General features: G+C 34.4%; 2 protein-coding genes, 1 long non-coding RNA gene and 1 pseudogene across 5 annotated transcripts; 1 reads left to right on the top strand and 3 right to left on the bottom strand.

Moving 5' to 3' along the window:
- Positions 1–158622: 158622 nt before the first annotated feature.
- On the bottom strand, positions 158623–228128 carry TRMT11 (tRNA methyltransferase 11 homolog). 3 transcript variants are annotated; one of them, XR_007953627.1, is made up of 14 exons: positions 228015–228128; positions 211594–211659; positions 205133–205206; positions 199187–199268; positions 199006–199098; positions 198768–198902; positions 195837–195993; positions 190530–190610; positions 188036–188200; positions 186353–186425; positions 186072–186203; positions 177533–177653; positions 169260–169398; positions 160141–160238 (listed from the first exon to the last, which is right to left on the bottom strand). XR_007953627.1 is itself a non-coding variant. In XM_051997700.1 (13 exons), exons 1-13 carry the CDS (start codon positions 228084–228086, stop codon positions 160107–160109), a joined length of 1383 nt encoding a protein of 460 aa, XP_051853660.1. In that variant the 5' UTR covers positions 228087–228128; the 3' UTR covers positions 158623–160106. The 3 variants fall into 3 exon arrangements, 2 of the variants coding, with proteins under 2 accessions (XP_051853660.1, XP_051853661.1); XM_051997700.1 differs by lacking the exon at positions 169260–169398 and having other exon boundaries at positions 158623–160238; XM_051997701.1 differs by lacking the exons at positions 169260–169398; positions 211594–211659; positions 228015–228128 and having other exon boundaries at positions 158623–160238; positions 205115–205200.
- A 3395-nt stretch (positions 228129–231523) lies between these two features.
- Positions 231524–235461, top strand: LOC127562184 (uncharacterized). The gene is made up of 2 exons (XR_007953626.1): positions 231524–231619; positions 233521–235461. It is a non-coding gene; the product is annotated as an uncharacterized LOC127562184 (long non-coding RNA).
- Positions 235462–244571: 9110 nt separating this feature from the next.
- HINT3 (histidine triad nucleotide binding protein 3) lies at positions 244572–267837 on the bottom strand. The gene is made up of 5 exons (XM_051997699.1): positions 267563–267837; positions 254497–254614; positions 251257–251326; positions 248792–248918; positions 244572–247171 (listed from the first exon to the last, which is right to left on the bottom strand). The coding sequence occupies exons 1-5, from the start codon at positions 267740–267742 to the stop codon at positions 247124–247126; spliced, it is 543 nt and encodes a 180-aa protein (XP_051853659.1). The 5' UTR covers positions 267743–267837; the 3' UTR covers positions 244572–247123.
- Positions 267838–276403: 8566 nt separating this feature from the next.
- LOC127559552 (pre-mRNA-splicing factor SPF27-like) lies at positions 276404–277496 on the bottom strand (annotated as a pseudogene).
- Between the last annotated feature and the right edge of the window lie 10862 nt (positions 277497–288358).

Below are 288358 nucleotides of genomic sequence, written 5' to 3'. Positions count from 1 at the left end.
AAACAGAATTATAAATATTAGCTGCCAAATTGTGGGAATGATGATGATCCCACTTGTAACCAAATGAGACTGACTCATTAACAGGAATCCATCACTGGGATGCGATATGAAAAGCATTTTGGATAGGACTTTGCAGCCACACCTAAGCACACATGATTCATAATCATCGTCAGTAGCATCATATATGGCACAACACTGTGTAATTACTAAGTCATTTAGAATCATAGAATCTTAAGACTAGAAGGGAGTTTAGAAATTATATAGTTAAAGCCTCTTACTTTACAGATAAGGAAAGAGAAGCCCAGGTATATGAGGTATTCAAACAAGTAGGTCACAATTTGCCAAAGTTGGACACCTTCATTAGTTTATAAGTATAATATCTGTTGTATTGAAATGTATGAACCTGCCTAATGCCTGCATCATTCATGTCATGAGATGAGTGGCCACTTTTTTATTATGGTAAAAAGAGTAATAAAGATCACTTAAGATGTGATAAGACTCAGGTTATATTAACAGTATATTGTAGCACTTTGGTTTTTTTCTCCCTCTATCCTTAGAAGAATTTTTTTTCTTCCTTTTGAGAACTCCTGTTGATGAAGGCTTCCAAGGGGTCAAAGCTGCAAGCTCATATCCTTCCTCCAGTCCTGGAGATCTGGAAACCTCGGGAGATGTTGAGAAAGAAACTGATACATGAGTTAAGACTCACCATAAGCTACTATGGCATTTGAGAAGGAAATCACTACAAGAGATGCAAATAGATTTAAATTAAAGATGTCTACTTCTTTCCCCAAGTAACCTTGAAACTGAGATGCTGAAAGTACTTTCCAAAAAAAAAAAAAAAAAAAAAGCCTCTGGTGTACTTGTGGAAAATTGGTTGCTGTCCTTCATTCTCAAAGACGAAATGACTTCACTCTGTTAAAATCAAATTACAATGTCTGACTATGGCTGATCAGACCAACATGAGCTCAGAATGTTCTGCCATAAATTGGGCACAAATAATCCATGTGAACATTTAGGGTGATTCTCCAAGTTTTCACATTTATTTTTGAGCTATTTCAATCCTACTTTGCTCAAAAGCATAGTACCTTCTTTGATAAGGTCATGACATGCTGAGCAGACCTGTGCCAGTGTCTCCTATGCCATAAAATCAATTCCAATGTTCTTAAGACAGACTTGGAAAGTGTCTTTGTATTACTTTTTCTGACTGCCATATGGGTATGCATTTTTCTATGTGAGTTGTCCATAAAAGTCTCTTAGACAAGTGTACAGAAAGCATTCAAACAAGGCCAACCCATTAGACTGCAATGGAGTTTGGGTGTTGAGCAATTTAGTTTGAGAAAGGACTTCAGTGTCTAGTATCTTAGCCTATCAGATTATCTTCAGAATCTTCCTAAAACATTCAAATGGAAGCAATTTTGAGTTAAGCACTTAAACAAAGGATGAAGGAAGGTAGAATTTTAGATCTTAGGAGAAAGGAATGGAATGCTGACTCAAAAGCTTTAAAACAAATCTTGTTCATTTTGGTTTTGCTTGAATTTAATTGGTTAATTTTATTTATCTAATGTGTCAGTAAAGTTCTTAATCTGCTGAAAAGGGAAAGGCCTAAGAGCTAAATAGGTTCTACCCATGCATACTCAGTTACCCAAAATGGTAGCTCAGAGATTAGAGTATTACCTAGTCTTTTGCCCAAACATAGCTCACCAAAAAAAACTACTACACTGCCAATGTAGGACATGTCTTTTCCAAAAAAATACTTTCCCCCCATTTTTATAAAACAACATAAACTTGATCTATTAGAATAATAGAGGAATCACTGGTAGAGTTAATGATCAGTTTCACTCTATGTTTTTTCTTTCCTTCTATAATATTTACATATTCAAAGCAACAATAATGATAATTGAGTCACCATGTTTTTGTGAAAAACATGGCAGAAAAAATTTACAATTGAACAGTTATCTTCACATGTGCAATTTTAATTACTTTCCTAATAAGACTTAAGTTCATATATTAGGCAACTCTGGTTTAGAATAATAAGTTATATCAAAAAAGGTAGACTATAAGTAGAAAGAATATATTTTCAATACATAGCTGTCTGCTCCTATCTACTTCTTTTATAGGTATTTCCTTCTCAAACTCTGAAGTGGATCCTGACTCATGTTGGCTTGTTTCTCAGTCTCTCCCAGTGATACTAAACCATCAGAAATACAAATGCAGCTCAAGTATTTCCAACTCTGATCCATTGGAAGCCCTTAGAAGCCATAAAAAGTCTCTGTTAGAGAGAAAGAAGTTCAATAATTGTCTTCAGTAATTATACTTCAATAGATATAGTAAAAAGATGGATTTAGAGTTAATGTGTTTCTTCTCAAATATTTACCATGTGACCTTGGGCATATCATTTAGCTTCAAAAAAAAAAGTGTTTCCCTATCTGCAAAATGAAGCATAACCACTCTGATTCCGGAACTTCATTGACTTCTATCTTGACCATCAGGAAGGAACAAAGACTAGATGTCATCCTACCCTACTTCCTCTCTCTTGCCTCCTTGACCACCAGTCCAGAACAAAGACTTCCAGTTCTGAAGAACAACACTTTTTCAACAATAAAGTCCTAGACAGATTTGTTACGGCTGAGGGTAAAACGTAAAACATCGCTCATCCTTCTATAAACTACATCCACCATCAGGTAGAACCAGTATTTAGACATCTCTCTTTCCCTTGGACAAAGACACCTCACCTTCCACCACTTCCTGAGTAATTGTTAATTAAACTAGCATTACCTTTGATGTGAAGGGCATGACAAATATTGTGTTCATCATGGCTAAACTCAGATATACATGGATGCTGCTATGGATCCCCTAGGCCAAAACTCCTTTTTTTTTTAAAACACTATTTCCTTCTTTCATACCCATTTAAGCCAGCACTATGCCTTTAGTATCCTTATTTTACTTTTTTTTTTCCCTTCCTTTGTGCTCTCTAGAGATCTGTTCTACTGCTAACAAACTTTTTTCATATTAAACCTATATTCCCCCTCAAAAATTTACTTTGCTTATATTTGAGATTTACACACATATGATATATATATATGTGTATACATTTCCTCCCAACAGAATGTAGTTTCCTTAAAAGAAAATAGAATAAAAAGGAGGGAAATACAGCTAGCAATAATAATTATGGAAAAAAATTGAAGCAAGTTTCTTTGATGAAGGCCTCATTTCTCATATGTATAGGGAACTGAATCAAATTTTAAAAAAATAAGAGCCATTCATCAATTGATAAATTATCACAAAATATGATTTATGCCTAAAGTTATAACATCATGCATATTTTTTGATTTAACAATACAACAATTAGACATGAATCCCAAAAGAGATTTTTTTTTAAAAGAACCTACATGTAGCTCTTTTCTAAGAGCAAAAAAATGGAAATTAAGGAGATGCTGCTCATCAATTGGGAATGACCAAGTGGTATGGGATTATAAATGAATATTATTGTTCTATAGGAAAAGATGAGTAGGATGCGACAAGAAAAACCTAGAAAGTTCTCTCTGACTCAAGCAAAATGAAAAATATTATGTACATGGTAATAGCAAAGTTGTGGGATGATCAGCCATGAATGATTTTTTTTTAATTCTCAACAATACAATAATCCAAGATTATTCTGAAGACTTATGATAAAAAAAATAATACCCATATCCAGAGAAAGAATTGATTATATCTGAATATAGATTGAAGCATACTTATTTTTTTGAAAGGGTTTTTTTTTGAGAGGGTTCTTTTGCAACATGAGAAATGTTTTGTATAACTTCATATGAGCCTTCTCAATGCAAGGGAAAGAAGGGAGAGAATTTGGATCACAAAATTTTAAAAAACAAATGTTAAAAAAATGCTCTACATGTAACTGGAGAAAATAAAAATATTTTTAAAAATTTTAAAGAAAATAAAGAATAACTTCCTTGAGGGCAAGCCTTTATTTATTTTATCTTTGTATTATTTTTGTTGTTGAATCATGTATGACTTCATGACACCACTGGGGATTTTCTTGGCAAAGATGTTGAACTGGTTTGCCATTTCCTTCTCAAGCTCTTAAAAATGAAGAAACTAAAATAAACAGGGTTGATTGACTTGTTCAGGATCACACAACTAGTAAGTGTCAGATTTGAACTAAGGTCTTCCCAAATCCAGATGTGACACTCTATTCATAACTCCACTTAAATGTCTTTATCTTTATATTCCTTATCCCTAGTTCAGCACAATAATAAATGATTAAAAATGTTTATTAAATTGAATTGAATTGATGGACTTGGTGTCCTATAAATTCTCTTCTAGATTAAACTCTACAGTCTAATCATACTATGATCTTAGTAGCCAAACCCACATTAGAACACAAGTTTTTTGACTCCCAGTCAGGTAAATCACATAGGAATTAGACCAATGTAGTGGATAGATACAAATTGATAAAATAAGAGGTCTTTCCACATTTTATTATTTTATTACCTATGATGAGCTTTTGTGCAGATTTTGTTTAACACTTTTGTAAACAAATCAATTTGCCTTTGTCAAGAGAGAGATTACTCTAGTTAAATGAGAGATGTAAAAACCAGTAGAAATATTTAGTAGTATTTTTTTAAATGTTCAAAGTCACATTGAATATTTTAAATAGCATTTAAACAAGAAATTCTATTAATTAAAAATAAATGATCAGATCAAAGAACATTTTCACTTCTATGCCATTGTCTTAACTTGGCAGCTCATTTATTGAAGAGTTAAATAGTAAAAGATTCAACTTTATTTTAGCTGGCTTTATATCAAATCAACTTTGCTTTTTAATTCCCATGAATTAGGAATGTTTAGATTAAAATTTATTATAAGAAAAGTTTTTTGTGTTATTTTCTTTTACTTTAAAATCATTTTGATTAGTCTTGAATTAAGAGCTATCAATAAGAATCCCTAATAGTTATTACTTAGAAGTTATTTTTAAATCAGAATTGTGGTCTCATATCACCAGTATATGCAATAATATTATTAATTTTTATATCTGCTTCAAATGAAACATTCCCAAACAAAGTCAAATATATATATATATATATATATAATTTATTTTGGTTACCAGTATTATTGAGCAACTCTTCCTACATGAATAGTTTTAATATTTGAAAATCATCTACAATAAATACTTTTGCAACATTAGCAACATTATGTCTAACCATAAAATGGTTAGTTATAAAAGGAACCTTAAAGAACATGGAGTCATGTAGGTAGCCTCTAGGTAGCATGGTAGATATAGCATTAGCGTCAGGAAGGCCTCAATTCAAATTCTACCTCAGATATTATTTGTATAGCACTTAGCAAGTCATTAACCTAACTGTGCCTCAGTTTTCTCATCTGTTAAAAAAAAAAATTTAGATTCAATGGCCTCATGTCTCTTCTAGCACTACATCTATCATATTAGTCTAACCCTTTCACTATACAAATAAGGAAACTGAGTCCCTAACATATTAACCAAGATTAAGTGTCTTACCCAATATCACATAGCTAATAGCAGAGATAGGACTTCAACCAGCTTTCTTAGTTTCTCTTCCAATACAGTCTTCTTTCCACAATGCCATCTATCTCCCATGTTCTTGACTCCCCCAAAACTCCCATGTGCTACCTAATACCTGTGTGACCTTGTCAGAACAGAGACTAGTGAGCAAAGTATTAAGGCAGCAGCTCCATTCTTATCTAATGTCTCTGCAGCAGGTGACATCCTAGATAGGTCTACTTAGCCAAAAGTATTTGGGGCCAAATTTGGCATTCAAAAGGGAACCTAACCCTTTAAGGCAGAAAAATATTTATTTTTGCTTCTTTTGTGAAAATAATCTACCTTGTTAGGGAGGCTGAGAAAGTACCACTCACTATAAATCTCTTAATCCTCATAGCCTTCCTGCATGTTTGAGCCATGCAGCTACCAGGAATCTCTCTATTTAATAGCCCTAATCTGTAATTTCTCCTTGTAATGTCAATAGTCTTTTGATTCTATTTAGAGAACAGTTTAGTCCCTCCCCTTGTGTTTTGTTCTGCTTCTTTAATCACTTCTATACCCAAGAAAATTTCCTTGGCATAACCATGAATATTTAAGCATAACTATGACTTTAATCAAAGTATTCATTATAAACATTCTTAAAAGGGTTTTTTAAATGTTACTTTTTTAATGTTTTAAATTGTTTATGGAATTTTCTATATTTTATGAAATCATATTACATAAATAATTAATAAACTAATCACATTGTGTCTTTCTCAGATGAGTTAAAACATATCATGTCCTTCATACATTTATTTTCATTTAGTTGAATATAAATTCCTTGAGGTAGGATACTGTTTCATTTTTGTCTATGTGTTTTTAGAACATAGCACAGTTCCTGGAAAACAGTCAGCAATTAATAAAGACTGAGTTGAATTGAATATTCATAGGATTGAAAATTTAGAGCTGTAACAGACCTCAGTGGCCATTTAGTCCAACTCCTTTATTTTACATTTGAGGACACTGACTCCCAAAGAGATTAAATGACCTGCTCAAGTTTTATATGGAAGATAAATTGGCTTTGGAAACAAGGAATCTAAGAAGAAATTTTGTCTCAACTTTTATTAGCTATATGAACACAAGCAAGTCACTCTTTATATCTCAATTTTTTCAATTGCAAAATGAGAAGGTTGGATTAAATAGCTTCTGAGGTTCCTTCCATATTTATATCTATGACTTATACGGGTAAAAGTGAGATTTGAACCCTAGGACTCTGATTCTAAATCCATTTTTCCTTCCATCATATTGCGATGACTTTAACTACAACAAACATTTATCATATATTCAGTTCATCTAATGTTTTAGAACCCTCATTATGAAAAGGTCACAGGAATAGTTGCTGTTAAACACACACACAAGTTATGGTCTCTTCCTTCTGGGAGCTTGCCATCAAATAGGTCAACTAAGATAGACACACAATTAACCATAACACATATGATTATATTATAAGAAAAGGACACTAGGCATTTCAAAAGAGCACCATTGTCAATTTCTTCTAACTTGCTACTTATATAGGGTAAAGTTGATAATTCTTGTAGAGTTCCTGATTTCTCCCTATTTATCACTTTGGTCCAAATAAGAAATATTATGGCTAAGGAAAATTACCAGGCCAGCATTTTTCTAGGAAAGAAATCAATGTATAGCAATTTTCATTCCCAATGCCCATATCCAGAGTTGGCACTCAATAAATTTGTTATCCAAACTGCCTTTTCTCCCAATATATATTCTCCAAATAATCATAAGCACAAAAGTTAACACAATTATTTCCTTTTAGTAGGTGCATCCTGAGATAGCTGTGCATCACAAAACAGAGGAGTATATATGTAAAAATATCATTAGGGAAATAAATCTTAAACCCATTTAAAGGATAAAAAGAAAAAAAAGTGAGGGGATTGAAATGAGATTGTTTAATGTTTGTAGTGATAAGAATATTTATTGAAATGATCTCATGTGTTCTTCTTACCAGTCAACCAGCCAACAGAATCATATTCTGCATGATGACTACATAACATGACCAACCAAAGAACTTTGGAGACTAAGAATAAACAAATTATTATAAGTCACTAGCGAGTCAAAGAAACCTGAAAAAACCCATGAGCCACTTTTTGTCTTGGAAAATTATGAGGGGAAAGTAAAAAATGAAGCATTTTCAACCAGTATGAATGGATCGTGGAATTAAGGGGGAAAGTCTATATCTAATCCAAGCTGAAATATTTAATTCTACTTATTATCTACCAATAAGTATAAGCAAATCTACCATTTTGAGTTTTACTCTGCACTTTACAGATGGAATAACAATTCCTAAGTTTCTCTGAATGAGTCTAAGTTTAAAAAAATTAAAAAATATTTGTCAGTTAATGTTTAATCTAGACATCAAGGATCTTGTCAACATAGCTTTGTCTTCATTATCATATACTAGAATCAAAAAAGACTCCTCTCAGATGTTATCTATGTATGTATATATGTCTTTCTTCAGTAAGCATTTCATTTAACCAACAGATACTTATTATTACAGAATATAATATGCAGAATATAAAAATAAACAACAGATAATTATTATTAGTTAAGTGGGGCATCTAGGCAGTGCAGTAGACAGAATGTCAAGCTTGGAATTAGAAAGTCTTATCTTGCAAAAGAAAATATTTATTGGGGGAAAAAAGGAAGATCAAGGAAGTAAAGAAAATAAAGAAAATAATAATAATTAAATGACTAACATTTATATGTGCTTTTAAAATGTAACCTAGTGATATGAAATATGCCTAAAGGATTATTGACCTAACAATACCACTACTAAGCATGAATCCCAAAAGAGATTTTAAAAACAAAGGAAAAGGACCTATATGTGCAGGAATACCTGTAGCAGCTCTCTTCTCAGAGATAAAAAAAAAAAGGAAATTGAGGGGATGTCCATCAATTGGGGAATGGCTGAATAAATTTATATAGAAATTATGATGGAATATTATTGTTCATGGGAAATAATGATCAGGATATTCTCCTAAAAACTTGGAAAGTCCTCCATGAAAGCAAACAAAATGAAATGTACTGTGTACAAAACAATAGCAATGTTCTGGGATAGTCAGCTAGGACTGACTTTGCTTATTCTCAACAGTACAATGATCTATGACTACTCTGAAGGACTTATGATGAAAAACCCTATCCAGACTTAGAGAAAGAACTGATTGTACATTCTCTGTCTTTCTGTCTCTCTGTCTTTGTCTATGACTCTGTCTCTCTCACTGTCTCCCTGTCTCTGCTCTCTCTCTCTCTCTCTCTCTCTCTCTCTCTCCTTTATTTGTCTTGAGGGGTTTTTTTTTGGGGGGGGAGATCTATGTTTTCTGTCACAACATGACTTTTATGGAAATGTTTTGCATAATTTCAAAAAATAACATGACTAATGTAGAAAAATGTTTAATATGATTGTACATGTATTACATATATCAGATTGCTTGCCATCTAGAGGAAAAGAGAAATGAAGGAGGGACGGAGAAAAATAGAAATCTTATAAAAGTTAATGTAGAAAACTGTAATGGGCTGAGGCTTGAGTTGATGCACTGAGGTTCCAAGCACGTGAGGCTAAATAGTAATTGGACCAAACTCTATTAATATATATGCTTGGAGAAAGAATGGCCCCCGCCCACTTTTTGTGCAAGTCCTGATGTGTTGTATAGGAAATGATGTTTTTGGTGGGAGGAGGCAAGGGAGTGGAAAGGGAAGTGGGAAGGAGAGACTGCTAACTGGTGTCTTGTCACAGCTACTCACATTGCTATCGTGACCGCCCTTCACCTCCAATCCCTCTCTGCTAGCTGGCTTCCTGTCTGCCCATATTGCTATTGCAATCCTTCTTCACCTCTTCACTTCAATAATGATTGAAGATTTTTCCCTTAACCTGAATTCCTGACTCCGGCTGGTTTTAAATATGCGGTCATCACAGAAAATTAATAAATAAATTTTAAAATAACAAAATATATAAAATAAAATGTTGCCTAGTGCAAAGAATGCCTTTGCCTTCTATTAACTGTGTGATACTGGATGGGTCATTTAACTATTGATAAAGTTTCTTTACAAAGGGAAAACTAGATGAATGCTAAATATCTTCCAGCTCTAAACCTATGATCTTACTTTATGCTACCTTTTTGAACTAAAGGAAGAAGGAAAGAGTATATGAAAAGGAAGAAAACAAGTAAGAAGGGAGAAAAAGGAAAATAGACACATATATGCAAAAAATAAGATTCAGATGGGGAAAGAGGAAGACAAATATTGGAAAAAATATAGCAAATATTCATTAGTTTTATGTTCTCCAAAGCCTGCTGTATCTCCCTACTCGGGATTTTAGGACATACCTGAGATACTGGGGTATCAATTTTCTAATGCTATTTATTCAAACTTCCATTCCTATGTGTTTCCCTTACTTTTAGCTATGAGTGACTAATGTTCCAATTCCATTTAACCAATTAATATCATTTACTTTTTAAAATGTATATTTGTTTCAAAGACATTTCCAGAACAGAAGTATTATGTCTGACCTATAGTAGAGCTTTCCAAATTCACGTTGGTCCAATCAGTTACAGTCTGACATACTACATCTTTGACCCCACCAGAGTGATGTCATTTTGGTTCTCCTTCACAACAAAGGGCAACAACAAACTAAACTGGAGCCTATTCAGGTCATTCCTTACTCGTGTGTGTGTGTGTGTGTGTGTGTGTGTGTGTGTGTATGTAAATCTATATGTGTATGTATATATGTATTGATATATGTTGTTGTTGAGTTGTTTCAGCATGACCAATACTCTGTGACCTCATTCTGGTTTTTCTTGGCAAAGATATTAGAGTGTTTAGCAATTTTCTTACAGATGAGAAAACTGAAGCAAATATAGTCATTGACTTGCCCAAGATCACATGGTTAGTATCTGAGACCAGATTTGAATTCGAGTCCCCCTGACTCCAAGGCCAGCACTCTATCCATTATGTTATTTAACTGCCTTTTATATGTGTGTATATACAAATATGTAGATGGATAGATAGATAGACAGATAGGTAGGTAGATAGATGTATTTATATATTATGTAGATAGAGAAATAGATATAACATTCTATATAAGTGGTTTCCTTTGTAATCTTATGTATTGTCTTTTATGTTTTTAAATTTTTTCTTTAGAGAAATCCATAGGATTCACCAAATTATCAGAGGATTCTGTGACACAAAAACACCTAAGACCTCCTGCTCTAGAAGCTACCAACCTATTTGTGCCATTCTACCAGTTACTGGGGTTCATTACCTGAAAATCATAAGTCTACCACTTCTCTCTCACCACCTCTATAATTGTCAAAATCAGCTGCCAAGCCAAGCCCAATAAATCCTAGCCCCTTAAAGCGTCTGAATCCAGTTATTTGTTTCCAGTAAAACAGCCATTACCCTAATCCAGAGCTTCATAATCTTTGCCTGGAAGTGGATAATAGTTTCCTCTTTGGAATCTCTGCCTTTAGTCCTCCTCTACTTCCACCTTGTTCTGATCTCACTAAACTGGTAAAACAATCTTCCTAAAGTATCATTCTTCTACTTAAAAAACCCTTCAGAAGTTCCCTGTTGCCTCTAGGTTAAGATTTAAATTACTCAGCCTGGTATTTAAGAACTCCCACTGATCTTAACAGTTTTATTTCACATTGTACCCCTTCACAAACTCTTTGTTTGATGTACACAGAACTGTTGACTCTAAGCTGAACTCAACATTCTATCTATGCCCTACAACTGTGTATTCCTATAAGCCATTCTCCTTTCCTAGAAGGCATTTATTCTTTACCTCTACCTGTTATAATCTTTGAAATCCTTTTAGGCTCAAGTAAGTTGCTAACTTTTCTGTGATACTTTGCCAGATTTCTCCACTCAATATTTCTCATTCCTATCCCAAGCACCCAGCATAATTACTTTACTAAATTTTTTAAGTGAATTGAATTCCAAGCTTGCACACACAGTGTAAGTATGTGTTGAATTGAATTTAAGTTAATTTGTCACAAAACAAAAAGAAATAAACAATTTGTAATTTTAAATAGATATAATTAATAATGTAATTTAGAATTACATATAATTTAGAGTTATAATTTTACAATGTAGTTTTTTTTTTTCTTCTTCAGCCTTCATAATAGATGCTGGCATTTAAATCCCAATTATCTTCATGATCTATTTATTTACACTTATCATAAACACTGCAAGACAAGAAGACTAAGAACTATCACAAAATAATGTCTTTTGGTATTCAGTGTACAATAAAAGCAACTGACACCTTCTTCATTTGCCTCTTTGCATAGAACTGTGAATTAACTTTCTTAGCTACAAGTTATAGGGCTGTTTGGGCGGAGAGGATTGTTTTGTTTTGTTTTCCTCTTTAGTAAAATTGTCAAAATGGATATGTTTCATTTCCTTCAGTAATATATCAACTCGTTAATCATTAAATAAATATCTCACAGTGAGTAACAAAACTCAAATTGATGTTTGTAGATAAAAAGTGTGATTCTTAGCATAATATATGTTCACTAAAAGCAAGTGTCATTATCATGGGGCTTGTCCTGCACAACATCCACATGTATTAGGAATTCCTTCTGGGATGGTAAGATTGGTCAAATGTTTATAAATTAAATTTTTGTCATTGCCTCAAACCCTGAAATACTACAGGAATTCCTCAATGGAAATACTAATTATTCAAAACAAATCAGTCTAGCTATCAATTCAGGAAAAAAACAAGTGAATGAAAAATGTTTATTCTTTAGATAATGATGTGAAGTTGTAAAAGTAGCCTATCTAATTAATTCATTACTACATATATCATGAACAGATATTACAAAGAGAAAAAATGATGTCCAGAGTTTAATAGAAGATGGGGATCAGTCATAGAATGATGGAGATGAAAACAATTGTAGAGGTCTTCTAGTTCAAATCCTTTATTTTATGGATAAGAAAATCTTACCTCAATTTGAAAATAGGCCCAAAGATTATCAAACTGTGCATATACCTTTTGATCTAGCAGTGTCTCTGCTTGATCTATATCCCAAAGAAATAATTTAAAGGGAAAGAGACTCATATGTGCAAAAATGTTGGTAGCAGCCCTTTTTGCAGTGGCAAAGAACTGGAAAATGAGTGGATGTCCATCAGTTGGGGAATGGCTGAATAAATTATAGTATATGAATGTTATGGAATATTATTGTTCTATAAGAAACAATCAACAGGATGATTTCAAAAGGTTTCAAAAGTTCAAAAGCATGAATTGATGCTAAGTGAAATGAGTTGAAGCAAGAGAACATGGTACACAGCAATAACAAGATTATGTGATGACCAACTCTGATGGATGTGGCTCTTTCAACAATGGGGTGATTAAGGCCAATTCTAATAGATTAGTGATGGAGAGATTCATTTGCATCCAGAAAGAGGACTTAATGTAGATCACAACATAGTGTTTTCACCTTTTTGTAGTTGTTTGCTTGCTTTTTTCTCATTTTTTTCCTTTTTGATTTGATTTTTCTTGTGCAACATGATAAATGTGTAAATAAGTATAAAAGAATTGAACATGTTTAATATATATTGGTTTTATTTGCTTGGAGTGGGTGACGGAAAGGAAGGAGGAAAATTTGTAACACACAATTTTGCAAGGATAAATGTTGAAACTATCTTTGCATATAATTTGAAAATAACTAGAAAAGAAAATAAATTGGTCTTACACAACAACTAAGGCATTAACAGATAAACAAAGCTGGATTAGGGTCCATAAGATATGATTAATGGAAAGACCATTGCCAAAAATCATACAAAAAGAGATAAAATATTAGAAGTACCCAAACTGATGGACCCAATGAATTAACTGTAGATTTATTATTATTGCTAATAATAATAATGATAGTCATATAATGCTGTGTTCAAGCATGTCTACTTGCAAACAAAAAACAAAACCAAAGTAAATTATAAATAAGTGCCTTTTAAAGCCATTGTAAAATAACTTGAATACATAAAGATCCCCTTCTAATGTATTCATTGCTGCATTATAGTCTATAATTCAAATCAGAGCAAGTGGTCATTTATATTTACTAATTTGTATCAAAGACCTGGATCCTCCGTTATATTTTGGTCAAAACCAAATTTGATGGTATGCTGAGATGTTGATAAAGCTTACAATATATTCAAAGTACTTTTCCGCATTATACTGTATTTTTCCATATTTTTAGTGTTTACCTATCACACAGATCACTGAATCATTTTTTGTTTCAGACAAACCGAAACCTGGGAAAGACTTTAGCTTAAAAAGACCAAAATCTCCCACTGTCTCCAGGGCCATGTCCAGTTGTCTTGATCTCTGTCTTGCCACTGGACCCAGATGGCTCCAGAGGAACCATAAGGCTGGTGACTTTACACAGCTCTGCCTCACTTAAATTCAATTCACTTGCAAGTCAAGACTTCACCTTCCTGATGTCATTGCTCCTCTTTAAAAAAGACACACAAATAACAACATTCTGTGATCCTAATAGAAATGCTGTACCATATATTCCCACCTACTATCAGAGAACAATAAAACTTCTCAAAAGACCACTCAGCTCTTGTGGCAATGTCTCTCTCACCTTAAATTCTCATTTGTATATCATTGAGAGTAATTCTGTCTCAAGTCAGGAATCTGAAGTTCAAGACTATATGTGACTAATATATGGCTGCTGTCAAGGGCCCAAAGCAAGTACATTCAGTATCCAAGGGGCAGCTGGATAATATCTTTTCCCAAGTTTCCTAAAAACAAATATTTTTAACTCTGTATCTACAAATGAAACTCAATCAAAATCCAATTATTTTCTATACCTTCTTTGGAATATTCAGAGAGGACTAACACCTCTGGTATGAGAGCTCATCAAGTCTATTTCAGAAATGCTCATGTCCTCTGTGGGTCTACTTGGCACTCAGTTCTCATCTGGTTCTAAGAAGCTGTAGCATATGCAATGGTCATGCAGTTTCAGCAGACAGGTTGAGAATAATCAACAGGCTTCCAACCCATCAGTGAGTTAGAGAGTTATCTAGTCCAAGCATATGAAAACTTCTAAGAACAATTTGTTCCAGTGGCCATGAAGGTAGCTAAAGTAAGCACTAGGGAACCCTTAGAGCTTGCTCAGACATTAGAGATGCCAAGGTTATCCACAATATCCTAGGTCATGACCAGTTATCTTGATTTTGTCCTGCCACTGAATTTCAATGCCTCTGGAAGAAAGAGTGAAGCTGATGATGTTGTGAAAATCTGCCTCATTTAAATCCAATTTACTCATAAATCATTATCTTTCCTCTTCTATGTCATTGGTCTTCTAAAAACAAAGAACATCGAAAAACTACAATAAATGCAGTAAAATCATAGTATGTGATCACTTAAAATGAATTTTCTAAGTGGAAGTTTCTCAATGGACTAAAGAAATAGACTGAGTTAATTTTATATAATTTAATTAACCTTAATTTGATTGCCCTTTTTATGGCCATTTGAGAAATGGTAATTACAAAATATCATTTGGCAGTTTTGGAAGGGTGAACGTGTACATTTTTTAAAAGATTCTAATCAAAAAGGAGTTTCCTAACTATACAGAATTCAAGCCAATTCAAATAAAAAGGCCTAGAAAATGATAAGGGCTAAGCATGAGTCTGAAACAGGAGTTGGAATTCATTTAAGGTATTGGCCATGAATGCCTTTACTATCCTTTTCCCCTTGTGTCTTTATGATCCTATGCAATTCCTTCCTCAGGGAACAGAAAGGTCAGTATCAGCAGGAAACAGAGTGGTGAAGCCTGACTCTTGGATTAGGATAAATTATCTTTTCTTCATTGAGTGCTTAGTAATCAATATAAATACTTTAACTTTGCCCCCCACCCTTTTTCTTCTTTTATTGTCTTTTCATTACTTTCTCATCTTCCCAACCTTTGACTTGTCCTATTGTTCCTTCTTAACTACTATTCTTCTTACTTATTGCCTTTCCTTGCTCTTACCTTTTCTTATTTCCTTACTCTCTCCTGGGAAACGAGAAGGAAGTAAAAGAAGAAGAGGAAAGAAGAACAAGAAATAATCGAGACTTTCAGAATCCTGAGCAGGCAAGATCTCTGTGTCCCATCAGCACTGGAGCATTCAGCTTACAAACAAGCTAATTTGCTCTGAATGTTATGTTTTCTTACTATGTACACACAGTTAGTCTTCCTCAATGTTGTTGTAAATTCTTTAAAAGTAGATTATGTCATCTGGTTTCTTTGTCTTTCTACCATGTTATCTAAATTAATCCATTCTAAGAACATTTATTGCAAGCTTAAAAGTCTAAGAAAGAAATATTTGTATAAAAAATGAGATTTGTATGGGCAAGAGACAGAAGAAAAGAAGGATGAAAATTAATCTGACAGAAAACAAAAGCCAGCAAGTACTAGTTCTAGAAAACATAAGGTAGATACTGTTGTTGTTCCATGGATATGAGAGTAGAAGACCAAATGCTATTTGTCCTTGAGCCAACCATTTTGATCATAAAGACAATACCACCCACACAAACTGTTTGATGCCTTGCTGTCTCATTAGTGTGTCCTAAGTAAATCCCCACTCTGAAAAACTGATTTGGCCTAAAAAGGATGATATGGTTGCAATTACTTATCATGTGGACATGTCTTAAGATTGCTAATCAGAGGGATAGAGCCTGTTGTTCATGACAAAGAATTGGATAAGAACCTCAGATCTGGATGTTAGCCCTATGGAAGTGATAATGACTCAAATACCTACCCAAGAGGAAACATATCATAATAAAAGAAAAAAGTGCCAATCTGCACAGTGCAACACTGCTTACAGCTCAAGCACACAAAAACACTGAGTCCAGGCCATACAAAGGGAACAATAGGAAAGATAAAACCTAAACCAAGAGAGCACCAGACCGTGAAATATAGAAACAATACACATTGAAGCAGCATTCAGTGTTCAGTGGGATCAAAAGCAGCTGCTAATTCAAGCAAGATCAAAACAGACATCAGGCTATTCAATGTGGCTTCCACAAGATCATTGAAAACTAATTACTTTCTGTCTACCTCAATCCCTCTGTTGCTTTAACTGGTCAATTGTTCTCCCTCACTTTCTGGTCCGAAATTGTTATTCAGTAGAATTTTTTGAGTTCCACTCCCAGAAAATGAGCAGGAGGAAAGTAGCTTTGGTTTGATAGCTCATATGCTGATTTAAAATATTTTCAAGCATTCTTCAAACCCACCATTGCCTTTTTATGGATGATCAAGTGTCCTCAGAAGTCATAAAATAGTATTCGTTGTTCTAACTTCTAATAAAAGAGGGATTTGAAGAAGCATGTTTAAAATTCTCCAATTCATGCAAGACACATTCAAAGTTTTTTTAAGAACTTATTTCCCTCTCTGATCTAGCAGCCTTCTTTTGTGATCATTACATCAGTTCAATTTCTCAGAATGTGAGGCATTTTGACACAAAATTGAAAAACTAAATTGCCATAAAACCCCTGCAACCTTATGGAAGATGGTAATGATTATCTCTATTTCTTTTTGAAAGAAAATGTGTTTTGTAAAAATGTTTTCTGCAAGAATAAAACACACATTTTTGGACATGGGCAACATGGGAATTTGTTTTGCTTAACTATGTTTATATGTTACAAGGATTTTTTAAAATTATTTTTCTCTCTTATTGGGGGAAGAAGGGGAGAAAAAAATAAATTTGATAACTTAAAATAAATTAACTTTCTGTTAATTCTGTTAAATTTCTGTTAATTTGTTCTGTACAAATAATGCATCGTCCTTTTATTCTACCTGATATCACTAGGGATATTTTCTAAATGAGCATTTCCCTTTTAATATTCAAGCAGATCAGATGATAGCAACTGAGGAAAGGGGAAAAAAAGGCAAGGGAAGGAAAGGGAAGGGAATTTTCAGAGACTTTAAATTTCATCCTTGCCTCTTTATACCATAGCGGCTTTAGTGCCATTCATAACATCACTATCTCAAAAGTTGGGTCTCCTAAATCTCAGAGGCAGCTTGATCTCCTGTCTAGGTTGCTAAGACTTTCCACCTGATACTAGTTCATCAGTAAGCAATCTTCCTCAAAAAAGGCTTCCATTTATGGTTTCCTCACTGACTCCCACTATTTTCAGTAAAGAAACAACAATGCATTTTGTTTGAAACGTTGTTTTGTTTCATGCCATTTGTTAATCCGTTTGCATTTTTCTTGATGTTCAGATATGTATGTGGAAATCAGGGTTGACCAAGATGTATAGATTGATATAGAAACAAAGGTTGGAAGCTTTAAGAGAGAAACAACTAATACTATCTACATCCAAGCACCAGGACATGAAGCCCTTGATTTTGTGGACATGTCATAGTCTTTTAATCACAAGACAGAGATAATGATAAAGAGACTCAAAGATCCAAACAGGAAATCTTGGCTTGAGTAGTTTGGGGAAAGGAGGGGGGAGAGAGAGAGAAAGAGAGAAAAGGTTATAACCATAAATACTCAGAGTTAACCAAAGATTGCTAAGAAGGCAAATTAACGCTTTCTGATAAGCATGTGAAATGTTGCAGGAGTGTAGGACAGATAGATTGTAAGTGTTCAGCATCTGCTGGATAGTCATGTGAGTAAGAGGAAGTCAGTATTTAGATAGAGAGGGCTGGCAATGTTTGAGTTTAGTTTAGTAAAGGTATTTCTCTTGTATATGAATTCGCAGTACCTACTTCTTATTATTAATGTAATAAGTTTCCTGTGTTAGTCCTGCTTAAAAGGCAGCTTGGCTGAATGATCACTAGATTTAGAATTAAGAAAGCCTGAGTTTGAATCCTCACTTAAACACTTATTACACTTATTATTTGTTTAAGTTATTTCGATCAAAGAATTTTTTAACTGTAGTCTGTAAACAAGAGAAATACAGACAGAAATAGAGACAGAGAGATATTTCAATGTGATTGATTTTCTTTGTAGCCCTGTGTAGATACTGATTTAAGTTTTATATTGCACTGTCTTTTGGGATACCCCACATTTTATTTTATACATTTGAAAACATTCTTAAAAGGGGTCCATTGCCTTCACCAGACTGCCAAACAAGCCCCAAACACAAAACACATATACACACACACTCTAAGAGCCCCATACTTGTTAGCATCACATTCTAGTTCTGAGAGAAATTGATTCTGGGGATATCTTAAGCTTGGGAATTCTTAGCTGCAGAGGGCTATGGAAATTGAGTGTCCAACTAAATTCAGGTTCAAGATGGTAAGTTCCCAGAATTTGAGGGCTACAGGGTTATTTAAGGAGGGACAAAATGCCTCATGTCAGATTAAAGCTCCCATGCTAATCAGTAAGAGATTCAGACGCATGAGTAAGTAGACCCAGCACTTCCTGTCTGGGCAAAGATAAGAGAATCAGTCTTTAACAACAATAACAAAAAGAACCCCCATTTTACCCCCTCTACAAGGCAGTTTCCTCACCTATAAAGTGAAATAATTAGAGCTATAAGATCTAAATTATGGAGCTGTGACATAAAGCATTTAAAGTTCCATATTATATAAATCATTATACTAGTTTTGAGCTTTGCTTTTATGATTATGCCATAATCATAAGTGAAAATTAGATACTGATCAAAAAATATGCGGTGACCCATATACTGAATTAGCCTGTTAAGTACATATGTCTGAGAGAGCTACTACAATTGGGTAATGATCAGAATTAAATAAGAGGAAGAAGGAGAACTGGATTATATTTGGGAAATTAATGCAGTACCTTCAATGTCCAATCCTGTCATTACCCAACTCACCCAAGAAAACCCTAACACTGATATTCTTCATCATAGGATTTTACAATCTCTGAAGATTTAAACCTACAGTTGTCCAAAGAGCAATGGAAAGATATTTGCTGAGCATAAATAGGTTTCCAAATAGAATTAACATGAAGTTGCCTACAAAAAAAAAAAAAAAAACAACAACTAATGTAAAAGATCCCATCCAGGAAATACAGACTCTAATAAGAAAGTGGGCCAGTGGACCAGGAGATCATTATATACTTCAACAACAATACTATATGATGATCAATTCTGATGGACCTGGCCTTCTTCAGCAATGAGATGAACCAAATCAGTTCTAATGGAGCAGTAATGAACTGAACTAGCTACACCCAGCGAAAGAACTCTGACTAAGAACCATTACATTGAATTCCCAATCTCTCTACCCTTGTCTGATTGTATTTTTGATTTCCTTCACAAGCTAATAGTACACTATTTCAGAGTCTGATTCTTTTTGTACAACAAAATAACTGTTTGGACATGTATACTTATTTTGTATTTAATTTATACTTTAATATATTTAACATGTATTGGTCATCCTGCCATCTAGGGGAGGGGTGGGGGGAAGGAGGGGAAAAAATGGAACAAAAGGTTTGGCAATTGTCAATGCTGTAAAATTACCCATGCATATAACTTGTAAATAAAAAGCTATTTTAAAATTTTTTTAAAAGAAGATGGGCCAGTAACATAGGAAGAGCAAAGAATGGCAGACTGATAACCCTGGTGGTGCCTTTCTCCCCGTAAAATGTTTAAAATTCTAGAAGAAAACTTCTAACACATTAAATAAACATTTTATAGAAGGAGTTTGCAAGACCTGAACAAAAGCTACACAGGATAAAATATGGATGGGTTTTGATCTTTACTGTAGGAAGAAATTATCTATGTTAATGTCATTACAGATCTGTTGCTATACAATTACAAAGGTAATTTAATAACAACCTATATTTTTACAATATTCAAAAACTTTAACATTTATTCAGCAACTATGATGTGCATGAGACTTTGGTGCTAGAAATGAAAAACTAAGACAAAAATGTCCCAGCCCTCAAATACTTACTCTCTATTAAGAAGACATAGCAAATATACAAATTAAAAGAATATAAGGAAAATTTAGTTTGGAGGGGAATCTAGGAAAGCTTTACCAAAGAGGTGGCCCTTAATGGGAGACTTGAAGGAAGACTATGCTTCTGAGATGTAATGATAAGGAAATTGCACTCCAGGGAAGGAAGACAGCTTGCTCAAATCAATGGAATATTACCTGCTTGATAGTCCATTTTAGCTGGATAGAACTCTCAGGGAAGTAGAAAGAAAGAAATATGGAAAGGATAGTGGGAACCAGACGGTAGAAAGCCTTAAATGCCAGGATAAGAAAGGATTTTTTTTTTTGGGGGGAGGGGGTTGTCCTATGGAAAAGAGGGAGCCTCCAAAGGTTTTTGAGCTAGGTAACAACTACTTGTGCCTGAGGAGGATTATTTTGGCAATTGTATAGAAGATAGTTTAGAATGGTGAATAAATAATGTGCTATATATTTATTTTTTCTATAGCTATAAATCATCATCTATAATCTCATTAAGTAAGAAAGCATTAAAAAGTGAATACACAACTGACTTTCTAATCAGGAAAAACTGAGTTCAAATCCTATCTTTAACATTTACTATATGATCATAACCTCCTTGCACCTCATTTTCCTAATCTATAAAATGAGAGTCACACCGTAATCCATACATGCCTTCAAAAATCCTGACTCTGAGAATAATTTGTATGGTGGTAAGGTCTTAATCAGTCTTAAATTTGCATGATTTTCTACACCAAAATTAACAGATTATATCTAAAATCATATTCACCTACCTCAGCTTGACTTTGTGTTTTGTACACCCAAGGAGGGCCTCATCCAGTTAATTTCATACCAAACAGAAATACTTCACAATATCTCAAGTTAGCCCCATCCATCTATCCCGTTTTGTTTCTTGTTTGTGAAAACTATTTATGTTAATATTGTTTTTACTACCAAAAAAATAATTCTTATTAATTTGACTATGTTTGAAAAACAAACTGTTTTTTTAATATTCATTCATTCAAATGTTTTTTTTTTTCCCCCTAGGTAGAATAAGAACTGGAGAAAGAGAAGTCAGATTTGAATTTTTGTTCTGCTGTTTGTTTGAAAAAGTTACTCAGTTTCTCTGTTGGTTATTTCAGTTTCCTCAGTTGTAAAATAAGTAACTTTTATCAATCTATGAATACCCTTTGATGCAGCAGTATTACTACTGGGCTTATATCCCAAAGAGATACAAAAGAAGGGAAATGGACGTGTATGTGCCAAAATGTTTGTGGCAGCCCTGTTTGTAGTGGCTAGAAACTGGAAATTGAATGGATGCCCATCAATTGGAGAATGGTTGGGTAAATTGTGGTATATGAATGTTATGGAATATTATTGTCTGTAAGAAATGACCAGCAGGATGAATACAGAGAGACTTGGAAAGACTTACATGAACTGATGCTGAGTGAAATGAGCAGAACCAAGGATCATTATACACTTCAACAAGAATACTTTATGAGAATGTATTCTGAAGGAAGTGGATTTCTTTAACAAAGAGAAGATCTAATTCAGTTCCAATTGATCAATGATGGACAGAATCAGCTACACCCAGAGACAGAACACTAGGAAAAGAGTGTTAACTGTTTGCATTTTTGTTCTCCTTCTCAGGTTATTTTTACCTTCTAAATCCAATTCTCCCTGTGCAACAAGAGAACTGTTCGGTTCTGCACACATATATTGTATCTAGGATATACTATAATTGATTGAACATGTATAAGACTGCCTGCCATCTAGGGGAGGGGATGGAGGGAGGAAAAGGAAAAGTCGGAATAGAAGTGATTGTAAGGGATAATGCTGTAAAAAATTACCCATGCATATGTACTGTCAATAAAAAGTTATCAAAAAATAAAAATAAAAAAAAGTAACTTGGACTAGGAGATTTCTAAGGGTCTTTCCCATTCTAAATATTTTAGAACAATAAAAACAAGAAGAAATAAGTGAAATTTGGCTTTATTAAAGCAACATTGTTCCTCATTTGACTCTTTTATTGATATAAAGAAATTAAAAGCATTAAACTATACTTAGCTGATTCTGCAGGGGTCCTCAAACTATGACCCGCGGGCCAGATTCAGCAGCTGAGGACTTTTATCCCCCTCACCCAGGGCTATGAAGTTTCTTTATTTAGAGGCCCACAAAACAAAGTTTTTGTTTTTACTATAGTCCGGTCCTCCAACAGTCTGAGGGACAGTGAACTGGCTCCCTATTTAAAAAGTTTGAGGACCCCTGGACAGATTAGCATATTGCTCAAAAGAGGGTTATAGTTTGATTCAAGAAGCATTTATTAAGCACTTAATATGAGTAAAACACTGTACTAGGTCCTAAGAATATAAAGACAAATATAAAATTAGTCACCTTGAGAAGCTTACATTTTTCTATCAAAGTCAGAAGTCTCAGATTAATTTTCATCATACCAAAAAAAAAAAAAAAAAAAAAAAACTATTGACATATGGCTCTTTTACAATTGATTCCCCTTGGGAACATAATATATATTAGTGAGGCTCACAATTATTATTGGAAAAACAATTTAGCACCTATTTCTTTTTCAATTCAATTTTAAAAGCAGTTATTAAGCACCTACTGTGTATAAGGCATCTTGAAAGTAAATCAGTATGTTTATTTTATTTATTAAAACCTCCTCATGATGTCACACCTCATTTTTATTTTTCCACTTTACAAATGAGGAAATGGACATAGGGGGTTTAAATGAATTATGCATGACATCCAAAGCATCAGAGCTCCCTAGACCTTGCCTGAATTCTTCAGGTTATAAGAACACTACTGAACCACAATGTGGATTAAGGGTAGCCTACAATTATAGCTATACTTATGTATTTATAAATGACAATCATTATACTATTTGAGCCACAAACATATGTGGTAGATAGTACAAGTATCATTATTCTTATTTTGATAACTGAGTTCCAGAGAAGTTTTCACTTGTCCAAGGAATTTTCAGTTGGAAATCTTGTAGCTCTAAACAAGTCCAGCGTTCTATGGGATACCTAGGTTGTATCACGGCTAGAGCACTGTATTTGGATTCAGGAAGATCTAATTTCAAATCCTAACTTAGATATATAGCTATGTTACCTCAAGCTCCTTAGTTTCAGTTTTCTATTCTGCAAAATGTGGATAATAAAAACACCTACTTCATAGATTGTGAGGATCAAATGAGATAACATCTGTAAATCACTTTGCAGATGTTAAAGTATTATATAAATGCTAGCTATTCTTTTTCTTTAAGCACTATACACTTTTCTAATAGAAAAGCTTAACTCAGATTTTAAGCAATTATGTTATTTTAATCTATTAAAGGAAAAACATACCTGCTTCTAAGATCATCAGCTGAAAAAAAAATATTTCTCTAGTCTTTGAGGGGAGAACATGGACAGAAAGATCTTGCAAGCTCTGGTGATAGCATGAGCAAAAAGAACAAATTGCTAATCAGTACTTGCTATGGTAAAGAAATAGATTTAATTATTTCTTATCGCATCTGTATAACCTTCCATCTTTTCTCCCAAATTAAGCTAAAAATCCTGAGGGGAAAAAAAGGATATGAGAAAGCAAAGGAAATTAAAAAATAATGAGTCTCTTCAAGTTAATCTGTTTCTTAAATTTATTTTATTTATTATTTCTTTTGCCTAATATTTAAGAAATTCTACTTATGTGATTAATTTTAAGTTTCAAGAAATAGTCATTTTAAACTATTAAAGTTAGCAATTAAACCAAGGAGATTGATTTGCATGTGCTTACACATACACATAAATCTTTGCATATATAAGTATAGATATACATATATGTATATATGTATTTATATATGCGTATATGTGTACACATGCATACACATGTCACAATTTTGTAGCCTTAAATAATAAGAAAACAAGTAATTAATCTGATCATAAGTTTAGGTCAAAGAAATTGTTCTATGAGCAAAATATGTGGTTAATTTTCAAGAGTTTAACCAAGTTTTTAATGCTATCTTATGGGAGGAAGGAGAACAGATTACTCAATCATTGAATTAGTTGTTTGGGTTTGGGTGGTTTTTTCCCAAAAAAAATTAGGTCCCTTTTATGTCTCAGAAATGTTAAACATCTGGTAGCCAGGTTCTACTGCATACTTCTCAGTGCTGTCTGAACCTCTTCCTATTAAGGAAAACCTATTCTGCAATGTACAATTTACCTCAAAAAATAATAGTAAACTCTTCAAGTGTCAAAGTCTCATTGTTGTAAAACTATCTTGGTGTGTTCTTGTAGTGGCAAGTTTGATCTAGATATGAAGAAATGAAGCATTATACATTCTGAAAAGGGAAAAAATATTTTAAAATATCAGTGATAAATGTTTAAGCAGATTTGTTATCCTATGTATAGTGTGAATTAAAACTGAAACTTCCTCATACTTTATTATCAGTATTTGTTGAAATTATAGATTATAACCAACATTCTACTTATTTCAACAAATTTGGAATTCTTAGTTATATCATCTCATATTTGACCAAGTCATTATACATTATGTTATATAATCCTATTTATGTTACTACCTATGTGATCTTGAGTAAGTCATTTAACTTTAAATAACCTCAGGCTATAGGTTCATAATTTGTAAAATGAAGAGTTTAGACTCTAATTACTCTACTGTGAAAGATTCAAGTTGTTGCTTATTCCCAAATTTAAGGGAAGGATATCTCTACTGGTTTTCTTCTCAGAATATGATGAGGAAGAGGACTATCTAAAATTCTACTCACTCCCGAAAACCTGTGACTCATTACCAAACTTGGCAACATGAATTCTGGGACATGTGTTTGAATCTGGTTTCTGGAAGGGTATATGTTGAGGAAAAACTAAGCAAAGAAACTATTTCCATTGGTCATTGGTGGTAAAGTCGCTCATCTTGACTCACTTGTCACATTAGCTCAACCCTTCCCAGAAATAATGAGATTTAAAGTTCAACATATTGCTGTCTCTTTTTAAGTGCTCCACGTCTCTCCAAACTGTTAAAAGCTGAGACTGTGACTCTGATCATAAAGTCAAACACTCCATGAAGACTTTTCTGATTTATTTCTGAATAGAGATCTGAAGTTGGCCAAACTGACTAGGAAAATGCATCAGAATAATAACTCTCTCTCCCCACCCCCTCTCTCTCCACCTCTCTCTCTCTCTCTCTCTCTCTCTCTCTCTCTCTCTCTCTCTCTCTCTCTCTCTTTCTCTCTCTCTCTCTCTCTTTCTCTCTCTCTCTCTCTTTCTCCATCATTAGTAATAGTACTATGTAGAGTATCTGAGAATGTTGGAATGACTTGGGAGAAATATGTGGCCAGAAAGTTTGCTATTATTCCCTAAAGCACTGAACATTGGAAGGGGAAATAGAGAAAAAGGGAGGACAGAGGAGCAGGTGTGGAAGACCCTTGAAGAGAGAAAAATCAATCAATCATTTATTAAGTGCTTACTAACTGTGTTTAGTTCTATGAATACAAAAGTAAAAACAATACCTGCCCTTAAGGAGCTTACATTCTAATCAAGGCAAGGGTATTTATGCAAATATATCCATACAAAATATATTTTAAGTATATAAAACATATAAAAGACATATGAAACACATTCAATTATATCTCATCATTGATGTTAACGTGATTTTTTTTCATGTTCACAATTTCAAATCAGCATTCTTATACACTTTCCAATTCTACATATGATAGCTTGGGCAATCAGCGCTCAGACAATTAAAACTAAATAAGAGTTAGCTTAGCCCAAGCATCTTGCTACTTAAAGATAGGGACCAAAAATTACAAGAGAGAAAAAAGTTTTTTTCTAACTTTAGGAGGCACTCAAAATCTTGTACAGTTTCAGTTTTCATCCGATCTTAATTATTTTGTGGGTTCAAGTTCTGTTTCCAGCAAAATACAACTTCCTAGTACTGCGGAAGAAAAGACTTATAAAATGGGTTTCTTGGAGCTCAAATAGCTCTTTAAAACAATATCTTGATGAGTTTAGTGTAAATGAGCCAAAACATATGGATTAAATGTCCCTTTAAATACACATGGTTTTAAAAATTAAGAGAAAAAAGGTTTTGGCAAAATGTGTTTCAGATTTGGTTGAAAGAAAACATTTGAAAGAAATAGTTTGAGGGACTTGGCTAACCCAAAACATACCTGAGCTCTCTCATCCTTTCTATAGGCTACATAGCAATAAGGCATATGGATCATATACCAAGAACCCCGCCCCCCTCAAGTTTTCTGCATTCTGAGTCTTTCTTCTCATGTCTGAAGCCATTTAAAATAGTCATGGTGTCATTACCATATTGAAGAGCACAGTACTACTGGGATCAGTTTCAAGAAGATAGGATAAATGCACTAATGTTCATCAGTCTGTTGAAAGAAAACTAAGTTTGGTCTCAATAGAGTTCATGATGTCATGCCATTTAGTTCATACTAGCCAAAGCTAACATCCATATATCAAAAATGAGATCCACAGAAATGAAGTTCAATAATACAGAATCAGTCTGCAACATTGATGATGTTGAACTTGGACATATGTAAGAGCAAAGATGATAGAATAGCTAAATCCAAAGGAGGAGTGACTGCAAGCAATAGTCAAAGGGGAAAACTCATTAAGGAAGGGATAAAGCACAGCCTTCCATAATAGACATAACTGGGCAGCCAGATGATACAGTGAAGAATGCTAGGGCTGAAGTCAGGAAGATTATTCTTCCTGACTTCAAATCTGGCCTCAAACACTTACTAGAAGTGTTATTCTTAGGCAAGTCACTTAACTTGCCTCAGTTTCTTTATCTGTAAAATAAACTGGTGAAGGAAATAGAAAACCATGCCAGTATCTTCACCAAGAAAACCCCAAATGGAGTCACAAAAATGGACACAACTGAAAAAAATTTACTGAAAAACAACTGCTTAAAAAAAAAAAAAAAAAAAGACTAATAGTCTTCTCAGCCAGCACATATTATATAGAATCATAAAATTTTAGAATTGGAAAGAATATCAACAGTCATCTATTCTGACTCATATCTGGAAAGAAATCCCTTCTATAATATGCCAAACAAATGATATGTAGCCTCTTCATGAAGACCTCCCAGGAGAGAAAGCTCACTATCTTCAAGGGGGTCCATTCCACATTTAAATAGTTTTCATTGTTAGGAAACTTTTCTTGACATCATCTTAATTTTCCTCTTTGAAATTTCACTCACTTCTTGCATTTTTCCCAGTCTAGGGCACAAACAGAATAAATCTAATCCATCTTCTACATGACAGCATATCAAAAATTATAATACAGCTCTCATGTCCTGCCCCAAATCTTCTTTTCTCCAGGTTAAATACCTTTAGTTCCTTTAACAAATTCTCATATAATGTGGGCTTAAGGCAGTTCACTATCCTTCTTGCCCTTTTCTGGATTCTTTCCAGTTCATCAATGTTTCTCCTGCATTGTGAACACAATGGTCCAGATGTAGTTCAAGTGGGGCAGAGTACAGTGGGATGATCATCTTCTTATTCCTGGAAGTAGTGCCTCTTTCAAAGCAGACCAAAATTACATTATATTTTTGGCTGCCATAGCATATTGATGCTTTATAGTGAGCCCACAGTCCACTAAAATTCCCCGATTTTTTTTTCAAACAAATTTCTGTCTAACCATGTTTTTCTTTCCCATCTTCTACTTGTGAAAGTGTTGGGTTTTTTTTTTTTTAACTGAAGCATAAGATTTACATTTATTCCTATTAAATTTTGGTGATTATATCCATTGTTTTAGCCTGTCAAAATCTTTCTGGATACTGTTCATGTCATACAGTATATTACTATCCCTCTCCAAAGTGTTTCAACTACAAATTTGATTACTATTTCATCCATGACTTTATCCAAGTCATTGATTTTTTCAAATGTTAAACAACATACTACAACCACAGATCCCTGAGGTATTTCACTAGAATGGCTGGCATGTTAACCTCCTGCCAAGTTTACATTGAACCATTAATAACTACTCTTTTAATCCAGCCATTCAACCAGTTCCAAATCTGTTGTCCAGTCCGCATCTCTCCATCTTTTCCATAAGAATAATATTAAACAAAATAATTCAGTACCAATTAAAAATTAGAGGTTGATCAGTGGGACAGATCAGGTATACAACTAACAGAAAAAAATAATCCTAGTAGCCTCATCCAATAAATAGAAAGATCCCAGCTACTGAAGTCAGTTTTTTTATTTTTTTTTTAAAGGATTCAGCAAAACCTTTGGCAAAAATCTAAAGCATACTAGCAGAAAATAGATTTAGATCAATTATGCCCATTATCTAACAAGATTAGTGCCAAATGGTTACATGACTTCAATTTAAGAGATCCCATCTGAACAAATTAGAGAAGCAAGAAAGAAATTGACTTTCATGTCTATAGATAGATTCTTCGTGCTCAAAGGATAAAGAAGATCACAGAAAATAAAAATAACAAGAAGAGAAAGAGTTATGTAGAGAATATTTTTGAGGCAAGTTTCTCTGATAAAGGTCTCATTTCCAAGATATATAAAGAATTATTCAAATGTATTGAGTAAGAGCCATTTCCCAAATAACAAATGGTCAAAGGATATGAATAGACAATTGCCAAAGAAAGCTACCAACAACCATAAGAAAAAAATATCCAAAGAAACTAATACAAGTTATTATTTCATTTCTTGTATAATCAGCAATTATCACAGTGCCTGGCAAAGTAAGATCTTAATAAATTCTTATTGGAAGATTTATTTTGCTAATTAAAGCTTACAAGTTGTCCATAAGTTTCAATGTCAAACTTTACTTTTTTTTTTTTACTCTTTACTCTTTTACTCTTTTACTTTTACTCTTTACTCTTTATTCTTACCCAGTCAGTAGGACCTGCCCAACTTGGGTACTCAATTGAAACTGACCAATTAAGCAACTTGCAATTCTTTTCTTTTATCTCTTTTTCTTTTCTTTTCTTTCTTCTTTCCTTTCCCTTCCTTCTGTCTACATGGGGCATCACACTTTTACCTTCAAGTAGTCTGCCCAGAGGGATATAAAATTTAGTCCTTGAAATTTTTCAAGATATCTTGGGGTTTACAGGCTAGGACCCTGCCTTAAATGCAAATTATTCTGCTTTTCATTGATTGGCCAACATAGATCCCAGGCCAAGCCCTATTGGGTCACTATTTGGGCTCTGATAGGTTCAAAATGAATATAGATAGCAATTGTTTCTGTTTTTGCCAGAAACCCTGAGGGTCTTCCTATCACAAACTGATTTGTTTTTGACTTGATAAAGAGGACATTCTCTGCTTCATTTCTTATCTAGCCTTAATTACTGATTAGGCATTGTCTCAGTCAAATTGATTCCTATTAAAGACCATAGTTTAAAAAGGGCAAGGTCTCCCATTGCTTCTAGGGCCATCTTCATAAGTCATTCTAACCTATATCTTGCCACTGGATCCAGATGACCCCAGAGGAGAAAGTGAGTCAGGTGACCTTGCCCATCCCTCCCTCATGATTTAAGGGATTTTTAAGTTCCTTTGAATGTCATGACATGACCTCCTTTATGTTAGGATCCTCTTTGAGAACGAAGGACAAACTGTAAGTAGAGTTCATAAATCTGATTTTCAGTTTTGTTTTGGTTTTTAAAATAACATTCCAATAAAAGTGCTTTCCTTTGTAATTCTATGCATTTTGCTTTTTGCATTTCAAAACATTATTCTAAGAAGGAATTCATGGTCTTCAAAAGCATCTATGACACAAAAATTTTATTTTACCTTTGACCTTTATTTTAATTATTTTAACTTTGACCTTTACTCTAACTATCCAGTGCTTTGACTGTCTTGTGTGCACCCAAAAACTTTCTGTCTATGAAGATACAACCAATTTTATTTTTTGGTAGTAATCTTCAGAGTGATCACCAGTATGCCAGAAAAATTCTAACAAAGTTGTGGTTAAGGAGAATTAAAAAAAAAAAAAAAAAAAAAAACACTGGCATCAAGAAGAAATTAACAACAGAAATTCTCAAGACACATGGAAATACAACTCCAAATGATATTGTCTAACAATATAGTGTTGGCAAAACCTATTAGCTAAGTAACAAAACTGGCATGTTAACAAGCAACAATTTGAGAAGCAATAACTCATTTTAAGCAAAGACAACTAACAGTCAATGAGACAATAACAACAGAGAAAGAGGGGAAAGGTTTAGAAAAGAATTATAGGTTTTAAGAGGTCAAATAGACCTTGAGAGCTTCCCTCAGTCATAAAGACCTAATTTCAAGATCTGTCAGTGGCTCAGCATGTCCACTCATCCTCTCTTGAAAAGTGCCCTGGGCAATATTCTAAGACTAGAAGTTGCATAATAATTGTCTATTTGATTTACATTGATAGAGGGAGTCTCCTCCTTGGGAACTCTCTATGGAGCTGAAACATATGGGGGGAAAAGAGATATCATTTAATTAAACTCATTCCTAAATGATAAGGAAATTGAGACAGAGAAGTTAAATGATATAAATAATAGAGTTGTTCAATAATTGAAACAAAACTGGAACCCAGGCCTTCTTAGATCATTTCATTCTGATATATGGTAAAGGCGTGAGGAGGGAGGATTGTTTGCAAGCAATAAAGAAAGAATTACTGATGGCTTATAATTCCTTACACTTATCCATATGAAAACTATTGTCTAATCTTGAGTCATTATTTGGGTGCCACATAAGGGTTTAGAAATCATAAGATCATAAATTTAGCACTTAAAAGAGCCTTGGACGTTATCTTGTTCAATCCCTTAATTTAACAAAGAGGGGATCTAAGAGCTAGAAAATGGCAGAGTCAGGATTTTAGCCCAGTACTTGAGACTAAATTTATTGCTCTGTGCACTTGTACCCTATCTCGGTGTATCCACACCACATTGACTTCCAAAATTTTAGTGGTATTTCAAACCTTAAATTAAATTATATGATTGCATCTACAACTCTGCCAAATTTCAACTCTTCAGAACAAGATGGCTTCCCAGTTTGAGTTTATCTCCTCTAATATCAGCAACAAGCTACAAACTCAAGCCTTACCTGACACCACATCTCTCAGCCTTCCTTCGGATTGGAGGGCTAGAGGGTAGAGCATCAAACCCTTCCCAATTCTTCCCTTTATAAAGAGGGCAGAAACTTATCTCAGATGCTGCTTTGCCTGGTTTCTTCTCCAAGAAATAAGATGCCTATGTGCCAGGTACACCCTGGTATTCCTCCTCATCCAGCTTTTCTACCTCTTTGTTTATGTTGTCCCCTTTTCCTATCAGATTATGAGCTCCTTAAGGGCAAGAACTGCCATTATTAACTATTATTTATTAATTGCCTTTTGTACCCCAGTGCTTAGCATTGTGCTTGAACCCAGTTGGATCATTCAACCAATAAACATTTATGAAGTGCTTATTACACTAAAGGCCTCTGTCTGAGTGTGTGTGTGTATGTGTGCACGCGTGTGAGACATTACCCTGGTCCCCACTCCTCCCTTCTTAAAAAACAAGTATGTTGCATTTCTACTCTACCCCCCAGAGTTCTGTGATGTCTTTAAGAAGGAGGGGAGGTGGTGTCTTGCTATCTGTAAATGACTCTGTCCTTAACCATGTTTGTAGGCATCACAGTTCCATTAGCATTAATCAAGATACTATATAAAAATTTATATTTACACAGAAATATTTACTTCAAAAGGTATAACACCTCCAAAATGTGAGAGACAATCTCCTTCCCTCTTTATACCACTTTAGTTCTTTTCCATAACAATAACAAAAATGTTTTTTGAACTCTCTTAGTAATTTAATATACTACTTACAATATTCTTTTATATGTATTCATTAAATGTTTATAACTACAATGCTAACTTTTACCTCCTCCAAAAAACTCCAAATTAAAATGTATATTACATAATTGTAATTATATAATATAAAATTTTATTCCATGTGTAATTATGAAAACACTAAATATAACATTATTAAACTTTAATTATGAAACAATTATTAATATTCTCAGTGGGACATTCTGTTTGAATTAAAAGAAGTAATACAGTCATAAATCATATTTATTATCTGGAAAACTTCATATTAAATTTCTTTTATATTAAATGTTATGAACATAAATGAAATATTTATGAAATAAGTAACAACTTGGAAGATGTTTAACATAATACATAATAATGATATGTAAGCTTAATTTCTATATTGAATTGTTTTACTTAAATGAACTCAACACCAGCCAAATATAGTATTGAACCTGGTTATCCATTGAATTGATTTCTGTGCTTTGATTAAAACAAAAATAAAGTAAAAATGCTTGCTCAAAAAATTATGTGGTGAAAAGGGGTATAGGAATTTTATAAGTTCTCTTGTTAAGACACGTTAATTCATTTTTTTTTCACTTTTAGTCACCTAATCAATAAGCAAAGGTAAATAGTTACAACATAAAATATTTGGTTTTCTACTGGTTAATGAGAAGTATTGTATTAAGAGATAAATGTATTTTAAGTTCAATTACATATATTGTTGTTTTCAAACAATGTTTACATGTAGTCCATCTTTTATAAGGAAGGAAGCTCTTCAAAAGTAATTTTCTTCTCTACTACAACTGGATTTACCCTCAAGAAATTCTATTCAGTGACTAACCAGTTTTTCCAATAACTTTAATTTGAAAACCCACCAGACAAAAGAATAGTAACAGAAGCAGAGGAAAGTCAAAACACAGACTTAATACTAAACTAAGAAACAATATAAGATTGGTTCCTGTTTGTGATAGTCTTATATGGTTTCAAAATGACTTGTAATTTTTATACCCAGCAACTACTGTTTTCAAATAGCCTTATATTTTCACTGAAAGAATGCAATTTTCACAGCTGATGAGGTAAAATAACAACAGAGAACAAGAAAGCTACTCTGGTGCAGAGTACATAATGAAAATGAAGCTATGTGTGTGCATCTGACCATCTGTGGAGAATCATTTTGTGTTTGAATATCAAACTCTTTTGGAAACAATTTGATAATAGATTGAGAAACTGCAAGAACACGTTATGCTTAATCAGAAGTGTTCAGAGTTTGATGTAATCATAGTGTAGTTGCCAAAAATTATTGTGTATATGATTATGAGAGTTTCAAATCACTGAAGAAATAAATCTCTAGTGTTTCAAATCTGTACATGATTGTTGTCACTCAAGAAAAGTATATTTGTAACTTAATTGGGTATTTATTTACTGCTTAAGGCATCATTTAAAAAACTTTAGCATGAAACTCTTGGGCCATCATTACAAACTCCCAAAGGCTTCATGAATCTCTAAATGAAACCATTGATGTTGACAATGAGATACACCAGAAGTTCTTAAAGGAAGAGAATGACTTGTTCAGACTTGTGATTAAGAAGGTTACTCTGGCAGCAACATGAAAGAAATGTAGAGACTAGAGATAGAGAGAATAGTTAAGAGGTTACAACAATAGTCCAAGTGAAAAATATTGATAGTTTAAACTGAGGAGAACATTAGTGATAATGGAAAAGATATGTGATTGTTATAAATAAATCTATTCATTAAAAAAAATCTGTTTACTAGTTGACTGGGGAATTTTAAGAAAAATAACTTTTTTAAAGAGGGTGACAAACTTTAAAAAAAATTTTCATTGGCTATTACCCCTTGTAAAAAATAAAAAAGACAGTTAATGCTCCAATTATATAAAGCTAAAAGCTATTTGCATAAGTCCAATTACATACAGAACAAGCACTTTTTAAATTCCAAATAGGCAGATTTTTTTTCCTTTTGATTAGGCTGACTGAGAGAAACACAGATGATAAACACAGGTTCACACACGAACACAAATTGCTTTTCTAAATCAATCAAACTCCCATTCTCAGCCCCACTTTGGAATGGAAGTGAGAAAGGGAGTTCTGAAGCTGAAACTCTAGGACATGGCTGGCTGGATATTGAAGGCTCCTTTAATTTTACACACCACTCTTGGAGAATGGACAATTTCTTCAAAGAGTAGGGCACTTGCCCAAACAAAACAACATTTCCCTATTCATTTTGGTATTTCATCACAATTCTTTCCAAAGAGCTATCTTCCTGGGACATTAAATAGGTTTAGAGACAGCTACCAATATCTTGTGCAGAGGACTCGCTCGATCTTACCAAAGGAAAATGGGTGAATCTTTATGGACTTGAACCACTAGGATTTTCCCAATAGCAAAGGGAAATAGGAGGCTTTTACAGACTTTACCCATCTAAATTCTCCCAATCCCAATCCCAATCACCAGGCAGCTCACCAATTACTTGATAGAGGAAAATCCTATTATAAATAAAATCTCTTCCAGTTCCTTCCCCCCCACAAATAGGAAATATTTCGGAACAAACCCCCAGACTGTGTGGGACAGTAGCAAAAGCAATCAGACACACTCAGAGTAAGAAAAAAAAAAGTGAAAAGGGTTTTTTTACAATTCTGCATAACAGCAATATTCCATTTCAATCACATCCTATCTGAAAAAAGTCTATAAAAGTCCCCCCCCCCAAATTCTTTGCTTTCCTTGTATTCTTGGCTGCATAGGTTTTATTTATACAAGAAAATTTTAAATTAACATAATCAAAATTACCCATTTTACACCTCAACAATGCTCTCACATTATCATTCAGTTTTAAGTCTGATATGACTGAAATTGCTTTCTTTAAATTTTCCCCCTTGATTTCTTTGAAGTTCCTGATCTTTTGTTTTTCAAATGAACTTTGTTTTTGTTTTCTTCTAACTCAGTTAAGATAATTTTTTATTGGGATGGCTTAATAGATTAATTAGGTTATATTTTCATTTTTTAAATTATATTGGCTTTATCTATCCATAAACAATAATTTCAAATTTCAAAAATTTCAAAAACAAATTTCAAATATTTATATCTGATTTTATTTGTATAAAAATATTTTATGTTTATATTTACATAGTTGTGTCTGTATTAGCAGGTTATTTTAAGGGCTTAACAAAATATTGAATAATATGACTGACATAGTATAGTTTCCCTATTTTTTTCTTTTAATCAAATCTTTTTTCAGTTTTAACTTTGTCTAAGATCATGATTACAATCCCTGCTTTTTTTTATATATAATAATTCTACTCCTGACCTTAAGCTTATGTTTAAGTATAGCTCTCATTTTCATAGCATTTCCTGAAAACAACATATTGTTGAATTCAAATTTTTAATCTGCTAGCAGTTTCCCTTTTATGGGTAAATTCATCCCATTCACATTCTAAGGTATAATTACTTATTTGCATATTTTCCTTCTTTTTATTTTTCCTCACTCTCCTTCTCACTCTATTCCTATCCCCCCTCACTCCTCTGCTTTATTTCCAGCTGCTACCTTGCCATTCTTTTCTTTAACCTGCCCGTCCCTTGAAGAGACCCTCCTTTGTCTTCTGCCCCTACTCTTTCCCCTAGTCTTCTTATGCCTTTCTGAATTTAGAAGATGTTTATGCCCTTCTAGATATATGGTGTTGTCTTTGTAACCCATTCCTGATGAGAATAAGGTTTTAACCCTTAGCCTTCCCTCCATTAGCTTCTTCTGTACCAATTTTTCCTATTTTGCCACATTTGTCTAAGATAATTGCTATTTTTTCTCTCTCTCTCCCTACAGGTTTTTTTTTAGAATCATCCCATCATATTCAACTCAGCCCAAGCCTTTCTTTCAAACTACCTAAATAAAAATGGTAATCATAAAACAACTTAATATAATTTTCATATATGATGTAAATAATTTAATCTAATTGAGTCCCTTATAATTGGTCCTTAATGTTTATCTTATATTTATCCTGGATGTTATATGTCAAATTTTCCCTCAAGTTTTGCTGTTTTTGTCACAAATATCTGAAAGTCTTTCGTGTCTTTTTTTAAATTCAGGATTATACTTAGCTTTGCTGGATAAGTTATCCCTGATTATAATACTAACTCTTTTGCTCTATGATATAAAACATTCCAAGACCTACAGTCCTTCAACATAATAGCTGCTAGGTCTTGTGTAATACTTATTGTAGCTCTATAATATTAAAATTGTTGTTTTTTCTTGTTACTTCCAATAGTTTCCAGTAACCTGGGAGCTTTGAAACTTGACTCTGGTATTACTACAAGTTTTTCCCCTGAGATCTCTTTCAGATGGTGATTATTGGAATTTTTTTTTCTATTTCTGCTTTGCCTTTTTGTTCTGAAACTTCAGGACAATTTTTTGTGATAATGCCTTGAAAATATCAAGATACTTTTATTTATCATCATTTTCAGGTAATCCAAACATTCTTATATTATTTCTCCTTTATCTGGTCTCCAGATCAATTATTTTTCTAATGAGATGTTTCACATTCTCTTCTCTTTTTTTCCCCCTGAGGCAATTGGGCTTAAAGTGACTTGCCCAGGGTCACACAGCTAGGAAGTGTTAAGTGTCTGAGACTAGATTTGAACTCAAGTGCTCCTGATTTCAGGCCTGGTGCTCTATTTACTGCGCCACCTAGCTACCTTTCTCTTCTATTTTTTTTTAAATTTTCATTTAATTATTTCTTTGTGTCTTAGAATGCCACCAGCTTCCCTTTGCACAATTTGGGTTTTCAAAGAATTATTTTCTTCCTTAAATTTTTGTTTCTTTGTTTCAAATTGATTGACATTCTTTTTCATAATTTTCTTGATTTTTCTAGATAGTTCCTTTTTGTGTAATTTTTTTTTCCTCTTTTCTAAGCTCTTCCAAAAAATCTTTTTGAGCTTGAGGCCGTTTGATATTTCTCATTGAAAAAGGAGTGTCTTTTTTAGTTCCATTTTAGTTCTCTGAATATGAGCCTGAATTTTCTCTATCCCCATAGTAGCTATCAAGGGTTAGGTTCTTTCCTTTTTTGCCTACCTATTTTTATGCTTGTTTTTGTTTTGTTTTTAGCAATGTGATCAAGTTCTAGTCCTGAGGTATGTGGAATAATGCTCTAAGTCTCAGGTTCTTTTTCCTGCAATTTTCTGAGGTCTATTCTGGGTCTCAACTTTAGGATCTCCTCTCCACTATTAAGCCATGGATAGAGTACCCCTCTAACACCAGCATACTGTCCCCAGAAATGATCGCACTTTCCATGCAAATGATCTTGCTCTCTGTAGTCCCTCCAGTGACTGCAACCTACAGATGACATCTATATCCTGAAACTGAGAGCAGGGAGTGGGCTCTTCTGCAAGTATTACAACCAATAGAATCTCTGCCTCTCACTACTGAACTCCCCAGCTGTATCCTAGCTCCCTCTCCTAGCAGAGCCCCTGATGTACCTGGTCAGCACTTCTGTGCTTGTAATCCCTTGATAGTGGAAGGTCCTTCAATTTTCTTCTCAGCTGTCAAAACCCCATACTCTCCATAATATGAATATTTCTAAGGCCAAGGCTTCCTCCTAACCCCAGCTGCCTGCAGGGTTTGTTATTTGTTGATTCCAGAATTGGCTTGGAGTTGTTGATACTTCATTCAGACTGAAACTTTGCCCCAAGAGGTCAGGTCTTTCCTAGGGTCCACATAGGTTGTCTTAGAAGAACAAGTGTTTTGTTTTGTTTTTTTAATTAATAATAGCTTTTTATTTTTGAAATTTATACAAAGATAGTTTTCAACATTTACCTTTGCAAAACCTTGTGTTCCAAATTTTTCTCCCTCCCTCTCCACCTTCCCCCACCCCTAACTAACAAGCAACACAGTATTGGTTAAACAAGTACAATTTATAGCTTTCTCCATGACAAGTCTATTGGATTTGGCCTGAATTATCTCATTGTTGAAAAGAGTCAAGTCCATCATAGTTGATCATCACATAATTTTGTACAATGTTCTCTTTGTTCTACTCAATTCATTTAGCATCAGTTCATGTAAGCCTTTCCAAGCCTTTCTGAAGTCACCCTGTTGATTGTTTCTTATAGAACAATAATATTTCATTACACTCATGTACCATAACTTATTCAGGCATTCCCCAACTGATGGACATGCACTCAGTTTCCAGTTCCTTGTCATTACAAAAAGGGCTGCTACAAACATTTTTGCACATGTGGGTCCTTTACCCATATCTCTTTTATGATCTCTTAGATATACAGGCCCAGTAGAGACACTGCTGGATCAAAGAATCTGCACAATTTGATAGCCCTTTGAATGTAGTTCTCAATCGCTCTCCAGAATGGTTGGATCAGTTCACAGTTTCACCAGCAATGTAGTGGTGTCCCAGTTTTCCCACAAAAACTTATTATTATTTTTTGCTGTCACCTTAGCCAATGTGAGAAGTAGATAGTGGTACCTCAGAGTTGTTTTAATTTGCATTTCTATAATCAATAGTGATTTAAAGCATTTTTCATATGATTAGAAATGGCTTTAATGTCTTTGTTTGAAAATTAAATGTTGATATCCTTTGACCATTTATCAATTGGAGAATAGCTTATATTCCTATAAATTTGAATCAATTCTCTCTATATTTTAGAAATGAAGACTTTATGAGAACTCTTGAATGTAAAAAATTTCCCCCAGTTTTCTGCTTTCCTTCTAATCTTGGCTGCATTGCTTTTGTTTGTACAAAACCTTTGTAATTTAATGTAATCAAAATTACTCATTTTACATTTCATAATGTTCTCTAGTTCTTCTTTGGCCATAGATTCCTTCTTTTTCCACAGGTATGAGAGGTAGACTATCCCTGAGAACAACTACTTTACCCTAAATTTAGTTTATTTCTTCTGCTTTGCCTTCTCTCTGAGATAATGTCTGTCTTTTTCTGCAGAGGAAATTTGAAGAGCTAAAGGTTTTCTGACCTACTCTGACATCTTCCCAGAATCCTCTCCTTTTCTTTAATTTTGATATTAAATAATCTGGTTATTTTAGCTATTCTCCAAACTATACACTTTTATTTCTTTTGTAATATGAGGTTTGGCTTAGTATGTGTTTGAGGGACAGAAGGTTGCAGTGGAAAATCTATTTCCAGGAAGCACTAAAGTTTGTTTAAGCAGTCTCTGATGTCTGAAAGAAACTATTGTAGGGTCAAGGTTTAAGGACAAGATCCCTTAAGCAGAGAGTCATTAGTCCCCTTGAATGAGTATTTTCTGGGAGTGTTCCAGTCTGCAGTTACTCATGTAACACTCCTTATCTCATTTAGGGTCTGGCAACTTTGTCAGCACACTAGTGTTTCTTGACTAGGGCTGTTAACAAATCCAAACTATTGTATGGAGTACAAGTATACAGAGTTATACACCTAAACAATGAAGCCTTGGGCTTTCAAGGAGTATTTGTATAGTATATATCATTCAGTTATTATGATGTCATAGTCCAACTTGATAATTCCTTTATTTCAAGCATACATATAATTAAATATATTACTTCTTTATATTATACATATGTATAACGTAAATGCTCATATATGCCAAATATTAACAAATATGAGTGTGTATATATGCATATATATGTATGTATATATAAAATCTACATGGGTACCTAATATTGTGTAGGAAGAAGACAGTTTTCATCTTTTAAGCCCAAGAAGCTATTTATCTAGGAAAAAACATTTGTCAATTTAATCATTTCAAAGAGTATCAGAAAAGGCTTTATGAACAGATCGTAGTACTATAGATCTACAACTGGAAGACCATCTAATGAAACCCTTTAATTTTACAGATGGGGAGAATGAACCTAGAGAGATTCAGTGACTTTCCCAAATTCCTACAGCTAGTAAACATCAGAGGTAGAATTTGAATCCAGATCCTCTGATTTCTGAGTCAATGTTTTTCCACAAGCTGCCTCCTAGGGAGCACAAAGATTTTAAACACCTAACCTTTTAGCAGCCTGTAAAAGCAGTGTGAATTTGACTGATGAATTTTTTGAAGCTTCCTTTGTCACTTTCACAGGGGTTATTTGTTGAGAGCCAATGAGCAGGTAAAATAGCAAGAAGCATCAAAAATTGCATGAAGAGGAATTCAGGTTCACCTGCTATCAAACTTGCAGCAAATTCCCTTGATGAGAGTACAACAAATAATAAAAACTAAAACTGGGCAAATAATTTGGATCCATCTCATGTCTTATATGTCTTTCCTAGACTCCCTATTAGTAAACAAATGGTACTGATGCACATTTCCAGGACTGAGGGGAAGTTGGAAAATTCCTTCCAATCTAAATCTTTCCAACTTTTTGCTCACTCGAATTTGATAGCAACACACATGTGTACACAGTCACACATACGCACACACATACACACACACACACACACACTCATACACATATCTAAAGCTAAATTCAGGTGCAGTTCCATCCATTGGACAGCCTTATGCTGGAGTTCCAATCTTTCAACATAAAGGCACTATACATAAGAAAAAGTCTGCCAAGCATCTAATTATGTACTAAGCAATAACAGCTCTATAACCACAGGATTGGTCAACCTTCTCAATGTACACCCACACTTTCAGAATTATAACTTTGGCACAAGTGTTTGCTATAGGCTAAATCTCAGCCTAAGGTCCTTGGTACCAAAAAAAAAAAAAAAATCATTTTCTGGATACTCGTTAACAATAATAGTCCTGTCAAAAGAGGAGGTGTGTGGCCCAAGAGACTTTTATAACTAATTAGGTAATGGTATTTGAGTCAGAAGACCTGAATTTGAAATCCAGTTCTGCAGTTTACTGTGAAAGATTGGGTACTTATCAATAAAGAAAGGGAATTGAGACAGATCACCTTGGAAGTCCCTTCCCTCTGACCCATTTTCTTGTGCTTTACATCATAAAAATTCTTCCTCTAATTATTAGTTGTCATTGATGGAAAGTCATTTTAAAAACATAGAGCCTTTTTAAAAAAAAATTATGAGCTCTCCTCTCCCTTTCAATCTTTAACAATAGTAGTAATGTTCCCTTAAGGCACTTTTTTCCACCCCACTTAGCCAAACTGAGTGCCAGGATTTCCCTGCTGCCAGAATGTATCATAGTTTCTAGGAAAGGTTGAACAAGGAAGATTGACTTTGTGTATAATATATGTACATATATACATATGCACACATACATTGCTTTGAAAAGCGATATATAAATTAGTTTTCTTAGCAAGACAGTGTGAAGAGAAAGAGTTCATAGACAAAAAGGCTTGGATTTAAATTCTGTCAGTTTCTACATTTCTAAAAGGAAGATAATACCAATTCAATCATACTCAAAAGACAGTTTTTCAGGTCAAATGAGATAATGAATAGATAATTTGCAAACTATAAAAGCATTATAAAATTTTCAATCAGATTTAATCCTAGACTTGTCATTCACTAGGTATTTCATTCCAAATTATTTAATTTTTCTGACTTTTAGTTTCCTTATATGAAAAATTGAGATAATGTAGTTCCACAAGCATTTATTAAGTGCCTACTATGTAAAAGACACTGGGGAATTTCCCCTTTTTTTGGAGCAGTGCCCTAGAGAATCCATACCTATGATTTTATCAGTAGAAAACTCCTTGAATTCCATAAATAAAACATTCCTCTCTGTTCATGGCATTTTCTCTGATGGTACCCCACGCCTGGATTGCTCTCCCTTTTTATCTCCACCTTCTGACTTCCTTCAAATGCCAGCAAAAATCTCCCCTTTTACAGGAAACATTTCCCAACTTCTTTTAATTCTTGGACCCTCTTTTTGTTAATTATTTTCTATTAATCCTGTATGTGATCATTATTGTTTTTACTTGAAGTTCCTTGAAGTCAGTGACTGCCTTTTCTCTGTCTCTCTCTCTCTCTGTCTCTGTCTGTCTCTGTCTCTGTCTCTATGTGTCTCTCTCTTACTCTCTCTCTTTCTCTCTCTCTCTCTGTATTCCCAGTACCTACTATAGTGCCCATAGGTACTTAATAAATATTTATTGACCAATTAACATGTGCAACCAGCAATTTACTTGTAACTTACAGGCTCAGAGAGTTGTTCAGGCATCAAAAGGTTAAATAATTTGCTCATGCCCTGTCTCTGACACAACTAGATAGTTTGAATTCAGATCTTTCTGACTCTAGGGCCTGCTCCCTCTTCATTAGGCCACACTGCCTTAGTCACAAGGTGTGTGTGTGTGTGTGTGTGTGTGTGTGTGTGTGTGTGTGTGTGTGTGTGTAATCCGTTCAAGAAGTCTACATTCCACTTAGGTGGAGGCAGGGGGAGTGATGTGATTAAAGAACAGAATCAAATGATGAGATTGATGAAGGCACCAAATATTGAGGTTTGATTATGTGAAGAATTCACAATAACCATTCTCTTTGGCAAAAAGTAGATTTATTTAGGAGAAGAGTTACAGACAAAATGAAGAAATACAATAGACACCAGAAAAGATAAAAATGGAATAGATTCAGAAGAACATATAACAATTTAAAATGGAAAAGACAGATTCTCTAGTAAAACTCACAATTAACCAGGAGAAAGGGAATACATCATGAGATGTGAGTATGCCATTGACTGGCAGGCTAAATCCATGAGGAGTTTAGTATCCTAAAACATTTAGCTACACGAAGGAGAAAGACAATATGAGCCATGGTAGGGGAGAAGAGGAAAGATACCATGAGGCAACCATGATGGGCTAATTCCAAAAGAAATTCAGCAAAGATGGCATGGATCATAGGCAGATGTATAGGGAAAATTTAGTTTCAGGAGTTTGAGAGAACTTGGATTTCTGACTGGAAACAGCAAGGTGGGGCTACCCACATCCTCTATACAGGATAGAATTATAAGGATGAATTGATCCCCTTCGGTACTCTTCCCTGCTTGCCTCAGGGAGGACAGCTGAGAGAGTAAAGAATGGCTTAGAGTCTGAGGTGAAGCTTGAACTAATCTTGAAGGAGAGCAATTCTGAGAGACAGAAATGAAGATAGAGTGCATTCTCTGTGTGTGGAGAGAACAGACTTCATATAGGCACAGAGATGGGAGAGATTGGAGGTTGAGTTCAGGGAACTGCTCATAGGTCAGTTTGACAACAAAGGAGAATTCATGAGTGGAATACCATGAAATGTCTGCTATGCTGTTTCTTATTAGGTATGTGGGACTGATATTGTGAAGGGCTTTAAATGCTGCAAGGAGAAGTCCATTTTATCCTAGAGGTAAAAGACATTGAGAAAGTAAGTGACAAGATCATATGTATTTCAAAGATATTCTAATTTAACAACTACATAGAAAATGATTTGGAGAGGGAACATACTAGAAAGCAAGGGGGTCAACTAGGGGACTACTTTTGTAATAATCTAGATAAAAAATAATATGAACTTAAGAACAAATTTGAGACAATTTGTGGGAGAAGAATTAATATAGCTTGGCAACTAGTTGGAAATGGAAAGAAAGTAAGAAGAAAGGGCCAAAGATCAATCCAGGTTTACAAATCTGGATAACTGGGAGACAGAAATAGGAAAGTTAGATTGTAAAGACAAAAACTTAAGAACTCTGCTCATTGCAATGATCATCCGAAATTCTAGAGGATTAATGATGAAGCACACTATCCACCAATGGATAGAGGATGCAAGATTCAGGAAGCAGACTGAGACATTTTTAGATTTGGCCAATGTAGGAATTTGTTTTACTTAAGCATGGGTGTTTTTATAAGGGTTTCGTTTTACTTTTCCTCTCCAGGGAGGCAGTAGAAAGTGATGAGAGAGAGAAAAAAATAAAATTTTGTTCACCAAAAAAAAAAAAAAAGAGAGAGATTTTTTTAAAAAGAAATGAGGAATTTAATAAAATGAAAACATTTTACAAGATTGCATTGTGTAATCCATATCAGATTGTTTACCATCTCAGAGAAAGGAAAGATGGATAAAATTTGGAACTCAAAATTTAAAAATAATGAATGTTAAAAAAAATTTACATGTAATTGGGGAAAATAAAATACTATAAAAAAGATATAAAGAAGTTGGGGAAGAAATGGGTTTGGAATGGAATCAGAGATCCATTTTTAACATGTTGAGTTTGAAATACTAATGAAATCCATCCAAGTGGTGGTGTCCAGAAGGCTTGAAGTTCAAGAGCATATAGGTTTGTGAATCATATGCATAGAGGCAATAATTAAACCAGTGGGAGCTGATAGATTGTCAATGGAATATAAAGAGAGCCTTCAGTAATAGCTACACTTAATGGGCAAGAGATGTATAAATGACCCAGAAAAAGAGATTGTATACCCACCTCATAAGAGAAGAAAGAAAGTATTAAGAAAAGAAGGGGCAAATCTTGTTTGTGTGAAGGTCGATATACAATAATATCATTAATGTAATGTTAATATGATTTATCTGGAAGGGACATTAGAAGGTGTCTGGTCCTACCCCTTTTCAGACAAGAACCCAGAGAGGGTATGTAGCTCTTCTTGGATAATGGTCTTTGAGTACACATTGGGACAGCTCTGCTGCCAACAGTGCATGTAGATTCTGGGAACTGATTCTGATTTTCCCTCTTATCTCCCTCATTCACAATGGACACCTTGTATGTCAGTCAATAATTCAGCAACAGTAACTGAACACACACTGTGAGCCAGAGAATCCTGTCCTTATGTCCTTGCCCTCTGAGAACACAGGGAATTAGTTAAAGAGGAGAGTGTGGGTGAGGGATGATGAAAAGTGGAGATTGAAACCTGAGGATGATCATTTTTCAATTCCTTCATTTAAAAAAAAGTGAAAAAATGCCATTGTACTTACTTCAGTTCAGTTCTAGGCACAGCTTTAAAATGATTTTCTCTTTCTGCAAACCCTTCTCCACCCACCATCTTTCACCTTCTTCCCATTTCCCCTGGGGAAACATTTCTCTCTCCCTTGGCCAATCTTCTATTGCTCCCATTCTACACCATATCTCCCAAAGGGAGGAAAGTGTTCTTGCAAATTCCTTTAAAACATTACATGGATAATAAAAGAATAAAAAGTGATTCCAGAAAGAATAGTTGTGAGAAAATAAGATTTCCTTTAAGTATTTTTTTCCTTATTAAGAAGACACTATTTAAGACAATGTAGTATTGGAAAAGAACATTAATTTTCTGATCAGAGAATCTGGATTCAAATACTATCTTTGATTTTTACTATTCGTGTGACCTTGAAGCAAGTCAGTTAAACTCCCTATAGTTCAGTTGCCCTCTCGGTAAAATGAGGAGATGGATATGTGGCATCTGAGGTCCCTTTTAGCTCTAAATTTCTTAGCATGTATTTCTACTTTTGATCCTCCTATATAAAGGAAATTTTTTATCTTCAAAAATTTTTTCCCTGTACTCTAAGTCATTCAAATTCTGAAAGAGAATGGGCAATGTTTTAACCTAAAGCAGGGACTCTTAACCTTTTGAATGTAGTAAAACTTTGGTCAATCTGATGTAGCCTATAGAACCCTGTTCATAATAATATTTTAAATACATAAAGTAAAATACATAGAATTATGAAAGAAACCAATTATATTAAAGCTATCAAAAAATGATTTTATGGGGCCCCAGGTTATGGATCCAACACCTAAAGGAATAATTCATTAGTAGTAATATTTTAGTAATCAGCAAGTGATCAGCTAAATGGTACAATGGATAAAGGACTAGTTCTAGTTTTTGAAAGACTCATGTCTGTGGATTCAAATTAAAATGTGTTCTCAGACACTTATTAGCTGTGTGATCCTGGGCAAGTCACTTAACTCACTTAGATTCATTTTCTTTATCTGTAAAATGAACTGAAGAAGGAAATGGGAAAATCATAATTTATTATCTCTGCCACGAAAACCCCAAATGCAGTTACAAAGAGCTCAAGACTGAACAACAACAATCAGTGACTGAGACATTTGGAGAGTAGAGACTCTCCAGGGTGCAGAGAGTCAGAAAACATAAGTAAATACCTAATAGTGATAATAATAATAATAATAATAGTAATAGCCCAGCTTGAATTAATGTGTCTATTTTAGGGCACTTATGTCATATAAAATGCAATACAATAAAATTATACCATAAAATTTAACAAGTATCTATTAAGCCACTACTATATGCCAAACTCTGATAGTCAAACAGAATATATTTCTTACCCTATAGATTAGAATCTGTACTACTAGAATACCAGCAAATAAACTATTCCAGATAGATTTATTCATGTCTCCATATTTCAGAGATACTATATAATAGTCAAAAAGAAATTGCTGTGTAATATATAGCTTGGTTCAGAACCAACAGTTCATCGTTTTCAAAAATAAGCTGGTCAAAACAGACTTGCATCTTTAGAAAAAATTCAAAACCTCATCTACTTAATGACATGTTTGCCAATATGTAAGGTTTTTTTGTGTATGTGTGTGTGTGTATGTGTGTGTGTATATATATAATCATATATGTGTGTATACATATATAATCATACGTGTATATGTATGTGTGTATACATACAGATAAATCTTTATAAAGACACAGCTATTTTGTGTGTATATATATATATATATATATATATATATACATATACACACACATAGTTTATATATAGATCTGTATAGCCTAAATGGTTGTCATTATATTTGTGAAAGATAAAGATACACCTCATTTGACTTTTGGAAAGGCCAAAAATTCTAGGGAATAATTTTTGGGAAATAGCAATGGACTTTCCCTCATGTTTTTTCCCTTACTAGCAATTTCATTCTTTTCTATTTGATCTTTTCTTAATCCTGTAAATCTTTCTCCCCCCTCCTTAGGGAAGGGGGCTGGATGAGGGGAATAATTTGTTCTTCAAACTTTCCCTTAAAGAATGGGGGGAAAGGCATAGAATGGGGGAAAGAGTACAATAAGGATGATTTGATTCTTGAATAATACATTTGAAAAGCCACTCCATTTATCTGCTTGGAAAAAAGCAACTTTTTTGTGACCCCATGTTTAATTTTCATAGAGAAATATTTCTATTTTTTTTACTCAAAACCTGACAGACATTAGAAAATTAGAGGTTACTATCCTTTCTAAGTAATTGAATAGGTTATTGTTGTTTTTTTTTATGTTGTAACTGTTTTGTCATTTTTAAGGGAATTTTTTTTCTCTTCTATTTCCTTCCCCTCCTCTGTGAATTTGTTTTTGTTTTATTTTGTTTTTTTCAAGAACTCTTAGAAGATGAGATAATAACCTCTAAGCAGTTAGAAAAGACTAAGGACTGATATACACTTATAGTGTTATCATTCTCTAAGAGTGGCCTGCTGCTGCTTTTGTGGGCACTGTCTACACAATAGCAAACACTTAATTGTACAATGTTATCTAAAGAAGTTTAAGCAGCTTGTATCTACAGCTGCTTATTTGGTATTCTATTTTTATTTGGGATAAACATAACATGGGCCTGAAATTCTTCAAGGGAAAAGTAACAGGAAACCCAACAGCAAAAATAAGAGTAAATACAATATTGGCTTGATTAGCAAACCTTCTGAGAATAAAGCTAACGAAGCTAGCATCTCACCTCAATTAACTCACCAAAAAAAAAAAAAAAAAAGTTTTCGAGACTCAAAGGTCCCAGTCCCCTGAGAGTAGAAAAGTACCGCCTGAATCACAGACAGCATACTGTGAAGACTGCATATGATGAGATCAAGGGACAATCCTGAGAGTGATAAGAATGCCCTTTTCATTCTTTTGAGTTATGGAGTACACAAGCTGCATATCCATGATCCTTCCGTGCCTCCATGTCACTAGCACACCTCCTTTCTTGGTCACATATTTATCAATTAACATCTTTTATGCCTCTTCTTTTGCTCGTTTCTTCATTAGTAATATACTATAGTCTATTCACACCTACTATGTGTCTCTCTTGTCCTTTAGATAACTTGCAACTCTAATTTTTCAGAAACTATGAAATGCAAAGAATAATATTGATTGGGTTTTTTAAGCTGGGTTTTTATGTCAGGGAATAAATATGTGTCATTAAAAATACTACAATTTCCTATTCCCAATGCACTCACTTCCACCTATTCAAATCTAGACCCAGTTCATGTTCAGCAGCAAAGTCTATATAAGACTGAATTAGTACTGTTGCAATTAGTACTAAGTACTGATGGACTAACTCTATGGTTTTTCCACAGAATACACATAATATGATCTAGACAATAGTCATTCTATATCCTCTTGTTTGATATTTTTCCTATGTAAACATTAGACTCAGTCAACATGTCCATCAATAAACATTTAGGTCTGGGCACCAGTCATTGAGCTAAGCATTGGAGATACAAAGACAAAAGTGAATTAAGCTCCTGCCTTTAAGGAATCAAAGAATCTCTCTATCTGTCTATCTATCTATTTATATCTCTCTCTCTGTTTCTCTCTCTCTCTCTTTCTCTCTCTCTCTCTCTCTCTGTCTCTTTCTCTCTCTTTGTCTCTCTCTCTCTCTCTCTCTCTCTCTCTCTCTCTCTCTCTCTCTCTCTCTCTCCTCTGTATGATATTAATACAAGACAGTTGGTAAAGGAGAGTATTAGTGCCTTAGTAGATAAGGGAGTAGTGAGTGGGAGTATAAAATATTAGGAAAGGTTTCATATGGAATATAACTATTTGAACTGTCTTGAACTAAATTAAAAGAAGCAGGGGCAAAGAGGAAATAAATATATTATGTTTTAGTTAAACCTCATGAGTTATTGTGTTCAGTCCTGGGCACTGATAAATTTAAGGGTGTCCAGAGGAGAATAACTGGGGTGCTGAAATACCCTGAGTCTATGATATATGAGGATGATAATAATAATAATAATAATAATAATAATAATAATAATGGGAGGGATGATGACTATGTTTAAGTATTTGTAGAGGTAAAAGAAGTATTAGAATTGTTCTGTTTGATCCCAGGGATAACTAGGTGGCTCAGTGATAAAGCAATGGACTTGAAGTAAGGAAAACTCATCTTCATGAGTTCAAATCTGGCCTCAGACATACTAAATGTGTGACCCTGGGTAAGTTACTTAACCCGGTTTGCCTCAGTTTTCTCATGTATAGAGCTAGAGAAACAAATGGCAAACTACTCCAGTACCTTTGCCATGAAAACCCCAAATGGAGTCCTGAAGAATCAGACATGACAGAACAAGAACAATAAACTTGGTCCCAGAAATCTGAAATCAAAGCAATGAGAGGAAGTTGTGGAGAGGCCATTTATGGTTTGATGTTAGGAAAAAAAAAAAAAAAAACTTGCTAATAATGCGTGGTGTCCAAAGGTGGATTAGGATGCCTCAAGTGGTGGTAGATTCACTCTGCTTGGAGATCTTCAAAAAGATCATTTGTCAGGTATGATTCTTTCATATATGGATTAGATTTTGTGATAAAAAGGGACAGTCAGTGCAAAAGTAAAGAGCAGGAAATGGAGCATCATGTGTAAGCAAGTGGATAATACTGTTTGACCACAAAAGTGTATGAAAGGAAATAATGTATAAGAAAATTTGAAAAATAAGACTATGTTGTAAAGAACTTTAATGTGAGAAATAGAAATATATACTTAATCTTAGTGTAATAAGGAGCCACTGGAATTTATTAAAGTGTGACATGTTATTAGAGCAGCACAGTGACATAATGAATAGAGAGCTGGGCCTGGAGTCAGGAAAATTTGAGTTCAAATCCAACCTCTGACACTTCCTAGCTGGATGACCCTAGGCAAGACATTTAATTTCTATCTAAGTTTCCTCAGCTATAAAATGTGAATAAGTAAGTAGCTCCTTACAGGGTTTTGTAAGGAATTAATAATAACATATTTGTAAAGTGCTTGAAGTACACATTCTTTATCCATTGTGAGAAAATTATTCCTTACTCTGTGTCCACAGGTATAGTATCTGTGCTCCCAAAATGCATAATATCTTTGTACTGTCCCAAAATATGATTGTTTAAGAATATTTTTAATGTAACAGATTTTTTCCTTCTTTCTTTTTCACTCACCACCAACCACACATTCAAAATTTACTTTACAGCTACTATTAATTATACTATGACATGGATGGTCTATCTTAAGTACACATTATTACAGCCTTATTATGGTTGGGATTATGAGAGTGATTCCTAGAGGAAATGTAAATGAAGTAGACAATGACTTGGGAAATTATAGGAAGGAATATTATAGGAAAGGGAATCCCTGACTCTGACTATACCATATCACAGAAAAGCAGACTGATTCAGAGAAACAGAAAAGAATCTCAAAGGCCATCTGATCTAACCCTTACTTGAATGAGAATTCCCTTTACAATGTTGCCAACAAATTATTGAATATGTACTTTATGCATTTACAGTTTTTACATTTAAATTTACATTTATATTTATGAATTATAGTTATTTATAAATTATAAAGCTATTTCAGAGGAATAACAAACAAGTAAAACTATGGGTTCTGTTGTTTTCTTTGATTGATGGAAATCCCTTAGTGTTTTGTCTTTAACTATCTCAGTTTGTCTATCCAGTATCTGATTTGGTGAGGATTTGGACCAGAGGTCCAAGAGTTTTCACCAAAGTAAGAAAAACAATCTTAATTTGTATCTTTAGGGTGATGAACCTTTTACTTTCATGTGTGTTTTTTTCCTAAATGTAATAAGCCTATTTGACTTCATATCTAAAACTCCTAATAATCCAGTTTGGTTTTGTTTTTTCTCTATTTAAAGACCCTTAATGAGGGACCCCCCCATGAGTTTTTGAGATAGCTCATTCTATTTTGGATTACCTCTAATTGTTATGAAGCTTTTATTTACAACAAAGCTATATCTCCTCTGTGATCTCTATCCATTAATGATTCAATTTAAACTCATCAAGAATTTTCCTCTACAAGCTAATTATCAAGTCCATTGGGTCCAATATATTTGTATATTGGCAAAATAATCTAACAGCTAAAAAGGAAAAAAGTTATTCTAAGAAAGACTCTATTGGACAAATTCAGTGAGCACCTATAAGGCACCTACTATGTATAAAGCATTGTACTAGACACTTGGAATAAAAATTTTAAATGGCATGGTCCTAGTCCTCCAGAAACTTATATTCTATATAAGAAAGGATATTTCATTATTCAGCAATCATACACCTAGTGGTGGATATATTAGAGTCTAGCAAATTACCAGTTAATATTTGCCTAGAATTTGATATCATGTTCCCTTCATAATCTTATAGGACATTAAAATAGGCATAAGGGTTGCAAGGTGCTCTTCTTCCCATTCTGTACCATGAATCTATGCTGATTCCTGAGTTCTAATTTTTTTTGAATATAGGAAATCTGTAACCTCAAGATATCAACTATCAATATTCCAAAGGCTCCCATTCTTCACCCAGACCAGCCCAAAAGTCTAGAGAACAAGAAAAAAGAATTCAAATTCAGATCATTTCTAAAAAAGCTTAGAGATAAAATTATCAGCTAGAAAATGGAAAGAACATCAGAGAACATCCAGTCCAGCCCTCTCTTTTTATATATGAAGGAGGAAGAAGTCCTAACTAAGTTCAGAAATTTAACCAATGATAGATCATTGGCAAATTATAAATCTGGATTTGACCCCAGTTCCTAGGACCTCTGATACAATTCTCTTTCCACCAAACTTGCCAACTTACAGTATGACTCCAAACAATAACTCTTCCAAGGTTCTCCTAATCTGTACTCATGTCCTTCTGGGGCATGAGAAATTAAAACTCAACTGCTCCATGTCCAGAATGTGTTCTTTTACCTTCACAATAGAGTAGAAATCTTATTGCCGCACTTTTGACTTAGGGTGGGGGGGAGGATTGCAAACCTGAATATAATATTGTCGTTTAGCAATATCCAATTTTTATATCTGGTTAATATGAGGGACTAGATCCCAGACACCTATATTAAAGACATTTTTAAATTTTTTAATTAAAGCTTTTTATTTTCAAAACATATGCAAAGATAATTTTTCACCATTGACCCTTGCAAAACCTTGTATTCAATTTCTTCTCCTTCTTCCTATCTCCCTCCTAAATGGCAAGTAATCCAATATATGTTAAACATGGTAAAATATATATGTAAATCCCATATAGGCATACGTATTTATACAATTATCTTGCTGCACAAGAAGAATCGGATAAAAAAAGAAAAAAAATGAGAAAGAAAATAAAATTCAAGCAAACAATAAAAGAAGTGAAAATGCTATGTTGTGATCCACACTCAGTTCCCACAGTCCTCTCTCTGGGTGCAGATGGCTTTCATCATCACAAGATTATTGGAACTGGCCTGAATCATCCTATTGTTGAGAAGAGCCACGTCTATCAGAATTGATCATCATATAATCTTGCTATTGCCATGTATAATGGTTCTGTTCATTTTACTTAGCATCAATTCATGTAACTCTCTCCAGGTCTTTCTAAAATCATCCTGCTGATCATTTCTTATAGAGTAATAATGTTCCATAACATTCATATACTATAACTTATTCAACCATTCTCCAACTGATGGGTATCCACTCAGTTTCCAGTTTCTAAGAAATCTATTTTCTTGATGTCTCATAATGTATCCTCATGATGTCAAGGTTTTAGAAAATGGTCAAGAAATATAACTGTCTCCAAATGAAACCTATTTCTTCCCTTGATCTTTGGTATATGAAGCAACAGTACTTGAAATGATGGAAGTTTGCCTCAAAACATTGCTAAGTCATCATCATACTTCAAGGTAGTAGCAATTTACAGTAATATATAACCTACTTCTATGCAGTAACTTATTCAAGCTACAAAAGACAATAGAAGCTGAAACTATAGGAAGAATTTCCCCTTTCTGGTGATTCAGATCACCAAGGCTAGTTCTGTGAAAAAACAAAATTAAATCTGGAAGGATATCATCTTGAAATGATGACAATAAGGAAACAGTATGAACAGCTTTGAACCTAAAATCCAAGAGTACTAGAAAGGTATCTATAATAAAAATGACTGATGAAAGATTACCAAAAGCCAGAAGAATATAACATCCAAGTTATGACTCCCAGGCAGCCAAACAGAAGTATGGGGATAATACACTTCACATTTCTAGACATCCAATGATAGGAAAAGTAATATTATCTATTGTTTGTACAAATCAATAATCACATGTTATGAAAGCCAAGTTATGAGCAATATGACCTAGATCCAAAACATTCATGGAGAGTACCATTACCTGATAGATAGACAAACTTATGTAAATAATAGCTGAACATCTAGAATGTGTCAAATTAAAATGACTCCTCAAGGTGAAACATCATTTAAGCAGAAAGGCCCAGAAAAAAAGAAGTAAAAGGAATACCAGACCCTAAGGATGCAAGTAACTTATAGGATCACAGGAATTCTTTCAAATGAAGAAACAGCCATCAGGAACAACTCTTTCCTGGCCTATGGAACAGGCTCTTGATAAATGCTAGCTAAGTGATTCAGTCAAATGATCTCATCTTTTTATAGGGCTTTATCAATTTTTATTCTGCCGCTCTCCAACCTGATCCTCAAATTTTAGTCCTACTTTTCTATTTGCATATATTGTTTCAGTAGCACCACAAATTCAGCAGTCCAAAACTGAATTATTCATCTTTCCCCCAGAATAGTACCTCATGAATGTGGAAATTATATTGTTTCCATTGAATAAGATTTGGTGGATTCATAACTAATTGGATGGCCAGAATCAAAGAATAGTTGCTAATAGTCCAATGTCAAGATAGGTTGTTTTTTTTTTCATTTATTTAGATAAGGACATAGATAGAATATCTATCAGATTTATAAAAGACATTAACACAGGTGGGGATTGCAAACATACTGGGAGAAAAAGTTGAAATTCAAAAGGATTAATAGAGTATTAAGCTAAATTTAATAAGATAAAATTCAGTAGACATAAACTGTACTTGGGTACAAAAAAAATGTACTTGCCTTAATTTTTTTTAATAGAGGTCACAATCAGTGTTCAGGTAGACTGCAAACCATGTCAAAATAATTATCTGCTCCCTCTTAGATCCAGAAGGTTCATAAGTATAAGATAAGGAATTCATTATTAGAAAAAGTTGTTATTCTGAAAAAAATTGGAGGGTTTTAGAGGATTATAAATGCAATATGATGTAGCAGTATTATGTAGTAACCCAAAAAACTAATACAAAATTAGTCTGAATTAAGAGAGGCATAGTTTCTAGAAATAGGTAGATGATAATACTATTGTACTTTATTTTCTGCCAACCTATATAAAGTATCACATTCAGTTTGGGTACCGCAGATTTAAAGCTCAAGAGTTTCTAGAAAATTGATGCAAAATGGAATGAGCAGAACTAGGAAAACATTGTATACAGTAACAACAATACTGTGGGATGATCAATTATGAATAACAACTCTTCTCAGCAATAAAATGAACCAAAACAATTACAAGTATTCATGATAGAAAATGTATCCACATCCAGATAAAGAAATGATGGTCTCTGAATGCAGATGAAAGCATATTATTTTCACTTACTTTTTTGTATTTTTTTTTTCCTTTTGGTCTGTTTCTTCTTTCAAAACATGACTGCACATATAACAACTATATCAAACTGCTTACCATGTTGGGAAGAGGAGAGGGGAATTGGGATCTCAAAATCTTGTAAAAATGGCTTTCCACATAATGGGGTTTATATATATATATTTTTTTATTTCTGCCAAGAGGCAAACATAACAGTAAAGGACCTTGAGACCATAACTTGGGAGGATCATTTGAGGGAATTAGACATGTTTACCCTATATTTAAAAAAAAAAAAACTAACAGTAACTTGATAGCCATATTGAAAAATTCATGTGGAGGAGGGTTTGACTTGTTCTGTTTGGTCCTAAAGGCAGAACCTGGAGAATGGGTGGAAATTGCAAAGAGACCAGTTAAATCTGGATATGCAGAAAAACTTTCAGATTCAATCTGTTCAAAACTGGAATGGCTTTCCTTGAGAAATAATGAATTCTCCTTCCTGGAATGTCTTCATACAGAAGCTAGACTGCTGCTTGTCAGGTGTTAAACTGCCCATTCTTCTAGTACATGAATTGGACTAAATGGCCATTGAGGTCCCTTTCAACTCTCAAATTCTATGTTCTGACATTTATATGCCTTTTTTTAAGTAGAGGTTCAGTGTTCAGATAGATTGCAAAGCATGTCAAAGTGATTCTCTGCTCCCTCTTAGATCCAGAAGGGAAAAATCAAATAGAAAATTCTCCAGTTAGCTACAAAAATAGTATCATGCTATGTCCCTCAAGATGGAAATCTGTAGTTTATTTCTTCTGTCTCGCCCTTAAAACACATGGCGGTCATAGCAGTTAGAAACAGTTGGGGGCTGATTTTGTACTGGAAAAGTGAATGACCGTATAATTTGTAACTTTTCCAAAGAAATTTATACATTCTTTACTGTTTAGTTTCCATAAATATTGGGTAGACTGTACTTTTCTGATTATAGACATTTAATATTTAATAACATAGAAAGGCACAGCTTAATAAAAAGTAATTATATTCAAGAAACAGATTTTTATTTCTCAAAAAGTACTCCTTTCTTTTTTTTTTAATAAAAGAACACCTTGAATTTTTTTTCCCTGTAGCTTGAATAGCATATTATTATTCGTCAGAGTCTGTAAGTGACTATGTAAGAATTCCACCTGAAATCCAAGCCCCCAAGAGAACATGTTGTAATTATTATCTATGCAGAGATTCTCTCTTCAACAGGATTCTAGCCCCATGGGATCTAAGCCACTATTGTGAAAGATTAAAATATTGGAATTTGTTACCTTCTTCAGTCCTTTCATTGCCCAGTCATTTAATAATAGAATCAGAGTTTGAGTTGGAATGAAGCTCAGATTCATCTATTATACTATCCCTATTTTTCAGAATGGGAAACTGAGGTCCAGAGAGATTAAATGACTAGTCTAGTCTCACACATATCCTAAGTGGCAGGACCAGAATTTGAATTTGACTTTAAATCCAATCAATCATCTTTCCACATTGGAAAACATCTAAAAATACTCCCATGTTCTCTTTTGTCTTAACTGTTTGGGTTAAAATAATTTCCTTTTTTTGTCTACATTTTCTGAGAATGCATTATCTCCTACCCCCAATCTTTCTACTTTTAAATAAAACATTTCTAGTTCCCTCCATTTTGAAACTTCATTGCTGAGTTCCAATAACAAATCCACTAAGGAGACACAATGACATCTAGTTCTGTGGTTTGTCTAATATACTGCAGAAATGCAATAAATGATAAATCATGATAACAATAACAGTATGCACAAAATGGGGTTGTGATCACATGGAAACACCTCATTTTGCTGATTCCTTCTGCTCTGTAATATTTTGGCCCCACAACTGTTAGGCCCCACAATCCCCCCAGTTTCTATAGTTCCTGTTGCCATAGGATTTAAGATTTCATTCCTTTCCATTGTATATTTATACAACACCTCATTGTTATGGTCTCCAGGCACTTTACAGAATTAAATGAATAGAAGATGTCATAGGGAAAGAAGCAAAATAAAAGAAAATACCTCAGAGGGTTGGAGACAGAGAAAAGGAGTGTTTTAGCACAGTGCAGAGCACTTAGTAGGCACTTAACAAATGCTGAATTGAACTGAATTAAGAGAAACAATAAATTAATAAAATTAGTAAATACAGTTTGGCAATAGATATGGTGAGTAAAGAAATATTGCCACTTTGATATATCAACTGCTTTTAGTTAGAAAGATTTTTTAAAAGTATTTTGTACAAAAGTTTTTGCTAATAGCTTTGTATTTATGTAATAGATTTCCAAATTAGCTTCACTGATTCTCCTCTTCTAGCTCCAGCCAAGCCTAAAGATTCAGAGGCCAAAGTATTCACTCAGTCCCAAAGTTATCCATCCCTGTAGTGAACACAAATAATAATAATGAGGGTCTACAATGCCACCATTTCCATTTTGCTTCAAAACTCTCCAAGGGTCCTTCTGTCATAGAGAAAGACTTAACCTACTACTCTTAAATATGACAACTTTTTTAGATAATTTCCATGTTCCACTGACCATTCTTGCCTTTTCTTTCTCCCATAATGAAGTCCTAGAAGCATCTTACATACTAAAGTCAGTAGATTGATGAATCTGGATGCAAGAATCTCAAATCCTGTCTGAGAAACTAGCTGTGAGTCCTGGGGTAAGTTACTTAACCACTGTTGGCCTCAGTTTCCTCATCTGCAAAATGGGGATAAAATAGGCCTACTCCCCTTGGTTGTTGTGAGGATCAAATGAGAAAATATTAGTAAAGTGCTCTGCAAAACTTAAAACATTACATAAATGCTAACTATTTTTATCTTCCTGTGTTGCATTATCTTATTTCTTTCTCTTTTCTAATATCTCAGATGGTGACTAGATAGCCTAATCAACTAAATTTGAGTTCGTGAGAACAGCTATGTACCTAATTAAGACTCTTATTCTCATCTCTAATATCATAGTAGAGTGTTATGTTTATATATGTTGCACAAATATATCACTTCATTGGCATAGAGAACTCCTATTGTGGGAACTCTCTGAAGCCCCAATGCATATTTTCAATTCATCAATAATTTATAGTTTTAGCAAATCACCTAGACATTAGATATTAAGTGACTTGTCAATGGCTATAGAGTTAACGAGTTAATATGAGACTTAACTCTTCCTGACTCCAGACTCTAATGTACTGCAGAAATGCAATAAATAACTACTACAGAATTCAGCTTTTCATCTCATCTTCATCAGACATTTTAACAATGATCTTCTACAAATAGTTCCCTAACTTTTATCCATATGAGTGAGGCAAAAATTCCAACCTAATATTTAAAGGGATAAAATCAATATGGGCCAGCAAGGAAGGTCTTTGGAGGCATATGATACTTTATAGTATTGTTCAAATCTTCTGATTATGATTCTTCAAAACAATTTAGGGATAATTCTTACTCTACCTTCACTTACATATAAATCTTATCACACCTAAAAAAGATATTCAGGGAAGAGGTAACTGCTCATGTAATGATAATAGTAGCTGGTGTTTGTATACTGCTTTAATATAAAGAGCAACTGAGCTCTTCTCTCTTTGAATCTTCCTCTTTTGTCAAATGAGAAATCATAGAACTGATCTTCAAATATTAGACCCATTCACTCAACAAACATGTGACTGTGTTTTTGCTAAGAGGTAGGGAAAATACAAAGATAAATGCCATATCCTCCTCAAGAACTTAAAAATAATAAACTATCCTATACAGTTACACTGATAAATAACCATGATACAAATTAGCATGTGCTTAATGTATCAGAGAAGTATGAAGTGTTATGAAATCTTACTAGGAAGAAAGCATTTCCAAACAGGTTGATCAGGGAAGCCTTCATGGAGAAGATGATATTTGAATTACTATAGGCCTTGAACAAAGGGTAGACTTTTGTAGTGGCAAAGAACTGGAAATTGAGGGGATGCCCATCAGTTGAGGGGATGGATGAATAAGTTATGATATGGAATATGGTATGGAATAAATAATGGAATATTATTGTTCTATAAGAAATGATAAGCAGACTGATTCCAGAAAAGTCTGGAAAGACATGAACTGGTGCTAAGTGAAGTGAGCAGAACCAAGAGAACATTGTACACAATAACAAGAAAATTATGTGCTGATCAACTGTGATGAACTTGATTCAAGGCAATTCCAATAGATGTGTGATGGAAAATGCCATCTGAATACAGATATCTATCTCTCACCATCCACAGGGACTGAATTTGGATCAAAACGTAGTATTTTCACCTTTTCTTGTTGGTGTTTGTTTGCTTGTTTTTTTTGTTTGTTTGTTTCTTATGATATATATTTTTTTCCTTTTTGATCTGATTTTTTGCGCATCATGACAAATATGGAAATATGTTTAGAATAATTCTAAATGTTTAACCTATATAGGATTGCTTGCTATCTGGGGGGAGAAGAGGGGGGCTGGAAGGGAGAGAAAAGGGAAAAAAATGGAACACAAAGTCTCCCAAAGCTGAATGTTGAAAACTATCTTTGCATGTATTTGGAAAAACAAATTTTAAAAAAAATAAAAAAAGAAAAGAAAAATGGATAGAAAGTCTATTTTACCCCAGAGTCAAAAAGAATGGGGAAAAATTGATCAATGATGGACAGAAGCAGCTATACCCAAAGAAGGAACACTGGGAAATGAGTGTAAACTGTTTGTATTTTTGTTTTTCTTCCCAGGTTATTTTTTGCCTTCTAAATCCAATTTTTCCTGTGCAAGAAGAGAAATGTTCAGTTCTACACACATATACTGTATCTAGGATATAGTATAACATATTTAACATATATATGACTGCTTGCCATCTAGGGGAGGAGGTGGAGGGAAGGAAGGGAAAAGTTGGAACAGAAGTGAGTGCAAGGGATAATGTTGTAAAAAATTACCCAGGCATATGTTCTGTCAATAAAAAGTTATAATTAAAAAAAAAGAATGGGGGAAAATATCAAATATAGAGAACTGGATAAACAAGAACTTGTTTGAAGGAGAATGTCTAATCCAGTTTACTTCATTTGACCCCTTAATTACCCCGGGAGGTAAGTGTTATCATTATCACCATTTTACAAATGAGAATATTTAGGCAAACAAAGTTAAGTGACCTGCCCAAGGGGCAGAGCTAGTGATTGCCTGACATCAGATTTAAACCAAGTTGTCCTCACTTTAGTCTCAATATTCTACCTACTGCAACATCTAAAATTACATGGGCAACATCCCTGCATCACTGGGATATTGACAACTTTTATTTGAGGATTGTGCAAAATATTGGTGGTGATAATACTGGCAGTACTGGGAGATGATGGTGTGATCATCTGAGCCCTTGGAGCAAAAACAATCTACTCATCTTCCCATAACAGAAGTACAGTTTCTGGAAGACTAGCGCCACATAACATCCAATTGATGTCAGATGCTGCATAACTAAAACTGAGTTAATTCCTCATATCTGTTTGCTTTAGTTCACTAAGATCATCCACTATCCTAGCCTAGTTGGGATTGCCTCCAACATGATCGCCTGTCAAGAGTAGAGATCTGAAAAAAAAATGCTACTTTTACAAGAATTCATGAACTGTTCTTTTTTTCCCTTTATTTTGGAGTTGCAGACATCTAATCGGGGTTAAAGTCTATGCTTACTAAGTTAGGATAGAGTTAGCTGGTATATAGGTTCCTTGAAAAATAAAGTTCTCATATAGACGGCTCTCAAATTTCTGTGATAGGCTCAATTTATCTATAAAATGGGGACAATAATCTCACTAACTTCACAAATTTGTTGTATCAAATTAGATATACGTAAATTTCTTTGCACATTTTAAATCAATCTATAGATGTTGTTATTCTTAGCACCATCATTATCATTATTAATTTTTCCTTTCTTTTGTGTGTGATTCTACCTCATTAGAATGCAAGCTCCTTGAGGGAAGGAACTGTCTTTGTCTTTGCTTATATTTATACCACTCCACCACCAGCACTTAGCCTAGCCCCCAGGCACATAGTAATTACTTAATAAATGCTTGTTACTTGCCTTGTCTTATTATAATTCCTAGTGAAATTGTGGGATAGTTTCTTGATAATTGAGGCACTGGCAATCTGAGATAAGTATCTACTAACAAACTTGCTTGAAACAGTGTTCTGAGATCCCACCTTTAAACTTGGTGACAGGTGGGAACAGAATGTGCAAATTAATTGACTTTGAACTGATGGGAAAATTTCAAGAGTACATGAAGATACTCTTTTCTTATCCTTGCATTGATTTATTCTGGTCCAAGAGTCCATAACCTCTCGCCCACAGGCAGGAGCCAACCTGACAGAGCCATTGTAGCTAGTTTCACTGATCTCTTGCCAGCCAACCCTTTATCCATCCAACCCGTTGAGGTGGAGCTGAGAACATGCATCAAGGAAACCAGAGGATGTGGGATGAAGGCCCACCCAACGAGGAGTGTGAAACTGAGGTCAATCGACTGGGGGGGGGGGGAGTTTAAGAAGCCCAGGACTCAAATTCAAAGGGGAATATATTTTACTGCAGCTCTGAAACCATGGCTAGATTCAGAAATGCTCCAAACCAAGAATGATAGAAGGTGGTCAGGAAAAAGGGTCAGAGAGTTGTTTCACATTTTAAGATCATGTGACAAATCTCAAAGTAGACAGTACAGGCAAACGTCTAGGAATTAAGGGTGGGGGGGAACGAAAGAAATCTGAAAACAGCCCTTTGGCTCTAAGGGAGGGGGAGAGCGGGAAAGAGGAGGAGAGTCGGGAAAGAATATTTGATTATAAGACAAAAACATGTGTAACTTTTTCATTTCCTGCTCAGGATGGGGGTATTACTGCCATTATTTAATCTGCAATGAGGACATATAATAAGAGACTAAGCAGATATAAATGTTCTTTTGGAACATTATTTATAGCTTCTTGGCACTCCATGCCAAACACTAATAAGGTTTATGAGAAGCCAGTGGAGACTGTAAATTGTTCGGCCTCTAATTTAAATCATACTGTGGACTCCATTTGTTTTCTACATGCTGATCTGACACTGAGAGATAAATACGATAAAGTGCCCTAATTTGGAAAGAGCTTTGTTTCCTCGTATGTAACTGTGTGAGTGTGTATGTGTGTAAATATGTGTGTATGTTGGGGTGGGGAGTGTGCTTTGAGTAGGGGTGGGGGGCTAAGGGCAACTAGCTCTATGAGGAAAAGGTTATTGGGACAGAAGCCACAGGCAGTAATGTGCCTAACTGGAACAGCCCCATTGGTTATCTGAGGGTTGTCACACTGGAGCCTTTGCTTATTCAGCCCTTTAAGCAGCCCTGAGGGGAAGCGTTTATGTGCAACAGCCTAGGTGTTAAACCGCCTGCCGGGAAGTGATTTAGGGCTGAAACGTCATTAAGCAAGCCATATTTCATTCTCCAGGGCTAGGTGGCCATCTATGCCTTAGGCTCCCCTGATACTCTAAAGCCCCAAAGCCTGTTTTAACACCTTACATATTTAGAGCAAAAACTGCAGCCAAGTGAGCTAGGAAATCTGACATCCAGGCAGGCAGTTCTACCATAACTTTCTGTGGGCCTGCCCAGCAACTGTTAGCCTATCTTTAATTCCATGCAGTAGGGGCTATTAGGTATTCTGACCCCAGGCTTCTTTTCTCCAAAAAAAAGTACATATAGTATTATCATCACACATGGGAAAAGTTACTCTAGAGACAATTCTCATGCCTGAAGTTTTCCATCCTTTGAAAGAATAGAAGCCACACATAACTTGTTTCCTAGCATTACATTCTTTCTCGTGCCTGGCTTCAAAACCAGGATCACAGAAAACACATTTAGAGCAACTCAGTTTTCCTTATTCCGGAGAGCACCTAAAATTCCTTCAATATTGACTATTTGTGCTGTCATCTTTTCATATGAGGATTTTAGAACAAACACATGTTCACAAACTAAAGAAATGTTTCAGATGAGCAAGTGAGATAATACTTGGAGAAACTCTTAGCAGTGTTCCTGGAACATAGCATAAACTATATAAAGGTTTATTCCCTTTTCCTCTTTTCCCAGAGTTACATTGCCACATCTCGTGTGCGAGAAGTATTCATTTACCTGAAAATACGATTTTCTAATAACTGTGTCCATCCTTATTTGTCCAGTAGAAAACATTCCTTTCCATTCACCAAATACTTATTCAATTCTTGCTATATGCAAAGCACTGCAAAATATTTTAGGATTTGCCCTACAAAAGTACATCCAAAACTGTGTTACTTAGGAAATCATCTAATAGAGATAAGCCCCCCAATAAAAGTGCATATATGCAAATCATGGGAAATAGTGCAGCATAAAAACACAGATGCTTCCTGAATTAAAAGAACTCAGGAAAATCTCTAGAATGGCAGAGAAGATGCTTTCCCTCTTTACCTTCTCATTCAATGAGCCTAAGAAAATCTTGGTTCCTGGGGATTTGTTGGCAGTTCTGTGCCCTGTAGTGACATGTGCTACAAACATGTAATGACTGCCAAAGATCACCAGTTATTTACATGTTTGTGCCTTTACTGTCACCTCTTTTCTCTCCCATCAACTTAATTGATGAACTTAAAGTCATGTTGATATGAATTTAATTTCCAACTCTAACCATTTATTATCTCTGTGACTATGGATCTCTCTGAATCTCAGTTTTCTCATCAATACAATAGATAAAACAATGCAACAAAACATACCAGGCTGTTATTAGTTTCAAAGAAAATAAATTGCATAAAACACTTTAAAGCATTATAGACATCTTAACTAGTTGTTGGCTAGTACCATCTTCCTTTCCCTAGAATATTATTGTTCTCATCTTCCCTACAGTCAAATTATCTCATCATTTCTTTTGGGTGCATTATTTTGGTTTATATCACACACACACACACACACACACACACACACACACACACACACATCTCTCCTGAAAAGAAGTAAATTATAGCTATATAATACTAAGAAAATTCTTCATCTCTAGCTTGATAAACTCACATCTCCTTTTCTGGCCAGAAGAAAATGAAAAATAAATCCCCATCAATTTTATTACTCCTAATTGTGGATAAGATGCATTATTTTTGGCTCATATAAATTTGCTTACAAATTATGGTTGATAAACCCCAGTGAACATTTTATAGGCACTATCTTTCCCTCACTCTTACTAGAGGGTAAAGATGATTGGAGGAGGGAAGGAAGATCGAGGGAGAGGGACACTGCCTGTCATAAATCTTGTAAGGGAAAGGAGTAATTCCATCAAAGTGCCAAGCTTTATCCCTGGAATGTTTCAATTGTATAAAATTTATAGCTTTCTGAGGAGGATGATTTATAAGTCCTAATTTTCCACAATAAAAAGCTCAGCAGGGATTCTGTGAATGAAATATCTTTTTAAAAAAAGATAAATGAGAAATAGGTTTTAGAACAAGAGCCAAGAGCCAATGCTGCCATGTCTGGAGAACAACTCCTTCATGAGTCAGTTCCAAAAATGAGTCACAGGAAAAAGACCCCCATAAAGCTCATGTGTTATTTTTTTAAAGCCTATGAAAAAGGAAAATAATTAGACCATACAAGTAGAAAGGATATCTAGTCCAATTTGTCCTATTGATAGGATTAGATCTCTGTTGTTAGACTTTAATGAAAAAAAAGAAATACAGTTCCTATGAAGAGCTTTAAAGGGGGGTGGGGAGAATGATCATTATAATCTTGGTTAAGGTGAATAACCACTTTTTCTTGAGAAAAAAAAATAATCCAAGTGTTTCTTGGCTAGCTATAGATTTAATCTAAATATTGTTGAGGATTTTACTCTTGTTCTCACTACTGATTTGTCATCTTACTTTGGTCAAGCCCCAAATGTGTCAACTTTATTTTCTGCCAACAAGCAAAGGAATATAGTAGATAGGGTACTAACATTAGAATCATGATAATCTGAGTTTTGGTCCTGCCTCTGATAATTACTGGTTGTGTGATTCTAGGCAAGTCATTAAACCTCTTGGTAAATCAGAAAGATCTGAATTCAAATCCAACATCAGATACTTATTGGCTGTGTAATCCTAGGCAAGTCACTTTTTTCCTCACTTTCTTCATCTAATAAAATTGGATAATTATAGCACCTATCTCCCAAGATTGTTGTGGGGATTAAGTGAAATTTATTTTTAAAGCACCTAGACCAGTGCTTAGTGCACATAAATGTGCTGTATAAATGCTGGTTGTTATTTGTTATTAGATAACTCTCTAATACTGTAAATTTCAGAGAATGTTTTGACTTAATAATTTTATCTTTACTAGAATAACTTCACCAAGCAGAATCTCAAGAAAATCACCATTCCAGTCCCTATCCCCTATATGTAAAGCACCGTATTAGAACCTTAGGATGAAAGATAATATTTTTTCCTAAGGTACCATGAAGTTATGTTATCAGAAATTATGAAGGTGATGGAATACTATTATACTGTAAGAAATGATGAAAGAATGATTTCAGGAAAAAAAAAAAAACAAGTTTTATATGAAATGATAAAAAGTTAGGTGAGTAAAACCAGGAGAACAATTTATACAATAATAACAATATTGTAAATATAATCAACTTAGAAAGACTTAAGAACTCTGAACAATGCAATAATCAAACATAGTTCCAAATGATTCATGATGAAAAACACTATGCATCTCCAGAGAGAGTGAGAGAAAAAAACATTTTTTCTTGCTTCCTTTCTTTTTTGGGAGAAGGGGAAGAAGTAGAAAATGGCTACTTTTGGATAACCATTTTTATTTGTATTGAGTTGTATTTTTCTTGCCTTCTTGATGGGTGAGGGAGAGGAAGAAAGAAGAAAACTCAAAATTGAAAGTAAAATTTAATTTTAAAGGGGGAAAAAGTGAAAGATTATAAATATTCTAGCTGTGGTCTCATCTAAGTTGTAATTCAGTCCAATGATACAGTTTTCAGCCTATTCATATCCACTTATGGGAAAGAAACAGCAATGACCTTTGTCCCAAGAACTCTATGCATCACCAGGCCACAGTGATTTCTCCCTTATATGAACACTTAACTTAATGAGTGTCAATCATTCATTTGACACTTAATATGTTCTATTTTGCTTTGTTAATTATCCTTCCATGCATATGACATTTTATTTTTCCAATTAAATTATAAGCATTTTTCAGAAATGGATCATATTTTAGCCCTTCATCTATCTCATGTGATGTACTAAGCACTCCATAAATATTTGAAGATAATAGCAATAATAGTAATAATAGCTGCATTTATCCAAATAGCGCTTTAAGGTTTACAAAACACTCCCCATATATAATGTCATTTGATATTCTTAATAACCATGTGGATTAGGCCAATTTTATTAATGAGGAAATTGAGATTGAGACAGATTGAATGATTTTCCCAGTTCATACAACAAATATGTCTAAAGCAGATTTAGAACTCAGATCTTCCTGGCTCCAGTTCCGTAATTCTAGTCACTCATTGACATAGTTAGCATATTAGCAGTCCGGGAAAGGATAGGAAAAAGAAAGAGTTAGACACATGGTGACAGTACTTCTGGAGTGATAGACCATAGGGAGTTCATTAGTTATTGCAAAATTTTGTTCTGTCAAACCAGAATTTCAATTTACTTCAACTTCCAGAAATCATGAAAATATGTCATTCGTCTTAGTAGAGATAGTTCAACCTTCGTTTCACATATAAAGTAATCTGTCCCTGTCCACTACCATTTTCTTTAGGGATGGGGGGGGGGGGTCCAGAGGTAGAAAGCTACTTTCCATAATGCCCCTTGATTTCCAAGCCTCTCAGTCATAACTACTTGCTGGGATATGCAATAATAACAGAAATCTAACCAGGTCTCATCAATTTGCATTCTTGCCAGCTGTCATTGCCTCCCTGAAGAGGGCATGCAACACCTCCCTTCCCTAGGAAGTCAAATTCAGGATATATTACATTTAGATGGATATTAAATAAATATGAGGCGTATGTGAGTCTTCTGGTTAGCTGATGGAATTTACAGCCTTCCTGTTGTTCAGTGCTGACACTGGAACATACGTCCCCAGGAGTTTACTAGAATAATCACATATGGCCATATATTACACATCTATTTGGCATCTTTGTGTACTTGAGATGCAGTGTGTTCTCACAGACAACGGCATCTGGTTTGAGTGCTAGAAATTAATGGAATAAAATAGAAATGTAAATAAGAAGAAAAAGAGGAGTGAGAATATATCTTTCCTCCCCTCTAAAATGAAATTTTGCATTGAAATACTGTTAAAGGTCTTTGAGATGACTAGCTGTCCAATCTTTAAAAATTATTCTTAAAAAGAAGTAAGTTAACAGTCTCAGATAAATAGAATGTGCTCTCAGAATATTGCCATAACAATATTTAGCAATTGAAGTTAACTCTAGAGGGTAAGAATGCAGTTAACTCTTTCATCAAAAAAGGATCAAAAATTAAGATGTGGGAAAAATGTTAAGGGATACCTACTCTAACACCATCATTTTTCAGGTGAATAAACTGCTACTGAGAAAAACTAGATGACTTTCCCAAGATCCCAAAATCCTAGAGATGAAATTAGAAACTAGTTACCTAATTTCAAAGCCCACTCTTCTGCAATTCCTGCCAGTTGGATTTCCAATACATTCTTGATTCCTTACCTCCACTCTTAAACTTAAGAAGCCAAGGAGTGAGACAGTTAGTAGGGTTAGGTTGTATTTTAACAAGTACAATTCATCCAATAGTCAAATTGCTAATTAAGGATTGGAAGGAATTTTTAGAGGAGGAAAAAGAGGAAACAAGGACACAGAAAAGAAAAGAGGAGAATAAAGAGGGTAGAAAAGAAAATGAAAGATAATAAAAAGACTAGGGAAGGTAGAAATCTAATGAAGTAGCAAGAAGAAAAGATAATAGGAGAAAAACAGAGAAAAGTAGATGCAGGACACAAAAAGGGGAAGTCATAATGGGAAAGAGAATCACAGACATGTAACTCATCTTAACAGAACACAGCTGGAAAAAAAGAAAGGAGGAAGGAAGGAAGGAAGGAAAGAAGAAACGAAGGAAGGAAGGAAGAAAAAAGTTAACTGTAAGCATGCACAGCATTCTGCAATAGGTATACTAGTGCATGTTCTGTGCATGCTTATGATCCAAACTGACATGAAGTAATAAAAAATTAAATAATAAATATTTGTATTTTTGTAAGTTTGTAGCATATTTGTTATGAAGTTGTTGAAGCTTAAATTTGCACTAAATCTTTTGGGATATCCTGCATAGTATTTTTTACTAACTTACTTGAATGAAGACAGCAAGATTCCAGAGTACCTAAACTTGAGAATTGGAAAGGGTCTATGAGGCCATCTTATCCAACCCATACACAAAAATTACCCATTATAACTACCCAGAAAGTGTTCATCTAAACTCTGGTTAAAGCCACTGAAGGCCTGGAAATCCACCATCTCTTGAGGCATCCAGATCCACTTTTGGACAGTTCTTACTGTTAACTTTTTTTTTAGCATGAAGCTTAAACTGGTCTCTTGTAACTCTTGTAACTTCTAAGTTCTTGAACTTAGCACTTCAAGTACTTGAACACAACTAGCATGCCTCCTCCAGAATCTTCAGACTAAATCTGCCCAGATCATTCCAATGATCCTTATATGTCACAAACTCAAGGACTTTCAATATCTTGGTAGCTCTCTTCTTGAACCTCTAAAGTTTACCACTGTCCTGAATTGAACACAGGACTCCAAAAGAGTTCAGACAAGGCAGAGAGTAGTAGTAGATTATCTCTACATTCATCTTAGAAGTTGTTCCTGTGTTAATACAGCCCAACTCCATCACGCTGCTGACTCATGCTGAGCTTGCAGTCCCAGAGCATTTTCATATTATTGCCTATGCATACTTCTATCGTTTTATTTTTGTGGAATTGATTTTTTAATAATCAAATGCAAATTTTTTTCATTTATTTCTATTGAGTATTTTCTTATTCAATTCATCCCAATGCTATTACCTGTCAATATCCTTTATGATTGTTTTTCTGTTGATCATTGTGCTAGCTATTTCTGATGACTATTCCTGCAATCTAGGTAACAGAAAATGGAGAACTGAATCTGTAATAAAGAGAAGAATTCAAATTTGTTTCAGTAGCTATGTGATCCTGGACAAGTCACTTAAATTCTGTTTGCCTCACTTTTCTCAAATATAAAAAGGGAATAATAAAATAGTATTGATATGAGAATGAAATATTTGTAAAATTCTTAGCATAGCAACTTATTAGCAGGCACTTAATAAACACTTGCTTCCTTCCTTCTCTCTCTCCCAAATTTGTAACTTGTCCCACATTTTCTTTTAGATCCAGTCAAGAATAGAAAAAGTATAACACTTCATAGCTGTGTGATCCTAGGCAAGTCACTTAACTCTAACTGCCTCAGCAAAAAAAAAAAAAAAAAAAAAAATACTAGAATGGTTTGCTATTTCCTTTTCCACCTCATTTTACTTGCGAAGAAACTAAGGTAAACAGAGTTAAATGACTTGTTCAGAGTCACACCACTAATAAATATAGAAGTTGTGATTTGAATCCCTATCTCCTAATTCTGGATCTGGGAGACTCTTTCTCTTATACCTTGCTGACTGGCTTTAAAAAGTCAACATCTCTATTCTCATTATCACTTCCTTGTGGAGTTGGAAGGGAAACCTTACCCTTCCCTTTGATAAACAAAAGTCAAATTTGAAGATGAACCATAGTCCTACATATATGCCTGTTGTTATTACAACCTCAAGGCTGAAAGTTGGTTTATTCATCATCTTTGGCCTTGGTGTATATGTTGTCAATAGAGAGGAAAATTTATACTAAAACTTTCCTTGGAACATGAACGAAAGTCTCCTTTTATAGCCAGTGGATCACCAGACTCAGTTTCCACTTATACCTCAGAAGTTGAAATGCTTTGGAATGAGATGAAAGGGGACAAAGATGAATGATTTTAACATCTTTTGTCAAGATTCTCTATTTTTGTTTTCGGTATTCAGCCCTTTCAAAAGGAGGACAAGGATCTTTATCTCCATAATCCATCACTTTTCTCCTACTCCTCCTCAAAATGCACAGCAGTTAGAATAGTTTTATCTTACTGTTAGTATGATACTCTTAGTAGCTATCTCTCTGATGCACAAACTCTTCTAATACACTTGGCAAGACCAATAAATCACCAAAATTGCTTTGCAAAATGGATTTCCACAAGTTGTTCTTAAAGTAAAGAGTTTCCCCCAAAAAAAAAATCTTTTCTGGTCAAATGGAATTATGTTTACTTGGAAAGTTTTAATATGCAATATTGATCAAAATTAAAGGTAAATGAAGAGCAATAAAACTACCCACCCTGTCTGGAAATATTAAATAAATCATGCTAATTTTCTGCTTATATGTAATAGGAAATTTTTCCATAAATTTTAAAGTTCTATGTAAGTGTATTATTATTATTATTATTATGTTTCTAGTCAAATGCATATTTTAACCTTTCTTTCATGTTCAAATAGAATCCTAAACAAAGTTAATATGAAAAATAAGCCAGTTTAACCATACCTGTGAAATCAAGGGAAATCTTTCAATTAATTTCTTTTATTTAATTAATGTAGTAAGGCACTTTAGATCAGACAGGCTTCCAAAAATGAGGGAGTTTTGTTACAAATTATAAAGTCTGGTCACATAAATATTCAATTACCTAAGCTATTGCTGAGCCCTACATTTTCCTTCATACAACATACTAAATCATGTAGGCCCATTTTTTGTGTGTATATTACTGTACTATATCACCACCAATTTCCTAAGGTGCTCATAGACTAGAAAAGTGAAATAGGTTCCTGAACAAGTGGGTCAATTTTATAGATAGGAAAATTAAACCACCAAGTGTTGGAATCTTTACAAACTGTTAAGTCATTAAAATTTATAGAGACAATAATTATCTAATTTAGCATGGTTCAGTATGATTGATCTGATTTTAGGAGGAGATATTATGGGCCAGAAGAAACAAGGTACTAAGTGGAACTGAGAAACAATGCTTGTGTTCACACCTTTAGAGAGCCCATATAAGCAAGAAGTATTTAAGTACTCGTTGGAATTCACAAGTATGGGAGATTCACAAAGTTAACTGTGTAACTTTGTGAATTCATACCTCCCTTGAAGCTCTTATGGCCAGAGAGCACTCTGGGAGGAAACCCATAATCCTACTCTCTCATATCCCACAATCCCTCTCTCGAGAAGGAGCATAAATAGAGCTTCAGTGAGCCAGTCAAGCGAGTTCAGCTAAAAAGATTCAGAGGGGAGCGTCAATTCAGAAGAAGCCACTAGTCGGAGTTGAGCTAGAGTCAGGAGTTACTTCGGAACATTGACTAGGGTTGGAGAGGAGCACTCTGGGAGGAAGCCCACAAGCCCTCTCTCCAAGGCAAGAGAGATTCATTGAATCTTCCACCTTGGTGCTGGCTGGAGGCTGAAGGACAAACCTTTGGATTTGGAGACATTCGAAGGGAGCTCTTAGAACCAAGGAGAGAGAGAAGCCTCTAAGAAAACTAACCAGGCTATATTGGAGACAATAAAAGATCTGAACTTTTAGCACCTGGCTGCATTTGGGTGATTATTGATTTTAACTGAAACTAAGGCTGCCTCCAGAAAACCTCCTCAAGAAACCTGCTCCCAGAGAGAACTATTATATTTTAAAAAAGAAAAACACCACAACCAAGAACTTAAGGACCTTGTATAAAGTCCCAGTGTTAAGTCAGGAATGTTCAAGGATAGAACCTCAAATAGATCTTTATTCCCTAAACCAGAAGTGAAGAACCAGCAGCAGCTTAAAGGCTTTTTGTGACTCCATACATGCACATGTGTGTGTGTTTGCACACACATCATATATGTGTGTGCGTATATGTTTTGTGTATGTATGTGCATATAAACACATATTCATAAGTGTATATATGCATGTTTATATCTATTTGTTCTACAGTTGGGCTGATGGGGTTCCCGACATAAGCAAGGAAAAGGAACCCTTTCCTACAGTGTATTATGAAAAGTTTTCAAATATGTCACCCACCCACCCCCGAAAAATAATAACCATTTTTTGTACCTAGGCCAAATGGAATAGCATGATGATTCAAATCAGATACATATATATATAGTGAGCATTTCAAACTACTTCCCAGTCACTGACATGCCATCATTCTAATACATTATAGCATCTACTATTAATTGGTAATCCAGATCCTTCCTGGGACCTTGAGTTTCTGATAAGTAGACATTCAAAAATATATAAGCCCAATCCAGACCCACCACACTACTCTTAGGCCATTTTATGCCATACTAATGAGGACATAATCCCTCCATAAACTCAAAGAACAATAATCAGATCAACATTTAACTTCCAAAAAAAGAGCTGCCAATAAATGGCCCTCTCTCGCCAGTCATCATATTCACAACTTTTCTGAACAAAACACTCCTCCTTGTTGACTACTTTCATATATGTTACATCTTTTCCTATTAGAATGTAAGCTTTGCTTGCTTATATTTATATCCCCACTATTCTATACAGTGCCTGGTAGCAACATAGTTAATAAATGTTTTCTCTTTCATTCACCCAGGAAAATATGGGGAACAGCAATATTCTCAGAATGTCATGAGAGCATAGTTAAAGAAATTCCTTTAGGTGAGCAGATGGCAAAGCAGGGAAAGTCCTAGAAGGAATGATTGTCAGAGGAAGAAATATGATCTGATAGTTTCCTATTTTAATAAAGCATTATTACTAGTTAGGGGCTAAGCTCAATTGTTTCTTGATCACTGAAGAGCTACACTATAAACACCCTTGAAATGTCAATGCCCAAGGACTAAGCCATAGTCATCCTATCCTAATTAAGGCCCTGTGCTCTCAAAATGAAAAAATTGCATTGAATCAAACTACTTTCCACTTGGAGTTTGAGAAGAGCTTTAAATAACCCTTGTAGCCATTAAAACCCTCAGCATTTCATGAAAGGCAGTAAAGAATTTTCGAATACTCTACAGAATGTTATAGAACCACTCACCATAAAAATAAACAATTGAGTATTTTTTGGCTGTTGTTATTTTAACCAAAAGAGGCATTTTTCAAAGAGACTCTTTTTTTTCCTTCAAGAACACACACATATTGAAACCTAAAGGATGGAAAAATTTTCCAAGAAAGAGCTCAAACAATCTCTGACCTCCATAAACCATATTAGCCTCAAAAAGGAAATAACGGGAAGAGAGTGTGAAGAAATCAATATTAAAACTCCAGAGCTTTAAAAAAAATACCCCATGAACATCCAGACAACAAAGAATTACAGAATCATGCTTCAGAAACATTCTAAGACAAGAAAAAGTTTTATACACAATATACTAGAAGGATAAAAATGATGCCATATTTCTCAAAGAATAACTGCAATAAACTTTTGCCTTAGGAAGAAAAGAAGTACCAAGATGTAAAATTCCATTTTTATTCATCAACTTGGCACATTAGAATAGCAACCTCTTGGATTCTGTTCTCCTTTGAACAATATTAAAAATAATTAACATTTATTACCATACTATTTCTCCCAATAGCTTGGGTATTATGAAGTAAGCATCATTTATTATAATTCCTTACATCAAGTGAGCATGGACAGAGTTTACAAATGGGGGTACTGAAGCAGAAAGGTTACCTAACCAAGAGATAAAAATCATTGCCTAAACTAATTACAATATAAGTACCACAAAGATCTTCCCCCAGATAACATTCCTCTATTTCATGGATTTTAAACTGCAAACTCCAAATTCTGGTAATACAAAAGTTGGTCCCTGACTCTTTATACAGAATCAATTATTACAAAATTATACTATTCAAGACAAACTTACTTTTGTTCTATTACTTAGCATGAAGAGTACAAGAATTAAACCCTACAATTACAAATGATATAGGCTTTGACTAAGGTGACAAACCAATTAGAAGCTTTTATCTACATCAATGACTCATTGTGTTTTAGTATATTTCCTTCATTCCTTAATTAATTCATTGATCTAACCTTGGCCTTAGTTTCACCTTAAGTCTTGACTAATATTACAACTTACTTTCCTAAGAGCAATGGAAATTCTTCAAGAAAGCTTGGCTATACAAGTAAAAAAACTGCATTTAAAAACGCAGCTATTAGGTAGCACCATGGATAGAGTGCTAAATGTAGAATCAGAAAAATCGGAGTTCAAATTCAGCCCTCAATACTTACAAGTTGCATGAGTCTAAACAAATGACTTAGTCTCTGCCTCAGCTACTTCTCAGGTCATTGTAAGGATAAAATGAAGTGATATTTCTAGGTAATTTGCAAACCTTGAAGTACTATTTAAGTGTTAGCTATGATTATTATTATAAACATCATTAAAATACAGAATATATTTGTATCTAGAGATACCAAATGCCTTTAACTCAAATATAATAAACATTTATTAAGGGCCTACTATGTGACAGATATAGTACTAAGCTCTGGATTTGATGTATTAGTGTGACAGAGATAAAGACTGCAAAGAATAACATGTTCCTAAAGGCAATGACAGAAGTTGTTATCCAAACAGCCTTTTTTCGCCTAATAATTTTTTAAGTGACACTGATGAGGAATAGACTTAAACTAAATATAGATAATTTTTGCCATAGTAAGCAGTGTGGAATCAAGAAAGAAGTAAGCTGCAGACTGGAAACCAAGAGAATTGATTCTGGCTGCCATTCTGCCCCATTATCTGATCTTAAGCAACTCACTTCCCTTCTCAGCTCATCACTTATTCTCTCTGTAAAATAAGAATAACTATCATAGAGCTCTACAGCTAATCTTAGAGCCTTATATAACACTTATCTAAAAGACAGAGCTTGGATGACTTGCTTAACCTCATATAACTATTAGTGACAGAACTAGAACTAAGACACAAGTATCCTGGTTCTCATTCAAATATACTATATCCCTTCTTTCTACAAGACTCACAGAGTTGTGAGGATTTTCTTTTTAACTGCAATTGTCATTATATTGGTATAGGAATCCTTAAATGAGAAATTTTTCTTTATCAATCTAGTTTAGTATGTGTCTATTGTTTAATCATTTCAATCTTGCCCAACTCTTCATGATACCATTTGGCGTTTTCTTAGAAGAAGTACTAGAGATTTGCCATTTCCCTCCTTAACTCATTTTATAAATGGGGAAACAGAGGCAAACAGAGTTAAATGACTTATCCATGATTAAACAACTAGTTAGTTTGTGAGGCTGAATTTCAATTCTGGAAGATGAGACTTCCTGGCCCCAGGCCCACTGCTTAATCCATCGTGGCACTTAGCTACCCACAAATTAGTAGCCACAAATAAATGCCTGGAGTACTTAAGTGACTTGGTCAAAGTTATAGAGTCAGGGTGTGAGAGAGAGGACTTTCCTCAGATCTTCTTGACTCTGAGATTTGCAGTATATCCATTACTCCAATGATTTCTTTTTAGTGGTTCACCAGCTCCTTGGGAGTTAGAAATAATAGCCCAAAGGGTTCATGCTAACAATTCTTTAATGGCATGTTAAAGAGTAAGTAATTGCTCAATGTTACAAATATATTTTTCCTCCATGACAACAAAAGTGTGCATGTTTGAAGCAATATAGGCTTGTTCCTCAGCAATCTAAAGCCATCATGATCATGTATACAATGATTTTGATGTTCATACAGGGATTATATCACACTCTAACCACTTCCAATTAAGCACAATGTGCTCTAGTGTTCAACCTGATTAAATTGTTTCCAAATTGACACAAGTGTTTGTTATATAAGTACAAGCCAATTCCCAATGGATGGTCAGATACATATACATACTCTTATTTACATTATGAATACTAGAACAGCTTCTTTATTCCATTTTGTTACCTTGTAATTGTACTTCAAAAGCTATGTATTTCTTGCATTTTTGCAGTGTAAATATCAGGCTATTAAAAAAAATGGTTGCTGGGTAAACACATTACAAGCCATCTTGAAACCATATCCAATGGAGCCATTCCATTTAAAAGAGAAAAAAAAAGAGTGGGGAGAAAGCAGTTCAACAAAACTGAAAAAAAAATTGACATTACATATAGTGTTCTACAAATCTATTCCCTTATTTCTTGTTTAGTGCCGAGCTTAGTCATTGTAATTCCAGAACATTCAATTTCAACTGTTTTGTTGTTATACTTTGCACACACCTTATTATAGCCAATGTGCATACTGTTTTCCTGATTCTGCTTATTTCATTTTGTATCAGTTCACTTGTTTTCCCGTGCTTCTCTGTATTCTTTATATTCATCATTCAGTTGCATTCCCAATACTATAATTTGATCATTCCTCAATTAATAGACATCTGCATTGTTTTCAGTTCTTTACTACCTTTATTTTTGTCACTGATCTCCTTGTTTCATATATCTAGCAATGGGATCTCTGGTTTAAAAGGCATGGACATTTTATTTATTTCTTAGTATAACTTCAAATTATTTTCCAGAATAGTTGGAGCAGTCCATAGCTCCACCAATAATTTATCTTTTTTAAAACTACTTCAACACTAACTATTCCTGTCTTTTGTCATCTTTACATATTTTCGGGGGGGTGAGAAGAAAACTCAGAATGGTTTTTGACTTTCATTTCTTTTATAATAATAAGTGATTTGGAACAATTATTGGTTTATATTATTTTGATATTGTTTGTTCATATTTTTAACCACTTCTTTGTGTAATGGTTCTTGGCTTTACATATTTGTTTTCATTTGCTATTTTTTTAGCAGACCCTTATCAGATATAATAAATTAGGTTTTTTCCAATCAACTCATTCTCTTAATTGTGTTTGTGTTACTAAGGCAAACATTTTTCCGTTTAATGTGACTGAAAGTATCTTTTCAGGCGGGAGAGACTTACATGAACTAATGCTAAGTGAAGTGAGCAGAATCAATGAGATTATGTGATGATTAGCTGTGGTGGACTTGGCTCTTTTCAGTAATGAAGTGATTCAGGCCAATTCCAATAGGCTTGTAAAGGAGAGAGCCATTTGCATCCAGAAAGAGAACCATGGGGACTGAATGGGATCACAACATAGTATTTTGACCTTTTTGTATTTGCTTGCCTTTTTTTTCCTTTTTGATCTGATTTGTGTCTGTGTGTGTGCAGCATGATATATGTGGGAATATGTTTAAAAGAATTGCACATGGTTAGCCTATATTGGATTATGCTGTTTTGGGAAGAGGAGAGGAAGCAAGGGAGGAAGAAAAATTTGGAACACAAGTTTTGCAAGGGTAAATGTTAAAAATTATCTTTGCATGTATTTTGAAAATAAAAAGCTATTATTTAAGAAAAAAGAAAGTATCTTTTCTTGGTTGGATAACTTCTATACCTTATTTGGTTAAGAATTAACTCCCTAGTCATACCTGTCATCTATTTCTCTCCTATTTCTATATTATGTGATTTTTAACAGTCAGGTTATATACCAATTTAGAACTTTTTATGGTATATAAGATATTGACCATGTTTTCTTTATCTAGCTTTAGGGAGTATCTGATTTCTATTTCTTCCAAATAGGTAGCCTTCTTCTACTGAGTTTGCATGAAAAATAAAACCGTTCTCCTTGAAAATATTTATCTCCTAATGAATCCCTCCAATGAAAATCATTCAGTCTTTTCCAGAAAATTGGAAGTCCCAATGAGTATGTCTACACTCATCTCAAAGACAAATAACAAATGGAAATTTTAATGACACTTTTTGGGAAATGTAGAAGGGAGTGTGTGTGTGTGTGAGTGTGTGTGTGTGTGTAACTTGTATTATGTTCTAGGTATTGTGCTAAGTACTTTACAAATATTATTCTATGTGATCCTCATAATAATTTTATGATAAAGGTATTATTATTATTTCCATTTTATAGTTGAGAAACTGAGGCAGAACAGAAATTAAATGGTTTTCCCAAGTCATAATTGTCTGAAGCCAAATTTGAAGTCAAGTCTTTCTGGCTCCAGGTTCAACACTCTATCCACTGCACCAGATTGCCATGCACAATAGCTCATCATACTCCTGCCAGGAACAGCGGCCGACTTTTGGTCATGATTCATGGTTCTAAAGCTGAAGTTAGACAAAAGTAGTAAAAGTACACAGGCAGAAGGAATGTGCTTGGCAAGAAAGCTATGTAGAAAGGACTTTACAGAGAAGGAATTGAAGAGTAGCATGGTAGGTAGCTTTGGGGAAACAATGTTCCAGAAGAGGTCATCACCAATCACAAGAATGAGGAGTCCTTACGACCCAGTTCTTCCAGAGCATGGTATCTGACATGGTCTGAAGTGAATGGTGAACAAGAAGAGGTGGTTGAAGAACAAGGAGTCCTTGGATATTCCTTAAAGCCCCTTCCTGCCTAATCTAGTGATCTGAGAAGCCTGATACAGAGAGCATTTGGAGTCAAATAACCTGGATTCATATTCTACCTCTAATATCTACCAGCAGTATAATCATGAGAAAATGACTAACCTCTCTGGCCTTAGTTTACTCATTAATAGGATGCAGGAATTGGACTACAATAGCCTCTGATGATCTGCTAGCTCTAAATCCATGATCCTATGCTCTTTACTATTATGTGAATTTAAAGCTCTGAGAATTGAAGGACCCAAAGGAAAAAATGATGAAAAAATATTTTATTAGTCATTATATATATTTCATTATAGATTATAGACTTTTTCATTTCATTATAGATTATTGACATTTCATTAGTCAGCATTTTTTCCCTTTGTAACATCAGTCCTCAGTACAGTGCTTAAGACATAAAAGGCAGCTAATAAATATATATTGATTTATCAATTTTTGTGTGATATCATTACAAATATTTGAGAGTAAAAAACTTACAGTTATGTGCATCCAGTCTGCAATATTTTTCACCAGAGAAAGATGAAATCATCTTAAGTGCCTTTTCAGTCAAGTCGTCTTAAAACCCCAAATATGGTACATACCAAAGAGTATGCTATGAGGGAGGAAGTCTTGTACTAATTCAAGGAGGGACAAGATTGTTTATTCCTCCTACTCCTACACCTCTAGTTTCTATGATTCAAAATTTGCAGAATGAATCTGATAAGAGAATTCATTAAGCTGTTGTGTGCTTTATCCAATAGACATCCCTCAGATTTATGACCAAATGTGGTGATTCTGTAGCTAACAAAGACTCAAAATTGTACTTCAACTTACAAGTCAAATGAAATAACTTACTCCTTTTCCAGTAAACGAGCCCACACTCCTTCTACATCAATTGAATGAGCAATGTGGAAAAAACTTCCATAAATAAGCAATAGCCCATGAGACATTTACTTAAACATGAGGAAGTGAGTGCCTTTTTAATGAATGAGACAGTAGCCTACAGAAATGAAACTACTTGGTTAGTAAAAAGAGAAAAATAGAATCCAATATATGCAAGCAATCATATTCAAAATAAAACTGCTAAACCCATATGTGATACAATTGCAAGATGTGAATGACTATGAGATGAAACATGTTTTGTGAATGTTCAAGGGAAAGTTTTCCACCCTTACCTGTTCTCTTCCAGTGGATCCTGGCCCTTAATAGCAAAGTAGATTGGACTTTTAGGGATATTTGATCTGGAATGAAAAGATAAAAAGTGTCATTGTATTTTCCTGCAATACACCCTATTTTTTTCTAGATTAAGTAAATTTCTCTTGGTCATCTAATCCAACCTCTTTATTTTAAACATGAAATAAGCCCAGAGAAAGCAAATGATTTGCCCAAGCTCATACAAATTATTGACAAAACTGGCATTTGAATCCGGGTTTCTCAACCCCTCCCCTCCACAATGTGATATTGAAAAAGAGATTAGATGATTAGATTAAGATAACTTCTAGATCTAACTCTACAATGCTGTGATCTTATGAGGTGATTAATATTGGTTGCAGGGACAGCTAGATAATGTAGTGGATAGAGTGCCAGCCTTGGAGGAGGAGCACTTGAATTTAAATTCAACCTCAAAGATTTAACACTTCCTAACTGTGTGTCCCTAGGCAAGTCACTTTACTCCTACTCCTACACTATAGCTGCTTTGCAAATTTAGAGCAGCTATATTATGATGAGAAAGGCCCCTTCATGTGAGACAGGAATGAAAGAGGAGAAGTAATGGAGAAGATGATGTCTCATATAAAGTATGAAAGAAAAAGGAAGAGCTCTCAGTAAACACAACTTTTTTCAGTAAGGCATATAAAATGAAATCTTCAGGGAAGAGTATAAGGAGGTTCATAAGAAGCTTGAAAATAGATGGGAAGATTTAAAACACCTAGTTTGGGGGTTAATATTATGAAATGAAGTGGGAAAAAAAGAATAGCTGTCCTGTAGCATTGAGGATTCAGTTTAAATCATATAACCTAAAATTTTATAAGATCCAGCTAATATAGTTTCATGATTTTTTCCAGCACATAAAAACATTTTTTTTCAGCAGCACGTAAAAAGGAGTGAAGGAGATAAATGATGAGAGTAATCCATGGTCAATATGACAAGCTATAACTAGGCAGCTAATAAAACCATAGAGTACTGGGCCTGAAATCAGAAAAAAACCATCTTTGTGAGTTCAAACTTGGTCTCAGACATTTACTACCTGCATGATCCTGAACAAGTCACTTAACCCTGTTTGCCTTCATTTTCTTATCTATAAAATGAGCCAGAGAAGGAAATGGCAAGACACTCCAGTGTCTTTGCCAAGAAAACTCCAATTGGGGTCATAAAAAAATCAGGCATGATTTAAAATGACTGAAGAACAATATTGGTGATAAGTCAAAGAGGCAAACCGTTCGTTCTCTAAGGAGTTGCAATAGGGAAGGAAAGAGAGTATGCTTAGTTAAAACAAGTATAATGGACTCAGGGGGAAAAGAAACCAGGAATAGAAGGAATGAAAATCATTGATAAGTGAAGAAGAATAGGACCAGGGATCAAAAGACCTAGTAAAAGATATTATAGTAAAAAGATTAAGCTCAGAGGAAGGAATTTCAGAATTCATGAATGTGGAAGTAGAACCTTTTATGAAGGATAGTAAGATAATAATAATAATAATAATAATATCTAGACTTTATCAATTACATTAAAGTTTGCAAAGCACTTTACAATTATTTTATCCTCCCTACTCCGAAAAACAGGTGGTATTATTATCCCCATTTTATAAGTGAAAAAACTGAGGCAAGCAGAGAGAAAGTAACTTTCCCATAGTCACAGAACTAATAAGTGTCCAAAGTTCTAGTTGAATACAGGTCTTCCTAACTCCATGTCCAGTGCTTTATCCATTGTATTTCCTAGCTGCTTTAGAAGCTTCATTAAGCTCAACAGAAGGAACAATGAGCTTAGATTAGAATGATCTGAGTTTGAATACTGCCTTAAACAGTTACTAGCTCTGTGACCATGAACAAGTCAAAACATCTTTCAACCAGTTTTTTTCATCTGTAAAAAGGAGACAATAATAGCACCTACCACATGGGATTGTTGTGAGTCAAAAGAAATAGCACACATAAAAGGCTTTGCATGATGTAAGCTTTGTAAACTATGTAGGAGCTTTAAGCATTATATATAAATGTTAGCTCTCATTATCATTAGATAATGATGACAGATAGTGATGTTCTGTTCTGTGAAGCCTCAGGAAGCCTGCCTCAGCAGAAAAGACCAAGTCCATCCTGCCTCTATGTTTGACTCTCTAGTCAGTATAACACACTTCCTTTCTTGATGGAACATTATATAGGGGGAAAAAATAGTTCCCATCTAAAGAAACTAACATCCACAATAACATTTAAGGGAAAATTCTTTTTCTAAGGAAATATGAAGGTGGATTATTTTTTATTATACTTATTATAATATAAACTATGAAGTGAGATCATGTTATCAGTGAAACCATCTTATATTGTTTACCTAGAGGCACTCAGTAGAGTAGAACCCTACTTTGGATAGAGTTCAAGATGGGTCAAATTTATTCTATACTACAACTCTATAGGTTGATAAGGAGACCTTTTTTATTTTACATTGTAGTTTTATGTTACATAGAATGTTAAAATTTCACAATATGCAAACCAAATCACCTAACGCACTGCCCTTCTTGAAAAACCTTTACCCTTAGGCCTTGTTTCTCATCTTCCTCAGGATCTTCATTTTAGGAAGGATTCCAGTCCTTCACTTCACTCCTACCTGAACTCACTCATTCAACTCATTTTCTTTTTTTTATTTATGGCATTTCCTTCCCTAAAGATACCCTTTGTCTCCCATTTTCCAGTTTCTCACTATGTGTTATTTTATCCATATAATGCAAACTCCCAACTCTGTCTGAACAGGGGTTTCTTTCTCATTTGCTTACATTTGTGACACCAACTCTTAGCACAGTTCCTGTCCAAAAAAAAAAAAAGTGTTTAATAAAAGCTTTATCTCTAACCATGAGCATGCATCTATAATCATTGCTAAAGATACCATAACAAAAATTATATAGTAGAAGTCTTCACTCTGATTTGATTTTGAATCTCTGTCTTTGCCCTAGGAATTTATGATTCCTTCTTACCAGTTCTTAAGTTTTAGATTACCCTTATTTGGTCCTCATATACTGTAAAGCAATAATGCTAAACCCAAATAGAAATGAGTCACTGGTTGCCACATAGAAAACTAAAATTAACATTGTCTATGTTATATTACATTTTTTTGGTAAATATTTAATATTTAAATAGTCAAATATTAGGAATATCTGAATTCAAATTTGGATTCAAACACTAGCTGTGTGACCTTCGACCAGTCACAACCTCAGTTTCCTCATTTTGCCTCAATTGCTTTACTTGTAGAGATAATAATAGCACCTGCTTTCTATAGCTGTGAGAATCAAATAAAAAGTACAGTGTCTGACATATAATAAACATTATATAAATGATAATTATTATTATTAGCTATTATTTCCCAATTATATTTTAATATGGTTCAACACCTCTTATATAGAGTTTATCTAATCAGAATTAAGAATACCCTATTTCCAAGATATTTATTGAGAAGCAGTTGCTATAGTAAATGGAGACCCAGAGTTGGAGTTGGGAAAACCTGAAAACCCAGGTGTGAAACTATCTCTGATACTTCTGAAGGTGGAACTTTAGATAAGATACTGTGCCACAGGTTCTATGAAATGAGGATATTAGACATAATAGTGTCTAAGGTCCCTTCTGGTTCCAACTCTAACCTCCAAGGTTCCTTCCAACTCTCAATCTGGGCTCTTAAGATCCTATTTTTCAGGGCTGGTGCAATACTCCCAAACTCATTTCTTCAAATTTAATGTATTTTTTAGGTCATGATGGGGAATATTGCTTATTAAGAAAGCCAGAAACCCTTTAAGAGATCAGGTCTCTGTTTAAAGAGGAGAAAGATTGTCCTGACTGGAGGGCAACTGCTTATGAGACTGAATCACATGAAGACTTTGTCAGTACAACTTGTCCTCCTCAGCAAACTCCCAGTCATTCCTTCAAGCTTAGTCCTGCATATGCTTAGTCATACCTCCAGCAATCTGATCCAGACCCAGCTTGCTGGTCATGCATCTATTTATCTGCTCCTCTGGTTCTCACTTGGCTCATCTCCTCAAGAGAAGGACTTGGCTTATTTCATCACTCACCAGAAAATGAACCATGTCGTTTCTCCACACACATCTCCCAGATGTGACCTCTAATTTACCTTTCCAAATTTCTTCCCAAACCCTACTAACCACAAAATACCTACATTCTGGCCTCTTATACTTTAGGTACATTTCTTAATTTTAATATCACATACACACGTATATACACACCCAAATACATGCAAGCATACACATACACACACACACACACACACACACACACACACACACACTCACAGCCTAACCTTCTTTTCCACCTCTATGTATATGTCTCAAAGTTTCTGTAGGAGCCAACTCCACTTTTTTTGGACACATATAAGATAAATAAATGTCAGCTTATCTAACATCCTATTTGGGTTTTAATAAGTCATATGGTCATAATTGTTAACCAAAGAACTGTCAGGTTTATGCATTCTATAATTTCTTAGTAAACTAACCCAGCTTTAAAGATATATTGCCACATTTCCCCATGCTTGAACACTGGAAAAACCCCATCAATTCTCTTTCAAATTTAGCAAGTTCATCCAAAACCCATACTAGTGGAAAGATACAAAAAACAATTACTGCAAACAAGCATTCATAAAAGGCTTGAACTTAAAGGAAGGGAGAAATTATTACAGTTAATTTCTTTTCCATCACCCTTGATTTCAGGGTTAAGAATTCCATTCAGTTCTGTATTCAGCACTAGCAGGTGGTAAAGCCATTTCATTTTCTTTAAAACTGTATACATGCAAAAAGAAGTGAGAAATTGACATTTGCTTGGAAAAATTGAGGTGTAAAATCAACTCATTCAAGATGTTCAAATAATTGAAACAAATGTATACAAGGGTTGAATTAATTTGCTAATTACAATCATTCTCTATGGACATATAGACACAGCCTCATTTTCAGTACTCAACTTTCACAGTTTCATAGGATCCATACAGAATTAAAAGGAAATTTAGAGATCATCTCATCCAATGGTTCTCAGAGGATATGTCTAAGTTTTGGCAAATTGTATGAAATTTAAACTTGTAACCATATGCACTTACATATGTGTATATCTCCCATAGGATGCCACAATTAAGAATAATCTTGGCCCTGAGCAAGAAACCTTTGAGAACCACTGATCTGGTCCAAATCCTCCCCCTCACCAGGAAACTGAAGTCTAGAGCAGGAATGTCCAAGGTCACACAAGTAGTAAGCAGCAGACCTAGAAGTCAATCTTTAGTCCTCTAAATCCAAAGGATATGCTTTTTGTACAATGTCACACTAGCTCAGGTGGAAAGATTTTTTTAAAGAGTTGATAGATGATACAGTGGATAGACCACAGCCCTGAAGTCAACAGAACTTGAGTTCAAATTTGGCCTCAGATACTTAACGTTTACTAACCATGTGACTCTGGGCAGGTCCCTTAACACCAATTGCCTTGCAAAAAAATTTTTTTTTAATTTTTAAGAGTTGATTATGAAAAAGCTGGCTGGTGTTACTGTGTCTTTATTCAAAAAAGTAAAGGTTTGGAAACCAAGACATGAAAAGAATACTTTAAAACAAATTATAACTAGGGATGTATATAGTTAGGGTGCAAGTAGTGATCTGTATACACAAGATACTCAATCAACATTGAGTATTTTATACCAGTACAATGAAAAATAGCAAACCATTATCAAATAAAGCTCAAGTATCACTTGAAACAAAGAAAAGAGAAACAGAGAAAAATATTTGTCTCATTTATCATTTCAATTTTGTAGCCATAAGGATATCAATTATTATGAATTATATGACAAGGTAAGTAAACATTATCTCATATACCTTAGAAAAAAGCATGATTTGGGTTTTTTATTCTTTGGTAATCATGAAAAATGTTCATTGTTATTTACATTTTTCCCATTTGAATCAATGAGAATTTACTGAGTTCCAATGGATTATTTCTCTTTACTTACTACTATTTTTCTATAATTATAATAGTAACTCAGAAACTTTGATGGATCCAATATCCCACCATTATAGGTCTTTACCAGAGCATGTTATAATTATTCCCTGTATCATCCTGTAGCATTTTGTCTATGCCTTTCCACAAATACTCCATAAAGGATATAACTGCCATTCTAGAAGTCTTCTTCTGATATTTTTCTTATATGTTTAGTATGCCAATATGGTAGCAGTCTACATGTATACATGAGGGACCCAACTCCTTTGGTCTTTGTGGGAAGTTTTGCACCACTTCTTATGCACAAGTCACTGTTGTAGATGTAACACAGTTTACTTATACCTACAATGCATCATTCCACTGTTTTTTGGACCATCAGATATTTTGAGTTTTTCAAGATCATAATAATGTTCTGTAATTCACAGTCAGATAGCATCACTGAGAGAATATCTATGTTTAAAATTTGGGCTTTTGTGGCAACAACTCCCTTAGAAAAGTTAAAAGCATTGCTCAATTTCCCACATAATCCAAATATTCTCCTCTTATTATTCAATTCTGATAGCAGTTTTTATCCACTTGTCCAAGATATGTGTTCTAAAAGACTGAGTAGACTACCTATTTCAATCCAGTCACACAAATGGGATTTCTATCCCCTTTGTCCTTCCATTAAAAGGTGAGTGTCATCTAAATAAATCTGAATTTCTTCAAGAAGGCTTTGGGGTGTTGTGGGCAAGGAAAATAATGTTGCCTTAAAATGATAAGAGTACTTAAACAACTATATCATCTTAATAGAATCTTGTTCGATTTTAATTCATAATGTCTTTCATGGCACTGATAAGTACTAAATATGCCTACCCGTTATGCCCTATTTTATGTTTCTTTCTATTCAGATATCATTGAACAACTATATCTCCATGAACACAACTGTCACAGAATTGTATATTATTTTAATATATGTGTATGGAAAATACCTTGTTTAAGAAGCATTTTAAGATTGAATTTTTGCCTTTCTACAGCAAATGCCTTTCTGAAATCAACAAAAAGAGATAGCAGGATCTCACGTTTTCCTGTGTCTCATTCACAGATGTGAACCATTACAGAAAAATTATCTGTGCAAATCTGTCTGTTCCCTACTCACATTTTCATCAAGGATGCTATCAACACATGCATAAAACATTCACATAAAGATTTACAGGGATAAAAAAGTGCACCACCTATGAGTTAGAAGTTGTTGATGCCTTTTTTAGTAAAAGGACCATCTGATGTTTCCCAATCTTTTAGAATGTTCCTCTCCTTAGCTATCTTGAAAATCTATTCCTGAGTGCCTTTAAAATTGTGTTTTCTTTGAAAAGATGACCATTAATTGGGAATAGCTGAATAAATAGTGGTATGGGATTATAAAGGGAAAGTATTGTTTCATTAGAAATGATAAGCAGGATGCTATCAGAATAGCCTGGAAAGTCTTCCATGAGCTCAAACAAAATTAAATGTAACATCTACATAGTAATAGCAAAGTTGTGGGATGATCAGCTGTGAATGACTTTGCTATTCTTAGCAATACAATGGTGTAAGACTACTCTGAAAGACTTATGATCAAAAATGTTATCCATACCCAGAGAAAAAAACTGATTATGTCTGAATACATACTGAAGCATACTTTTAAAACTTTTTTTTCTTGAAGGTTTTTTTTTGGTGGGAGGAGATCTTTGTTTTCTTTTGCAAAATGACTTTTATAGAAATGTTTTGCAGAACTTCACATAGGCCTTCTCAATGAGGGAATGAGGGTAGAGAAGAAGGGGGAAACCAGGAACTCAAATTTTAAAAACAAATGTAAATAAATCGTTTTACATATAACTGAGGAAAATAAATTTTTTGAAAAAAAAATAAAATTGTATTTTCTCCAACAGGAAATTTTTGACACATGTATTTGATCGACTTCAGCTGTTTCCTTTCCATTTAATCTTATTTAGTGACACTGCCATTTCTTATATACTGCATCAGATACCAAAGGGATGGAGTCCAAGTAGTTCCACTATTATTACTGATAGAAGTAAATTGCTATAGAAATTATGGTAGGCCTGTACCATTCAAAATCTATTTGCAATCCTAATTCTATTTTCATCTATAAATGTTTTGGAGATTTTCTGACTTGCAGTATTTCACATGAATCTCTTTGTAGACTCAAGTTCAGCTACTTTTTACTGTTATCTCCTTCAAACTCATTCATAGATACTGTTATTTAGAGTTGAAAGGGATCACCCAATCGAACCCCCTCATTTTATACATGAGGAGATTTCTTAGGGTCATACTGATAGTAAATAGTAGGACATTAGCTAGGTCTTCTGACTCCAAATCCAGCATTCTTTATCCTATGTCATAGCTAATTCAGTTTTTTTTTTTTTTTGCAAAATAAACTTAAATCTTATACTATTATTTTTAGCTGTCATGTTGTATCCCTTGGCAAAGAGATTGTGTATTGGGTGAAAGATTTTTTAGGCTTTTTTGGTTTCCTGCTTATAGTGGCCATTTTTTAAAATTAATTATGCTTCACCAAGAAATGGTCCTTATCAATCTCAGTCTTCTTATTTGCCATTTTTTCAATGTGAACATCATATTTAAATGGTATAAATAATTAGTGTTTGTTGGAGTAATCACAGAGGGCTTCCATAAAGAAGCAGAATTGAGGTACAGTTTATAGGATTAACAGGCTTTGTGTAAGCAAGCAGGAAAGAGGAAAGAATTGTAGAATTGCATTGGAAAAATAGTAGTCTGAAAAATCTTTAATTTTAAAACTGCATATAAGTATATTGACAAAGTTGGAAGAATGTTTGGAGATCACCTAGTCTTTTCCTTTATTTTATAGTTGAAAAAATTGAGGACCAGCTAGAGAAGGTGACTTGCCTCAGATTCTATTGAATTAGGAGCAGACCAGAACCCAGTTCTCCTAATTTCTTTGTTCAGAGTCTGTTATATTGTATTGCTCCACTTCCCATATTAGGTCTTATGTCTTTTTGCAGTAATTTTTTAAGCAGAGTTCTGCAAATCTGGGGTTTTTTAGTTTTGTTCAAGTATTTCAATAAAAGTATTTTCCTTCACAATCCTATGTATTTATTTCATGCATTTAAAAATATCATTCTGAGAAAGATTTCATAGGCTTCACCAGCCTCCCAAAAGAATCCATCACATATCAGAAAAAAAAAAAAGATTAAGAATCTCTGTTTTACAGAAAATTTCATGGAGACCCCAATCAAAAGATTCACCACACTCATTTAAATAGGCCAACAAGACCTAAATGAACACATCAAATTTATTAACAAATAGCAACATTTGGAATTTTCTTAGCAAAGACACTAGACTGATTTGCTATTCCTTCTCTAACTTATTTGATAGATGAAAAAACTGAGGCAAATAGGGTCAAGTGACTTGCCTGTGGATCTTTTAGCTATTAAGCATCTGAAGCCAGATCTTACTTAAGAGTCTTCCTAATTCTAGACCAGGCACTCCTTCAATTGTGTCACCTAGCTGCCCTGTGTTAACAAATAACAATCTGTTAATAACAGTTAATAGTTTAATTTTTTAAGTTCATCCATTATTCTTTATTGAGGCCAATAGATTTTGTAATGCTTGTGATTTTAAAGGAAAGTCTTCAAAAATTGATGAAAGAGGAAAGAGCACAGAGGACAATTCTATGGAAACAAGGAAAGCAGATCACTTAAGAATTGAATCTGTTTCATTTTTTCTCATGAAAATGGGTTTCCTTAATATTTTATTTTCTTGGCCAATGCCTTCTGCTTTGCTATTTGTCTTCATTGTGCAGTCTTGTTCCTTTGATTTGGCTTTGTTCTCGCTCTACAATGTTGGCAGGACTTTTCTTCTTTTAGTATTAGTTTAGAGTTTATATTTTTTCATTTGTAATTTGTGGTTGGGAAACAGAGTCTGCTTTTTGTTACAGGTTATTTAATGTTTTCCAATATAATATTACTTCTTGCACTCCAGTGGGATCCTTTACAAAACATTTAATGTTATTTGTGACTTTGAAGAACATTACATTTAGTCTGAACAAAAGGGAGTTCTTTCATGGAGTCTAAGATGGTTTATAATTGGTTAACAACTAACTTGCCTGGGTTTGGAAGCTATCAAAGACTTTAAGGAACTCCAAGACCTCTGCCTTTTATTAGTTACATTATGAAAATTATTTTTTTAATTCAAATTTCAGATTGTAAAATATCTGATGGCAGACACTATATTGATTCATTTAAGCCACTAATATTAATTGAGCACTTACTTACTATCAGGCAATATGCCATAATGCATAGAGCCCAGGATTTGGCAAGAAAAGACCTGTGTCCAAATCGCAAAGAAACTTACTAGTTGTATGATCCTGGGAAGGTAATTTAACTTCTTTGATTCTCAGTTTATTGAATGTAAAATAAGGGAAATAATAGGACCAATCATCTTAGTTGTTATGAGATTCAAATGAGATGATATATATATATATATATATAGCACTTTGTAATTCTTAAAGTGTTGCATATATGTGAATCATTACCATAAAGTCCTGAGCTAAATATTGAGAGTGATACAGAAGAGGGAATCCTTTGTTTCCTAGGGGTTTAGAATCTAATTTGAGGAATGAAACATGCATAATCAGTTAAGTAATGATACAAGATAGTATTTGATCACATCAAATGGATGATACATAGAATAAATGAATCATGATTTCCCTCTCCATTCGATTTCATCTTTTTCCACTCCAAAAGAAATATCTCCTTCCTGCAGAAAATGAAACAATATGAAAAAGGATTCAGGATCAACATCCTGGGGTGTAAGAGTGAGGAATCATGACAAAACCAAATTTCTATGATAATCTAAAATATCCATTCCTCCATTTGAACTGTAGCTATTTAGCTCACTCAGATAAATGCTTTTGAATGCCACATACAGATAAATGCTTTTCAATGATGTGGGAAAATGACCCTTCTCATCCTGGTGGTAGGGATTATCTGTTATTAATTACTGGATTACAAAGTAGTTTCTTATTATAAACCAGTAATGAATGGGGTTCTGGAAAACCTAGGAGGAGGGGACGGATGGGGGAAAGGCAGCTGAAAGATGTTATCCAAGGGAGTTTGTGGGAAATAGATGGAGCTGGTTTCTTAAACCTTCCTATTCACTGAGTTCAGGACCTATGAGGATCTTAGCTCCATCTATAAACTAAAAGCTTGATGGCCCAGAAACAGGAATTAACTGGGAAGTACAGCAGGAGATAACTGCCACTCCAGGATTTGAAAAGGAAGAAAAACCTAGTCTCTGTTGAAAATTCTTGCAGGGAGAATACATAGAGCTTTTTGTGGCTCTGAAGAATGCAATAGCCCTGAACAAAAGGGAGCTAACAACAATGACAGCGGCTGTCATCAAGGCAAAGGGGGCTTATAGCCCCTAGAGTCAGTTGATTTTATTTTGTATATATTTCATATAAGATTGTATTGTTTCATTTTTAACTTTTGCTCCCCTTGCATCTGGCGGATCATAGTATGCAATTAGTTAAAGACTTGGTAATTGATTGATTGAAATGGATTAACATAAAATCTGACAATTGGTGGAGAAGCAAAGCTTTACCTAAAAGGGAAAACCCAAATGTAATAACCAGTTAGTTATTTTTTTTTCCAAACAAGCCAATTAGGACCAAGAAGAATTGATCAAGGGTGAGACAGGACTTGCAAGGATCAGAGGACATCTAAACCTCCAGGTGGGTGATACTCACCTATAATCAATGATAAACCAATGCAGGTAGGCCTAGATTTTGTGGGAAGAATCTTGGATAAGTGGTGGAATGGGAGTTAAAATATCCTACCAAGACAGGAAGAGTTCAATTATAAATCCCACAATGGACTAAAAGTCTGTCTTTTGAAGACCATCTTAACCACATCAGAGAGGCCCATTTAATATTATGAAGAAAGCAATGGTGTTGTAATTAGAAGACTTGGGTGAATTGATAATTTATGAAATTATGAAAATGGGGCAGACTCACAATTTTGGGGTACCCCCAGGAAAGACTGGGATGGCAGTGGGGAACAATACTATGATCACATTTCTATAAGGCATAAAGGGTATAGTGCAAAAATGTACCAAAGTAGACAGCATAAAGAGAGAGGGTAGTATGTTATTAGAAGGCAGGCAATGCTGAAGAGAATGAAGAAGAGGATAAGAAGAGAAAGAATCAGAGAAAATCACTCAAGGAATCATGATTAAAATTGGGAGTACTCAGTAGTATGATCCAATAAAGATGGAAGAATGAGGGGCAGGAGTTTGAAATCTCATTTTTGTAAGGTTTTGGAGAGAATAAACTTATCTACAGCACGTTGGAGTTAGTTTATTAATATCCAAATAATCTCAAAGTTGACACTAAAAGTTAATATGTCTGTCTCATCTCAAAATTATCAATACTATTTGGTGTTCTGTTTGCTTTATTGCTAATATCTAGAACTTGTCTGAGATTTACATATTATAGATCCAAAAGACCTTGACAGCACAAGTTTAGATGGCTTCCCCTGATTCAGCACACATTATCAAGATAGGATTTATACTGAATATATAAGAATTTGTAAATGATGTCCCTTTGATCTTTAGGACAGTTTGCCTATGATTTCTAGGTTTCTATTTGCAATACTACTTCCTGCTATTGCTATTTTATACTGGCTTCTTATAAACTTTCTATACTAACTGGGAGTGGAAGGGAGAAGGGGGAAAGGGAAGAAGAGAGGGAAGGGGTCACCAGAACAAGATACAATTTTAGTACCACATTCTAACTTGGATCTTTAACTGTTATCTCCTCTAGGAAAACAATCACCATAATTAGTAGTTGTGCCTTTTTTTTTAAGGAAAGGGACTAGAGGTGGGAGGTGTGGGGAGGTGTTATTTGATTGTCATGGAAAAAATACTTTGATTTTTAAATTGAGCATATGTTAAAAATAGAAATAATTTATTTTTAATACTATCCAAATGCATTTGGTCATTGTTAATAATGAAAATAATAGATATATTATTAAAAACAACTTATTTTTAAGTAGATTAAGAAAAATACTATGTTGTTTACCTTAGGTTTAGAGAACAACTCCTTTCTTCATATTTAGATGAACTCTATATCCTTACTGAATTATAAAAGGCAAATTTTGGGTTAGCTGAGAGACATCTCAACTAATCAACTCTAAATTAATGAAGTTTTACTATAAATTATACCACAAAATATATTCATTTTTCTTAGATGATATAACTAATAACTTCTCATTTCCATTTCATTTCATCTTTGTTGAGTGAAAAAAAAATATCCTCAGATAGAAACTCTGAACAGCAAAATGGAATATTCGATCATATAGTTTTCACTCCTTCAGCTATAATGAGGTTCAGTGGCTTGTATTTGAAGGAGAAAATTTTTGCTGTTGTTGTTTCCCCTTCCTTCTTGAAGAAGACAAATGACATCATGAAGGTGATGTCTTGACTTACACATGAATTAGATTTAAGTGAGGCAAAGCTCACATTTTAAAGTCATCACTTAAAAAAAAAAAAAGACTTGATATTAAAAAGAAAAGTTAGCAATATTACTCTTCTATAGAGTTGAGCCCAGGGACAAGACAAAAGTCAAGATGACTAGTAGTGGTCCAGGATGCCTAAGGTGGGGAAATCTTTTGTTTTAAAATGCATGTTAAGGTTATTTATCTTTCTTTTGTATACATGTTATTTATTTTTAATAAATTCTTGCTTGTCCTCCTTATTTTGCATGTATACATGCAAATACATATAATATACATATTATATAATACATATGCATATAATAAATGTATGTTTATTATCTTTATATTGCAAACATGTTATTTGTATTGCAATTATTTCTGAAGCTCTTTCAAGACTGAACCTTCTCTTGTGACAAAGAAAATTAAATTAGAAAAAATAATTTGACAGAAATATCTGCTAGTGTTTTTAATATTCTGGCCTTATAGCATTCACCTCTCTACCATGAGAGAGGAGATATGTTGTATCATCGGTTCTCCAGACCCATGATTGATTATTTAAATTCTCTGATTTCTACCTCCTTTTAATGTTTTTGTCATTTATGTTGTAGTCATTTGTGAATATTATTCTTTTGGTTCTATTTATTTTGTTCTGTATCAGTTCATTCAATCTTTTCACATCTATTTGAATTTCTTATGTTTGTTAACTCACATAACAGTAATAATCCAACACATTCATAAACCACAACTGTTGTTTTTTCCTTCCCTTCCCCAAACTATGGGACCCCACTTTATCTCTCCAGTTCTATGGTATTTCAAAGATGATTTTTAAACTTTTTTTATAAGTGTTGAGCCTCTGTTTATGTCTTAGAACTAGACTATTTTAATTTGATCTAAATGTCTGAAGTATACAATATTTTTAAATATAGACCATTATTTTTAAAGAACAAACATTTTATAGAAATGGGGGGAAACTAAATTAAGGGAAGATTGCTCAAAGGCGTTTGTAGTTGTTGATACAATTGTTACTTTCTTTTTGTATAAAGTTGCACTACTCTAATAACAACATGATAAAAATAACAATTTGAATTTGCAACATACTTTTAAGCCTTAGGGAAATTTACCATTGATTTTCTCATCTCAGATCTGTTCAATACCATTTCCTGAAAGCAGGAATTTGGGGGAATTCAGAAACTTTCAACTTTTCAGGTTCTACACAAATCTCTCCTCAAGATGACAGCATTGGAAAAGAGTTCCAATCCCTGAAGATAACCAGAATAATTTTAAAAATAAATAAAGATAATCCTAACAGTGTTAAAACATGATATTGAAATTTGAACAGCGAATGCATTATGAATGATGTTGGAAATTTAAACATGCAGAATTCTTTATAAATTTGATGAGTTAAAATATAGAAGAATTAGGTCTATAGAAGAATTATTCAAAGAAAAATGAGGAAATCTTCCTTTTAACTTGTTGCCCATCTTCTCAGCAATAAGTACGGATTTAATATAGTATATTTCTTGACAGCCTTGGAGGCGATAATTTATTTAATTTAGTCTTCCAATTCTTTTCTTAATTTCCAATTCTTTTATTAGACTAGCATCATGATTCAGTTTCTACTAACATAGGAAATTACATGATAGGAATCAGGATTTTTAAAAAGATGAAAAATGACAGAGGCAGGAAATAATAAAAACAACAACAACATCTAACATTTATGTAGCATCTTAAAGTTGGCAAGGCATTTTATAGATTTTATTTGGCTTTCCCTTTACAACACTGGAAAAGAGATGTTATTATTAGCCCTATTTTTACAAATTAAGAAACTGAGTCAGGCAAAGATTAAGTGACTTTCCCACACAGCTAATAAGTATCTGAGACAGGATTTGAACTCAGTTCTTCTTGGCCCTGGGCTCAGCACTCTATCTATTGTATTACCTAACTGCCTAATAGGAATGATAAGACTATAATAAAAAGTTACAAATAAGATTTAATGTGTGAGAGTAAAGAAGAGATCCCCCACCCAAAAAAAAATGAAGTAAGAAATTTGAAGAGGGAGAGATGACTTTTAATAGGATTAGGGACAGGAATTGAAGAGATCATGTAAGACTTCTTCGTAGATCAAATCAGAAATGAATCTTCAAGACAGAGAGAAATCGTGTTTCAAAAATGGTAGAATGGCTTACAGAAATTAATAGAGACAAGAGTGAGGAATATTAGATAGAAGAACAATAGTCTGATTTGAGATGAATAGAAATTAGATGGAAGACAAAATAATTTGGATAAAATTGCAAAAAAAAAAAAAGATTAATCCCCAAGAAAGAAAACTAATGAACTTTTTTCAATGAAGATATACATGTTAGAATGTTGCAGTCTTAGGATGAAATCTATAACATGATACATAACAAAGTATAAAATAAATACCTATATATATTATGTATTTATAGAGTAAAAGTAACATAAATATAAATGTTTGTGGTCAACAAGTCAGTTGGCTGCATTGCTCATCATTCTAGGTCCTCTCAATATACCAACACCTATAAGATCTATCTAGTTTTAGCAGTACTTGGAATAGGCAATTTGAGTTCTCCCTTGAGCAGGTAAAGGAATGTCACCATAATCCTTCAAGATGCTCACTTCATAGTCTCCATACGACCGGCTCAGACACAGGAACTCAGGAATCAGAACTGAGGTTTAGTCACAGTAGAGGAAATGGCAAACCACTCCAGTTTCTTCACCAAGAAAACCCCAACTGGGGTCCCAAAGAATCAGACACAATTGAAAAGATTGAACAACAACACATTAGAGGATCCAGTGTGTGAGCTGGAACTTAAGTTGGTTGGTGTACAAAGGAACAGGGCTGCCATTATGTTTGTTTCCCTTTTATACATGTCCACATTTCTCTCACCCTGTCCTTGACTTCTATTCCCTGGGACTATTTCCTTCAGTTCCTTCATTTCTCATTTACCCAGGGCAAGAGATGTGATAGAGACTAAGGACTGAAATACCTAAATTCTACATTAAAAAATCAAGGATATCATGAGATGGGAGGGTAGGGGGAAGGGAGAAAGAAGAGAGGAAAAAGGGAGGAAGCTTATGTAGAAATCGTCTCATACTCATGCATTGTCCCAAGAATCAGGGCAACGGAAGTCAAAACTCCAAAAGTTCATGGGTCACTTTGTTGACAACAGCTGTACCAATTCAAATTTATTGAAGTTTCATACCTTCAGCAAGGGCTACGTGCATACCCACTGCAGTGGCTGTATTTGTTCTTGGAGCTTCTAACCTTAAGTAAACCCTCATCATAATCTACAGGGCCTGTGACAAATACATGGTAACTCTGACATTACAACAGAGTAGCTACTTGATTTATTGGGTCTTATGAAAACCCCTCACATCATGGAAATTAGGGATGGAATGTTTAAAAAAAATAGCAAAATGAAATCAGGAAAAGAGAAGGGGGTTAGGAGGAAGACTCAGATCCAGCTCAAAGTTTCTAATAAAAAATGCAAACCAGATGCAGCTAAAGATAACTGATAATTATGGATGAAAAATGACAAGTGTTTTCTGTTGAATTATTCCAATTTACATTATTGTTTCTCTAGGAGGGAAAAATTTATATATAGTTGTTATCTTGTTACCAAAATTGTATTGATGCAGAGTTGACGATATTATTACAGCCTAATTCCAAATTGTCTTCTTCCCCACTAGCTTCCCTTTTCTCAGCTTCTCCTCCTTATAAGGCCACCTTCTTTTAATCACAGAGGTCACTAAATCTGGAATTAAAAAAGGATAGAGGAGAATATCATTTAATTAATTGTGCTTTGTATACAAAAAAAAAAATGATGTCCTTGGTGTGCTATGAACTCTGCATTGTTTTCCTAGTCCTAATGATGGATACTTATGAATTGTTCAAACTTTCCTGATCAATTAATCTAATGACTATTTGGGAGGTACCTGGTCTGAGTTAGAGTGTTGGTCTATGGTCTGACTCTGAAATTGAGCTGATTCATATTTCAAAACCAGATTATATATCTTCTCTTTCTATTTCATGAAATCCTCTACGAAAATTCTAGTCTTTACTGACATACCTAATAAATATGTATACCAAAGAGTACATCTCTCATATATGTTGCCTCACATTGCAATAGTCTTATGATTAGTCTATCTCCTTTGTCTCTCTCCACTCCAGTCCATCCTCCAATGAACTGCCAAAGTAATCTCCCTTAAATATAAGTTTAACCATATAACTTCCTATTCAATAAACTCCAGTGGTTTCTTATTGCCTCTAGAATCAAATATTAAATCCTGTTTTGGTTTTTAGAGTCTTTTAAAACCTGGCCCCTTCCTATTTTAACAATTTTCTTACACTTCATTTTCCTCCATGTAGTCTACAATCCATTGACAATGGCCTTTTCGCCTTTCCTTATACATGACACTTCATTTCCAATGCCTTTTCAGTGGTTATCAGCATACTTTTCTTCTTTGTCTCAGTGTCCTGGCTTCTCTGGTTTCTTTCAAGCTTCAGCTTAAACTCTTATCTCCAGAAAGTATCATTAACTGGTTCCTTACCTAAGGATATTGCCTTCCCTCTGATATTACTCCCATTTATATGGTTTATTCTTTATATATGCATGACTATTTGCATTCATTTCTCTATCATTAAAATATGAGCTCCTCTAGTGCAGGGACCTTTTTTTTTTTCATTTGCATCCCCAGCACTTAGCATACAGTAGCATACTTAACCTGAAATAAAGTAAAAGCTTAATAATGCTTGTTATATTGATGATGATAGTGCTGCATATTCATTTGATTCTCCTTGCAGTCTTCGGTGTTTTATAATTCAATTCAAAAAGCATTTATAAAGCACTTATGTGTCAAGTATTTCCCTAGGTGCTAAGAATGCACTGGCACAAACAAAATAACCCTTCACATTAAGATGCTTACATTCTCCTCAGAAGATACATATATACATATATATAGTCTACGGAAAAATGTGGTGATAGAAAGCACTAAGCTGTGAGGTGTTGGGGAAGGTTTCCCAAAGAAGATAGTACCCAAACTGAACTTGAGAGAAAACAAAGATTCTTGAAGGCAGAGATGAGGAGTGAGAGCATTCCAGGCATGCAGATTTTTTTTTTTTTTTTTTGGCTAATGAACCAAGTAGGAAGTTGGAATCTGGGAGATGACTAGTAATCTACTTTTTCTGAAAGGTGCAGTTCATGAAGGAGAATAGTATGAAATATGATTGGAAAAGTAAATAGGACTTGAATTATTAAGGGCCTTAAATATCAAGTTAAAGATTTTTTTTTCTTTTATCTAACAGGAGAATAGTTTCCAAACTGGAAGGCCAAAGAAGGTCATGATTAACCAGAGAGGATAAATATGAATTATTTCCCACCATAGCCTATTGTTGGGTTTACCTCCAACACAGCCATACCATCTCCTTCTCCAATGATCTGTTCAACATTCTCCTTCTGTCCCTATGTCAGCCCCTCTTAATAGTTATAATCAAAACAAAATTAAATAGCCACTCAATATGTGTTGGAATAACTACCTCACTTCCTCAGTAAATCCTTCTCTCATCCTCAGATCATCTTGTTGTACCACTAGGTTTCACTCTGTGTTTCTTAGATGGTTTTTTACTTTGAGTTGTGACTAAAGATTAAGTCTCCCTTTTCATTTTCAATGGGACAAAGAGAGTCATACAGGATAAGTAGATATAGATGGGTTGCAATCTGAAACAAAGTTCATTACATTTTCCCCAAAAATCCACCCCTATTACTGTCAAGAAACTCATCCCACAATCCAATCAGTTGCCAAATCTTGTCATTTCTAACTCGATATCCCTCTTCATTTCGCTTTCTGCTCAAACAGCAACCATCCTAAATCAGACTTTTATCATATCTTATCTAGAATTTTTCTATAGATTCTTATTTGGTTCCCCTGTTTCAAGCTTCTCTCACTCCCAATCCATCCTTCACAAAATTGCCAAAATTATTTCCTCAAAGTATAAGTCTAACTCTGTTATTCCACTACTTAATGAACTCTATTAGTTTTCTATGACATCTCTAAATCAAATATTATTTTTTCTTTATTTCATTTTTAAAAAATATTTTTCTTCAAGTTTTATAACAATTATTAATATAGTAGTACATGTAAATAGCATATAAATAAGCAAATATATATGTGGGGTTAATTCTTTTAAAATTTGCTAATAAGATACATGATTTTAAGTTTAGTAACACTCTCTAGGCGATGGGGAATTAATGGAAATTTTAAAGCAAGATCTGAACTTGCATTAGAAAGTCAGCTTGGTCAGCATAGCGGAAGATAGATTGTAGATGGGAATGACTAGAGCAGAGAAACCAATTCAGAGTCTATTATAGGAATATAAGCAAGAGGTATTAAGGACTTTTAATTAGAACAGTATTCATATGATTACAGAGAAGATGATAGATGCAAAATAAACTGTGCCTTTCACATTTTAATTATTGTATGCTACAATTTCTTTTTTATATTTGTATTTATTTTGTTTTCTGTAAATAGTATTTTTCCAATTATACATAAAAGTAATTTTCAACATTCATTTTTATAGTATTTTGAATTCCAAATTTTTCCCCCATCATTAAAAAATCCATATTCTTTGACCCAGAGATCCGTCTGCTAAATCTATACCCTAAGGAGGTCAAAAACAGAAAGTTCCATATACACTAAAATATCCATTGCAACACTTTTTGCCGTAATAGAGAAATGGAAACAAAATAGATATCAATTTATTATGTAACAGCTGAGTAAAATGAAATATGGGAGCATAATGGAATATTGTTATACCATAAGAAATGATGATTATGAATAGCATTCAGAGAAATATGCCAAGATTTATATGAACTGATGAAAAGTAAGCAGAACAAATACCTGAAACTACATAAATGGAAAAAGTCCCAAACTCTGAAACTGAATACTACATAATTCTAACAGCCAATCATGACCCAGGAGGAAAATGAAAAAAAAAAATTTACTTTTCTCTCTTTGGAGAAGTGGGGGCCTTTGGGAATGGAAGATCAAATATACATACTATTGGTATTTTTGGTTAATATGTTGGTATTTTTGCAGGGCTGTTTTTCTTTTCTTTTTATTCTTCATTCAAGGGATGGCTCACTTAGGAAAGGAGGAAGGAAGGATACATACAGAAATAAAGCTGATAGAACAAGATATCAATAGTTATTTTTAAATTCAGAACACAGTATATTGAATAGGAAACTTCAGGACCTTCATGAAATCATGTTAGTTTTTTTTTTTTTTTTTTTTTTTTTTTTTTTTTAGTTTCAATATATTTGTTACAAAAAATCCTGGGCAGTGACAATACTATATTGTATTGAAAAAGATGCTTCCAATGTATTAATTACAGCTAGTAAGACTCTGAAGATGGATTTGAAGTCAGATCTTCTTGATTCCAGATCCAGTGCACTGCTAATTGTGGCCCCTATAATATTCAACAAGTAAAAAGAATGCTGATTAAATTTATAATACTAATTGTGAACGTCCTGGAGGAAACATAGAGGCAGACTTTGTATTTGTTTATTTTATGCTTTCAGAGTAATCTTATTTATGTTCAGGTATGGTCTTCAGTCATGTACCTTCTGTGAATTCATTTTCCTGCATGTGAAAAAAAGGGAATGTCTGCTTTGCTTTCAAGGGAAAAAAATTCCAATGAATTTTGGCTGACTTAGTAGAAACATAAATGCATAAATAAGGAGCATCATCAATTCCAGCCTCTTTATCTCATTTTGGTTGTTGTATGTCTTGGTCAATATCATAGTCACACTTTGTAAAGGCCAGATGTTACATATCTGGAATGTAGCACATTGGAGGAATTGGTGATGACAATTTTAAAGAGAAATGTCACTGTTCGGTTCAACTTCTGACAATAGAATATTGTTAGTTTAAATTTTTTAAATTGGCCCCAGCTGGCCCCATTTCTTTTGGCACTGAGTTTAGAACATTAAATAAAAAGAAATAATCAATCAGTTTCCTGAAAAGAGGGTAAACATATGTCATATGGTTCACAGAATGGGTGATGATAGCTTGAGACACCAGAATGTTATCTCATGTCCCCTGGCATACTTTTTTTTCATAATGACCCCAGACATAAAGCACTTGATTCTGATTCTTCAGTGGCTATGAGACACTATCCTTCTAAACCTCATAGCTATTGAAACCCTAGCCTCAAATCACTATATTCATTAATGGTATGATTGCCATCGAAGTTTTTCTGCCTTTCTTATGCCCAAACACTTGTTCATTTATTTAATAATACCTCACATGTAGTTCTAATTGCAATGAAAGTCATTGCCTATTTTAGTAGAAAAGCAATATCTTCTATTAGTGACAGCTAATGAGCCAGAGACTAGAGAATTGATAGACTAGAGAACAGTTATCCAATCCCATCTCCCACTATGTCACACAAACAAGTACTTCATTCAGCTTTTATAGATGTAGCTTTTATTGAAATAGACTGAAAATTGAGTGGTCACTCAATTTTTTGAAGAGGGTCAAGTTGGGGAATTGATTTTTTTTATTTTATAGTCATCAATAAAACGAATGTCTCTAAAGCAACAATGTCAAACATTGAGAATTATGTCCTGCCCCAATTTAAGTCTAAATACATGCTGCCAGAAGACACTAGCTGAGCCTGTTTCCTCATTTGTTCAATAAAGCAAATGGCCTCTATGACCTTTAAGATTCTTTTCAACTCTAAATTTATGATCTTATGAGTTTTAAGTTTAAAATCTACTTATTCACAGGCTGATAAAGCAGAGGACTGAACATATTCCCCATTTATATTCACCCTCTCATTTATCTTATCTACTCCCATGGCTTCCATTATCAGCTCTATCCAGAGCACTTCCAAATTTATTTCTCCATCTCTAACATCTTCCAAAGGCTCCAATGCTATATTTCCAAATGCCTGCTGGACATTTTCATTTGGCCTACTGATATCTCAAACTCATCATGTACAAAACTGAACTCATTTCTCCCTAAAAATCTGCCCTTCCTTCAAAATTTCTCGATTTCTATCGACAGCTCTATCCTCTAGTCACCCACATTTTCAATCCTATTCATCTTTGACTCTTCCCTCTCCTTCACCTTATACATCTACTCATTTGCCAAGGTTCTATAAATTCCCAACATCCCTTCTTTTCCACATTAGTTCAGATCTGAGACTATTTTATAGGCATACTAACAAGGCTTTCTTCCTCATCTGTTCCCTGCCTAAGCAATACTTTACACAACTGCTTGAATAATCTTTCTTATGTGGCTCCTTATTTATTTCAGTTCTCCATTCAAAGTCTTCAGTGGCTCTCTTATATGAAATATAAATTCCAGCATCCAAAACCATCAAAATTCTGGCCTAACAGATTTTTCCAGCCTTATCCAATACTATTTCTTTTCATATAGTCTATGTTACAATAAAAGAATACTAAATTAGTACTTCTGACTTCTCTCTATATACCTTTGTTTATGCCATTTCCTTTGCTATTTCCCCCACCATATAACTTCAATCTCTGTCCTGCTGAATGATTAATTAATTGGTTGACTGATTGATGATTCACCTCAGGTGTTACCTCCTCTATGCCACTTAGTCTGACCACTACTACCAGCTGCCCCTAGTAAAAAGTGATTTCTCCTTTGTCAAATTCCTCACATCCCTGTGACCAGATACACACACACACACACACACACACACACACACACACACACACACATATTACCTTTTCTCTTGTATCAAAATTATTTGTACACATCTTACATATACTTTTATTCACATATACATACATATTAGACTATAAACTACTTGAGAACAGGATCTATGGCATATCTACCTTTGCTTCTCCATTATTTAGCATAATTCTTTGAACAGAGAAGAAGTAATAAATGTTTGCTGAAATGAAGAAAAAAATTTGTTTGACCATACACAGTATAATTTCCTTAATGTAATTTATTTTTTTGTTAGTGTTTGGAGGCTTCATTGAGGATCATTATTCAGGAAATTAAGCTGAATGTATCATTAGGGAATCACGGAGATCCAGAGTCATGAGAGCTGAAGTTGGAGTCAAGAAGACATGATTTTCAATCCACTCTCTAATATTTAATAGCTGTGTAACATAGAAAAGTCACTTAACCTCTCTGTGAGACCCCATTTCCTCTTTGGTAAAAAGAGCTTGGTTTAGATGACCCTAAAGGTCTCATTCAGCTCTAAATATATAATAAAATATGAGACATTGCTGACTTTAGCACATTTCCTGAAAGAATTGTTTTATTTTGTTTTAATAAATCTCTGATACGAACTTTTATCATTTAGCAATTTTTCCTAAAAAGCAGATAGCAGGAAAAATTTCAAAGTAACAGCTTTCTGGTTAGTTAGCCTCCGTTTAATAAAGGAGAAAAAGGTAAGGCATATTCCACCCCCCAATCTTGACCAGTCCAACAATCTCATGGAGAAAGGCTTTATGGATCTAAAAATGAACTGTCAAAAAAAGCAGGGAAAAACATTTAACACTAGTAAGAAGAAATTAAATATCCCAACTGGGGAAAAGGTACCAGACAAGGTCTTTTAAAATAATTACTTTTTATTACTTTATTTGAAATGTTTAGTGTCTGTCATTAACTATTATTTTTCCTTTACTCACATCAAGTTACCAAATGCAGTTTTTAAAAGAATCCATCATAACACCCTTGTGAAAAGGTATGAAAAATTAGCTTGCCCTGTCAGCCTTTTCCCCTCAAGTCCTACTAGTTATAAAAGGAATGAAATCAGCAACACTGTCTATTTGAGTGACATAGGTCATTAGTTTTCCTAAATAAGTATATGGTTATTTCCAGAACCACTTTCTGATATGATTTAGAGCTATATAAACCATGTGTTCTTTGTATGTCTTTTAGAGTAGGTAAATGAAATGCATTTCCCCTATAACTAACCATTATAGAATTATACCTATTTCCTCATCTGTAAATGAGGAAGTGAACTAAGTAAGCCCTTTCAGCACTAAATATGATAGTTAAACGATCTTTTTTACAGAATATGGAACAACTTGTGATGCTGAGAATAGTAACCCATCTTATGTTTGAGTGTGTGTGTGTGTGTGTGTGTGTGTGTGTGTGTGTGTGTATTCCTCACCACCACCAGAAAGAGATGGGTATAGCCCTCTGGTGTTCCATTCAGGTTCGGAGTGGCTCCTACCTCTTGTCTTCTCCTGAATTTTCCTTTCTCAGCTGGCTAAGAAAAAGTTCTGCCTTCATTGCTCTTTTCTACAAAGAGTAAACAACTTTCCTCAGAGTTTGGTTTTAAGTAAACAAAACTTAAAAACAGTGGAAATCAGATCTCCTTCCTTCTAAGGGAACCTCCTCAGCCCTGTCCCCATTTTTTAAATATTCTCTAAAATACCTCAAAGTTTAGGGAAGGAAAAACAATAAAAATCAAGTCAAATCAATAAACTTTATTAAGAGCTTATTCACTCCAGACACAATACTAATCACTGGAGATAACAAAAAGGCGGGGGGGGGGGGGGGGGGGGGGGGGGGGGGGGGGGGGGCGGAGAGGAGGGAAGGGAGTTAGTCAAATTGATTAATTGGGTAGACAGCATGAAAACAACTATGTATTGTACGTACACTATATATACAGAATTCTCAAAGCAAATATACAATGTATAGATCCAAAAACAAAGTGTTCTTTAAAGAAAGAACAACATAAGTAGCTGGAGGAATATTCCCAGTGCTCATAGCTAGGTCATATATCTAAGAAATATGATATATTTTAGTATATATAATAATTTCTTGTCAGTCATTTTTCAGTTGTGTCTAATTCTTTGTGACCATATTTTGGGATTTTCCTGGAAAAGATACTGGAGTAGTTTGCTGTTTCTTTCTTCAGCTCATTTTACAGATGAGGAAACTTAAAGGGTCACACAGCTAGTCAATGTCTGAGGTCAGATTTGAACTCACAAAAATGTAAGTCTTCCTGTCTTCAGATCCAGAGCTCTATCCACTGCACCTAAATGTCTTATATGTTGTAATTATATTATGTATAATAACATAATATAATAAAAATGACAATACTACTAAAGTGAATTTATACTTTTAATACCATACCAATCAAAGAACTGAGGAGATGTCAATTATTCAATAATATAATAACAAAATCCATTTATAAACACTATTTAGAGTAAATAGAAGGTCATCTTGGAAGAAAATAAATGCTACATGTTTTGATCAGCCAATCAATCATAAAGTATTTATTAAGTGTCTACTTGGTAAAAGGAAGTATACTAGGCCCTGGGAAGATATAAAAAATGAAAAACAAATGTTTCCTGCCTTCAAGGAGTTAGTATTCTATTGGGGAAATTGTGTATAGTTAGTTGAGCACTTGACATTGCTTAAACAATCCAAATACCTTTTCTAGGCTCAAGTCTAATATAAAAAAGAAAACATGAGAAAATATGCCCAGCAAACACAGAGTAGTCTCCTTCCAACTCTATGACTGTTTATGCAAAGCTATATTGATACCATCATCACACTGGACTGAATCCAGTGTCACCTAATTCTGCATTTTTTTGGTTATCTTGTGTATCAGGAGAAGGGAGCCTAAACTCTCTTTGGATATGCACAGGAAAATTTGGAACTGGAAAGAAAGTCACAGAGAATTCTAGGCAGATGGCCACTATCCTGGCCTAGCTCTGCAAAAACTCTCAGCCCATTTACTTTTTGTGTTGTTGTTGTTTGTCTTGCATTCTCAAAAAGGACCATGACATCAGGATTTTCCACTGCATCCAGGATCATGTCCAGTCAACCTGATTTATATCTGACCACTAGACTAACATGACTTTGAGGAAAAAGTGATAGAGGTGATCTTGCACAATTCTCCCTCACTTAAATCCAATCCACTTGCATGTCATGGCAACAACTCCCTGATATCGTGGTCCTCTTCAAGAACAAAGGACAAGCAACAACCTCTGTGAATAGAACTGCCCCACTGGGGATCTAACTGGTCAGATGGGAAACTCTTTCCTTTCTTCTTTGTTTCTTTCCTTCATTCCTTTCTTCCTTCCCTCTTTCCTTCTTTCTTTTCTTTTTCCCTTCCTTTCTTACCTTCAAGTAAAGAAGATAATCATCTTCATTAACTCTAACCACATAAGCATAAGATTATCCATTTTACCAAAATCATCTCTACTTTCCAAATCTCAGTCTGAAGTTTTGCCTAACAGACCAAACAGCCCAGAACTATCTATATTATCCCAATAATAAATCCAAGAACATGAGATCATCGGAGCTAAGATGCAGAGGTGGACAGGATCCGAAAAGTCATTTAGTTCAACCTTTCTGTTTATAGATAACAAAATTGAATTCTAGGGAAGTTAAATTATTTACCGAAGGTTATTTAGTTAGTAAAGAAGGAAGCTGGTATCTGAACCTAGGACCCTCTGCGTTTCCTTAAAAATGAAATATACTTTAACAAAATTATATATAGTTTCAATTCCTGAAATTAGAATTTTTTGCACATCCTGTAACTTCTCAATTCAATTAATCACTATATCTTAAGTAACTATTGTTACTGCAATGTGCTATTCTAGGGACTAGATAATAATGATTGTCTACTCAGTAATCTTTTTTTAAATCTATTTGTAAAAAAAAATAAGCTCCTTATAGGACTTCCTAAAATGCTTTTTTTAATGATGAAAATAATGATCAGAATAAATGTCATTTTTCATTTCCCTACCCTTCACAGTAAAGCAGTATTAGGTATTTCTTTTTCCATATCAACAGTGAGGGTTTGGCTCAGAAGCATCACGCAGATTTGCTCTTAATTTTTTCTTCTTCCATGTTCTTTAAAATTAAGAATTATTCCCAACTCAAGTAAAATTGGCCTGACTTTAAATGCTCAACACTGAAGTCTCTCTCTCTTCCTTTCTTCCTCTCTCCTTCGCTCCCTCCTTTCTTCTCTCTCCCTCCTTCCTTCTTTTTCTCTTTCTCTGCCTCTCTGTCTTTCTCTCTCTGTGTATTTCTCTTTTTCTGTCTGTCTGTCTATCTGTCTGTCTCTCTCTCTCTTCTTCTTCTTTCTCTCTTTTTCTTTCTCTCTCTCTCCTCTCTCTCTCTCTCTCTCTCTCTCTCTCTCTCTCTCACACACACACACACACACACACACACACACAAGAACATACTACATGAAAGAAATGTGGCCTTTAACACTTCAACTTCTCCTTGTCATTTTTCTCTCATATCATAATTATGCATGTACATCTTTTTTTCTTCTTCCTCTTAGACTATAAGTTCCTTAAGCATTAGCCTTGAGCCATATCAATTGTTGATATTTTTATGATTTACCTCTATGTCTTACACGTAGTTGGAATGTAATAAGTATTTGATAAATCTGCATTAAGGATTAGGGTTAGAGTTAAGGTTAGGTAAGATTTGACTTAAACAAGTACTTGATAAAGTGAATTGATAGAATTGAATAAATCATAAGTTATAAATTAGAGCCTTTTTGCAAATATCTAATTTCTGTATATGATGGTAGGGACAATTTCTTTTCTAGGGATACCCAGAAATTCATTCTTTTAATATTAAGAGCCCACTATGTGCCAAGCACTGTGCTAGAGATACAAAGATAAAAATGAAACAGTCCTTGCCTTCAGGTATCCATCCTAGAATATCAAATCTGGAGGTTGATTATTGAACAGAATTTACAGTCAGTTCCAGTCTTCCTTTGCAATTGCTTTAGGAACTTACTGAAGTTATGAGGGAAAAAAAAGAAAAAAGAAAATTCTCCCTTCTTTCTCTTTTTTTTTTACTGATCAGTTTGCCAACTTTTATTCTTAGAACCAGGTCTGCATTGAATTATCTGTAAAGATCTTAAATATTCCACTAACACATGGGAAAAGAAACCACTGACAATGTGTCGATGTCTTTTTTTCCCCCTTGATTTTCTGTGATTTAGTTACTGAAAACAATTCATAGCTTTTGCAATCCTGGACTTTGGAGGCTGACAGATGAGCTACTAAAAAGTGTTAGGAACCCAAAGCAGTTTAGTAAACAAAAATAAAAATTCAAGCAATGGCACCAACGTCAATGGCCCGAGTGGCTTATGATTAAAATATGACGTCTACTTTTCATGATTTTTACAGCTAATTAGTAAGATTTATTGGCATCCAGAAGAAACCCCCTAGAGGAAGCAGGGCTGCACGCAGTGATTAATGATAACCAGTTTCCACTTGGAATGGAAAACTACTGGGCTCCAAAGGCCCAAGTAAGAAAAGAGAAGCAGATATTTCTGTAGAAGAGTTGATCAAGAATAGGGGAGTTTTCTAAATCTCCCTCCCCCAAAGATACACTTCCATTCATTTCCCCTTCTCTGATCACTGTTAGTCTGATCAATTTTTTGGTTGATAAGATGAGCCTAGGAGCCTTTGCCCAATAGGGAACATGGACATGCCCATTGCCTCCTTCTTAGGAGATCAAGAAAAAAACTCTTGACTGGCCTTCATAAACTGACTACTCCTAATATTCTCTGTGCAGAGAGAATAGACTTGTTAGAGGCACTATGTCTTTGTGTCAGCTTATAAAAGCAAGCCCTTCTATCTTTTTTTACATTTTCTCTTGACCTTTTCGACCAAAAGAACATGGAGTAAAGAAAATTTCTTTCACAGTCCCACTATCAAAACCATCATCCCACTTATCCTAAAGAAAAGAAACACATAACAAACATTCACATATATTTGCATGTCTAAACAACCTGAAAAAAGTTCCTGATAGTGGACATTCTTGACCAAGAGATAATATCAAAGAGGGGAAATGACAGATTTCCTACCCCAAAAAAATGCCTGAAAGAAGTCTAAAAAGTAGTACATAAACAATGTTCTTGAATCCTAATTTCTTGTGTAGAAAAGGTGAATTTCTTTCAATTTTCTAGTCAGCATGATCCTAGAATATACCCTTCAGGAGAAGTAAGGGGGATTTCCTGATCTATGCCAAAGCTCAAGATAATTTTAAGGATGATCCTCAATTCAAAACCTCTCAATTTTGAGAGGTCATGGATTAAATCTTCAAGAGAGAAGAGAGGATTTCCTGAACATAATTCCCTCTTCAATAGATAATCCATGTGGCTTTTATAGCTATAGAGCAAGGAAATGGGAATGAGAAAAAGGAAGGCAGTAAAAGAGCTTCATCTTGTTACTTTATTATAGTAAGTTGTTTAGATAGTTGTAAGTCACATGGGAAGGAAATTGTTTGCTCAGCAGCCCCAAAGTAAATTTGCTTTCAAAGGAAAGCACACAGAAAACTCCGTGAAGAACTTTATGAAAGAGAACTAGTGATTCACCTGAATGTCAAAATCTAAATTCAATTCCTTCTGAAAAGAGCCATTATGAATACTTTATGTATTTTTCCAATATTTTTATGAATTGTCATGAATCCTCTAAATCTTTTTCATTTTCTGTAAAGCAAAATAAAAGTTTTCCCTTATGTGACTTGAATTTGTTATTTTGGGGTACTTATATGGGAGCTGGGGACCCCTTTTACCTATATTTGTGAAAAATCACATGCAAATTATAACATTTGAAGATTTTTCTATAATAAACCTTAGGTAGGGCAACAGGATTGAGAGAAGGGTAAACCCAAAGGCCCGAAGCCTTAGAGGGTCTGTACATCCTTATCCTGTGTTTCTGCAACAAAACATCAACTTCTTCTAGTGGAAGGGGGAGGAAGAGGGAAAGAAAGGAATTCTACCTCCATGGTCCTTTGGGGAAGAAGTAAGAAAATGAAAGGAAAAAAAGTGAAAATGTTGAGAATATTCCATTATTCTCTTTTATGTATTAACATGGAGGAGCAGTCTTTCCAACAAGAGTCAAAGCTTTTTAGAGTCCCAGCCAGGATGCTCAGCTCTGGAGCAACTCCAGTCCCTGAAACCCAATGGAAGTAATTCATTGTTCTTCGGATAAGGTGCCAGAGTGTTCTATTCCCTACTTTTGACTAATTCCAAATAAAAGTCAACAACCTATAGGCTCATTAGATTTTTCAGAGATCTCATCAAATTAACCAGGAAGACTCTCCCATAATCAATTTCCTCTTCACTCCAAATCGCAGTTTAGGATGCATCCCTCTATAAAGTTATCTAAGTCTACATGAAAGAAATCATTTTTTTCCTCTGAACTACTACAACACTTATGCCTGTACAATAAAATAGAGAATATAATTATTTTCTGTAAAGGGCTGAAACTCTTGAGTTAATGCACTGAGGTCGGACAACTGAGCATTTAAGGCTAATTACCGATTGGACAATACTCTATAAGCATATGCTTGGAAAATGGCCCTTCCCACTATTCTGTGCTGGCTCAATAATTGGTGTATACAGAGAATTATAGGAGGGACTAGGGGATGGAGAAAGACTAGCCAGAGTCACTTTTGAGCAGGAGACAAAGAGAAGAGGTTGTAGAGATTCTGCATCTATCCAATTCACTCTTACCCCTAAAGACCAAGAATAGAGACCAAGGACTTTTGCTTATCCTGACTCTGGCTGATTCTAAGGTATCCAGGGTGCTAACTTGGTCTTCACAATTTTCCATCCTATATTGGCTATTGTTTTTCTTGAGTTTTAATTGTCTTCAGCTGGACTTTTGAGGAGAAGCATTTTACTTTTTCAATACACTGAAATACAACCTATCTTCTGAATTTAGGTTCAGGCTTTAATAACTTAAAATGGAAATTATTATATTCAACTATTACAACTACTGAAATACACTATAAAGTCTATCTTCTGAATTTAGGTTCAGGCTTTAATAACTTAAAATGGAAATTATTATATTCAACTAAATATTTGCAGTAGCAAAAAACTGGAAATAAAATAGATGCCTATCATTTGGGAAACAGATAACGTAAATTGTGATACATAAATATAATGGAATATTATGATATAAAAATGATAAATATGATAAATACAGAAAAGATAAGGGGAAATATATCAATTGATGCAGATTTTAAAAAGTAATGGCATCCAAAGATGCCAACTTTGGGGATAAAAACTCACTATTTGACAAAAACTTTTGGGATAACTGGAAAAAATAGGTCACAAACTAGGTAGTTTGTATAGATCAACATTTTACACTATATATCAACATGAAATCAAAATGGACACATGATTTAGATATAAAGCAAGTTAGAGAAACATGAAAATCAGATTTATGGAGATGGGAAGAATTCATGATCAAACAAGAGACAGAGAACATTACAAAATATAAAATAGATAATTTTGATTATATTAAATTAAAAAGGTTTTCCACAAACAAAACCAATTCAACAAAGATTAGAAGAAAGGCAGAAAACTGGGAAACAATCTTTACAAGTGCCCCTGACAAAGGCTTCATTTCTCAAATATATAAAAACCAAGGCAAATTTATAAGACTATAAGTTGTTCCACAATTAATAAATGGTCAAAAATATGAACAGGCAGTTTTCAGGTGAAGAAATTAAAGCATCCATAGGCATATGAAGAAGTGCTCTGAATCACTTTTGATTAGAAAAATGCAAATTAAAACATTTCTGAGGTACCATCACACATATCAGATTGTTTATATGGCAAAAAAAAAAAAAAAAAGGAAAATGAGGAAAATGATAAATATTGGAAAGGATGTAGGGAAATTAGGACACTAATGCATTGTTGGTAGAGCTATACACTGATCCAACTATTCTAGAAAACAACATGGAGTTATACCCAAAGAGCAATCAAACTGTCTATTCCCTTTAATCCAGTAGTACCACGACTACATCTGTGTCCCCTTTAAAAAGGGGAAATGACCTGGCAAAAATATTTATAGCAGCCCTTTTCATGGTGACACAATATTGGAAATTGAGTTGATGCTCATCATTTGGGAAATGGTTGAATAAGTAATAGTATATAAATGTAATGGAATATTATTGTTCTATAAGAAATGATGAATAGACTGATTTCAGAAAAGCTTGGAAAGATTTTGATGAACTGATAGTAAGTGAAGTGAGCAGAACCAAGAGAACATTGACATAGTAACAGCAAGATTATGTGATGACCAACTATGATAGACCTATCTCTTCTCAGCAATGGAGTGATCCAAAACAATTCCAATAAACTTGGGATGAAAAGTGCTATCAGAATCCAGAGAGAGAACTATGGAGATTGAATGTGTATCAAAACACAGCATTTTCACCTTTTTTTTGCATTTTATTTCTTGTGTTTTTTTCCCTTTTAGTCTTATTGTTCTTGCATAAAATAACAAATATAGAAATATGTTTAAATGCAGTGTGCATGTTTAATTTATATCATATTGTTTGCTCTCTTGTGGAGAGGCAGAGGAGGAAAGGGTAGAAGAAAAACTATGAAACACAAAATCTTTCAGAAATGAATGTTGAAAACTATCTTTACATATAGTATTTGGAAAAATAAAATACTATTAAGAAAAAGAAAGAACTGAGGAGCAGGCAGATTTTAGAAAAAAACATAGGAAGTCTTGTATTAATTGAAGCAAAGTGGAATGAGTAGAATCAGTAAAATATTGTATACAGTACCAGTACATTGTATACATTTGTATGATGATTAACTATTTCTAACTCAGTTCTTCTCAGCAATACCAAGGGAGACATGATGGAAAATGTTAATCACATTCAGATAAAAAATGGATAGACTTTGAATACATATCAAAACATACTTTATTTTATTTTATTTTTGCAAGTTTTTTTTTTCCTTTTGATCTCTTTCTCCTTTAACAATTGTGAGTAATATGGAAATATCTTTTGCATAATTATACACACACACACACACACACACACACTCACACACATATAATTACCTAACATTTTAGGAAGAGGGGAGGGGAGAGAGGGAGAAGAATTTGGAACTGAAAATCTTGTAAAAATGAATGTCAAAAATTGTTTTGATACATAATTCGGAAAAAATAAATTGCAATTTAAAAATAAAAATAAGCAGTGCCAAGAAAACAATATATACAATAATTACAAAAGTGTGAATGAAAAGACTATTATGAAAATAATTGAAAATGAATATTTCAAAATTAAAAAGAACAAGCTTGACCCAAAAGAAATTATATAAGAAAATATGACACTTCCCCCAATTCCTTTGTAGAAGTAAAAAGCCAACAGATATGGAACATTGCATATATTTTCAGATTTGTTTAATGAATTTATTAATTATGCTGATGTTTTTCCTCTTCCCCTTTTTCTTAAAAAAAAAAAAAATTTATATTCCCTAAGAAAAAATCTGCAGGGTCAAATGCATTTACAACCTTTAAACATTAGGAAAACAATTAGCATAATTGACTATATCAATAACCAAACTAACCAAAACCATATGATTATCTTCACATATGCAAAAAAAGCATTTGACAAAATTCAACACCCATTCCTAGAGAGTATGGGAATAAATGGACTTTTCCTTAAAACAATCAGTACATCTATTAAAGAACCATCAGCAAGCGTCATATGTAATGGGGATAAGCTGGAACTATTCCCAGTAAGATCAGCAGTGAAACAAGGTTGCCCACTAACATATTATTATTTAATATTGTAATAGAAATGTTAGTTTTGGCAATGAGAAGAAAAAGAAATAAAGGAATTAAAGTAGGTAATGAGGAAACAAAGTTATCATTCTTTGCAGATGATATACTTAGAGAACTCTACAGAATCAACTAAAAAAACTACTAGAAACAATTAACAGCTTCATACAAAACAAATACACATAAATCATCAGCATTTCTATCTGTTACCAACAAAGTCCAGCAGCAAAGAGAAATGCCATTTAAAATAACTGTAGATAATATAAAATATTTGGTAGTCTATCTACCAAGACAAAGTCAGGAACTGTATGAGAACAATTACAAAATACTTTACACACAAATAAAACCAGATCTAAACAATTAAAGAAATATTAAGTGTTCATGGGAAGACCATGTTAGTATAATAAAAAATGACAATTCTACCTAAATTAATATACTTATTCAGTACCAGGCCAATCAAATTTCCAAGAAATTATTTTAAATATCTAGAAAAATAATAATAAAATTCATCTGGAAGAACAAAAGGTCAAGAATTTCAAGGGAATTAATGGGAAAAAATGCAAATGAAGGTGGCCTAGTTGGCTTAGTTGTACCAGACCTAAAACTATATTGTGAAGCTACAGTTGTCAAAACTATTTGGTAATGGCTAAGAAACAAAGTAGTTAATCAGTGGAATAGATTAGGTTCACAGGACACAATAATCAATGACTATAGTAATCTATTGTTTGATAAACTCAAAGACCCCAACCTCTGGGATACAAACTCACTATTTGATAAAAAAAAAAATCTGGAAAAATTGGAAAATAGCATGGAAGAAAATGGGTATTGACCAATATCTAACACCCTATACCAAGATAGGGTAGAAATGGGTTCAAGTTTAGATATAAAAGGTGATACTCTTTATATACATACATATATATATATATACATACATATATATATATATGTATATATGTATATATATAATCTGTGGAGAAAGAATTTATGACCAAAGAATAACTAGAGTACAGTATGAAATGCAAATGGATAATGTTGATTATATTAAATTAAAAGGTTTTTATACAAACAAAAACAATGCAACCAAGATTAGAAGGAAAGTAGAACACTATGAAGTGGAAAAATTTACATCTATTTCATATATATATATATATATATATATATGTGTGTGTGTGTGTGTGTGTGGTGTGTGTATGTATATATATATATACATACACACACCACACACACACACACACACACACACATATATATATATATATATAATTGACTTAAATTTTAAGAATACAAGCCATTTTCCAATTGATAAATAGTCAAAGAATATGAACAGACAATTTTCAGATGAAGAAATTAAAGCCACTTCTAGCCACATGAAAATCAGAGAAATGCAAATTAAGACAACTCTGAGATACTACTTCACACATCTCAGATTGGTTAAGGTAACAGGAAAAGATAATGATGAATATTGGAGAGGATGTGAGAAAACAGGGACACCACTACATTGTAGGTGAAGTTGTAAACTGATCCAACCATTCTGGAGAACAATTTAGAACTATGCCCAAAGGAACATTAACCAGTTCATACCCTTTGATTCAGGAATGTCTCTAATGGGTCTGTATCCCAAAGAGATTACCCGTGTTTCCCCAATAATAAGACACTGTCTTATTATTTTTTTTGGACAGAAAAACACCAGAGGGCTTATTTTCAGGGAAGGGCTTATTTTAATGAACATTGACAGCAATTTTAATAAACAGGTAAAGGTGAACAAAAAAAGTACCTTTATTCAATAATGATCATGTCATCTTCTTCAACAACATTGTCATAAGTGTCCATACCCTGAATTCCTTCCTGGATGTCTTGCGCCTCTATTTCCATCAGAAGAAGTGGACCCAATCTGTCATGTCCAGCACTATAGCTCTCTTTAAATGAACATGTCTTGTCCAGGTAACCTGCTCGTAGTGCCTTGGCGACACAGCTGTCAGTAATTTTATCCCATGACTTCTTCACCCAAGTCACAACTTCTTGCAGACAGGGCTTCACAAAGTTTCCACCCTGATTTCTTTCCATTCTATTTTCAATGTAGACTTCCATGCACAAATGGTTCTTGAATGGCTTGTTTATTGCAATATCAAGTGTCTGAAGATAGGCAGTCATTTCTGCAGGAATCATTACTTGATCTATTCTTCTCTCTGCAAGGAAGCTCTTCATTTCTTTAGCGCGGTGAGTGCTGGCTGAGTTCTTCTTTTATCCTCCATCATGCCTCCTCACTCCCGCTTACATAGCGGGTTTTTATGTTGTCCTGCCTCAGCTCTCCTCCGCGGCACTGCTCTCAATGGCGCCAGCAAGCAAATCACTGGGGAAGAACAGGATGACGTGCTCACTGCTGCAGCTCTGATTGGATGCAGCTTGGAGTGCGGTGTGCATTTCACCCAGGGGGAAGGGAGGGAGAGAGGAACGCTGCATACAGAAGGTACCGTAATGTAGCGTGTAGCGCAGGGATCACCTTCACTACAGTAGCAATCTCAATAGGGCTTATTTTGGGGGGAGGGCTTATTTTAGAGGAATCTTACACAGTAAGGGGAAGGCTTATTTTCGGGATAGGCCTTATTATCGGGAAAACACGGTATAAAAAAGTGAAAAGGACTCACATGTGCAAAAATTTTGGTAGCAAATCTTTTTGTAGTGGCAAGGAATTAGAAACTGAGTAGATGCCCTATAGTTGGGGGATGGCCAACTAAGTTGTGGTATATGAATTTTATGAAATATTATTGTTCTATAACAAATGGTAAGCAAGATGCTTTCAGAAAGACATGAAGATAACTTACATGAATTGATGCTAAGTGAAGTGAATAGAACCAAGAGAATATTAAACACAGCAACAACAAGATTATGTGATGATCAACTGTGAAGGACATGGCACTTTTCAACAATGAGGTGATTCAGGCCAATTCCAATAAACTTGTGATGGAGAGAGCCATCTGCATCCAGGGAGAGGACTGCAGGGCCTGGGGGTGGATCACAACATTGTATTTCTACCTTGTTGTTGTTGTTTGCTTGCTTTTTGTTTTCTTTCTCATTTTTTTTTTCTTTCTGATCTTTTTTTCTTGTGTGGCCTAATAAATGTGACAATATGTATAGAAGAATTGCACATATTTAACATCTATCAGATTACTTGTCTTTTAAGGAAGGAAGTAGAGAGAAGAGAGGGAGAAAAATTTAGAACACAAGGTTTTGCAAGGGTGCAAGTGAAAACTACTTTTGCATATATTTTGAAAATAAAAAGCTTTTATTTTAAAATTTAAAAATTGTTAAAAACAATGGCTCTCTTAATTGATCAAAGATGGACAGAAGCAGCTACACCCAGAGAAAGAACACTGGAAATGAATATAAACTGCTTGCATTTATGTTTTTCCTCCCGGGTTATTTATACCTTCTGAATCCAATTCTCCCTGTGCAACAAGAAAACTGCTTGGTTCTGCATACATATATTGTATCTAGGATATACTGCAACCCATTCAACATGTAAAGGACTCTTGCCATCTCGGGGAAGGGGTGGAGGGAGGGAGGGGTAAAATCGGAACAGAAATGAATGCAAGGGATAATGCTGTAAAAATTACCCTAGCATGCGTTCTATCAATAAAAAATTATTTTAAAAAAAAATGGCTCTGTGGAAGAGGGGAGGGGAAAGAAAAGAGGGAGAGATTTAGGTATTGTAAAAATAAAAATAAAAAAAAGCACTTTGCAAACTTTAAAAAACTATAATTATATACATATATATTTATAATTTATTTAAAGAACTATCATTGTTATTAGTATTATTATTATTAGCTTACAGTCATTAATCTTCCAATTTAATGATGAATTCATTCTCTAAGACTTCTCTGAGCAATGTTTATAGAGCAATAAAAGGGTGTGTTGATAAATGCTTAAATGGACTAAAACAAAATATGCATACGCTATAAATTTACTTTACCTTATTAACACTTTCTTAAATTTAGAAATTGACAAATCAATAAATCAAGGTTTTATTTGTCAATTACTACAGATTTCTGAGAGATAAATGCTTACAGAGGAATTTGCAATCACCTCTGACAAGTCAGTTAGAGCTGTCTCTTATACCTTTCTGCTCTAGACCTTGTTCCTGAAATTATCTGGCTACTATTGGCACATGATAGCACTTGCTATATCACCTGGGACATTCTTAACCTGAAACAATTCTCTACCACCCAGATTATTCATCTTGGTATATTGGTTCACTAGGTCTACTGTCCACCTCCTAACAGTAAAGTCCCTCCAGGAGCTTCTATTTGGTGGACTGGCCCAGGCTACCCTGCTAATCCTGTTCCTAACTTTCTCTGGACTTCAAAACCAAGATGCTATACTCTTATTTCTCACATACACACACCCCCACACACTTTTTCAATGCCCCTTTCATGTATTTTTCCCATTTAAATGTAATTCCTTGAGATTAAGGATTGTCTTTCTTTTTGATAATATTTGTAATCTCAGGATTTAGTACAGTGGTTGGCATATAGTAAACAATAAATATATATATATTTTTTTAATTTTTTAAATAGTATCTTTTTCTCCCCCGTCTCTAATCAGAGCCAATTTAATGGAGCTTTAAAAAAATACTCTTTTCCTTTCTCCCATTGTTTACAGAATAAACATTTTTAATCATAGTTGTCTTTTAATAAAATATTTGTTCTTGGGGAATTTTATTCTGTGAGACTAGAATAATGCATGAGGTAATAGGCTCAAGAGATTTTTATTTCACAAACTGCTAGAACTTTATTGTTCTGTCTTGGTTGGTGGGTGTAAGGCCAGAAGGGAAGTGGAGTAAAAAACTTTTCCTGAGTACTAGAGATTCCCAGTTAGTTTATGAATGATCCTATAATTCTCTCAAGCAAACCATTAAAACTTGAACTCTGATCTTACTTAGATTTACTCTAGAAAAATGAGTCATTTGGAGCCATGGTGTCCAATGGGGGGTGATTACTGATCTAGAGACTGACTCCACTCCCTTTTAATGGAAGTGCCAAGAATTATTTTCCCACATTATTAAGGTAACACTTACTTTATAATTTTATGTAGAATCAACTCAGACTCCTTCTATAATACAAGGTAGGTTTGCAAGACATTAAGATACCATCTTCTAAAGTGCCCCAGAAAAAAAGCAATAGAAGAATTGTTCTGATCATTATATTGTGTGCTGAGAAATTTTCCCTTTCTAAGCAACTGAAGAGAATTGGATTTGATGTCAGACACCATGGTTCCAATTCTTGTCCTATGACTACTGGTCAAGTTGGAAAGCATTTATTAAGTGCTTGCTACATGTCAGACTCTATGATAAGTGCTGGTTAATGCTTAAACAAACATTTATTAAGCATCTAGCACAACTAGAAGCTAAAATCTGTTGTGCAGTTGTGTCCAACTCTTTGTGATCCCATTGGGGTTTTTCCTTGACAAAGATACTGAAATGGCTTGCCATGTTCTTCTCCAGTCCCTTTTACAGATGAGCATACTGAGGCAAGCAGGGTGAAATGACTCACCTGTGATCACACAGCTAGTAGGTGCCTGAGGACAGTTTTGAACTTACAAAGATGAGTCTTCTTGACTGTAAGCCCAGCATTGCCTAGGAGCTAGAGTTAGAAGGACAAAAACGGAGTTTATTCTCCTGCTGGGATACAACCTGTGAATAGGTAAGTGAAAGCAAGGTAATTTAGAAGAAAACATTTATAACTAAAGGAATTGGGGAAGGCCATCTGAAGGAAATGACATCTGAGCTAATCTTTGAGGGGAGCAAAGGATTCTAAAATATGGAGAAGAATGGTAACTAATCCTTTGACTTTATACAAATCATTTAATCTCTCTGATCCTCAATTTTCTCACCTATAAAATGGGGATAGTGAAGCTGTAAAATCTGCCTCACAATTTTCAGAAGGCTGACCCAGATAATTCACAAAAAGCAACTTATGAGCCAAGTGATAAAAAGAGTTTTTGTAGAGGTAGCTGCGGTATAAGGGGATCCCTAAATTTAGAGTCAGGAGACTGGGGTCCAAATCCTTTGTCTCTAAAATAATAATACCTGGATTATCTTCTTCCCAAAATCTTTGTGAAAACTCAAATAAGGAATGTATGTAGAGTCCCATGTGAATATTAGCAATTATGAGAAAACTATATATTTCTATTCATAAAACTTTGAATTTAGTTAAAATCCTAGGTTTGTTTTTTCAAGCCTCTTATTGTAGCCTACTATGGCCTACTGATACTTACTATGTTTCTCCTGGCTATTTATCCATTTTCTATGGTGGGTCAATTATATAATAAATGACTTCATTCTTCAAATCACCAGTTCAAGAATAAAGAGAAGGAATCACTAAACTTGAAAGTACACTAAGGTTTTTAGATACCTGGGTCCAATTTCAAACTACCACAATAAAGTAAACATATCAAAAAAAGGAAATCACACAATTTTTTTTAATTTCCTAGTATATATAAGTTGTTTACATATGCTATAGTCGATTAAGTTTACAATGTCTAAAAAACAAGTTATATAATTTAAAAATAATGTATTGCTAAAAATCTTTTTTGCTGGTGTAGGATCCTGCCTCCATGTTAATGGCTGCTGACTGATCAGGGTGATGATTCCTGAAAGTTGGGGTAGCTGTGGCAGTTGCATTGTGTGCAAAACAATGAAGTTTGCAGCAATGATTGATTTTTCCTTTTACTTGAACATTTAGAGGCCATTGTAGGGCTGTGAATTGGCCTACTTTCAATATTGTTGTATGTCAAGGAACACATAGGCCTGAAAAGAGGGAGAGAGACAAAGAACACCCAATACCAGAAGCAGTCAAAACATACAAGTTTGCCATCTTATTCAAAACAATTACAATACTAATATCGAAGATTGCTGATCACAGGCCACCAAAATAATAATGAGAAAGTTTAAAATATTACAAGAATTACCAAAATGTGACACATAGAGACATGATGTGAGCACATGCTATTGAAAAAAAAATTAATGCTGAAAGAATTGTTTGACAAATTGAAGGTTTGTTACAAACCTTCATTTTGTTAAAAAAAAAAAATTATCTACAAAGTATGATAAAATAAAGTGTGCCTATACCTTATATTTTTAATAGGACATTTTTTGTAACAAGTCCTAATTTATGGTCTAGTGATCCCTGCATATCTTGATATCAATGGTCCTACCCTCTCTCTTTATGCCCCAATTCTCCCTCTCAAAAAATATTCCTGTAACACCACCTCTTACCAAAAAAAAAAAAAAAAAAATCTTGGTGACCTCCAGTATATAGATTACATACAAACAAGGAAGAATGTATAACTGAACTCCCACAGGTGCACATGCACAGTTGGGGTAGACTGACAACTTGCAAATTGTCCCTTCCTGAATAAAGAAAAGTCCTCTTGGCAGTAGCTACATATGGATGGCTGCCAATATGGAGCTGTTAACCAATGGAGGTTATGATAACATGCAACTTCACAGCTGGATGAATGTCTCCAGTTGCAGGATTCAGACAGGAATTGAAAACCAACAGAAAGCTGAAATGGACACCTAACATTGGACCTCTGTGGTTCAGTGCTAGGTTTTATTTGGGAAGTATTCTTTAAGAAATGGAGGGGGGAAGGGATGCTTAGAATATAAAAAATAATCTTTACTAACGAAAACTAAATAGTTGGCTGTATATGACTTGTAGAAAGAAATCAACCAACTCCACCCTTAAATTTATAAAAACAAAAACAACCAAAGGATGAAAGTGAAATCTGTATCTAGCTATATCTATGCATACACATCAGTCTATAAACAACATCAAAGAGGAGGCTATGACTAAACACACCAAGAGACTTAATGGCATTGTGAAAGCAAAGTTAAATGGGCAGACTACACTTAAAGCAATTAACACCTACATAATACAAGTCTTAATGTGCTCCATATATCTTTGGAAAAGTAAAATGGACTTCAGACAAAATGCATAATATTAATAAAACATAGAGCATAAAATCCTGACATCACTATAGAAAGATTAAACTATCCAAATCAATCAATAAACATTTATTAAGTGCCCAATATATGCCAAGCATTGTACTAAGTGCTGAGGATACTTTAAAAAATTAAAAAAGGGAAAAGATAGTACCTCTCCTCAGGGAGCTCAAAATCTAACTCATACTAAAAAAAACTGTGACAAACAGGTCATAAGCCTAATTTTTAATACTTTTAAAATAAATAAATATTATCTACTAAGGAGTAATGAAAGTCCCTAATAATTACAAGTTTTGATATTGGATTTGTCAACTAAGGCTAAAGTAGTTTATCTCCAGACTGAGCCTATGAAATAACTAAGAACTTGAAGTGCAATCAAAAGGGAAATGGGAAATAACCACATGAACTTAGCCAAAAAATGATGACAAAGAAACTTCAAACAAATGGCTGTCATAATAGTTTATGGAAATGAACAGGTTTATAATGGAGGTTCAAGACCAATTCATTGTCATAAAAGACATCAGACAGGCTATCTTTAAGGTATCTAGAATTACCAATTAATCTGGGAAATAGCATATATATTTACTGCAAAAAGGGGCAACTAGTTGGTACAATGGATAGAGCACCTGTCCTGAAGTCAGAAAGACCTGAATTCAAATGTGACCTCAGACACTTAATACTCCCTAGCTTTGTGACCCTGGGCAAGTCACTTAACCCCAAATGCCTCAGGAGGGAAAAGATATACTGCAAAAAGTAGCACTGCTACTGAACACTTAGCAAGCAGGACCTAGTAGCTAGAAGTTATATTCATTATCTTTCATTGACTGCCAGATGACATTACCATACCACCAATACAGACCTCAAAATATCCTGGACTATTCAACAAATAAAATATTCTAAAATGGTCCATTCCTCTCTGGACCAAATTGTTGTCCATAATGGCCCAGACGTACATAACATAAAAACTAAAGGACATTGTTTTTAATAGATGCAATTATTTCAAATACTCATAATCAGCAAATGAAATGTAGGAATCTATCAAGGGGATAAATTTGGGAATGGTTTAAGGTACATATTCTTCCTGTTAATTACTAAAGTTGTCCTGAGAAATCTTGCAATGAGCCTACGAACTATAAGCTTATATATTTATGCTTTTATTAAAATATACAGAACAATTATTTTATTTACCAGTGCAAAAGTTAATAGAATAGTAGCAGATTCACAACTTGTCCCAAGACATTTCTATTGGAACGTTATACAAAATGATGAGAAAAATGAGATGAAAACAATAATAATCATCATAAGGATAAAGGTGTCTTCTAAGATAAGTGATTTTAACTTATTGGAGTGCTATCTACACTGAGGGAACCTCAGATTCTTCCATATTAACTCACTTGGTTTTTATAACTACTCTCTGAGCCAAACAGTTCTAGTATTATTAATTAGGACCATAGAGATTCCAAGAGTTGCCTATGATTATACAACTAATGAGGGGAAAAACTGAGATTTGATTCCAAATATTTTGATTCTTTTTAGTTCCCTATAACATATGGGATCATTTCAAAATTTATCTTCACACAACCAATGAGCATTTATAAAAGTCTTTAATGTGTCTTTAATGGGTAGGTAGGTGATAATGGATAATGGATAGAGATGGGGACCTAGCATTAGGAAGACTCATCTTCTTGAGTTCAAATTTGACTTCAGTCATTTACTATCTATGTGACCATAGGCAAGCCATTTAATATTATTTGCCTCAGTTTTCTCATATGTAAAATGAGCTGGAAAACCACTCTGCATCTCTGCCAAGAAAATCCCAAATGGGATCAGGAAGAGTTGAACACAACTGAAAAACAGTTTAACAACAATTGTTGCCCAGCACATCCATGCCTGGTTTTTCTTAGTATCTTTGGAGATACAGAAACAAAAATAAAATAGGCTTTCAAAACTTCTATATTCTATGAGAACAGATACGACACACACACGCTCACAAACCAAAGAATTTTTGGCAAAGGGGGAAAAGGGCAGGATCAGTTAAGACCTGATTTATGATTATTTGAGAAGATGCATTTAAGCTAAACTTTGAAGTATATAAGAAAGTCTAAGAAGTTGAAATAAGGAAGGAATACACTATATCTAAAGTATCACCACAGCTAAAATCCATACAGTGTTTACTATGCACTACACACTATGCTAAGCATTTTACAATAATCATTTCACTTGATTCTTCTGACAATTCTGGGAAGTAGGTGCTATTTTTATCCCCATTTGAGATAAGGAGGAAAGAAAGACAGGTTAAGTGACTTGCCCAGGGTCACACAGCTAGTTAGTGTCTCAGACTGGATTTGAGTGACTTTAAGCCCAGTTTAAATTCTATTCGCTGTACCTTCTAGTTACCTGTGTAGACATGACGGGTTGGCTGTACAAGGAGATGCAATGTAAGTACAAGTAGATTTGTGTGATAGGGTAGGACAAGAGTCCCCCATGAAGAGGAACAATGTTCAAAAAGCCTTAAAAAAGGATAGTATAGTACTTCCATGCATGGAGATTTCTAGCAATTTGTAGGACCTCAAAAACCTAGGGAAACATATTTGCTTCCACCTCAGCCTTTTGAAGCACTGATAGCTATGATTTACAACAGCAACTTTTACAAAATCTGGTGCCATGATTACTACTATAAGAATTATGCTGCATATATACCACTGAAATGCAGCAGGAATAAAAGTAAAATATGGTTAGATCTTTGGAAAGCACAGGAAGACAGGCTGATGAAACACTGCCTCACCTTAGTTTGGGCTCTAGTTTTCATTAATATTTTTTGTCTGAATAAATATAAGAAATAAGTGGTCTTTAATAAATAGTGTGCTATTCTTGAAGTCAGAAAATCTTGATTCATGTACTACCTCTGATGAATATAAGTTGTATGTACATGTACAAATTAATGAATCTCTTATAAATCCTAGCACTCTGTATCATTAGAGGGACTTGCCACACTAGAATTTCTGTATACTAAATAAATCAAAAGTGATAAGATCATGTAAGTGAAAGGGATCTATAATGTCAAACAATCCAACCCCTTCACTTTACAGATGAAGAAACTTGGGGCCAGATTTACTCAAAATCACACAGGTAACAAAAAACAGAGCTGAAATTCAAATTCAGGCTTTATTCAAGGTGCTCAATCCACTATTCCAGACTTCCCTCTTATCTGGACTTTAAAAAATTAGAGTACATATGAGAAAAATATTTTCAAATTCAAATGATATTTGAATTCCTAGCCAAAAAAAAAATATATATTCCTTAAAGAGAAATTCCAGTAAATAATAAAGTGATTTACCTAAAAATGTCACAGGTAATAACTGGGAGAACTGGGATTCGTACCTAAGTTCTCCAACTCCAAATACTGAAATACACACACACACACACACACACACACACACACACACACACACACACACACACAAAACCAGATCTAGGAGAACTATATGAGGTAAAATAGATATAGAGAGGACAATTTAACCTCTCTGGGTCTCAATTTTCTCATCTCTACAAATGAGACATGATCTACATGGCTTTTAAGATCTTTTTCAATTCTAAACAAATGATCCTGTGACAAGGATTAGGCACATTGAGGAAAATGAATTAGTGAAATGGATATCAAATTTCTACAAAGGAATAGAAAATATTTGTTAAGTATCTATTATGTGCCAGAAATTGTGGTAAGCACTTAATGAATATTATCTCATTTGATACTCACAACAGCGCTGAGAGGTAAGTGTTCCATTATATTATATCATATTATAATATGTCATAATATAATATTATCCTCATTTTATGGTTGAAGAAACTTAGGTCAAACACTTCAGCTCAGCCTTGACTTGTGTGACCTTATGAAACTTGTTTAAGACCCCATTCCACACTGTCAGAGTTTCAATTTCCTCATTTGAGAAATGGGAACCAAAATACTTGTCTGGCTTGCCCTACAAGATTGACATAATGCATATAAAATACTTAATACACCATACACAAATAACAGCTGTTAATATTATATTTATTAATATTGCATTCAGGCTTTCTCCTTGGGAAAGAACCATTGCAAAAGAATGTTTTCCTAAATACTATACATTCTTCTATAGATCCTTCTCTAGATCCAGTTGGTGGATCTAGATAGACCTAGACTGTCTACTAGCTCTCAGAGCATTGATTCTTACTAGATACAAGATCTAGGCCTGAAGCACATTGGTTCAGGTCCTTCAGAGAATCCAGGGTTTTGGCCCTGATTAATGCCTAGCTGAGCTACTGAGCTCAATGTTTGGGGTGTGAAAGCTTTTATGTTCTCCTGATTGTTTATGTTTCCCGGGCCCTGAGGGCTTTCCAAGATCTTTAAGAGTGAAAACTTTTCTGCCTTCAGACTTTGGAATGGCTTCTAGTGTTGCTACAAACTTAGTTCATCATTTTTCTTTTGTCCCCAGCTGAATAGTTTCTCTACCAAAAAACCAAACTGAACTATCCCAGAAATATTTTCTCGGTTCAGGATAGCAAGAATCCCATTAATATAAAATAAATATAAGGAAAAAATAAACTAATAAGACTGTCTTTTTTTCCAGATTTTTGGGCAAATTTACAATTTACATAATATTCCTACACATAGTGTCAGCTAGGTTACTCTTGAACAACACATTTCTTTGGATTAATATCTACATAAAGCATAGTGAGTCTCTAACTGATTATTTATTTTGGAAATTATATCAACTGATGATTCATCAGGAACCAGTTCCCATTTTCTCCAAATACATTTAAAAATAGAAGGTAGCTATTTAGTCATCTCATATCCATTATTCAATTGATTATTTATAATGCAACATTATTTATTCATTTGATTAATGTGCATTATATCTTGTTTTATATGTTCATAAATGAAGAACAGTAAGGAAAACAGATTTGTTTTTCCCCTAATGTCTGCTTCTGAGACAGGAGGTCCTTAATAATGCTAGTTTCCATGCAGCTGGAATCCTATGTAAACTAGGCCCTACTAACTCAGATCTGGAGTTCTAATTTCCTTTCTTTTGCCTACTGGAGGAGTATGCTAGTGGCAACTCTTTCTGTTCTCAACCAAATAGTTTTTTTTCTTAATTGATGATTATCTTTATTAAGACTTAGCACACTGAAAAAAATTGGATTTGGTTTACTGTTTTATACCTGAAGCTAATATTTTAATCCATTTTTGATCTGCTAAATGTCTCTGAAAACAATAGCTAGAATGTTTTTTAAAGCAGCTAAAAACCAGAAATGCCAACCCAGATAGAGACTATTAACTGAGTGCTTTGCATATGTACTGTCAATTTTCTGTTATCTGCTGGAATGGAGATGGGAAAGTCATGAATAATAATAAATAATGGATAATTTTTGTAAAAAATCATTTACACTTGGCTAGAATATGCAATCTAATCAGTAAAAGATAATATAAAGCATATGGATAATCTGAAGCTGGGAGAGTCATTGATAAATTGCAAGACAAGAGGAGTATTCAAAATTATTGTAAGAGATTAAAACAATCGCTTGAATAATAGCATTTATTTAGAGATTTAAGATTTGCAAGGCACTTTACAAATGTTATCTCATTTTATCCTCAAAACAACCCTGAGGAATAGGTGCTATTATTATTTCTTTTTTACCAATGAGAAAACTGACAGTGAACAAAATTAAATCACTTGCCCAAAGCCATAACAGCTAAACCACCAGACATTCTGACACATTATCAGAAGCAGAATCTGAAATCAGGTCTTCCCAATTTCAAACCTACTCCCCTCTACTCTCTCTAATAAGAGAAAGTTTTGAATCTAAGATAAATTTTTAAGAGGGAAAGGTATAAATTATTGCATGCAGATTCAGAAAGTCATATTTTTGAGTATAAAATGGTAGGGGACAGCTATAACTGTACAACAATTCATGCAAAAATGGAGAATGGGGTAAAAATGGAAGGGAGAGAGATTTAGGGCTGTAGAAGTACCATATAAGTTAATAGACTGTGTGATGAGCAGTGCCCCCCCCCAAAAAAAAATGGTGCAATTTTTTTTTTCTTTGTGGTTTGGCAACCTGTCAGCTATGGTCTCAGACGTCATTAATAGAAATCTAACATTCTGAATAAAATGAGAGTGAGCTGACAGACCCTCCTGTATTCTACACCAGAATAGCACATTGGAACAATGTTTGCAATTCTAGACATCACACTTTAGAAAGGGTACTGGTAATCCAGAGTTCATGAAGAGAAGAGCTACCAGTTAATCAACTATCAAGCATCTATGGAAAACCTACTTAGCACTGTGAGGATATAAAAACAAAAATGAAATTAATTACCTCTTCAAACTAATGCAGAGATTTAAAAATCATGTGGTCTGAGGATCACATGAAAGATCTCAGAATATTTGGTTCTGGAAGAGAAAATATAATTATCTTCAAGTGTGGAGAATATTGTCAGGTGAAAGAAGTATTTATTTATCTTAAGCCCAAAGGGCAAAATTAGTACCAATGGATAAAAGTTTTAGGAAAACAGATTTTTAGTTCAATATAAAGAAATTTCTAGAATTAGAGCTGCCAGTGTCCCATTGGAATAGAACAGAAAGCCTTTAATAAATAGTAAGTTTCCTGTCCTTGACCACAAGTTAAGAGTAACCTATAGCTAGAATTTGAATTATATGACTACTGAGGCCCCTTCTAACTTAAGATTTTATGCTTTTGTGATAAAGATACCTACACTTTGTTGCATTGTTATTGTTCAGTCATTTCAGTAAAGCCTTATTCTTCATGATCCCATTTAGGGCAAAAATACTAGAGTGCTTTATCATTTCCTTCTCCAGCTCATTTTACATATGAGAAAACTAAGGCAAACAAAATTATATGGTTTTCCCAGAGTTGCACAGCTAATAAGTGTCCTTAGTTGGATTTGAACTCATCTTCCTAATTTTGAGCCCAGCATTCTATTCACTGTGCCCCTCTAGCATTCCCAGATATCTAGTCATTCTCTCCCAATCCAAATTTGATTCTGGCCTACTAAAAAAACAGAACTAGACTAGATTTCCCCCAGTGTGATATCTTTTAGACTTTATCACAATATCTAGTATATAGTGAGCATTTAATAAATGTTTACTATCATCTGCATATATGTTCTTATATAAAAATAATTGATATTTATATGGAAAATAGCTTAATATATTTCTATGAAAATAGGTCTAGAAAATAGAATACATATCTATATAATATATCAATGTAGGGAAATTTTAATATATTTCTATGTATCAAATATATTTCTACTAGGAGATCAGAATCTGATTTACATTGGGAAAGAATGTGTGTTTTTATCACAAAAATCAGTTAGAAGGGACCTGAGTGGCCACCTAAGTCAATCTCTACCACTACCTTTAATCCTGTCTGCAACAGTCCTAACAAATGACACTTAATTCCTAGGCTCTACCTCCTGAAATTGCACTGACAGGGAACTTACTTTATAGCAAGATCATCTGTATTTATTCTACTGCATAGATATGTATGAGTATGTCTATATTTATGCATGTGATTATACATATATATCTATATATATTTATCCATTAGATGTTCTATTTCCACACAAATACACACATGCTTGAGCCAGTCCTAGGCCAAGCTGGAAAAGTTTCAGGTAGAAACCCCATGACAGACAGTCTGTTGCCTAAAGAACAACTAGGCTAAATTTAGAGTCACTCATCATATGGTTGCACCCAGAGTAATAAATATTTCAAGAATCACAGTTTTTAAAGACAAATTATATAATTTGTCCTTCCAGAAACATCCCCAGAGGTGAAATCACAGATCTGTGAAGCATTTGCAGCATTGGGACTAGCCAATGATCATTTACAGCAGAGCTACATGGCCCAATTCCCATTGTGGATGAAACTTGTATATGAATTTAAGAGGGACTCCACAACAGTTACGATCACAAAATACGAAAATATGGTGTCATGCTACTAAGTGTGTTTTGTAAAATGCGGAGTGAATAAAATATAAACACACTTGTGAAATCCAATGCAATATTTATAAAACAAAGAGTGATCTTGAGGTCAGGAAGACCTGAGTTCAGAATTCAAGACCCATCTCTCTCTCTCTCTCTCTCTCTCTCTCTCTCTCTCTCTTTCTCTCTCTCTTTCTCTCTCTCTCTCTCTCTCTCTCTCTCTCTCTCTCTCTCTCTCTCTCTCTCTTTCACACACACACACACACACACACACACACGCAACATGCACACATGATCCTAGGCAAATCACTAAATCCTCCCAGTGTGTTCAGTAACCCTGCTGTGCAATACTAGGGGAAGAAACTTCCTCACTTGGGAGTTCCTTATACAAATGAAATCACAGGTCCAATCTCTATTTATATTGCTATTATAAAATAAGGACTTAGTACTAGAGGATAGCTAAAGTCCCATCCCAGTTCAAATGTTCCAGGATTCTATGATCATTAATCCACTGAATAAACATTTTAAAGTGTCTACTGAGAGGCATTACTTATTGTACTGAAGGCATCTTAACATTTTAGCTAAAATAAACAAATTATTAGCCATAATAAATAAATTTTAAACAGTTCCCTGATGACTTGACTAACCATTCTTTCCTGTTGCCAAATATACCTTAGGGATGATAATCTATCCACATATTAGTGAAATCTTGATAATTCTGAAGCTGATTCTTCAGTTTGCCAGTGTTCTTTCTACCTGTCCATTTCAATTTTCATTATTACCTCTAACAAAGGATAAGAAGGTCACCGATTAGAAGCACTCAGATTTTTTTGTTTGTTTTGTTTTGAGGCAACAGAGTAAAGTGACTTGTACAGGGTCACACAGCTGGTAAGTGTCTGAGGTCAATTTTAACTCAGTTTCTTCTAAATTCCAGGGCCAGTGCTCTAACCATTGTACCAACTACCTGTCCCAATTAGAAACACTTACAAATGTCTGGTAAGAAAGGAAGAAACAGTAGAAATCTGTTTATTCAATCATTTCAGTCACTTTCAACTCCTCATAATCCTATTTGAGGTTCTCTGGGCAAAGACATGGAGTGGTTTGCCATTTCTTTCTCCGATTCATTTTACAGATGTGGAAACTGATGCAAACAGAATTAAATGACTTGCTTGGAGTCACAGCTAGTAAGTATTTGAGGCCAGATTTAAATTCAGGAAGATGAGTCTTCCTGACTACAGGGCTGACGCTTTGCCAGCTAGTTGCCCAGTTGCCTACATTGTCCCCCTTTCCTTGAAAATAGAAAATAAATGAAAAATATATTTGTAGTATGAACAAAAGATGGCCACCTGGTGACACACTGACTTTATATGAACCAAATGCTGTGAGAGTCAAAGCCTAATATATTGGTTTACTCCTTACATTTAAAGGAGGAGATAATCTGTTATTATAACAGGAGGATTCATTTTGAGACATTCCCTTTCCCCCCAAAAAAGAAGACCTTCAAAAGAATCTAGTGTGTGAATGCTAGAAGGAGCCTGTGTCTTGTCTTCTTTTCCAGTACTAAGCGGCTACATCCAGAAAACAGAGCCACCTGAGAGAGAGACATCCTCTAAGATGTTGTGACTTCTTTTATCTTCACCCTGTCACAATTCTGCTGAGTGATGGCACCACTTGTGAATGGCCTATTCTCTCTGCAGAGACTCAGTGTCAACAAGACTCTCGATTGCAGATTTGGCCAAAGTTGCCTAAAGGGGAGATGGAGACAAGATGCAAGTCTTGCTTGGCATTTGAGCTCTGGAGGCCTGGAGCTTGACCCCAAGCAACACTGATAAGATAAAAGCAAAAAGTAAATGTTAGACTAGTCTAAGGGAAGACATTATTTTTAGAGCATGTGGATTTTAAAGTACCCTAACCTCTAAGGAGAGGAAAATTTCCATATTTTCCTAACTCTTCCCACATCAATTCCTTCCCCCTATCTTATACCAGAATTCAGTTAAATTCACTAAATATTTATATGTCCATCCATGCAAGGCACTATGCTAAGTGTATGAATATAATGACAAAAAGAGAAGGTCCCTGCTCCCCTAAAGAAGCTTATAGACTAACAGGGGCCAAGGGGAGACAGAACACAACATGTACACATGTATGAAAATACAAAATAGACAAAGAGATGGATAGAGGGAGAGAGAGAGGCAGAGGAAGGGATACAGAAATAGAGAACAACTGGAGAACAGGAAACAGGAAAGGTCATGTGTAGTAGATGGCACATGTACTGTACTTTGAAGGATACAGGTGATTCTAAGAAGTGTAAGTAATAATAGTTACCAGCTATATGGCACTTTTAATTTTGCAAATATTTTCAAATATTATTTCATTTGAATCTCACAAGAACTCTGAAAATAGATACTATTATTATCATTTTCATTTAACAGATGAGGAAACTGAGATGAAATGATTTGCCAATTGTCCTATAGCTAATAAGTATTTTAAGCAGGACTTACATTCAGATCTTTCTGATTTCAGGTGAAGCACTCCTTATATTATATACTTAGCTGTGCCAACTTGGCCACAATGTCAATATCTTGACATCTAAGATATTTTCCCTATGACACTAATAAATAGATATTTAAGGACCAATTAAAGTTTTATCCAATCAAAAGATGCCTCTTTGTCATAATAATCAAAAAGCATTTATTAAACGACTATTCAAAGTTTCCTATGATGAGTATTGTCAGCCAATAACTATGCATTCATACAAGTCATATGCCTATCTCACTACCAAGTGATGGGGAACATAAGCAGTGGATGTGGAGTCTGAAATCCTGGTTCTCCTGTGTACTCCCTAGATGACTTAGGCAAGTCATTGAACCTTTAGTTTTGTCACCCATAAAAGTGGGGAGAGAGAAGTAGGTTAACACTCTCTAAGCTTCCACTTCACTCTAAATTCTATAATTCTGGGTGAAATCCCCCAATACATTGAAATTTGGGTTGGGAGACAGAACATCTCTGAAAAGAGAAAAATCTTTCTAAAGCTGAGGACAAAAAATTTAATTATCCCATGATAACAAATGTTAATAGAAAGAACAATGACACACCAAAAGAACAAAAGTAAGTGGAACAAAATTATAAAGAACAAGTAGGACTCAAACAAAGAGAGATATGAGACAGTTGTATCATATGATTTAATATGCGTAAAATGCTATGATGGATGGTGATTTGTTGTTTAAGTTGTTTTAATCATGTCCAATTTTTCATGGCCCTTTTTGGGGATTTTTTTGGCAAATATATTAGAATGTCATTTACTTTTCCAGCCCATTTACAAATGAGAAACTGAGGCAAACAGGGTAAAGTGACTTGTTCAGAGTCATATAACTATAAGGGTCTGAGGTAGAATTTGAACTGAGGAAGATGAGTCTTCTTGATTCCAGGCTTGATACTCTATCCACTATACCACTCAACTGTCCCTAAAATACTATGAAAATGCTAACTATTATTAGCTTTTATTATCCTGTACAGTGTGTCTCAAACAGGCAAATCCAAGCTACCAGAGATTTAAAATTGATCTATCAAGTTCACATTGTCATTCTTTCCCTTATTTTTCCTTCTGTATCCAGATTGAGAGAACATATTAAGGTAAGTCTGATTATTCAGAAGTGAACACATTCATTTAAAAATATTAAGCCCAAATCCATGTGAAAAAAAACCTAGTTTCTGAATTCTCAACATACATTGAAAAATGTATATATAGGAGCAAGTGAAGCTTTCTTAATAAATTGAAATTTTCTATGGATTTTATCTACATATGTATGTGTATTTGTATACATATGTGCATATATATAATATACATATATACATAATATATAAAATCAAATATTAAATATTTTATATATATTTTGCACTTATCTTTGTATGTGTTGTTCTCTTTTCCTTCTCCTCCCATCATTAGAATGTAAACTACTAGAGGAGAGGCACTTTTTCTTTTTTCTTTGCATCCCCCCTGCCTGCACATAGCTAGTATTTAATAAATATTTATTATTGATTCTATTCAATCCAACAAGCATCAAGTGCCAGATACAAATCTAGATGTTGAGGATGCAAAGATAAAAAGGAAACAATCCCTTTCTAACCTCCAAGAGTTTGCAAGCTTATATTCCAATGGGGCAGGGATGAAATACATACAGATTAATATAAAACATATATATAAAGTAATTGAAAAGTAATTTTTCATGTGGAAGACACTAACAACTAGAGGAATCAAGGAAGGTCTCATTTAGAATGAGTTGGCACTCAAAATGTTTGTAGCAGCCCTGTTTGTAGTGGCTAGAAACTGGAAAATGAATGGATGCCCATCAATTGGAGAATGGCTGGGTAAATTGTGGTATATGAATGTTATGGAATATTATTGCTCTGTAAGGAATGACCAGCAGGATGAATACAGAGAGGCTTGGAGAGACCTACATGGACTGATGCTAAGTGAGATGAGCAGAACCAGGAGATCATTATACACTTCGACAACGATATTGTATGAGGATGTATTCTGATGGAAGTGGATTTCTATGACAAAGAGACCTAACTGAGTTTCAATGGATAAATGATGGACAGAAACAGCTACACCCAAAGAAGGAACACTGGGAAATGAATGTGAACTATTTGCATTTTTGATTTTCTTCCCGAGTTATTTTTACCTTCTGAATCCAATTCTCCCTGTGCAACAGGAGAACTGTTCAGTTCTGCAAACATATATTGTATCTAGGATATACTGCAACATATTTAACATATATAGGACTGCTTGCCATCTTGGGGGGGGGGTGGAGGGAGGGAGGGGAAAAAACGAAACATAAGCGAGTGCAAGGGATAATGTTGTAAAAAATTATCCTGGCATGGATTCTGTCAATACAAAGTTATTATCAAATAAAATAAAATTAAAAAAAAATAGAATGAGTTGGCACTTTAGCTGAGCCTTGAAGAGAACTAAGGATTCCAAGAGGTGGTGCAATTCAAACATAGGAAATAAGCTGTGCAGAGCCATGGAGGCAAGGAGAATACTGAGCAAGCAGGGAAATCAGTGAAGTGACACTAAGTCCATTCTATCTCCTGCCTCCAAACCAACAGGTGTACAAGTAAAGCCAAACATCAGGAAGGTGACTCCATCCTCTCTATTCATCAAACATAATCCATGGAGCCCCAGAAAGGGAGAATATAAAGAACTATTAAGGTCCTAAAATCTGTCTGAGGTAGCAAGAGTCCACTGGGGTTAATTCACCTAATCAACATGAGTCTTTTTGTAATATAATCATGGAGCTGTTTTTTCCTTGCTCTTTTGTGAGGATTTTCTATTAGACAAGCTTTGAAGACTACCATGACAAGGAAAAAATAATCTTTTAGTCTCCCAAGCTTCAGCCCGTTTGCTTGCAATTCTACTCTACACAGAAAGAGTAAAACCACCCTACATGCAGAGGATTGGTTTGACTGACAGGAAGCAATGATGTGGATGAGTGGATGACACATTTTTCTGTGTTTAACTAGAAACAGCAATTGCTTCCTGGACAGAAATATTTTAACTATTTTAATTGTTACCAAATCCATTTATGGGCCATTAGAAAGTTCCTCTGGTGTCTAGGACCCAAGCTAGCCTTGTTCAACACCACAAGGAGGTATTGAAGCCATCTCAGGTATGGATCAATGTGCATTCCTCTGAAATGACAAGAGTGTTCGGAATCTTGTTTCATGGCTAATACTGACACAAAGAGCATCATCAATCCCTCTCTAGTAATGGGACACTACTGACTTCATCAAAGCCTGGAGCTAAAAAAAAAAAAAAAAAAAAAAAAAAAAGCCAGAGTCTCTGGGGAAGACAACCCAGTGGAATCCAACAAAACATGTCCTGAGAATACAACTTATTTTCTCCTATGGAATACTGTGGAATTCCTATGGAACTCCTATGGAATATGGAATCTCTGTAATAAAAGATCTGGATCACCCTCAAAGACATTTAGAGAAAATCCTTGTGGCCTTAGGAATAACCAGGAGCTTTTACATTCTTGCCACAGGAAAAGAAAGAATAATAGACTGACATCCCTGAAAAATCTTTCAATAAGAGTTTATGGATAAATAGCCATTTAAAGTTTAAAAAGTAACTAGCCTGCAATTGCTTATTATATCCTCTTTTGAAGAAGGGCATTGCTAGCATTAATATTCCTTTTTTACAGATGAAGAAATTAAGTTTCAATGAAATTAAGTGATTTGTTTAAGGTCACAAAACAATTAAATGGAAGAGTTGGGACTTGAACTCAAATCTTCCTGACTCCAAGTTCAGGGATATTTCATCACACTTGTAAGTAGTCTAGCATCAGAACAGTTTGACTGGACTGCTTTGGAAAAGTAGGAAAATTGCTTCTTGATTAAATCCCTTCCAAACAGGTTTTCTAGCCATTATCAAAAAGAAAAATGCAGGTAATGCACATATAATATGTATGTGCATTATATATAATAAATATGATTATTCATTATTAAGCAAAATACAATGCTAGATTCAAGGCAGGTTTCAAAGTTTAAATAAAGTGCAGTCCCTATCTTTGTGGAATTTACAATTTAACAGAATCATAGATGAGTATCAGGAAGGTCTTGAGGTCATCTAATCCAAGTCCCTTGTTGAAAGAGCAATAGCTTCCAGGAAACTCCATCATGAACACTAAGCTCATTTTCCCCCTAAAAATCTAAAAGAGTGGCTGAGATTTTTTATTTTTTAAATGTTTCTATTTAGGTCTATTAGGTTTTTTACAACATCATAGTTTTTCTCCCAGTATCATTCATTCTTTTCCTCCAAGACAGTCATCCCCCCAGAGAGTCAATATTTTTAAATATGGAGAGTAGGAGGGAGAAAAAGAGAAGAGGGACAAAGAACCAGACAGATAGAGAGGAGAGAGAGAGACAGAGAGAGACTGAGACCGAGACAGAGAGACAGAGAGAGAGAGACAAAGACAGACAGAGAAAGAGAGAGAGACAAAGACAGAGAGAGAGAGAAAAAGAGACAAAGACAGAGAGAAAGAGAGAGAGACAAAGACAAAGAGAGAGAGAGAGAGAGAGAGAGAGAGAGAGAGAGAGAGAGAGAGATAAAGAGAGAGAGAGAGAACAATCATTACATTGAAAGAGTCTGAAAGCTTGTGCATTTGTAGTACCTGTAGGCCTGTTGCCTCTATGAAGAAGTGGAGTAAAAATGTCATTATATATATATATATATAATATAAAATTTTAAGTCCTGCTTGTTTTTTTAGAATTCTGCAACATTTATTTTTGATTATGTATATGCAGTTGTTCTTTCCATTTACTTTGTTATAGTCATTGTGCATATTGTTTTCTTGGTTCTGCTTACTTCATTCTATGTCAGTAAATGTACATTTTTCTGTGATTCTCTGTACTCATCACATTCATCATTTCTTATAGCACCTTAATGTAATATTAATGTAATGTAATATAATTACATTCATGCATCACAATTTGTTTAATCATTCCCTTAACTGAATGGAGGGAAATTTTGTTTTCAATTCTTTTCTCTTACAAAAAATACACCTAATATATTTTGCTGTATATGGGAATTTTCTTTATACCAATGTCTTCTTTATCTTTGTATCCTCAGTATCTAGCCTTGTATCTGACACTTAATGCTTGTTGAATTGAATGGAATCAATCAATAAATATGTATTAAGTACTATCTATATGCAGTTTGTTTTCCTAGTCTTTTACAAGGCCACGTAGAAGATATGTGGATCAAAGGGAATGGACTTTTTAGTCACTTACAAAAGGATTGTACCAATTCATAATTCTCCCAGCAATGTAACAGTGTCTCTATCTTCTCACAATCTCTCCAGTATTGACATCTTTTGCCAACTTTTCCAATTGGCAGGATGTAAGATAAAATCTCAGAGTTGCTTGATTTGCATTTTTAATAATAGTGATTTGGAGCAACCTTTCATGTGGTTGGGAATATTTTTCAATTCTTCTTTTGAGAAGTGTCTGTTTATATTCTTTGAACACTGTTCTACAAGGGAAAGGCTTATTCCTGAGATTTGATTGTCTTAATTGAGCTAAGACTCCAGCCACTGAATTGTTTTCCTGATCACCTAAGGGCACAAAAGGGCCAGACCACAAGAAATTGGTACTCTTCAAACCTGGCACATCTCCCACTGCTCCTCTACCAGTGATTGCTCAGTATCCTTTTCAATGCAATAGGTAAATAAACCTTTCTGTAAAATGTAGATAATCTATGAGTGCCTCATGTCATTCCTATTTGAAGCCTGAAGTATTAGACCAAGCTGAATAAGACTTGAACTATATTACAGAAGAGGAAATTGAAATTTATAAAGATGAGGAAACTTGCCTAACATCAGGCAAGTTGCAATGTGGGGATTTGAATCCAATTCTTCGGCTACAAATCCAATACTCTTCACCTCACTATGCTGCCAATACAGGTAACTCTAACATACTATATCACAAGACAAGGGACTAGAACCTATTTCTTAAGTGGTATTAAAATCCTGTCATAGTTAAGTCAGGTGCTAGGATACATAACACTACCTGCAGTTTCTCAAGGAGTAAATGGGCAAGGAATGGGAGCGATTATCTCTTTTGGAAACTGTTTTTCCAACACAACGCTCAGTCACACACATGTGGCAGTCAAAATTATCTCTGCCCTTTGCTGCCTATCTTCTGTGGATAGAGTGAGGACCTTGGTCTCCTGAGCTATCAGTCTAGCACCTCTTCACACAGGCCTACATAATTCTATGTCTGATTCTGCATTCCTTCCTAAAGCAAAATTTCTTCTGAAGTGCAAGGCCATTTTGCTTCAGGAAGGATGACAAGACCAGACCTATAAAAAGGGTTTTGTTAGCACTCTGTATCTTTTTCTCCAGACCAAGGTTTAAAGTACCATTTCTGTTTTCTCTCTCTGTGTGTGTGTGTGTGTGTGTGTGTGTGTGTGTGTGTGAGAGAGAGAGAGAGAGAGAGAGAGAGAGAGAGAGAGAGAGAGAGAGAGAGAGAAAGAGAGAGAGAGAGAGAGTAAAGGACACCCCTCCTAGACAAATCAAGAGGGAATGAAGTACCCCCAGGAAATAATAGGAAAGGTTGCTGTTGACCCCAAAGGTGACAGATCAACCTCATAGAAAATGAGCAACATTCTTTTCTAAGGTCTGCACCTCAAAGACCTGAGCACTTTCAGCTAGAAGATAGGAGAATTATGGAGAGGATTTGAAAACTGACAGGAAGTAATTCCACCTTTTGTCCTATCCTAACCCCCTAAGTCTATATGCTAGGAACTTTGAAATATGTGAAAAAGTACCTCAGGAAAATGCATTCTAAACAATTCAATTCCTCCTCACCATAAATATAACCAATAAGGTCTTAATCTTTGAGATATTTTTGTTATATATTTTGTAGTATAATTTTCTAATCTTTTATACGTTTTGTTGTAGTTCTGTTGGTCTGACTCTTTGTGACCTCATTTAAGATTTTCTTGGCAAAATACTGGAGTAATTGAAACTGAGACCAACAAGGTGAAGTGATTTGTCTAGGGACATATTGCTAATAAGCACATGAGTTCAAATTTGAACTCATCTTCTGGATGTCAGCATAGTGTTCTAACCACTTAACCATTTAGTTGCTCCATAATAAAATTTTACATCTGTGTAATCTTTTATGCTCTTAAAGATATTTTCATAATATTTTCTCAAGAGATCCTTCTAACTCACTTACAAGGTAGGGCAGATATACTTGGACAGAAGCTGTGATTTCCATTTTATGGCTAATAAAGTAGACCCAAATACACACTTTCCTGCTAAAGACATACAGTGAGTCACTGAGAGAAAATTAAGACTAATGTTTCTAAGGCTCAGCTACATGTACCTTTATAATATCATGCTGATGTCATGGTCATGATTCCATCATTTTTGAGTCTTCTCAAATACATGGCATTGAATTCAGAGAATTAAAAAAAATTTCTTAAAAAACTCAAAGCAAATATGATAGTAAAGGGGAATGGATTTGATTTTCAACAAAACAGACTGCAAAAATTTCCAGTTAGATGTAATGGAGAGAGCAGGGAACTTGGAGGAAAAGAGGTCTTTGTTCAAATCTTACTTCAGTCTTTTTTTTTTACTCACTGCATGACTGGACAAATCACTTTTTAATTTTTGTCCTTCATTTTCTTTTTTAAATAGCTTTTTATTTTTTTCAAATAAATGCAAAATTAGTTTTCAATATTCACCTTTCCAACACCTTGTGTTCCAAATTTTTCTCCCTTTCTCCCCCTTTTCTTCCTCCTCTAGACAGTAAGCAACCCACTATAAAGTAAACATGGGCAATTCTTCTAAACATATTTCCATATTTGTCTGGACACATCACTTAATCACCTCTGCTTTAGTATCTTCATCTGTAAAATAAAGAGATTGGAATTAATAGTCAATGACTGTGATTGGCATTTTAATTTTCAGTGATTTGAAGTCAATAAGTTTTGTGGCTTGGATTCAAACCTCAATGTTCTGACTTAAAACCTGTCTTTCTAGTATACCAACTTTGCACTTTTATGTATTTGAAATTACAGTTGCTTGGATCTTGATGACAACTTTCAATATGTATTGCATGCTCTGCTGAAATGTTCGGAAAGGTATCTCTAAAGACTTGGAAAGAGGTAGTTTTCTAATGCTGTTCCTCCAACATAGCACTCTATTTCTTGACTCAGTTTTCACTGGCTGTCTCTCCCATTCATGAAATGCTCTCTTTCCTCATCTTTTCCTCCTAGTTGGCCTATATATTATATGTGTACATATGTATGCATATATGTATATGTGCATATTTATGTATGTGAATGTGTGTAACACATATCTTATTTACACATAGCTGTTTGTATGTTGTATCCCCCATTTGACAATGAACTACTTACAAACAGAGACTGGTTTTTGTTGTTGTTTTTTGTCTTTTTTTGTCCTTAGTACTTAACACAATGCCTGGCACAAAGTAAGCATTTTTTAAAATGCTTATTTCCTTTCTTTCCCCTGATCTCTAACTTTTTAATTCCTTGACTTCCTTCAAGTCTCTCCTAAAGCCCCACCTTTTACAAGAAACTTTTTCTAGTCTTCTTTAATCTTAGTGATTTTCTTCTGAGACTACTCTAATTTTTTTTATTTCTTTGTGTGTCTCTCTCTGTCCTTCTCTATCTCTCTAACTCTCCCTTAGTCTTTTTCTCTTCTCATATGTGTCTCTCTCCCCTGAACCTATTTATCTATCTACATTTATATTTTATTTATATATAGCTTTTAGTGAGCTCCCTACAATCAGGAATTGGTTTTTTGCTTTTCTTTGTATTCCCATTTAACATATGATACATATGTTAATAGGGGCTCAATAAATGTAAGATGATGATTTGACTTAATATTGTCCATGAGCCCCCCATAAATATCAATTGATATCAATTAGCCAGTCATACTTCATTTGTTTTCAAATGAGTGTTAATGTAGTGGTATGGTTAACACAAAATAACTCTCCTTGCCTCTTCTGTCTGCAATTACACAGGTTGCTGAGGGACTCTTTCAAAGTTCCTGAATGCATTAGCCTGGATCAATGCCTAACAGTGATCTTCAAACTCATTCTTGCCAAAGTGAGAAAAGCTAACAGTTACAAGAAATTGTAGAAAGTCGTGGATACAATGAAGCCAACATTGTGAGTGGTGATAATGATGAATCTTTTGAACTTACCATCAACCAATTGTTCTAAGTAGATAGAGTCCAAGAGGAAATGGGCTCCAGCTTGGAGTATATGTGACACAGCTTCTAGATGTCCTTTTGGTTGAGTCCTCAAGATGTTTTCTTTAGGATATACTATATACCCTTTTTGCTGGGCTCCTTGTAGAACCATGATCTACACTTTCCCCATTACTATCAGTTTACCCTCTATTCCTGATATATATACTTATGCTAGTTAACCCTGACCCCGGGAAACTGCTAAGATGCCAATTAAAAAATTCAAAATCCTTCTTTTCTCTGAAGTTTCCAAGGTCTTCCTGTGGCCAAAGAGAAAGAGGAAACAGAAGATGAGACTTAGAGTGAAGTCCTTTACTCTCCTTTCCTACTCTATGAATTTTTTTTTTTTTTTAATGCTTGGCTGGAAGTAATCTACCAGATAATAAATTGTTCTAAACTGGCTCAATAATTTGTAAATGATCCAAGTTCTCTCAACCAATTCAAACATACTTCTGGTACAATATCACTCCAGTTCATCCAATAGCTTTCAAATACATCTAAATTAATTTAGAACTTTTCCCACATAATCAAAAGCATCTGAGTGATTGAATAAATGTAGGTGCTTGTTCACAACCAGTGAACAATCAAGGTGTGTTCTTCCCTGCTTATATATCAGAGTATAGCATACTTTAAGAGTAATGATAGCAACTATCTAGACTAATAATACTACCCTGAAATAGCAATTAAAACATTCATATTTTAAAATATGACAAGGTTACCATTTTTCCCCAGTACATTATTGGGTACTGTGATCAGTCTAGACAATTGCCCCCGAGAACTTGTATGGGGCACACAACTCTAGCCCCTAGCTCCTGATTAGTCCTTATGTGTCACTGATTGGAAACTGTGCCAAAGAACATTGATGAATTAACTAGGGCTATTATAGCCCCAAAAGCAAGTAGCTTGATATGTCCAGGTTCATAGAAGATCCTCTGGACCAACCATCAGATTAGGGGGTTCCCCTGTTCACCTTTTGTTACCAAAAACATATATTTCACGGGGTTATCAATAAAATTTCATTTTCTGAAAAATTTTTATTTTCAAAATTGTGATCCTTTCACAGGGAATTTTTTAGATGGTTTCTGACTACACTAATTAATAAAAAGGACAAAAATATACTTGCTTATATTTTTGTTTTTACCAGCCTGCTCTTCCCCCAAGACTATAGCATCAATTTTGCATAAGTAGTGAAATGAAAGAATAACTTTTTGGTTCCTGCCTGGCCTGCTATAAGCACACTGATGGAAGGAGCTCAGTTGGAGGGATTTCTATAAAAATTTTAAGGTGCATTAGGTAGAACCACTAACAACGTAGATTTCACAGACAAGGCAACAGAAAAGCTATCACTAGGCCAGATTCATAGTAATAGAATAGAAGTTCTACCTTTTTGTAGGTAACTCAGTCAACTTAGAGAGGAAGATGGGCATGAAGAGGCTGAAACACATTACAAATGTGGAACTATGTGGGATGTATTAAAGCAATACATAACTGGGGGAAAAGTTGGACCAGTTATATAGGAATAGTAAAAAAAAAAAAAAAAAGATGATTAATAAAAAAATTCATCAGAACCAGGAGAACATTGTACACAGTAACAGCAAGATTATATGATATGATGATTAACTATGATAGACCTAGTTCTTCTCAGCAATACATTGATCCAAGACAATTCCAATAGACTTGGGATGGAGAATGCCATCTGCATCCAGAGAGAGAACTATGGAGATCAAATATGAATCGAAGCATACTATTTTCATGTTTTTTGTTCATTTTTTCTTTCTCATGGCTTTTCCTTTTCTGATTTTTCTTTCACAACATGATTAATATTAAAATATGTTTAAAATTGTTGTATATGTGCAACATATATCAGATTGTTTACTCCTTAGGGTGGGAAAAGGTCAGGGAGAGAGGGAGAAAAAATTTGGAATTCAAAATCCTACAAAAATGAATGTTGAAAATTATCTTTACTTGTAACTGAAAAAATAAAATACTATTCAATAATAAAAAAAAAAGAGAGAGAGAGAGAGAAAAGAGCTCATTCATTCCATTTGGTATCACAAAATATCAGGAGATCTAAAACAAGGATCCTAGTAAATAAGTGGACATTTCATGGCAGGCTTACCAGAAGACATAGCTAGGAATAAGAAAAAAATGGGCAAGTATGAGTGATAAGCATTGTTGGAAGGAATACTCACTTTCATGAGATCACAGGACAAGCTAAGTATTGTAGAAAGATTTTTAAGGATAGAGATACATCAAATCTATGCTTAAATCTTTTGTGTGTTTTTTTCCACACATCTCTCAAGAGTTTTCATAGGCTTAAGATGACAGGGATAGAACTAAGAAATCTAGGAAATATAGAAGAAAAGAAGATTTACAAGATTTCTCTTCACAGGGCACAGTGTGGTTAGAAAGGGATTCCAGCTCTTGAGTTCAGCTGTTCCTAACTGTGAAGTAGAAAACAAATACTGAAATTCCAATAAACTTGTGATGGAAAGAGCCATCAGAATCTAGAGAGAAATCTACGAAGATTGAATATGGATCACAGAATAGTATTTTCATCTTTTTTGTTGCTTGTTTTTTTTTTTCTCATCTTTTTTCCCTTTTGATCTGATTTTTCTCATGCAACATGATAAACGTGGAAATATCTTTAGAAGAATTTCACATGCTCAACCTATATTGGATTGCTTGTTGTCCAGGAGAGGGGAGGAGGGAGAAAAATTTGGAACATAAGGATGTTTGTAAGGATGAATGTTGAAAACTATCTGTGCGTGTATTTTTTTTATATATACCTTCTTTTTTTATTATAACTTTTTATTGACAGAACCCATGCCTGGGTAATTTTTTTTTACAACATTATCCCTTGCACTCACTTCTGTTCCGACTTTTCCCCTCCCTCCCTTCACCCCCTCCCTTAGATGGTAAGCAGTCCTATACAAGTTGAATATGTCACCGTATATCTTAGATACAATATATGTGTGCAGAACCAAACAGTTCTCTTGTTGTACAGGAAGAATTGGATTCAGAAGGTAAAAAATAACCTGGGAAGAAAAACAAAAATGCATACAGTTTACATTCATTTCCCAGTGTTCTTTCTTTGAGTGTAGCTGTTTCTGTCCATCCTTGATCAACTGAAACTGAGTTAGAGCTTCTCTTTGTCAAAGAAATCCACTTCCATCAAAATACATCCTCAATACAGTATCATTGTTGAGGTATATAATGATCTCCTGGTTCTGCTCATTTCACTTAGCATCAGTTCATGTAAGTCTCTCCAAGCCTCTCTGTATTCATCCTGCTGGTCATTTCTTACATAACAATAATATTTCATAACATTCATATACCACAATTTTCCCAATCATTCTCCAATTGATGGGCATCCATTCATTTTCCAGTTTCTAGCCACCAAAAACAGGGCTCTGTGCATGTGTTTTGAAAAATAAAAAGATATATTAAAATAAAAGAACATTGCTGACTTGAAAATCAAGCAGATCTACATTCAAACATTGGTACCATTAACTTCCTATATGTCTCTGGGCAAATTATTTCACATTTCTAGACCTCAGTGTCATCATTTTTCAAATGAGAGGGCTGAATCCTTAAAGTTTAATCTTTAAGGTTGTTTCCAGTTTGAATATTCTGTGATTTAGCTTTTCTTTAACACAGCTTTGCTTTCCAGCGGAAAGGGGGGTAAAAAAGAAGGAACCAGTGAAATGCCTACGACAAGCAAATGAGAGGCACCATTGCCAGATGTACACCTCTCTCACCAAGGAATCAGGGCAAATTGTGAAATGGAAATATGAGGAATAATAGGGTAACTACTGGCTTGAATACTGGGATGGAACTTTTTATTTATTACATGAGTTTGTAGATTGAATACTTTCCATAGGATTAGAGAATAGAGCTGGAAAGAACCTCAGAGGTCATCGTCTAACATGTTAGACTTATGCCCAGACAGGTGGGAAATTAAACCATGAGAAGTTTAAGTGATTTATCGAAGGTCACACAGCTGATAGTCATTAGAGATAGGATTTGAAGCCAAGTTTTCCAACTCCAGAATCAGGGCTTCTTTCATTGAACTATGTTGCTTCCCCTGTGAAAATGGCAGCAAAGATCTAATTGGAAGCTTTCATCACATGTTCTACTTACAGTTGAGCAAAATTGCCTTTTCCTTTCATAGAGTGAACTCACTTGGAATCATGATCCTTGCTCTAGAAGGGACCTTGAGCCATCAACTTCAACTTCCTTATTGTAGAAATGAAGGGACTGAAACCTTTAGAAGTGGAGCATTTTGCCCATGTCTCCACAGGTTGAAAGGATCAAAATGGGATTTGAACACAGATTCTTTGCAAGAGCCACTGCTCTTTCCATTGTACCACCCTGCTTTTTTCTCCTACTGTGGGACACTAAATAGTAATGATCCTTAGAGGTAAAAAGAAAAATATCTTTTCAAAAAGACCTCAGTTGTTTTAAGCCCTGAGCTGTACTTGTATTCCCTAAAGTCAAAGAGAGAAGCTAACAAATAGAGGATTAAGAAATTATATTTTCCTAATTTATTTTGCCTCCAAAGATAAGAACAGTTTGGAGAACTAAATGCCAAGGGACCACAGTGTATCTACTGCCAGAAGTTGCTGCATGAGATTTTCTACTGGCTAGCTTAATCCAAATTAGTAGGAGCTTCAGAAAAAACTTTTGGCTGATCCACAGCTGGAAAGTGTTTTGTCACAAACTCTGCCAAGTGCATAAGGATATACAGGGGAAAAAAGGAGGAGGGGAAAAGTGAATAAAAATTGAGGGAAGCAGATTTTGTTCTTTTTAGAATAATTTTTTTAAAAAGCAAATGAAACCTCAGATTTAATTAAAATATTTCTGGCTTACCCCACAATGTTTTATGTAACTCCCCAAGTTATTAAGTGTTTATTAAACAACAGAAATAATGGGGAAATATTTTTTTTTAATTTTAGAGATATGGGAAAGGGAGGGAAAATAAGATTTTGAATTTTTTTTTTTGTTCTTGACCTCAAGACCAACAAAGGCAACATGTAATATGTATTTTGGGTGGTTGGAGGTAGGGGTGAGGCAGGCCAAACCCTACAGCTAGTAAAAATAATTTATCAGCTCTTCTGCACATGATTCAGCAGAACACAGCTGGTCTTTCTTCAGCAGACAAATATAAGGAACACTGAGAAGCCAACCACTCATCCAATTTAGAAAGATAGGACTATGTCGTTCTCAATAATTCTAAGCAGTACAACTGGGTCCTTTCATCTTAAGTAATACTTCAATGCTGTAAATTGCTTTCAATTAACTTGAAATTATCTAACTGAATCTCATGAGGATTGTATCATGCCAAACTTCATTGCCAAAGATTCTTGTGATCTGTGAAAAGGAAACAATATTGCAAAATCAATCTTGGAGCATGACAATAGATTTCAAATCTGCATATATCTGCCCTACAGTCTGAGCTCTCTATCTTCTTCCATTTTCAAATGATCATCAGTTTTAACTTTAGAATGTCTCTACCTTCCTTTCCATTCCTAAAGCTCCTAGGGTACAGTGGAAAGAACAAGGGATCTGGAGTAAGAGGACTAGGGTTAAAATCTCAACTCTGTCATTTATTACTTATGTGACTGAAGACAAATCATTTATATCTCTAGATCTCAGTTTGCCCCTCTGTATAATCAGGGATTAGAGGAGATGGCATCTTAACTTTCATCAGCTCTAAATATATGATCCTGTAATCCACAAATTTGGATCCTTAAAAAGCACTCTAATATGATCATGGATTTAAAGCTGGAATGGACCTTAAAAATCATTGTGCCCTGGCAACAACAAGATCATATGATGATCAATTCTGTTGGACATGGCTCTCTTCAACAATGAGATGATTCAAACCACTTCCAGTTGTTCAGTGATGAAGAGAGCCATCTATACCCAGAGAGAGAACTATGGAAACAGAGGGTGGTTCACAACATAGCATTCTCACTCTTTTTGTTGTTGTTTGCTTGAATTTTCTTTTGCTTCTCATTTTTTCTTGTGTGGCGCGATAATTGTATAAATGTATATACATATATTGGATTTAACATATATTGGACTACTTGCTATGTAGGGCAAGGGGTGGAGGAAGGGGAGGAAGTTGGAACACAGGTTTTGCAAAGGCTAATGTTGAAGAATTGTCCATGCCTATGTTTTGAAAAATAAAAAGTTTTAATATAAAAAATCATTGTGTCCAACTCCCCAACTTGATAGAAGAGGAAATCAGGCCCATGAAGAGTAAGTAGAAGAGCCAGTTCCTATAATTCTAAATCTGGTATTCTTCCCACCATCCTACTTCCACATTCATACACCTTAGATGCTTCCCTACTACCTATAGGATAAAAAAAAAAAAATCTAATGTCTGAGACTGGCATTCAAAGCCCTCCACAATCTGACCCTGACCTACCTTTCTTATCTCAGTTATCATGATTCCTTTATATTCAAGCCATATTGGCTTAGTCAGTAATTCCTATAACATTAACTTCTCTACATTTCTGTACCTACCTTTTTTTCAGGTCTCTACAACCTGGGACCAATGATTCAACTCAATTATCTTCTTTACAAAGGCCATTTTGAATTTGTGGCCAAAAAAGAACTAACGAACATTATGGAACACAAAATGAATATTTTTATTATGTTAAGTTAAAAAAGTTTTGTACAAATAAAACCAAAGCAGATGAGATTAAAAGGGAAGCAACAAACTGGGAAAAAATTTACATCCAAGAGTTCTGATAAAACCTCATTTCTAATATATATATGTATATATATATACAGGGAGAGAGAGAGAAAAAAACACAGAGAGAGAGAGACAGAGAGACAGAGAAACAAAGAGAGAATTGACTCAAATTTATAAGAATACAAGACATTCCCCATTTGATAAATGGTCAAAGGATATGAAAAGACAATTTTTAGATGAAGGAATTAAAACCATTTCTAATCATATGAAAAAATGCTCTAAATCACTATTGATCAGAGACATGCAAATTAGGACAACTCTGAGGTATCACTACAGCTTCTCAGGTTGGCTAAAATTACAAATGAATGATGATAATAGAAAGAAGATAATAATGAATGTTGGAGGGGATGTGGGAAAACTAGGACACTAATACATTGTTGGTGGAATTACGAACTGATCCAACCATTCTGGAGAGCAATTTATACTATATCCAAAGGGCTACCAAACTGTGCATACTCTTTGATCCAGCAGTGTCTCTTCTGGGCTGTATTCCAAAGAGATCATAAAAAAGGGAAAAAGCACCCATCTGAGCAAAAATGTTTGTAGCAGCCTTTTTTGTAATGGAAAGGAACTGGAAACTGAGTGGATGTCCATCAGTTGGAGAATGGCTGATAAGTTATGGTATATGAATGTTTTGGAATATTATTGTTCTATAAGAAATGAGGAGGAAAATGATTTCAAAAAGGCCTCACATGAACCGATGCTAAGTAAAGTGAGTAGAAACAAGAGAACATTGTACATGACAACAACAATGCTATGTTGTGATGATCACTTCTGATGGACATGGCTCTTTTCAACAATGAGATGATTCAGACCAATTTCAATGGTGGTGTGATGGAGAAAGCCATCTACACCCAGAGAGAGGACTATAGGGACTGAATGTGGATCACAACATAATAATTTCACTTTTTGGTGGTTGCTTGCATTTTTTTTCCTTTTTGATCTGATTTTTCTTGTACAGCATGATAAATGTGGAAATATGTATAGAAGAAATACACATGTTTAACATATATTGAATTACTTGTTGTCTGAAGGAGAGGGGAGAGGGGAGAAAGGGAGAAAGAAAATTTGGAATACAAGGTTTTGCAGTGGCGAATGTTGAAAACTATCTATGCATATGTTTTGAAAATAAAAAAGCTTTTAAAAAAACAAAAAATAAAATTCCAAAGGAGGAAAAAAAAAAAAGACCATTCTACTTATTGTCTGTACCACTCATTTTGGCATCCATATACAACCATATATTGTTTGTCATTTTTTGATGCATATGTCTTGTCTCCTCAATTAAATTACAAATTCCTTAAGGGCAATGATTTTGTCATACATTTCTTTAAGCACCAAAGATAACTGCTGAGCAATTGCTTAATCCTATTTAATTAAAAGGGACTAAATGTTGTCAAAACAACTCAACTCCAGCAGTTGAATGCACAACTCAACTCCAAATGGGACTCTAAGGTAAGACTAAGCTTTTTCTGGTTCTCACAGAGTTGACTGTGAGTGGCCTTCTTCCCCTGCTTCATTCCTTTGAGAGTAGCAACATTTATCTTAGTAATTTAAGAGTATGGTATGAATTATTCAGTCAGATTCCTAGCTCAGCCCCTATTCCTAGACCAAGAAAACTTCCTATTCCACCTATCTCTGGTGCATTTTAATTGATATTATATATAAAAATGTAATATACATATAATTCTTTAATAATACTACGATTTCTAATAATAGTATCTAATAATACTATTGCCATTTCTTTTTAATTTTTTTATTCCTATTTAGTTTGTGGAATAAAAATAAGCATTCCTATAACATAGTATTATTTTTTAAAAGATAATTATATATGAAACCACAACTCTATTATATACAACTTACTATTCCCTTAAAACATATAAAAAAAATTATGTGAATTTCTTTTTCCTCCCCCCCCAAAGGATTTAAATGATTAAAGATATATTAATTGTACTATCATTTCAATTGTCCTATAGGAGCCATCTCAGGAAATGAGCAAATAGAATTCCCTTGAAACCTCAACAGAATCCAGGTACATGGTGAGTCAGTACTTTGGTTTTGGGTGATGAACTTTCTGCCTGTTCCTAGACATATGATGATCCAGAACTTAAAAGAATTTGACAGTCTGTTTGATATAGAAAACTGTAAATGGTTTCCTTCTTACATCCTACAGATGATAGTAACAAGGAAGGAGGAGGGAATAGGATGAAATTCCTTATCAATTAAAAGGAAATTAGCTTTTATATAGCTCTCTTCTTTTGATCCTTCACGTAGCATCATGTAATAGCTGAGACTTACACTGAATGATGGAAGATGAGCTAACCCTTTATCATCCTGATAGGGGGTAATTTTTATATAAATTAGAGTAAGAACACTCTACTAGGTGAGCTTGTAACTTGATCCCTGGTTATCTTTTCTATTGTGTGTTTCTTTTTCTGAGTATATAATCAATCATCAAGCTTGAAGTAGACAATTCCAGGCTTGGAGGTAACCTTGTGAGTTCCAGGGGTCCAGAAATCTTGGATCCATTAAATGAGGCTGCTTATAGGAAAGGGAAGTTTCTTCATCAGACAGGATGACTACTGAAAAAGGAACAAGCCCTTGTTCCAGTTTAACAGTAAACATGGAGTTTTTTGGATAGTATAAAGGAGAGGTAAAATGTAAAATGCCTTATTGACAATCCTGCAAAATACCTTACATCTTGATGAAGTTTCAAGAATCACTTCCCAGCAAATTGTAATGATAGTATTAAATTATTAAATCTTACTTTAAATAGCTAAATCAATGTTTGCTTTCTGAGAATCTTTTCTCTTTTATACATATATTTCTCTTTCATGTGTGAAATATATACTTGACCTATACCTCATTTATATTGTACATTGGGAATTTTTTTTTTAATTTTCCTCTTTGGGGAGACTTCGATATGGGCCAAAATGTTCTCTGAGTACGGAATTAAGGGGTGTATGAGTTGAGCAGTATAGGAAAAGAGAGCCCAATCCCTGTCATCAAAGGCCAGACTCCCCAAGAACTGAATCAAGTTGGGTGGCTGCTTGGGTCCAGAGCAGAGGGACCCCTTGGGGAAAGGATAGGGGGAAACGACTCTGCTTCTTGTGCTCTGCAGCAGACTTTATTGTTATATTAGGAAATGGAAATATTCAAGCAACCAACAAAAAGTCCACAAAGTCTTTTCTTACCATGTACAGGCAGGTCAAAAATCAAAAGTACAAGACCATTAAGATGCTTAAATTCTGATGTCTTCCTTCCCACTGTTACCTCTGGAAAGACATTATTACCTTCTTAAAGTCCCAAGACAAGATTAGATTCTAGTGTTCCTGGCTTTATCCTACTGGGCTTCTGTTCTTCCTAATTTGCTTCTTATCTAGTTTAATTCTTTTTTTTTTTTTTGCTAGCTATTGATTACTGTATGTTGGCTACACCTTTCCTTTCTCACTTGACTTTTATATGCCAGATATTCTCTGCTTGCCCCTTGGTTTGGCTGTTACCTGTTTTTCTCTGTTTTCTTATTAAAATCATCTGAGTAAATCAACTACTCAATCAACAAGAGTTTAAGTGCCCACTATGTACCAAGCATTGTCCAAGGTAGAAAAGATAAGGGAATAAACATTTATATGGCACCTACTGTGTGCTAGGCACTAGGCTAAAAGATTTACAAATATCTCAATTTTATATAAAGCTACAAAGACAAAAATGAAAAAATTCTTACCCTCAAGATGCTTCCATTCTATAAGGGGAAGCAACACAGATGCTTAAAAATATATACAATATACATACAAAGTAAAGAAAAAGTTATAGGAAGGTGAAGAGGTATTAAAAGTTGGTAGGATCAGCAAAAGCCTGTGTAAAAGGTGGCAATCTAAGGAATTTTTAAAGAAACTAAAGATTCTCAAAGATAGAGATAAGGAAGGCATATCTGGGGGACAAACTCTGTAAAAGCGTGCAAATGACAAGTGGAATGTAGTGGATGAGGAACAAAAAAATGTAATTTGGCTGGAACATAGAGTACATATTGGGGAGTGAAGTATAATAAGTCAGGAAGAGAGATGATATTCAAGTTGTGAAGGATTTTAGAAGCCAAACAAAAAAAGTTTGTACTTGAGACCAAAAGTATTAAGAAGCCACTCCTAACACTTACTGAGAGGAATGACATATTCAGATCTGTGCCTCAGGATTAATTTGACAGTTTTTTTAGAGGAGGCATTAGAGAGGGGAGAGACAAAAGGAGAAGACCAATTAAGAGGCAATCACAATAGTTTAGGACAAATTCCATGTCAATTACCATTTTATTTCTCTGTCTTTTCGTCCTTTCTTACCCTAACTCTCTCTCATGGAATTGTGAACTCAGTGAGGGCAAGAACTTTTTTCCCCACAGTGCCTGACATATAATAGGTATTTTGTTGCTATTAATTTTACTCTGTCTCCCCTCCCCTTGTCTGACTCTAATGTTTCCCCAACTGACAAGAAGTTCACTTCATCCTGTAGAAAGTCAGTTAAGTAGATTTTTTATGCAATTAAGTAATTTTTAATTGCACAATTTTCACATGTAATTTTACAGAATTTTTTTATACAATTTAAGAGATGATCTGTGTCACATAAAGAGATGACTTTTAGTCTAACAACCGGGGTGACCAAAATGCTTTTGAAGTGTTGTGACTTTCCCTCTTGGATGCTCTGAGCAGTGTGCCAATAAGAAAAAGAAAAACATGGCCCTTTCTCCTCACTATCTTCTCCAACAGCAAACAGAATGCCTGTGTTCACTGGACCCAAATGTCTGAATAGGAAGAAGAGAGAGGAGAAAAAAAGGAAAACAAAGAACACACACAGTCCTTTATGTTTACAAAAAGCTAGTGAAAGAAATAATAAATATATATGTTGCATATGTATATATGCATATGTATATGTCTATATCTGTATATACACATGTATATGTATAGACACATTTTTTCATATACATTTCAGTTTCAGATATGACAGTTCAAAAATGGAGAGACAAGGAACCTCCTCTTTCACTTCTTTCCTTCTTGAGGCATAAAAAGCACCAGGAGTCAAGATTAAATAATAGTAGCCAGAAGTGTAAAAAGTGCATATTTCTTACTCTGAACAAGAACAAAGAAGTAATATTAATAATGGCAATGATTTGTGAAAGATGCCCAAAATTAGGGAGACCTATTTTTTATCCACACTGTGCTCTGTCATCATTCCACTATTACTTGCTTTTCCAGTCTTTCCTCTTAGCTACAGCTTTCATTTTCCTACCTTCACAACTTTGGCTCCCTAGTTAATTAGCTTATTTTAATGCCATGTTTTTCCTTTGCATCCCTTTTCTCCTTATCATACTGCTATTCTTCACTTTCCAAACTCTATCCTGAGTCACCTCTGTCTTCTTTGACTGCGACTTGTTGCATGCTGCCAAATATTGCTGGAGGAAGTCACATAAGTCGAGTCAGTAAGTATGCATAATTATGTTGACCAGGTACCCTGTAAATTTATGCCATTTACTATCAGTTTCTTGTTGCTATATGTAGATCCTTTTCCTCTTCTCCAATTAATTCTATGAGACCAATCCTATTTAAAATCCTCTCAAACCATCAACACAGCCTATTTCACCTTCCATCTCAGCATCCTTTAAGAAAAATTCATTGTGAGCTCCTATTTCTCTCAATCAAATGTTATATCTCAAATCCCATCAATATCATCCTTCTCCATTCTCTTCTTAGATGTTTCAGGACAGTAAGAGATGGCCCTTCTCCTTGCCAAGGTCAACCATGCTTCTTGTGCACAAAGATTCCATCCCCTCTATTTCCTCAGGGAGCTTAAAAATACAATTACTGTTTCTGTTTCTCTCTCTCTTTGTCTTGTCTGTCTCTGTCTCTCTTTCTCTTCTCTCTGTTTCTGTCTCTCTCAGATCCATCATTGTTGACTAATAATATTTCCATATCTTTCTCATCCTTTAAAAAAAACCTTCACTTTGACTTTCCAACCCTACCAGTTGACTGAAATATCTCTCTAAAACTGCCAAATCTAGTTACTAACTCCAAAGGCTTTTGTTCTCATCCTTCTTGATTTCTCTGAATTATTTGACATTGATATTTGATTGACACTGATTATTTGATACACTGTTTTTGGACATTCCCTGCTCCCTGGGTTTACCTGGGACTTTTTTCTGGGACTTCTGATGATCCTCCTGCTTGACCACCCCTCAGCCTCCTTTGTTGGATCTTCATCCATAAAGTTTAGTATAAATTTGAGCTCTGTCTCAAGCACTTCTTTCTTTCTTTTCTATACACTCTCACAATGACCTTATAAGTTCAATTATTATCTTTGTAGAAATAATAAATCCTAAGGTTATCTTCTCTCTACTCTCTCCTAAGTTGTAGTCTCTTATCTTCAACTGCCTACTCAATATCTCCACTTGAATTTCCCACGGGCACTGTAAACTTCCAGTTTCCAGATGTTAGTACATTCTCTTTCTGTCTTAGCCCAACCTCTTCTTAACTTTCTACTCTTTCTAGGGCCCCACATCCTTCACCCAGATTTACAGCTTCAGTCATCCATCCCATTCAATCCATTGCTAAGTATTATTTTTTATATTTCTGCAACATTTCTCATATGCATCCCCTTCCTCTCATATAACCACCATCCAAATTCAGGCTCTTACTACTTTTATTCTGTGATATTGCAATAGTTCTCTCTGCTCTCAGCTTTTCTCTTCCAACTCCTCCTCCACAAAACTGCCAGTCCGATTTTTCTAAAAACTTCTCTACTCAGGAAACTTTAATGGCTCCTTAGGACATCTTCTCTGTTTGGCATTTAAGTCTTTCACAATCAATTTATATCCTCTTTCCGACTTAATTTCACATCATTCCCTTACATATGTCCTATATTCTAATCAAACTTGCCTACTTTATGGTCCTTATACACAATTAATGAAACTATTTCTCCCACCTTTCTTTGAAGAGACTCTTTAGCCACATATCTGGAATGCTTTCCCTTCCCCACATCTGCCTCTTGGAATTTCCAAGCTCCAGTGCTACCTTATACATTAGGCCTTTCCTAATCCCCTCCCCAGATGTTATTACTCTATACCCCCACCTTGAAAATATCTTGTATTTTTCCTTGTATTGCTCCTCCTTTCCCCACTACTCCAAGTAAATGATAAGCTCCTTGAAAATTGAGACCATTTCTTTTTGTCTTTGTACCTCTAGCACCAAATACAGTACCTTACACAGTTTCTTTAAAAAAAAAAAATAATGAATGAATAAATGAAGTATCATTTGCAAGACTTAGAGATAACATCTTCTAGAACTGAGTATAGCATTTAAATAATAACCTGAGGTCCAGTTCTCAGTCAGACACCACCTGTGAAATCATGAGCAAATCACAATCTCTTTAGCCCTCTACTTTTATTGATGCAATGGGGAAGCCAGATGTGGACACTACCTATTTTACAGTAGTTTTGTCACTTGCCACCCTGAGTCTTTCTAACACTATTTCTTTCACATAGTCTGCTTTCTTTTAAACCTAACTATTGGGATGATTCCATGCTAAACTGCACTACTGGTATTCTGCCAATACAAAGTTCCTTTCTTAATAATTACCCAGGAGAGTGAGAGGATATTTGAAGAAGACATTTCTAAATGATTGAGCTCAAAGCAGAGTCCTTTTTTGGCAATTTAAAGTCTGGCATGATTGCAATATGATTGTCTTCATAAGAACATTCAGACGCCAGAAGGAAAATGCACTGAGGACATCCTGATTCTCTGTGAAGTAGAGCTAAGGGCCTGAAGTTGCATAAGGGCAGCTGGCTTATCTTGACATTCATCTAGTAAAGCCTGATTTTGATCTGGGGCCCAGCTTACCTAAGAGATTGCTGAGACAGCATAACTTCGACCCCCTAAAGCCTTGTTACCCATATGTACTGTTGGGGATGAGAGCCAAATAGCAAATTGGCTTCGGTTATCACAAAATGTCAATTGGCTCGCCTAGCTTGGTGAAACAGATGAACATCTTCATGAAGACCCTTGTGTAGAGAATAGGGTCAGGGTCCTTAGTGAATGATTTCACCTTAGGGTGGACAGGAATGCACCACATCAGTTAATTTGTGGCTAGAAATGTGTTTATCCTTCTACTGTAAGACATGACACTCTAAACCTTCTGTTCCCAGACTACTCTGGTATTAAAGAAGATCTAAAATGTTTTAATGAAGAGCAAACATCCTTAGCTTAAGTTTATTGTGTCCATACATATACACATTGTGGATTAAAGGATTGAGTTGTGGGTTTGGGGGAAGTAGGGTTGGAGGAAGGATTGGAAAGAAAACTATCATTTGACAAATGACAGAGTAAAATGGCAGTGGAAAAGTTTAAAGTGGAGAATTCTCCTTGAGGGGAAAGGAGATCTGGGTCCAAATCTATTCCCCTACTGCTTAATACTTCATGATGTTGAACAAGTCAGTTAACAACTTGTGCCTCAGTTTCCTCATCTGTAAAATTTGGACAACATGGGTGGAGGAGAGGTCTCTCAATGTACCATTCTATGACTCAGAGGAAATAATTCTCTCTGCATCAGTTATTTGCTCTATTTATTAATTGTTGGTATATTACCCTATTCTTATCTTCCCTGATAGCCCAAGGTACTTATCCTGATACCAATAATAAAGGAAATCAAGTCCCTAGCTCTCCCCAGCATCTATCCAAAACCAGTTAACAGACAAGAGACAGAAGCTAAAAGGAGATTGCTAATGCCTTGTAATCTTTAAGTCAGAAAAAAAATTAAGTTAACTAAATAAATGACTTATGTGAAAAACCCTTCCAAGTCTCACCTTAGAACGCAGTTGTGAATCTCACTAAATGGGAAAGTTTCATGTCTATTAATTGAGGACTATACTAGTTACTTTGAAAAACCTTATCAACAACAAAAAACGAGACCTAAGAGTGTTGAATTTTTTTGATTGCAGCAATTCACTAAGACAAAAACAGAATGCAACAGTCTAGAGCCCAGTTTCTTAAAACTGTAGTTTGCGACTCCATAGGTCTCGTAACTGAATGTAGGGTTCACGGAAATATGATTATCAGTAAATGTTTCGTTTGTATAACTATTTTATGTACCTTGGGTATATTGGAGGTCATATAAAATTTCTTGAGCAAAAAGGGGTCACAAGTGGAAAAAGTTTAAGAAATCCTGCTCTAGAGGACCTGATATTGGAGTAAGAAGAACCTTAGTTTAAGTCTCACTTCAGATACTCACTTTTATTACCCTAGGAAAGTGATCTAATCTCTCAATATTACAGATGACTCTTTAAAACCCTAAATTACAAATGTGTTGCCAGTCTTCATCATGGAGGAAATTTCTAGAGGTATGGAAATAAGACTGAGTCTTAAGACTATGAGAGAGAAAATTTAGGAGGAAGTTCATTCCCAGTACAAAGGACAGCTTACTCCAGTTAAGTAGGCAATAAATAGATTGCTGAGTTCTGGAACAGCTAGCAGTTCTCCCCAATTTTCTTAGTTGATTGCTCATACTGGCAACCAGATCACTTCATCTTAAAGTCTTATTTCCTAGATTTTAAAAATAACATCCTTGCTTCTTTCATTTACATTTTAATAAGAGTATAAAAACACGAGTCAAAAGCTATTTCCATGTCTCCATAAAGCTTGTGCTTAGAGACTTTTAAAGCATATTTTTCACCCAATAATATAAACACGTTCACTTTAATGAATCCAATTATGCTACCTTGGGCTGTATTTCCCTCCAAGCACAAAGTTGGGAATAAGATTCTTTTCAGTTGTAATATCCATTCCTCTCAAGTGTATAGAGAATGGCCAATTTTATGACTACACATTTCCTTAACAAGGAAACTATGATAAGATTGCTTTACCTTCCAAAGCTTGCAAACACTTTGAAAATGTCTTATTATTCAATTGCTGTCATTGAAGGTTTTGTCATGGATAATACTAGGCCTAATGCTAGGTCACACCCAGGGCAGGAAGCTTCTAAGAAAACATAGCAGCAAAGAGTTCTTAAACTTTTTGTGTCTGCTGGTTACTACTGCAAAAGATTCTCAAGACCACCTACTCTACTCCTGCTTGCCACCAGACACAAAAAAATGCTCACCAGAATTAACAAGGGTGTTATTACCTTTGATGAAGCATCACTCAGGTGGTCTGGTTTTTATTATATGTGAAATAAATTTATACCAGAAACAAAACTACAGACTTTTTGTCATATTATAAACATTAAAGAGATTGGTCCAGAGACCACCTGGGGAACCCTTACAGACCATATTTTGAATCACAGAGCTCTAGGGCTGTTAAGTGGATTAGTGTTTAGTTAACTGGCTAGGTGATATTCATGCTGTTAAATATATAAAAAAATGAGTCAGTATCCACACATAAAGTTGAAACAACCCTCTTTGAAGTGATCTATTATAATTGCTACAAAATATTACAAAATGTATATTAGGATAAATTATGTATTCCAATGATTGGTTCCCAAGCTGGTAACAAATTAGGAATTTTAAGGGTGATCCTGCTGACAAACTCTAAATAAATTCTATTGAGTTTTTGCAGACTGAAAGTTTAACATTTTTAAATTACTGATTTTAATAATTAGTTCAATTATAAGGATAATTAGAAATCTGAAGTCCATTTATAAGTTATATGGTTTTTATTCTGATATTGCTTTAAATGGTGATCACATTAAGATTCATTTTAAAAGACTACACATTTTTAAACTAAGCCTAATTTTTGTTTACAATGGGGAAAAAATCATCCAGGCAGAAATTTCTCATTCCAAATTTGCCCTTTACAAAAATTCAAATTTACTCCTAAACAAATTCCAATTTTTTAAAAATAAAATACAGCAGTTTATAACAGAAATACTGAAAATAAATCACTATTGGATACTTTCAGATTTTCCTCTAGTGTACCACAAATCACATCCAGAAACCCAAACAAAACAATCACTGAAATTTCTTAGACCTTCCTGCTGAGATTCAGTACCATAGCAAAAGAGGAAGAAAGATTCCAGTGAAGCAGGGAGCATTCTGCATAAGCCATACAAGTCTTTGGAAGGTAACAGATCACCCACCCATTAAAGTGTGACCACAATTACCAAAGGTAACATTAAACAAACAAACAACAACAAAAAAACCTTTTAAATTCAGCAGCCTCTGGATGAAATGAGAGACTCCACTTTACCACCACCCTGCTGAGTTACATTTGACCACCAAAGGCAAGGAAAGCCATTAACATCCTGAATTAATGGGGTTAGTGGTTTCCCAATGAGATATTTTCATGACACAATGTGGATTCAGCAAAGTTTCCCCTTCAAGAAAAATAAAGCTTCGATTTCAAAGAGCACTGATTAGACTTAATACCATTAAGGGACTATTATGGCATTTTTTGTTGTTGTTGTTGTTACTGTGCTTTAACTATCAGTTGCTGAACCAAAAATTGTGGGCAGTTGTCTTTACCAAAAGTCAAGGTTTAGGAATGTGAGAGCAAATCCAAGGTACAGATGAGCTTCAGATGTGAACAGGCTTCAGACAGTTTGAGAAATTTGTTTCAGTTTTAACAGGTCCTAGGGCTTTTATTATTATTACCAAGTGATAATAATATGAAAATAAGAAAAATTCACCAAGAAAATTACAAAAACATTGAATAGTACATAATTTTAAAGAAGCTGTCTTAGTTTTATTGGTTGTAATGTATATTTATTACAAATAAAAATTAAACAGCTTGACAAATCTACTAAAGAAATAATTCTTGATCATTTCCAACAGGTCCTAAAATATAGAGGAGACCCCAGATATAAAATACTAAAATACCTATAGTATTATTTCTTTTTGCAATGGTAAAAAAATATAATTTAAAGTCAATCTTCATTAATATTTGAAAATACAAATATAAATTAAATAAGGTTTGCAAAAGACAAGTACAAAAAAATCTTCTATAAACAAACCCACTTTCAAAAGAATTGCTCAATTTACTTTGTAGTATTTATTTTGTTTTTCTCTTTTAAAAAACTTTAAAACAGTACATGTTCTCTGGATCATCCATGAATATCCAGATGTCTTTTCTCTTCAAATCCCAAATTTTCATTCTTAGTTCATCTGCTGTAAACTTATCTCTCACTCCTGGCTGGATTTTTCTTCCTTGGCAATTCTTTTTGTTACCCCACTGAAATACTTTTCACGAAATGAATTAAGACCTTTGTATGGTGGAAACTGATTATCCAATAGGTGAGAATATTGATCCTGGTCCTGGGGGAAAAGAAAGAGAGAGAGAAAAAATATATATATTGTTCATTAAACTGTTTATATATGACACAGCAAAAACTCTATTAAGCAAATTCATTGTCTTTTTGTTATTCTCTCATTACAGAATATATTTTCAGAACATGAATATGAATAAAACAACAGTGCTTTGAGGATGCCTCTGCACAAATTAGTCAATTGACAAGTTTTAAGTACCTATTTTGTGCCAGGTACTAGGAATGCAAAGTAAAAGTTGAAACCAGAGAAGAATGGTCACAAAGAGCTACATTTATGCAATATCCAAACAAGTGAATGAAACTTTTGGTTTATTCAGATACAAAAATGGATGGTATACATTGCAGTGAGTGCCATTTTAAAATAGTTAAATAAGCTACATTTCTGAGAAATGGTTTGCCAGGATGAGCTATGTCATGGTTTAACAGTTCAGTTGTATCTGACCCTTCATGACCCCATTTGGGTTTTTCTGGGCAGAAATACTGGTATAGTCTGCCATTTCCTTCTCCAACTTATTTTACAGATGAGGAAATTGAGGGAAGCAATGTTTGTCCTGGAACACAGAGTTAGTGTCTGAAATAACATTTGAACCGGAAAATGAGTCTTCTTGACTATAGGCTCAGATCTATCCACTGTGCCATCTATCTGCTCAGAATAAGATATGCGTGATAATGAACAATGTTAGTAATTCAACTATTTCTCAACTAGACTTATTCTTAAATAAAATCTTTTTACTAATGAATTTATGTATTTTTCATATAGATAAAATCAACTAGAAAAGAAAAACCTAACCTCTCAATCTTTAAATTTTAATATTAAAATGGTAGCTATAAATGCATGTGGAATATATCAGCTGTCAGAATGTTTTCATATCTCTGCTTATTTCATGAGAAATTATCATCTTTGTCCTGCTTCATTGCTAGTTTATAAATACCCAGAAACTTTAGCAAATATGAAATTTCATTTGTTATATTGTTTTCTAAGAACTATATTAGTCACAACTAAATAATCCAAATTGTAAAATAAATATTTCATATATATGTTTAACTATACTATTGCATTAAGCACAAACAGGCAACTATTTGAATTTCAAGGTAACAGCGTACATGTGTTCTAGAAGTTTATCAACTTTTCTAAAGAATACCAGTGAACAATTTAGTCAATAATACAAAAGCATAATGAAAATAACAAAGCGTCAACAACATACAATCCAAGAAAGGTGAGTTTGTTCCTAGCCACTTGGTGGACACTCAATTTATAAATATTTTGTCTTATTTTTCTCTTATTGTCAAAATTGAAAGCCTCAGGGGTGGGGGAAGGGGACTGGATAAGAAGTATGACAAAGGGACCTGCATGGTCACCTCAAAAGTAGAAAGCAAAATTGGATCATAAATTCAATAAGACAAGAATCTATGGACCTCTGGTTTCACTGGTTTTGGAAACTCCCTGGTAAGAACACTGTCAATAAAGGTTGGTATCTTTTCTGAAATTTATAGTTTTAGAAAGTTGTTTAAAACAGTGAGAAGTTAAATGATTTCTTCAGGGTAACAAAACTAGTATGTATAAAAGTATGTATGCCAATCATATACTCTGTGGTTGTAAATATTTGTCAAATAAAAATTGGAGATATGCACTAAGATACTATTAATAATAATTAACATTTATTTAGTATTTTATGTTTTGCAAAGAGCGTTAGATATATGATCTCATTTGATCCTCACAGGAACCCTATGACCTAGGAAATATTATTCCCATTTTGCTCATGAGAAAAATTAAATGACTTAGAATCATATAGCTAGTAAATATCTCCAGATTCTTGGTTATAAGTTTAACACTATCCACTTACTATGCCAAACTGCCTCCTTATATAATGGTCCTCAAAGATGCCATACTTCAGCTGACAATCAATCAATGCATATTTCTAATACATATTTTTAAGCATCTATTGTGTGGTTAAGTGCTGGAAAGCTGCAAAGAAAAGTAAAAGATAATTCCTGTTCTCTCTAAGTCTTGCTTCTTCTCTTATCTACCAGGTAGGCTACAACTTTCCAAAGACCATTAGAGAAGGAAGGAATCCAAGAAATATCTCCCTCTCAAGTGACTAACTCCAGGATCTAATATGAATGAAAGAGTTACTGATCCAATTTTTTTATCCACTACAGTCAGTGACCCAGTACTTAAAGAAATGGAAAAATTTCCCAGCTTCATTGCACCCAAGCCAACTTCATGGAAAGTAGTCTTGATGTTTCATTTCAGATATGACTAAGGACAACTATCTTAAAAAACAATTAATGAATAAGAAAAGTATTAAAGGCTTGTTTGGTATATATGAATTAAAAAAAAAAAAAACAAAGAAAAGTCTAGTGAAGGAATTTCTATTAAGTCAAGATCACTGACTTGACTATAAACTGACTGAATATAAATGGAACAATTTCTACCTAAATCTAAGGAATGGGGGTTTTAACAACAATAAAATTCTTCAAGGCTAAAAAAGGACTAAAAGAAATAATGTCTTTAAAATAAAGTAAATGTAAAGAAAGGTTAAGATAGCATGGATCACGTCTATGAGAGGAACTAGTGGCTAAGATGAAACAGGGAAGCCCCTGAAAACACAAAAGTAACACTTTGAACCTGTGTCAAATAAAGGAACATAAAGTTATATGCTATAATTTGCTTCCTATGTACAGTTTGTAGCCCAAATTCTCCTTACACTATCTTAAAATGTACACACTATAAAATAATACATTGTTTTATACTGATAGGATGGAGAAAGGTGGAAGGATGCTGCGAACAAGATAAAGATAAAAAAACCCAGTATGTCACATGTATGTATGTGTGTGTGCATACATATATATGCCAGCCTACGTGAATAATTTATAAACTCTAACATTTAAATGATGCTTTAAGGCTTTCAGTGTTCTTCCTTCTAACAACAATTCTGTGAAGGGAACAAACCATTCTCCAGATCAGAAAACTAATGTTTTGTTAACTCGAATCTCCTGACTCCAGGTCTAGCTCTCTCTCTACACACACACACACACACACACACACACACACACACAGAACTATTTATGACAATAAGAATTTATAGTGCCTCACTTCAGATAAATTCAATTCTCAATCTTCTGCTCCTCTCTATCTGCTCTTATCTTTTGTTAATGCCAGAGTAAACACTTAAGATGTTGATATTCAACTCTACATATCTTTCAGCACTTGCAATGACTCTTCTCTATTCACATTCCCTGTCCTTCCTGATTCTGGTGGCTTTGTTTCAACTCACATCAATTAAACATCTCAAAGACAAAAGTGTTTCCTTTAAAGAGGAGGACCTTCACCCTATTTCTTTATCCTAGACTCAGGATTGCTTTTTTCTGGGACTCAGTATCCTGCTTCTCCGACTTCTTTAATATTCATGATACTGCCTACAAGCCTATAAACTATGATACCATCTCAATATTAAAAAGTCTTCATTTAAAGTAGCTGCTTCTTTTTCTTTCAGGTCACCAATTTTCAGTGAAAAAAAAATGGAGGAAAAATATAGATACCCAGAAAACTAAAGACGACTAAGAAAGGAAGGGATATGAGAAAAGATTACATCTGCCCTGGTTTATTGCTTCACACCTGTATCCTTTAAGTTCTAGATGAATAGAGAGAAGCTAAATAGTGAGAAAAACAATTTCTTGAACTAAGCTCTAGTCTCAGAACAGAGAAGCAACATGGCATAATGGATGAATTCAAAAAGGCTTGGATTAATGTCCTCCTGAATACTCTATGTACCCACAATTGCAGACTAAATGCTAACTTGTATTGGTGGAAAGAGTTTCCAAACTGTTAATTCCTGAAATTAATCACACCATGTCCTGAAAAAAAAAAAAAAAAAACTGACACGGGGGAGGGAAAAGAGATAAGACACAAATAGATAATTATCATACATGTTACATGATAAATGTATTAGAGAAGCATAAAATAAAATGCTATATGATTGGTAGGGGGGTTCACTAGGTCATTCTTAGAGGAGCCCACATTTGAATTAAACTTCAAAGTATGAATAGGAATACAACAGGTAGAGAGAGATAGTGAAAGCTCTCCTGGCATAGGAAATAGCATGATGAAATGCAAGAAAGCAGTAAAATATAGTGTATATTCATGGGACAAAGAGTAATGAAGTTTGGCAAGAATATACCTGGAGGGAAGCAATATGGACCAATTTTGTAAAGGTAGACTGGTTCTGATTGTAGAGGGCTTATAATGCCAGGCAAAAAAAAAAAAAAAAGGAAACTGCTCTTGGAAGACGTAACCCTTGAAGATTTTTGAATGGAAGCATGACATAATGAAATATTGAATACGAGAAGTTTCTGGCAAAAGAAAATTTGCATGAGAAAGACTGGGAAGAGGGAAGGAGAGAGAGCAGGAGGGGTAAGAAAATCAGTTAAGACCAAGTGAGATTGTCAGAACATGTGGTAATGAGAATTTTTATACTAGGATAGAACAGTGGGAATAGAGAAAAGGAGATTAATGTGTTATAGATAAATCAGCAAAAGTTGGTATCTGACAGGGTATGAGTAAGAGAAAGGGAAAAATCCATATAATCCCAAAGTTATGAACAAAAGTGGCGAATCAGATTATAGCTAAGAAAAATGCTTACCATAATTTCTCTATAATGATAATAAAAATATCTTAACCTTGAAAGTTGCAATTTTACATATCATAGGAAATCAGCAAGTTTAGAGTCTATAAAGCTGAATAATATTCAATTCCAATTTATACAAAATGGAGTCCTGTAAAGAGCATTAGACTTTACATCTGACCCATGTGACCTTAGGTAAATCGTCTGGGTCTCAGTTTGTTCATCTGTAAAGTAAAAGACTTTACTATAAGATGGACTATAAGATGATCTCTAAAGTACCTAACTCTAAAGCCTATGAGCATATTGGTACTTTTTCTAAACAAAAGGCTGGTGGGACTTTCAAAACAAAATAAGATTTAAAATCTACTAACTAGCAAAAAAATCTCAGACCTAAACTTTTAGACAAGATCATGTTAACACAATGTCACCACAAAGTCAATTTCCTGTACCATCAATACTGCTATTTCTAAACATAATCCCTATAGAGAAGTGAAGCATGATCCCCAAAGCAGAAATGGACTTTCAATACTTTTCTGTGTACCACTGCCCTCTGCTGACTAAGATCAGAGAATCCTTCTTGATGTTCCTTTATTCCACAAGTTACACAAACAGTTTAAACCAGCATTGACCATATATCCTGGGACCTAAGTGCTAAAGGTCAGGAGCTCTTGGATCTCACTATTGAAAAGCTTATCCATCATAAAGATGATGCAAACAATCTTTTCCCCATTGGAAAGGCTAGTCATTTATTCAAACCAATTTATTTCTTAAATATAGATTAATTATTAACTATTACATATAGTTAGTTGGAAGAGATTTCACATTCTATTAATCTCCATTTGTGACCAACCAAGAAGTAAAAACTTCACTTTAAAACAAGAGCAAAGAATGACCTTATATACAAATAAAACCTTAACTGTTTATATGCCTAACTATCCATCGGAGAATAAAATGGGATGTCCAAAATAAAGGATAAAAAGCATTAAAAACAACTGATCTCAATTCCCAAAGCCATTGTATGATATAATAAACATTGACATTAAAGTTCATAAATGTCAAATTAAAAGAAACCTCAGGGCAGCTAAGTTGTAGTGGATAGAGTACTCCTGGAGTCAGAGAGGATATGAGTTCAAATCTGGCCTCAAATACATGATATTTCTAGCTATGTGATCCTAGACAAGGCCCTTAACTGGAGGAGAAAGAGAAAAAGGAGGAGATGGAAACAGAAGGAGGAAGAGGAAGAGGAGAAAAGGGAGAAGGGAGGAGGAAGGAAAGATGAAGGAGAAAGGAGAGGGACATATTTTCATCCCCTACTCTCTCTATACCCTTCTTTATAAACAAATGGCTTTATTTAATTAATCAAGCAGCAAGAGTGTGTATACTTTGTGCAAGACCCCAGGTACTGTGAAGAATATACAATAGTTTTATAAATCTTAGTTCCCACATAAACTCATTCCTATCTAACTCAGCCCCAACTTTTCCTAGTACTTGTTTCCTTTTGACTATACTTCTACTGGGTTCTTTAGAAGTTCCAATCAAATATAGACTCCTCTCTTCACTCTGCAACCTCTATGAAATAAATTAAACCTGACTTTTTGCTGAGATCTTAAATAAGTGGGGTCAACAATCCTCCTGATTCTCTACTGCTATTTTGGATTCTTGTCCTGCCACATCATCAATCAGTAATTCTTCTCTTGGGAATCCATACAATTTTTATTTCACCCACACATTTAATTGGGTGGTCATATTTATAAGTCACCATTACTTGGAAAAGTTCTACCTTTAAGAATTTCAATTCCAAAAATTCCCTCTAAAACTATAATCTCTTGTCTTTCTACTTCTCCCACATCATCATTTCTAAGCCATCTCATCATTCTCAATATAACCACTATCTCTTAATCTCTCTGTTTTTCTCAGGCTACCACCAACATTTTGGCATCAAGAAACTAAAAGTTAGAAGATAACTGAGAAATCCTCTGGTCCAACCTATACCTGAGTGAATTCCTTATGCCTCATCACAAACAATCCAGCCTCTGCCTGAAGAATTCCAATGGCAGGAAATACACTGACTACTGAGATAATAAATTCCATTATAGATAGCAATCACTGCTAGGAAATTTCTCCCTTATAACAAGCCTAAAATTTGCCACAGCAGCTTCAATCCCTTGCTTCTACTAGGGCCAAAAAACAATCCCTGTTCCATATGACAGTCCTTAAATATTTTCAGACTGTTAGCCTGTCTCCCTTCTACATGGCTTCTTTTCTCCAAAGCTGGATATCCCCATTTCCTTCAAACAATCTTCTTACAGCAATTCCCATTTTATATAAGAGACCCTTTTGAAAGTCTGGTGAAGTCTAAGAACTCTTCAGAATAATGTTTTTAAATATATAAAATACTTGGGATGACAAAGGAAACCAATCATCAAAATACTTTGGGAAAAAAAAAAATTCCCAGATCCCAGATCTCTATGCTATGGTATGGATTCCAGTACTCTTACCATCTTAATCACAATCAAGCTTATGTCCTTTCTAACATGTGGTACCTGGAACTGAATATAATACTCCAGGTGTAGCTTAATCATAGTGGAATAATTCCATTCCCTTTCCTACACACTATGCCTCTCAAAGACTACTTATAGAACTTTGGGCACTGCTATATATCTCTGTTAACTCATATATTGAAGTTATAGTTCATTAGTCTTCTTCTTCCCCTAATTTCTTTTTGCAGGAGTCATTATCTATTTATACTTCTCGCACCCTATACATGCAGAGTTAATTTTTTGAACTGAAGTATAACACTTTGCATCTATCTCTATTAAATCCCACCTTCCCTGATTTGAACCATTGCTCTGCCCTATTAATAGTTTTTGGATCCTGATTTTTGTCATTTAGCATTCTAGCTATTCCTTCTGGCTTTATGAAATCTGCAAATTTGATAAGCAAGCTATCCAGGGCCTAATTCAAATTACTTCCCTACCTACCAAGTCTTAAACTGAAAATAGGCCATTTCAACAGTGTTATATTATAAACCCTTAAATGTTATCTTTAACTACGAGCTTTTCCATCCCTATTTTCAAATACCATGTATTTCCATAATAAGTCACAATACTATAATGAATCCTTTTATTTGTCTTTTATTGATTCCACATCATATTAAAAAAAAAATTAGCCAATGGAGAGGAAAAGTGATCGTCTTAAATGTCACCAGGTCAAAGAAAGTGTTCTTATGAGATGAAGTGAGCTGAATATTTCTGTAATCAGGGATAGAGGAGCCATCAGAGACTGAAAATGGTTGAGATAGGGGATGATTAATGAAGCAAGGTCCTAGAGGGGACTGGGGGTGGGGTAAGGAGAAAGGTGCCAAGGCATAAGTAGTAGTTATACTTAGCAGTAAAAAGAGAGTAAATGAAGTGAGAAAGTAGGTACAAGAAGGAGTGGGAGGAGCTTGTTTCTGATTTCACAGAGGGCAGGAGAGAAAATAAGATGTCAAGAACAATATCTATTTGTGAATCTAGGTAACTAAGAGAGTAATAATACCTCTTTTAGGCAGACAGAGTTAAAGTACATATTACTTATAAACTGAACTATTGGGTCAACTTTCCAGTGCAAACACTGGTCCTTTCTTTCTTCACTCAATTCTTCTAACCACCACCAGAGTAATATTCGTAATACAAACATTTAAGCATATCATTCCCATACCTAAAAAAATAATAATTTTAATAGATATCTACTGTCTACTAATTTGTCCTGCCATTTAAGCTACTCCAATTGGGTTACAATTTACCTGTACCTTATCATAGATTAATCCTAGTCACAGATTCCATATTGTAGCCAAAATACTCATTATTCTTCAAACCCATTCAGAACTTTCTTGTCTCAGTAACTTTAAAAAACACACACACACATACACACACACACACACACACACACACACACACACACACACACACCCCTTTCAAAACTCAGCCCAGGTGATTCTTCCTCCACAGTGACTTCTTTAATTCAACCTATCTATGAGTAATCTCCCCCACCTCAAATCTCTTATAAATCCATTCTATTGAGACCTCTCATACATTTCTTAGACACTTATTCAACATGACAATCACCTTTATATTTGTCTTAATACATTTATACTAGATAATAAATACCCCGAAGTAAAACTATATACTGTTTCATTACTGTATTTCTCTGTGTCTAGCAGAATGTAACATAAGCACTTGATAAGTGATTTTTGGTTAAAGTTGCAATTTCTTTAACAGTATCATCTAATTTAGCCAATGCATAAACTGCTTTGATAATTACTCTTTTATCAAACTATAAATTCCATGAAGGAGCTGTCTCTGTTTTAAGAATCAACTCATGATCTGAGAACGAAATATACTTACTCAACATTCAGTTGTTAAATACTGAAAATTCCCAGATGGCAGGTGACTTGCACCTATTTAGTTTGCTTTATGTAATTAGCTATTCATCCAACATGATCCTCACTGAAGTTAAAATCCCATCTTTCTGGTAAGTTCTCTACTACAAAAACAAAAAACAAGGATGGTTGTTAATTTTGCCACATCATAACATCAGTGGCAATTCCTAAGGACACTTTTCAAATTATAAGAAGACTATTTGTAAAGAACAGGTGATTTGTCCCAAAAAGGCATTATCTGGGAAATGGACAAAGATTCAATGATGCTAATCTAAATAAATCTATGATACTAGAGCAAGCCAAATGACTTTTATTTTATTTATAGGTCAGGTTAAAGTTGTTCCTTTACTCACTGTCACTCCTTGATAATGAGATAATGATTTCTTCCATATCATTGGCATTAACTTCAGATCATTTATATTTTCCTAAGTGACAGCAGTTTATATAAAATAGCAGTTTTCATTGCAAATTTCTGAATGCAAATGGCTTATAAAGCATCTTATGATAAGTAAAATCCAGTGATGCTGAGAGCAAAGTGAAAACCACCTACTGTAACACTTATCTATTTTTGACAACTAACATTAAGATTCTTTAATTACAGTGGAGACTAGAGGTATGTGATATATTCTTAAAGAAATATTAAAATGAAAGCAACAAGAGGCAAAATATGAGGAAGAAGAGTTGAGAAAAGCAGCAGGTAATTTTTTGTTTTTAAATTAATATAGAAATGAAACGTAAATGATGTTGCTGAATTTGGTGGGCCTCAGTTCAGCTTCAGGGTAATTACCCATGTCCGGCTTTTGTTTAAAAATCCTGCTACCCTTATCAAAGCTTCCCACTGTTCGACATCTGGTACTGGACAGTAGCTATAGAAACCACTTGTGCTGAAGTTATACAACTATAAACAGCACTAAGCAATTTCCAAACCAAGGACAAGCAGGTCAAAAGTCTGGCACCCAATACTGGTAAATAGAAACTCCCAACATTAATCTTAATGAGAACCTGAATGTCACAAGGTGAGGTTGGAAATCTTTATTCAGTAAGTCTATGTTTATATATTTGCAAATTTATTCTTTTCAAAAGTTATTTTTTAATTATTCTCACTTTTACCTATATCTTTTAAGAATTTTTTTAACATTCTCAGTTCTAGAATTCTAAACCATAAATAATAATTCCTATAACATATTAAAATGTTTAATGCCCAGAACTCAGCATCAAGTATAAGAATCAATTGTAAAAATGATAGCTCAAAGTTCTATAGTTTAAGGTTCATTCACAATGAACTTCAGGTGCTTCAGGTATTATCTCAATTTTACTGATCAAGAAATTGAAACTATGTAGAATTCTGGAACTTACATAAACTAGTAAGTATTAGGAGCAGGATTCAAACCTGGACCTCTCACCCTTTTCATCACATCAGGATATCTCTCTGAAGAAGTTCAGAATAACACAACAGATTTCTAACAAAAGGCTCTATGTCCTCAGTGTACCATAGGGACACCCTACTCAAACATTTATAGCTTTATTATTAAACTTGAAGCCTAAATCAGCACCAGGCAAGAGTTTATTGCCAATTTAATATACTTACTATGACTAAAGTTTAATTATAATCCAAGAAAACCAAGTTGCTTATCTTCACTTCAAACCAATAATTAAAAAAAAAAAAAAACCAGTCTATATAGTTTAGGTCAGATATACTAACAGATTTTTTAAAATTGGAAATATTGATACCCATATGAATTTTAGAAAATACCTATATATTCCAATAGAAACAAAGCTTTAGGAATAAAAATTAGAATTATAATAGATTTTAATGGTTGATATGATAATCCATATTTGATCTAAGAAAAATGCTAGGAAGACTATTCTAAATTAAATACTGAATAAAGAACAAGAGAAAATGCTATAACATGAAGAAAACATTATTCAAGTAATTATACAATGTAAAGAGTTCTGGTTATTAAATAGAATTGAAACTCACCTGCATATGTACAATCATGATACTATGTACAGTTCTTCCATTTTCCTTGTTCAAAACTCACTTCCATTTCTATTTTATCATACTGTGAGACAGATTTATACCTAAGATTCTACCATCACTGATACATGAAGAATTTCCCTTCAGAGAAATGAATGATACTGTAAATAAGATTGAATAATAACCAAATTATGCGATATATACCAGTATCTAAGTAACAGTAACTCAAAGGAAAAACAAACTAACCAGTAGGAAAATAAAAATAGTTGTCATACTTGTCCTTGGGTTGAACAGGAATCAGTTTATAACACAATGTAAAGGAATATAAACTATATTCATCTATATCTCTTTGTATGACATATATCACGTATATGTACACAAATATATTTCTCCTAGGCAAATATTTCCCAAGGAAATTGTACATCCCTCTTATATGTAATAATTAATATCTAAACTCATCATCATAAGGTTTAATTTATTTCCCTCCAGGATATTCTTAAGTCATCTCTGTCTCTGGGGATACCACCATCTTGCAAACAAGTGACCTCAAGGTCATCCTTGATTCCTCTCTTCTCTCCCATGTCTAAATAATTGTTACAATCTGGACAGTTCTTTCTCTAGTTTTAAAATAGGATCCCTTTCTCAACAGCAAAATCCCTCATCTTTGGCCACATTCCACTCTGATTTATTACAATCTTCTCATCACTCTTTCCATTTACAAAAGTTTTCTTCCCAATAAATCCAAAACAGAGAAACTAACAATTTTTGCCTTGCCCCTATGTCCACAGTATTTGCTTCATTAGGGCCTTTGAATTAGTATATTAAACCATCTATAAGCATAATCACATCTTGTACAATACATATAGGTTTTTTGAATTACAATTAAAAATATTTATAACAAGTACAAATATTTAAATAATTTTAAAGATATAGATCCCTGCTGAATTAAGCTTTTAATGAACAGAACATTTCAAAATAAGAATTAGCATACTGCACAGAATAGCAGTTTACATCCTAGCCACTTTTTAAAATTTACTAGAAATAAAACTAAGACTAGTATTTTGATTTGTGCTACACAAAACTTGTGAGGTTTTACCAGTTTTATCATTTTATTGTACCTGGTGAAGACTATTTTATATAAAGAAAGTAAAGTACTAACTGATAATTATCACAAAATGCAATAAGGACAATAGTTATTCAAAAACAAATAATCTGAGACTGTATAAGCTTAAGAGAACAAAATTCCTTAATATCCATTAAGAGTTATCTATGAATTTCATACTGTCCCTAAGACAAAGATACTTATATAGCATCTTAAGTTTTATGTTTTAAAAAGTGTTTTCTCTATGACAAAGTAATGTTCTCATTTTCTAAATAAGGAACCCAAGGTTCAGGGACTAGGTGGATTTAATCATAATAATATAACTTAATATTAAACTTGGATTTTTCAACTTCAACTGCTATTGGTTCTTGCCTATAAACAGTTCATAATCTACAGGGGAATAAGGTAACTATACTGGAAAAAATGTACAATTTAGAATAAAAGTATATACAATAACAGGAAAATAGTAAAAATAAACAACTCTGAAAGAACTAGGAACTCTCTTCAGTATAATGACTAATTAGGATTCGAGAAGACTAATGAGGAAACATACTTTTGTTGAAATACATATGTTTATAATAGGGGTTTTGCTTTTCTTTTGTTCTCAATTGTGAAGAGGAAGATTCAGGTAGAAGAGTGAGAAGAAAGATTCTTGCTGATTAGAAAAATTTTGATGTCATTTTTATAAAATCATATGAGTATATAAGAAAAGAATAAAATCAGAAATTAGATCGATAATTCCCAAAGGCACTTACAAGAATATTCTGGTAGTTACTATCTTTGGAGCTCTTTAGGGAGAGAAGATGTGAGAAAATAACACATTATTAATTAATAATTAAGCCACACATCACTGACAAAGAACAAATTGCTTGATGTTTTTGGCTCTGTAATGAACCTTTATTGAGTTCATCTGGGTTATCAAGAAAATACTTTTTGCTACTGAGACCCAGTGGTCAAGTTTAAATAGTCTATCCAATAACATACCACAAAAACATTTTTTGTAATCCACATTTTCACCAAGCATCCATTTCAATGCTAGTCTTTTCAGATTTAAAAACAGAAATTACAAAAGGGTAAAAAGAACAATTTATATCATCTTAACAAATAGACCCAAGTTATATTGATGTTAAACGTGTCTAACATATTACAACCCAGAAATGGAGAGAAAATACACAAAAGTATAAAAATTTATAATTAATGATATTCTGGAGCCAAAGTCAATAGTGCTGGACAAGCACAAAGGCAATTTGTTAGAGAAATGAGAATTGTTTGACAGTTTTATGTCATCTCTTGCATTATAAAAGACTAGGACCTTAACAACAGTTACATACATTCCTCTTTATAATGTGAAGGTAAAAATAAAGCAATTTATTTCCAACTAAACACCATTACTTAACATAACAAACTAAAGAATGTTCATAATTAATTGTAGACAACTCCAAATGAGGCAATAATGAAAATGGGAAATTCACTTCTTAGAAAGCAAAGATCATGTTACAGGGGGAAAGCTATAGGATGCCCCTTGATAAAATGGCATGAGGCAGCTAGCCAATTATTAAGAATGTTAATGCCTACAAAGTATCCTGGAAAGTTTCCCTTTCCATCTTTAGTATGTGGTTTAAAATAATAATTTAAAAGCTACCTCAGCTTTATCCCTACCTTTTCTTTCTAGTCCCAAATGAATTTGCCTAGAGGGAGATTCCTTTAGAAAAAGAATGAAATACACTGGAAATAAATTAAGTTCCAGAAGGGGGAAAAAAAGTAAAAAGGCCCACAACAGATCTTATTTCTGTCATAAAAATAGAAATTATGGGCTTATTGTGCTGATCAACTAAGTTTGAAAAAGTCCAATAAATTAAGTATCATTTTCTATTTCTTTGGAACATGTTTCAAATAGCCATCATCGTCCAGAGTTAAGGGACAATTTATATTGTTCAAATAACAACAACAAAAAACTTTCGTTTGATTTGTTTTACTTCCAGCACAATCCTGATGGTAAGATTACACCTCTGCTTCTCCCTGAAGCACTATATGTCATCTATACAAATTATATAGTTAAAAAAATAATCAAACATTTCAAATTTATGCATCTAAATGAATGTAACATAATTCAACATAATAGTCAGAGAAGATTATTTGCTTATTACAATGATGCTACCACTGCTCAAAATACTCTGGGAGGAATTACTTGATTCGAATTGCCTTCAGAGACAGCATTACATCCTTCTGAATATATTCAATGAAAGCAAATATTAACTTTTAAAATTAAAAGTCACTTGAAGCCAAATACAGCTAACAAGATGAGTGTTCAAACCAAACAATATTTTGAGAGGCAAAAAAAAAAAGTGATGTAGAAAAAATAATTAAATCAGTAAGTGTGGGATATTTTTCCCCCATGTCTCAAAAAATGACATTGAAAGTCATCTGGTAGGATGGGCAACCTTTGAACACAGTCATAGAGTAGGGTGAGGCTCTAGACTCAGGAAACAGAATATCTCCTACTACATTACAGAGTTCCTTTCATCAATTAAAATTTTAAAGACATGGGATTCATCAAAAAAGACCCTTCAAAAAATCAAGTAAACCAACAAAAAAGAGAAGAGTAGACTGATCCATGATCATTAAGAGACGACTGATACATAAGAAAACAACCTTGTTAAAAAAAAAACCTTTCCTGAATGAATTAAATAGAATGAACAAAACATACATGTGTGTGTCAATCAATGAAAAAATAGGTTTCATGATAGCCCAAAAGGGTTAAAGAATTAAGGATGGAGCAAAAGTAAATTAACAGTTCTTGAGAAAGGATACCACAAATGAGTGTTATTCAGATTAAGAGAGAATGACTCAAGGGTGAATAGGAGAAAAAAGATTTAGAAAACTTCATAATATGAACTATTAGATAGGTAGATAGATGGGCAGACAGAAAGAAAATTAATAATAATTTAAGCAGACTCAAATAACTTGGGATAGGAAAGGGAAAAAAAGGCAGGGAAATAAGTCTATAGGTTAACACTGGAATCAGATAAGTACAAACAAAATTAATTGCAAGAACTAAGCATTGATTTAAGAAAGAAGGGAAGCTGAATGTACTTTTGGAAAAACTAGATTTTAAAGGCCTAAAGGTTAGGAATAATGAAGGAAATAGAATGCTATTGCACTATAATAAAATTTTAAAGGGACAGTTTCAAAGAAACCTGGAAGGATGTCTATGAACTAATGCAAAGCAGTCAGTAGAACAAGGAAAGTGATTTATAGAAAACAATACCACAAAGAAAAATAAAACCTTTGAAATATATAAAATCTCTGATCAGTGCAATGACTATTAGAGAAATAATAAAACTAGCTATCATAGAGGTGATGGACTCAAGATGTAGAATAAGACATGTTTTAGGACACATGGTAAGGCTCAATAAATATTCATTGAAATAGCCAATGTGAGAATTTGTTTTGCTTTAAAGATATATATATATATTTGTTATAAGGAGTTCTCCCCCACCCCAATCATGAGAATAAGAGTTGGGAACCCCCCTCAAAAAAAAAAAAAAGAAAGAAAGAAAGAAAGAAAAGAGAATCAATGAAGTATTTTTCAAATGAATGGGGGGAAAAAAAAAAAAAAAGAATAGAAGAAAGGCCAGAAAGAAACACTGGTAATCAGGACAACTTTGAAAGTTACATGCTGAATATATTATATATTTTAAAAGATAAACAAGCCTTACACAGTATAGATTCACAGTTTCATTTACAATTCTCTTTTACTATCATACTGTGTAGATGGAAATATATTTACTGTTTGTTAAATTCAGAATTAAAATAAGTAGTTTTTCAAAAAAAAAAAAAATGCTCTACTAGACCTGGAACTTGGCATATTTACACATGTAGATATAACTTTATCTTCATTCTGTTATTTCTAAATTATATATTCTTTTTCTCTTTTTAAATATGCCTCAGGAAACACACACACGCACACGCACACACATATCCACACATACATACATCATGGTCTTAATGGGAAAATTAAATTACATACTTTCAAAGAAATATGATAGCTAAGTAATCAAACTATATGAAGCTTCCAAAAAAGAACAATTATAATGATCAAAAATCAAATGAAAGGATGTTCCAAATAATTAGTAAGAGAAATTAAAAAATTCTGAGGTTTTATCTCACAACCCTCAAAAAAAACAAAAATAGTTAATGTTGAACAGGGTAATTAGGAAGCACAGCTGACAGATCCCTAGAGTCAGGAAGACTCATCTTTCTGAGTTCAAATCTAGCCTCCCTGGAAAAGTCACTTAAGCCTGTTTGTCATAGTTTCCTCATGTATAAAAATAAGCTGGAGATGGAAATGGCAAACCACGCTACCATCTCTGCCAAATCCCAAAAGGAGTTACAAAGAGTCCAATATGACTAAAAATGACTAATCAACAACAAGTCAATGTTGAAAGGCTATGGACAGGTAAACAAGTCAATATTCTTGCTAATAAGGCTGAAATGCTTCAGCCTTTCAGAAAAACAATTTGTAAATAGGTAAGAAAAGTGATTAAACAATTAATACTTTTCTCATCCAATGGTTCTACTACTGAAATCTTTAAGGAGACCAAAACTGAAAAAAAGGTTTCATATACACCAAAATAATTATAGCAGCATTTTTTGGTTGTAGCAAAAGACCAGAAACTATAAAAGTACCTATCCATTGGAAAACAGCTGAATAAACTGTGAAATAGGAATGTAATGGAATATGATTGCAACACAAGATGACTAATATGAGGAATTCAGAGCTTAAACAAACTCATACAGAACAAAGTAAGCAGAAACAAGAGAACAATACTCACATTGACTAAAATAATAAACAAAATAAAATAAAATTAACACTGAATTCAAATTAATTATAATGGCCACTCTTATGGCCACTCGGGGTCTAATGAAACACTCTTCCCTCCTTTTATTAGAGGTCAGAGACTAGAGACATGGAATTTATTATGCACTATCAGAAACAATGGCTAATATCAGCAGATTTTTCTTAAATGTCTTTCTTTGTTTTGGGAAGAGTGTATTTTTAAAAAGATTGACTGATCTGAAAAAAAAAAAGTCAACAGTAAAATTTTTTAAAAACAACTATATTTCTTTAAAAAAAAAAAAAAACAAACCAATTTACCTCAAAGTCTTTCACCTTTTCCATTGTTATCAAACGTCTTGCTGTATGACTGGAAAGTCTCTGCTCACAGTTGCTAATGAGTTTCAGGCACGGATGTCGTGGTACTATCTCTTCCATGTATCTGGAAAGAATAAACCCACTGAAATAAACTTAGGAATATGTGTGTCCCAAACTGAAAAATGGGGATTATTCAACTTTACTTAATTTTACACACTTCCACCTTAGTCTATACTACCTGACTTCCCTAAAATAGCATGTGCTAATTGCTCTAAAAATTCATGACAAAAGTATATGCATTTATTTAAAATAACAGTATTAATAATAATACAAAATATAAACAAATAAAAACTTGTCTGAGATACATAAAAAAACAGCTTTTTTACACAGGTACTATAAGACATTCACTAAGTAATCTATAAGTAGTAGTTTTTTCATTACAATTTACTCAAAATGGAAAAATGTCTTTAAATTTTTTAGTTGAGCTAATGAGTGAAGTATAATTAGCCTCTTAGTAATAATATCCAGTCAGTTCTTAAAAAAAAAAAAAAAAAACTAGCTTATGAGACAGAAGATCAATGTTTTGACCCCATTGTTACACTAACAGGGAAAAACTTGAATAATTTGCTTAAAAGATCTCTCCATAAAATAAGAGTAAATTAAACTCAATAATGGCTAAAATCCTTTCCAGTTCTAACATTCTCTGATATTTTCTTATATAAACTTTTGGCTTCATAGAATGTTAAGTCACTCTATATTCTTATTTTAAAACTTTAAAACTTTAAATCAGGACTCAACAATACAATATATACAAAGAATAGTACTAAGACATCATGTTCATCTAAATAAAAAAGAATGTTCCCAGGTCTTTTAATTAAATTGTGCTTATATATAAAATTTAAACTACTTAAATTTCCAAAATTAATCATTCTAAACTTCCCTGAAATCTATTTCTTCCCCTGTTAAATGACCTTTAGAGATAACATAGGATACCTAATTCCAAATTAGTCACCTTTAGATAATGTTTACAGGAAAGCTAATGTGTCATTCAAAAATTATTATTAAATTTATATCTTTCAATAAATAAGTGGTTTAGGTAAAAGACTGGCGATATAGGATCAATTAAGATTCTATACCTCAGATACAGCCACTATCTTGATTTGTGTTACATTGCTATACATATTTGTTATAAGTGGATTTTCACTAAGTGGGAAAGAAAGTGGTAGGTTGGAGGGGAGGGGGCAATGATAGCTATGAGGGAAAAGAGCTTCAATAAAATAGCTTTAAAGTTGCAAAGAGGGTGGAAAGGATAAGTGCAATTGGGTCCTATGTAGATGAATTTGTTACTACCTGGTTAAATATCTATTTAAAAAAAGAAAGAAGCATGGTTGAAGTTCACAGTTTCTTATTCATCCTCTTTCCTCTCTTCCATTTCAAGAATCAAAATGTTGTGATTGTTTATGACTTAAAAATACAATAAAAAACTACAATAAAATCTAGGTTTTAAAAAATTTATAGTAATATTTTTGAAGTAACAAAGAAAGAAAAGCAAAATAGATGCCTATTAACATGGGAACACACATATATACACATAAACACATATACATACAAATATGTATACATGCATACATGTTCATATACAGATACATATAAAAATCTACACAGAGAAACACATTTATTTACCTATTTGGTGTGTGGTAATAGTATTTAGCACAATGCTTTTACATAGGAGCTTAATAAATACTTGTTTTTGAACTATTGAATTAATATATTTTGTGTTTTAGCCAAAATAGACTACTGTTTGTTTTCACTTCTCATACTGTCTCATATTTAAATTCTTCCTCAGAAAAATGACTGAAAATCTATCTATTCTTTCAAAGCCAACTGGCAAATCACTTGAATCATGATCTTGTCTGTGATCTCTGAAAGATCTTACAATGGGAGAAGCACTCTGGTCAGAGAAGGGCATTTGTTCCTATTTTCAAAAAAGGAAAACATTGTGGATTCTACCGTTTAGAGGCCATTGAACTTGACCTTACTTTTCAATAAAAAGCTAAACATTTAGGAAAAAAAATAGTTAGTGGACATCTCAAAAAGGAAACTGTAATCACAAAAGTTCGGAATGGCTTTCTCAAGAATAGGTCATAACAGACTGAAGCTCTAGGAAAAAGGTAGAAGTGAAAACAAAGGAATTGGATATTTGTAGAAGGGTAATAAATAAAGCTAAAAGGATCACTAAAAATACCAAGTGAATATAAAAAGAAGGAGGGAAAAGAAGACACTGAAGAAGCAGGTCTTTAATTTTACACAACTATTTGATAAGGGATACCTTATCAAAAATTATTAAACTAAGAAGCCTGCAAACAAAAATATCCAATATACATCCTTTGCCATCTCTGAAATACTATAAGTAATTAATACAATTAAAGCTAGTATAATGATTCTAAACAGACAGAATTTCAATCATAATTAAATGCTAGAAAAGTTTCATATATTTACTGCTAAAATTTATCCCTATAGAAAAAAGACTATAGGGATTAAAAATTATATAAAAAAATTTTAATTCCCTTTTAAAACTCAGTTTGCCTATGCCAGAAGGAAAACACTTCCATATACATATGTGCCAATAAACTCCTTCTCTGACAGATGGCATATGTACAAACCCACCTGTCATTTCAGACATCAGCAGACCCCCAAAAAAGATTTTTGTCTTGACTCCTTTTGTGTTGCCTATTAACTACCCACATATATACTCAGAATAATAAGATCAGTCTGGACAAGAAAATCTGTAGTCTCATTAACCATTATATCAGAAGTTGGCAAAAATAACTTTCATTAATTTCAGTGCATGTTGCTTCTAATATGTAATGGGCTTTTCTACTATCCCAAGCAAAGCAGACACCATTCCACTGCTCTTTAAAACCTTGAATACGATCATGATTATGAGAGGTATAATAGATGGCACTGCAAGATGGGCAATGGACATAGGGTCAAAAGGGCTACGGTTGATTCCTTTCTACTCCCTCTGCTACACACTTACTAGCTAAATAATTATAGGCAAATGAGTTTATCCTTTCAGAGCCTAAGTGTCTCTATATGTGTAAAACAGAAAATAATATCTATGTTCCTGTCTCGCAATGGATTATTGTGAGAAAGGCACCTTAAAAATACTACAGCACCATATAAATGTAGATCATTATTATCATATACAAACTCAGCAAAAGAATTATAAGAATTCTAAAATAACAATTATTCCTAGTTCAATTTGAAAAAAATAAACTTCTTTGGTGCTTGTGGATAATGAAGAAAAATGATCACTATTACTTATTCAAACATTTTATTACCTCTAATCATTAACATACATATGATTCTACAAATTATGATTATTTATAAAAACAAGGAAAACCCTTACAACACTGGGAGAACTCCAGGCACAAAAATGATGGAAGAATATGGGTAAAAATTGAAAAGGATAAAAAGGCATTAATGTGTTGTAGTTCAAATTGTTAAGAAGGAAAACACTTATCAGCAAGATGACAAATCCATTTGAATATAACTAAATCTGTGCCAGTGACAAAGTACTTAACTTTCATTTCTCAGTTTTACCTCTTTTTTTTTTCCTGAAGCAATTGGGGTTAAGTGACTTGCCCAGGGTCACACAGCTAGGAAGTGTTGTATCTGAATACCGATTTGAACTCAGGTCTTCCTGACTTTGGGGCTGGTGCTCTATCCATTGAGCCACCTAGCTGCCCCTTTACCTTTTTTTTTTCTTCAAAAAGATTTAATGCACTCATAAAATTACCAACCACAGTAAGAATATCAACTGAAGAACTCAACCAGAGCATTTCTGATTGGTATCTTTGTACAATAATTGACAAGCAGGCTTTGGTTAAATAAGAAATTATATCTCTGATACAAAATAAAATGAAAAATGCCCAAAAGTCAATGTTTTAATTAGTCTTCATTGGCTAACCCAGAAATCATTCCAAGGGAAAGAAAGTGACCCCAAAGGAGGTAAAGAACACCAACAGAAGCAAAGAAGCACCAAATATCTTTGCTCTCTGCATGTAAGCTCCTTGATAATGAGGAAATTTTGTTGTTGTTGCTTTTGGATTCACTAAAGCTACAACAGAATCTTGTATACCATAGTCACTCAAATGTGTGTAGAGCTGAATAGACAAGCATGTCTAGACTTTTCATGTGAAATTACTTCGGAAATGATGCATTTTGTTTTTACATTACAAATATTTACAGATTACTCCCATTTCACAAGAGATTTCGTGTAGCAAGGTAAAACAGTTAAGAAAAATTAATGTGATGACTTCATCTGAAAGTACAAGCAGCATTTCACATCTGTAGTACTCCCCTCATCTCTCTTTTTAAAAAATTAACTGAACTATTTTCTCTCCATCTTATCCTCTCACCCTATTAGGAGAAGAAAAACGGAATTCCTAATATGCATCCTTAAAAAACAAGAACCCTCAATTACTGTTAAATATATATATATATATATAATGTGTGTATATGTGTGTATGTATGTATGTATGTGTATACAGGTACATACAATTACATACACACAATCTAATTACGTCCTTCAATCAGTTACTTTTTTCTATAATAGATAGCATGTTCTACCACCTGAAATCATGGATGATAATTGTACTGACCATAGTTCTTACAGCTTTCAAAAATATTTGTTTTTACAATATTATTGCTATTGTATTTATTATTTTCCTGTTTTCACTCATTTCATTCTCCCTACATTTTACATTCCTCATCTACAAAATAAGTTTATTAAAAATTAAAGATTGTCACAGAAGGATAGAGGAAAGAAGCAAGGGTTAGAGAAAAGAAAGAAAGAGAGGGTGAAAGGAAGAAAGTGAGAAAGGGAAAAGAGAGGAATAGAGCCAAAGAAAATACAAGAAAGCAATTAAAATCAGCAACACTATCAGCAAACAGCAGATTCTAAAAGCAGAAAAGACGAGAATAAGGAACAAAGACAAGAAAAATTTTAAAAATAAGAGAGTAGTCTAAATCAGTAGTGTAATCAGTAGTAGACATTCGGAAGCAGATACTTTGAACATGGACAGGGAAGCTTCTAAGACCCAGAAGCTACAACAGCTTTGTACTTTGCAAATGCAATCAGTAAACACCTCAAAACTATAACTTTGAAAGCCAAGAAAACCTTTATTTTATGTGTATCTGGGGAGCAGGGAAGGTAATATCAGAGCAAATTGTTTCTTGTACCTTATCAGTCTCTAAAATAATAAAAAGGAACACTAAATGGTATATAATTCAGCAGCTAGAGATATGACTGTAACTATAAACAATATAATGACATATTGAGTCATTTGTTCTATCCCCTACCATTTATAGATGTATCTAATTATAAGAGAATAAAATAACAATGTTGATTTGAAACCTTCAAGAAAAAGCTGAATTACATGTGGTATATTTTGAGGCTTATACATTATAATTCCTCCTACAAAATTACTCAGCTAATTAAACTAAGGCATCAAGAATAATTCCCTCTCTGAGAGTTTCAGATAAATAACAATGTATTATACTATTAATTAGTGGTTTCTTCAACAAACAAATCCCTGAGAAATAAAATACATTATCTATTTTCCTTCTGAGCAAATACACACAAATATAAATTGTGAACCCAAGTATATCACAATAAAAAGATCATAATTTGGAAAGTTCTGGGCTCTCCTGATAAACTAAGGTTATGCTGTACAGGATGTACTAAGATGAGTTTTCTTTTAACTAAAATATTTAGGGTGATATATGTTGACCTAAGAAATCCTATACTGGGTCAAAGCAATCATTTATCCACTCTGATATTTTCTCTGATGGAGGCAGAAAGAATGTCGGTTGTCTTGTGTGATATCACCTCCAAAGAATATAAAGTAATCCAAACATCCCTAGCATCCTTTAACTTATCATGGTTCTAGCATCTAGAAATTTATCAAACCCCTTTCAAAAGTTTTATAATTTCAGCCTAGAATATTTTAGGCTAATAACTTCTAGCTGTCACCCACTCTGTAAAACACCATTATATTCTTACTTACCCCTCTGTCTCCTTTATTCTAGTCTCTGATGAAGAGTAGCCCCTCTTTTCTCTAAGACCATCTACAGGTATCCTTGATCTCATTCCCTCCTATCTTCTCCAGGAGATTGCCCCCATCATGATCCTATTTCCCTTTAATCTTTATTTTTGCCCTATATATTACTTTCTTCCCTGATGCCTATAAATATGACTTAGTCTCTATTAGCCATTTTCCCTTTTTAAACTAAAGTCTTAGGAAAACCCATCTACAATATATCTCGACTTCCTCTCCTCTCACACTCTTCTAAATCCTCTTTAATCTGGCATCTGACTTCAGTATTCAACTGAAATTTTTCTTTCCCAAGTTACTGATGATATTTTGATTGTCAAATCTAATGTTCTATTCTCAACCTTCATTCTTTTTACAACTCTGCAACACCTGACACTGTGGACTATCTTCTCTTCCAGGAAAACACACTCTGTCCTGGGACTTCTCTTTGCTCTCAATATTTTCTTACTTAAGGATTTCATCAGCTCTGACAAGTTCAAATATCATTTTTATTTTGAAAATTACAAGATCCATACACTGAACTCTTATCTCTCTCATGAGCTCCAGTAACATATCAGGAACAACCCATTGAACATTTGAACTGGATATATGAGAGGAATTTCAAACTCATCACATTCAAAAGAGTACTTATTACCTCTTAAAATTTTCTGCAATATTGTTTGTTGTTGTTGTTGTTTTGCTGAGGCAATTGGAGTTAAATGACTTGCCTAGGGTCACACAGCCAGGAAGTATTAAGTGTCTGATGTCATATTTGAACGCAGGTCCTCCTGACCTCAAGGCTGGTGCTCATATTATTGTTAATGCACCATCTTTCTAGTCACCAGGTCTGCATTTCAGTGTCATCTTTGACTCTTCACTCTCATTTGCTTCACATATAAACAGGTGCCTAATCTTCTCACTCCTATCTCCACATTTCTCACATACATTTTCTTCTTTCCACTCAGACTACTACCACTCCAGCTCAGGTCTTCATCTGGACTGAATAAAACAATAGCCTCCATGTTGACCTATCCCACTCTAATCCATCCAACATATAGCTGCCAAAGTGATTTTTTCTAAAGTCCAGGTCTGACCATGTCCCCTACTCAAGAAACTCCAATAGCTCCTTGTTACCTGAAGGATCAAATACAAACTCCTATTTGGCATTTAAAGCTCTTCACAATCTGGTTCTTTTTATCTTTCTAGTCTTCCTAGACATTACTGCCTCCCTTCCTAACTGCCTTCAAACCTCAGTTCAAGCTCCACTTTTTGCAGAAGGCCATTTAAGAACCCTCTAGTGCCTCCTCTTATAAGTTATCTACACTTCATCTATCTTGCATATGTCCATATGTCTATCAATGTGCATACTGTCTCCCCTAGAATGTGAGCTATCAGAAGGCAGATTTCACTTCCATCTTTGTATCCTTAACACGGAACACAGTACCTAGCATACAATGGTGGCCTTATAAATGCTTGTCAAATACTTAAAATGACTGCTTTTAAATACTAAGTTGGAGTATTCTGAGATTTTTTCACTTTCTGAAATTCTTGTTGATTACTTAACTTATTAAAATGACTGCTTTCAAATACCAAATTTGAGCCTAGTGTAGAAATTAAAATACAAGAAATAAATAGTCATAACTTTTAGTTTAAAGTTTCCTAAGTATGATGGAATGATAACATGATAACAGGAATACCAAGAAAAAAAAAATCTTAAGAGTATAGGCTATGGTCTACAAGGAGAGAGCAATGTGACCTCCCCAACAATGCTCAGCCTAACAGCTCACATTTGTCTGGCAACCTAAATTCCCCTGCTTTATACCTTTACATTACCATTGTACTTTGTTTTATGCTCCAGAATCTTTAGAAAAAATAACCAACTTTATTCTAATTAGTAATTAAGTCAATTCTGTATGCATCTCTTAAAGCTCTAGACTCTTTTCTCTTTGCTGTCTATAACTTCTGACTTAGTGATCTCATCAATTCTTGTGTTTGTGTAATTTCTGATTTTTTTTCTTTTCAAAAAGACTTGTTTGGGGATATAATCTGTAGTCAGAACAACGATTGTACAATTTATACAACTGTACAGTTGCACAAATTGATTAGATATGCAGGATCCAAAAATAAAAGTCTGAGAAACCAAAAATTAAGAAAGTAGCTACACTGTTTTCACATGCTGCTAAGCTTTGTATAACAAAGCATTCATTCAACAAATATTTATCAAGTCTAAATAAACCAAAGAGCTAGAGAGACAAGGGCCAAATAAACAAGATTGCGCTGTGTATAGAAACTAAAGACTTTCACTCCAGTTGAAATACCAAGACTCCTACTCCAGACACAACTAAAATTAAGAAAAAAAAAATCAACAATACAAGTTATACAGGGAACACAGATATACTACAAAAGGAATAAAAAGATAAAATTCTCCAAAGGATACATACTCTGGTGTATACACTGGCAGCCAATAAACTAATCTTCCACCAAGAACAAGAGTTTCTGCAGCAAAATTTAGAAGATCTACAAACATATCACTCAGATGATAGTTGAAGGAAACAGGGATGTGGCTTTCTGGGCTAAACAAAAAATACCACAAGAATATGCTTAGTGAAATACTGTGAAGTTTTTTTTAAAAGAAAAAGTTAAATAAAGAAAAGCAACAATCATCCCAAAATTGGAAAAACTTAAATTTTAACAAATACATAGTTGCTTAAAGTTTACTTACCACTTTTCTATCCCTTTTGGTATTTCTTTCTGTGAACCCGTTTTTCTAGTAGATTCTCTGATACCATAGGGAGCTAAGCAGAAAACACAGGTAACATTCACTACCAAAATTCGTCCTTATAACTTCAAAAAATATACCTACATTGAAATAATGGTTGGGCAATTTTTCTATATTCTTGTTAGCAGTAATAATTCATTCAAGTAAAATAGAAATAGTAGCACCTTTTCCAATGTTGTTGTGAGAATCAAATGAAATAACTTTAAAATGGCACATAGCTGATATTTAATAAATGCTTATTTTCTTCCCTCATATCAAAGGATTGTGGTGAAGACCAAATGAGATAACATTTTTTAACAAACAGACTTTGCAAACTCAAACCATATAAATGTTGGCTATTATATAAATGCTAGTTATTATTTATAACATTTATAGGTTAGGCAGTTCAAGATGTCCACACTAAGCAGTGGCTGATGGAGGATTAAAATTCAGCAAATAGACTAAGGAAAGCAAGGGCTGAAAGGAAAAACATGCATCAGCATCTATGGTATAATGGAAAGAAACTGAATTTGGAATTAGGAGAGGTGGGTTCTTTTCCTGATTCTGCTATTTATTAGATATTCTTGGGAAAGTCACCTAAATTCACTGAGTCACTCTTTCTTCATCTATAAAATAGCTAGTAACATAAGCCCAAACAACTTCACACGATTGTTGTGAAGAACAAAGTGGTAAAAAGAGGTAAACTGCTTTATAACAACAATAAGCATTATGTTTTTCAATATTCTAAGTACTCTGCTATGTGCTAATAATACAAAGACAAAAACAAAACAAAATAAAAAAATTCTTCATCTTCAAGAAACTTATATACAAATAGAGGTTACCACATATAAATAGTAAGTAAATACAAGGTAATTTAAAGAGTAGGAAAACATGAACAACAAAAAGGACCAGCAAAAGTTCCTCAACACAGTTAAATGTCAGATAAAATAAGTATTTTTTTTTTATCTTGCAAGTATTTATTCTCTTACATCATTCCCATTAGGGATTTTTTTTCTCGTTTGATTTATTTCTTTTCTTGTTCTTAACATAATATTTTTATTGCTATATTTGTTTTCACAAAAATCTCTGTTTCCCTCTGTATCCTTCTCCCTCTGCCTAGGATTATTATTACCAACAGTAGTATTATTAAATTATTCCAGATTTATGGGAATTCAATTTTCCTCTAACTGTATATAGCATAAGACATCCCATAATCTTTCTTCAGGTACTAATAAGTACTACAGAAACTACTAACAAACATGAAATATTTGCACAATGTCTTATTAAAAATCTCAAATTATAATTGTAAATGAACTAAACATCTTGCCACTAGTTTTTTTCTGAAGATAGCTGAATTATCCTAACCATGAAAATAAATGCATATGTACTTATCTAAAGCCAAAAAGAAATTAGGCTAAAGGAAATTAAGAAATTAGAAACTTAACCATGAAACATGCTGTTAAATTCTGTAATCTTCTTCAATCAACTACTTGTGCTACTTCCATATTTTTCTCCCTTACTACTAAATGAAAAAGCTTGGGGAAAAAAATATCACTGATGAGTTGTGTACCCTGGAAAAATTTTTCTCCATTACATAAAGCTATTCTCAGAATTCTCATACCTACTATGTTATAGAAATATACTTACGATCAGTGATAATTGCATCAAAAAACAATCCCTTCCTCCAGGAAGGCTTAGATGCATCTGCAATGAGGACATCAAGGTAATATTTCTCTAAGCCATACTGACGAAGATTTGCCTTAATATTTTCATCTGGACCTCTCCATTTCTGATTTTTCCTACTAGCCTTTCCTAATGGGTAAAGAGAATGGGAGAGAGAGAGAATATCATGTATAACATATCAATATTAGCCAAATCGTTCTTATTTCTAATCATGTATTTCATATAGCAGCATTTTAAATTCTCTGTTCTCAAAAAAAAAAAAAAAAGCTAATGATAATTTCATTTTCATTTTATTTATCCAAATGAAGATATTTTGTTGTTGTTGTTGTTGTTGTTGTTTGATTAAAGCTTTTTTAATTTTCAAAACATATACAATGGATAATTTTTCAACATTAACCCTTGCAAAATCTTGTGTTTCAATTTTCCCCCACTTTTCCCCCACCCCTATCCTAGATGGCAAGCAATCCAATATATGTTAAACATGGTAAATATACATAAACAGTTACTTTCACTCAACCTATTATGAAACTATTTCAGTACCACAGGAGCCATTGTATACTGGGCTCTAACAATGATTATATCCTTAAGCAATAACATACAGGATCTATTTTCATGCAAAACTGCTTTCCTTGATGCTTTTCAGATCAAAAACAAAATCACCTCAGATATAGGATCAAACAGACCAATCTTTAAAATGAATTCTAACCTTTAATACAGTACACTATAAAACAAAGACATAATATAATTTTTTAGCAAAAAACATTTTGGGATAGTCTCCCTAAAGGAAATTTACCTACTATATGAAAGAATCAGAAGATAATTCACTTGAGTATTTTATTTCAGTACTTTAAAAATCTACACTTTCATTAGCATGGATAACCTCTCCATCAATAATGACTACTGTGACATAGTAGCCAGTCTTCAAGAGTTTCTGTGGGCTATTTTTGTAGTAGCAAAGAAGTGAAAACAAAGAGGATACTTATCAACTCAGGAACGACTGAACAAATTATAGTTTATGAAGATAATAGAATACTATTGTGCCATTAGGAAAAATGAGATATATGAAAGAAATTTGAAAGATTTATATGAACTGATACAGAATGAGATGAACAGAACCTGTAGAACAATAATAATATTATTAAGACAATTTGAAAAACTTAATACCTCTGATCAATGGAATGACTAATCACAATTCCAAAGGAACACTAATGAACAGCATTACCATCTCATGACAAAAATCTGAGTAACTTAAGATGCAGAATAAATATCTATTTCATGAAATGACCAGTGCAGGAATCCATTTGCTTAATTATGCATATTTGTTAAAGGATTTTCTTTTTTTTTCCTTTTTTTTCCAGTGTAAGAGGAGAAAGTGAGAAAGAGGAGGAAACTAACACTTATTATTATAGAGTGAAAAAATAAATTAAAATTAAAATGCCTTGCTGTAGCCAAAAAATTCCTAACTATAAGAATAACCTGATAATAAGCCTCTCTAAACTTAGTAAGATTGATCTTCGGACAATAGATATACTGTCTTTAACCAAGTCTATATTCAGTGATACTTTATTTTAAATTTTTCTTATGATTACATAGTTTATATAAGTAACAAATATTATAAACAAATATATATATAAACAAATATGAAAATAATATAAGAAGCTTCATTTGTTTATTGCAAATATTATAAAAATCTCTTCTATTTAATAAAGAAAAAAAGACAAGTTATCAAGTAGAGACATTTAGCTCTGGCTTGCTTTAACAAAAAAAAAGTAGCATGAGAGTATCTTACACCATACGTTATACATTAGGCTAACTAACTATTATTCTCTATAATGCTCCTATTTTTTCATATAATAAAGTGAATCACAAAGAATACCTCCTTCCCAGGCAGCAGTTCATGGAATGACTTGTTTCACCTTGCAAATTGTTGGGGATATAAAACAAAACAAAAGATAAAATAGTGCTACAATTCATTCTGTCAAGTTTACCGTAATGAATAATTCCTTAAGGCTAGTTCTACACTTAGTACCTTCATAGAGGACGTTCAGCTTCACCATACAAAATGTTTTAATTAGAGCTGCCAAGTTTTGACTAATTAGTATTAAATGTGACATAGCAAGATTTATAATACAGCCTCCAATCTTTCAAGTAAAGGAAATCTATGAAGGTCACAGGAAAAATGAGCTATTGTTATCATATTTATTCATATATGTCATCCTTTTCATGTGAATTTGAAAGAAAAAATCAGGGAGTCTAGGAAAGAGAAGGGAAGAGGAAGAAAAAACTGTGTTGTTTTGCTTTGTCTTGGAGTACCTGTCACTTACTTTGGCATAAGTAATCTAAATATGACTATATCACAAAATAATATCAAGAAATTTCTTTAAAATTTTATTATCCATGAAAAGAAAATCTTAATGTAATAGCAATGTGTCTTAAATTATTTGGAACTGTAACTTACCCAATCCATGAACTGTATTGTAATCTATGTCTGTTCCACATACATAAGCCCCAAAATGAGCAGAGGGTATCAAGAGGCCGCCTGAAAATTAAAGAGATCATAAGAGCGCATGACCAATTAAGAAGAAAGCTACTTATTCCTCCCCTTCCTCCTCTTCTCTTAATAAGTTCCAGAGAGTCTTAAAATATAGCTGCATGAAAGGTATACTGGATTTATTCATCCTTGCTACTAAATTAATTTAAGTTCATCAGAAAATAGGGCATAAATTAATGCATTCTTATCACTACTAAAAAGTATTACTGATATGCAATAACTTCTTCAACAACTTTTTAGTATTTCCATTCTATTCAAAGGGGCCCCTACAGACATATCCTGCTCATTTCTGAAAAATTAGCTCATAGGGTTTGCTACACAACCACAGTTGGCATCTTTCCCCTACATACAAAAGGACTAACTTCTGACATTTGGAATGAAGTCACAAAACTATAAATAAATATCAGAGGGCAGAATTTATGCCAATCACGTGCCAGGCCCTACCAAAACAAAAGGAAACATGTTAGCACAAGTTATAGCTTCTCAAGTAGATCATTATGTCATTTTCCTTCAAATTTTAAAATAACTCCATTTTCCAAAGTTAAATATCAGCATAAAATTTTTTAAAAAATAAACACAATAAATAATCGGCAACCTTATTTATGTCATAGAGCAAAGAAGGACAATCTGTCAAACTACATATTTGCTTGATCTATCTACAATTTGACAGACACAACTTATGATTCAGGGTATAAAATATATACTGACTTGGGGGGAAAAAAAGCTATGAATCTTCAGCCCCAGAGCCTTCCAAATATGATCTCTCAAGATAAAATGGATAGTACTTTTAAAGAGTGAATTACTCTCCAGAGTCAAAACTTTTCACCTGTATTGTGTGTTTACATATATATGTGTGTATGTGTGTATTTGTGTATACACACACAAATACATAAAACAATGTCCTTTAAACACCATTTAGAATAAAGTATTAAAGGGTTCATATAAAGATATTTTTAAAAATAAACAATATTACCATGAGCCCTGAAAGTAAAGGATGAAGAGAAAAGAAATGCCAAAAGCAATCTGAAAACTAAATCCAAAAATTATTCATTAGGGGGATGAGGGTGGGGAGGATTTAAGTGAAGATAAGGGGATAAAGCCCTGTTTAAGGTAGTCATGATAAAAGAACAGTCATAGTAATGTTTATGAAATGTGAGTATAAAATGTGCCATGCTGGATGACTTGTAATATTCCCATTATGACTTGAATTACTATAATTCTGCCCAAGGACACGGAGGACCCAGGAGAACTAGTTGTCAAGGGAAAAAGAAAAATTTTCCTGTGCTTCCTTAAATACAATTTCATCCACTTGGGTACAAGGAGTTTTGAGAAGACCAGACATACTTTATAGTACAATATACTGCCAAAAGGAAATGAATAATCAGTTTGGATGTTTCTTTCTACATTTTAGACTTCTTTACAAAAAGAACTAATCTCACTGATGTAGTCATTGAACAATCACTGGTAGTAGGCCACTAAGGTGGCAGTACATTGAGGTATTCCAGAACTGAAGATTTCAACATCAGGAAGACATGACAAAACTCATCTGCTCTCCTTGCAGAGCCTGGAGCGTTCTAGCTTCACATTATTTGACGGTAACATTTTCAGACAAAGGTAACATCTTGTACGGAGAATTTTAATTAATAAAACACTACTAAATGTGCTACCCAAGTATAGATTGGTTACGATTGATAATAAAAGTTTTCCATTTCTGAAGATTTAGATAGATCAATCATAACAAATTGGACTACTCAACTGGACCAGTTAGACCTCAATAAATATCTACATTGTTCAATCTTTTAGTGAAAAGTCATCCTTTGTTCATAGAATTTACAATTTAGGGAGGCCAGTTAGAATGATAACAAACTTGGAATTTTGCCAACTTGGAATTTTAATTCCAATTCTATTTAACAGCAACTAGGCAATGAAACAAGATCAATTGAAGATGTCAAGTTTACAAGAATTTAAAATAAAATTTTACCCCTCTGTATCCTATGTATCTTATCCTGAATAGAGAAGAAAGAACCAAGAGAATCTGGTTTAGCAGTCATTGCCCAACCTTAAAAAAATACATTTTTTCAAAAAGGAACAACTGACAGTTAAACTATCATGACTTCACAACAGTGATCCCTGTTAGTATAACTGTAGCATGTGACCTCTGCAATGTAATTCTAGGTGCAAATAGAGAATTTGAGGGTTTTCTAAATGGAAATCTTTATTTCTTTACCTTACCTTCTACTGCATTTTAGTGAAGGAAGAATCACTATAGTTCTAAATAATCCCATACAAGCTTCTGGGAATTAACCATAGACATGTTAAATTGTACTTCAATGGAAATTGGATGCATAATAAATTTGTTCATTATAACCTTATAATACATGTGGCATCTGTTACCAGTTAATAATAATAATGAAAACTCAAGATTTGTTAAGAACTTTACTAATATTATCTCAATTTTTTCCTCACAACAATCCTAGTGAGAAAGGTACTATTATTATCTTCATTTTACATGTAAGGAAAATGCTTAGGATCATACAGCTATTTAAGTTCATGAGATCAAATTTGAACTCAAGTCTTTGTGACTCTAGATTCAGCACTCTATCAAGTCTACTCTTTTTACTTCGAAGATCTTGACTAACATTGATTCAAAGCAAATATTTGATTTAATTAATAAATATTTATTTTCATTAAAATTAAATTAGTTTTTATATTTAAGTTAATGTCTATTTAATAATTTAATAAAAAGGATAAGAATATGAATAATATTCTTAGTTACTGAAAGTTACTGTTAATCACTGAAAGTGCTGTAAATCATTTTCAAATCTACAATTAAAACAATTCACAAACAAAAAAAAAAATCAAGAAAATATTTGTGTTAAACTTTACTGACTGATTAATCTTTCAATAAATTTTTTTTTGCTTGGGATATTAGAACAATTATGCTTCCTGTTAATAGTTATTACAAGTCATTATTTCATTCTTTAATGATATGAATGTTTTTTAAATCCTAAAAAATATGGTTACTGAAATGCAGAGGAAAAGTGTTTTTCTACACAGCTCATAATGTCATTCTAGAAAACAGTAGCAGATTGTCTAAAAGAACAAGGAAAGTTATTCAAATGAAAAAGATTAAATCTCTCTCCTTTCAGTTTCCTAGATGCTTTTTAACCTATTACTCTATAACCTTGAGAAAAACATAGCAAGATGCTAGGCCTTTAGAAAATCAAATTCATTTCAAGTCTTTTCTATAAATAAGCATTTTTAATATAGATGTTGGAAACAAAATAAATGTCAAAGAAAAAAAGAGCCACAACTAGAGGTAGGGCAGTGAGGGCAGGAAGGAATAATGCCAAATCTATAATCTAACTTTGAGGAAAATGTGACTTCAGAAGCAGGACTATTTCATTTTTCCAGTCCCTACTGCCATCTTTAAGAAAGCAATAAACTCAATAACAAATAGGTTGCTTAAGAATTGTTCCCACAGAAAAATGAAACAAACTCAATTATCACTAAATTGAAATAAATTAAAATTCTAAAACTAAGCCTATTATGTAAAACTAATCTATGCATCAACCAGGGGTTTAACTGCTCCTCTCACTTTCCTCTATTAAGTTTCCTCTATTAAGAATGACTGGTAAAATAGCCAAGAAGTTTTTTTTGTCTTCACCCCTCAAAATAATTTCAATACCCAAGTCAATTCTTATCCACAATAGTAAAAGTTTGTGAGCAAGTAATTTCTCTATTGCTAGAGAAACTAGTTTCTTGTTCATCTGTTTAACCTGTAAAGCCAACAGAAAGGTCTTTTCACAATAATACCTGGAAGAATCAGGCTTCTCCCTATGTCTGGTTTAATATAAAACTAAGCTAAGAAGACGTAAAAACAAACAAAAAAAAATGACTCTATGTGCCTGAGCTCCCCAAGAATTCCTCCCACTCCACAAAGTATTGTAAAATTCCCAAGACAGAGACTAAATATTGATGAGGTTAACAATCAGGAAGGAAAGATATGGGGTCATGAAGGTAAGAAAAAAATGTATAAGCACCAGGGTGGAAATATATTACCTATATAAGGAATAAATGAGATTAATTGATTAATTAATTGAGAAGTATATGAATTAATGGGTTAATTCATTAATACAAATACATAAAATAATTATATATTGCTAATTCTTTATATCATTTTATTCAATATACCAAATGGCAGCTTATCTAAAAAGCTTTAGCTTACTAAAAGTACAGAGCCCTGGACTTAAGTTGTAATTCTGACCCATATTATTTACATGACAGCAGTACCATTAGAATGGCCAGAAATTTCATTTCAAAGAACTCTGTAACCTTGATAAAAACATAGCAAGATGCTAGGCCTTTAGAAAACCAAATTCATTTCAAGTCTGCTTTTCTATAAATAAGCATTTTTAATATAGATGTTGGAAACAAAATAAATATCAAAGAAAAAAAGAGCCACAACTAGAGGTAGGGCAGCAAGGGCAGGAAGCAATAATGCCAAATCTATAATCTATAATATATTCAAAGGGCTGTAATAATGAGAAATTGATGTATGGAATTTTCCTTAGTAGCATCCTGGTATCTTTTTCTTATTACTACAATCCTTATAGAACTAATGATGATGAAATTTCTAGTCATTCTGAAAATGATCAGGGGGTCCCAATTTCATAATAAATGGGTATATAGCATTGTGTTCACAGTCTTTTCTTCAAATTATATTCCACCATTCTCCATCTTTATAGTTTACTTTTTTGCTAACTAAAAAGTAAACCATATCTATTATTTAAACTAATCAATTGACTATCTCTTTCTGAAATAATTTTAATTAATTGTCTGAGCAGAGCATGCAAATCTTTCTTTCTGAAATAGATTCCTTGAAGTCCTGAAGATTATCATGTTTCAATTCATTCTGATCTTTCAAATTTAATTTTAGCAATACAATTTATGAGCCAAAAGCTCCCCCTACTGGTTCACCCAGCATTACAAAGGATTAAAAAAGATGAAAACAGTCCATCTTTCCTTTTTTAAGAAATTACTATTTTAAATATTGGACTTCAATTTCCTTTTTTTTTGTGATCTTCATTTTTCATATGTTTCCATTTAAATGGCAAATGAAAATATGTAAGAGTTTGACTTTTTAAAAATTTTTAACTTTGTCTCATCTAAAAGGACATTTTTTGATAATGTTTTCTAAAATAATAAAAATACCTGTTCCAACAAATGGATCAAAGACAATATCATTTTCTTTCACTTTCCCATGATTAGCCATGATGAATGATAAGCCAGCGTCCATGCTTGTGTTTCCAATAAAATGTCTCTTTTTTACACTATATGACTCAATAAGCTCCCTCTGTCCATCTGCAATCTGTGTCAAAAAAAAAAATTTTTAATTAAATTTAAATATGAAGACCAGTAAAGGACTGCTTAAGATAAGACAATTCTGGTAAAATCCTCCTGAAAAACATCTTGACTGTAATCAAAAAAATGAATTTCCTAAATACAAGATGGGAAAGACATAGTTAAATAATCACTTACTGAAAAAGATCTGGGGATTATAATGGATGGCTAGCTCCATATGAGTTAACATTTTGATTGACAGGCAAAAAATACAGTTTTGGGCTACATTAAAAGAATAATAGCTTCCATGAATAAAGAAGTTTTAGTACTTTTGTAATGTCCCCTGATCAGATCGCATGGGGAGTATTAGCTTGATGGTTAAGAGGCCTTGAACATGTCATGTGAGGTCAATTAAAGAAATTGGCAATGTTTAGCCACAAGAAGAAAAGAATCAGTAGGATATAACAGCAATTTTCAAGTACTTGAAGGGCTGGCCTGTAGAAAAGTGATTAGGTTTGTTATATGGTTCCAGAGACCAAAGACAGGAGCAGTGAACAGACATTGTAAAGAAGCAAATTTAGATCTGATGTTAGGAAGAATGTCTTAAAAATAAAAGCTGTTCACTATTTCTATAGTAGCAAAGAATTGGAAATTGAGGGTATACTCACCAACTGGAAAATGAATGAATAAGTTGTAGTACTGAATGTAATTGAATATTATTGTGCTATAAGAAATGCTAAGCAGGCAGATTTCCAAAAAAAAAAAAAAAAAAGCCTGGAAAGACTAACATGAATTGATGCTGAATGAAGTAGGCAGAACACAGTAATAACAAAATTGTGTCAAGATAAATTGTAATTAACTTAGTTTTTCTCAGTAATATCACAATCCAAGACAATTCTAAAAGACTCATGATGGAAAATGTTATTCACATCCAGAGAAAGAATTGATGGAGTCTAAATGCAGAGTGAAGCATATTTTTATTTAGGGAAGTTTTTTTCCCTTGTTTGTTTTTTGTTTTTTTTTTTCCTTTTGTCCTGTTTTTTCTTTTACAACAAAACTAATGAGGAAATTTTTTACATGACTGCAAAAATATATCCCATATCAGACTGAATGCTGTCTTGAGGAGAATTGCTTGCCATCTTGGGAAAGGGAGGAGGAAAGAAAGGAGAAAAATTTGGAACTCAAAATATTTCAAAATATGAATTTTGAAAATTATCTTTACATGTAACTGGAAAAAATAAAATACTATTAAACAATAAAAGTTGCTCAAAATGGAATAGAATCAGTATTAATACCAAAACTACATAATCTTCAATGGAAAAAATTTACTTTTTCTATGTCCATATTCTTCAACAATAAAGTTATTCAATTAACACTTGCTATAGAATCCTTTTCATTTATCAGTGATTTTAGAATAAATCGTTCTTTAATAATAATGGGCTTAATAGCTATGAAACTCTGAGCAAGTCACTCTACCTTTACTGACCTCAGGTTTCTCATCTACAAAATAGGGACAATGCTATTTGCACTATCTACTTTACAACCTTTATATGATGAAAAAACTTTGTAAATTAAAAAGTGTTTTATAACTCTAAACCATTATTACAAAAAGCCAGTAAAAGAAATCTCCACAATTGAGATTTTTGCCTAAAATGACACAAGAACTCTCCTTTGCATCACTTCTATAGAAATGAGGTATGATTACATTATTCTTGATGTCTTAATTGTTTCTGGGATACAGTGCATAGTTGTGAATAGAAAACAGACAGTAAAATTCTAATACCAGCCAGTTCTAATTATATTCAGGTACCAGCTCATTGCCCTCTATCTATTAGGTTAGTGATTCTTTTCTGAGTCATGGAAGGGAGCATTTCTCTTGACTTTGTTCTTATGCATACCTGAATCTTTATCAAAGGTTTAGACCTAATTAAAATTCTATCTCCACTTAAGTAAAAATTCTTGGTTCTTCTGCACCTTGGGACTCAAAGAAATAGGGCAATCTAGAGAAAAGCCAATATTCACTGTTCAGGGTTTTGGATTCAGGAGCTTACCCAAAGTAACTGGAGTGGTTTGTCTGATCAACACAGATGTTTCATATTAATTGCTCACTTAGAACTTGAATTAAATTCCAGAAATCACTTCACTCCAAATTAAAGAAAGGGAGAATTCCCATAAAACATTTTCAGCTCCAGATTCATAGGGTCCAAATTCATCCCATGGATAGTCTTTTATCAAAGAGGTCTATTATTGAGCCTCTAGATCACTGTCCCCATACCAGAATAAAATTAAAGGGAAAAAAATATATATATATATATATATTTTAATAAAAGCGTGAAAGAGCATGTCTATAGTCTTTGTAGCTGGGGGAGTTAAGGCTGATGTAGAGCCTGACACAGAAGAGCTAAACGTAATCAATTGTCTGTATTAACACCCAAAGCAATTCACTAAGCCCTGGAAAGTAGAGAACCACAAGAATGCTAAAGAAAAGTGAATCAGCCAGCTTTCATACCAATAAATATTGTGATGGGACTCAAAAATAGCTGCTCTACTTCTAGCTTGGTAACAGTCAAGAAAAAAAGAAGGAAAAGGAAATATTTGGGGGAACAATACTTCCTCTTATTTACTACTTTTAAGTTTCCCCCTACTTACTGTTTATATCTGGACAAGTTAACACTATATCATTCAATTTCTTAGGTGTAATAGCTTAGTTCCCTTAAGCTTTTAATAAGAAGGATTCAATTTGGATCGCTATTTTTTTGTCATAAAGATAAAACAGAATTACAAAAAAGTAATGCTACTTACCCATCTACCAAAATAAATATTAAGTGGTTTCTCTGGGATATGATTTGGATCCAAGCCATAATCTTCCAAAATAGAAAATATATGCTGTGGATCTTTTAAATTGACCTTTCCTTCAAATGGCAGAAATTCAAGTGCCTAAAAGGAAAAAAAATTCTAAGCAAACTTTAAAATATAATTTAAATATTTCAATAATTGTTATACTGAATTAAAATGGGTATATAATTTTAAGTGCACTTACATCTATTCGTTTGATTTTTTCTTCTTGTGTTAATGTTTTATTAAATGTGTGAATCTTTATTTTATATGTTGTGTCTGAATGTAGAAATGGAGCCTAAAATAAAAGAGAGATTTTTCTTTAATATCTCGCAATTCTACTTCAACCATATGCATTCTTATGCAAGACATCAGATAATACATACCATCTTTTCCACGGGATAACTTTTTAGAGAATTGTATAATTCTTCTGGAGATTTTCCATGACCCCATAGTTCAAATATAGATCTGAAAATTTCACAAAGTTATTTTCAGCTTGAAAAACTTTCCACCAAAAACACAACATTGATTTTGCCCATTTTAATTAAGCAAGTGTTTCCTTCTCTTTCATTACTGCACATTTAAATAAGAGACCTAAATAATAAGTCCTAAATTTACATATAATTCTGCTTCTCCAACATCCAGATTTGGACACTGAATAGTAATCAGCTTAGATAGGGAATTTAATTGAAGATTTACTTAGCAGGAAGGAAAAACTTTACTCGAATCACACAAGTATCTTTTTAAGCACTTACTGTGTGACAGGTATAGTACTAAGACCTAGAGATACAAACAAAAAGTAAAAATAATCCCAGCCCTTAAGGAGGTTCACAGATTAATGGGAAAGGTAGTGTGAGCATGAGTGTGTGTATGTGTGTACACATATACATATACATATACATATACATGTATATATATAGTATTCTTCTTACTAATGTAAATTTTCTATGACAAGTTTATAAATCTACATAATACCTTATATTAGATTCAAAATTATAATCTTGTCAAAAATTCAGAAATGTTGGAATTTAGATACATAACAAAAATCTATACATAATTTAAATCAAATTACAATCAACCAAAAAGGGTATTCAAATGATCTGAATTTCTTAATTCTTAAAATTTCTGGACTTTAAAAATTTTTTTTTGGTAAAAATGGTATTCAAAATAGCAACATTTTATTCTTTATCTTTTATTTTTACAGATAGGCAAGGTACTAAGAATATTACAGAATACATTAATCTATCTTTTTTCCCCACTATCTAAAGAATAAGACACTATCTTAAGAATAAAGAATAGCTAGAATGCAAGACAAAGTCAAAAAGACCTCTATTCAAATCTAATCTCAAATACTTATGAGCTATGTGACCATGGGCTCATCATATATCACTCAGACTCCGGGTGCCAAAATTTTCTAATCTATAAAGCCTTAGGGAGTAGACCTGCAATTTTATTGATTCAGGGAAGTCATAGATGAAGAAACTAATGCTAGGCAAAATATAGTCTTATAGAGTTGCCAAAAGTACATAAAAATTCAGAAATTCATCCAGAATCACACAGCCAGAGTAAGTCTAAAGCAGTATTCAAACCCAAGTGTCCTTGCCTTCAAGACTCTTTACCTTCTACTTTTTACTTAAAATGGGAATAATAGGAGCACTTAGCTTACAGAGTTGTTATACAGATGAAAAATGTTTGTAAAGTGCTTTATAAATCCAAAAACAACCTATGAATGCACTATTATAATTATATATGATTATAATCACATATCGTGATATCATTGTTTAACATAAACATAATCATGTTATAATTATGATTAGTTATATGACCCTATTAAGTCAAACTCTATACATATATATGTATAGATGTGTGTATAAATGTATATGTGTGTGTGTGTGTGTGTGTGTGTGTGTGTGTGTGTATTTATATAGCTATAACAACAATATAACTATCTTGGAAGTTGTAAGGAAGATGTTTTACAAATCTTAAAGAATTATGTAAAACTGAGTTACTAATTATTAACAATATTTGTATCAAGGTAGATAGAGTCTCAGAGTCAGTGAAACTTAGGTTCAAGTATCTAATCTTTTTATTTCTTGTGAAAATTATAAGGTAAATTTGATTTATTCTTCATATTGAACTTATTATAACTTCAATTAGCACTACTTCAGATTCTGAAGAATTTCATTGTTTTTTCTCTGAAAGTCTCAGCGATAAATTGTTATGTGATCCTAAACATGTCACTCAGTTCCATAATTTCCCAGGCAATTCTCTAAGACTCAAGATGCAGAACAGCTAGCAAATTACACTTGCAGAGGAATTCCTTACACCAATAAAACCACAGTTCAACCCAAAGACTACATATGTAGTCTTTTCTTTTAATGCCAAAAAAAAAAAAAAAGCAACTTAAAAAATTCCTTCTCTTCTTTTGAATAGCCCAAATGTCCTTTTGGGATTATTTAACTCCTATTTTACAATACTATATTTGTAAAACACTGTTTGCAAATTTTTTTTCATATGTGATACAGTAAAAAGATGATAACTTTGGAGTCAAAAGACTTGATTTCAAATATCATTTCTTAAATTACATGCCTTTGGGCAAGACATTTAACTTTTTTAGGGACAGAACTTTCTCATCTATAAAATAAGGGGTTTATACTACATGGCTTCTAAAATCCCTGATAGTTTTAAATCTATGATTTGTAAGTTCTAGAACAATCCTATGAAATTGGCAAATAAAGTATTACTATCAGTATTTTACAAATGAGAAAATTGAGGGCCAGAATAGGTTAACAAACATGCCCACGGTCATATAACAAGTATCTATTCACAAGAGATCCAAATTCAAGTCTTTTAAATCAAAATGTCCTCCCTTTTCTATTATACTGGGCTCCTTCTTTACTAATAATTATCTTTTACATTTGTATAATGCCCATGTCATTTGCAAGACTAATCAAAATCAGTAAAAATTGTATCAAGAAATTTAACAACATGAAATATATAGGCTACTCTTAAGAGCCTTTTCCTCATTCAAGGTGATTTTTCACAAATGAGCCTTAAAATTACTATAATTGAGCATTAACTTAATATCTATTAAATGTCATAGAACTTCTAACCACTTGAACAAACAAAATTAATAGTAAGCTACTATCACATTTTAAAAACTATATTATTAAAGGATCAGTCATTCAAAAAGCACTTGTTAATCTAGTTCAAGATGGAAAAAGCATTTCAATTTCACAAAGCAAAGGGTAATCAACTAAAAGGTTTGTCATTGTCATTTGATTACTGAGTTCAATTTTCTGAACAGTAACTGAAACCTGAATTAATTCTGGGAAAAAAAAAAAGTTTCAGGGCAAAGTTTCACTGTCTATAGTTTCAAAAGGTCCTAACTCCTGAATAAATTAGAATATGTAAATAATTCTATAAAAAGTCTAAAACAATTAGTTGCCAACTTTGTGTACACCATTTCTCACTTTTTTTTTTTTTTTCTGGTCAGCAAATACTAAAAGTATAACTATAAGGGAAGTTTGAAAAATATTTTGACATTTTAGAAAAGATTCCCAAACTCAAAAAAAAGTAGGAGGGATTACAAAACAAAATTGAAATGGACCAAAAGTTATTACTTTACCTATAAGTAGTTCAGTAATTTTTCAAAGATATTTACATATATATGCAACAAAACATTTTTAATAAAAGTACTTATTCTTTCACTGAACTTATTGCAGGAGACAGACAACAATTCCTCACTTGTATGTTTAACTTCAAATATCTAGAATTTTGTTGAGAACTATTAAGTAAGCAAAAACCATCTTTCATTAGTTTTTAGGCAAAGTGATCAATGCTATCAGATCTCACTCCTCATTTTTAAAACAAAAGGGTTAGACAAGATAATCTCTAAGGTCCAGTCTTCCTCTAAGATGTAAAAATAATTAGGAAAAAGATAGATGTTACTAAGTCCATGCATCAAAGTTTATTTACTCTGCTTACAGAAGAACTTTTGAGCCACCATTTAGAGAGAAAGAGAAATAGGGAGGGAGATAAGAAAGCAGAGAGGCAGAGAGACAGAAAGAGACAGGGACAAAAGACAGAGAAAGAGTTTGTTTTTCATTTTAAGCTGTGTACACTTCTAAGAAATTTGCTTGTGGTTTTCAACACTACCACTACCACAAATTAAAAGACCAGTTAAAAAGGAGAGGTGAATAACTAAATATAATATAAGAAAGCAACAAGGAAAAAAGTGATATTTGATAGCAAAAATAGCATTTTTTCAGAGAAAAAAGTATAAACAGCTGACAAAAGAATTAAAGAAACGAGGGGATTTTGAGGTTATTCAGTGTAATACTATACAACAAATAGTCTTACATAGCTCTATAACCCCAAACTCATAACATTTAACACAAAAATCATCATGATGACCCTGAATAAGTAAAGGGCAAACTATGTTAGATAAGCTCTTTACAAATACAAAAAAAGCATATCATATATTTTCCAAAACTTGCCATTTTTTAAAAAAAGTTCCAATAAAAATATCTGGACACCAAAGGGAAAAATGGCTTACATATGCAAAAGTTCATTTTACAGTTAATACTTCTCTTTTTTGTTCAACTTATTGAGGAAGGAGTGAGATGATAACACCACATTTATCTTAAATAAGAAAATATCATTTACATTAAACAGTTTGTTCCCCAAAGTTGTCAAATAATAAAATTATTACTTCACATACTTATAATGTAAAAAATAAAACAGATCTAAAACATGTAATTGGTAGTAGCAGTACATTCATTCCAAATTCACCACAGAAAAATATAAGATAAATAGCAAATCTGCAACTAAAGATGCATTCTGTCATACTATTACTCATCCAATTTCCACAGTATGCATCACAAATTTAGAGCTTTTATGTCTAAGACTTCTCAGCTCCAAAACATGGGGTGGGGGGTGGGGATGGGGGGTGGGAGGAATCATACCTAACAAATCGTAGGTTTTTTAGACCATTTTTTTTTTAAATGACAACTTACAAAAAAAATGACAAATTACAAAAATAACATGCCCTATTAAACAAAAAGGACTAAGTTAGGGAAAGAGAGTTTTCTAACAAAAATACGTTAAAATAATTAGCTTTGGAAATTTCAGTACTGTGTATTTAATATCATAGCATTTGCACACAATAAGAAAAATAATAAATGACACTTTAAGGCTCAGAAAGTAAATGTATCTCATGTCACAATTATCAGAAATTCATCAAAGTTAAAATTAAATATAGTCTGTAAAGATATATTCATACTGTAATGCTAAATAGTATATTCCTAGACCAAAAGAGAAATCTTTGAGCAATTTGCTAAAATATTCTCCCCCAAAACCTCAAGAATATCACAAAAAGTGCAAATTTCAAAAGGTTATTTGATATTCTGACTTAAGAAAATGTAGTTTACTAAACATTTTTGCTGTTGTGCAGCCATTTTTTAGTCATGTTCAACTCTCTATGACCCCATTTGGAATTTTCTTTACAGAGATACCATTTCCTTCTCCAGCTCATTTTACAGATGCAAGACTGAGGCAAACAGTGTTAATTGCCTTTTCTAGGGTCACACAGCTAGTCAAGTTTGAAGATGAGTCTTTCTGATTCAAGGCGTGGAACTCTATCCACTGTGTCACCTAACCATCCATTATATAATATATGTTATTACTGTAATTATGCTTATTAACACTGTTAACATTTTCAAAATAAAATTATTCCTTTAGAAAAATAATCTACATCAATAAAATATGACATTTAGATTAACTGAAGAGGCAATTATACCACTATACTGTTAATTAATAATTGAGCAAAACAATGCAATTTGGCTTGCTGAGTATTTTATTCCTAAAAATTTCTATAAACAAGGAATTAGTTTTCATTTAGGAATTATATCACTAACAAGTAAAGTTGGCAGAACAAATATATTTAGGCAGTCCCCACTTTTTTTCTGCCTTGCACTTTACTAATATATTCATTTAACAGTATTTCCTTTTTTAATTTTTTTTTTTTTGCCAACTTCATTCATTTATCAGCTTCAGGATCTGACTCTTCAACTTCTACAGACTATTCCCTTCCCATCCCCATGTAAACTTGCCTTTCTCATGCAGAAGCACCATCTAGTTATGACAGCAGGTAACTGCTACTCAAATAGTCTATGAATAAAACTGATATCTATTTCTTCCTCCTGCTTTCAAATTGGTTTCCAGGAAAGCACTGTAGCAAAAAAAAAGCAGGGATTGCCTGTAATTACCCAGAGAACATCATAGGTAGGTACACAAATGAAAGAAAATTACACCTTTTCAGTTGCTCTTACTTTGCACATACTGTCCGTTTCATTAAATTTCTGGCAATATCTTCTGAGGGAATGCTAAGAATCCAAAATGGAGACTGAAACAAAAACAATAAAAATAGTAAGATAATTTAGTTATACATGTCCTAAGTTTTGGTGCTTAAAGAAGATGAAGAGAAATTTTTATTTGCCACTTTTTTGAGGAAAACACAAAAGCCCCAAATTTGACCTTTCTATGATGACCAGCTGAATATAATAGGGCAGCATGGGAAAACCAACCCAAATGATGTTAAAGATCATTTCATTGAGATTTATTCCCATTCACCTTTTATACAAAAACAGCTGTTTCTTAAAGATTACATCGTGAATCATGCACTAGGATATCAATTAACTCCCAGTCATTCTCAATTGTAATCAAAATAAATGATACTTATTATTAAGTGTTGCAATCTTTACAAACTGTTAAGTCATTAGAGTTGATAGGACAATAATTATCTAATTTAGAATGGTTCAGTATGATTGATTTGATTTTACAAGGAGATGTTGTAGCCCAGAAGAAAAAGGTACTAAGTGGAACTGAGAAACAATGCTTGTGTTCACACCTTTAGAGAGCTTGTATAAGCAAGAAGTAGTTAAACACTCATTGGAGTTCACACGTTTGGGAGATTTCAGGGTTTAGTATGAGATATCCAAATTCACACCTCCCTTAACCCCTCCCTCGGGAGGAGTCAACCTTTGGGAGATCATACATAGTGAAGCTCTGAGAGCTTCAACTTAGTTACTTCGGAACATTGTCAGGGGTCGGAGAGGAGCACTTTGGGAGATTGAGAGCCAGGAGCACTCTGGGAGACACAGAAGCCCACAAGCTCTCTCTCAGAGGCGCAACCAGGTTCACTTCATCTCACACCACTGTGGTGGCTGGGCTCCTGCACTTTCCCCACTGAGACCAAGCTGGTCTGAAAGGCTCTCCAGAAAGCTAGCCGAGCCCCAAGTGAAGGAGGCAAGAGAGATTCATTCCATTTTCCACCTGGCTGGCTGGAGGCAGAAGGACAAACCTTTGGATTTGGAGACATTCGGAGGGAGCTCTTGGAACCAAGCAGAGAGAGAGGTCTCTAAGCTAACTGGGCTATTTTGGAGGAAGCAATAAACGACCTGAACTTTTATCAGCTGGCTGTTTTTGAGTGATTATTTACTTTTAACTGATACTAAGGCTGTCTCCAGAAAACCTCCCCAAGAAACCAGCTCCCAATAAAATAAGAACCATTTTATTTTAAAGGAAAAAAACACCACATTTTGGTGCCCGAACAGGTGGAAAAGCCTGTGATCCTGATCCAGTGGAAAAGTCTTCTCAACCCAGAAATTAGGGTGAGTACAACAAAGAAATTTTGTTAAAAGAGATAAAGTAGAATTTCAGCTGAGATGGGACAGATGTTTAGAAAACAGCCTGTTTCTGTTCAAGGAAAATGTTTAGAGAGTATTGTCAAGATTATGGAAAGCCAAGGTTAGATTATAATTTTGCAGATCACTGAACTTTTAGAAAGTGTAAAGAACATATATCCTTGTTTCTCTCTGGAAAAAGAATTGGATCTAGACGAATGGAAATTAGTAGGAGAGGATCTTTGTCAATTCTATAATAAAAATGGACCTAACTCAATTTCCAAAGACATACTTAATACATATAATATAATACAACTGGCTTTAGGAAATTTTATAAGTATTAAAATAAGGAAAAAGAAAAAACAGTAGGAGGGAGAAGGCCAACTATACTAAGTGAAAAGGAGGAAAAATCAGATAAGAATGGAGTTAAGTACAATTTGGAGTACAATACTTCACAGCAGAAGAAATTAGACCATTCCTCATCTCATGACCCTCCCCCCTAAATTAACCCTTCATGGGTGGAGGAAGAAGTAAGAGGGAAAGAGGGAGTAATGCAATCAGAACCACCTATTAAGGCATCTCCTGTGAAGCAGAATATGACAAGATTAGAAGAGGCATTAATTAAAGCAAAAAATGAAGATATGTCTGATTTTATAAATGCATATCCTATGATTGAAAAGCTTGACTCTTCAGGTCAAAAAGAGAGAAAATACACTCCTTTTAATTTGGAAAAAAATAAAGATTTGAAAAAGGGTTGCACTCTTTATGGGGCTACATCCTCTTATGTTAAGCTATTACTAGATAATTTGTCTTATGAAATCCTAACCCCGAATGATTGGAAATCCATAGCTAAGATATGTTTAGAACCAGGACAAAATTTGTTGTGGCTTTCGGAGTTTCATGAATTATGTAAGATGCAAGCCCAACGCAATAGGCAAACAGGAGCTATTGGACAAATCACTTTTGACCAACTAGCTGATGATGGTCAGTATGGGGAGAATTCAGAACAGATTTATTATCCCATACCAGTGTATGAGCAAATTTCTAAGGTTGCAATAAAAGCTTGGAGTTCTCTCCCCAGACAGAAAGATAGAAATAAAGCCTTCACAAAAATAGAGCAAGGTCCCAATGAACCTTTTGCAGATTTTGTGGGACGTTTGCAAACAGCTGTAATAAGAATCATTGGAGATAATGCTGCCACAGAAATAACGACCAGACATCTGGCTAAGGAAAATGCCAATGAAGTTTGCAAAAGAATGAATATGGGAAGACAGGGTCCCTCTTGTCAATTATACCCAATTATACCCATTATCTCCCAAATTATGATGAATATGGGAAGACATGGTCCCTCTTGTCAAGGGACTTCTAGAGAAATTTGTCAATGTTTTCAACGTGGAAAAGTGGGACATCTTAGAGCTCACTTAGAAATAGAGTGAGAAGACAGGGTGAGAGAATAAAACCCAAAACTCCATGTCCAAAATGTCCATGTTCACTGAGTCTCTGAATGTAGATTGACCCAGAGGAATGAGAGGCAGGACCCAGCCCCTAGGTAGCAATTAAAAGATAGGTAGAGCATGATAGCAGCTGAGGTTACACCCAGAGAGTCTTTAGAAATTCAAGACTCTGCTGTCATCAACCAACAGAAAAGCAATCAGGATTACAGTTGGGGAGAATATAGGTTTTTTAACTCAACAGGGCAGTGTCCAGTGCAAACAGCTCGAATGTAATTGCCCGATGATGAGGAGAAATCCCAAAAGTGGTAAATAGAAGGGAATTAGATAGGCTAACTGCTTGGGGAAGAGGGTTTGCTTGTATCTCTACAGGTGGAGAAGGAATCAGATGGATGCCAACAAGCCATATTCTCCTTGTCCATCAGAGAGAAACAGAAAAAGAGAAAAATCTGGAAGCAAAGGAGAAGACCTAAGAACAAAATCTTCAGGAATCATTGGATTTCTTAACACAAGATGAGACTCTTTCAGTTCTTGAAAACCAGCAAGAATCATTGGATTTTTTGAGATGAAAAATTGTTGATGAGACTATTGCAGTACTTAAATTTTCATGTTGATTCATGTTATTTGTTACATTACTACTAGCCTGTATTATATTGCTATGTGCTTATGTACTTTATGTAATTATTTGTAATGCCTCCCATATTGATGGATTTATGTACACCTTGTTTCATACCTGTTTCAAGTGAGCCCCTTTAGAAACCCGCTAATCTGATTTGATTTCCTATTTCCTTTGGTGTTTTCATCTCCCTTCCTGAGATGTCAGGAAGGGCGTGACCACTTTCTTTTTATGGTGTTTTCACTCCTTTTTTGAGCAGTCAGGGAAGGCATGATCACCTTCTTTTTAGGGTTCTCACCTCCTTGAGAAGTCAGGGAGGTCATGACCACCTTATGTTCTAAAACAAAAGAAAGCGGGAGATGTTGGAATCTTTACAAACTGTTAAATCATTAGAGTTGATAGAGACAATAATTATCTAATTTAGCATGGTTCAGTATAATTGATCTGATCCTACAAGGAGATGTTATAGGCCAGGAGAAACAAGGTACTAAGTAGAACTGAGAAACAATGCTTGTGTTCACACCTTTACTCATTGGAGTTCACACGTTTGGGAGATTTCAGGGTTTAGTATGAGATATTCGAATTCACACCTCCCTTGAAGCACTCTGGAAGCAACCCATAATCCCTCTCTCTCAGAGGATATCATATCTAAGAAACAGACAGAGGCTCTCTTGAAGAATTCAGCTGAATTAAATTGAAAGGGGAATGTCAAGTGAGTTCATCCAGAAGCCCTCTCTTGGAGGCAAGAAAGATTCATTGCAACTTTCACCTTGGTGCTGGCTGGGGGCTGAAGAAAGCAGAGGCAGAAGCAAAGGACAAAGCTGCAAGAGCTCTTAGAACCAAGGAGAGAGAGAGAGAGGCCTCTAAGAAAAACTAATCGGGCTATATTGGAGCCAATAAAAGATCAGAACTTTTAGCATTTGGCTGCATTTGGGTGATTATATACTTTTAACTGATACTAAGACTGCCTCCAGAAAACCTTCCTGAGAAATCCTCTCCCAGAGAACCATTATTTAAAAGAAGAAAAATACCACAATTAAGATTTTTCAAAACACTTAAAATGTTAAATCATTTAAGCCTTATATCAGGTACTACTCCCATTTTACAGATAAGTAATCTGACACATAGAGAGCTAAAGTCTCTTTCTGTAGCTCAAGTAACCCAACACATTTTTGAGGCAGAATTTGAAAAACAGGTTTCCCTGACTTCAAATGCAGCATTTCACTCATTATACTATGCTAATTTTCAAAATATATAAAGTATTTAAATGGTTTATTTTGGACTTTGTTATATTTAATTTCCCTTACAGAAATGATCCTCCAATAACATCCCACACTGCAATGGGACATGGAGCTGACCCTTCTAAAAGAATATATCAATAGAATACAAACTCTAGAAACTTGAAAAAGCCTAGAGAATGAAACTATTGACAGAATTTATTTCTGTCACTGAAGGACTATCTTAGTCAAGTTCAGAGAAACTGACTTTTACTACAGCATCTCACACACTAGTGACAAATGTTTGGAAAAACTTTAATGTGTGCAATGGTAAAGAAATTCCTACAAATTATAGATCCAAGTAATGTTGCAATAAAGTTCTAAGTCAGTGGTTCTCAAAGTCTGGTCCAGAGCATCCTGAGGAATCTCTGAAATCCTTTCAGAGAGTCTACAAATTCATAATTGGTTTTTATTTTTAATGTGATCAATATCTATAACTATAACCCACATAAACAAAAACTCTTTGGACAGATCCTCAATCATTTTTAATAGGATAAAGATATTGAGAACAAAAGTTTGAGGACCACTGTTCTAAGTCATTAAATATTTGTCATGTCCACCTTTTCATAATCCTATTTGGGGTTTTCTTGGCAGAGATAACTAAAATAATTTGTCATTTCCTTCTCTAGCTCATTTTATAGATGAAGAAACTGAGATAGACAGGATTAAAATGACTTGTCCAAGAATACATAGGTATTGTGTATTACTTTGCTTTTTTTTTTTTAATCAAATAGCATACATTAAATTTTAAAATAAATTGCAAAAAGAAGTTTGCAATCCAGTAGTTAATAACATTTATTCTAGTTCTTTAAAATCATAGTAAATCAATAGAATATAGAATTATCTTCTATAGAATCTCACCGTGGAAAGACTAATGTCTTCTATAAGAAATGGAAAATTCAGTGAAAATAAATCCAAAAGTTAAGAGAGAAGGTATTTACAAAAAAAAAAAAAAATCGGTCTTTATCAAGGACTCTTAACATAGAATTCATGATCTTGTGTTGTTAGGTTCCCCCCCCCAATATATTTATAACTACATTTCAATATAATTAGTTTTATTGGTAATCCTATATTTATGAATTTATATAAAAATAATATTCTCAGAAGGACTCCATAGGTTTCATTACAATGCCAAAAGGATCCAGGACACACACACACACACACACACACACAAAAAAAAACCTTTAAGAACCCTTGTTCTATAGTCAGGTTTACAAAAGTGAAAGATGCTTTTTATCATCCAAAGATACTAAAATTTAACAATAATCTCAGAGATGATTCAAACCAGTTCCAATTATTCAGTAATGAAGAGAGTCATTTACATCCTGAGAGAGGATGTGGACCTCCACATAGCATTTTCACTCTATCTGTTATTGTTTGCTTGCATTTTTGTTTTCCTTCTCAGGTTTTTTTCTTTCTTTTTAGATCTGATTTTTCTTGTGCAGCAAGATAACTGTATAAATATATTGGATTTAACATATATTTTAACATATTTAATGTGTATTGGACTACCTACCATCTAAGGGAAGGAATAGGGAGAAGGAAGGGAAAATTTGGAACAAAAGGTTATGCAAAGGTCAATGTTGGAAAATTAGCCATGCATATGGTTTATAAATAAAAAGCTATAATAATTTTTTTAAATTTAATTTAAAAAATACTCTCAGAAATATAAAGTGTTCCTAAGAAAATATAGTTTCTTCCAGTAAAAAGCTAGCATTAACCTATTATACATAGTCTTGAGAAGAAAATAAACTATAAACTTACTTTTCCATGAATTTCCTGATGGCTACTGAATCGACCTCCCAAAAGCGAAAGTAAAGACTTTATTTCCTGTTGTGAAAATTATAGGGAAAATTCAATATATTATTAACATTAAACTTGTTACAATTTCAATTACTATTTCTACAGATTATGAGTTTTCCCTCTAAAAATACAAACAGAACTTTGCAATACATACACAAATATATACATATATGAAGTAATAAACACATGTTTACATGTATATATGTACACACATACATAAATTTGTATAGAGGACTGGAACTCTGGAAAGGTATACTTGAATCAAGGACAGCATGATGCTCATAGTTAAGTACCTACTCAGTATGATTGATGGGATAATAGTTCTCTAGTTAAACACATATTTACTGTGATGTAATGATGTAATCACTCTAGCTGGCATATACTTAGTATAATATGATGATGTAATGTTCTACAGTTGGCACATGCTCAATTGCTGTAGTGATCTAATCTTACTGATATTTTTAAGGGATCAGAATTTCAGGCACAGTCTCAGATACAGACACAGAGAAGAAATCAGACTCTCAGACACAAACACAAGAGAAGACTCTCCATCTTTGACCAGCCTCATGACAGCTCTCCTGTCTTCATCACTTCTCCACCTAAACATGAGGCACTGAAAAAAGCACACTACATTTTGAGGCTCTGGACTTAAGGACCTACACTCAGTAACTCGACTGATGTGATCATAAGCTCAGTGGAGAAGTCTTTGTGACCTGGAAATAGGCTGAGTATAAAAATAGACAAGCAAGAAACTTTGATATGAGTCACTTTTATTTTTCAGCTGAAACGGAGCAAATAGTAAAAAAGAGTCTCACTGGGCTCTTAAATATACTAGCATGCACGTCTCCTTGGTTCTCTAAGGAAGAAAAATTAGAGCCAGATATGTGGGAAACAGTGGGAGAGTAATTAATTGAATATTGCAAAGCTATGGGCCCTGATTCAATTCCTGAGGAAACATTCCTTATGTACAATACAATACACTTTACTTTAAAGAACCTCCCAAGTTCTAAAAGAAAGGATAAGTTTTAAGGTGAGCAGCCAGACAAGAAAGTGTAAGGAGAAAGAGCAGGAGGGAGATGGTACTGACAAAGCAGTTGAAAAGCATGGAGATTTGGACAAGAAAGGAGTTAAGTACAGCCCTGATGAACTTAAGGGGTGTGGTGCTTCTCAGCAGGCGCCCTTAGGGCATTCCCCATCTCCTGAATGCCCTCCCTCAATTTCACCTTCATGGGTGGAGGGAGGAAAAGGAGTGGGAAGGGCAGTGACACCATCAACACCATTCATTCAGCAGCTTTGTCCACCCCATTATGACAAGAGTACAAAAGGCATTAGTTAAAGCTAAAGAAGCATGAGAATAGAAGCATGCCCTGTGATTGAAGGTCAAGAAAGAAAAAGAAACACTCCTTTTAATCTGGAAATTATCAAAGATCTAAAAAAAGTTTGCACTCTTTATGGGGCTACATCATCTTATGTTAAGATGGTATTAGAGAATTTGGCTTTAATCCCTAATGATTGGAAATCTATAGCAAGGACATGTTTATAACCTGGACAAAACTTGTTGTGGCTTTCTGAGTATAGTGAACAATAGGATACAAGCCCAATGAAATAGGCAAACTGAAGTTAATACTCCAATCACCTTTGACCAACTCACAGGTATAGGTCCTTATACAGATATTAATTATCCTTTGACACTATATGAGCAAATTTCTTTTGCTGCTATCAAAGCATGGGGCACTCTTCCAGGAAGACAAAATAGAGGGGAAGCCTTCACGAAAATAGCCCAAGGTCCAAATGAACCCTTTGCTGATTTTGTGGGACATCTGCAGACACCTGTCACAAGAACTATTGGTGAAAATGCAGCAACAGAAATTATGATAAGACAACTTGCTAAGGAAAATGCTAATGAGGTTTGTAAAAGAATTATACTAGGACGACAGAAGGATGCTCCTTTAGAGGAGATCATAGGATACTGTGCCACAGTGGGCACAAATATCTTTTATACCCAGGCTATGATGAAGAATTTTCAAGATCTGAACATGGGAAAACAGGGTCTCTTTTGGCAAAGGACTTTCAGAGAGACTGGTCAATGCTTTCAATGTGGCAAAGTAGGGCATTTAAAAGCTCAATGTTGGCATAAAGATAGAGTGAAAAAACAGGGTAAGAGAACAAGACCTAAAATCCCATGTCCAGGCTCCAGGGACCCAGGCAAAAAGACATTTAGGGCAAGATGGCAGCCTATGTTTACACTCAGAGAGTCCCTAGAAGTTCAGTACTCAGACATGATCAATCAGCCAAGAAGCAACCTGATGGGAGATAGGGATTACAATTGGGGAGAATAGAGTTGTATGCAGCTGGGACTACTGAGATACTCCCTGGAGAGGTGAAATCTGTTCTTCTCCAGCCTGTGGATCTCTTGCCTCCACACACAGTAGGCTTGACCATTTCACCTCCTGAGAGTACGTACAAAACAGTGTTCATCCATACACCGATGTAGAAAACTGGGGAATATGTAGCTAATAACCCAATCACTAATACAAGTAAACAATGTGTGACTTATCACCCAGGAGAAGTAGTATCATCATGTTTACTGATACAGATTCCTGATAGGCAATCTGGTAATATTTACCCAGATTTTGACTCCCAACAACAGAATCCAGGAATATACTGAACTGCAGCTATTACAGCTGACCATCCTAAGCTCACTCTCTATGTAAATGGCATACCACTGAAAGGGCTAGTAGACAGAGGTGAAGATCATACAGTCATTAGAGGTGCCAATTGGCCCAGCCATTGGCCAAAGATTAAGGCAGACATCCATTTGTCTGGCATAGAAAGACAGAAAGATGGCAGCTGAAGTTAATTCTACCCCTTTGAGATGGATATTTGAAGGTGAAACAGGAGTTTTTACTCCTTTTGTAGTTGAAAATATCCCCATCAATCTATGGGGAAGAGTCATCTTATTACAATTGAGTACTTCGGCTTTTTAGGCAGGGCTGTTGTTAAAGGCCTGCCAGTATTCTCACCTGTTCCCATTCAATGGAAAACTGATACACCAGTGTGGGTAGAACAGTGGTATGTGATAAAATTCAGGCCTTATTAGATATAGTACAGGAGCAACTTCACCAAGGACACTTATAATCTTCTCTAAGTCCTTAGGATCCCCCTGTATTTGTTGTAAGAAAGAAATCTGGAAAATGGAAGATATTGACTGATTTAAGAAAAGTAAATAAACAGACAGAAACTATAGAAACTCTTTAGCCTGGACTTCCATCTCTTACTCAATTGCCTAGAAAATGGCCTTTTGGGGTTATAGACATTAAGGATTGTTTCAATTTTATTCCTCTAGGTAAAGAGGATGTGAAAAGATTTGCCTTTTCAGTAGCCAGTATCCATTTAGCTGAGCCTTATAAAAAATATGAATGGACAATTTTGCCACAGGGAATGAAAAATAGCCCTACTGTGTGTCAATGCATGTTGCTGCTGCTCTTACTTCAGTAAGAAAAGCATTTCCAAAAGTTATGTTATTACATATTACATAACATGGATGATATCTTGGGGTGTGCACCTAAGGAGCAAATGTTAGAATTTGTTAGAGCAAATGTTAGAAGCTTGTCTACAAAAGATCGTAGAAATACTAAGGAACTACAAATTCCATATAGTTCCAGAAAAAATTCAAAGGCATGCTCCTTTTCAATATTTAGGTTATGAAGTATATCCTAAGGTACTTACAGTACAAAAACTTTAAGAACAGAGAAGTTGAGCACCTTAAATGACTTTCAGAAATTGATAGGAGATATCCAATGGATGCGCCTAAAGTTAGGCTTAACTACCTATCAATTGCAATCATTATATGACATTTTAAGGGGAGACAGTGCTTTAAACTCACCACGTCAGCTTACAAAAGAAGTTCAAGAAGCTTTGAGAGATGTTGAACTGGCTTTATCCAATGTGGTTGAAAGAGTTACTCAAAAACCTTTGGAAATATCAGGTTTTGCTACAAAAGAAGCCCCCACAGCAGTCCTTCATCAAAGAGACAGTGTGATAGAGTGGGTAAACCTCCCAGCACAACCAGACCAAAGCCTTACTTCTTACCCAGTGCTTGTGACTAGAATTTTATTAAAGGCCATTAAGCAAGCAGTACAATTATCTGGGATAAGACCTGATAAGATATACATCTTTTAAACCAATGCACAAATTAACATGCGCTGTGAAACCATCCCAGAGTGGCAAATTCTATTGGCCACAACTCCAAATTTTACACACAGGTTTCTATTAAAGATAACCCAACTATTATATAATTGGCAATGGATTTTTGAAGAAAAGCTTTCTAAGGTTCCTCTTAAAGGACCAACTATCTTTACAGAAGCATCCAAACATAATTTTTGTGCTGTATACTCTCATGACTTAACTATAAAGAGAGTAGTAAGAATTCCTTTTCAGTCCACTCAGCAGAACGAATTGTATGCAATTATGCTAGCTCTTACTTATTATCCAGGAAATGTAAATATTATGTCTGATTTGGCCTATTCAGTAGGTGTAATACAAAGAATTGCCACAGCCAAAATAAAATTTGTAGCTTCTAAAATATATCAGCTCTCATCCAGATAAGATTTATATCTTGCATGTCCACTCTCATAGTGGACTTCCAGGTCCTATTTTTTATGGAAATTCAAAGGCAGTTATCCTTCTACCCATGTTAGCCAATTCTCCTTTATTTCAGACAACCCAAGAATCTCATTCTAAATATCATCAGGCTGCTCGAGCTTTATGTTTGCAATTTGGGATAACAACACAGGAAGCTAAGAGCATAATAAAAGGCTGCACAGTTCCTCTTCCTTTCTATGCTCCTACACTCTCTCCAGCGAAAAGCCCTTGTGGTTTGAGACCCAATGAAATGTGGCAAATGGATGTGAGCCATTATAAATCTTTTGGTCATCTGTCTTTTATCTATGTTGTAGTGGACACCTTTCCAGGATTTACTTTTGCAATACTCGCAGCAAAAGAGATTGCCCAAGTGGTCACTGAATTCCTTATACAAGCATTTGCAATTATGGGTGTGCCACAAGCAATAAAAACAGATAATGGACTTGCATATATTTCTAAACATTTTCACACTTTTTTGAACAGTATAAGATTTTACACACCACTGGCATACCTTTTAATTCTCAAGGACAGGCAATAGTAGAGAGGAGAAACAGAGATATCAAGACTCTCCTCCAAAAACAAAAGAAAGGGGGAACCACAGGTAACCCTAGAGAACTTTTAAATTTAGCTTTTTATACTATTAATTTTTTGATAAAAATATACTGGCTCCAATAGACATGTTTTATAACCCGCCAGAAGGGCAGTGTCCAGTGCAAGCAGCTCCATTATCTTTAGATAATCGTCAGGTGATATGGAGAGATCCAGAAAGTGGTGAATAGAAGGTACTAGATAGGTTAACTGCTTAGGGGAGAGGGTTTGCTTGTATCTCCACAGATGGAGGAATCAGATGGGTGTCAACGAGCTGTATTTGCCTTGTCCATCAGAGAGAGACGGAGCAGATCCTTGAAACAAAGGAGAAGATCCAAGAAACATCAGGTAGTTCTATTATTGACTGTGCCCACCACTGAAAGAGCATGGCAGTTATGTTGATTAACTCATGAACATCAAAAATTGTGAGACTAATGCAGGACTTCAAAACCCTGAGAAGTCATTGGAATCCTGAAATATGATAAGACTGTTCCAGGATTTCAAAATCTGCAAGAATCATTGGATTACCTGAGACATGATAAGACTGTTCCAGGACTTCAAAATCTGCAGGAATCATTGTATTCCCTGATACATGAAGTAATGAAAAATAGATTGGTTTTTGACTATCTCTTTGGCTGCTGAAAGAGGTGTATGTGTGATTGTTATTTATATACCCTCCTTCTAGGACTTATGGGCATATATAATTCCCCTGTTGATTCATGTTGTTTGTTACATCACTACTAGCCTGTGTTATATTACTATGTGCTTATGTAATACCTCCCATATGAATGGATTTATGTATACCTGTTTCAAATAAGATCCTTCAGCCCAGAGAAAACCTGCTAACAAAATCTGGTTTGACTCCCCATTTCCCTTTGATGTTTCACCTCTCTTACTGAGAAGTTGGGGGAGATCACCTTTTTGGGGTTCTCACCTCCCTGAAGGGCATGACCATCTTTGTTTTAAAACAAAAGAAATTGGGAGATGTAAAGGGCTGGAAGTCTGGAAAGGTATCCTTGAATCAAGGAAAGCAGGGTGCTTATAGTTAAGCACCTACTCAACTATTGATAGGATAATAGTTTTCTAGTTAAACATACACTTAATATGATGTAATGATGTAATCACTCTAGTTGGCATATACTTAGTGTAATATGGTGATATAATGTTCTATGGTTGTCACATACTCAGTTGCTGTAGTGATGTAATTGTACTGAGGTACTTAAGGGCTGAGAGGACTGGGAACAAAAATCTCAAACACAGAGTCTCAGACACAGACACAGAGAAAAACTCAGAGTCCCAGACACAGACACAAGAAAGGACTCTCCATCTTTGACCAGCCTTGTAGTGGCTCTCCTACCTTCATCACTTCTCCACCTAAAGACCAAATCCCATCCAGAAATCTTCCAGAAAGTTAGCCTGGACACTACAAATTTGTAGATGTGTATAATACGTATACATAGTACTACAGGGTGATATAGGAATTGTGGGAACTGAGTAAACTATATTGACTCTATCTTGTCACTCGATTCTGGATCTAGGTCAGTTGCCTTGCTATTCAGTTATGGTTCTAGTTCAATTTCTGTCTTATGAGAAAACTTTATTAAATTATGATAATTGTAAAAAAAAAAACTTTATTATATTATTAGAACCTAGCCCTATGTAGCTGGGAAGTTGGACCATCTCTATCTGCTGCTTAAAGATCCCCAAGGACAAAAGTTAAGCTAACCAAAATATATTTAGATGCAAATATTGATGTGAGAAGTTTTTTTTCACAATTGCACATCTTAAGCAACCCATATGTCTTATCTGAAAACTGACCCTGGAGAGGTCTATCAGTTACTGCTTCCATGTTCTCTAACAAACACTTCGAGGGAATGGGATACCTCTTTTTCTTATTTCAGGAAATTGTACTTATTTAGTCTGCCCCTGCCCCCAGTTTGAAAAGCCCCTAATATTTCTTCCAATTAAAAATCAAATTTTTCTCAGATTAATACATCCTGTTTTGTATCTTGCTTATTATTATTTTTAAATGCATAAAATCCTGTATTCGGAGACCAATGCCAGCCTAAGGAAGGCACAGTCAAATGGTACTTTAGAGTTGTTTCAATTTGTGTTTCTCTAATCAGTAGTGATTTAGAACAGTTCATCTAGTAAAACAAAAAATTCAAGAATTGCAGGGTAATTAAGGAAAATGCAAATGAAGGTAGCCTAGCTGTACCAAATCTAAAACTACATTATAAAATGGCAGCCATCAAAATGAATGGATTAGGTTCACAAGTAGTCAATGACCAAAGTCAGTAATTTAGGTTTGATAAATCCAAAGACTCCACCTTCTAGGATAAAAATTCACTATTTGACAGAAATTGCTAAGAAAACAATAAAATAGTATGGCAGAAACTAGGCACCAACCAACACCTAATACCCTAAACCAAGGTAGAGTCAAAATTTTTTAGATTTAAACTTAAGGAGTGACACTATAAGCAAATTAGGAGAACAGGGATAGCCTACCTCTCAGATCTGTGGAGAAGGGAGAAGATTTATAGCCAAAAAACTAAAGAACATTATGAAGTACAAAATGGTTATTTTTGATTGCATTAAATTAAAAAGGGTTTGTACAAACAATACCAATGCAGACAAAACTAGAAGAGAAGCAGAAAATTGGGAGGTGGGGGGGAAGGGAGGAGAGGGAAGGGAGGAGGGATGATGTGGAGATTTTATAACCAGTGTTTTTGATAAAGGCCTCATTCCCCAATTGATAAATGATCAAAGGATATAAACAGGCAATTTTCAGATGAAGAAATTTAAGCCATTTATAGTCATAGGAAAAAATGTTCTAAATCACTGATTGGAGAAACACAAATTGAAACAACTCTAAAGTACCATTTGACTGTTAGGGGTCACAGCTCCAACTCCCGGGTGGAACAGACCTTATGTGACCAGCACTGCCTGTCTACCTGAATGGCAAAGACTGTGAGTAATGAGGGGCAAGAGCTAGGATGGTGTGAGACTCCATTTATTACAAAGACTGCAGATCCTTTTATCATCTTGGTGCTTGTTTCTAGTTACTCCTTCATACGTAATCACATTCTAGCCTATAGTAGATACATGCTTTTCTACCAGAAGCTACGCGTAGATATGATGTGTGCATTCCTTTCCTAATTAGGATATTCAAGGTACTCCCCTCTAAGGTCTGGCAAGCCTCTCCTGGGAACTGCCACATTGTTCCTTAGGGTGGAACCCCTTCCTCCCAGCACCATCTTGTTCACCCTTACAAGGCTACTCTCAGATTACCTGAGCCGTGCCCTTTGCAATGTCCAAGGCTGGTGGGGGGTTGGCAGGCCTCTTATACTTCACACCTTTCAGATTGGCTAAGATGACAGGAAAAGATAATGATAAATGTTGGAGGGCATGTGGGAAAACTGGAACACTAATATGTTGTTGGTGGAGCTTTGAAATAATTTAACCATTTTGGAGAGTAATTTGGAACTATGCCTAAAGGGCTATCAAACTGTGCATGCCCTTTGATCCAGCAGTGTCATTACTGGGTCTTTATCCCAAAAGGGTCATAAAAAAGGAAAAAGGACCCACATGTACAAAAATGTTTGTAGCAGCCCTTTCTGTAGTGGCAAAGAACTAGAAACTGAGTGGATGCCCATCAGTTGGGGGAATAACTAAATAAGATATGGTATATGAATGTAATGGAATATTATTGTTCTATAAGAAATGATGAGCACGCTGATTTCAGAAAATTCTGGAGAGACTTACATGAACTGATGCTAAGTAAAACAAGCAGAACCAAGAGAACATTGTACACAGTAATAACAAGATTATGTGATGATCAGCTACAAAGGACTTGCCTTTTTTTCAACAACGAGTTGATTCAAGGTAATTCCAATAGACTTGTGATGGAGAAAGCCATACACATCCAGAGAGAGAACTATGGGGACTGAATGTGGATAAAAATGTTGTATTTTCACCTTAAAAAAATTTTTTAAGCTATTTTGTGCAAAATACTATATCATATAAAAACAAAATTAAACAAAACAAAAAAGGCAACATTCCCAGGGCTTAAATCCTACAAAAGAATATAATATAGAGATAGATATAAATATATACAAATAAATAGATTGAAGGTAATCTGAAAAAGGAGAAAGAATTCCTAACCACGGGGATTGGGAGGAGGAAGGGAGATCAGGCAAGATTTTCTCTAGAAAAGTAAATGGTGCTGGGTTTTGAAGAAAGTTAAGAATCATAGGCAGCAAAGGTGAGAAAGGAATAATGTATAAACTGCTATGCCAAAGTTCCCTTTTTAATGTCCTGATGCAGTTTGTCCAATTGTCTTATTTAGTTATTCTGCCTTAAATTATAACCTTTCCCTCTTAATGTTTGAGATAAAGGTTTTATATCTTTAGGTTACAGACATTCCTTCTTAATGTTTGACAAGATAAAGGTTTATCCATTTTAGATGTCATTAGAATATCAGTAACCTCCCCCACCATTAGGTTATCCCCATATAGGTGCCTTCCCCACTATGTCATTGTTCTTGTTATCCTATAAAAAGCTTGCTGTTCCAACTCTTTGACATGATAGTCTCTAGTCTCATCTAGCCCTGGAATTAACCATGGATCCATTAGTCCCAGTATTTCTCTCCATTTAGTAAACTATTGAATTGGTCTCTAATCTCTGTCTTGTTCAGTTTCTTCTGCATTACAAAACATGGCATACACCTTGGTAAAAAGACAAGGTAAAAGACTGGATGGCTTATCCATAAAATTGCAATTACACTACATTAGCTGGAAAACAAACTGCATGGAGGAGAATAATATGACAAGGCTGATTAAGCCAGATAGTGATTTTTATTATTAATTATTAGTTATATAAATCACTTTCCTAAATTGAAGCATCCTTACATTTCAAACTGTTAACTCAAATGCCCACATAGAGACTCTAAGTTTGTGATTACTGAACATTCTCCTTACCTTACAGAGACCAACACCTATGTTGCCATGTTTTAGTCATACCCAAGCAGAGCTGTTCCCATGCTCCTTCTTCCCTTCCTTTCATCTCTAGCTCTAAGAACAGGAATGAAATTACACTACCAATCCTAAAAAGGATTTGCAATAAGGACTGAATCACATTCTAACTTATTTCCAAGTCCAAAATACTCTTCCAGTCTTCCTGGTCCACCACTTCTCTTCCTCTCTCAGAATGTATCTCAAAGGTATGGACTATCCAGACTATTTGTTTTAGATTCTCCAACTCTTAATAAGCAGGCTGCCACATGATGAGCACTTAATTTGTACATTTTCATTCATTCATACATTTATTTCTGGTATGATTCCATCCCTGTCTCAATGAAAAATCTGTAATGCTTATCTATGCTATAGCCATTTTGCCGATATTTAATTGAAAATGCTGTATCAATATTTACTAGTATTATTGGTTTCCATTTTCTCTCTTTAGAACAACACTGGATTCACAAAGGAATCAAATAAAAGATGTCTTTCTTCCCTACTTTCTATACAAAGCACTTTACCTTGGAAGTTTCAGTATATACTTGGATGTCTCACATTGGAAGTACTCTTTGTTCCAGCATCTTCCCCCTCTCATTGGCTGGCTCCTCTAGAATCTCTACTTTAATGAGGCCTAGGCCTCTCCAAGAAGTACTTTGTCTTCTTTTATTTATTTTTATTGTTTATTTATTTATTTATTTATTTTTAAAGAATGTAACAAGGACTGTCTTTGCTACTCACTAATTAGTAGTGCTTATTGACTTGGCTTTAGGGATCAAGGAAATACACACACACATTCATTAAAATTCACTTTTAAATTTATCTAAGCAAGGAATTTTAACCCTTTTGAAACTCCATTTATTTCTTCTTCAATTTCTGAGATTGGATTGTTTGGATTGTTTTTAAATAGGAGCTTATCAGATTTTTGCAAATATTCCTCCATTTCAATTGAATCTTTGCTTTTGTTGGAATACAATTGTATCTAATAGTTTCTGAGAATGTATTTCCTCTTAAAATCAGAATGTGACCTACTTTAAATGCCATAGTGATAGACCTGCATTTTATCCTAGAGACAATCTTAGGACTCATTAAAGATTTTTTAAGATAGGAAGTGATCAGATTTATATCTAAAAAAAAAAAAAGATAATTGTAGTACATATGTAGAAAACTGACTAGAGGACAGAGAGATTAGAAGCCTAGGAACTGATTAAGAAGCCATTAGAATAATCCAGACCAAAGATAATCAGAAACTGAACTAGGGCATTAGCTCCATTAGCAATGAATAAATAAATGAATGAATGAATGATAATAATAATAATTGATGAATGAGATAGTGAAAAGTAAAAAAAAAAAAAAAAATCTGGCAATTTATTGGGTATAAAGGCTGAGTATATATCGTCTATAAACTGAAGGAAGGAAATGACCCTTGCATATAAAAAAGCAAATATTCATTGAAATAAATTTTATATTGTGTTGAAGACAACTGACAAGAAATGAGGAACTCTTCTCTCCCAAACCTGGCCCTCCTATGAACCATCCATCCTAATCATCAACATTCAAAATCTCAGAATCATCTTTGACTCTATGTCCTCCCTTAATTCCCACTGTCAATATTTTTGCCTGGCATTCAAGATCCTCTACAATCTAATGCACCCTATCTTTCTTAACCTCTACTTTCCACTCATTCTCACAAAAATGAAGTATCTAAACACATATACCATACTTTGATCCTTTACTCACTGTTCTCTAAGTCTACAATGCTCTCCCTCTGCCCAGTTCTCCCACAGAATTCCTGACCATCTATTAAAATCCAATTGAAAGTTAATTTTTCCATGAAGAAAACCAAAAGCTGGGATTAAAACTCAGGTCCTCTGATACCAAAAGTAATACTGAAGTGGGTTGTGGTCCTTTAAGAAACTATTTCCTATTATCTGTGATCCCATTCAGATTCTCATTCCTCCTGGCTGAGGCATATGCTCCCTAGATAAGTTATTTTTCCAGGATTCCAGAGCCTTTTAGTCAATTACAAATCCTGGTCAAAAGCATCCCTTTGAAGTGTTGTTAATTCCAATAGGAGATCCGGGCTGTCCCAGTCCCCACTAGGTCTGACCTTCTCTATTCAGGTTGTCCCAACCCCACCAAGACACTCAATATAATAGCTTCCATCAACTAAAGTCCTTTGCAGATGGACCTTGGCAGCTCCCTTTGCTGCCAGGACTTTCTGTCCACTGAGAACTGCATTTTCAGTGCAAAACTCCATTTTCCATAGATCTGCCACTATAGAAATCAGTCTCTTGGTAAACTGATTTCTATCTAACAATAAACTTTCATTTTGCAACTAAAATTCAGGAATGAGTGAATTCTTTCGCTCCTAAAACCTGTGGCTGATTTAAAGGGGACTCTTAATAATTCTCTTATAGCCACTAACCTCTAGACCACCAGGAATCTAGACCACTCAAACAGCATCAATACCATTTTCTCTACACCTTGTGGTCATTTACTAGTCCCCCCATTCAAGAAGCCAGAAGGCTTGTAGACCTGACTTGGATAATTAGAAGGTATGTTGTCTTCCTGGAATATGTATCTGAGATATAATTTACAGCCAGTCCTTAAGAGATTTACCATGTAGACCAATTAGTCATTTCTCTTAATACACATCAATAAGTCAAACACCCATGATGTCATTAAGACAGGATCTTCCAATGTGAAAATTTCCTCTCCTGACATAAAAATCCAACTATAATTTGTAGTCTTAGGCAACTGTCTATGTAAGTTGCCTGAAACTTTGAAGAGAAAAACAGATTTGCCATGGTCAAAAACTTATAGATGCAATGGGTGAGATTTAAACTTAAGTGTTTTCTAATTTCATATTTAACTTTTTTTTCCCCATTATGCCTATCTATGTCTCTACTGATGATAAAGTGAGAATAGTACCACTTTAAAAAGATCAGATTGTAGCTTTCACGAATGAAATCTCAAATTGGTTGGGATTGGAAACAAGATAATTTAGAGGAATGAATGCTATTGTCATCTCTTTAGGTAAAGAGCAATGATTATCAGGAGAGAAAAAAGAAGGAAGTATATAAGAAGTAAACAACCAACTATATGAATAGTGTTACTAAAAGTAAAATTTATCTATAACTCTCAAAGATAATATTTCTTTTGGTCTCTCTGAAGATACCATTTTATTGCCCTGGAGGTCATTTTGATGATCCTCGCTTTTATTTAAGTCTGTGAATTATAGCCCTTCTTTTCTGCAAGGGCATCTCTTTTACATAATTCCTTGATCCCATTCCCTCTTACCTTCTCCAGTAGACCCCCCACCAACCATCATTCCCCCTCTCTCTTTTAATCTGCTCTACTGCTTCCTTCTCTGTTGCCCAAGGATTCACCAACATTAAAGACTGTCACTAGATTCTTCTATCACCAATAGCTATGTTCTACTATAGTTATCCTTTCTTTCTCACCTAAATTCTTTGAAAATAATCTGCATTCTGGGCTCCAAGCTTATAACTCAACCAAAAGATATTTATATACAAGTATATTCAAAACACATAGCATTAACACTATAACCTTAGCTAATGTACCTAAGTGACTCAGAAAAAGCCTCCAGAAAATAGTATTTAATCTTACCAAAATTATCAGTAACTTCTTCATTGCCAATTGTACTGGTCTTTTACTAACTCATCCTTCTTGGCCTGTCTGCAGCATGTAACAGCGTTGACCACCCTCTCCTCTCTTCTCTTGGTTCTGTGATTGCTTCCTCCTATTTCTCTTCCTACCTGACTGCTCCTCCTCCTTATTCTTTGCTGGATCAGCAACAATTAGGAGATTGTGGATAGGTTCCAAGATCCTGGCATGAGTCCCCTACTCTTTTCTCTCTCAGTGACCACAACAGCTCCCATGAAATGAATATCTCTATGCAGAAGATTCCCAGATCTATATATTTTGCCCTGATCTCTCTCCAGGGCTCCAGTTCCACATCATCAATTACCTGGTAGATACTTTATCACAGAAGTATCTCTCAATACTTCAAAAGAGAACTCATTATCTTTCAACTCAAATTTCCTCTTCCAAATTTTCCTATTACTGTTAAAAACACCACTATCTTTCCAGTCAATCTTTTTGACAACCTTGGTGTCATCCTAAATTCCTCTCTCACCTCATATATCCAATGAGTTGCCAAATCTTTTCTATCTCCATACTTTTTTTCATACTCAAATAATCACCACAGCTGTTCAGGCCTTCAGCGCCTCTCCCCTATGTCTTCCTACCCTCCCTAATCTATCCTCCACAAAGCTGTGAAAGTGATTCCTCTAATATGCCAATAAGACCACATCCCACTCTCCGTAAGCTTCAGTGACTCCATGTTACCTGTAAAATCAAATATGAAATCCTTTGGGGTGCTTAAATTTTTGACTATTATCTTTCCTGGCCCCATCTTATCTTTCTAGCCTTCTTCAATATCACTCCTATCGCATGCTCTATGCAGTGGTTCTCAAACTTTTGTTCTCAGTATCTTCATGTTGTTAAAAAAAACTATCAAGGATCTGATCAAAGAGTTTTTGTTCACATGGGTTATATTTATAGCTATTTACTATATTAGAAATAAAAAATGATTTTGAATTTGTAGACCCTCTGAAAGGATTTCAGAGACCCCAACAATTCTTTGGACTACACTTTGAGGACCACTGCCATAGGCTAGCCATACTGGCTTTTTACATCTTATACAAAATGCTTCAATTTCCCTCTCCATGATTTTGCACTAGCTGCCCACCCTCTTTGGAATAATTTTCCTTCTTTACCTCACCTCTTGCAATACTTGGCTGGCTTTAAAAACAGCTCAAGTGCCCTCCTCTGCATAAGGCTTTTTTCTGGGTCACTCAGCTGCAAGTACATTCTCCCCCTAGATTCTCTTGTTTCTGCCATCGGTTCTGTATATACTTACATAAGAGCATCTAGTCTCCCTCCTCAGATTATATACTTTTTGAAGGTAGAATGCGTTAATTGTGTTTGAATATCGGTGCCTGGCACATAATAAAGTGATAAATAAATGTTTGGATGATTTGAATTTTTTTTTTTCATTTTGCTTTGACCATAAAACTTTGAACATCCCCTCAGATACTATTTTGGGATTCTATCTTCAAAACATCTCTGGCATTAATTTCTCCTCCCTTTCAATTCTCATTGGCTAGCCCATCCAGGAAGACGGAAACCAATCCAAACTGGGACACTTACAGCTGCGTGACCCTAGGCAAGTCACTTAACCCTGTCAATTTCAGTTTCCTCATTTATAAAATGAGCAGCAGAAGGAAACGATAAATCATTATAATATCCTTGACAAAAATAAAAAAAAAAAAAAAACACTAAAGCCGACGCGATGTAGTGACATATATGGTACTCTAAGGTTTGTAAAACTCTCATTTGATCCTCACAACGTAGAGAGGTAGATGCTACTATTTGCCCTCTTTTTACATATGACGAAACTGCGGCTTAAAATGAGACATTAAGTGACACGGCTGGTGATCGTCTGAGTCAGGAGTTGAAGTCAAATTTTTCCTGATGCACGCCCCAAACTCGAGCCACCCACCTAGCCCCAAACATGAGGAAACGAGGGCATAACGAGGTGACGCGCTTGGCCAGTTACATTTGAAATTAATATCAGGACTGGGAACTGAACTACAAATCCAGCATTCTTTCCACTCGTACCACGCGGACTCCCATCTTGGCATCGCGATACCGAGCACCGTACCCCCCTTAAATGCTAGATGGACGAAGCCAAAGTCTGGAGAACGGTAGAACTTGGAACTATCCCTAGTGTGAATCTATTTCCCTGAAAGTCCCGGGACCTGGGCCCGGCGGAGGAATTAAAGGGCCTCTCAAGCTTAGTCAAAGATACATAAGGGTGCAAGGTCCCGAGCCTAAAATTAAGCTGTAGGAGGCAGGCGGAGAGGAAGGTGGCCCACTCAGCCCGGCACGCGCACGCGCGTTCCCTTTTGCTCCCCATCTCCCCCGTCCCCCACTCCCGGAGCCCCGCCCCCGCGACCACCCCCGCCCCGCGCGACGAGGCTGCACGCACCGCCCCTCCTCTCCAACCTCCCACTCTCAAACTACACGAGGAGGAAGCGCGGCACTGACCGGCAGCCGGAACTCCAGGTGCTCCTGCGCCAAAAGCAGCAAGTATCGGTTCAGCGTGTTGGGAAGCGCCATGTTCCGCCGCTGCCGCCGCCGCCGCCACAACCACCTTCTCAGGCTGCCTTTTGCGCATGTGCAGGGACGGTGCTTGGGCGTGGTCATGGGATCAGAGGCCACGCCTTATGTTGGGGTGATTTGCTAACACTTAGAAGAACGTGTGGTATTTGGAGAGTCGGAGCTTAGAATATATTCCGGTAGCATCCTCTACCCACTACTTCACCCTTCAACCAACATTTATGTTGAAGAGATTTTTGGTGCTCTTTTGTTTTCATGTCTCCTAGATTTCCCCAGTATCCTTCTCATCTCCTCGCAAAAAGCCGTCCCAAATAATAAAGATTGTTTTTTAAAAAGCTAAATCAATGAATTTGGATTTTTGTGCAGTATCCCTTATTCGAGGACCACCCTTCTTGCAAACATTACAGACATTCCAACATCTTGAGTAAACTAGCAATACTGAGACAAAATAATCAGGGATTTAAAATGAATTTAAAAGAACTAAACAAAATCAATCTGTAATTTACCAAGCAAGCAGAACATAATCTTCCATGTATATTCTCACTCTTTTGCAGTTCTTGTTCCTTGAAAAAATATAAAGAATTATAGACTGTTAGAACTGGAAGACATAATATAGAATTTACTCTCTCTCTTTACAGATAAGGAAACGGTCTACTTTGTAGTGATTAACTGTAACCAAAGAACTAAATTTTTTGCAAGGGTACAGAAAAAAAACAAAGGAGTCTGCAAAATATATACCAAATTATTAAATGAATAAAGAACTTCATAATTAATAGAAATATGAGGACAAAAATGTGTATTCCCATTATCTGGGAATTAGATGTTTAAAAAAATATTCATTAATCTAATAATCAATGAACAAGACCACAGAAAGAAAAAAGTTTAACCTAATAAAGAACAGACATTAACAACTTACTCCCATCTTCTGTATTTTATTGTACAGTTAATCTTAATTTCACATCTATAATTTTTGATACATATCAGTAAAAACTGATATTATAATATATTAAATGCAATAACACTAGGTCCTTGACCTGAAGGACTTCATAGTCTACAAAAAGATAATCCCAATGTTACATATATCTCTAAAAAACTTAAACCTAATAATTTACTTTATTGGTCTAAAACAGTAATTCTTAACCTGGATAGATTTTGGAGGGTCCATGAACTTGGCTGGAGACAAAAATTACTATACATCTTTATTTTACTAACCTCTAACTGAAATTTAGCATTTCCTTCAGTTAAAAAAAAAAAAAAGTTATTCTGAAAAGAGATCCTACACTCATAAAACAATTTGGGGTTGGTTTGTCCGGCTTAAGTATTTTATCTTGGTTCTGCATGGTCCAAATAATTCCCCTCCAAGTCCATGTGATCTAATAATTTAGACCTCATCTGTAACTCCTCTTATCAGTGATAATCCTATACAATACTAGAACACCTACTGCAGCCATCAAGTTCTAAAAGAGGAATCCAGAAGTTCCAGCTTTCTAAACTTATGATGCTGCTTCCAAGATTACAAATACCATCTGAGAATCATTGCTATGATGCAATGCTCAGGAAAGAAATCAAGCAGAAAAGATAGCTACGGGAGCTTATCCCATCTAGTCAAGTTTCTTCTTTAGCTGCCCTGACCTTACAGATGACAAGTTGCTGGGGTGGAGAGAAGAAAAGTCACCTTTTTCTATTCCCCGTTCCATCCTCTCTCAGGAAAACTCTCAGGAAAGCTCCTCTCAAGAGCCTTGTGACAAAAGCTGACAAATTGGAGTTGTGCTCTAAGAATAAATATTAATAACTACTGTAATATGCATGAACATCATACTATTTTCCTATTTTTAAAATATTATGGAAGAGAATAGAGTGTTTTAATGATATATGTTTCTCTTACCAACCAATCAACAAGCATTTATTAAGTGTCAGGCATCATATCAGAAACTGAAGCTCCAACTACAAAGAATGAAACAATTCCTATTATCAAGGAATTTACATTCTAACAAGGGAGATAACAAGTTTATTTATAAGTGCAAATAGGATAAATATAAAGATTAATAAATAAAAGTAAATACAAAGAAGTTAAATACAAAGTAGTTTGAGAGGGAAGATACCAGAAATTGAGAAAGGGAGTTGGTGCTTGAGATTCTGTGAAACAAAGGAAAAAAATGTATTCCAGGCACAAGGAATGGCCAAGGGAAAGGAATCAAATTAAGAAATAAAGTGGAGAATGAGAAGAAAAACAGGACAGTTTGTTTGTATCCCTAAATTAAGGAGAGATAATAAGATACAATGAGGCTGGAAAGATAGACTGGGGCAAGATAGTTTGAAAGCTAAATAAAGAACTTTATTTTATCCTAGAGGCTATAGCAAAACCTATTGAGTAGGAGGAATTAATTACATGGTCAATTTGGCACTTGAGGAAAATTACTCTGGCAGCTATATGGAGAATAGCTTGAAACTGTTGAGGCAGAAAGCAATTAGGAAGCTATTGCAATAATATAGATTAGGAAGTCCTAAACTAGAATGAAGAATTAGATGTGAGAGATGTTAGAGAGGTAGAAATAGTAAGATTTAAAATCTTGGAATGTAAGGTGAAGGAAAGTCAGGAGTCAAAACTAACTTTGGGATTATGAATGGAGCCACTGGAAAAAAAAGGTCACATCTTTAATAGAAATAGAAAAAAAAAATTTAAAAGATGAAGGGGAGATAAATAATGACTACTCTATTGGACATGCTTAATTTGAGATGTCTCTGGGATATCAAATTTTAAATAGTATATTAAATTGTATATTAAAAAATATCCAATAAGCAATTTGTAATATGGAACTTCAGCTAAGAGGAGAAATAGGAAGTGTATATGTACATATATATACACACACATTTGCATGTATATTATGTATATATATATTGGCTATCATCTGGAAAGAAATGACAAAGCCATTAATAATAAATATTTGTTGATTGGATGTTCCAGCTGAGTTCTATTTCCAACATCAGCTCTATGACCTTGGATTTTATTAGAACAAAGTTTCTCTTCTGTAAAATACAGGGCTTAGTCTAAAAGAAGACCTGTAAGGTTCCTTCTAGCTCTGAAATTCTATGATACTACAATATAACAAAAAAAAATTTCAAGGTAAAAGAAGCTGGTTTTGCTCTTGAATCTTCCCTTCTCAAATTCTATATTCCCCTCTCAAATTCTGTATTATCCTCTCACAGTTTCTCTCTCATGTATCCTTTAAACTATTTGTTACAGTCTAAACTTACAAACACCAGGAAACAGTGTCCTCTGTAAATAATGTTTTCTATTCAAGTCTTCTGAACTGTATTGAGCTTCAGCCACCTTAAAAATGAAGGATATAGAAATCCCACCTTATTTTAATCAGAGATATGTTGCTTTATAGAGATTGGTCAGTTCCACTGTCCATCTAAAATGAGATCTACTGCATTGAGAAGAAGTGCCAGGATGAAGAAAGATTACAGACTAATCCCTACTGCTGAAATGAACAAATAAAAGAATATAGCTTAACTGAAGATATTCAAAGGTAAGTGATTTTCTAAAAACATCCAATGTAATAGGCTCATGTGTAATTTGTTATGATTACCTTATTTAGAAGTTGGGGAATGAGGAATGTATATTAAAAAAAACAACTCTTGGTAACAGATACAATCTTTTCACACTATTTATAGCTTTCCTAGTATAATGTTGTTAGTTAGAATATCTATCAAGAGAGTCCTAAAATTGTAAAGAATTTTTTCCTTCTCACTGTTTATTATAAAAAGCTGATGCAAGGCATGTGCAAAGGAATGAATATACTATACAATCCAAAATATTTTTTAAAGGGAAAAAGATCTAGAAATATTTTCTAAGGTTTTCTTTTTATGGTTATATTTACATTTTACTTGATTTCCCAAAGAAGAACGTATATAAATGAAAGTATACTTAACTTTTAGTTTGATGGCTTTCAACTGTCTAACAGAAAAAGAGAGCCAAGACTTTTAGAATCCAACAAATATCTTAGCAGTAGATACAACATGAAAAGGAACATTATAATTTTCAATGAAATAGCCATGAAGACATTTTCTGCTCCTCCCCCATCTAAAAAAAAGTAAAGATTGAATTTTCTGAAGTGGCTATAGATAGGACAGCTGTAGTGAAAGAATGGAAACATGTAGTACTTATTTCCCTCTTTTTATTATTCCCTGCAATGTGGCAGAGGGAGGGCTCGTCAAATTTTGGAGTCAACTTTCTAAATCTGATCCTTGGTTCTGCTCCCAACCTTAGTACACCATCATATCATAATATGTCTTTTTGAGTTCTTCAGTCTTCACAATCAATCAGTCACCATGTATCTATTGAGCACCTGCTATGTTCTGAATAGTGTTCTAGAATTACAAGACATGCTATCTTTTCTCATGAAGCTTATGATGCAGCAAGATGAAAGAGAGTTCTGAGACGAGGGAGATCAATGATCAATGAGAATTATAATAGCCAGAGAAGGCTTCATGGAAAAGAAGAGAGCAGAGCAAAACTTTAAATGATGGGCAAAATTTGGCTAGATAGGAGGGAGAAGGGATGCTTAGAGCAACATAAACAAAAGCATGGAATGAGGAAGGAAAGAGCACATCAGAATGCTTATATTAATATCTTGCTTGATTTCCCAGAGAAAGAAAAACATATATAAATGAAAGTAAACTTAACTTTTGTTTCTGATGGCTTTCAACTATCGTTTTAACAGAAAAAGAGAATCAAGACTTTTAGGATCCAATAAATATCTTAACAGTAGATACAACATAAAAAGGAAAATTATTATTTTTAATGAAATAGCCAGGGAAACATTTTCTGCCCCTCCCCCTATCTTGGAAAAGTGAAGATTGGATTTTCTGAAACAGAGTGGCTACAGATAGGGCAGCTACAGTAAAAGGCACTGAGGAAATTAGCCCAATTAGAGGGAATATAGATTCTACTTCACCTTCTTCCTCAAGGCTCATCAAGATTTCTTAATTACTATGATAAGACAACTAGTACATTACACTAGGTCACAAAAATCACAAGACTGCATTTGCAATCTTTCAGCAGCTAAAAATGGTAAAGATCAGCGTCTAGTGAAGAAGAATAATAAATTGAAATACAAAGCTCCCAAGTTTCAGCTGGAGCAAGTTCTTTTTTTTATCACTCCCGTACTGCCCCCTCTTAGAGGCCTCTCTCAAGAATGCATTTCATGCCAGTTTCATGCCAAGGCCCAGGATCTCTGTTACCCAAGCAGTAGCTGCTCCCTTGGTCCTTTACCTCTGACTGGTTGACTGCCACTTTTTAAAGTGGCATACATTAAAAAGTAGATTTTAAAAGTTTGGGTGTCTGTCACAAAACTATTTGAATTTTATTACAGTTTTTTTTTTTTTCTGGTCATTTTACATCTTTTTTTTTTTTTTTTTTTTGGTCAAGTTTCACATCAAAAAGTTGTCAAATGTTCATCTGGAACCTTTCAAGAAATGGAGAAAAACAAAGAGCATGGGGGCCACTCTGCCACAACCTCACCAAATGCTGTGGATGACCTCAGGAAAAACTGGCAGGGCTGGATCGAAAATCATATTGATTATCAGAAATCTAATCCGTTCAGTCACGATGCCCGGGCCATTGTTGTCAATAAAGGAGATCCCACTTATGGGAGACCTCCTAAAGGTTCTAAAACGGAACAAAGAGGAAAAGATGCCCATGTCCATGTAGAGAAAGAGCTGGAAGAACTCTGCTGGATCTTGAGAAATAATGGAGAAAAAGGAGCAGATGGAAGCAGCAGAATGACATTCAAACAGCTCTTTGAAAGGTATGCGACCATTTCCAATAAAGTTGTGGGACTTCTTCTAAGAGCCAGAAAGCATGGAATGGTTCATTTTGAAGGAGAAATGCTTTGGCAAGGACAAGATGATGATGTAATTATAACATTACTCAGATAAAATAAATTGTGAATAATAACTCCTTGTTGGACAAAAATAAGTGGTTCAGTGGATAAAGTACTGGGTCTGGAACCAGAAAAATTTGATTTCAAACCTAGCCCCAGATACATACTAACTGCGTGACTCTGAGCAAGTCATTTAACCGAGGTTTGCCTTAATTCACTGGAGAAGGAAATGTTGAACTACTCCAGTATCTTTGCCAAGAAAATTCAATGGGCAGTGTTGGTGTGCGGTCCACAGAGTTACAGAGCTGTGACTGAAAGACTGAACAATAACCACAAGCCCCTTATTACTCTCAGGTTTCTAGAACTGCTCTAACATTCATAGCTATTCAATTTGTTTCTATTTGAACTTCCTCCCTAATCAGCTACTACAAATCACATGCTATCACATGGTGAAAAGGAACTTTACTTTTAAATACAGGATAAGGTCAGGAAAATGCATTTTTAAAAGAAAAAAAGTTTTTCTTATCACCAATGGTCCAAACTTAAGCATCTTCCTTAGAATAGAAGGTTTCAAGTCCAGCCAGTGCCTAGATTCCTGCCTTTTTTGCTACTGCTGTCAGCTTAGAATTCCCTTCAGGGAAAATGGCTAAGTTAATAATTTGCCCCTTGGGTGATTATAAAAGATGCTTCCCCTTCATGTTACTTTATTGCAACATATCACCAGAGGAATACCAAATCTTTAAGAATCTGTAGCCACTAAGGCCTGAACTGGGAGTATTTCTGTCTTCAGTGAGTACCAAGAGACCATATTGAACTAAAGTGCAGCATCACAAGACAGAGGAAAGAAACCTTAGTGTCTACAGTCTGTAACAACCATATCTTTCATAAATTTCCTTCAACTCCTTTCCAAATTCCCACCTTGAAGGAATGAATATGCTGCATGCTCCTGAGGGCGAATGTGGTCTCAAAGCAGTAAGACAATAAGGCAGACGCCCAGCTTGTCTCTCTTTAATGTGACTAAGTAACTGTTTCTACAATATATTCTCTTTTAAGAAGTTGGAAGGACCAGTAATACACATTTAAAAGAAATATAGATACTTACCTGTCGAGTGAAACATACCAAAAAAAAAAAAAAAAGTGAGGTTCCTAGGTCTGAACTGTTATTTTTGTTTTGAGCTTTTTGCAAATATTTACCTCACAATAGTTTGTTCTCTAGTAAATTTAGAAAATGTAATGTTCAGGCTTGTCAAATTTGGAGGTATTATAATCAGAAATCATACATTTCTCTTAAACATTTTTGGACATATTTGAGGAATTACCATGGAATTTCCAAGATCTAATTTGTAATGAAAATATCAAATTTTACTTAGCTAATATTGTGATAAGAGGTAGTTTAGTTTAATGCAATAATGTCAAACTCAAATAGAATTAGATCCCTAAAACCTGCATGACTTAGAAACCATAAATTAAAACTATGTTTTATTGTATTTCCATTTATTTTGTCAAATATTTCCCAACTACATTTTAATCTGGTTTTGGACTCAAAGTTTTGTTGGCATATAGGGCCAGTGGACCTTGAGTTTCATACTTCTGTCAGCCTCTGAATCAGGAAGACCTGCATTCAATTCCCACATGTGAAAAATATTTTCTGTGTGACCCCAGACAAGTCATTTCGCTCCTGAATGTCCCCAGCAACTCAAAGATTATAAATTACAGAGCAAGTGGCATCTGCATTGATAAGAGAGTTTCATCACTTGAAGTTCCATCCCTACAACTAAAATGACTAACCCTTGGACATATTGCAAATACTTGAGACAGGATGTGAACTCTATCTTTCTTGACTCTAAATCTAACACTATTATAACCCTTACAAAAATAAAAGGAAGAATCAAGCAAAAAATTGCTATTAGTGTTCATAAAGCAATGAAAAACAAATCCAACCTCTCCTCCTCCATCCCCAAGATTTCTTGTGCCAGTGAGTAAAAAAAGGCAAATGGGAATTTCTTCTATAAATATGTCCACAATTATGCTGCACAAGAAAAATCAGATCAAAAAGGGGAAAAATGAGAAAGAAAACAAAATGCAAGTAAATAACAAAAAAAGTGAAAATGCTATATTGTGAATCACATTCAATCCCCATAGTCCTCTCTTTGGATGCAAATGGCTCTCTCTATCACAAGACTATTGGAACTAGCCTGAATCATCTCATTGTTGAAAAGAGCCAAGTTCATCAGAATTCATCATCACATAATCTTGCTGTTGCTGTGCATAATGTTCTATTGGTTTTACTCACTTCACTCAGCATCAATCTATGTAAGTCTCTTCAGGCCTTTCTGAAATCATCCTGCTGATAATTGGTTACAGAACAATAATATTCTGTTAACATTCATACACCATAACTTATTCAGCCAGTCCCCCAACTGATGGGGATCCACTCAGTTTCCAGTTCCTTAATACTACAAAAAGATCTATAAACATTGTTGTACATATGGGTCTTTTTCTCTGTTTTATGATTTCTTAGAGATACGGGCCCAGCAGAAACACTGTTGAATCAAATGGTATGTACAGTTTGATAGCACTTTGGGAATAGTTCCTTATTGCTCTCCAGAATGGTTGAATCAGTTCACAATTCTACCAACAATGTATTGTTCCAGTTTTCCCACATACCCTCCAAAATTCATTAACTTTTCCTGTCATCTTAGCCAATCTGAGAGGTGTGTAGTAGTACAACAGAGTTGTTTTAACTTGCATTTCTCTGGTCAATAGTGAGAGCATTTTTTCATATGACTAGAAATTGTTTTAATTTCTTCTTCTGAAAGTTGTCTATTCATATCCTTTGACCACTTATCAAATGGAGAATGGCTTCTATTCTTATAAATTTGAGTCAATTCTCGATATATTTCAGAAATGAGGCTTTTATTAAAATCCATGTATGTAAATTTTTTCCCAGTTTATTGCTTCCCTTCTAATCTTGTCTGCATTGGTTTTGTACAAAAACTTAAACTTAATATCATCAAAATTATCTATTTTGCATCCCATAATGTACTCTAGTTCTTCTTCAGCCACAAATTCCTTCCAAGAAGGGAACTTATTGAAATGTTGTAAGGAAAATTTTTTTTTCATAAATGATAAAGACATGGCAAATGATTGCCTATGTGGGGTAAGTCCAAATTACATCAAAACTGTGAACCTGAGTGACTACACAGATAGTTGCACCCTTAAGAGAAATAAGGATATTCAGAACAGGGTTGAGAGTACAAAGCAGAGGTGAAATTAATATGCATTGTTTTGGATATTTTGAGTTTGAGTTGCCTGTGACACTTCCAGTTCAAAATGTCCAATAGACAATTGATGATAGAGGAATGGAACTCAGGAAACAGACTAAAGTTGGCTAGATCTGGAAGCCACCTACACAGAAATGATAATTGAGCCCATGGGAACTAATAAAGTCAGCAAATGAACATAGAGAGAAAATGAGGAGATCCAAAATAGAATCTTGTGATATATTGTTAGTAGAAATATCAATAAAGAGCTATCAAAGGAGACTGGGGAGGAGCAGTCAGATAGTTAGGAGGAAAAGCTATACAGAGGAATGTCAGAGTTATCTAGTGTCAAAAACAATAAGGATTGAAAAAAGGTTGCTAGATCTGGTGACAAGAACCAGCTCAGTTGAGTAATAAGGTCACAAGCCAGACTACAAAGAGTTTATATAAGACAGTGAATCAGACAGAAAAAAAAAAAAGGAAGAGGAGAGTAGATAGGGCTTTTTGTTTGTTTTCCCAAGCAGCTTACCTGAAAACAACGGAGAAGGAAAAGGAGAGACATGTTTCTAAACAGCAGGGAAGGAACCCAGTATATATATCCTGTCCCTACAGGATCTGCTTAAGGGGAAGGGTGGGATAGAGGAGGGAAGGAGGAACCACCAATTGATGGTGTAAGTGGAGAGAGGAGTCCAGATAAGCTAATTAGGGAATACTTTAAAAAAATACTAAGGAAAAATCTCTGTAGTTGCACTGGATGTTTCCAAAGTGTGTGTATGGGAGGACAAAAGTCACTACACAGTACAGAAGGAGTGATTGAAGAATAAAAATCATTAAAAAGGGATTGATAAAAAGGACAAAATCTGCTGAAGAAAACAAGAGGGTATAGCAACTAGCACATCTGGGTACAAAAGTTCTGAAAAAATGAAACTGATCTTTCAATCCCACGTGGCTTTCATGTGAGGAAGAAGAGATGAAGTACCTCAGGGGAGGAAATAAGGGTTCCACATCAGCTCTAGCAGATGTCACTTCTGCTGATTGGTGTTTCCTTATAGCCATTTAAATGTGAATTATTATTGTAATATAAACTCACAGAATAGCATCTTTCTAGACCAAATAATGTCACACACACACACAGTATACAGAGACATCTGAGAATTCTTCTATCCTATTTTTGGATCTAATTCAACAAACATATCAGGAATTATCAATAAGTTTTTGTGTTGAGATATTCTAAAGATTTTAAAATTAGAACTGCATATACTTACAAAGGTCTATGCAAATTGACTTTTTTTTTTGGACATGGCCAATGCAGGAGCTTATTTATTATAAGGATTTTGTTTTCTTTTTAAATGGAAAGGAGAGAAAGAAGAAATCCATCAATTAAAAAAAATAGTAGGAAAAAAAAGGAAAAAGCTATTAGCAGGGATATAACATGATTTAGGTAGGGGATTCTGCTCTAGATAGCATCCTTTTTTTTTTTTTTTTTTTCCCTGTCCCTTTCATTATTTCCAGTCCCTTTAACTGTCCACTGAAGCGATGTACTCCATTGTCCAGGACAAACAAGCACAATCATGTTTTTCAAAGACAGGAAAAGCATATGGAACACACTTGGACAAGAAATTGTGAGAAATATTTGAAATTTAAAAATCCAGTGTTCAATAAAATTGAATTTGAATAGAAAAGAATCTCTTATTTGATAATACCTATAGAGAAAAGTGAAACGCTATCTGGCAGAAATAAGGATTAGATCAACACTTTACACCACATATATGTGGTATACTTGAAGTATACTTGAAACAAGGTGTTAATTCAATGGAATTGATGAAATACTTAGCTGAACTTCTTTTTCCCCCTTCTCTTTTTTAATGGTAGGCTCTCTGATTTTAAAGGAATGATACCTTTAAAAGTCTAGCTAACATAAAAACAAAGACATCAGTAGCTTTTTATTATAAAGTTTATTAGTGATTTATTATTTTTTCAAATTATTTATTCACACTCAATCCACACTCAAAGATGCATGAAACAAATATTTTTTCTTCTTGAAAATGCTTCTCATTTAGTAATGAAGGTTTTTTTCTTCTTAAATGTTTATTGATGCTCTTTTAAAGTTACTGTTACTAGCCAATAACTTTCCCCCTCAATTCATGCATCTCTTATATTAAGTATAAACAAATCAAATGAACACATTGGCCATGTCAAAAAACACCTATTTCATCCCACACCTATAGGTGTCTCTCTAGTGAGAGAATAGGAGCATTCTTTACCATCAATCTTCTGAAATCAATTAATCCCTGCACTCCTCAGATTCTCAAGTCTATATTTTATTCTTTAAAATTATATACTGTTTTAATCAGCAAAAAACCACCTTTTCTCTCCCATTCCAACTCCATTCCCAATTGAGAACATAAAACAAAACCATCATTATAAACATAGTCAAAGCAAAACAAATTTCTAAATTATTAGTGTCCAAAAAAGTGTCTCATTCCTCTATCAGGAGGAGAATAACCTGTTTTATCATTCGTCTTCCGAAATGGAGGTTGGTCATTAAACTGAACAAATTTCTGCATTATTAGTGTCCAAAAAAGTCTCATTCCTCTATCAGGAGGAGAATAATCTGTTTTATCATTCGTCTTCCGAAATGTAGGTTGGTCATTATACTGAACAGAATTCCTAATTCTATTAAATTTGTGTCTTTATCATATTGTTATTGTATAAATTTGTTAGTTCATTCTGCATCGTCTTAAAGCTTTCTCTGAAACTATCCCCTTTATTATTTCTTACAGCACAATATTCCATCACATTTATATACCAAAATTTATTCTGCCATTCCTCACTTTAGGCTCCCTCATTCCCATTCTTTATTTCTCATCCCTTTGCCTCCTAATGAAATATATTTCTATGTATATGTGTGAATGTGTGTGTTTACATTCTTCCCTATTTTGACCAGTTTCATTGAGTGAGGTTCATGTGTCAGTTACTTTCCTTTATACTCTCATTTTTATTTACAGATATCAACTTGCACATCCTGATTATGTGAAATAATTTTTCTTTAATTTCCCATCCACCTTCTTGCTCTGTTGCACCCATTTTCCTTCTCATTCTTCATAATAAAAGTAGTTTTTATACCATTGTAAAAAAGGCCATGTTTTGTTTTGTAAATATGAAATTCTATTAAATTTTAATATCCATTTTTGTTTGTACCTCATCATAAGTGTGTGACACACATAGTACAAAACAATAATTATTAACCCCCACATATCATTAGATCTTACTCTGGACTGGGGAATTATCAATTGCTTTTCCTTACCCTTTTCATTCTTCCCTAATGACATAACAGAAGCACTCTCACATCTTGTCTAATTAGAATTCTCCATGATCCCGGATGATGATAAATTTCAGGAGACATATATCATTAGCCCATATGTGAATCAAGTAACTTATTCTTATTTACTTCCTTGTAACTGCTCATTAATGTCTCCTTTTTTATGTTTCTCCTAACTTTTCAATATCTGAATTTCAAAGTTTTTACAGCTCTGGACTTTTCATCAGGAATGTTTGGCATTTTTAAATGTCCATTTTAAACCAAATACAATTATGTTATTTTGTTGGGTAAGTTATTCTAGGCTTTAAGCCTGGATCTTTTGTTTTGTGGAACACTGTATTTGAAACTCTCTGCTTCTGTACCATGGTAGCTGCTAAATCATGTGTAATCCTAACTAGAGTTCCTAAGTACTTGAATTCTGCAATATTTTCTCTTTAAAGTCAAAAGTACTAGATTTTGGTCACAATCCTGGGAGTCTTCATTTAGGAAGTTTGCAAATTTCAGGGAGTTTGTGACCAGTGGATTCTATTTTGTATTCCCTTTGGTTTCAAGAGATCTAAGCAGTTTTCTTTTAAGATTTCTTGCAATATGATGCCTTATCTTTTTTTCAGTCATGACATTCAGAAAGCCCAATGATTCTTAATTTTTTTCTTGTTGAGCAGCTATTTTTCTACACAATTGCCTTTGCAAAGGTCTCTACCTTGCATTTTCTTTTATTTGTTCCAGCTTTTAATTTTGTTTTAATATTTATTTCATGGAATTACAGGTTTAAATTTGGTCCATACTAATTTTCAGGAAGTTTGTTGCATAGGCAAAATTTTGTACCTCTTATGTCAAAAGTGTTACTTCCTTTTCTAATTCTTTCTTCCATAACTCCAAAAATCTATGTTTTTTCTTTAGCACTCTCATCTCATTAAAAAAAAAATTAATGTAAAAAAACTCTTAATCTCTTCCAAAAATTCTAGTTTACTTTGTACCTGAGCTGTTTTTTACTCTGAAGGTTATGTTTGTAAATATTTTGAAGTCTGTCTTGAGTGTCTTTGTCACTGTAATAGATTTTTATGATGGTGTGGGGAATAGAAAAGGTGAAGAACTTACAGGAATGTATGAATTCTTTTTCTGTATTTTATTATTTCTGTGTTTCCTCTATGACCTGTATATGTGCAGGCTCATATCTACTTGAGCCTTGGCCAGCTAGAAACATATTTACTTAACCTGAACTGATGACATTTATTGGTATTTGACATTTATCAATATTTAGTCTATTAGCTGGACCACTGTCTGCTTGATTAAGCCTGAAGGCCTGACTTTTGTTTCCCAGAAATCAGGAGATTTCAGGGAAACAGAAACCTTCCATTCCAATCTCCCCAACTAGCAACAACCAATGAGATGCCTCCCCCTCCCCTTCTCAATGCTCTCTTACTTGTGATGTAATTTCTTGTATAAAAGCTATGTATCTTTACTACTTCTTTAGCCCTCCTACCACGAGCTTATCTTGCGATGGGACGGCTCATCCTCCTGAGGTTTTTCAATAAACAACTTTTCTGCCTTCTACTGAGGGATCTCTGAGTAGTCATTTTGGGTAAGGGTCTTCTACATCCCTCACAATGGGATTCCTTATATGTTCATTCATTTGTCCAGGCAACATCCTGACTTTAGACTTCAGGGCCAGGCTCTGTGCACTTCTGGAGGGAAAGTAGATCTGGGCTTGTCTTGTGGAAGAGGAATGGGGGAGAATACTTAATGTTTTATTATTCCAGGATCTTAAGGATTGCTCAGAAAGGGAAACTACAAGCTTTCAGTGATCTCAAAGTGGCCTGATCGAGGGCAAAGTTCAATCTGGATAATGGGTAAAAAAGCTAACCAGTTAGCACTTGTCCCAGTTTTGGTGCTGTATACAACTGGATACTCCTCTTGCCCAGGTGTGCAGCCTCTCTCTGGGTATTGTAGTGCTCCACTCAGCTCACTTATGGCAAGATTTCATCCAAAGTGTCCGCAGACCTTGTTTTCCCTATGAATAGCTAGGCTGGAAAAATGAGTATTTCTTGGATTTCTCCATCAGTATTTGACCTTTTCTAAATCTGTTGGGAGAAGTTTGGAGTGAAGGGAGTTCACTGTACTTCTTGCTACTCCATCATGTTGGTCCAACTCAACACTATTTTCTTTACATTACCATGGCCCTTTTCCTACCAGCTTGATCAATTTTTCTATACAGAGTTTACTTTTTTTTTTTTTTTTGGCCAACAGTTCATATAAATATTTTCACCTTTCTCTATCACTGTTTTTTTTTTTTTAACAGTGCAATAGTATTATGTTACATTCATGCACTTCAATTTGTTCTGCCATTACTCAATCAAGGGGCATCCATTTTCCTTCTAGTTCTTCATAACAAATGTAATTTTCATGACAAGTCATGAAATATGTCACAATATAACTATTTTCTTAAAAGTCAACATTTTATTGCTAAGTATGAAATCATTAAATTTTGAGACCAATTTTGCTTGTATCCCACCATAAGAGTGACATATATAGCACAAAGTAATGAATATTAATCAAATGTCATAAATCACCAGGATTTCCAAAAGTCTAGATTTGAGGGATTTTCAGTTCAGACTGTGGTCTTCAGGATAACTGTTCTAAGATTTCAAAAATTATCTAAAATTCTGGTAAAGACATCCTAAAGGATGGAGAATGAATTAATTAAGCAAGATTTTTCATTCTGTTCTGCAAGAATTCTACAATTTAATATAACATTTTATAAATGAAGTTTGTTTGGCTTTTGATATTATATGAATTTTTATGTGACAGGTTATTACTTAATCCATTTCATTTCTCTTAATCTGCAAATTATACTCTTACCCTCATATTATAGTTGCAAATATTATCTGAGTACAATCTAGGGCAGTTTCAAAAAATGATAAAGTGTTGACATTGTATATGAAAACAATATTACTAGTATTGTCATTACATTGGGACTCATATGAGGAATAACAAAAAGAAAGCCTAGATGTTCAACTTATAATTATTATTTCATTTCTCCTCTTAATATGGTACTGAACTGCATTATTTTGCTCAACACTTGTTTTACGTATCACTAAATCTTTATTCCCAAGACAGCTGAAATGGGTTTAATCATGCAGACAGAAAAAACTGGAAAATTAGCACATCCTGATACCATTAAAAGCTAAGTTTCTCGGTATTCTTTCATCAGTGAGAAAGATATAACCACGAAAAGGCTTTGAATTTACCCTCAGATCTTAAGTTCCTTGAGAACAGGGACAGCTTTTTTGTGTATTTCCAGAACTTAATACACAACTAGCAAATAAGAGCCTAATAAATACTTATTGACTTAACCTTAAAAATAAGGAAAGTTCCCTATCCCTGATGAACACTGGGACCTTAAACATTGACAGGAATATCCCTCCCTGTTGATTCCTCTGGCACTCTGATTTAGGACCACTTGTTATTCATCCAGGTTGCTGAAACAACCTGCATAGTTGTGTTGAACAGAGCCTCTTGTAATCTTGCTTTGATCCAGGATACAGATTAGATCTAAAATCATAGTGCAAGTGATCACTTGATCCAAGGGATACTTAATAAATAAAAATCATTTCTGGGAACAGAGGTTAAGGAATCCCTAATCTCTCTCTCCCATCTGTTCTCAAATAAGGCCTGATGAAAACAAAATAGCAAGATCCATGTGGACTAGTCCTTGGGATTTGGACATGGCTATCACATTCTAAAAGATGTAACACTCTGTTGAATAAGGAGAGTAGATGCAACAGTAACAGTAGTGGCAGAGACTATGACAGCAGCATAGTCAATACCACTAACAACTGCAGTATTCAAACTGAAGAGCCTCTGCTAAAAGTAATGTACATGGTGAATATAATTTTATTGAATTTTATTCTCATCATTGAAGTCCTGGAGACATCTAAACCTGACCCATTTCTAGATCTGATCAAATTTTGGGCCTGTATTTTGTTCAATAAAATAATATTCTAAAAAAGCATGACAACATAAAGTGTTTTTAATTTTTACTTACGTTTCTTCTCACATTATTTTATGTGGCTCATTACTAATAATCTAACATATCTTACAATTCAGTAGTTACAAAGTACCACAATCTTCATAAATAATGTCTTCAATACTATCACAACATTTTTACAAAAGCTTACAAATTATTATTATTTTGCTTGCCAAATCTTGAAGATAGCTTCTTTACTGAATCTACTTTACTGAAAAGGCCAAGTGAAAAGTTTAGTAAACCAAAAAACATTAGCTTCTGGCAGCAAATATCATAATGGGTTTCTAATAAAAATGTTTTTCCTCATTTTCCTTGTGGTTTCCATTTGGGAGGAGAAAAAAAATGTTATCTGAAAGTTATTGTGCACACATCAATGGACTATTTAGAAGTTTAGACTACTTGGAAAAATCTATAAAACTGTGTAACAGCACTTCATCATTATCTGTTAAACATGTATATCTAGTTAAGATCATTGGAATCCATTAAACCACTAAGTTAAAGAACCTGGCAAAGTGCCAAAAAGATGAACCACAAGTACAAAGCTCTTCTCTTGTCAGGTAATTTAGTAAGAGAAAGACACTGACAGTGTATCCAAGAAAAAGAAAGGTTTACTATGAGCTCTCTCCAGAAAGCCAGGTCAAAACATTTGCTACTTTTAGTTCAAGCTAATGGATTAATGAAGAACTTGGAAGACCCAGTTCTAGTTCTTCTTCTGCCATTACACATCTTGCTATGTGACACTGACAGGTCAATTAACTGTTCTGAACCTCAATTTCCAAAGAGGAGGTTAAATCAGATGATATCTAAAATTTCTTCAAATTCAAACATTCTCTAAATCTATAGTATACAATCCATGAGTCTATTCCCAAGTCTTCAAAGTCCAGTAACTAAAGCTCATTTCATCCTTGAACTAACAAAAATAATGGAAAATATGACTTAAAATGAATTACATCCTTCACTAAGTTATCTTCAGAAAATATCAAATTATAAATATTTCATTAATTAAAAGTAATGCTTCTTTAGTAACAAGTAGACAAACATCTAGAGAAGACTAAATACCATCCCATTTCAACACAGGCCCTAATTCTTGCATATGCATTTATATTCATCATATAGTATTATAATTCTTTGGAAACAATACACTACTATTCACTCTTACTCACCATTTTGAATGTAAACTAGAAAGATTTGTGCTAAAATTGACTTGAACCAAGACAATGGCACTTCCTTTTTTCCAGCAATGTACCCAATGAAATAAACTACCAAGAATAGGATTTTTTTTTTTTTTTTTTGCCAGACCTATGATTTCATCGATATAGGGAACTGCTAAGATGGAAAGTCTACCAATGCAACCAGGAAACATATCTTTAAATTTTATCTTAGAGAGTTGTACAGGGAACTTCTCAAGGGGGAATGTAAGTGATTTGCCCATAGTCATGCAACTAACATAAATTAATAGGCAGGTATATTTCTAAGGCCAGTCCTCCATCCATTACACCACTTTGGTTCTCATTAATTTTAAAGGCATCAAACAAGATCCCATGTTTTACTTTACTATTTCTATAAATCCTAAGCATATTGAGAGAGGGGGAGATGATAGGGCAGTTGGAAACAGCAGCACAGAAAGAAGAAATTTATTCATTTTTGATTCAACTTCCCTCAAGTAGAAGAAAAAATTGTCATTAAAAACAGTTCACCAACTTAAATATATTCATATCATCAATTTATATAAGGATTTGTTCCCTAATCCATATCATTATACATAAAATCTCATCCATTATAATGAATATTATAATGAGCATTGTAATATCTAATTTAAAAAAATTAATGAGTACATTGCTAGAAATCATGGTAACAGCCTTAAGAAGCTGAAGATGAACTATCTGGAGAAAAACTGAAGTTTAAAAAGTGGGAAGCACTCTGATCCACTAGAAAGATAAATGGTGTTACACACAAAACAACCCTTTCTAATTCAAGTTACTGGAATCCTTAGGCGATATTCTGTCTGTATATGAAAATAATATTTAAGTGGAATGAAAGTTAAAGGGGTTAGGAAATAGCTATTACTGAATTAGAAAACAGAACTGGGAATAAAAACTTGGTTTACATCTACTTTCCTTTCCTATCCTGTCAAACAGCACATAACCAGGCACTATTATTACAAAAAGTAACTTACAAGTACCTAATAAATAATAAAAGTGGGTGTAAAAATGGACATTAGTTAGAAGTTATCTATTCAGAAATGAAAAATAACTTATTGTGTATGTATACAGAAGCCTTCTTTAAGTTTTAATGTGATTTTACCTGTAATGTTTTATGTAGTAGACATTCTCCATTAAATCATTCCCAAGGTTAAGTAAGTGTTTATGTGAACTGTGATCACATGACTCATTAAGATTCAAACCTAGGCTCTTATATCTTTTCATAGCAGAAGATTCTATACTGCTCCGGATGGCCTGTTCCTAAACACATCAAGCTTTACAATTCCTAAGCACCGAAGTTTTAAATTTACTGTGAGCCAAGATCAAGACAACTCTTCAACTGGTAGCACTTCTAGCCTGTAGTCTTGCAATCAGTTGATCAGCCTACAAACATCAAGAAAAAAAGAAAAATGTTATTTGCTCTGCCAAATTATCTGTAGTGAAGGCCAATTACATACAAGCAAATATGTTATCTTTCCCTATAACACTTGAATTCAGTAAGAGTAGAAACTGTTTTGCTTCCCCGCCCACTCCCAGTAATCAGAAGGTTTGCTTTGCATGTATTAAAGATTTTAAGTAATGTTGCTTCATTCCTATACAAATCACAACCCCAAATATAACGTCAATTGTTTCACATCACAAAGCAGACTTTTACTGGCTAGAATTCTGGACTTTGGAGTCAGGAAGCCTTGAGTTCAACTCCTACCTCACTCTTATAAAAGTGTGACCATGGGTATATGAGAATATACCCTCTCTCTGTACCTAAGTTCCTTCAGCTAGAATTTATGAAAATAATAACCTGTAATTCCTATCTTGCAAGGTTATTTTGAGGCTCAAATGAGATAATACAGGTTGTTCCAAAGTCTTAGTACCATCGTAAGGTACTCATTAAGCTATTATATCATTTTGTAAATTTTAAAGCACTTCAAACGTGTCATTTTTCTTCTAAATGGCCCCACAAAGAAATCAATATATGCAAATAAAAGCACAAGTCCAAACTTTTAAAAAGCAAACTAAAATATTTTAAATTTCTTTTCATTTTTAGAATTTTTCTCAACTATTTTATAAAACCTGGACCCTTCAGTACTTTTTTTGGGAGTAAGGGATACGCAATTGGAGTTAACAACTTGTCCAGGATCACACAGCTAGTAAATGTTAACTAAGTAGTTAGATTTGAATGCAAGTCCTCCTGACTTCAGGGTGCACTTTCACTGCATCATTTAGCTACCCCTCTTCTGTACTTCTTGGTAGAGAGTATTCACTATTGTCTTTATTTTCTCTCAGAATCTCTCTTCTGCACATTAACAAATGCCCTTTTATTTCTACTCACTTTCTGCAAAGACTTCTTTTTAAGAGAATATGATTTAGAACCCTATAAATATCTGTTTTAAAATAAAACTCAATAAAATCATTTGGAGAATCCAATTTAGAAAATAAAAGCTGACACTTATAAAATATGAGTTTCCAGATGTTAGGCACCATTTAACTTTTTATTACTACAACAAACATGTACTTAATCATAACTTAAGCATGCATTCATGGATTGCATAAAAGCTAAGCCTGGTTAGGTGACTCTATTATTCCAGTCACCTCTTATATTTACTTGATAAGCCAAAGGCCAAAATCACATGATTAAAACAGCTAGGCTTATTTTTCTTAAGCCTCAGGAAAGCTCTGCTAGTTTAAGCACACAACCCTGGATCAGATATGACCATTAATGCTTACAGACTCTCCTCAACTAGCTACCTAAAACCACAGAAACTATCCCATATCTTACTATTAAAAGCTCCTTTTAACTTTGGTAAGATTTTCCTAGCTCCCTTCCCTTTCTCTCCCCTCCCTCCCCCAACTCAACTGTGATGGGTTAGAGTAAATCTATCAGTCAGTAATAATACTATTCCAAAGAGGGGAAGTTATAGGATGAGGGGGGTGAGGAGGAAGCTGGTAGGAAAGGGGCTGTTCAATCCTTTATCTCTTGACTACTGGCAAGTCAACAATACTTACTGTGATGAACCAGTATGAGTTGAGTCTATAAACCAATCTGGATAAAAAACCTAGCTGACTGGCTGGTGCCAGGACATGAAGGTGCAAGTGAGCTATGGAACAGAATGGAGGCCAATGAAAACCCATTCTGAAAGAGAGAAGCAAACAGTCAGAAGCTAACAAATGAATTTGGGGTCATCGTTTAAATCTATTAAAGTATCCATCTACTTTAAAAACATTATCCTAGAGTAATGTCCTAAGTTGAATTTGATATTTAAAATTAATTCTCCCAAAAGGCAGTTTATAGCTGGAGACAATGTCTTTAGAGTCAATCTTCGTTCTTTTTACATATAGGAATTCTTCCAAATTAGTAGTTCTCAAGCTTTTCACAGTGAAAGAATACTTCAGTTTAAAGGGAAAAAAAAGGCAGAAATCTCATAGTAAAATTCTCTAAAATTGTTATATTAAATGCCTATTAATAAACAAAATAAAAATTTATTTTAAAAAAGCTTGAGGTATTTCAGGATTCCTTGCAGCAATACAATTTAAGACACATTGCTCTAAAGTATCACTCCTATATTAAATCTAAACTATAGAACTACAAAAACAATGAAATATAAACACCAGAGCTGATCTATAATTCAATCAGCAGAGGGCACTCTTGTCTTTGTTGAAGACAAGAATCCAAGTTTGAACAATTTCAGCAGACATTAAACCGGACAGTTACAACATTTTAAGGAAACATTGTACATCAACTATCTGCAAACATTTGGTTTTACCTGGAAAATACGAGATGTTTTAGTTTGTTTTTGTTTTTTTGCTTTATAAAAGAGTTTACTATAGAATTCCTTTAAATACTGTTTTCTAATGAGCTTAAAATATTTACAAAAATTCTATTTATATACAACTTCAAAGGGGTATAAATAGTGAATAAAGGAATTCATATTCATAACAACCATTCAACTATCCAACATCATAACAACAATCTAAATCACAATAGATGGCTTACAGGATTGACAAGAGAGCAAGGTACACAGAACTACTACCATATCATCACAACAAGGCTTCTTTATATATCAGTAGCCACTACTAGAGAGGCTGGGGGAGGGAGGAAGGAAGAAGCACATTGATACATTGCTGATAAATCTAAAATTGGCCAAACAATTTTGAAAGGCAACTTGGATTTTCCAAAATAAGTAACCATTCTCTCACCAAGTTCTTTTACGTTTTCATATTTGTTATTTCTAATGATGCATATATCCAATACTTTTATGTCTCAAAACTGATTCAATTTCACAGTTTTTGTTTTTAATTTTTTTATAACAAAAAATACTGCTATGACTTTTTTGGGTACATAGGGAACCTTACCATGTTTGACCTCTCTGAGAAATATCCCCAGTAGTAGAATTTCTTGGTCAGACGATAAGGAGAGATTAGTCACTTATTTTGGATAATCAGATTCAGAGAACATACATAATGACCTCAACTGTTTCTTTTTTTTTTTTTTTGGTCTAGACCTATAATTTCATAGGGAACCCCAAGCGAGAAAACCCTTTCCACTAATACAGATCAGCAACAGACCAGTAATTAATATTCTTAGTAGATCCCTGAGAACACTGAAAGATTTAACTGATTTATCTAGAAACACAAAGATAGCTTGCATACTATTTCATGTGGACTCTTCCTTTCCTGTTGATAACTTATACAGGAAAATGTTCACTTGAATATTAAGTTCAGTATAATGTTTCTAAAAATTAAATAGGGAGCTAGATGCTCTTTGAACTCTAAATTTATGATCCTTATGATTAAAGATTCAAGTTTGAACCCCAGAATTAGATTTCATATAGTACTTTGTACCTTTCTTATGAAAGAGAGAGAGAGAGAGAGAGAGAGAGAGAGAGAGAGAGAGAGAGAGAGAGAGAGAGAGGGGAAGACAGGGATAAAGGGAGGGAGACAGAGAGAAAGAGAGAGAGAGAGAGAGAGAGAGAGAGACAGATAGACACAGACAGATAGACAGGCAGACTCTCCTTCTTGCTCATTCCCCACCCACTGCCTTGGCAGCAAAGTGCTGTTCACATAGTGGTCAATTAATAAATGTTTTTTTCAATTGGTTAGGATTTCAAAAAACATCTCAATTGGGTTTTTCTGCCAATATCTTGCAGTCAGAAGTTTTTGATATTGAAACAAACTATATAGATTAGTAAAAACATTGTGTAAAAAGATTAATGTCGAATTTTGCATAAATTCTTTCATTCATTCCTTTAGCAGTTATGTGATTAACTCTAATTCAATCACAATAGAAAAATTAGTAATACCATACGTAGGACAAAGTATACCCATTAGTAACAAATTCTTAATATCAATTTCAGCTCTCAAAAGACAAATTATTTTTCCATTTCAGAAATAATGCTTTCATTACAGGAGAAGAAATCATCTTTTATAAAATTAATAATTCCCAATATGGTCATAAACAGGCAAACTCTTACCTCACATCACTCAGGTCAGTGACATTTTTCTGCTGAAGAACGGTTTTTCCAACAGTAATCATTTTCTCCACTGTACAAAAGGAAAAAAAAACTACCTTTAGCAAACACTAAGATGTCAGTCAACCATACAAAATACATATTAATTCTTCTAGTCCATACCAAAAGTTTTCAAGAAAATTAAGAAAAAAATCTAGAGAAAATAAAGTGACCTCAGCCAGTTTTTAGTGCACAAGCAACTTCCCCACAAAAAGTCCCATAGTTTAAGATACTCGCCCAACTTTCAAACCAAAAATAAAGTACTAGAGGAAAACCAAATCACATATAAAATTAGTCTCCAACTGTATCCAAACAAGGAGGACAACAATTAATGGCAACAATACACTATTAAAGAGTATGGAGGACTACTAATGAAGCACGCACTTGAAATGGAAATTAAGGCATCTTAACAAGTGAAATTCTGGTTATTTGGTTTCTACAACACCATACTCACACAATTTGTTTTAGGTGAAAATACAGACAATCTAGGCTTCACCAGAATATTTATTACATCCTAGTACAGTGATAGGAAATAATAATGAAAATTTAAAATACAAGTACACTAAACTTTTATTCTTCTGAATTAAAAATAAAACAGTTGTAATAACCAGGATTTGGGGGAAAGAAAGGGAAGGGAAAAGCATATTTAGCTGTCTATTTTGATAAGAGATTGAAAAATGAAAAGCAAGACACCTGCTTTTAGGAACTGTAAAAAAAAATTTCAGCATATGTCATAGGGTCAGTTTAAATTCAGACTTATCTCCTATACTTTGAAAATCTGAGACCTGTGAATTATTTTTAATATTTTGATAACTATAATTCAATATAATCAAGGGTTTTTTTGGATGCCTAAATATTTTTAGGCATTGTGAGGTGGCTAAGTGGCTGAAGTGTTGGGCTCAAGAATATTCCAATTCTGCTGCAAGACTGTTACGTCATTTAACCTTGGAGCCTTAGTTTCTTCATCTGTAAAATATGAATAATAGCACCAACCTCAGAATTGCAGTAAGAATCAAATAAGATAATACAGATAAAACACTTTGCAAACTTTAAAGTTCTATGTAAATACTCGTTATTATTTATTCTGAGAAGACATTAATGACAAAATAACATAAGAACTTGATCTGAAGCAACAGATACATAGTGATGCACTGAAAGATCCTAACCTGCCGTTTGAATCAAAAATTAGCCTTTGTTTAATGTAGTTAAATGTTTATTGAAATGTAATTCTTTGAAAATGGTTGCTAATTATTCACAATGCAGAGATTAGCAGTTACCTTCATTATTAAATTAAATAGGAATCCATACTTCCCCAATACAAGCATACAAACAGTATTGTGAAAACTGACTTATGAAGAAAAAATATTTAGACTTAACAAACAGATCATCTTTCCTATATGTGGAACATAACAAAATAAAATAAATTTCAATAGTTGTTAAAATGGATTACATAAAATGCCTCTATTCACTATTGATTTTCTGTCACACTGTAGACAAATGAAGTTTTACAATAAACCAATTTCTAATCTAAACCTAGTGATGATGACCATAAACATATCCGGAACTCTTAAATAAAAATAAATTAAACCATAGCATTAAATACTAAAGAAAGGGCATTCCACTCCAATATCTTTGCCAAGAAAACATGAGGTCACAGAATCAGGCATGACTGCTACAAGTAAACAACAAAAAGCCATTAAATCTGGTCCAAATGAATCCAAATGAGCAAATTATTAGTTAAGAATTATATATACTTTTTGTTATTATTTTTAATAGTATTTTATTTTTCCAAACATATGCAAAGATAGTTTTCAACATTCACATTTGCAAAACCCTTGTGTTCCAATTTTTTTCCCTTCTCCCTCTTCCCAAGACAGCAAGTAATTCAATACAGGTTAAACATGTGCAATTCTAAACGTATTTCCATATTTTTCATGCTTTTGCAAGAAAAATCAGATCAAAAGGAGAAAAAACAAGAAAGAAAAAATAAGTAAACAAATAACAATAAAAACAAAGGTAAAAATATACTATGTTTTCATCCACATTAACTTTCCATAGTTCTCTCTCTGAATGCAGATGACTCTCTCTCCATCACAAGTCTATGGGAATTGCCTTGAATCACCCTCACTGTTGAAAAGAGTCAAATCCATGAAGGTTTGATCATCACATAATCTTCTTCTGTTCACTTCACTTAGCATCAGATTCATGTAAATCTTTCTGCCATTTTTTTGTAATAAGCCTACTCATTATTTCTATAGAACAATAATATTCCATAATATTCATATATTATAACTTAATTAGCCATTCTCCAACTGATGGGCATCCCCTCAGTTCCCAATTCCTTGCCACTAGACAGAGGGCTGCTACAAACATTTTTTGCACACGTGGGTCCCTCCTTTAAGATCTCTTTGGGATACAAACACAATAGAGACACTGTTGGATCAATAGGTATACACAGTTTGATAGCCCTTTGGGCATAGTTCCAAATTACTTTCCTTAGGCACATTTTTAAGGGAAGCATCATAGTGGCATTGAGCACTAATCTAGCAACAATAGACCCCGAGTTTGATACATGAGACTTGGAGCAAATTACTAAAACTTCCTCCAGCCTCAATCTTTATCGATTCAAATAAGAGAGCTAAATTCAGTGACCTCTGAGATCCCTTTTAACTTATGTCAATGATTCTATGATATTCTGAAAATCACTACTGCTTCAAGACATTATGCAATTACCTCCTATAATCTAGCACAATTTGTCTATCATACAAGGTATCTTAAAATCGTTAGCCAACTGATCCCAGGCTCCAAAAATAAGAATAATCACAACAAACTTTGAGCCCAAGTAACTTGAGGACTAAAAAGTTATGGTGTAAAAAGGCAATAGAAATGGAAGAAGAAAGCTAATCCATCATAAACATAAATTTAGTCTTTCACTAGTGGCAAAAGCTCATCAGGCCCCAAATTCCACAAGTTCCAATGTTTATCATGGATTATGGAAAAAAGGAATTGAGCATTTATTAAGTATCTACTATATGTCAGGCACTATACTAAGTATTTTGGAAAGATTATCTCATTTAGGCCAGTTTGTGATGGCATATTATAAAGAGCTACGTCATACCAAGACATTTTAAAATCAAATTAATATTGCTTTTCCAAAATGTCTAATCTGATCTGGTATTACCATAAATCATATTAAAGTCTTACCTAAGGGTAAATCTTCTTTCTTTAGGGTTTTGCAATTTCCAATATGCTTCTTTGGCACCACAAGATAATGGTGTGGAGCCCCAGGTCTGATGTCTTGAAAGCAAACCAGGTCTTCAGGCTAATGGAATAAAAGATAGTTTCATCTGTTATTCAATTAATCTTTTAAAAACATTTCCTGGTTCTGAGGCACTTGAGCAACAAAATGGCAAACTAGACATTTTCTCTGATTTCCACAAGCCCCAAAACAGCAATTACGTGCCAAAGATAAATTCAGCTGTTTTTCCATGGTCTAAGCCATTCAGAATCCAAAAGAAGGCTAAAAAGTAAATAACAAACAGAAACAAAAACAAAACCACCACAATCAAAGAACTAATACTTATTGACCCTGAGCTCACTCAGCACTGCTGCCCAACCTCCCAAACCCTACCAGCAATGAAGATACACTAGCAGACCCAAGAAAAGGCCACAGACTAACATCAAAATCTCTTCCAATCTCTCCTTTCCCTCTTTACAGTATTATGGAGACCTGCAGGTCCCAGGCTACAAAAGTCTGGGCTCCAGAATCAACTTGGCCATATTCCTTCAGGAGAAAAAGTCTTTTAGGAACTACAATCCAAAAATCCCAACTGCAAAGCTTTGAACTGCTGTGTTGGATCAGAGAACTCTAAAGAACAGAAGAAGTGGAACACATCACTAGGACACTAAATTGTATGTAGTAGAGAACATTCTACCAAGCCTCCTGGAAGAGCATAGCATCCGTTGGGGGTCAGTTCTGACTACTCTAAAGTCAGTTGGGACAAGTTGAGACTAGGCCAATGAAACCATTTTCCTAGTGTGGGAGAAGGCTAAGGTGTTTTGAGATCCAGTCCATCCAGTCTTCCAAGAAGCCACTATGAGAGGGGAGGGAGTCAGGAAGTGAGTGATAAAGAAAATAAAAGGGGAAGGCTAAAAGTACCAAACCAAAGATTTCAGGAAGAAGATAATTCAAAAGATTTTGAATATTAACTGATAAATCAACAGGAAAAATAGTAACAACAAAAAGAAATATGGTCTCTATATCTTGTAAACAAATTCAGACAATTAAGTATAATAAATACTTCAAAATAAAAGAAAATGATTCAACAGCTGATGGGACAGAAGACCCTGGGGAATTTGAGAAGAACAAGGAACTCACAACATGCTATTTCTGAATAGTTTAAATGAAAATTATGAGAGTAGATCTGCATCCTACAAAGCAGAAAATAAAAATCTGAATCTGCAATGGCAAAGTCTCCTCAAATTAATAAGAGAGAACAAAAGATTCAGCATACATATACACAAAAGTGAAGAACAACCTAGAAGAAGAGAAGCAAAAAACCAATAACATTCACAGAAAATATGTCACTAACATTCAAAGAAAATATGTTACTATATAGACAAACATGCAAAACTCCAAGACAGAATATACAGCAACAACCTAAAGATTACAGGTCTCCCAGAAGAACATAAAATAATAAAATGACATTATAATGAAGGAAATAATAGAAGAGAACTTTTTAGAAATTTTGAACATGGAAAATAAAATTTTCACTAAAAGATCTCATAGATTATCTCCATGATAAAACTCAAAACTATAAATGCCAAGACAAAAAGTGGTTAAAATTAACAATTTGATTCAGAAACAAGTTCTATAGGCATTTCCTAATGCCATCTCAGCACTGCTCAGAAACTATAAATTTTTATCTATTGGAAGTGATACTTAGGTTAAAGTTTAATAACGCTACTGCCATTCAAAGTAGATTTTAGAATTATACAGACAATATCTAAAGAAAACTGGAAAATCAGCTTCATGGGACTTTCATCTATCCCAGTAAACAAGAGGGCTGACCTTAAAGTCAATCCAAAAAAGGAATCATGAGAAAAGAAAAGAAAAGGAAAAAAAAATCATAAGCTGGATTACTGCGCCACTTCATTATCAAGGATTCCAGTGTCAATGTTCAAAAATGTATTTTAAAGTTCTGGTACTTTCTCTTCATTTAATCTATGTGGCAGTTATTAATCCAGGTGTTACAGTTTAACTTTTTTCCTCCCCCAGAGATTAATTTATAAACACTATTTTTCTGGTTTACATTCTTCAAGCCAATAAAAATTTTTTTTGTTGCCTGAAAAGTACATACCACTCAATCAAAACTAGCCCTCCCTCCAGATTTTGTACTTAATGAGATATAAGCATAACCAACGGAAAGTCTTCAGACTCTGATGGTATGTATACTCAAGAGATCAGAAGGCCTCCAGTACACAGGATTTCTTGTGGTCATCCTAAAAGAGAGTAAATATATGAGTGACACAGAATAGGCAAGGAATCTACAATAACCACGTCATTAAAACATACATGGCACTCACAGCCACAAAAGATTAGTTTTGAATGGACAACAGAATGTTTTTGCTTTAAGAGGACATTTGTTCATTCCTGAGGAAGTTTTTGGACCTCCATTCATTTAATAGACTATTATGTGTCAAGCATGGTACAATTTTAAAAGATAGTTATATGTTTGGAGATATGAGTCAAAGTGAAATTTATTCTGCCTATGCTATTTGTTACAAAGGTGTGTTTTTTTCCCTTTTTTTTGATGAGTGAAAGGGGATAGAAAATAAGTTTTTTTGTTCATTAAAAAAATGCATAAGTTCTATGTTTATGGAATTCTGAGTATAGGAAATGGAATCATTTTCTATTATCCTCGTCCCTTTTCTATAATTAAAATTTAATTTAGCACCTATGAAAATACATGCATGTAACCTTTTCTGAATTAACATTTTCCTAGAATCAGCTATTTCATACTGGGTTATTTTTCCCATAGTCACAGTAACTTTAAAACAGAATATGAATAAGGAAAAGTAAAGCCAGCAAACTTGGCTTCAATGAGAAAGCCAAGTGCAAGAGTCCTGTGACCCAGAAATATTGCTACTAGGTTTTTACCTTAAGGGATAATGGCTGAAAAAAAAAAAAAAAATACATGCCTTACAAATTTAATGGAATACTACTGAGATATAAAAAATGATCAAAGCATGATTTCAGAGAAACATGGGAAGACTTGTATAAAATGGATACTGAGGAAACAGAAGAGAGCCAGAACAGCAGTTTATACAATTACAACATTTTAAGGACAAACAATTCTGAAGCAATAAGAACTGTGATTAAGCAATAAGAACTATGATATTGGCAATGACCAACCAATACAATGACAATGCATACAATCCACAATCTAATGCAGAGTTGGACTTGAGGCAAATTGAAAATTTTTGAAATGACTTATGTGGGCATTTGGTTCAACTATGTATGTTTGTTACAAATGTGTTTTTTTTTTTCATTTATTCAATAGAACGGAGAATATAAGATGAGAGAAAAAAATTAGAGTTAAAAAAAAATTAGAAAGCACAAAAGAAAAAGGAAAAACTGTGATGAGACAAGTTCGAACATTCCACACAGATACTCCTCTCTTGGTTACCACATAGTCTCACAAAAAGACTGGGGGGGAGGGAGGGAGAACCTCCCACCCTGCAGTGCGTTTCAGAGAATGGGCTCTTTGTCTTGCTGTTCCAACTTCCAGTAAGCAACAAGAATGGAAAAAGAAGAAGATAGTAAAAATTCAAGTATTAAATGTTCCCTCCTGTCTTATGACTGCTGCTGCAAAGAATGAAAATAAAGACTGTTAAAAAGAGTGTTAAGAGCTGTAGTCATTTGCTCTCAGAATACCTGCAGCTGAGAGGCTGTTTTGATGATACTGAATCACCAAGATGATACTGCTCCATCATGGTCACATTCCATGGACCCCATTTCTTCATGTAATTCCTCTAAATATTAAAATGTTAATGGTATATTGTATCTGTTTTTCCTTCTGAATTTAGGAAGCATTTAGAGAAGGATGGCAGAGGAATATTATGTAATACTCTGAATAATTGTGGAAAGCTGTATAAGGCTGCATAAAGGAGTTAGAATTAAAAGACCTGTGTTTTAGATCTGATTTTTAATACTTATTCTCTAGATGAACTTGGGGAAACATAACTAAGCCTAAGTTTAATTACTTGAAAAATGAAGGTAATAATACATTACATAAAAGACATTAAATACCTTCAAAAAGTTCAATGCTCCAAACCCAGACGAATTATAATCCATGGCATTAAGAAAATTGCTAGATATGTATGATTGTTGGGTTATTGTCAGGTATTTCTGAAAAACTGAAAGAAAGAGAGAAATGCCCAGGACTAGAAAAGACAACTGTTTTCTCAATTTTCCAAAAAAAAAAAAAAAAAAAGTTTTACTTCAATTCATGGCAAAATTCTAGAAAATCATGTGAAAGGGAGGGTTAGGACACCTGACTACACATGCCACATTAAACAAAACTGCTTTTTGGACAGCATTACTAAATTGGTAAATCAAGGAGAAACTATACACAGTTTACCTTGTATTCCACAAAATATTATCTCATGCTAATGAATAGCATGTAAAGCTAGAGAAGGTATGGGCTAGATGTAGAAAACCTAACTCAAAGAGCAGTCTTAAGAGCACAATGCCAACTTGGATAGACATATCTTTAGTGACAGCCCCAGGCATCAATCTGTCCTTGACCTGGTGCTGTTTACTTTTTTTTTTTTTTTAAAGAATCTGAATGAAAGCAAAGATGGAATGCTCATAAAATATGCAGACTAACCAAAAGCTAAAAAGGATAGCTAAAATACTGGATGAGAATAAGGATCCAAAAAAGACCCTAACAAAAAAAATGGGTCAAAATTACTAAGATAAAATTCGACTCATACAACATTAATGTAAAGCCCTGCATGTGGAGTCCCCCCACCCAAAAAATAACAAAGAGAAAAGTATGTCAGTTTATATTAAATAGACCTGCAAAGTGTCATAGACTTCAAAATCATTATGAATTAACAACTTGACAGCCAAAGTCAAAATACTACTAATTTACTTGTTCTTAGGCAACACTAAAAGTTATTATGTCTAGACCATGGGAGATGAGAGTCTCACTGAAGTCTGTCCTGGTTAGCCACTTTTATTATAATCAATTTCAAGGTGTTGACATTTTAAAAAGCAGCATGGCATAACACAAAAGCTGTATAAGTTGCTTTTCTTTAAATCTGTAAAACCTAGATTCAAGTCCTGATTCTGACACATATTGGCTATGTGATCCTGAGAAAGTCAATTAACCTCCTGGTTCCTCTATGTAATTCTAAGGCTTTAGGTTACTGTCATTTCAAATTAGCAAAGGGGGCTGGCTTATTAAGAATTTCTCAAATCAATGAAATCTCAGGTCCAGTGCCATTCCCTACTCCCAAAGATACTTTAAGAAAAGCACTGATAATGGGGCAGAGCTAGGTGGTGCAGTGAATAGTGCACCAGCCCTGAAATGAGGAGGACCTGAGTTCAAAATGACCTCAGATACTCAATACTTTCTAGTTGTGTGAGTCTGAGCAAGTCACTTAACCCCAATTACCTCAGTCAAAATAAATAAATAAAAATCACTGACAAGATGGAACATATTCAGAAGTGAAAATAAGGATGATGACTAAAAATGTCATGACATATAAAGAATAAGGCTGTTTAGCCTGAAAAGTAGACTTAAGGGAGACATACAATATGAAAGCTTTCATGTAAAAGGATAAAACTTGTACTATTTGGTTTCAAAAAATAGGACTAAAGGGATAGATTTAGCTTTTATTTAAGGGGACAACTTCCTAATACAGTTGTACCAAAAAAAAAAAAAAAAAAAAAGGAGCTGCCTTGGGAGATGATGGGAGGTGATCCCTCGTAGTATAAATCTCTAAAAGGAAGCAGAATGATCAATTGCCAGCTGTGTTGTTGAGGAGATACTTGTTTAAAACCAGTTTGGATTAAATGGATTCGGAGGCGTCTTCCACTTTGCAATTCTAGGATTACCCTTTGGATAGCAAAGAAATCATTTCTTAAATCTTAAAGCACTAAGTGTGGTTTTTATTCAAGAACTTTTCATCTTTTTTTCCCCAGTGCTTTCCAGCTGAAACATAAATGATGTAATTTAGATCTGAAATGGCTTAAAACGTCAAAACAGGCCAATGATCTGACATTCCACTGTTGTAATTCTCCCTAAAGAATTTATTAGAGAGCATGACAGAAATAGCACAGTATGAAAGGTTATGGGTAGATCATATTATGATCATAGATCCAAAGACTTTAGAAGCTAGCTAGTCCAATGTGATTCGGTTCTTTCCACTGTACTACTATACTGCTACTACTATTAAAAGTGTCATTTGAAAGAGTAAATACATGAGATTGCAGAGCCACGAAATTATTGTACCAGATTCCCCTATAACCTTAACAAAATTTATAGGAAGCTCTCAGCTAAGAATATAGTTGGAAAACCATTAGTCTAGAATGGTAAAAACAAAGTTTAAAGTTAACAGGGTGAAAATGTAACTTTTTAAAAAGACTATTGCCAAGCCTAATAATCATCTAAACAACATAAAGATTTTTACAGGGCACTCTTAAAAAATCACTACCATACATCGAACCAATCCTTTACAAGCATTTCTTAATCTACTAATTTTTTGCCTGGCACTGTGCTGAGCACTGAAATTACCAGTACAAAGAAAGATAGTCCCTGCCTTCAAAGAAGAAAGGAGTAAAACTGGAGGAAGAAGAGAGAGAAAAAAAGTATCCCAGAGCGGGGAACTCATAAAAAGTCTGGAATAGGTGGAAAAATGAGATGGGAGCCATGCAATCAGAGGGGAAGGCAACAGGCACAGAGGGCTCTTCTGATCAGTGAAGAGCAAAAATTTATAGAGACTGAAAGACAGAGACAAAGAAACATAAAAGGGAAGGCCTTCATATGCAAAACAGAAGTTCCTTATCCTAAAATTGTTAGTGGCTTAAATAGATCAATTGCATATGAAAAGGCCAAGGAGACAAAAAACTTTACACAAGAACACAAACCACATTCATACCTTAATCTCTAATCACTAATCTGCATAAAATCCCCAAAGGGAAGGCCTCGGACAGTAATAGAAGTAGGACTGACAGAATTAGGCCAAATCACCACAAAATAAGGCCTACTGCCTAGGCCTTAGAGGTAGAGGCTTTTAAGTCACAAAGGATGGTCATCAGAAGAGGTTAGACCTTACTTTCAGTAAGAAGATAAGCAATCTAAGAGATGAAACTCTGAAGGTATTGTGAGGGATGTAGAAGACCCTTACCCAAAATGACTACTCAGAGATCACTCAGTAGAAGGCAGAAAAGTTGTTTATTGAAAACCTCCGGAGGATGAGCCGTCCCATCGCAAGATAAGAAAGAGAAAGCTCGGGGTAGGAGGGCTAAAGAAGTAGTAAAGATACATAGCTTTTATACAAGAAATTACATCACAAGTAAGAGAGCATTGAGAAGGGGAGGGGGAGGCATCTAATTGGTTGTTGCTATTCGGGGAGATTGGAATGGAAGGTTTCTGTTTCCCTGAAATCTCCTGATTTCTAAGAAACAAAAAGTCAGGCCTTCAGGCTTAATCAATCAGACAGTGGTCCAGCTCATAGACTAAATATCGATAGATGTCAAATACCAATAAATGTCATCAGCTCAGGTTAAGTAAATATGTTTCTAGCTGGCCAAGGCTCAAGTAGATATGAGCCTGCACATATTATACAGGTTATAGGGGAGACACAGAAATAATAAAATACAGAAAAAGAATTCATACATTCCTGTAAGTTCTTCACCTTATCTATTCCCCACAGTATTAAAGGGAAGGGGCCACCAAACCTAAAGTAAATGTTACTGCCCATTGAAAAAGCATAGTAGCACCCCAACTGAAAAGTACTTCAATATCACCCACCCAAGAAAGTGTTTGAGGTTGGAGAAAAAAATACAGCTATCAACAAGAGAGCCTAGCAGGCCCGCAGGCCAGATGCGGCAGCTGAAGACATTTATCTCCCTCACCCACGTCTATGAAGTTTCTTTATTTAAAGGCCCACAAAACAAAGTTTTTGGTTTTACTATAGTCCTGCCCTGCAACAGTCTGAGGGACAGTGAACTGGCCCCCGATTTAAAAAGTTTGAGGACCTCTGCTAGAGAGTCTAGTCAAAGATCCCAGAAGATTCCATGCCTTGGGGAAAGCCCAGCAGATTCCCATTAGAATCTATCTAATTAGCAATGGCACCAATTGTACAATGCAGCAGAGCCTGAGGCCAAAGTGATCTGTTTGATCTAGCCAATGTGTCTCCCCATGAGGAGCATGTCTAGCTAGACAACTGAAAAACTCTTTATCACGATTACCATACTTCACAGTGAATTTTGTCAAGATTGCATTAAAAGAAAAGCCATCAGAGACCTGCTGTTCTAGAGATGTGAGTTCCCTGGCATAAATGTTCCCTTTCAATACCTACCTTTCAATAACTTAAGTTTGTGGCCACTTTTACCCTTACAGATTCTTTTTATATTTGGGGTCAATATACTCTATTCTGAAGCTATAGCACTATTCAAGCTGTACCATCAATAAATTGTCTACAGTAAGGACTTGAGTTTACTGGCTGGAAAGGGTATAGATAGCAATGGGGGCTCAGGAGCTAGTTAAGAGGTTAGTATTCATGGGTTTGGCCCTAGAATTCTTAAGGCAATAACAAGCCAACCTGCCAGTGTGAATACACCCAAAAGAAGGAGTATTAAAGGAATTTACTCACACCTACAGGTTGCAATGCTTTCCCTGATTTCAAGTCTAATGCAATCAAGTCACTAAAATAAGACATATGTAAACAAACATAATTGTGTTTGAGAAAGTTGGCAGATAATAACAATATGACCCAAATGCATTTAGCACTGTAATACTATCTTAGCTAGATTCAGGTATAGTCAAGTAGAAAACTATGCTTCATTCTGACTAAACATTTCATCTTTTAGAATATTTTAAATGATCCAAAATTTCTCTGGGGAAAAATTTCTTCTATCTATAGGTTGCTAAGCATTGTTACAGTATTATGTGGCTCCAGATCTTCAAAAACTATGCCAGCAGAACATCTGGCAAGTTCTACCTAGAAAAGTTTTACATCTATGCTGAAAGATGGACTGTGATCATGATATACAGGGACTTCATAATTTTAAATGCAGGGAGGCTCATGACGGGATGTTGATCACTCTGGGTTTAAAAAGATACAATTGTCAGAACTAGGATGTGAAAAATTTATCATCTTCATCTTTGATCAATTTTTCAAGATTCTGGTTATCCTAAATACTTCTGAGTGTCACTTCATCCAATCTCAGTAATTGCAAGTATACTATACTTCATATTAATCAAGTGATGGATAAAATTTCAGACTTCTAAAGTATACGAAGATCACAGATTTAGTGGGTTACTTAACAGTAGTCCAACCCCCTCATTATAGAGATGAGGAAAACCAAGGTACAGAGAAGTTAAATACTTGCTCCAAATCACATGTGTAGTAAGTTTAGGAGAAAGACTATGAATACAGGTTCTTTGACTCTCAAGCCCTCCCACCCCCAAGAATTATTTTACATAAATGTACTTATTTCCTTTACAAAAGGACCCAAAGGATCATTCTTTTAAATGGTGAATTCATACCGCTGTGGGCCGGTTGTTTCTCAAGATGTGAAGGGTGATGTCTAGACGTGTGTAAGCTGGAATTAAATGAGGCTAGGTTGCACAAAGCTGCGAGCCTCACACTGTCTTCCTGAGTCACTGAAGACTAGGAAAGACAAAAGAGTAAGAGTATATGGAATAGTTCATGCACAGATTATGTGTCCAACAAAACCAAGATGAATTTAGTACAATTGGGGAGAAAAGGCTAATGAACTCACCATGGCATTTAAATGACCCATCAGTGCCTATAGTCTCTTTTCTCACAGGTACAATTTGCTGTTTGCACATTTCCATTTTATGCTTTATAAATTTATCTTGTGTACTTTTAAGAGAAGGGATTATCTAAAATTCTTCCTTTTCCTCAGGTCAGTGCATTCACGAGAAACTTTGATCTTTGCTTCACTATTTCCAAATATCTGATTGGCCCAATTAGAGCTTATGAAATAGACTCCTGATATAGGAAGTGGAGAAACAGGAAAATCTCATGGTATGAATAATAGAAGAAAAACAATCCTTAGACAAGGTTCCAAGTTCGCTTTAAGTTAGTTGCCAATGATTTTGCCTAGATTAATACAGAATGAAAACCTGAGATTTAAATTATATTTACTAGATCACACACACATGTAAATAACCAACTCTGGAATTTTATCATTCTAAGTCAAGGAGGATAAATTCCACTGCTTCTAGAAATTTCCACAACATTAAAAGAAAATTTATATTTCCTTTGCTTTTCCTAATTAAAAATGAGAGGAGCAAGCGCTATTAGGTAATTCCACCTTTCACTGGATCATTGATTGGCTGGGAAAACTGAACTACTGCAAGAGACTTTCACCATATCCAACCTCCTCAGCTTAGAGGGAACACTGAGACCCAAGGGAAAAAATGAGTGAGTTGAGTCAGTTTCCCAGGTTACAATGGGAATTAACTGAGCCAGTTCTCTAACCCTGTATTCTAGCATTCTTTCTAGAATCTTTTCAGAGAAGATAGCATTTAGTTTAAACACTGCCACTTAACTTTCAACAAACAAGCAACAGAAAAACTAATTTTTTTAAATGCAGGTAAAAAAAGCACATAATATGAAAAATGTTAAACAGCCTATTACACTTTTACTTGCCCTTCTATTTTTTGTGTCTCCATACACCTGTATGTAAGCTCTGCCTTCCTAAAACTTTGTCAATCTTTCCAAATTTCTTTTTTTTTTTTTTAATTTATAGCATATATAGCCTTTTCATACAAGGAAATAAAATAATACAAAATTTATATGGAAAAAGAACATACAGAGGAAGGAAAAAGGCCAAACTTTCACAACCAGGATTTGTATTATACAATAAAATCATAGCTGACACTAAACAAAACAATAAAAAAAGCTAAACAGCAGAAAAGATAATGTAGAATTAGGACAAAAGCTGTTCAATAAACACGTGTTTGAAAAACCAACATTACAAAACACAGGGAAAGGGAATAAGTGAAATTTTAAAATCTGGTACATAGAGAATTTTCTCCATTTTTATGGTACTATCTAATAACATAATGGCAAATAATCTATTATTTAAATATTCAAAAGACATCGAAAAAACAATAGTTATTGAAATTGTGGTGAGAAGAAAAAATTTCTTTTTTTTCTAAAGGACAAATGAAAGAAATAGGAGGCAAAAGAGATTTTATTATATAAAAATAAGACTTTTCACATAAAAATAAAATCCCAAGTAAAAAATATATATTAGAAAAAATATTTGCACTAAATGTACAACTGATAAAAATATTACTTCAAAAATCTATAAGAAATTCACCCACATATTTATATGTGAATAAAAATTTTAAATACTGGAATACAGCAATACTGGAAGTAAATTGTTAGAAATGGGGGGGGAGAAAGAGAGGTGGGTTGAATGCTTGAAAAATTAAGTGTAAATCAGAACTGTGTAGTACTGTACCCTTCAAACTAGTAAATATAATTTAAAATTATTTTAATCACTATAACTATTATTAAATATATTGGCAGTATTGTAGGTATAATAGCTGCAGTTACTATGCTACTGGTGGAGCTTAGGAACTGGTGCAATCTTTATGAAAAGCAACTTGATGAACTAGAATAAGGGTTAACATTGATAGTACCCTTTTAGCCAGTAATAATAGATAAATATCCTAATGATTTTTTTTAAGGCCCTCACTGTATAAAACGTTGAAAGTTACTTAAAAAAAAAAAAATTCCACAAAACTGCAAACAGCCCCTAGATACAGTTACTGGAAACAGAAGCATAAATTCATCTTGTTTCAATAAGACAAATCAATACAAATTTTGGTAATTTTGAAATTACCAAAACAATATGGAAAATAATTTCAGTTAGGAAAACTGAATTAGAATACATCATAGACTACCACTTAGTAGCAATAAAAACAATTTTTTTCAAAAAATTATTTATCAGGACACAAAAATTAAAGGAGACATTTTTGTTAAAATACATATGTGCTGTTTAATATATATTGGATTACTTGCCATCTGGGGAAGGGGTGAGGGGAAAGGGAGGGAGAAAAAAATTTGGAACAAAGGTTTTGCAAGGATCAATGTTGAAAATTGCATGTTTTAAAAATAAAAAAAAAAGCTTTAAAATTTTAAAAAATAAAATATATATATGCATATATATATATTTAAAACAAACTGAAAGGTTTGGCACTTGTAATTGTGTGTACGATTTCATTTTTTATTTTATGTGAATGTTTTGTTTGAAGATTACTAAATTTATGTTGCTCTATTTTTAAAGATTAGTTTCTCCTTCTTGCCTCTTTTTTCTATGTGTAGGGTTTATCAGTGCCTGATACATTGTGGGTGCTTAATAAATGTCTGGTGATTGATTTTATTATGCTCTTTACACTGATATGCCACATATTCTGCCATCCACAAAGCTAGTGGACATTTAAGCAACTTCAGTCTTTTAAAAGGAAAAACTGGAAGCAACTATGATCTAACAAAGCTTTCCCCCTTGTTAACATCATACGCCTTTTTTAATTTTTTATTAGTCATATCCTGAATATACATATGGAACAGACGAAATACGAAAGGTATTATCTCCTCTTTGTAAACAGAAAAGACGGTGTTCTTAATACACAAAACACCTTTTTGTAAAAGCGGCATTTCTTTTTGTAAACTAGCCCTTGACAAAGGGATGGGCAGGCTGACCACCGCTAGCCTTCCAACAGCAGGACCAACTGAGGACCACTCCCTTCCCAATAGGGGGAGGATGGCATGGGCTAACACAGAAGCTAGTCCTACCTGCACTCCCAAACAGGCATCAGGGATCCAAGTGTGTATCATACCCTCGCCACAAAGCTCCCGGGGCTGGCTGAGAGCTTACGCCTCCCCCACTCCCAGCACCCATACACAAACACACGTGCACAAACGTAAGCGCTCGGAGATCCTACCCTGGTCCAGCCAGCGCAGGGGCCCCTCCCTCCCCGGCCCAGCTGACCTCGCAGGGAAGCAGTTGGGTGCCGGGCTCCTCCTGCCGAGCGATCCGACAGAACACGCACTTGGGGTCGTAGCCATCGCCTGCCGGATAGGCGGCAGCTCCCTCCTCCACGCCGGAACCGATTTTAGCGGGTGGAGAAGGTGGCTCATCGGACATAGGAGTTCCCTGCTCCCCAGCCATGGCTGCGGCCCTGGGCTGCTCCGCGTCTCTCTGAAGCTAGAAGAGACCGCCGCAGAGGCGGCCTCGGCCCTGCCCCTGCGCGGCCCCGCCCCTTCCCGGGCTCCACCTCCTTGGGGAGCACGTGGCATTGCCCCCAGTCTGAACGCGCCCGTTCTGGCCGGGCTGCCTGCCTCGGCGAGAGCGCTACCTGTGCCAGGGGGCGGGGTCGGCACACGAGCAGGGCCGCCCCCTGCTGGGACCGTCCAGCCCCCAAAGCGGGTCACCCACGGTTCTTAAGGTCCTGAGAAGGTTGAGGGCCCCAGAAATGAGGTCACTAGCGATAATGGAGCTGCTTTCTTCCTTAGTCCTGGCCGTAATGCACCCGATGAGGAATGTGTCTCTGCCCTGTTCCTTAATTTGTTTTTTTAAATTACAGGCATTTAGTACAATAAACTTCTCAATTATGTTATCATGTAGTATAGCTATTTCAAATTCAAAAAAATTGGAGTGGAAGCATTTTTTAGCCTGAATGCTGATTTATGCAACTGGAATCAGGAGGATTTAGATATAGCCAGTTTCTTAAAGTATTTTCAGCAAAGATTCATTCTAATGCTTATGTTCTTTTTTTTCCCCCAAAGGATATATTTAGTTTAATTTTAAAATTTTATTTATTTATTATTAAGCTTTTTATTTACAAGATATATCCATGGGATTTTTCAGCATTGATAGCTGCAAATCCTTTTGTTCCAACTTTTTCCCTCCTTCCCCCCACGCTTTCCTCCACATGGCAGGTTGACCAATACATGTTAAATATGTTAAAATATAAGTTAAATACAATGTCCAAACAGTTACTTTGCTGTATAAAAAAAGTCGGACTTTGAAATAGTGTACAATTAGCCTGTGAAGGAAATAAAAAATGCAGGCGGACAAAAATATAGGGATTGGGATTTCTATGTAATGGATAACTAAGAACCATTACATAGAAATCCCAATCCCTATATTTTTGTTATCTTCCTATATTTTGTTATCTTAGTTATCTTCCGGAGTTCTTTCGCTGGGTGTAGCTGATTCAGTTCATTACTGCTCTATTGGAACTGATTTGGTTCATCTCATTGCTGGAGATGGCCACGTCTATCAGAATTGATCACCATATAGTATTGTTGTTGAAGTATATAATGATCTCCTGGTCCTGTAAGTCTCTCCAGACTTTTCTGAAATCATCCTGCTGGTCATTTCTTACCAAACAATAATATTCCATAATATTCATATACCATAATTTATTCAGCCATTCTCCAATTGATGGGCATCCACTCAGTTTCCAGTTTCTGGCCATTACAAAGAGGGCTGCCACAAACATTTTGGCACATACAGGTCCCTTTCCCTTCTTTAAGATCTCTTTGCGATATAAGCCCAGTAGAAACACTGCTGGATCAAAGAGTATGCACAGTTTGATAACTTTTTGAACATAGTTCTAAATTACTCTCCAGGTTGACTGTATGTATTCACAATTCCACCAACAATGTATCAGTGTCCCAGTTTTCCCACATCCCCTCCAACATTCTCCATTATCTTTCCCTGTCATTCTAGCCAATCTGACAGGTGTGTTGTGGTATCTCAGAGTTGTCTTAATTTGCAATGCTTATATTCTTAATAATAAAAATAAAAATTAATAATTCTTTATTAAGTAAATTTCATTAATATAAATTTTTAAAATTAAAAAAAAATTTCCTTTATGGATATGAAGTTGCATAGGTGTGGGATTTTGCATATGTCATTATCAGTGTATTGCTGTCAGCTTTGCTGAATTTCTTTTCCATTAAGGTCAGTTTACCAATGATAATGAGAGCTAGTGTGACAGAAATACTTATAAGACTTGCAGTTTTCAAAGCATAAAATCAAATAATTTGTCAAAATATGCAAGCAATACCTTTTAAGAATTAACCACCAACCCATCCTTAGTGATTCAGGTAAACTTTCACACGATATATGACAAAGTTTCCTCTCTTCCCAAATTGAGATCTGCCTCCCTCTCAGGTGCAAGATGATTGAGGTGGTCTCAATCTACCAGCTGTACCCTTGTGCAACAGGCTTCCCCCATTTTAAGTGCAGAAGTGGAAAAGTAGTCTCAGCTAATATAGCTAATATCTGGGAGCTTCCCATGGCTTTCTTATGGCTCTAGATATGTGTCCCTTGGTTATTTGCCAAATAATTGATTACATAAACTACTAATTAAGTTGTTTATAATAGATTCTATATAATGATCTGTTCTGTCAGAGGATACTCACAGGCTTACCAGTTTAAAAAGTACACACATGATGTTTACAACATCAAACTATAGAAAGTCTTTTTTTTTAATTGAGAAAATAACTTACAGAAAAACAATTTATTCAAAACAATCACAAACTGTCAACAAAATTTAAAAGGAAAGAAATATGCACTTTGCCAGGATCCCAAGTTACTGGTCCAATAGATAGGACAAGTCCCTATCCATCTTTGTCATTTTCTGATTGTTACCAGAAAAGATGTGCTTTAACTTTAAAAGTGTGGTACCAACATTGTTCATTATAATTGATGAGTTTTTTATTTGACTTTTTGTTTATGTTGTAGAAGTATACACAATATAGTGTAATTTTGGTATTGTCTTGTTCCTTCTTCCTTAATTAGTTACATATAAATCTTCTTATGTTTCCTAGAATTCTTTGTTGTCCTATCCCTACTGACTAAACTGAAAGTTCAGAAAGGATAGGTGTTAATACATAGGCCAGGAAGAGAACTTTACCTGATGCAGAGCCAGAAATTGAGTATGTCAAAGAGAATTCCCATGACGTGCGTAGGAAGCTAGAAGCAGGTTACAAGGTTTACTCAGCACATACTTATGACCAAAAATAGCTTGAGTAGTGAAAGGGACAACACCTTTGTGATTGTTTTATCAATATAAGGAGATATATGGAGCTAGAATGGTTCCTATTATTATAAACACCTAGCAAAATGTTTCATATTTCATTCTAATCCTCTTAAGAGCAGATGAATTTGAGCCAGAACATAAAAGTAGGCTAAGGAGGTAAAATCAATAATCTCACCCTGCCTGGTCTGATTTATGTATATATGTCTAGAGCATAACCAGAATATTTTGGTACCATATCTTGGCCAGCAAAAACCTCAGCATCTTTATATGTACAACCATATTTGGGTTTTTTGGGGGTATTTTTTTTTTTTGAAGCAATTGGCTTTTCTGTATGCATTATGGCTAGCTGCACAGGCTCAGAGTCACACAGGTAGGAAGTGTTAAGTATCTGAGACCAGATTCGAACTGAGATATTCCTGACTTCAAGTCTGGTGCTCTGTCCACTCTGCTTTTTCTTTAAACACACACACACACACACACACACACACACACACATTCTAAACTTGACAAACACCAAATAATTGGTCATTCCCTTATGTATACTAGAATATAAATAGAAAATTGTACTTTAAATCTCTATTGTGTGCAGTTTACTTTTTTAAAAAAAATATGATAAATTCAATATGTAGCTTTTAAAACTTCTGCATATCTGAATCTTTCTGGCTTTCTGTTGTCTAATGTCTTTACCTCATTGACACTCTTCTTTCTTTTCTTTTTTTTTTTTTTTCTCTTCTCTTTTGGCTACCCTACCCTTGGTCTTCCTCTCCCTCACACCAACTCCCCCACCTTCACTAAGAGAGAGAGACAGAGACAGAAGAAGAGAGAGACAGAAAGACAAAGAGACAGAGACAGACAGAGAGACAGAGAAAGAGAAAGAGAGAGAGACAGAGACAGAGACAGAGAGACAGACAGAGACAGATAGAGAGACAGAGATTAAAAAGAATCGAAAAAAAGAAAAGAAAGCAGGGCTTTGGGTTTTTTGTTTGTTTTTGATGAGAGTTACTCTAGGATTGCTTTCTTGCACTTGGTACAAGAGAATAATGGAGCAATCAACAGATTCATTCTTCCAGCGAGAACTCAAATATAGATTTCATTTTTTCAGATATTTTTGTAACTTATTAGCTTGATTGGAAACCCTACTTTGCACTTATATTTGAGAATACCTCCTGGACAGTCAGACTTGTTAAATAGTGGTGCCTACTTGTAAATCCTGTTGCTGGTGGAGATTAAGGCTAGTTGAGTTCTGGAATTATGAATTGTAGTAGGATTAATGCAGAGTGTGGCTCCAAGATAATGAGCCTTGGGGAGTAGAAAGCTTCTTGACTGCCTAAGTAGGGATGAACCAACTCAAGGTGGAAAAAATGGAGGAAATCAAAGCTTCAGTATTGATCATTATTGGTATTTGACTCATGAGTATAGGTCAGACTGTATCACTTCTCTCTTCATTTAATTCTAATAGTTCTTTACTACTTCTAGAATCAACATACATTCCTTTGTTTGGCATTTAAAGCCTCTCCTAACCTGTCTGCTCCATAACTTTCTAGTCTGCTTACATATTTTATTCCCTATCCCCCTTCAAATATTCAACATTCCAACTAAATTGACATACTTGCTGTTTGTCACACATGATGGATCCTGCATTTTCTATCTCTCTGCCTTGTCTGTCACCTCTCCTCCTTAGAATTCCTGTGTTCCTTTGAAAGTCAACTAAAATGCCACCTTCTTCAAGGAAAAGAAGTACATGCATACTTTTTCCTGAAGAAAAAAAGGAAATGAAGGAGAAAAAACAAATGTAATCTTACAAAGAACTATGTTATATGTGTAACCAGAGGAGCTTCCATGTGTATTAAGCATTGTGTGAATCTATTTTGCATTTCTTTGCTTCTGTGATTTAAGCCACAATTATGGGCAATATTTAGCCAGTTAGAATGTAGAAGTCTTGATTTTTTAATCCTCTGATCATGAAAACCTCAAAGGTCATCTAATCCAACCCGTTGACATTACAGATAGTAAAAAATTTGAAACCATAGCCTCTGACTTTAAAGCCAGTGTTATTTCCACAGATCATAAAATTTATTTAAACTCTTAATCTTTATCCTTTAGTTTTTAGCATGGGTCTCTAAGAGTCATCATGGCAGCAAGAATGATAGTGCCTAGGTAAGAGTGTGACTAGATTTCTTTCAGTCTCCACAGCTAATCTGATTCGGGGAAAATCACTTTAGGAGCGAGACTGAAAGGGATTGGGATGGGCAAGAAAAGTTTGTGATCTTTACCTTAATACCCCTTATCACTCATCACTCATCTTTAAGATGCTAAACACAGGTCTCTCTCTGGGTCTAAAATTTCCCCTTTCTGGAGGCTGGAACTGGATACACTAAGTTCAAGTCACTCCTAAATAAAAACCTTAGATCATGGAAAGTGTAAAGACCTTATGAAACTCTCTCTCTCTCCCCTCCCCCAGCTTAATAAAGAAACCCTTGAGAAGTTAAAGTCTTTAGCATTTTAATTGTGGTGGCAAAGGAACACCTGAAATCCTCTTTTCTAATTGAATATCAACTAGCCAATAATTACCCATGCATTAGCATCCTTTTGTGGGTGGTCTTTTCCCAATGCAGGGACTGTTCCCAGGAATTCATATAGTGCCTGACACATAGTAGGTGCTTAATAAATGTTTGGGCCACCAGGTGACATAGTAGGTAGACTATTGGATTTGGAGTCAGGGAGACTCATCCTCTTCAGTTCATATCCAGCATCAGATACTTAACTAGCTATATGACACTGGACAAGTCACTTAACTCTGTTTGCCTCAGTTTCCTCATGTATAGAATAAGCTGGAGAAGGAAATGGCAAACCACTACAATATATTTACCAAGAAAACTCCAAATGAGGTCACAAGTCAGATACATCAAAACTGAAATGAAAAACAACAACAACAAGGAATGTTTATTGGCTGACCAATTCCCCAGTATAAATCAGCTCCAGTGCCCAGGACCAGGATTTCCACTCCTCCTTAATGCCTGGCTCTGCTTGACTCAAATTAAAACCCCATAAAAAAAAAAAAAAAAACATTGGATTTTATTCATTTTACAGATTCCAATTCCATTGGCAGTGAAGTTGGTTTCTATCCTTCCTGATTGCCCCTTCATATAAAGAGTATTTCTTCATATATATAAGATAAAACTATCTTGTTTTAGTGACTGCCCTTTTATGTCCTCCATATTTCCTTATACTAAACTTTGGGATTACAAATCTTATTCAAATTGTATTGAGGAAAGGATCAAAGTAAATCTTAGATTGTCTAATTAAATTTTCACAAAGTTGCTCCTTTTCCTTTATTATCAGGATTATGATTTCATGAATGTAGGAAATTCCCTTTATCAATGTAGATCAGCAAATTATAGTTTCTAAGAGTTGTCAGGAACAGAAACAGGTTAAATGACTTGCCCACATCACTTAATGGATAGAGGGGAGTCGAATACAGGTCTTCATGATTTTGAGGGAAGCTCCCTAAGGATTAGGCAATACCTTCTCTCTTTGATGCATTACCTTAGATACAGGACTAGGCACTAGGCCCAGAATCAGGGATATTGGGATTCAAATTCTGCCTCAGAGAATTACTATCTTTGCGACCCTACACAAGTCACAACCACTGTCTTCATCTGAAAAGTCAGAATAAAATAACTAGTATTTCCCCAGGTTTGAAAAGGCCAAATGAAATGATAATTCACACAAAGTATTGGGCACATTGTCAGTGCTTAATAAGCATTTTTCTTCCTTTAACCTAGGTGTTTATACTCCCCACTGTACCATTTCTGTCTTTTCCAAAGAAAACCACTTAGTTGTAATATTGATAGATACTTGACAGCAGATTATATTCCCCAGAATTTATAACATAATACCTTGGAGTTTTCATTCAATAAACATTTATTGATCATAATATTAATATTTGGTTCAGAAGGGATCTCAGAGGTCATTTATTCTTATTTTCTTATTTAAAAGTTGAAAAATAAGGCCCAGAAAAGTTAAGTGACTTATTAGAAGAATAAAAACAAAAGTGAAATCTGAATACAAGTCCTCTACCTTCAAATTCAGTACTTTTCCACTAGGTTTGATGTAATAAAAGAAGAAATATTTTATGAGAGAAAAAGCAGGGGAGAATGATTAATTTTATTCTTATTACAGGAATATTGTTCTTAAAATGTTATTATTGATATGTCTTTATAATAAGTCTTTTTTTCTAGGATTACATAAAGAAACAAGTAACTGCAAAATGGGGTGTGAAAATCCAGAGTTGGTCTATTTATTTTTATTTAATACTTTCTTTTGTACTCCTTGCCCCCACTCCCTCACTGTATGGGAAGAACAAGTCCCAAAGATAAGTCCAAGTGGTGGATTCATCCTTTTCTCTATTGTCATTGATTGTAATCAGATTTGAATTAGTTTTGATCTCTGCCCTTATGCAATTTTATAAATTCTCCATTGGAGAGATATAGAGCATCCAATTCTCTTATCTGTTTGAAAAAACAAAAACAAAAAAACTGTAGGGAAAGTAATTGGATGAATGATTCCTAGCATCTCTTCTTTAATTCTCAATGACCTAGAGGCAAAACCTTAAGCTATTAGGGGCCCTTTCTTTGCAAGCATAGTTCAATACCCATCAATGAAATTCAGGGTGGGAGCAGAACTTCTACAGCCAAATGAAAGTGAAACTTGTTATGCTCCTTAACAGAAACTCCTTCTCAAGGAAAAGTAACCAAATACTATTTCTTCTCAAGCTAAATCAGTCTTTCTTTGTTAGTGTCAAACTCCCAGGAAAGTGAAGTAGGCTCAGAAGTAACAGAATTCATTTCCTAAGCAGATTTTTTTTTCCTACTTAGAAAAAAAATATACAAAGGAGATCATGATTCAATAAATAGCCTTTTTCTAAAGAATGGCTTTAACTTAAACTTAAACTGTTTTCTTTTATTTTGTCACATATTTACAGGAGACTAAAGTCACTTTGATTCCCTTCTACCTTCTCTCGTTGGAATCTCTAGGGAGTGTGGGAAGGAACACATTGCTTGTGAAAGATGAGAAAGGAATAGATAAGAACCAAGGAGTAAAAAGAGGCAAATTCTTGCCCTTTTCACTGTTGTCTATATGTATATATATTTGCAAAAATTATACAGTAAACTTATTATCAAGTGTAACAAAGAAATATTATGAAATTCTAACTAACAGAAGGTCACCAAACGTATTGCATATGGAGCATCAATATTCAAAAGTCAGAAACAATAAAATAAAATTCATTCTACATGTTTTTTCTTAGTAAGGTTGTGCTTAAAAAACTTTACCTGGATTCTACCATCTTCTCAACCAATTACCTTCTCCAGCTCATTTTACAGATGAGGAAACTGTGGAAAACAGTGTTATGTGATTTGCCCGATGTCACACAGAGTAAGTATCTAAGGTTGGATTTGAACTTAGAAAGATGAATCTCCACTGCACCACCTGCTTGGCACTTATTGAATGCATGTTGACTTGATTGAACTTATGGTAACAACAACAACAACAACAACAAAAAACCCAAACAATTGCATTTATAGACCTATATTATAAACCTGACAATTTTACATTTAAAAACCATTTAATGTGCAATATGTTCTGATGCAATTACTTGTTTTAAACAATTTGACATTAAGTTGTAATATTCTTTTTTAAGGTAAAAATTTATTTGTCAAAGAATTATACAAATAGAATTAAATATAATACAAAGAATTATTAATTCCCGCATTTTGTACAATTTCTAAGTTTCTATCATATTCCTAAAGCATTCACAGGCTATTCAGGTCATTCCCACTCTCTCAACAGGTTCTTACCATGATTTGAGAATCATTCAACTTCCTGATGCCTTAAGAATTCCTAAGATGCCCCTTCTTTCCCTTCCCCCTATACTCCAGTTTTTCAGAAATCCTGTTGGATGGTTTCTTTTGTTTGCCTTCCCATGCTGTTGCTTGATTTGGAAGATTTCATTTTCTAGCTGTACAATAGTCTATTCGATCTCATAATTTTTATTAACGAGTGAGACCCAACTCAACTCCATTTCTCATACTTTAGATCCAGCAGTGAGTTGCATGCTCTTCCTCTGCCAGTGCAAATCCTAAATATGTTTTATTAATTTCTGCAGTTCCTTCTGCGCTTGTTCAATCATATGAATTAGATTTTCATTATATACTTTCCAGGCATTGCAACCGTGTTGTGACATTAACTCAAGGTTTTCAATGCGAACTGCCTGATGCTCCAGTTGTGCCATGGGATTGTTTACACATTCCTTCCATGCAGTGATATCATTCTTCTGCCCAGAAGAGGGAGGTGGAAGTTCATATCGTTTCATGCTAAACAATTCAATTGGTTCTCAGGCAGCCAATCTTTCAAATTTATTTCTCATAATGTCAGTCTCAAAGGCTGAGTAATCCAGGGCCGGTAGGTAGCTCAGATAGTTCTTAGTAGGCCGGTACCTATGCATTTCTTCCTCTCCCAAGGCAGCAGCAGCCTCCTGCACCCCAGGCGCTTTGTAACCCTGATTGAAGTAAGGCAGGGTGTCTACCACCTCCTCCCCAGCAACTAGACCAGTACCTGCCATCCTGCGGGTAATGTAATATTCTCTTCTCTAAAATATAAAGTTCTTTGGGAGCAGGTTTCTTGGGGGGCTTCTGGAGGCAGCCTTAGTTTCAGTTCAGTATAATCACCCCAAAAGCAGCCAGGGATTAAAGTCCAGATCCTTTATTGTTTCCTTCAAAATATCCCAGTTAACTTTCTTAGAGGCCTATCCCTCTCCTTGGTTCCAAGAGCTCTTGCTCCTTTGTCTCTTCCAGCTTCAGCCTCCTGAATCCAAACCCTCCAGCCAGCACAAAGGAGGAAGTTGGAATGAATCTGACTCCTCTTCCGAGAGAGTGGGCTTGTGGGAGCTGTGACTTGTGAATCTCCCAGATTGAATCCTGACTTGTGATTCTCCCAGAGTCTCTAGTGGGCTTATCCTTTAGTGGACTCCTTCTTATATATACTCTCTTAAAAGTGTGAACTCTAAAAGTGTGAAAGCTGTGAACTCTGAACTAGAGAATTGTTAAATACCATGCTAAATTAGATAATTATTGTCTCTATCAATTCCAGGGACTTAGCACTTTGTAAGAATTCTAACATTAAGTTAACAAGATTTTAACACATTTTTAAAAATTTTCATTATGAATCATATTAAGATAGTATACTTTTGAGGAATTATATAATTTTCCTAAGTCAAGCTTTAATTTATAGTCTATGTATTTATTTTATTTTACTTTTGCCCATATATTTTCAATGAGATTTTATATCAGGCAAGTTCTAAGGCTGCTGACGCATGTTTATCTCCATCTGTTAGATAATATCAACTGGGCCTCTAAACCTGGCCAGAGCAGAATAGACCAAGTTAGAGAAAGGAAACTCTTGAATCAAACAGAAGTTTAATTTCAAAATGAGGGAAATAGCTTAAAAGCAATGACACATGTGCTGGGACCACTCCCCTAATAGGAGGACTTGGGGCAGTGTAGGGAGAGTTCAATACTTATACCAATGTTTATGCTGTAAGCTGTAGCCCTGACAGCGAGGGTTAACAGCAACAATGTGACAAGCTTGAGTCATAGAAGGACTTCATGACCCAAGCTCAGAGAACACCGGATGCTAGTTAAAACCATATGATAGCAAGGACCCACACTTAATACCACATACCAAGATAAGATCAAAATGGGTCCATGACCTAGGCATAAAGAACGAGATTATAAATAAATTAGAGGAACATAGGATAGTTTATCTCTCAGACTTGTGGAGGAGAAAGAAATTTGTGACCAAAGATGAACTAGAGACCATTACCGATCACAAAATAGAAAATTTTGATTATATCAAATTAAAAAGCCTTTGTACAAACAGAACGAATGCAAACAAGATTAGTAGGGAAGCAACAAACTGGGAAAACATCTTTACAATTAAAGGTTCTGATAAAGGCCTCATTTCCAAAATATATAGAGAACTGACTCAAATTTATAAAAAATCAAGCCATTCTCCAATTGATAAATGGTCAAAGGATATGAACAGACAATTTTCAGATGAAGAAATTGAAACTATTACCACTCACATGAAAGAGTGTTCCAAATCACTATTGATCAGAGAAATGCAAATTAAGACAACTCTGAGATATCACTACATACCTGTCAGATTGGCTAAGATGACAGGAAAAAATAATGATGAATATTGGAGGAGATGCGGGAAAACGGGGACACTGATGCATTGTTGGTGGAGTTGTGAATACATCCAGCCATTCTGGAGAGCAATCTGGAATTATGCCCAAAAAGTTATCAAACTGTGCATACCCTTTGATCCAGCAGTGTTTCTATTGGGCTTATACCCCAAAGAGATACTAAAAAAGGGAAAGGGACCTGTATGTGCCAAAATGTTTGTAGCAGCCCTGTTTGTAGTGGCTAGAAACTGGAAAATGAATGGATGCCCATCAATTGGAGAATGGCTGGGTAAATTGTGGTATATGAATGTTATGGAATATTATTGCTCTGTAAGGAATGACTAGCAGGATGAATACAGAGAGGCTTGGAGCGACTTACATGAACTGATGCTAAGTGAAATGAGCAGAACCAGGAGATCATTATATACTTCAACAATGATACTGTATGAGGATGTATTCTGATGGAAGTGGATTTCTCTGACAAAGAGACTTAACTGAGTTTCATTGGATAAATGATGGACAGAAACAGCTACACCCAAAGAAGGAATACTGGGAAATGAATGTGAACTATTTGATTTTTGATTTTCTTCCCGAGTTATTTTTACCTTCTGAATCCAATTCTCCCTGTGCAGCGGGAGAACTGTTCGGTTCTGCAAATATGTATTGTATCTAGGATATACTGCAACATATTTAACATATATAGGACTGCTTGCCATCTTGGGGAGGGGGGAGGAGGGAGGGAAGAGAAAAAACGAAACATAAGTGATTGCAAGGGATAATGTTGTGTAAAAATTATCCTGGCATGAATTCTGTCAATACAAAGTTATTATTAAATAAAATTAAATTAAAAAAAAACCATATGATAACAACAATACTATATGATCAATTCTGATGGACGTGGCTCTCTTCAACAATGAGATGAACCAAATCAGTTCCAATAGAGCAGTAATGAATTGAACCAGCTATACCAAGTGAAAGAACTCTGGGAGATGACTATGAACCACTACGTAGAATTCCCAATCCGTCTATTTTTGTCCTCTTGCATTTTTTATTTCCTTCACAAGCTAATTGTACACTATTTCAAAGTTCAATTCTTTTTGTACAGCAAAATAACCGTATGGACATATATACATATATTGTATTTAACATATACTTTAACATATTTAACATGTATTGGTTAACCTGCCATTTTGGGGAGGAGATGGGGGGAAGGAAGGGAAAGATTGTAACAGAAGGTTTTGCAATTGTCAATGCTGAAAAATTATCCATGCATATATCTTGTAAATAAAAAGCTATAAAAAAAGATATGATAATTATGATTTTGCTGGAGGATGAGATCATCCAGAAGGTGAGAGCAAAGTATTGTATTTTGTCAAGCTCATGGCACAGCTTGCTTGCTGGGCCTTAGCTCTGGAAAACAAGTAACTCATAATATTCTGATAATGCATTTCTTAACCTGTTGTGAAATATACCATGTTGCGAAATTGTATTACAGTGTTCCAGCTCTATTTGGCAATTTCTGTAATTGCAGAACAATTTAGCTTCTTAGCATATCAATATATTATTGTATTATATATGTGTATGTGTGGGATATATAATATATAATATGTAATACATACATATTAATGTATGCATTACAATGTATTATTATTGTAATGTTCACTAGTCTCTCAATGGGAACAAAGACCTACTATAAACAAATCTTCCATAAATTGATGTGTGTGTGTGTGTGTGTGTGCGTGATACAATCTGATGATGTTCAGATTACAGTCTCACCCGGATTTCTGAATGAAATTGTGAGTTTCTTCAGGAAAAAATTACTTTTTTCCCCAATTTTAGGTGCTCCAGTCTTTGGATTGTCTTGCCTAAGATAAACTATAAAGGGCAGGAACTTTAGAGAAATATACTTAAGGCTCAGTATGATTGATTTAAACAAGGTGCTAACTTGGTGCAATTGATAAGACAATGGTTATCTAGTTTAGCATGGTGATTAATAGTTCTCTAGTTCAATATGATTGATTTAATCTTACAACAAATAATGGTTCCCAGTGATGTAATGATTGGTTTATATTCAGTATCCTATAATGATGTAATTGTAATAGAGCATATAAACTGGGGACAAACTGAGCCAGAGACAAACTTTAGATAGAGAACTTAGTGGTAGCTCTCCTGCATTCCTCCACTGAAACTAAGACCCATTCTGGAGGGCCTCCAGAAAGCTAGCAGAGCCCCAGGCAAGGAGATAGACTGTGAAGGAGACAATAAAGACTTTTGGACTTTATCCCTGGCTATTCTTGTGTTATTACTCTGCTGAAAGGAAGGCTAGTCCCAAGATCTCCAGAAAGCTAACCAGAACATTACTATAAACAGCAGTTATTTTGTTACAGGTCTTGCTGATATTCTAACTTCAAGAAACTTACTTCTTCATTGTAGGAAAATCAGTACCAATTCTTCCAGTTGTCAGGGTCCTCTGAAATTTTTTGCTTTCTTTCTGATGATTAATTAGGCTATATTGCAATAATAGTTATTTAGTTCTTAGGATTATTTTCAACCACACTTTTTCTTTTCTTTTCTTTTTTTTTTTGATAGATCTTTTTTATTATAGTTTTTTATTTACAAGATATAAGCATGGGTAATTTTTCAACATTGACTCTTGCAAAACCTTTTGTTCCAATTTTTCTCCTCCTTCCCCCACTCCCTCCCCCAGATACATGTTAAATATATTAAAGTATATGTTAAATACAATATATGTATACATGTCCATACAGTTATTGTGCTGTACAAAAAGAATCAGACTTTGAAATAGTGTACTATTAATCTGTGAAGGAAATCAAAAATGCAGGCGGACAAAAATGGAGGGATTAGGAATTTTATGTAGTGGTTCATACTCATTTCCCAGAGATCTTTCACTGGGTGTATTCAGTATATTCAGTATACTATAATGATGTAATTGTAATAGAGCATATAAACTGGGGACAAACTGAGCCAGAGACAGACTTTAGATAGAGAACTTAGTGGTAGCTCTCTTGCATTCCTCCACTAAAACTAAGACCCATTATGGAGGGCCTCCAGAAAGCTAGCAGAGCCCCAGGCAAGGAGACAGACTGTGAAGGAGACAATAAAGACTTTTGGATTCAATTCATTACTGCTTTATTGGTGTTAGAATCCTTACAAGCTGTTAACTCATTAAAGTTGATAGAGACAATAATTATATAATTTAGCATGGTTCAGTATGATTGATCTGATCTTACAAGGAGATGTTATGGGCCAGAACTTGAAACAAGGTACTAAGTGGAACTGATAGAAACAATGCTTATGTTCACATCTTTAGAGAGCTCATATAATCAAGAATCTCTTAGGACTAAAGATACTCTGGGGCAGACACAGACACAGAAACACTCTGGGACAGACACAGAAGCAGTCTGGGACAGACACAGGAGGCCTCTGGGAGACACAGAAGCCCACTGTCGGAGGTGGAGTCAGATTCATTCAACTTTCACCTTGGTGCTGGCTGGAGACATTCTGAGTTGAGCTAGAGGCAAAAGACTAGCAACAGAGCTCTCAGAACCAAGGAAAGCTGAGGCCTCTGAGAAAGCTACCCAGGTCCAAGGAAGGAAAAAATAAATGTTTGGATTATATCAGCTGGCTGCATTTGGAGTGATTATTACCCGGAACCGAAACTAAGGCTGCCTCCAGTAAACCTCCTCAAGAAACCTACTCCCAGAGAGAACCATTATATTATATAAAAGAAGAAGAACACCATATATTGGAACTGATTTTCAACCATACTTTTCTTTGCAATTTGATGTCATTAAACATTTAATGCTTGCTACTGTTTACATCCTACGATACTAGGAATACAAATGCAAATAAAAAGAAAGACTATTTCTTCTCTTAACTTAGATGATTACATTCTAATGGGGGAGGATCTCTCTCTCTCTCTCTCTCTCTCTCTCACACACACACACACACACACACACACACACACACACGTGCTGAAAAAAGGAAGAGGGTGAGAAATGAAATCTAGAGAATTAGGAATGAAATCAGACACTTTAAAATAGAGGTTCCTAGAGGAGTTTGCAAATAGAAGAAATCTATAGGAACAGAGGGGTATTCTAGGGGGACAGTTCTTTTTCATTGTGGGTTTGAATCCACAGTTTAGACAGGATAAACTTTCTTAAAATAACAGCCACTATACTATCTTTAACCTTCATGGAAGTGTGCTCTTCAAGAACTACAACTTTTGCACATTTTCTTGGTGCAATATTCATTCTTAAAAAGAACAGAATTATAAACACAACTGTTAGAGGCAGTCCTAATGTCAGCACTATCTTAATTCAGGTTTGATCTTGGGAAAAAAATGAATCACTGAAAGGTCCTAATAACAGAAGTAGGATTACTTTTTCCTGACACAAAAGGGCCTTTCACTTCTTTGAATGTGGCATGTCCTTGTTTCTACATGGGAATGAATCTAATCAACAAAGCAAGGTATCAGGGCAGGTTAGTGACTTACATAGTTGCCAGAAATATACTGAATCAGAAGAATTCACCTAAATTTATCTAGGTGAGATTTTTTATGTCCTGAAGTGACCAGAAAGCTACATCAAGGAAACAGAGGAAAATCATGTCCGAGGAAAACTAAACTCTTTAAAAGTGAAGGAGTAGGTATGTAATTAATTCATGTTGTAGAGAAACACTAAGATAATAGCCTTATTGCAACAATAAAAGAGAGCAATGAACTATGTGTGTATGTGTATATAAATATATGTGTATGTGTGTATATGCATAAATTATATGAAACCCACAATTCAAATGATAGTGAACGTAAGTTGGGGAAGTTAGTTTACTTATGCTTCATATTTCAGTCAACAAACATTTACTATCTGCTAGACACTGTGCTACAAACTGAGAATACAAAGAATGGCAAAAGACATCTGGGGTTCTCAAAGAGCTCACAGTCTGATAAGGGAGAGAAATGAAAACAACTAACTATATACAAACATGATATAAATAAGATAAATTGAAGATAATCAATAGAGGGAAGGAACTAACTTTAAGGGGGAACAGAAAGACTTCTTGCAGAAGGTGGAATGATATTTGAAGAATGCCTTTGAAACTCAGATGTGGAGATGAAGAGGGACTAAAAGTGTCTGAACAAAGGAGATGGTAAGTAAAAATGCCATTATCCTGGAAATGGAGTATCTGGTTGAAGAAACAACAATGAAACCAGGCTCTAATAATAAATAACAAAGAGATTGGATCAAAAAATATACATAGTAGGGGGAAGAGTATGTAGAGTAAAAAGACTAAAAAGGTCAAATAGAGAATTTTGTATTTGATTCTGGAAACTGTAGTGACTTATTGGAGTTTGTTGAGATCTGGAGGGAGGGAGACAAGTATATGACTTGATTGGAGCTTTTCTTTAAGAAGATTGCTTTAACAAATGATGGGAAAATGGACTGGTGTGGGGAGAGATTTGTGGCAAAGGGATTAGCCCAGTAGGCCATTGAAATAAACTAGGCATGAAATTATGATGGCTTACATCAAAGTCATGGAAATATCAGAAAGGAAGATAATATATGAGAAATGATGTGAAAGTAGAAATGAAAGGACTTGGTAACTGACTGGATAAAGTAAGGTTAAGAATGAGGGAGAGGAATTGTAAGTGACTCTTAGATTGTTTCCAGTCTATGTGGCTGGAAGAATGATGATGTCCTTTATAGTAACAAAGAAATTAGAAAGAGGATTTTAAGGGAAATTTTAATGAGTTCAGTTTTGGACATATGATCAAATTCAGATGTTCTGAGTCATGTATGACATGTATGTCAGTTTACGTGATTACTGTTACCATAAAATGAAAATATATCAATATTATTGCTTGTCACAAGAAATGTGTACATCACTATGTTTTCTAGTCACTTGTATTTGTTATCATCTTAACTTTACTCCATCACCAGATTTTCTATGATCTCCCTTTTCCTGGCTTTTCTGGAAACTTTCCTAACTCATACCTGCTTTCCCCATTTGACTCCCAAATCACTTCTTAGGGAATACTCATCTATGATATTAGAGATTAAAAATATAGGATTGACCTGAGAAGGAACTCATTTTTCTCTCTGTAGACCCATGGTATTTGGACTATTTGTTAAGTGACATGAATCCAGAGAACATACATGATGACAAGAAGGAACAAGGGAGAGTTTCAGAAAAGAGTTGAGTCAAATCCAAGGATGGCCTTTGAAAAGGAGTATGGTTCTTCCGGTTAAGATGGCGGAGAGGAGGCTCACAGTTGCATAAGCTCCGCGCTTTCTCTCACTATCCACTTCATTACAAGCCTCTGAATCAATGCTTGACTGAAAAAAACCCACAAATAGTTACCAAGAGAAGCCATCCTTGAGATCCGCCAAGAAAGGTCTGTCTTTACTGGAGGGCTGGGGCGGTTTTAGATCGGGTGCAGGCGGCGGGCAGCGGCAGTGAGGGCACAGGAGCAGACTGGAGAGGGGGTGGGGAGTGATCGCAGCCATCTCTGTGGGGAGAGCTTCGCTACAGGTTTGGATACTTTCCTCCGGCAGCAAGTCAACAGCCTAGCAGAGAAGCTAAAAACACCGGGGCTGAAGAATACAACCCCAAACAGCTGGAGTCTCTCAGGACCTGGCCGCCCCCCTGCTTCCCCCCCCCTCAGTGACTCAGCACGCTCTGGGATCTCAGAGCGCAGGCGCAGCACAGTCCTGCTAGTGCCTCACTGCTGCCCCCTGCAGTCTGTAGAGGAAGCTCGATAACACACCCAGCCCCCCCCAAAGAAAGACTCCAGTTTTTTCTGTTTTTCTTTGGTAGTTTGTCTCTGATTAATAGACAGAATGAGCAAGAAGCTGAAGAGGACTTTAACCCTTGACAGCTTCTACACAGATAGAGAGCAGACTCTAAATCCTGAGGAGACTAAAAACAGGCAGTCCCCAGGTGATTCCCCAAAGGAGGAGATTGTCTGTTCCTCAGCACAGATGAACCTCATAGAAGTGATTAAAAAGGCTCTCACAAGGGAGCTAGAAGAAAAATGGGGAAAGCAGAATGAGGCTTGGGAAAAGGAGAGGGAGGCTTGGCAAAAGAGCCTGGAGAAGTCAGTTAAAGAGAGAGTGGATAAAGAAGTAAAATCCTTGAAAAATAGGATTAGTGAACTGGAAACAGAAAACAGCTCTCTAAAAAACAAAATTGGCGAAATGGAAAAAAATTCCACAGAACAAAAGAACTCAATGGGACAATTAGAGAAAGATTTTAAAAAAGTGAGTGAAGAGAATACTTCACTGAAAATCAGAATTGAACAAGTGGAATTGAATGACTCGAGGAGACAAGAAGAATCAGTCAAGCAAATCCAAAAAAATCAAACAATGGAGAAAAATGTGAAATACCTTCTGGGGAAGACAACAGACCTGGAAAACAGATCCAGGAGAGACAATCTGAGAATCATTGGACTCCCAGAAAAACATGATGAAAAAAAGAGCCTGGACACTGTCTTCCAGGAAATTATCAAAGAGAACTGCCCAGAAGTCATAGGAACAGAGGAAAAAATAAACATTGAAAGGATTCATCGATCACCCACTGAAAGGGATCCTAAAATCAAAACACCAAGGAATATAGTGGCCAAATGCCAGAACCCTCAGATGAAAGAAAAAATATTGCAAGCAGCTAGAAAAACCCAATTCAAGTATCAAGGAGCCACAATAAGGATCACCCAGGATCTGGCAGCATCCACATTAAAAGATCGAAGGGCCTGGAATATGATATTCCGAAAGGCTAAGGAACTTGGTATGCAACCAAAAATAACTTACCCAGCGAGAATGAGCATCTTTTTCCAGGGAAGAAGATGGACATTCAACGAAGTAAGCGAATTTCATCTATTTCTGATGAAAAAACCAGAACTTAACAAAAAGTTTGATCTACAAATATAGAACTCAAGAGAAATCTAAAAAGGTAAAGATTAATCTTGGGAACTATATTTTGACTATATAGATGTATAAAGAATACATGTATACCTTGTTCTAGAAACTGATGTGGAAAGGACATTGTACCAGAAAAAGGGTAAAGTGGGGGTAGTACATCTCATGAAGAGGCATAGGAAACCTATTATATCTGAGAGAAAGAATGGAGGGGGATGAATATAGTGGGTATCTTACTGCCTTCAGAATTGGCTTTAAGTGAAAAATCTTAAGACATATTCAATCTATGGTGAAACTTCTCCCATCTCATTGAAAAGTGAGAAGGGAAAAGTGGAAAGGGAAGGAATAAGCTAAGCGGAAGGGAATACGGGAACTGGGAGGGAAAGGGATAAGATAGGGGGAGGAACTCTAAGGCGGGGGGAGGGACACTAAAAAGGGAGGGCTGTGAGAAGCAAGGGGTGCTCACAAGCTTAATACTTGGAAGGGGGGAAAGGGGAAAGAAGGGAGGAAAGCATAAACCGGGGTTAACAAGATGGCAAGTAATACAGAATTGGTCATTCTAACCATAAACGTGAATGGGGTAAACTCCCCCATAAAGAGGAAGCGGTTAGCAGAATGGATTAAAAGCCAGAATCCTACAATATGTTGTTTACAGGAAACACACCTGAAGCGGGGAGATACATGCAGGTTAAAGGTAAAAGGTTGGAGCAAAATCTACTATGCTTCAGGTGAAGTCAAAAAAGCAGGGGTAGCCATCCTGATCTCAGATCAAGCTAAAGCAAAAATTGACCTAATTAAAAGAGATAAGGAAGGACACTATATCTTGCTAAAGGGTAGCATGGATAATGAAGCACTATCTATATTAAACATATATGCACCAAGTGGGGTAGCATCTAAATTCTTAAAAGAGAAACTAAGAGAGCTGCAAGAAGAAATAGACAGTAAAACTATAATAGTGGGAGATCTTAACCTTGCACTCTCAGAATTAGATAAATCAAACCACAAAATAAATAAGAAAGAAGTCAAAGAGGTAAATAGAATACTAGAAAAGTTAGATATGATAGATCTCTGGAGAAAATGTAATGGAGACAGAAAGGAATACACTTTCTTTTCAGCAGTTCATGGAACCTATACAAAAATTGACCATATATTAGGACATAAAAACCTCAAACTCAAATGTAGTAAGGCAGAAATAGTAAATGCATCCTTTTCAGACCACGATGCGATGAAAATTACATTCAACAAAAAAGCAGGGGGAAGTAGACTGTTGGAATCCTTACTAACTGCTAAGTAATTAGAGTTGATCTAATCTTACAAGAAGTTGTTTTGGCCAGAACCTGAAACAAGGTACTAAGTAGAACTAATCAAGACAAGGCTTGTGTTCCCACCTTTACTCATTGGACTCCACAAGTATGCTAGCTTCACAAAGTACACTTTCTAACTTCAAGAGAGTTCACACCTCCCTTAAAGTCATTGGGCCAGAGAGCACTATGGGAGAAAACCCATAATCCCATTCTCTCAGAAGAGGCAGATAAAAAGCCAGCGATGAAGGA

This window comes from Antechinus flavipes, chromosome 4 (genome assembly GCF_016432865.1).
Source record: "Antechinus flavipes isolate AdamAnt ecotype Samford, QLD, Australia chromosome 4, AdamAnt_v2, whole genome shotgun sequence".
NCBI classification, from domain to species: Eukaryota; Metazoa; Chordata; class Mammalia; order Dasyuromorphia; family Dasyuridae; genus Antechinus; species Antechinus flavipes.
This window is presented reverse-complemented; position numbering and strand designations above follow the sequence as displayed.

Bases quoted from the DNA above. Each gene is read 5' to 3' on its own strand.
- TRMT11 (XM_051997700.1), bottom strand. From the start codon at position 228,086: ATGGCGCTTCCCAACACGCTGAACCGATACTTGCTGCTTTTGGCGCAG. The intron at 186,204-186,352 runs GTAAGTAAACTT...TTTTTTGTTTAG, and splicing joins CCAAAAGGGATAGAAAAGTG to CCCAGAAAGCCACATCCCTG. The intron at 177,654-186,071 runs GTATGTATCCTT...TATTCTTTCCAG, and splicing joins CTGCCAGTGTATACACCAGA to ATACATGGAAGAGATAGTAC.
- HINT3 (XM_051997699.1), bottom strand. From the start codon at position 267,742: ATGGCTGGGGAGCAGGGAACTCCTATGTCCGATGAGCCACCTTCTCCA. The intron at 251,327-254,496 runs GTAAGACTTTAA...CCTTTTGTACAG, and splicing joins GAAAGAAGATTTACCCTTAG to TGGAGAAAATGATTACTGTT. The intron at 248,919-251,256 runs GTAAGAGTTTGC...TCTCTCTTTCAG, and splicing joins ACTGACCTGAGTGATGTGAG to AATGGGTTTTCATTGGCCTC.